Raw genomic sequence first — 218,558 nt, forward strand, 5'->3', positions numbered from 1 at the left:
TCTTAGTTGTTATTATATTAAAAATGCATTTATTGGGCACCTGGGTTGTTCAGTTGGTTAAGCAACTGCCTTCGGCTCCAGTCATGATCCTGGAGTTCCGGGATCGAGTCCCACATTGGGCTTCCTGCTCAGCGGGGAGTCTGCTTCTCCCTCTGACCCTCTTCCCTCTCGTGCTTTCTATCTCTCATTCTCTCTCTCTCTCAAATAAATAAATAAAATCTTTTTAAAAATGCATTTATTGCAGGGTGCCTGAGTGGCTCAGTTGGTTAAGCATCTGCCTTTGGCTTGGGTCATGATTTCCAGGTGCTGGGATCAAGCCCTGGGTCAGGCTCCCTGCTCAGCCAGGAGTCAGCTTCTCCCTCTTCCTCTGCCCCTCCCCCCGCTCTCTCTCTCTCTCTCAAATAAACAAATAAATCTTTTTTTAAATGCATTTATTGCTTAAATGGAACATAAAATTAGTGAATACCAAACTATTGCTCCTAAGGAAAATACAGGCTAGGCTCCCGAGAGCCTATGGAGATATTTCATAAACCAATCGACACATAACTTTATTTAGTGCATGTTTCTGTTTAATGATAACTTACTTAATATATATTGTTGATCCATTAACACAAAATTCATGGCCAACAGCACTATAACTCGTGTCTAAAGGAAGCTTATCTAACACACCTATTTTCTCCATAAGGCACATCACAGCTTCCTGAGCTTAGGAAGGCTAGCTAGCACTTCAGAATTATGCTTGAGGTCCATTTCAGACGGCTAACTCACTAACAAAAAGCACAAAAGATGCAAAAAAAACGGGCACTAGGTAGACTATAAAAAGGATACTTGTTTACAATACAAGAACTGAAACAAGAAGGCAGAGCGTTGCCTCTTTTGACCTCAGATGGGACCATAAGCACCTGATGACTCAAAATTTCCCCCTTTACAGCCCATGTCTGTGAATGACCACAAAGGGCACATGTATTGACTGGGGTTACAAATAACCTTTTGTGAGTAGGCAAATTCACAAACACAAAATCTGCAAATAAGGAAGATTAAGTGTGTGTGTAACATAATGACTTTTCACAAAGTGAAGGCATTCGTGTAGCAAGTACCCAAGTCAGGAAACATCACATTTCCAGCATCCCCCTTGGGCCTTCTTCCAAGAGGAACCACTGTCCTGACTTCTAACATCATAGATGAGTTTACCTATTTTTTCATATCAATCTAAGCATGTGTTTTGTACTCTTGTTCTAACTTTTTTTGGTAAATATTACATTATTTATCCATGTTGTTGAAGGTTGTAGTAGTATCACTCATTTTAAAGCATTTTTATTAATCTGTTCTGTACAATTAATTTTGTCAGAAGTGAATTTGTATTCTTACTGTTGCTTTTGTTGGCTTTCCTAGAATTATATTTCCTCATGAATTTTGAATTTTTGATTTTCAAGTTCATTTTAAGTAGGAAGCTTTCAGCTTCTTCATCTTTCTCTTACTTTCTAGTAGTGTAGTGGGTATACTGGTGCTTTCCCCTGACCTCTGCAGGCCCCAGCCCAGTCTTATAGGGGTGTTTCAGCATACCTCCCCTGCAGCAACATTGGGGATATCCAGTCTCAGAGCCTGCCGGAGACTTGGCTCAGGTCCTGCTTGTGAGGCTGTGTCCGTCCATCTGCCTCTGAAGGTCCCGATTTTCCTGGAAACAGTTACACCAGGCAGCAGAGTGGCAGCTTTCTGAACCCCCTTCAAAGGAGGGGCACCCCACTCCAGTTCCTGGAGGCATGTAGGGAGCCTGACTCTATTCTGTGCCTTGTGCGAAGCTGTTTTGTTCCTGCTTCTCTGCTGGAGTCAGTCTCCTACTGCCATTGTCTGGGTCCAGACTTGGAGCCCAGCATGCCCCGGACTTCATCCTTGCTCACCTTTGTGATTTCTGGTCCCAGAGAGCTTGCCTTATCTTTCATCCCAGCTACCCCTTTTTGGTGATTTCTTCTTATATGTCACTTGTCATTGCTGTGTCATTGTGGACTGAACTTTACTTTGCTGTCTGGAAGTCTGTATTGCTTTGTTTTATCAGCAAAGCATTTTATTCTGAAATAAAGAAAGCACTGTTCAAGAGTCCCCATCTGGGTGGAAACATCCCAAATATTCATCAACTGGTGAATGGTAAACAAAATGTGGTATATCTATATAATGTAATATTAGCCAACCATGAAAAAGAATGAAGTACTGCTACACGCTATTACTTGGATGAACCTTGAAAACATTATGCTAAGTAAAAGAAGCCAAAGAGGAGAGACCATACATTGTATTATTCCATTTATATGAAATATCCCCGATAGGCAAATCCATTGAGACAGAAAGTAGATTGATGGTTTCTAGGAGCTGGGGGAGGGGGAAATGGAGAATGACTGCTGGGTATGGCATTTCCTTTTGGGTTAATGAAGATGGTCCAGAACTAGATAGTGGTGATGGTTGCATAACATTGTAAATGTACTAAATGCCACTGAACTGTGTACTTTAAAATGGTTAAAATCGTAAATTTTATGTTGTGTGAATTTTACCACAAGATACCTTACTGCAAACCTTCCTGACTGCTCCTGTTTGAATGTATCACTCTTTCTTTGCACCAACACAATACCGGGTCAATACTTCTAGTGAGCATCTTTCATATTATAGTGCAAATTATTTGTCTTTGTGCCTGTCCCACTACCAGACCATAAAGCACTTTCCAAAAGGGGAGTGTGTCCTATTCACATTTGTTTCTCTGTTACCTGGCTTAGTGTTCAGAACAGAGTAAGCCCAACAAATACTTGCTGAATAAATGAATGAGTAAATTAGTTAAATTCACATGACCACCCAGAAAAAAAAAAAAAAAAAGTCACTCTTCCTCTAAGTCTCACAATTTATTGTTAGAATTACCCCCTGGGGAAAGGACTTTCATTTGGGAGCATACTGTGGTGCACTCAGAGCCTAAGCCTTTTGTGTGAGGAAACAGAGCAAGCAGCCCTGCCAGGTCCCTGGGCCCCCTACAACTTTGCCCTCCCAACCTCTGCCAGTCCTCACCTAACATCTGCTGGAGGGGCAGTCACAATGGCTGCAAGCTCAATTATTCAAAATACTCCCAACAACGAAGCTCAGAGATGCTTCTGCTGAGTCACCCTCCGGCACAAAGCCTTTTTACGATGCTCCCATCTGTCCTCTGGGGTGTAAATTGCAAATATTGCAGCCTCACTCTATAGAGTGGGTTTAATGGCTTCCCCCGGGTTAGGCAACAAACAGTGGACTAAACAATGCATCAAAGTGGGAGACTCTTCACGGGGTTCTTCCTGTCTATGCTCCTATATTTGACTACATATCTGTAGGCTTCAGGGTTACACATTTCCCAAATATACCAGCTAGGAGATTAAGATTTTTAGATGTAAAAATGTCTTCTTTGGCTTTAGCTACAATTCTTTATGACCTGACCAAAGATGTTTCTTCTTGTTCCAACTCATGTGGAGCTAAGGGTGGGAAAGAAGTCGTTAACTATTTCCCTCATGTTAGCCCTTTATACCCTCAAAATGACTTTCAAATTATCACTTTCACTCTCTCATATTAAATTTTCAATCATTTCGTTAACAAATAGTGAGAACCTACCACGTGCCAGGAATTCTGGACTCTTAACGTAAGTAAAATATAATCCCTCTCTCCAAGGTATGAGTTAATTGTCTTTCTTTAGGATTTGCTCCAAGTTCCTATTTCTGACTCTAATCCAGCTTTGTAAAATGTGCCCTCAAATTTACCAGCTGGTAAACATTTTTGACTACCTTATCATTCTCTGTGTTTTTAATAAATGTAACAAGTCACTGTTAATCTTTCCTCATGTCGTGCTAATGATCAGCAGCCTGTGGACAGGTTGGGATTGTCTGTGCCCAGTCACACTGAAAACCCTTGAATTATCTGAAATGGAACAGTTAGTTTTTGCATGTGAAAGATACAGAGTAGGCACTTGAAAATAATTGCTTTCTAGCAGGGAGTGTAGAGTTGCGTGGAAACATGTCCTTCTCACACAACAACCCCAGGTCTGACATCATGAAGACTGATCTGGCCTGACTGATGCCAAAGGCTTTTCTGGGAAACCCCACAGCCGTGCCCTGCAGTTCCCCGTCACTCTGTGCAGTCCCCAGAGCTGTTGAGGAAGGACATGGCAGGCAGAGTAAAGGTGCATAATTCTCTGTCATCTAGGAGACAGACCCAAGGAGACTGAAGGCATCATTTACTCTGCTGACTGAATGTATGAGGTCCCTGGTCTGCTTTGAAAGGGATGTGCTAGGATTTCAAAGGCAGTCCTGTAGCCTGCCTCCAACAACGATGCTGACTACTCATGCAGCAAATATCTCTGTCATTCGTGCCACCTGCAAAATAGAGTTGCTCAGTAAAATAATTTGGGATCAAAAATGTTCAGTGAAATAAATACACTTTTTTTTCACTTTAGGGACTAGGTTTTTGTTGTTATTGTTGTTGGTGGGTTTTTTTTGTTTTGTTTTATTTTTGTTTTTTTGGTAAAAAACAGGTAATAGCCTCCAAAGAGGGAGGGAGATGTGCTAGCTCATAGTCACCCGTCATTCATTAATCCTGATCACAAATCCTATTGTTCTGCTCCTGCTGATCAGCACAACATTGGAGAGCCTGCTTCGGATGTGAGAGTGACTTTTTCTCCCTTGTCTTACTGCCTTTTGTAATATCCTTTTGTATGCAACTATATTGTAGCCAAATACAAGAAGGCAGGGAAACAGTCTGCCTTGTGTGTCACTGTCTTAGTTTGTGTTCCCTCAGAAGCAGACCCTGGGACAAAGATTTGTGCAAGTAATTTATCCGAGAGGTGATTCCAGGAAATAGTGGTTGGGGAGGGAGATAGAGAAGGGAAGTTAGCCAAAAACAGAAGCATTATAAAGCAAGTTACATCATAGGTAACTGGAGTCTAAGGTGAACTCTGAGAAATAGGGTATTACACAAATCTCAGAGTTATCTCACCTGAGGAGTGAAGAATTTATTTGCCAATTTTTAGCAGTCATTGGTAGAGGGCTGTTCCTATGTAACATTAATTATATGAGGAGAAAATGAACCTTAAGTCCTACTTCATTTCTTACAAACAATTTAATGAAAGAAGGGTCATGTGCCCAGATGTAAAAATTGGAACTATAACATTTCTAGAAGAAGACATAGGAAAACATGTGTACAACCTTAGGGTAGGCCAAGATTTCTTAGGACACAAAAAGCACTAAAAAAAAAAAAAAGCATCTGAAAGATTAATAAATTGGACTCCATTCAGAATTAAATGATTCTGCTCTTTGCAAAACATTATTAAGAAAATGAAAAGGCAAGCCACAGAATGTATTTCATGCCTATATCTGACAAAAGACATATCCGGAATAGGTAAAGAACTTTTACAAATGAATAATGGCAAAAGATTTGAACAGACACTTCATAAAGTAAGATATACAAATGGCCAGTAAGCCATTGGAAATGGGGCTCAATATTATTCATCATCAGAGAAATGCAAATTAAAACCACAATGAGACATCACTATAAACCCACTACAGTTGCTAAACTAAAAGGACCTGACAAAGCAAATGTCAGCAAGGACAACTGGACCTCTCAGATGTTGCTGGTAGGAGTGCAAAATGGTACAAGGGTTACTGCCACACACTACTTTGCAATTTTTTTTAAAAGATTTTATTTATTTATTTGACAGAGAGAGATACAGCGAGAGAGGGAACACAAGCAGGGGGAGTGGGAGAGGGAGAAGCAGGCTTCCCGCGGAGCAGGGAGCCTGATGCGGGGCTCGATCCCAGGACCCTGGGATCATGACCTGAGCCGAAGGCAGACGCTTAACGACTGAGCCACCCAGGCGCCCCACTTTGCAGTTTTTTATAGGGTAAAACATATGTCTCTCTGGAATACAGCAATTTCACTCCTAGGTATAGATTGAAGGTAAATGACAACACGTATCAACAAAAAAGACTGGTACAAAAATGTTCGTAACAGCTTTTAACAAAACACAGAAAACAACCCCAATGACCATTGACAGGTGAAGAACAAGTTACAATACAATCAAACAATAGAATGCTATTCAGCACTAAAAAGGGATGAACTACTGATACATCTCGCACCCTGGGATGAAGATAAAAGACAAAATTATACTGACTGAAGGAAGCACATATAAAAGGGCATATTCTGTATGGTTTCATATATATATATATATATATATATATATATATATATATAAAATCCAGAAACAGGAAAAGCCAAGCTATAGTGATAAAAATCAGACGAACGCCTGCCCTTGGGAGTTGGAGATTGGCAGGAACAAGGCACGCCTAAGAAAACTTGGGGCTTTCGGGAATGTTTTATATCTTGTCTTGGATGGTGATTATATGAGTGTACAGACGTGTCAAAACTTGCTTGTAATATCTGTGCTTTTATTGTATAAAATTGTACCTTGATACATATTATAGATTTATCTTTAAAAAAGAAAATACAGAGACCATTAAAAATATGGAGTAATTTGCTCAGTGTTCTGCACCCTCTTCCCCACTCTCTCCACCCTCTGCTAGACTGTAAGCTTCAGGAGGGTAGAAGCTGTACCTGGCTTGATCTCTACTATATCCGCAGCACCGAGTACAGCATCTGGGACTTTTTGAATGCTCACATCACATTTGTTAATATCATAAGTTTTTAAGAGCCTCTGTGCTCTGTGCTATGGCTTTCTCATATCTCCCTTTGCAGACATGAACTGTTCTTGGCAGACGCTGGTGGCCCCAGAAGCTCAAGCACAGGTGCATTGTCTAGGAAGGGAGCTTGCACCCCAGCAGGGCCCTGGGTGTCCTTGGGCACTGACAGGGTCCCAACTGTGAACACCATCTGCTCCTGTGAAGGGTGTCTGACAGCATCCACAGCCCTGGACCTGGAAGGTGAGCGCCTCTGAGACTGAATGTCAGGCTCCCATTCCCATCCTCCTGCCTACAGGGAGCCCAGAGAAAATCACTTTAACCCTGTGAATAGAAAGCACCAACATGTGTACCGCTTTGTAATTTACCAAGGGTTTTCCCTCATATGATCTTATTTTATCCTTCTTCTGGCCCTTTAAGATGGGCATTTGCTAACCCTATTTTATAGAGAGGTTAAGTGACTTCCCCAAGGTCACATGGCTGGCAAGTGGCAGGACTGGGACTCACACCAAGTTTCTAACTATTTACTACTATATTAAATGCAGTAGTGCTGTGTCATTTAAGGACCTTCAGAAGCAGTTTCTGAAATCTGAAATAGAAAGATAAGTAACATATATCCTCTGCCTTGAATGCAGTTTTATTCTGTATTCCCCTGAAAGATTAGCCTCCCTAGACCACCATTATAACAGTGTCACTCTCTTACACACATTTTCCATGTTCCTTATCACCTACCAAGTAAAATTCCCTCTCCTTAGGGGCTGTTCAGTGCTCTGAACAGAAGCAGAGCTTGAGCACTTCACAGAAGTGAAGTGCCACTCTTCATCTGAATCCTTAGAGCACACCTGTACCTTTTATGTGCAGTAACTATCAGGTATCATGGGTACTTCTCATTGTTTTCCTTATAAGATCCTAGAAGGCTAGATGCATGAGGTCCTAGAAGGTTAGATACATGCCTTACCCATTTCTGTAACCCCTATAGTGACCAGTATAGTTACACACAGTGGATATTTAATGAGTGCTTTGTAGAGTGAATAAACTACCACCTCTCTAACCATTGTCTATGCATATACTACGCTTTGACATTTAGTTTTAAAAATTATTTGCATTATAACTCTATTTTATGTGTTTGGTTAACATAGTCTCCATCCTCTGTATACTCTGCTTCTGGTTTGACACAGACTCAATGAATACATAAATTCTTCTTGAGTGTGGCAGACACTTGGAGAGATTGTGGAGACCACAGTTTTACCCTGGCTGTGTAACCTTGGACAAATCGCTTTTACCCTCCGGACCTTATTTTGCCTCCCGTCTATTCAATGGGGGCAGTGATCTCTGTTTTGCTTCTTCAATTCACAAGGTTGTTGGGAGGACAAATGAAATAACAGATGTAGAAGTGCTTTGTCGACTATAATTCACCCAGACCTGTCATTTAGTTGCACCTGCTGCTTGACTGGGGCACACCTTTTATGGCCGACAGCATCCCACCCAATTGCTCCTCTCTTTTGGCAACAACTTGACCGTCTGGAGTTATGTCCAGAGGGTCACAGGATGAGGAGAAAATAGCCTTACTTCGTGAATGGCGGGTAGAATTGATGCTGTGCTGTGATCGGTTTGGGGTGGGCAGGGTCGTTGCCATGTGAAAGGCTGCTGTAGGGGAAACACACTTGTCCACGCAGCCTCGGAAAGCCGGCCTAGTCCCAGCGCGTAGAAGTTACAGGGAATCAGCCAGTTTTCGGAAATGTCCCAGTCAGAGTGGCTGGACAGTGACTTGGGCTGCCCGAGGGAAGGTGAGGGCCCCAGTGCTGCAGAGGTTGAGGCCAACTACCATCTACAAGCGCCACAACCCCACTTCCACGTGGAAGCTACCATCTCCACTTTGCCCAACCACAGGAGAAGGTGCACGGGGCCCAGAGTGACGCCCACAACCCCAGCAGCCCCCTGCAGGAGTCTTCGGAGTCCGCCCATTGGCTTCCACTGGCGGGGAAGGTGGGCCTTGGGCCATCTCGCTTCCTGATTGGTTAGCTGCGCGGATTGGTAAGCGCCCACCTGCTGTGCATGTCCTGAGGCCCAACATGGCGGAGGCGGGAAAAGAGCCGGCAGGCCTCGCGCTGGCGGGAGGAGGCGCAGCTCAGTGGCCTCTCCAGCGGTACGGCCGCTTCATGCCCTCGGGCACCGGAGAGCCGCCAGGGCCTGGTCAGGACGCTGGGACAGCCTCTTCCCCCACGTGGAAGGTGAGGCCTGAGGGCAGGAAAGGCCGGGAGGTGCTCAACGCCCGGGGAGGGGGGGGAGGGAAGACCGAGGCCAGCAGCCACACTGGCCCTAGTCCTCCGAATGCCACCCAGGCGGGAGGAGGGGACACCACGGGACTGACAGGACTACCTAGCCGACAGTTAACAGAAAATATATACATAATGTCATAATTGGATCCAATACTTTCTCAATATAATTACGCACGGCAGTAGTCCTATGTTCAACAGATTATTGAGCAGCAGTTATGTGTTAGGCTTTATTCAGGGTGCTGGGGATATGTCAGTGAACAAGATAGAAATGGTCCCTACCCTCATTTATGTTTTCAGCCTAGTGGAGGACAAGTACTTAACCAAATAACTTTATAATTATTTAAACCAGTTCCACATCCCTTATGTGGAAGGGAAGGTTGAATAGTCCATGACCAAGTTGTCATGCTAGGGGCAGTCAGGCACTCACACAGAAGAACTAAATTTGAATACTTGTTTTGCTACTGAATTTCTCTGACCTTGCTGGGGTTATTGATCCTCTCTGTACTTTTTTAAACTTTAAAATAGAGATAATAATAGTATCCACTTCATAGGATTCTTGTGAGCAGTGAATAAGTTAATATATATAAATTACTTCAAACAGTCCTGGGAAAATTATATAAGGGTTTGCTGTTACTATTTTTTGTTGTGGTGGTATGTACCTTAATGCCAAGAGTTGCTCGTTGTTCAGTTCCTTTTGGTCTGGTTTGACTGTTGGATGTGGACCCTGAAATTTTGGATTATGCCTGTGCATGTGTATGTTAGTGTGATTTGGGTAGCAGAGGGTGGAAGAGTAAAAGAACAAATATTTCAGGTAGCATTTGCAGCATGTGCAAAGGCCCTACACCTGGAAAACCTCAGCATGTGTAATGTACAGAGGAAAAGAGTAAGGCCGGTGCTTAGAGAACAGAGTGATAGCATAAGGTGAGATTATCTGGAGAGGTAGACAGGTGCCTTGTGAACATTATCCTAAAGCTGGTTGGAAGCCACTGAAGGGTTTTAAGTAGAATTTTCATATTTGAAAGATCACTCTGGCTGAAGTCTGAAGACAGGGTTGAAGGGGAATATGAGTAGATTCAGGAAGATCACTTAGAATGGTATTATTTCAGGCAAGTGATGATAATGACTTCGACTAGAGTGGGGGTAGTTTGGAGAGGATGGCAGTAGGAATAGGGAAATTGGGCATATTAAAACTATATTTTGGAGGCCAAAATGATAGGACTTGGAGGTTGATTGGATATGGGAGGAAAGGACTTCTGGGCTTCTAGCAGGAGCAACTGGGTAGATGGTTGGGGAGTGGAAAGCATTGGAGGAGGAACAGTGATAGATCCAAGGCTTCAGTTTCAGATGTATTGAGTTTAAATGTGTTTGTGAAGCGTTCAAGTAGAGATGCTGAATAGGTAGCTGGGTATACTGGTGTAGAAGAAAGATGTGGGCTGGCGATGAATGTGTCATCAGCATGAAGGTGAAATTTATAGTTATGAGATTACATGAAATTCCAGGACTGAGTCCCAAGATGGCCCAACATTTGTAGGTTAGGTAGAGGGGACAGAGTCCCTAAAGAAGATTGACAGGGGACAGGGAGTTGGGGAGGCACCCAGGAAACGTGTCCATCAAAGCTACAGAAAGTTATTTTAAGAGGGAGAGAACAGTGAACTTTGTTGAATGATGCTGCAAAGTGGAGAAAAATGATGACTAAGGGCTGTCCATTGGATTTAGCAACATGAGGGTCCTTACGGTCTTTACCAAGAGAAGTTTCAGGGGAGTGAAGTGGAAGCCAGATGAGGTAGGCTGAAGGGTGACTGGTGGGTGAGGGAGCGGAGGCACCATGGCTAGACAATTCTTTGAGAGGCTTGATTGTGGATGAGAGTAGAGATGGGGCATAATGAATTGTTCACCAAATTCTCGAATGTTAGAGCTAGGGGACTACTTAAAGTTTGAAATCAATATATCTAGAACCATAAAAAAAGACGTTCAGTGCCTAGTTGTACTCTTGCAGAATGATGTATCCTGAGAAATTATATAGGCTGCAAACGCAAAAAAGGATGAATGAAGTTAAATTGAAGGATGTCTGATCTATAATTGTGTCTTATAAAAAACTGGGAATGTTTAAGGAATATTTAATTTCTGAGTCTGCCCGGCACGTTCCTTCATACCTTCTCTTACCACCCCTTCAAACCCTTTCTCCTAAGGTATCTGCATTGGGTGCATTGGCTCAGATGCATATGGGTAACTCTCAGATTCTTATCCTGCAACCCAGAGGCCATGGACATTTGGCTATTGTAAGGAGTTCATTGTTATTACAGTTATTTCCCCCTTCTTTTTGCAAAGCTCTTCATAATTGCTTATGAGGAATGGCACTTTTCAACAGTTTTCAAATGTTTGGCATAAAGCCACAGCTGCAGTGACAAGATATGAAGTTGGCTTTTGCAGTGCTTTTGAAAACTGAACATTTGTACCTTCCTTTGAATCTGTGCTGAAGCATCCTACCTGCTGTGATCAGTTTCAGCCTAGGTCTGTCATTTTTCTTTTTGGAAAAACGAAAGAGAAAACAAGATTTGTTCTATTTTATGTGCACTGTGACTATTGTGCAATAGTAATAATAAAAGATGAGCCATCTAAAGAACTGTCCTAAGTCCCATGTGAATTTCTTATTTTAAAAATATATGGTACCTGCAGTAAAAAATATGTGTTAGGTAAAGCATAAAAATATATTATTGTGGAAGATAGAGTCATTCTGGTCATTTTTTCCCTAGGGAACTTTCAAGCTGAACCTTGGTTTAAACTACTTTGAGTTTTTTCATTTTTTTCTGAAATTATAGGAAGAACTGATCTGGTATTGTTCTATATAGTTACTTAATTACAGAGATTTTGTCACAGTGACCACATGCTAGTGGCCACAAAAATGTTGACTCGAGAAAATATGGATAGTGTAAATCTTCTAAGACTTGAAATCCTGGTTGAGAGGGGAGGTCAAGTCTGAGACATAAGTATTATATATAGAACATCTAATATACCTATCTATTTGATTTATTTGTCTGAACTGAATTATTATGAAAATAACTATCTGGAGATAAGTTAATCAACAGTTTGGAAGCAAATAAGCTTTTTATAATACTGTAAAAAAAAAGTGTGAAAAAAATCAACAGTTTAGAACTATGCTACTCAGACTTCATAGTGCATAGAAATTACATGTGGAGTCTGTTTTAATGCAAATTCCGACTCAGTATGTCTGGTATGCGGAATAAAATTCTGTAGTTCTAGCAAGTTTACAGGTGATGCTGATGCTGCTGGTTCTAGGACCACACTTGGAGAGGCAAGGGTTTTGAAGACCTTGCATGAAATGGGCAGCCGTACAGTAAAATTAATAAAATGAATTCATGGACTTATGAAGTAAGGCAATCAGATTCATAATGAATATGCAGATGTCTTGTTAATAGGGTTAATATTTAAGCCATCTGTCATTTAAGTGGAATGAGCAAATGAAATACAAACTTGAACTTGGTTTTAATTCCTTACATCTGTTAGCCCAAGCCTTTCTGAAAAGATTATCATAATAACAGATTGGTCCATTTTGTGTATTTTATATCTGAATACAATTTAGCCTACTAATTTGAGAATAATTTTGAAAGGTGATGTTAAATTGTAGGTTGCTTTTAAGTTAAAGTTTTACCATGTTTTTCAGATTCCAGGATTTCTTAGACATGCCCCAATTGGTTGAACCTGACAATTTCTTATTTTTTCCTTTCAAAGGGAAAAAAATCAACCTTTAATTTTTATAGGAGGACTTAAAATAATTGCCCTACTTAGAAATTAAGAAATAGAATATGAAGTTTGTACTTGAGATGAACTTCTAAAGGCAGATCCAACATAAGATGTACTTCAGGTCCTCTCAACGGTACCCTTTTCTTCATTGTATTCCTAGTGCCTGCATCTTAACTAGCACATGATTGCTTGTTGCTCAGCGAATGTTTGAGTGTGTACTAACTTTTTTAAACTTTCCTTATGATAAGGTGATAATTATGGCATGATAGTTACTATTTATTAGGTATTTACTTTATTTCTTACAGAAGTCCTATGAAGCAAATACTGTCGTACTAAAACTGAACGAAAACTCAAGAGAGGTTCAGTGGCTTGCCCAGGAACACAGGGATAAGTTATGAATAAAGAATTTATTCAGAGCCTGGGTTTCCTGCCTCTAAAGGCTGTGCTTTTAACCAGCTATGCTGTTTGTCTTCAAAGTGTTAATATTTCATAGAGGGACTAGCACTTCAATTATGTAGATGAGGGATTTTGAGATTAACACACAGAGTATAAATGATAAAAATGACAGTTTTTTTTTTTTTAAGGAAAATTTAAGATTTAGTAAAATCCCAAGAAAATGATTTTTAAAAAAGTAAAATAGTAGTTCTTTACATGTCTGGTAATTTTTGATTGGATGCCTGATGTGAATTTTGCCCTGTTGGATACAGGATATTTTTGTCTTCCTATAAATATTCTTGAATTTTCTGGGATAAGTTATCTGGAAACAGTTTGATCCTTTCAAGTCTTGCTTTTAAGCTTTGTCAGGTGGGACCAGAGCAACATTTGACCTAGGGCTAATTTTTTCCTCACTCCTGAGGTAAAACTCTTCAGGGTATTCTACCCAATGCCCTGTAAATTATGCAGGTTTTCACCCTAGCTGATGAGAACAGGCACTAGTCCCTGCCCTATGTGAGGTCTTGGGATTGTTCCCTTAAATCTTTTCAAGTGGTTCTTTGCCCAGCCTCACATACATATATTCCAAAGAGTTGAGGAATCTCTGCAGGTGTTGGGAGTGTTCTCTCTAGTATTCTATCCTGTGAACTGTAGCCATACTGTCCTCCCTGGACTCACAGCTCTATCCCCTCAATTCAAGGAAACATCACCCTGTGCTGCCTGGGCTCCTCCTCTTGGTACTTCGGCCTGGAAACTTTCTCCAAGAAGTAATCTAGGGCAGTCGTAAGGCTCACCTTCATTTTTCATTATATCTCAGGAATCATGGTTTTTATTACCTGATATCCAGTGCCCTGAAAACTTGTTTCCTTTAATTTGTTCTGTTTTTTAGTTGTTTGAGGCAGGAGGGTAAATTTACTGTTATTTTGTTGGCCAGAAATGGAAGTCCGTAGTGGGTCATTTGATTCAGTTCCACTTTGTCATTTTCCACTTCAGTTCATCAGTTCAACAAAATATTATTAAATTGTCTCCTGGCTACTTAGCATTTAGTTAGGCGCTGGAGAGGCTATGGAACTTTCCTTGTGTTTCATCACAGTTTTAAAATATTGGAGCACTCAAGCACAGGATTACAAGAATGGGTAGGGCCTGATCATAGAGCAGTGTTTCCCAAGGTGTAATGGGCTGACTGCTTTCAACAGTCTCTTGGGGTGCTTGTTGAAAATGCAGTATCATGGTTCCTGTGCTAGACCTAATGAATCGATCTCTGGGGGGTGACACTCTAGTTATGTTTAAGTACTGCAGTCCATCCTCATGCCCCAATTCTGAAGGAAAGGTGGGGAAGAAGGAATAATTGACAAAGTAATACTGATACTATATAGCTCTTTACAATTTGTGTTTTCATCAACCTCTTCCAGTTTAATTCTCACCACTCTTTAGATCTATCTTACTACCATTTTATAGAAGAAGCTGAGGCCTGCCTAGGTTAAATGGCTTGCCAAAGGTTTATGTAGGAAGTAGAACTAATTCTAAAACTCAGGTCTTCTTCAAGCCAGTCCTCATTGTGCTGTACACTACCACTTCCTACAGTGGTATTTTCTCTTATGTAGGTGTAGGAGTGTCATTGAGAGTTATTCTTTCATGCAGCTTGTTTTGTTTTTTTTGAAGAGTTAACAGGTTATATTTTGTATTAGGATTCATATTGACTCTGAGTAACAGAAAATATAAAATAACAGTGGATTAAATAAGGTGAAAGTTTATTATTCTCCACATAAAAGTGCAGGGCTGATATGACACTCCAGTGTCAGGAACTGAGGAGCCTTCTGTTTTGTTCCTCTGCCATGCGTGGCCATGGTCTAATAGTCGAAGATAGAAGTGATATCCTAGATAGCTTGGTGGAGGAAGGAATCAAAAAGTAACAGAAGGATATATACCTGCTGTCTCTTAAGGAAGATTTCCCATAAGTGCCACATGGTACTACCTCCTTCAGCACAGTGGCCAGAACTTAGAGCTGTGGCCATCCTAACTGCATGGACAGCTGGCATAAGTAGTCTGTATTCCACAAGATCATGTGTCCAGCTAAAACCCAGCAGTTCTATTACCATATAGAAAGGAAAATGGGTATTGGAGAATAGCTAGAAGTCTGCCACACTCTTTTCTCTTCTGAATCTGGAGACTGCTAAGAAATGAAGTCTTATTCCTGGGATCCCTGGCTGGAACTCAGGAGCATTTATTTTCTTTCTTTCTTTCTTTCTTTCTTCCTTCCTTCCTTCCTTCCTTCCTTCCTTTCTTTCTTCCTTCCTTCCTTTCCTTCCTTTCCTTCCTTCCTTCCTTCCTTCCTTCCTTCCTTCCTTCCTTCCTTCCTTTCCTTCCTTTCCTTCCTTTCCTTCCTTTCCTTCCTTTCCTTCCTTCCTTTCCTTCCTTCCTTTCCTTCCTTTCCTTCCTTTCCTTTCCTTCCTTTCCTTTCCTTCTTTCCTTCTTTCCTTCTTCTTTCCTTCTTTCTTTCTTTAGATTTTATTTATTTGAGAGAGATTGAGCGAGAGAGAGAGAGGGAACACAAGCAGGGGGAGGGGCAGCGGGAGAGGGAGAAGCAGACTCCCCACCGAGCAGGGAGCCTGATGCGGGGCTCCATCCCAGGGCTGTGGGATCATGACCTGAGCCGAAGGCAGACTGAGCTACCCAGGCGCCCCTCAAGGGCATTTTCTAAAAAAATAGCAATAACCAAAATATCCTGTTATTTAGTGCATAATTATAATATGGCCATAGATGTATACATTACTTGAGGGGTTTTTGTTTTGTTTTGTTTTGTTTTGGTCTGGGTGTTAAGCTCTTGTGATTGTGTTTATTATTGTTACTGTTAACACTTAGCATTTCTATGAAACAGCAGAAACAAAATACTGAATTTTACAGTTTGGTAAGAGGTATGTAGCAGAATCACTTTCATTAGCATAAATACATTCTACTAGTTTGTTGAGATAATTTATGAGTCACTTTAGTTACCAAGAGGGAAGCAGCTGAAAGCCTACTTAGCAATCTTGCATGTTTTTCATATTTTGTAATGCATAAATCCCTTAGGACCGATATATAGAGCTGTGACACTTTCTGAAGGGTCTTAAAAGCAGGGTAAAAAAAACCCTTAATCAAGTGCATAATTTGTCACATCTGAAAAGTAACACTGTTTTAACCTTTCATCTAAGATATAAGTACATTTGAAATACTTTTCTGTATTTTCATATATTTCTTTAACTTTTTTCTGTTTAACTTTATTTTTTATTTTATTTTATTATTTTTAGAGAGGGAGATGGGAGGGTGGGATAGAGGGAGGGGGTGGGGAGAGAGTATCGTAAGCAGGCTCCACACCCAGCACAGAGCCCAATACGGGGCTCTATACCGCAACCCATGAGATCAAAACCTGAGCTGAAATCAACAGTTGGTCGCTTAACAGACTGAGCCGCCCAGGCGCCCCCTTTTCTTTTTTTTTTAACTTTAGATTAGTGTTACAGTACAGTGTTGCCCAGATATATGCATATAAAATATTAGAAGACTCTGATTTAACCAATGTATAAGCTGTGCCTGAAAACCCCAACTTGTAATATAGGCAAGTTCTATATTTCAGGGTGTCCTACCATATTGATGTTCAAATACCACAACAGAGGTCAGTTTGATGTAAATCTTTTTCACTCCATTTTATTGAGATATCACTGACATATAACATTAAATTTTAGATGTATAACATAATGATTTCAAATATGTATATATTGTGAAATGATTACCATGATAAGTTTAGTTAATATCCATAAGTTTACATAAGTCACAAAATTTTTTCCTGGTGATGAGAACTTTTTAAAGATTTTATTTATCTGAGAGAGAGACAGAGCATGAGCAGGGGGAGGGCCAGAGGGAGAGGGACAAGCAGACTCCCCTCTGAACATGGAGCTCTTCACAGGGCTTGACGGAGGGCCAGGGGGAGGTTGGATCCCAGGACCTTGAGATCGTGACCTGAGTGGACTGAACCACCCAGGTGCCCTAGTGATGAGAACTTTAAAGATCTGTCCCCGGCAATTTTCAAATATACAATACAGTATTGTTAGCTGTAGCCATCGTATTGTATATTAATATCCCCAGAACTTATAAGTGGAAGCTTGTACATTTTGACCATGTTCAAGTATTTTGCCCACCACCCATCTCTATTCTCTACCAATCTGTTCTCTGTTTCTATGAGTTTGGCTTTTTTTAGGTTTCACATGTAGGTAAGATCATCCAGTATTGGTCTTTCTGTGTCTGGCTTATTTCACTTAGTATAATGCCCTCAAAGTTCATCCGTATTATCTCAAATGGCAGGATTTCCTTCTTTTTATGGCTGAATAATACTCTCTTATGTGGATATATGTCTGAAATTATCTTTATTCTTTCATTTCCAAGTCTTGGCTATTATAAACAATGCTGCAGTGAACAAGGAGGTGCGTATATCTCTTCAAGATAGTGATTTCATTTCCTTCAGTTATATACCTAGAAGTGGATATGCTGGATCATGTGGTATTTCTTTTTTTTTTTTTTTTGAGGAACCTCTATACAGTTTTCCTTTGTGGTTGTACCAATTTATATTCTCACCAACAGCATACAAGTATTCCCTTTCTCCATATCCTTGCCAGCACGTGTTATCTCATCTTTTTGGTAATAGTCATTCTAACACATGTGAGGTGATAACTCGTGATTTTTCATTTATATTTCCCTGATGATTAGTGATATTGAGCACCATAAGATGTATCTTTTGAACAGCTTTGGGAAAATGTCTTTTCAGGTCCTTTGGCCATTAAAAAATTGGATTATTTGCTTTTTTGCTATTGAGTTATATGAGTTGCTTATATATTTTGGATGTTAACCCCTTGTTAGATATGTGGTTTGCAAATATTTTCTCCCATTCCATGGTTGTCTTTTCATTTTATTAATCATTTCTTTTTCTGTGCGGAAACTTGTTAGTTTGATGTAGCCCACTTACTTATTTTTGCTTTTGTTGCTTGTGCTTTAGGTGTCATATCCAAAAAATCATTACCTAGACTAGTGTCAAAGAGCTTTTTCCTTGTGTTTTCTTCTAGAAGTTTTATGGTTTCAGGTCCTACATTTTTCTTCAATCTCCTTTGAGTTAATTTTTGTGAGTGATGTAAAATGGGGGACTAGTTTCATTTTTTTGCATGTGAATATCCAGTTTCCCCAGCACTGTTTGTTGAAGAGTCTTTTTTCCATTGAGTATTTTTGGCTCCCTTGTCAAATATTAGTTGACTGTATATGCATGGGTTTATTTCTGGGTTCTCTATTCTGTTCCATTGGTCTGTGTGTCTGTTTTTATGCCAATACCATAAATACTTTTTTTTTATGACCTAAATTCTAAGCCACATTTAGGTTAAGAACTAGAAAGAAGAGAAGATATGAATATGATAAATGCTTTCTCTGACACCTTAAAATTAATATCTTTTTCTGTGATGAGTTGGTCATTAGAGATAACATTTTTCTTTGAGCTTTCCATATAGTGCTAATGTGAACATTCCAGTAAAATGCTAAATCATCACTCATTAAAAACATTTCCCAAGAACCAGAAATAATTTTTTTCTCAAATGCCTAGATTATATTAGGCATTATGATATTTGCAATTCGGAGAGTTAGGACACTGCATGTAGTATCCTTGTCCTTCACAGTTAGCTAAATACCTTTACTTAATCATGCTTATACCTAGTTAATGAAGAAAATGGAAACCTCTTCTAAAACTTTTTGTTACAAAGAAATTAAAACATAATCAAAGATACATGAAATAATATAGTAAACCCACATGTATGTGTCACCAGCTTCAATAGTCTTCAGCTCATGGCTAGTCTGGTTTCATCTATAATCCTATCCATGTCCATTGTGTTATTTTGAATGAAATCTCAAGTGTCATACCATTTACCAATTATTTCAGTTATCTCTAAAAGGTAAGGACTTTAAAAAAAATCATAATACCATTTTTGCCCTAAAAAGTTCCTTAATATTATCAAATATTCAGTGTTCAAATTTCTAATAGTTTCTTAAGTGTTGTAATTCTCTTTCAACAGGACCATCCATTGTGATTGGTATAGCTTTTAATCTTTACGTTTTCTTTGCTATGTTTCCCTGACCCACCTCTCTCCCTTCCTTGCAATTTGTTGAAAAACAAAAACAAAAACAAAAAACAGGTTCTACAGAGTTTCTGACTGTGGATTTTGCTGACTGCATCTCTGTGGTGCGGTTAATATGATCCTTTGGTCTCTGTATTTCTTGTGAATTGATAGGTGAAGCTAGAAATGTGATCAAGTTCAGGTTGGGTTTTTTTGTTTTTGTTTTTTTGGCAAGAGTACTTAAAGGGGGTTTGGTTTTCTTTCTGTTGGAAGTATGTAGTACCTGTTTATTTCTCTTTGTGATGTTGCAGTTAGAGCCTAGAGCCTAGAGCTCTAGAGCCATTAATTAGGAGTTGCAAAAGGTGATGTCCTAATTTTATCATTTTTTCTTCATTTATTATTTGGAATAGAAAAATATTTCATATTCTTTATAGAAGTAAAGAAAAAGTTCTTAAATATCGGCTAGAGTTCACGTGGTGATTGGTTTGTATAGGAGAGGTAGGATATATGCTTAATTCTTTGCCTTCATTTACCACTTAAAATTTTTTTTTTAGAATCCTCTAGTGCTAGAGAGTGACTTTTTTATTTTTATGACTGGAAACTTTTAAGGTCTTCCCCTATCCTTTCAATTCAGAATTTTTACCGGGATGTGTCTAGTATGTTGATTTCCACCCCCCACCCCCACCCCCTGACCATCAATGCCTGGAACTTGAACCCCTTGTATCTTCTGTTTCATGCCTTTCTGCAATCATGGGATAGTTCCTGTTTGTTGAATTATTGCCTTTCCTTAATCTCTTTCTCCCCCTCCACTTTAGCTGTTATCATTAACATTTGTTCTGGATCTGATTCGTTGCTCCACATTATCTTATTTTACACACATGAGTTCTTCCTCTTTGTAGGTTTGCTCTGTGTTTCTAAATATTTCTCCTACTTGCTTTTTCAGACCATTAATTTGGTTTCAACAATGTCCATCTAGTTCTTCAATTAAGCTATTGAGTTTTTTCTTAGTTTTTATATTTATAAGGCATATATTTAGCTCTAAGACTCTGCTTAAGTGTTCTTAATTATATATATTATAATTATGTATGTGTGTATATATTTGTTTATCATTAGTTGCCTAAATTGTACCATTGGTGATTCAGGTTTTTTAATCACTTGTCAGTTTGTGGGTGATTAATTACATAAAATATCAGCCTCTAAGTAAAGAATCAAAGTTCAGAAGTTAACTAGATGTAAAAACAATTGGCCTGGGGCGCCTGGGTGGCTCAGTTGGTTGAGCGACTGCCTTCGGCTCAGGTCATGATCCTGGAGTCCCGGGATCGAGTCCCACATCGGGCTCCCTGCTCTGCGGGGAGCCTGCTTCTCCCTCTGACCCTCTTCCCTCTCGTGCTTTCTATATCTCATTGTCTCTCTCCCTCTCAAGTAAATAAATAAAACCTTTAAAAAAAAAAAAAAAACAATTGGCCAAAGGGGTTTCCTTTCCAATCCAACAGTGAATATATATCTTAAGTGGTAAATGTTGGGAGGTACATGAGTCTCAGCCTTCTGGGCCTTCTGTAAAGGAGTAGGAAGGACTCAGCTAATAAGTAAGTTGTCCATCTCCATTGTGACTTCTTAGAGGCTGGGAGACCAGTAGGAATTTCAGAATACACAGGCTGGTATTGCTCTTTTTCTTGGGGGTCTACCAGTTTCTACCAGTGAGGTTCTTTCCCAAGAACTGGGACATTCCTATCTTTGTCCTAGGGTTCTTTGCTCAGAGGAGGGCCTCCTTTCTCTTGGGGGTGGAGAAATTATGCCACCACTTTTTATCTGGATCCTAAGACCTCAGCCCATCCTTCTGGCCCATTTGGATGCTGATGTTTAGCAACTGCTCAAGGAGAGGTAATTGGTATTTGGTTTGGATTTGGGAAGGGAAGACTGCAAGGATGCAATATACCATTTTTCTTAACCTCCTTGGAAGTCTCTAATTAGACATTTTCAGAGTGTATGAGCATACTATAAAAATCTTTTAGATGAAGGATTGCAACAAATACCTGAAAAATAGTGAATATTGAATTCCCAGATATCTGGCTAACCCTCTAATGCCTTCAGGTCTTTGCTCAAGCCTCACCTCAGTATGCCTACCCAGACCACCCCATTTATATTATAATTTTCATGCCCTGTCTTCACACTCCTGTTCCTCTTACCCTGCTTTATTGTTTCCCTACCTTCCGTACTTTCCTACATACTAGATTATTTATTTATTTATTATGTTTGCTTATTATTTATTTACTTATTATTATGTTAAATGATGTGCCTAGAGCATTTGACACCCAGAATAGACAACTTTTTAACACTCTACTCCCCTAAATGATGACATTATTTTCATAAAAATTCCACAAATGAAATTATTCATTTATTATGTAGATAGTAAACTCCTTTATTTAGCTTCACTATTATAATCATGGCAGTAAAATAAATAATAAAAGGGAAGTACACACTATAGTACAAGGCAGGAGAAAAGCACAACTCTTTAGCCAATTGTTTTTACATCTAGTTAACTTCTGAACTTTGATTCTTTGCTTAGAGGCTGATATTTTATGTAATTAATCACCCACAAACTAACAAGTGATTAAAAAACCTGAATCACCAATGGTACAATTTAGGCAACTAATGATAAAATTACTGTTTTATTCTCTTTTTTGTTCTTTAGTTTGAAACAATTTTAAAATAATGTTAAAGGTACTGTTCAAGTTTAGTAAAATATTTTGAGTGTGAACTAAAATTTGCACTTAAAAACATTCCATCTTGTTGCTTGTGCTCGTTTCATTGTTTAAAATTTTAAACACAAATATAAATACCAACAAGTCCCATAAAATGACAGCATTGGAGTAACTCAAATCTGTTTGTCTTTACAGTCCCTATGCTATCATGGTTTATTTTGAATCTAATTTAAATGCAGAAGAATGTAGTACCGCAGGCTTGAAGTGAACTGCATTCTAAGAAAGGGTTGGAGACAAGAACTTTACACTAAGCAAACTTGAAGTATGTCAAATCTTTGTGAGCTATTCTTGAAACAAATGTATGTGGTTAAGTATACATATATGTGGGCCAATGTTATTGGGAATTTCCCAAATGAATGTGTAAAAAAAGTTTATTAAAGAATAAATAATAAAAATCTGATAATTTGAAGCTTACAATGTTTTATTCAAACTTAGCAGTAACTGTAGCAGTTGTTTAGAATTAAGATCAACAAAAGACTTTTTCAGGGAGAGGTAGTTTATCAGTGACATTGGTTAGAATTGTGGGCACATGGTGGTAGTAAAAATCGGATTGCTTGTTAGTCTGTTTGACTATTGAATATAAATTCTTGACAAAGCATTCCCTTATTGCCTGAACCAGGGTTGACTGCTCTCAACATCCCACCTTAGAGTGCCACTAGTTATATTTGTTTACTGTACTCTATACCCTTGCCCTATATCCTATCCCCCATTAGCTCCATGAGGGCAGGTAATATTTTGTTCAATTATGTATCCCATCTAAAAAAACTGCTTGGCATCTAGTAGGTGCTCAATAAATATTTGTTGAATGAACAAATGAATGAAGCTCAAGGTCAGGGATATTCCTTTCTATGTTTTTTTCCTTTCCCAAATATTTATAAGAAAAATCACTATATAGTGGGTACTTGGTTAATGTTAACTGACTGAAATGCTTGATATGTGGTGTCTTTAATCTGTACAAGAGAATTTAGAATTTTGATTATTGCTGCTGTAACAAATTGCCACAAACTTAGTGGCTTAAGACAAACTTACTAGCTTATAGTTCTGGCAGTCAGAAGCCTGAAAGAGGTCTTAATAGGGCTAAAATCAAGGTGTCAGCAGGGCTGAATTCCTTCCGGAGTCTCTAGGAGAGAATGTTGCCTCTTCAGCCTCTAGAGGCTGCGTGAATTCCTTGCCTTGTACTACTGCCTTCCATCTTCAAAGCAGTCACATTTCCTTCTCTGATTCTTCTGCCTCCCTCTTTCCCTTGTAAGAACCCTTGTGATTATATTGGGCTCACCTGGATAATCCAGGATACTCTCCCATCTCAAGATCCTTAACCTGAATTACCTCTGCAGTAGTCCCCTTTGCCACATAAGATATATCCACAGGTTCCAGGGATTAGGACATGGAAATCTGTGAGGGACCATTATTCTGCCTACCTTAGCATCTTACCAATACTAAATGTTCCTATCCATGAACAAAATATCTCTCTCCATATATTTATGTGACCTTAAATTTCTGTCAATTTTCAGTGTGCAGATCTTTCACTTTTTTGTCATATTTATCCCTAAGTCTTTCATATTTTTTAGTCTTTCATATTTTGATGCTGTTATAAATTTTTATATTTTTAAAATTTCAAATTCTAATCATTCTTTACTAGTTTGTATAAATTTAGTTTTCATTTATTGCTCTTGTATCCTGCAACCTTTCTAAAATTCATTTATTCTAGGAAAATCAATTGGATTTTCTACATAAATGATCATGTTGTCTGAATTAAGATGATTTTAATTCTTTCTTTCTTTTATTTCTTTTTCTTGCCTGATTACAATGGTTAGAACCTCCAGGATAATGTTGATAGGAGTGGTGAGAACTAACATTGTTGTCTTGTTCTTTATCTCAGAAAGCTTTCAGTCTTTCCTGCTAACCATAGGTTTTTTATAGATGCCCTTCATCAGCTCGAGGAAGTTCCTTCTATTCCTGGTTTGCTGAGTTTATAAATCAGGAATGGATGTTGGTTTTTGTCAAATGCTTTTTCTATATTTTCTCATTATTGAGGTATTTATATGGTTTTCTTTTTTAGAATATTAACATGGTGGAGTATATTCACTTCAGAATACTTCCTAATTTCTCTTTTAATTTCTTATGTACCCATTGGTTATTTAGAAGTGTATTACTTTGTTTCAAAATATTTCGGGATTTTTTTTTTTTCAGAGATCTGTCTGTTATTGATTTCTAATTTAATTTTAAGAGAACATACTTAAACATTTACTAAGACTTGTTTTATGTCTCAATTTTGTCTTTCTTGGTAAATGCTCTGTATATACTTGAGAAGAATGTGTATGTGTATTTTGCTGGTATTGGGTGAAGTGTTCTATGAATGTCAGTGAGTTTATGTTGGTTGATACTCATTGGTTATTCAAATCTACTATATACTTACTGATTTTCCATGTACTTGCTCTATCAATTATTGAGAGGGGTATTGACATCTCTGACTATAATTGTGGATTTGTCTATTTCCTCCTACAGTTCTATCAATTATTGCTTCATGTATTTTTAAGCTCTGTCTTTGGGGACAGAAATGTTTAGGATAATTATGTCTCTTGATTAACCTACCCCTTTATCACTATGAAATGAACTTCTTTATACCTTTTGATACTCTTGCCTAATGTTAATATAGATACTACAACATTTTTTTGACTGGTGTTTGCATGGTGTATATTTTTCCCAGTCTTTTGTTTTTAACCTGTTCATATTTTTATATTAAAAATGCATTTCTTATAGGCAGCATATAGTCAGTTGCACCTTATCTTTTTGTCCTATTGTCAGATTGCCTTTTATTGGGGGTATTTAAGCCATTTACATTTAACGCAATCATTGATAGGGTTGGGCATAAAGTCTATAATTTTACTATTTGTTTTGTATTTGTCCCATCTGTTCTTTGTTCCCTAATTATTCTTATTCTGCCTTTCAGAGTGAGTATTGTTTATAATTCCATTTATCAATTACCTTTTAAAGAAGATAGGTAAACAGATAAGTAAATATGAAGTAACAAAAGTGGAAAGAACTATGGAGGAAAGCAAACTTGGAAAAAGGAATAGGAGTAATCTGGTTTGGGTAATGAGAGGGATTGGTGGCAGGTTTTAGTAGGATGGTCAGGAAGGTGTTACCTGAAAAGATGATATTTAAGCAAAGACCTGAAGAAAATGAAGGAGTGAGTCATGTGAATCTAAGAGAAGAGAGTTTCAGATAAAACAGGATTAATAAAAGCCCTGAGGTTTGTCATGAATTTGCCTCATGGGTTCAAGGAGCAGCAAGGAGGCCATGTGGATGGAGCAGAGTACACAAGGGGGTAATGAGAGCAGAGGGGCAATGGAGGCTGAGTCGTGGAATACTTTGCATGAGTTTCTGATTGAGCTGCTGGGCTTTGAGCTGGAAATGACATGATCTAACTTAGGTTTAAAAGATCACTCTAGCTACTATATTGAGAATGAACTGTGTGGGGAGGGGAGCAAGAACACAAAGGGAAAGCCAGTGAGGAGGTTATCATGATAATCCAAGCAGAGATGATAACTTAGATCATACCTGTGAGAAATGGTTAGATTCTGAGTATTTTGAAGGTAGACATGAAGGATGTGCTAATGGATTGGATATGGGTATGAGGAAAGGAGAGGGTTCAATGATTCCACAGCTGGCCTAAGGAAATGGAAAGACGGAAGTATATTCTCTGATGTGGAAACTGTGGGAGTCAAATGCCTACAACAGCCTGGCATGTGGTAGGCACTTTGTATTGGGAAAGGCAGTCTTGTTCATGCAGTCTTTCAGCCCCTTTTGGCCACGACCATAAGAATGGGCCTGAAGCCCAGAACACTTCCTTTACCGAGAGATAGAGTCCTCAGAGCCTGTGCTCCTTTGTTCTGCTTATGTATCATATGGCACCTGGCCAGCCCCACTGCTGTATTGGGGGAGGGAATGGGGTCCTTCTGCTGCAGCACAAGAGCGGGGAGCACAGGCCAGCTGCTTTGTGTGGCTGCCAAGAGGGACCTGCTCTCTCCCATGCAGGGGCAACTGACCGTCACTACTGATGCTAATCTTACTCTCTTCCTTATCTGAGTAAAGTGCTGTTCCATTCAGTGCTTGACTGTGTTGTGTTTTCCACAGTGACTCCAGTACCAAGATGCAGTGGGCAGAAATGTTTGGATTTCTACTCCTAGTGATAGGCAACAGATGTCACTTGCTCGAGACTTTGTAAATAGTGAAGGAATAAATGAATGAATGGGAACGTTTGGACTTCAAGTTAGGGGCTGTTAATTTTGAAATGACTATTGGGCCTTTAAGTGGAGATCATGAGTGGGCAATTAGATGTAGCAGTTTGGAGAGCAGACTTTGGAGAGCAGAGGAGAGCAGGGATTCTCATGGAAGTCATTAGTTACCACTTGAAAAAAATTATAATTTGGAAAGAATTGGTGTCTCCATAATGAGTGTTTCTAGCCAACAAAAGACATATATAAAAATGTTCATAACAGCATTATTTGTGGTTGACCTAAACTGGACAACATTATTCATCAGCAAAAGAATGAAATAGTAAATTGTGGTGTCATCGTAGAATGGTATTCTATAGTACTGAAAACAAATGAACTTAGGTATGTGCAACAACACTGATGAAGCCAGACAAAATAATTCTTTCTATATGATTCCATTCATACGAATAAAGCTAAACTGTGGTGTTAGAAGTCAGGCTACCTTAGGGGAAGGAGAGAGCAGGTAGTGACTGGGAGATAGCACTAGAGTACCTTCTGGAAGGCTGGCAGGGTTTTCTGTTACTTCACCTGGGTGGTGATTATTATGTGTTTGTTTTATCATCATTCATTGAGTCGTACATTTAAGTGTTGGATACTTTTTGGGATATTTTGGGGATATATAGTACATTCCTAAAAAAATAAACTGTCATGTTAACATATTGCCTCTCAAAGAATTTGTTGACCAGGCTCTAGTTTTGAAAGCTGTGGTTGACTCCTACCTATCCTTGTGATTTTAAGTGGTCGTGAAGCATTCAAGATAATGCCTTTAAACTGTGGCAGGAAGAATATCATACAAATAACTGAGTTCCTAATGCTGGAAAAGAGGTGGAGTAATAACCACTGAAGTGCAGAGTTTAGCATACCTTTCTTGACATCTAAAATACCTTTTTTTTTTTTAAGGTTGGAATTTAAAGTGAATTAGAGAAAACTCAGTAGGAAATCTTAAGTTTAAATATAGCATTAAAGCTGTAAACCCCACATATGAAACTATGAAAACATCATTTATCAAAAGAATGTAGTGACCTTATAAAGATATACTTGAGGGGCGCCTGGGTGGCTCAGTTGGTTAAGCGACTGCCTTCGGCTCAGGTCATGATCCTGGAGTCCCGGGATCAAGTCCCGCATCGGGCTCCCTGCTCGGCGGGGAGTCTGCTTCTCCCTCTGACCCTCCCCCCTCTCGGGCTCGCTCTCTCCCTCTCTCATTCTGTCCCTCAAATAAAAAAAAAAAAAGATATACTTGAGTTAGGTATGTATTCATTGTTTTGAGCTTTGAGCATTGAGGTGAATGCATAATTTCATTTTATTCTTTATACAAGGATGTTTACATTTCAGTGTATCAAAGCCACCTATATATACAGGGTAGTCACTAAAGACCCAGATCCTACTCTTCTACATCTATCCGTCACGTGCGCTTTGATATTTTGATTTCATTGCCTCAGCTCCCCTCTGAAACTGTAGGCCAAATCTAACAAGATAAAATATAATGAGAATAAATGCAAGGTCTTACATTTAGGTCCAGGTAACGAATGTGAAAGTATGATTTACCAACATAAGTGATGAAGTTTCAGGAGGTTTTACTGATATCAGATCATTCTTCAAATGAGACTACGCCCTCAAAGGTTAATGTGATTGTAGGCTATACTACAAGTAATGGGAGATAGACCACACCCAGCACATTATGGTCAGTTTGGGGCACCATATTTTAAGAGTGACATTGACAAATTAAAACTCATCCAAAGGAAAGCACCAGGTTTGAGATGTTGTAAAAATGGATTTATATGACTGAAGAAACTAGGACTCTGAAGTCTCACAGCAACCATGTAAGGCATTATCCCCATTTTACAGAAAGGAAACTGAGGCTCAAAGATAATTAATGACTTATTAAAATGTTACTGAAAAGTGGTTAGCTCGGGGCCCACATCTCTTTATTTTTAAACTAGTATTCTTTTCATTTCAAAATACTTCTTTTAGTAATATACTAAGTGAATGATTACAGATTAAATGGAAGGAAAGGGAACATTCTGAGTAGGAAGATCAATGTGAGAAGATATTATACTTCTACTAGTATTACAGAAATGTATTGTCTTATCCACATTTCCCTCACTTTCTTCTTTTTCAAGGTTTTTGACTCTAGTGAAGAATCTGGGTATCTTGTTCTCACCATCGTTATATCAGGTCATTTCTTCATTTCCCAAGGACAGACACTGCTGGTAGGTTTTTATGCCTATCGTTTAGTATGCAAATATATTTCTTTATCTTTGTAGCTTTACGTTAATTTTTGTACCCTCAAGCTTCTTCAGGGTTGCAGAAATTCATCAGGTTCCACAAATTAAGCATTGATCGAATGTTGTATAGCAGTGGGAAATACAAAAATATACTGAATATTGCCTGGCTGAAAGGGGTTTATGGTTCTGTTTTAGGAGTCAAAGTGGATCAAAGGATTGAGATTAACCAGTATTATAAAGGATTCTTAACTGGGGAAATTGGGTTGAGACAGGCTAAATTTATAGAGAAATGTGTGGAGGGTTTTTCAGAGAGGGTAAAGAACATAAGCAGAGGGACAGATTTGAGGAAGTAGCTAGAAGAAAACTTGAAGCATGCTATTAACTTACATAGCCCTCTATAAAACTAATTTTATAAAGGTGTATTTGTTCTTTATTATGAACATGTACCCACACATATTGTAGGAAATTTTTGAAATGAAGAAGTAAATAAAGGAGAAAATAAGTCATTTTGCTTGGAAGTTTAGGTTTGCATTGGTATTTAGAAACAAAATGAAAAAACAAGACAACTTCCAGTCAAAGAATTATAAAAGAAAGAAATGGAAGGGAAGAGTATTACATCATTTACCTGTGAATAATATCTGTATAGACATAATAAATTCAACATAGGTATAATTTATTCACTTAACAGATATTTATTGAGCAATTACTATGTGCTAGGCATTGTTCTAGATGCTAAGGATGTAGCAGTAAACAGCAAAGACATAAATCCTTATCATTGCGGAATGTCATCATTCTGGTAAGGAAAAACATCATGAACAAATAGGTCAAATATATTTAAAAGGTATGAATTTTTGGTGAATCCCTTACACATTCTATTAGGATGGCAGCATCCCATAGTTGTACATTGCGATGATTCATTTCTCCACTTATATGGATTATAGCCTTATCCTTGAATGTGGAGTGACTTGCAAGGTCCTCTTTGTGTTCCTTGTGATTTTTAAAACTACAGCAATGGTTGTATCATTTTTGCTTTATTTGCCACTGTTAGGGCTTGTATTAGTTGCAGAAGATAAGATGTCTTCTTCAGCTTTGAATGAAGAATATTCCAGATGGTGGACTGGGGGGATGCCTAGCCCACAGCTAGTTCTCCTCTGTTAATATTGTGAATCTTTGCTGAATGATGACATTAAGGCAATTTGGCTTCCTTAGACATAGGGGGCCACCCTGTGTTTTGTCTGCTCCATCTGTTTGTACTAATGGTAAATGTTGTTACAAACTGATAGAGGTTTCTTTGTATCATATGTGAAATGATTTTTGCAATGCAGTTACAAAACTAAATTTATCAAATTCCAAAGACCCGCTACTGAGAAATACAATGGTAACTCTGCAATTTGTTGCATGTTGCATGTACATATATACCTTATATATTGGATAGTACATTTTTAAAAAAATTCTAAGTAGGGTCCACACCCAATATGAGGCTTAAACTCATGACCCAGAAATCAAGAGTCCTGTGCTGTACTGACTGAGCCAGCAACGCACCCCTATTGGATAATACTTTTAAAAGTCTTTATTAAATGCTTTTTAAAACTCAGTTTTATTGAGGTATAATTTATATAAAATCATTAATTTTCAGTGTTCAATTTGATGTGTTCTTGTTTTTGAGAGAGAGAGTGCACACATGCACTCAAGCAGGGAGGGGGAGGGGCAGAGGGAGAGAGAGAATCTGAAGCAGGCTCCGCGACCAACATGGAGTCTGATTCAGGGCTCAGTCTCACAATCCTGAGGTCATGACCTGAGCCAGAATCAAGAGTTGGACGCTTAACCAACTGAGCTACCCAGGTGCCCCTGATGTGTTTTGATAAATGAATATAGTTGTGTAACCATCTCTACAATGATGATGTAGAACATTCCAGTTAACCCCAGAAGTTTCCTTGTACCCCTTTGTAGTCAGTCGCCCCTGCCTACCCTCTGATCTGCTTTCTCTTGCCATTGTTTTCCTTTTCTAAAATTTCATACAAATGAAATCCTATAATATGTAGTCTTTTGTGTTTGGCTTTTCCACTTAGCATAATGCTTTTGAATTCATCCATATTACTCATTCCTTTTCATTACTGAATAGTATTCACTTGTCTCTGTAAACCACATTAGCTTATCCATTCACTTTTTGATAAAACATTTGGGTTATTTCCATTTTTTTGGTTACTCTGAATGATGCTGGTATAATAACCATTTGTGTACAAGCCTTTGTATGAACGTATGTTTTCATTTTTCTTTGATAAATTCCCAAGAGAGGAACTGTCACTGGGTCATATGGTACATCTGCGTTTATAAGAAACTACACAGCTGGTTTTCAAATTGGCATTCCCACAAACAGTGTATGGAGGGTCCAGTTGTTCCATGTCCTTACCAACACTTGGTATTGTCAGTCTTCTTAAGTTTAACTATTCGAATGGGTGTCTAGGGGCATCTCATGGTAGATTTAATTTGCATTCCCATAGTGACTAGTGACATTGAACAACTTTTTGTGTGTTGACAGATACCTTGGAGATATTGCAGGTTAATTACTAAACCATATAATAAAATGAGTATCACAACATGGTGAATCAAATGCATGTTTTGGTTCCCAGTGTATATATAAGTTAGGTTTACACTACACTGTAGTCTGTCAAGTGTGCCATAGCGTTATGTTTAAAAAAAACAAGACAACATTCATTAATTAACGTTAAGAAATTAAGAAATTATTTAATTTAATAGATTTTAATAAATAATTTAAAAAATTATTTCTTAATTAAGAAATACTCTATGGCTGGGGCGCCTGAGTCACTCAGTTAAGCATCTGCCTTCGGCTTGGGTCATGATCCCAGCGTCCTGGGATCGAGCCCCACATCGGGCTCCCAGCTCGGCAGGAAGCCTGCTTCTCCCTCTCCCACTCCCCCTGCTTATGTTCCCTCTCTCGCTATCTTTCTCTCTGTCAAATAAATAAATAAAATCTTTAAAAAAAAAAATATTCTATGGCTAAGAAATGCTAACCACCATCTGAGTTTTCAGCGAGTCATAATCTTTTTGCGGGTGGTGGGTCTTGCCTCGATGATGCTGGCTGCTGACAGATCTGGGTGGTAATTGCTGAAGCTTGGGGTGGCTGTGGCAATTTCTTAAAATAAGACAGCAGTGAACTTCCGTTGCATTGATGGACTCTTCCTTTTACCAACAACTTCTCTGCAGCATGTGATGCCGTTTGATAACATTTTCTCCACAGTAGAACTCCTTTCAGAATTGGAGCCGATCTTCTCAAACCCTGCTGCTGCTCTGTCAACTAAGCTTATGTCATATTCTAAATCCTTTGTTATCATTTCTGCAGTCTGCACAGCATCTTCACCAGGAGCAGTTTCCATCTCAAGAAACCACCTTCTTTGCTCACCCATAAGAAGCAAATCCTTATCTGTCAAAGTTTTATTCTGAGATTGCTGCAGTTCAGTCCCATCTTCAGGCTCCACTTCTAGTTCTCTTGCTGTTTCCACCACATCTGCAGTTACTTCCTTCACTCAAGTCTGGAACCCCTCAAAGTCCTCCATGAGGGTTGGATCACTTCTTCCAAACTCCTATTAATTTTGGTATTTTGACCATGAAACAGAAATGTTCTTAATGGCATCTAGAATAGTGAATCCTTTCTAGAAGGCTTTCAATTTACTTTGCCCAGATCTATCAGAGGAATCTCTATCTAAGGCAGCTATGGCTTTATGAAATGTATTTTCTTAAGACTTGAAACTCAAAATGATTCCTTGATCCATGGGCTGCAGAATGGCTGTTGTGCTGGCAGGCATGAAGACAACATTCATTTCATTGTACTTCTGCATCACAGCTCTTGGGTGACCAGGTGCATTGTCAGTGAGCAGTAGTATTCTAAAAGTATTTTTTTTTCTGAGTAGTTGGTCTCAACAGTGGGTTTAAAATATTCAGTAAACGATGTTGTAAAAAGATGCGCTGTCATCCAGACTTTGTTGTTCCGTTTATAGAACCAGGCAAAGTGGCTTTACCATAATTCTGAAGGGCCCTAGGATTTTTGGAATGCTAAATGAGCATTGACTTCAACTTCAAGTCACTAGCTGCATTAGCTCCTAATAGGAGAGCCAGCCTGTCCTTTGAAGCTTTGAGGCCCCGCATTGACTTCTCCTCTCTAGCTATGAAAGTCTGACATGGCATCTTCTCCTAATAGAAGGCTATTTCATCTACATTGAAAATCTGTTGTTTGGTGTATCCACCTTCATTATTATCTGCTTCATTATTATCTGTTATAACTTGCTGCTTCACCTTGCACTTTTATGTTATGGAGACGGCTTCTTCCCTTACACCTCCTGAACCAACCTGTGCTGGCTTCAGACTTTTCTTCTGCGGCTTCCTCACCTCTCTCAGCCTTCACAGAATTAAAGAGTGTTAGGACCTTGCTCTGGATTAGGCTTTGGCTTAAGGGAATGTCGTGGCTGGTTTGATCTTCTATCCAGACTGCTAAAACTTTCGCCATATCAGCAAGAAGACTGTTTTACTTTTGAATCATTCATGTGTTCACTGGAGTAGGAGTAGCACTGTTAATTTCTTTAAAGAACTTTTCCTTTGCATTCACAACCTGGCTGACTTGTTTGGTGCAAGAGGCCTAGGTTTCAGCCTATCCCTGCTTTCAACATGCCTTCCTCACTAAACTTAATCAATTATAGTTTTTGATTCAAAGTGAGAGACATGTAACTCTTTCACGTGAACACTTAGAGGCCATTTCTTTTCTTTTTTTTTTTTTTAAATTTTGTTTGTCAGAGCGTGCACACACAAGCAGGAGGAGGAGCATGGCAGGGGAAGAAGCAGGCTCCCCACTGAGCAAGGAACCTGATGTGGGACTCAATCCCAGGACCCTGGGATCATGACCTGAGCTGAAGGCAGAGGCTTAACCGACAGAGCCACCCAGGCGCCCCTTAGAGGCCATTTCATTGTGGCTATTTCATACTTGGCCTAATTTCAATATTGTTTTATCTCAGGGAATAGGGAGGCCCAAGGAGAGGGAGAGAGTTGGGGGAACAGCTGGTCAGCAGAGCAGTCAGACCACACACAACATTTATTAGTTTGCTGTCTTAGATGGGTGTGGCTCATGACTCCCCCAAACAATTACAGTAGTAATATCAAAGATGACTGATCACAGATCACCCTAACAAATACAGTAATAATGAAATAATTTGAAATATGTGAGAATTACCAAAACGTGACAAAAGGCATGAAGTGAGCAAATGCTGTTGGAAAAATGGCACCAATAGATTTGCTTTGCACAGGCTTGCCACAAATCTATGAGAAGCACAAAAGCTAAGGATTGCACAAAAAGTGCGATAAAATGACGCATTCTTGTGTTTTCCTGTATTTGCTGTTGTATGTCTTACTAGTGTAGCTCCTGTTTGTATCTTTTAATCATTTTTAATTGGAGTTGTCTTTTTATATTTGAATTATAAAAGTTCTTCTAATTACAACTCTTTTATCAGAAATATGTTTTGCAAATATATCTCTCAGTCTGTGGCTTATCTTTTGGTTTCTTATCAATCTTTTGAAGAGCAGAAGCCTAAAATTTTGATGAAGTCCCTTTTTTTCTTTATGGTTCATACTTTTTTATGCTGTTTTAGAAATTTTTGTCAACTCCAAGATTGCAATAATTTTTTTTCTGTTTTCTTTTGGAAATTTTCAAGTTTTAACTCTTACATTTAGGCCTATGGTCCATTATGAATTTTTAGTATTATTTAATAACACTAATACTATTTTGTATAGAGCCCCTTCTTCCCCTCAATTAAGGCAATGTGATATTGAGAAAAATTACTCTATTATGAAATATGATCATGGATCTTAGGGAATCTACTTCTGGAACCACTGAGTTAATTTTTAATGTGTGGTGAGAGTTAAGGGTCTGGGGTAATTTTTTTGCAGATAAAATGTTCCAGCACCATTTGTTGAAAAGGCTAGACTTTTCTCATTGAATTACCTTGGTACCTTTGTGAAAATCAATTTGGTATATATGTGTGGGTATATTTGTGGACTCTCTTTTCTGTTCTTGTTGACCTATATGTCTATCCTTACTCCAAGAAGAGACTGTCTTGATTACTTCAGCTTTGTTGTAATTTTTGAAGCAGGTAGTATAATTCCTCCATATTTGTTCTTCTTCAGAGTTGTTCTGGCTGTTTTAGGTTATTTGCATTTCCATATAAATTTTAGAATCAGCTTTCCTACCCCAAAAAAACCCTGCTGGGGTTTTGACTGTGATTGCTTTGAATCTGTAAATCATTTGGGGGAAAATTGACATCTTAATGTTGAGTCTTCTGACCTGTGAACATGTTATAATTATTTATATCCATCATTCCATTTGCTTACATACTTTTCCTCAGCAGTGTTTTGAAGTTTTCGCAATAGATCTTGCACATATTTAACTAAATTTATCCACAAATACTTCATAGTTCTTACGTTATTGTTAATAGAATTTTATAAATCTCAATGTCTAATAGTTTGTTGCTAGTGTGTCGAAACACAACTGACTTTTTTTCACATTGACTTTTTATTCTGTGATATTGCTACACTCATTAGTTCTATAGTTTTTGTAGATGTTTTTATAGAATATTCCATATAGATGATCTGTTGTCTATGAATACAGTTTTACATTCTTTTCAATCTGTCTTCTCTCCCCTGCCTCCCTTCCTTCTTTTCCCCCAGATGACACTCACTAGGACATCCTTTACAATGTTGAATAGAAATGGTGAGAGTTGATATCCTTGCCTGATCCTGATCTTAGGGAAAAGCAGTCTATTCACCAATAAGTATAATATTAGCACTGAGGTTTTTGTAGATACCCTTTACAAGACTGAGGAAGTTCCCTTCTATTCTAGTTTGCTGAGAATTTTAATCATGAATAGGAGTTGAATTTTGTTGAATGCTTTTTCTGTATCTATTGAGATGAATTTCCTTTTTTTTTTTAGTCCTGTTGATGTAATACATTTTTTTAAGATCTTACTGAATCTACCTTTATTGCAGGAGTATTTGATTTTTTAAAATAATGTACATGTTACTAAAAGTGATTAAAAATAATAATGCATTAAAAAATGTACCCCCTAAATTAAAGAACAGTTTTTATCAGTTCATATAATTTATTCACAGTATTTTCTGGGTTCCACAAGAACCAACATATAGAAGAGCAAACACATTTGGAATTATAACACATTTTCATTGCATTGCAATTTTATATTGGTATTACATTTACACACCCTCCCCCCTCATGCAAATCTGGGTTGTGAGATATTTTTAGAATTTTTCCCATAAAAGGTAGGGACATGACAGCTATGGAAAGTTTTAGCCACTTCCGTTTTAGTAAGAGAATCCAATTATTGGCGTGGATTAAAATGTGCTATATTTGTACTATCAAATCTTTGTGGAAGCTGCACAAACCCCTAAAAAAGTCATTTATTTCAGAGAAACTGATGGCTAGGGCCCAGTAACAGTAACATATCAGTGATATGTTTTTGTAGAAATCCAAACAGGTCAACAAGGCTTTGGGCTTTTTGCTTGGACCTGGCAGCTATTTAAACATAATTTCTCTTAAACTTCATATTTCTCTGATTGTCACCTCCTATTGAGGCCCATGGGAACTTAATGTTTCAGATTATAAACTTAGCTTGGTGTCCAGTAATACCATGAGTTTCCATTTTGCTTGTTCAGTTAGCACCTGTACTCATGTGATGATGTCATTGCCGGAGGGCTCCATGCATACCCACCACTGGGCCATTCTCTTGTTATTTCTTGTGGAGGGTTAGTATGGCAAGAAGGCGGGGAGACCTTTGCTCCATCCTCAATTTACTTTGGACTTGAGTTCAAATGGTTTCCCCTTTCTGGTCTTAGCATTTTGAACAGATTCTCCCTTGCCTATTTTGGGCTTTTAAAATTTGTTTTTAATTGTGGTAAAATACACATAACATAAAACTTACCATTTTAACTATTTTTAAGTGTACAATCCACTGGTATTAAGTACATTCACATTATTGTGCAGCCAACACTACTATCCATCTCCAGAAGTCTTTTCATCTTGCAAAACTGAAACTCTATACCCATTAAATAGTGGCTCCCCACTTCCAGCCCAGCACCTGGCAACAACCATTCTACTTTCTAACTCTATGAATGTAACTACTCTAGGCACCTCATACAAGTGGGATGTGACTGGCTAATTTCACTTAGCATAATGTCCTCAAGGTTTATCCAGTTGAAAAATGTACCAGAATTTCCTTCTTTTTTAAAGCTGAATGATATTCCATTGAATGTATATACCACATTTTGTTTATCCATTTATCTGTCAATAGACTGGGGTTGTTTCCACTTTTTGCCCACTGTGACTAAACTAGTGCTTATGAACATGAGTATACAGATATCTTCGTGAGACGCTGCTTTCAGTTTTTGGGGGTATATACCCAGGAGTGGGATTATTGGATCCTATAATAATTCTATCTTAATTTTTTGAGGAACTGCGGTACTTCTTTCTGCAGTGGATACACTATTTTACACTCCCACTAACACTGCACAAGGGTTCCAATTTCTCCACTAACGTTTGTTATTTTGTTGTTGTTTCTTTAGTTAAGGTATCACTGATATAACATTATATTAGTTTCAGGTGTATAGCATAATGCTAAATGATCACCACAACCATCTACGTAATATGTCACCTTATGTATATGTTGCAAAAAAATATTTTTTCTTGTCTGAGAACTTACAAGATTTACTCTTTTAGCAACTATCAAATATGCAATACAGTATCACTAACTGTAGTCACCATGGTATACATTACATCTCCATGACTTACTTTACAACTAGAATTTTGTACCTTTTACCCCCTTCACTTATCCCCCCCTACGCACCCCACCCCCCACCTCCTCTGCCATCCCCAACAGTATCTACTTCTGGCAACCACCAGTCTGTTCTCTGTATCAAGTGAGCTTGTTTTTTTGGTTTTTGGTTTTTGTTCTTAGATTCCACATGTAAGTGAGGTCACATGGTATTTGTCTTTCTCTGTCAGACTTATTTCACTTAGCATAATGTCCTCTAGGTACATCCATGTTATTGCAAATGACAGGATTCTTTTTTATGGCTGAATAGTAGCCCATTGTGTGTGTGTGTGTGTGTGTGTGTGTGTGTGAGAGAGAGAGAGAGAGAGAGAGACATTTTCTTCATCCATTCATCCACTGAATGGACACTTAGGGTGTTTCCATATGTTGGCTATTGTAAATAATGATGCAGTAAACATGGGGTGCATATATCTTTTCATTTTCTTCAGATAAAATAGCCAGAGTAGAATTGCTAGATCATATGGTAGTTCTAGTTTTAATTTTTTGAGGAACCTCCACAGTGTTTTCCATAGAGACTATGTCAGTTTACATTCCCACTGACAATTATTGTTGCCAACACTTGTAATTTCTTGTCTTTTTGATAATCACCATTTTAACAGGTATAAGGTGATACTTCACTGTGGTTTTCATTTGCATGGTATATGATCCTTTTAATGTGTTGTTGAACTTGATATGCTAATATTTTGCTGAGGATTTTTGCATATATTTTTATCATAAATGTGTTATTAGCTGATAATTTTCTTTTCTTGTGACATCCTTGTCTGATTTTGGTATCAGGGTAATGCTGGGCTCATAAAATGAGTTTATTTTTATTTATTTATTTTAAAGATTTTATTTATTTATTTGACAGAGAGAGCGAGAGAGTACAAGCAGGGGGAACAGTAGAGGGAGAGGGAGAAGTGGACTCCCTGCAGGGAGCCCGGTGTGGGGCTTGATTGGATCAGGACCTGAGCCGAAGGTAGACACTTAAACATCTGAGCCACCCAGGTGCCCCTCATAAAATGAGTTTAGAAGCATTCCCTCTTTTTCTGTTTTTTTTGTTTTTGTTTTTGTTTTTTTAAGAGTTTGAGAAGGATTGGTAGTAATTCTTCTTTGAATGTTTGGTAAATTCACCAGTGAAGCTGACTGCTCCTGGACTTTCTTCTTTGGGGAGGTTTTGATTATTGATTCAGTCTCTTTACTAGTAGTTGATTTGTTCAGATTTTCTCTTTCTTCATGATTCAGTCTTGGTAGGTTGTATGTTTCTAAAAATTTATCCATTTCTTCTACATTGTCAAATTTGGTGGCATATTATTGTTCATAGTAGGCTCGTGATTCTTTGTATTTCTCTGATATCAGTCATAAAGTCTCCTCTTTTATTTCCGATTTTATTTATTTGAGTCCTCTCTTTTTTCTTGGCGAGTCTAGCTGAATGTTTGTCAATTTTGTATATCTTTTCAAAGAACCAGCTTAGTTTCATGATCTTTTCTGTTATTTTACACTCTATTTCTTATGTTGTTGTTTTTTAATAGTAGCCATCATAATGGTTGTGAGGTTATATCTCACTGTGGTTTGATTTGCATTCAGTAATTATTAGGGATGTTGAACATCTTTTCATGTGCTTTTTGGCAATTTGTATATCCTCTTAGAGAAATACCTGTTCAAGTCTTTGCATACTTTCTGATTGGGTTTTCTTGTTATTGTTGAGTTGTAGGATTGAGTGCTTGTTGTTGTTGTTATTGAAGTATAATATCTCTCCAAACATTTAACACACACATGCACACTCTCTCTCTCTCACACACACACACACACACACACACACACACACACACACAGAGCAGCTGATGAATGCAGCTTCTTTTTTACTAGGTCTCGTGATTTCCTTTTTCTCCCTTGTTTCTTCTTTCAGCGTGAGTAAGTATAGGCTGAGATAGATTGAGCACTGTTGAGCCCTTTTTAGAGTGGGGACATGGAAGAATGGCTTCTGTAGGGCACAGTGTTCTGCACCTTGCTGTACCCTCACCCAGTCACCATTAAGTGTTTAAGATTGCTCCTGCCTCTGCTCAGCCCTACTTGGCTCCTCCCCTCCTGGTGCTGGAGCTCCTGATCAGAGTGCATTTATAATCCTTCACTGAGACATCGTCTGTTTTCTCTTTCTCAAACCCTTTTTTTAAAAGTATAGAGTTCATAACTCCTTTTGAGATACTATCTCTAAAGTTAAAAACATATTCTATATATAATTGTAAATGTATAAAAATCCATCTTTTATCTGCATCTCCCTTCTCAAGCTAGATGTTGCAGAAACCAAAATGCTAAAGATATCCAAATGGCGGAAATTATTTCCTAAGACTTTAGCCTCTCCTTTTTATCTCACTTGGTTCTGATCCAGCACTAGTGTCTTCACCTAAATAAAACTATATCTGAAACACAGAAGCTAAGTGGTCTTGAGACCATTTTAATTCTGTCTTCTTGGGAAACATGGGTCATCCTGGAAATGATGGAGTTCGTTTTGTTTTGTTTTCAAGTTTTCATGCCCAGCCCAAATATTCTTCAAAAAGAAATTGTCTTACTGTTTACCACTGGAAATATTATATTCCTATTTAAATGAATTCTGGAAACTTCAAACACTAACTTTAACCCATTTAGTTTAAAAAATATTTGTTCAAATCACAGTCTCAGCTTAAGAATCATCTGAGAGGAAAGACTTAGCACAGAGTTTTAAAATCAAGTTATTCACACAGTTACTTTAAATTAGAACCAATCTTTTCTTTGGCCACCTTTTCAGGAAGGGTCAAGAAAGACAGAGCTCTTCATAACTTTATTATCACCCCTTCCCACATTTAAAACCATTGGATCAATTATATCACTTTTTTGGTCTTTTATCTCCCCTCCAGAGAGAATTGGGTTAGCAAGAGTTAAAGCATTTCGCTGCTCTATTTTTATACTTTCCCACATCTAAATAAACTTCAGCGCCTATGCAGTACTGGCCTGAAAAGTTGCTGACTACCCATCTAAGAGGCATGTGAAGGGCGTCCTCCACCATACCTACCCTATCTCCCTGTGCTGCCTTTGGAAACCTGTGACCATCCCCACCTTCATTAGTGAGACATCCGTGACTTACACATTGGACTCTCTTGCCTTTCCTCTCTTAAATTATCCATTGAGCTCAACTTGTCAGTAAGTAGGAGAACAGTCTGTGAACTCCACTCTTAGGACGACTCCAGAAAAAAAAACTCACACAGCTGCTGCAATTTCTGTCATCTCCTCCCAGACTTCCTCAGGCCCCATTCCCTTACTTACCTTCCCAACACTCCTTCCAGTTCCAAACTCGTTTAACAAGGGTGGTGGTGTGTCTGTGCCAATCTCACTTCTGATGCCAACGGATGCATTTCAGGTGGGTGGAAGGAGAACGCATACTCATACACAGTGGAGTTATAGTTCCTTGCTTAATTGGCAACAGGAATAGAATCTTACTAGAAGTGAGGTGATCACACATGACTGCAGTAGATACAGTGAATCTCAGCAGAGTCTCCCTCTCTCTTTTATCTGATGACACTGGTTTTTGCCAGGCTCTAGAAAAACTCACTCTTTGCTAAGCCACAGCCTTTTATATGTGAGAGTTAACATTACCATTCCAGAAAAATGTTATCAGCTTCGGATTAAGGGAATGTTAACAAGCATTAGATTCACATGTGCATCTTTTGTAAGATTTCTAAGCACCTGTCAGTGCTCAGGTGCTTCTGCGAGCTTTTCAGCATTCTAGAAATCCACAGTGTCTTTCACATTTTCTGTTGGGAGACTGGGGTTTTGTTGTTGGTATTATTGGCATTTTCTTTCTAGAGTAAGAATATTAAATCTTTGAATGCATGCTAAAATCTTTTTTTTTCCTTGATTTGTCATTGGCTTTTTTGAAAATAATTTTATTTGGGGTATAACTTACAATAAAATGTACTCATTGAGTTCGTGGAGTTTTGATAAATGTATACAACTGTATAAAGTACCATCACAAGCATGATATGGAAAAGTTCCCCCAAACTCCCCCATGCCCACCCATTCCCAGGCAACCACTTTCTTTCTGCTCCGCTGTCACTGCAGATTAGTTTTGCCTTTGCTAATAATTGATATGAATGGAATTATATAGTATGTACTCTTTCTTTTACACAGCTTAATGTTTTCGAGACTTGTCCCTGTTGTGTGTATCATGTTCTCTTTTATTGCTGAATAGAATTTCGTTTTATGAATGTACCTCAATTTGTTTATCCATTCATCTATTGATGGATTTTTGGATTATTTCCACTTCGGGTCTATTATAACTAAAGCTGCTATGAACATTTGTATACAAGTGTTTATGTGAACAGATGTTTTAATTTCTCTTAGGTAATACCTAGGAGTAGAATTGCTGAGTTGTATGGTAAATGAATATTTAAGTTTATAAGACACTATTATACTGTTTTTCATAAAAGTCATACGATTTTGCTTTCCCACCAGCTCTGTTTGATAGTCCATGTTACTCTACATTCTTGCTGACATTGGTATTGTCCCTTTTTTATAATTTCAGGTATTCTAGTGTCTGTGTAATGGTATGTCATGTAGTTCAATTGGCATTCCTGAATGACTAATAAAGCATGTACGCTTATTGTCCAGGTTAAGAAACAGAACATTTTGGGGCACCTGACTGGGTCAGTCAGAAGAGCACATGACTCTTGATCTTGGGGTTGTGAGTTCGAGTCCCATGTTAGATGTAGAGATTAGATAGATTAGATAGATAGATAGATAGATAGATAGATAGATAGATAGATAGGGGCGCCTGGGTGGCTCAGTCGGTTAAGCATCTACCTTTGGCTCGGGTCATGATCCCGGAGTCTTGGGATTGGGTCCTGCATCGGGCTCCCTGCTCAGCGGGGAGTCTGCTTCTCCCTCTGCCTCTCCCTCCTGCCTGCTTATGCTCTCTCTCTCAAATAAATAAAATATTAAAAAAAAATCTTTTTAAAAGAAACTTTTTGAAGTATAATTGACATATATATACTATATTAGTTTCAGGTGTACAATAAAATGATTCAATATTTGTATATATTATGAAATAATCCCCAAATTAGTCTAGTTGACATCCATCACCATGCATAATTACAAAGATTTTTTTCTTGTGACAAGAACTTTTAAGATCTACTCTTTTTTTAGCAACTTTCAAATATGCAATACAGTATTATTAACTATAGTCCCCATGCTGTACATTACATGCCCAAGACTTATTTTACAACTGAAAATTTGTGCCTAAGAAATAGAACATTTTGAACCCCCCAGAACCTCTCATGTCCCCCTCTAGTCATTATTATATATCACCACCCTCCTGAAAGCTAACCACCATTCTGACTCCTCTAACAGTATAGATTAGTTTTGCTTGTTTTTACACTTTATATAAAATGAAAAAGACTCTTCTATGCCTGGCTTCTTTCACTCATTATATTTATGAGACTTGTCTATTGTGTGCAATTATAGATTATCCATTCTTGTTTTGTGAATATATCACAATTTACTTATCCATTGTATTATTGATTGGTATTTGGGTAATTTCCAATTTTTCACTATTAGAAAAAGTGCTGCTGTGAACACTCTAGTACCTGTTTTTGGGTGAACACTTGTATATATTTTTGTTGGGCATATGGGTAGAGGTGGAATGTGTGAGTTATAGGACAGCACTTCTCAAACATTAATGTGCCTATGGTAATAATCTTGGCTCTTAGTAAATTGCTGATTTTGAATCAGCAGGTTTTGGATGTCATCTGAGATTTTATGTTTCTAACAAACTCCTAGGTTTGCTGTTGCAATTAATGATGCTGTTGCTACTAATCCCTGGACATACTCTGAGGGATATGCCTATGTTCAGCTTTGGTAGATATTGTCAAAGGGTTTTCCAGGGTGATTATGCCCAATTTATACTCTCATTAATAATGTGTGGGAGTGCTCCACATTCTTGACCCAGTGCTTGGTATTTTCTCTCTATTTTGGCAGTTTTGTAGGTGCGTAGTGATGTCTCATTGTAGTTTTAATTTCTATTTTTCTACCTACTAATGAAATTGTGTACTTTTCCTTATGTTTATTGGTGATCTGGATATCTTCTTTTGTGAATTGTATTTTGAAATCTCGTTTTTCTACTGGGTTATCATTGGTGTTGTTTTTCCTTATGCTATTACAGTTCTTATTCTATTACATCTCTTAGTCTTCTTATTCTTTTCTTAATTTTTCTTTTTTTCTTTGAGCTCCCTACTTATTTCTACCTTACTCTTAGCCAAACTTTAGTCTATTACACAATATCTGATTTATCATTTTGGTTTCAAAGAACCTGTTTTTTGTTTTAATTTTATTAAATTTCATACAAAGCAGTTTTAATTAAAATTTACTTCTGTTTCCAGGCTTTTTTTTTTTTTCAAAACTATATGCCCTTTTCTGTATCTTGAGTGTTACATTTTTCTTTTTTCTTTTTTGCTGCAGAATGGTAGTTTCATAGGCCCCATACATGTTTTTTTTTCCCTCCTCCTCCATCTGTTCCCCCTTCCCATTCTTTTTCTCCTCTTCTTCCTCTTCCTCCTTCTCTTCCTCTTTCCCCTCCTTTTTTCTATTTTATTCATCCTTATGCTTGGAGAAGTCTCATCTAGAGCCTATGGTGGATTCATTTGCAATAACCTCACTGTCCTTGGACACTAATAGATTTTCCTTTCAAATATTACAGAACTGACCTGGTTGATAGAAATTACATTTCTGTTCATATACCCAGAAGCCTGAGAGGAGTGGGTTGGGAGCCTGTCCTAGCAGGGAGTGATGTCTCTGTCTAATTTCTTCAATGAGGAATGAGACTCATTCAGAAGCTATGAGGCTAGCTTTTGCTAGCCACAAGACCAGTTATATACTATAGTTATTCATCCACCTTCCTAGTGTATCTGCCCACTGTTTCTGGGAGAAATTGCTAGATTTCATAGACCATCATTTAATATATTTCAGTATATATCCTGGGGTATAGCTGTTTCCAGTGTTCTTGATTGGTAGTGGTAAAACCTATTTCACACGAAAGCTTTATTTTTTCCTATCACGTGCCCTTTCCCTAGCTCTTGCCCTTCTCATTAATGCTGTTTTTGCCAGTATCTCCTCTGCTCTCTCTCTAGCTCACAGCACTCCTTTCTCAGGAGGGTAAATCACTAGTTGGCTCTTGACATCTTTCTTCCATCCCAGATTCATCTTTCCATGTCTTTCAGAAAGTCTCCAACAGTTTTGTGATAGGAATGGCATCCATTCCTAGTTTCTAGCGTTGGTGTAGTTGTCTCTTATTTTAGATTTGTTTTGGCATTTTAATTGTGATGGGATGAAGGTGTTGAGTTTAATGCCTCTATTCAAGATGTTATCATACCTGGAAGTATAAAAACCTTTTAGATAATTTTTTATTTTTTCCAACTAAAATACCTTATTTACCAAACTGTACCTTTTCTAACCATAGAGTAAAACACATAAAGTCTTGGAATTTTCTGTGAGGTTTGGTTGTTCATGGTATCTCAGATGAGGTTATGTTAGCAATTGGGTGATAGTCTATCAGTGGACTGGAATATCCAAAAATAAATCAAGAACATTTCTGTACCCGAAAGTACTTCACTGACTATAGTGGATCAGCCAAATGAGGCACTCTAAATGGGTGATCTTTGACCTAAGCCTGCGCTACTTTGTTATACTAAGTGTTTTGTGATGAGTGACTGTATATATCTAGCTTTGCTGATAAGGTAATGGCTCTGATAGGGGATTTAAGGGCTTATCTAGCCTGCTTTGCTTTTAAAACTATAATTATACTTCTGTTGGACTTCAGTGGGCCTTTCTATGTATTTCTTGTCCTTTCTTTAGAGACTAATTCTTGACAATAATTTGTAAAGAAGCTTCTATTTTTATTTAGTATGAAAAATCTTAAGCATGTGAAGCCAGTAATACTGATCATTTCCTTTCTTCTTTTATCTTTTTTCTTTAAAGTGAGTCATAACTTTGGAATGATGCTTTTGAAAAGATAGTAGCTACTCACAAAGAGTAATTTTGACACTAGAAACCCAAATGCCCCCCCACCCTTCATTTCCAGACATCTTGCAGTCAAATATATTTGCCAGATTTTGTAGATTGTGTCTTTGTTTTTAAAGCTCCCATTTAATTTATCAGACTTGTAGTTTGGAAGAAAAAGTGCCTCTCTGGGCCTTAATTTTGATTGGTTCTTATTTCATATATTGAAAGTTATCTCAGCAGTTATCTGTGATGTGTTTTATCATCAATGTCATGACTCAAAAAAAAATGTGAATACCATAGTCTTTAAAATTTTTTACAGTGCAAATATAAAAAAAAAAGTTTTAATCTCTTCCTATTTTTGACTGCAACAAATTCTTGGTTTAATTTACATTCCTCTTTAGTGTCTTATCAAATGACATGGCATGAGTTCAGTCACATGGTACTCAACCAGGCTTCTAGATTCCTTCTCTGGTTAAGAGGTTATAGAATTTAGAGTCTTTCTGAAAATACATCATTGGTATAAGATTTTTTTCCCCCTCCAGTATTCAAGCCTGCATGAGTTTTGATTGGATCAGCTTTACTTGGGTTGTTTTAAAATAGTAAATCTTTTACTATTATTAGAGAAAAGCCATTTTTCTTTGTATCACTAATCATTAACAAAGAGGAAGTGAGCAGATTTTACTTTGACTGTTATTAAACTCTTTTTAAACCTTTAATTTAATACTTGTGAATGTTTAGTTCTTCAGAGGAGCTTACTGAGGATACAAAATTAACTTCAAACAAAGAAAGTGCAATTCCAAGTGATGTGGTTTAGATTATAAGCACCAGCACCATAATTTTTTTTTTAAACTTGTTATTTGGAAATAATTTTGGACTTAACCAAAAAGGTTGCAAAAATAATACAAGGAATACCTTTCACCACATACCTTTCACTCACCTTCTCCAAATGTTAACATTTAGCGTAGAACAATGATCAAAACCAGGAATTCTGGTCTGACACAATACCATCAACTTACCTGCAGACTTTATTTTTATTTTTCCAGTTGTTCACTGTCCTTTTGCTGGCCCAGGATCTAACCTAGGATCCCACACTGCATTTAGTTGTCATGTCTCCTTGAGATTCTTCAATCTGGGACACCTCCTCGGTCTTTGTTTTTCATGTGTGTCTTTGATGCATTAAGAGTATTGGCCAGTTATTTTGTAGAATGTCCTAAAAGACAAAGATGTTCGGCCTTTCTCAGTTCATCATCTCAGGAGATACACAGTGTTGACATGTCTCATTACTGGTGATGATTATCTTGATCACTTGCTTAAGGTGGTATCTGCCAGCTTTCTCCGTTGTAAAGTTACTGGTGTTCTTTTTATAAGTATTTTTGGGGAGATATTCTGAGGTATTCAAGTTTCTGTTTCTCATTATACTCTTGTGCATTAATTTTAGCATCCGTTGATGACTCTTGCCAGCAACAATTATTGCTCTAGTGTTTGCCAAATGGTGATTTTCTATTTCTATGATTCTTTGCACATTTATTAATTGGAAGGGTTGTCTCTTTCCCCTTGTTTATTTATTCATTTATTTGATTATATTGGTATAGACTCATGGATATTTACTTTATTCTGTAGATTACTGTCCACCACTATTATTATTTATTTTGGTACTAGCACCATTTTTTGTTAGAATATCATGGTTCTTAAACTTTCCTGTGTACCATGAAATTTGTTCAGCTATTTTCACCTTCAGTGTGCTCAGTAGTAAAATGGAAATAATATCAGCTCTGCTATATATAAAATAGACTTGCAGACTCTAAAATGTGATACAGATGGTAACATTGTCATTATTTTGTTTTAAATGCCTATGGCTGTTCAGGGAACAAAGGCTATTTTCAGCGGCAGACTTGAGAGTTAATTCTTTTAGACTGTTCACTTATTTCAGTAGGGAGGATCAAGAATGGAGGTGGAGAGGAATGGCTCTATGAGATTAGAGACAGAAGAAAGACAAAAGTAAATCATATAAATACAGAGCAGTACACATTCTCACATTCTGCTGTGTACAATAAATACTGTCTGAATTCCCTAGAATATTATGCAGTAGTAAATGTATTTGACTATTAGTTTTGAAAACTCCCTTGTTTCATGTAGCAAAAATATGTTGCCAAATTAAATATGGCTTATAAAAACAACATTAACTTAATTTTTTCTTGCACCTTAAACTGTTGTTTGGTTTGGAAACCTTATCTCTAGTTTACTTTATTAAGGATGTATGAAACACACAAAACCATAAGGTGTTGTGGATGTTATTGCTCTTGGCTTTCTTTCTAGTTTGCTTTGTGAGTCTTTTTTGGTACCTATGCTAATACTGTGTGTAGAAGTCCTTGATTTGACTTCCTCTTATTATGTTTCTGAATCAATACATATGTATCCTGCCCAGGATTTGTTCCTCCATCCTGTTTGCTCTGGATATTTGGAAGGTACATCGAATGTTCAATTTGTAACTTTAAAGTTTTTTTCTTTTCTTTTCTTTTCTTTCTTTTTTTTTTTTTTTTTGTCTTTGGGGATGAAGGTTTTATTTCTTCATGTCATCACAATCAGGCAAAAAATAGTAGACTAAGCTGCTAAGTAGGTCGACCTGCCTGTGCATGGTGAGGTGGCGAATTCTAATGAGATTTCCTACTTCAGCAGTTACTAGTGATGGGAACAGGGAGTGGAAATAGCAGTACTTGAACTGCAAATAGTCAAAGAAGAATAAATGAGTTTCCACTTTGTTCAACATTTGTAACTGAGGAAGCAGAAGACTTCACACCACAGTACATTTTTTTCTATTTCATGTTAAAGAATATGGCCAAATAAAGGCATGAAATCAGAATGAAATAAAGAACAGATCACAGTAAATGATTATATTAATGGATGTGGGCTATTTCAGTTGGCAACTTCTGTGTTTTCTTATACAGTGAAAGATTAGAAATAGACTTGCCTTGTTGTTGTATATGTTTATAAAAGCTAACATGAGGTATTGAAGCTATCAGAGGTTGATGTTTTGGCCAGTTATTTCAGAGATGGATGTTTTATAAAATCCAGAGACCTCAAAATCAACAAATGCAATGAACTTCAAACTTGGGTTTTGCTTAGCTTTTGGTTTTAGCTTGGAATTTCATCCTTTTTTGTTGGTTTTCGGCTGTTGACTTGTGTGCACAGTGGCACTCAACTGAACTCTCCCCCTTGTCACTGCTGCTCTGGCTTGGTCTACCAAGTAGCTAAAATTTTCCAACTGACAGGGAGGACATTGGGCACTCCCAAGGAACACCTGCCAAGGTGTTAATATTTCTAAGTCAGTTAGTTTGATTCCTTTTATTTAGTTGAACTGAAACCCATTATGAAGGGGGAAAGTATTATGGAAAAATGCTTAATTGCCATAAGGCTGTGTGGAGAATTTTTAAATAGAAAAATTAAATATTCACCAGAATTCATTTTGACCATTTGCTATCTAATGCCGCCTTTAGTGCTTAAATTTTTCAGGTTGGTACAGAAAGAACAAAAGACTAATGAAAAAACATTTTTTAATTGAAGTATAATTAACATACAGTGGTATTATATTAGTTGCGGGTGTATGATTCTACAATTCTTTTTTTAAATATTTATTTATTTACTTACTTATTTACTCTCCACACCCAATATGGGGCCCAAACCCATGACCCCGAGATCAAGAATTGCACACTCCAACTGAGCCAGCCAGACACCCATGATTCTACAGTTCTGTATATTATGGTATGCTTACCACAATAAGTGTAGTCACCATCTGTCATCTACAATGTTATTACAATACCATTGACTATTCCCTGTGCTGTACTTTCCATCTTTGTGACTTATTTATTTTATAACTGGAAGTTTATACCTCTTAATCCCCTCTATCTATTTCTCCCATCCTTCCACCCACTGACATATTTCTTTTAGCATAATAGCCACTGGGTCCATCCATATTGTTGCAAATGGCAAGATCTCATTCTTTTTATGGCTGAGTAATATTCCATCACGTATATGTACCACATCTTTCTCCATTCATCTATCAGTGGCCTAACATGTGATCTATTGTGGAGAACCTTCCATGTGTACTTGTAAAGAATGTGTATTCTGCTGTTTTTAGGTGGACTATTCTGTTTATATTTGTTAGGTACATCTGGTCTCATGTGTTGTTCAGAGCCATTGTTTGCTTACTGATTTTCTATCTGGATGACCTACCCATTGGTGTAAGTGAGATATTAAAATCCCCTACTATTATTGTATTACTGTCAATTTCTCCCTTTATGTCTGTTAATGTTTGCTTTAGATATTTAGGTGCTTCTGCGTTGGGTGCAGAGATATTTACAGTTGTCACGTCCTCTTGTTGGATTGATCATTATCATTATGTAGTGCTCTTCTTTGTCTCTTGCTACAGTCTTTGTGTTAAAGTCTACTTTGTCTATCCTTCTATTTGCATGTTATGTTTTTCCATCCCTTTACTTTGTCTATATGCATGTTTAGGTCTGAAGTGAGCCTCTTGTAGGCAGCAAAAAGATGAGTCCTGTTTATTTATTCATTCAGTCACCCTGTATCTTTTAATTGGAGCATTTAGGCCATTGACATTTAAATTTATTGTTGATATGTATGTACCTGTTCCCATTTTGTTAATTGTTTTCTGGTTGTTTTTTTAGTTTTTCTTTGTTCTTTTATTTTTTCTTGCTCTCTTCCCTTGTGGTTTGGTGGCTTTCTTTAGTGTTATGCTTGGATTTCATTCTCTTTATTTTTTGTGCATCTGTTACAGGTTTTTGATTTGTGGTTACCATTGGCTTCATATATAACATCTTATATGTATAGTAGTCTGTGTTTAGCTGATATTCACTTAAGTTCAAACGCATTCTAAAAGCACTAAATTTTTACTCTCCCCTCCACATTTTATGTATATGATGCCAACTTTGCATCTTTTTACTTTATGTATCCTTTGACTAATTTTTGTAGATCTAATTGATTTTACTACTTCTATGTTTAACCACCATACTGCTGGCTTTGTAAGTGATTAATCTACTTCCTTTACTATTTGCTTTTATCTGTGAAATTCTTTGTTTTTTTAATTTTCTTCTAATTATGGCCTTTTCTTTTCCACTTAAAAAAGTCTCTTTAACATTTCTTATAGGGCATTGGTTTAATGGTGATGAATTCCTTTAATTTTTGGGGGGAAAGTCTGTCTTTCCTTCGGTTCTGAATGATTGCTAGATAGAATATTCTTGGTTATAGGTGTTTTCCTTTCAGCATTTTGAATATATCACGTCACTCTCTTAAAGTTTGCAGAGTTTCTGCTGAAAAATCAGCTGCTAGCCTTATGGGATTTCCCTTGTATGTAATTGTTTTCTTTTGCTGCTTTTAAAATTCTCTCTTTATCAGTACTTTTTGCCATTTTAATTATGTGTCTTGGTGTGGACCTGCTTGGGTTAATTTTGCTGGGGACTGTCTGTGCTTCCTGGACCTTGATATCTGTTTCCTTCCCCAGATTAGGGAAGTTTTCAGCTATTCTTCAGGTAAGCTTTCTGTCCCCTTCTCTCTCTCTTCCCTGTCTGGGATTCCTAAAATATGAATGTTATTATGCTTGATAATGTTGCTGAGTTCCCTTAACCTGTTCTCTATTCTCATTTTTTATTTTTGCTACAGCATACTAATTTTTAATTAATCATATTAAAAACAAAATATCCTTAACAATCACATTCTCTTCATAGTTATCACCATTACCTCAGTTTAGGCCCTCATTATTGCTCTTTTTTTTTTTAAGATTTTATTTATTCATGAGAGAGAGCATGAGCAGAGGGGAGAGGCAGAGGGAGAAGCAGACTCCCTACTGAGCAGGGAGCCAGATGTTGGGCTCGATCCCAGGACCCTGAGATCATGACCTGAGCCAAAGGCAGCCACTTAACCGACTGAGCCACCCAGGCACTGCTGCTCTTTTTTTTTTTTTAATTAAAATTTTATTTTTAAATAATTGTAGATTTTGGGTCCTCCATATCTCCTATCAGGGTTACTTCAGTAACCTTCCACTGATCACTTTCTTTTGTCTCTTATTTAGTGTCTCTACTGATATCTGAATGATCATTTTAAAATACGAGTCTAATCAGATCATTCTCTTGCTATTGGTTGCCTCAGTGGCTCCCAGTTGCCTTAGGATAAAGCATGAGGTGCAAGGACCTTAATGATCTGGCCCCTGCCTGGCTCTACTGCCTTAACACATACACTTCCCCAAACAACTTGTGATTCTCTGAAAACTCTATAGTTTTCCTTCTCACCTTTGCTTTTTTTTTTTTTTTTTTTTTTTAAGTAGGCTCCATGCCCAGTGTGGAGCCTAATGCAGGGCTTGAACTCATGACCCAGAGATGAAGACCTGAGCTGAGATCAAGAGTTGGATGCTCAGCTGACTGAGCCACCCAGGCATCCCTCCACTTTTGCTTTTAATATTTCTCTAGCTAGCATGCTCTTGTTTCATCTTGCTGATTAGCTCCTATTTATGCTTCAGGGCAATTTAAACTTTTTATTATACATATTGTCAAACATACACTAGAGAAAATAATATAATGAACACCTATGCATCTATCACCCAAGTGCATATTATTAACAGTTACCAAATCTTTTAACTTGTTTTTTTTTCCCAACTCATCCTTTAGTGGAGTCTTCCATGACCTCTTTAGGTGAAGTGAGCCACTTCCCTCTGTTGTCGTTAGCACCATGACCATTCTTCTCTTAGAATGCTTATAAGTTGATGTAATTACTCATTTACTTGTCTCTCCCTCTAGATTGTAAGGCCTTTAAGAGTAGGTACCAATTCTTTTTACCTGGTGTTTTCTGTGGCTAATGTAGAGATTAACATATAATAGGTATTTAATAAATATGAAAAATAGTAATGAACCAACTTCATATCTTCCCTTTCACTTGGCTATTACCCATCCTCCCCTGCTTCCCAGAAATACATACATTAAAAAAAAAAACACAAAACACTTTTCCCCCCAAAGAAGCCAGATATAAAAGAGTATCATATATTAAAGGAAAGGTAAAACTAGGCTATGGTGACAGAAGCCAGAATAGTGGTTACCTTTGGCAGCAGGTGATGTAGGGGACACTGCTAACCAGGAGAGATCATGTATGAGGGAGTCTTCTAGGTCCTGGATATGTTCTGTCCTGATCTGGATGATGGTTAGATATATATATATATGTGTATAAAATATATCAAGCTGTAAACTTGTGCATTTTGCTGAATGTAAATCCTACCTCAATTTCAAAAAAAAAAAAAGGAAAATAAAAATTTGCTTTCTTCCATTATTTTTTCCTTGCTGGTACCACCATTTTCTTGATTACTTCAATTGGAAAACTGGGAGTTGCTCTAGACTCCCTGCTTCCTCTTCTGAATAGTAACTCTTGACTCCTTCCCTCCTGTTCAGCCTTAGCACCTCTGTTCTTAGAATGCAGACCAGCCTGTAGATGGGCCCACTCTGTGTCAGGTTCCCCCTCCCAGCCTTTTGGGTTGAGGGAGGGAGTCATTGGACTTACTACCCATTTAACCAGAGTTGTAGTTTGGGGAGGCAATGATTCACTCACCAACACAGATTACATGAGAATTTAAGGCATGTTCATGAAACCATTTTCAGTACCTAGGTAAGAGTATCCATGCAAGTGGGGTATGATATTTGGAGTAAAAAAAGACCCCAAAACACTACTTTTACTAAGAATATTTCTTATTGTACATTCATGAGAGTAACATTCAGTCTAGTTGAATAAATGTTAATTAATGTTTAAAAGAAACAACTTTTTATTACATGTAGTTTATGGGAGATTTTTAAGGCAAGATGCATTTTACACAAGTATTGCTTATCATTTTTCTTTCTTAGAAGGAAGGGTAGTAAAAGTAAAAATCTATAAGAGGGTCCAGAATAAATGATGAGAGTTTATCCTGTGGGTTTTTTTGCCAGTTTTATTATTGAGGAAGGACAGAATTGATTCACTTTTAAGCAAGCTGATTTTATGTTTTGTTTTTCAGAATCATTGTTTCATCAGATAATCAGAGAGCAGGGGCAAAGGATACAGTGCAATGATCATTGCAGTAAATACTTAAATATATACAGTTCAGGAATAGAAGTCATTTTCTTGTGAAATGAATTTTATTAAGATCATATTCTTTATGCTCAGGATTTAAGACGGTTCTGTTGTGAAAAGTACAATTCCAAGAATGGTCTTAGTAAGGAGAGAAAGTAATTATGGTTTCTATAGAATAGAAATTCACACTTGTATAATTTATATTCTCCATGTCTATTAAATAATAATAAATCTTAAGAAAAAAATAATTAAGTAAAATATCAAGCTGAAGACTACATTTCCACAACAACATTATCTATCACACTAAGGGAGAAAGATTAGATTACATTTAAGGAAGTTTTGGTACTAACAATTTGTCAGGGTATAAAAGATTAAATTTTGTGTTTTTATTTTTTTTTAAGATTTTATTTATTTGAGATAGAGAGTGAGCATGAGTGGGGGGATGGGGAGCAGAGGGAGAGGGTGTAGCAGGCTCTCCACTGAGCAGGAAGCCCAATGCAGGGCTCTATCCAAGGACCCTGGGATCATGACCTGAGCCAAAGGCAGATGCTTAACTGACTGAGCCACCCAGGAACCCCTTGTGTTGATTTTTAAAATGAAATTCTAGCCAATTCTTTATATTACCTCCTCCAAAAAACTACTTGTAGGCTATTATTTGCAAAAAGGATGATCTCTTCAAGGTGTGTAGTGATACTGAAGTTAAATAATTTTGTTTGGGCCATTTATAAGAAATCATAAAGGAAGATGTAGAGGATATTTAATTCATATATTATGAAATATTTCAAACAGAATTCAAAAAACCACCATTGCATCTACCACTCAGCTTATTTATTTATTTATTTATTTTAAAGATTTTATTTATTTGACAGAGAGAGCAATGAGAGAGGGAACACAAGCAGGGGGAGTGTGAGAGGGAGAAGCAGGCTTCCCGCGGAGCAGGGAGCCCCGATGCAGGGCTTGATTCCAGGACCCTGGGATCATGACCTGAGCTGAAGGCAGATGCTTAATGACTGAGCCACTCAGGTGCCCCCTACCACTCATCTTTAACCAGTCTTTCAATCAATTTGTATCAATTCTTACTGAATTGATTGCATTGATTAAAGAAATGGAAATTAAAACCCCAAGGAGATATCACTACATATTATTAGAACAGCCAAGACTAAACAAGAACTACAATACTTTTTTGCAAGGATGCAGAGTAAATGGACCTCTCACACTTTGCTGTTGGAAACGCAAAATGATATCATCACATAGGCAGAGCGTTTGGGTGATTTCTTCTATAGTTAAATACATGTTTATTATATGACCCAGTAATAAAGGCCCTTAGATATTTACTAAAGTGAAATGAAAACCTATTTTCACATAAAAATTGGTTCACAAATCCTTACAGCAGCTTTATTCATTATCATCCCAAACTGGAAACAACCCAGTGTCTTCCATTTGGTGAATGTATAAACAGAACTGTGGTATATCCACGTAATACTCCTCAGCAATACAAATACCTGACTACTGACACACAGCAACATGGATGAATCTTAAATGCATTTTGCAAGTGAAAGAAGTTGACTCAAAAGAGTAAATGCCTTATCATTCCATTTACCTGACATTTTGGAAAAGGCAGAAAAAAATCATGATTGCCAAGGGCTGGAAGTAGGTATTGGGGTTGACTACAGACAGGAGACAATTTTTTGGGTTGATGAAAATATTATTTATCTGGGTCATGGTGGGTATACAACTGTGGTTATGAAATCCACAGAACTATATACCAAAAAGGGTGGATTTTACTGTAAGTTATACCTCAATAAATCTGACTAAAAATTTCCCCATTTTTTAAAATATTTATAAAAAAAGCTATGACACCTGGGAGTTGCTTCAAAATTATCTGTCAGTTGAGGTATAAATGAAATAAGACTGACTGAATGAATGGTTGTTGGACTGGATTTTATTGCTATTTTCATGTATGCTTGAAATGCCCTATTATAGTAAAAATTTTCTAATGTTGCTAATCTGCTGGATGTGAAATAGGATTTCATGTTTTTAAATTTTATTTGTCCTGATTTTAATGAGCTTCAGCATCATTTCATATTGGTAACTCAGGTTTCCTTATGCACGAATTGGTTTTTTCCGCTGCATGCCTATTTTCCTATTAGTTTATCTGTCTTTTACTTATCAACTTTAGATCTTTATGTGTTCTGGATACCAGTCCTTTGCCATGGACTAGTATGTGAGTTGCAGTTATCTTTTCCCAGTCTGTCATTGGCTTTTTCTAATTAGTTTGTGGTGACTTTTGCAGTACATAGGTTTCTAATTTTTATGTAGAAGGGTTTATCAATTTTTTTTGTGTTTTGTGCTTTTTATATCTTGTTTAATAAATTCTTGTTTAATAAATTCATAGAGGGGCACCTGGATGTCTCAGTCAGTTGAGTGTCCGACTCTTGGTTTCAACTCATGTCGTGATCTCAGGATCATGAGATCAAGCCTCACATCAGGCTGCATGCCCAGTGAGGAGCCTGCTTGGGATTCTCTCTCTCCCTCTCTCTCTGCCTCTCCCCCACTCACATGCCTGCGTGTGTTCTCTCTCTCAAATAAATAAATCTTAAAAAAAATTCTTCCATAGAAATATTTTCATATTTCTTTGGGTTTTTTTGCATTTATGTCTCTAGTCCTCCTAGAATTTATCTTTGTGTTTAGTGTGATAAAGGAACCCAATATTTTTTTTTGCAGTGTGGATACCCAATTGTTCTAACACTGTGTTTTTACTACTGATTTGGAATGCAGCCTGCAGTTAGTTTGTCGCTGGGCTGCCTGCTGATGTTGGTTCCCTTCTTGAGCCTGGGTCCTGTTTGGCAAAAAGAATCCTAGCCCTTCCTTCCTGCCCACGACCAGCAGTTGTTTCCCTCCTCTTGAGTTTCTTCAGATGCTCGAGATTTATGCTCTTTGGCTTTGCCTCCCCTCCAGGTTTAGATATGGATCATTTTTAATTTTTCCTCAGGAATATACTTAGGGGAGGAGAACAGGGAGGAACAATCAACTGATGTAAGTTGGGCTGAGCTGTTTAATTTTTATTTATTTGTTAGAGCATTGATTACATACATATTGTATGCTGCATGGGAAATCTTGAGTTTTGTTTTATTGGATTAGAGAATATAGACATGTTATTAGATTCTATTTTAATTTGGATTACAAAATCCTGGACCTTGGGTTGCCTAAATTTCTACAATAATAAAATTGCATACTGTTCTCTAACCAAACTAAATTACATTCTGTTCCTTGCTTATATCATATTCCTCTACTCCTCTGTCTATTTGTATTTGCTGTCCTCACTTCCTGGAATGACTTTTTTTTTCTTTCTGTGCCTGGAACACTTCTACATGTTTATCTTCCTCACTAGCCTGTGAGCTCTCACTATGTTTTATTTGTCTTTTAATCCCCTTTACCTTGCATAGCCACTGCAGTGTAATAGGAGTCCTGTAAATGTTCATGAATGATCTTACATTCATCATGTTTGTGGTGTTCTTCATGTGTCAAAGTTTGTAAACTTCTCTATAATTTGGTTGAACATTTGGTCACCGTAAGTTGTAAGTTTATCAATTAAATATATGTGTTGTTTTTGGTCATGGGTACTCAACCTGTTTTTCTCAAATTTGCTAAATCCACAAAGATTCCTTTGAAAATAGTTTTTTGTTCCATTGCTATGTACATAAATTTTCTGACCATCTTTTGGTGCAAGCTAATTGGGAGCCTTTTATTAGTAGTAACTTTTTTTTTTTTTAAACAATGTCCTTTGGGCGCCTGGGTGGCTCAGTTGGTTGAGCAACTGCCTTCGGCTCAGGTCATGATCCTGGAGTTCCGGGATCGAGTCCTGCATCGGGCTCCCTGCTCAGCGGGGAGTCTGCTTCTCCCTCTGACTCTCCTCCCTCTCCTGCTCTCTGTCTCTCATTCTCTCTCTCTCAAATAAATAAGTGAAGTCTTTAAAAAAAAAATTTAAAACAATGTTCTTTGCACTAAATAGGGCCTATTCTTACCCAGCATTCAGCTCCAGTCCTTCTTAACCTGGTTAATGTTCGTAGAAAATTCCCTGCTTATTGTTGTTCTGTAACATTGTACTTTTTCTTTGTTTCAAGTCTTTATTTCAATTTTAGGTAACATATAGGGTAATACTGATTTCAGGAGTAGAATTTAGTGATTCATCACTTACATATAATACCCTGTGCTCATCACAGGTGCCCTCCTTAATACCCATCATCCATTTTAATTAGAAAAGGCTTTCTTTTTCTTTTTATTCCTATGGATGGAACATTTGAGGAGAACATGGCTGAGAAATGTGATTTGGAGCACATCCTTTCTGAACTGACAGAATTAACATTCCACTGCTTTTTTTTTCTTTTTGTAAACACATGTTTTCATATTGATTTGGTCATCTTAGGCAGAAAACTTATAGTAGGCTCCATAAATTAAAGGTAAGGAAAGCTTTGGTATTTCTTAGAAGCTAAAAGCTTTGCTTTTTGCATTTGGTCTTTTGTCACACACATTTTCTAATAATGGAAGATAGTGGGAACTGAGAAATAGGACTCTGAATTGTGACCCTTCTCTTTTAAAAAAAGCTTTGCCGGGTTGTCTTGATTGTACTTTTAATGTCACTTAGTATTGTCTGAGTTGTACTGAAATAGCAAGAGGTGGCATTATACCTAGGTTCAGCTGGTTCACTGCACTGTTATAATTACTATTACTTGTAAAATCTAAAAATTAAAAGTTTAAAAAGTTGCCTGTGGCGCTGATACAACATGGCTGAAGTGCCACTAGAAATGAATGCAAGCAGAAATGCTATATTTAATAATTCAGGAATTAGATCAGAAATTGATGTTAACTGTGAACAATGTATATATTCTTGGTTTGATAATTCAGCTACATATATTTCTTTATCAAAACTAAATTCAATCAATGTAGAATCATTGTTACAATTGTAAATTTTGGGGGGGGGGATAAATGTAAATGAATGAATGGGTTTTATAAATCCTGTCTTACATGCCTGAGAAGCCAATGACCACATCAAACTTAGAGGCCCCTTGGAAGATCAAAAGAAATATAGGTCTGAAAGAAGGTACTTACATAGATTTGTGTACTAATTCCATTAACTCCCTGACCTTAGAAAGGCTTTTCTAAATCACCAAGGAAAAGATCAAAAGATCCTGACTACCTAAAAGTGGAAAACTTTGCTATGTCCAATAAAATCCACAACCAAACTAGAAAAATTTTGAAGTGGAGTGAGGAAGGCCTTTCCATTTAACAAACTATAGAAATGTTCCCTGAAAGTATAGTCTTAAGGCCTTTCCATTTAAGATGTAAAAACCCAGAATCTATAAAAGTTGATAAAGTTTGTTAATAAAAAAATCAATACTTCTGTATGGAGAAGAAAATACCATAAACAAAGTTAAAAAAAAAAGATGACAAAATTTCATTTCAAGACAAAGTGTTCATTTCTTGGGTATATGAAGAATATCTACAATTTGATTAATAAAGCTGTAACTCAATTAAAAATAGGCAAAGAATATAAAGAGAAATATCCACAGAGTATCTATATCTGCAGAAATGGAAATTATGTATGTATATAGCTTAGATAAAAAGGATCATGTATATGTATCTGCTTTTATGTGCATAGAGTATATCAAGAGGCTTTATAAGAACTTGGTTTCAATGTTTAGCACAGGAAGGGAAACTGGATGGCTGAGGACAGAGATGGGAAGAGGAGTTACTCCTTACTTTCAAATCTTTATCTTTTGATATTTTTCTATTACATATTAAATAGATACTATATATGGATATACACACATGTGTATTTTTTATGTTAAAAGCCTAAAAACAATATTTAGAGCACAAAATGACAGTAGTTGTATTGTAACAAAGAGCTCACACAAGTTAACAAAAACAAGACAATTACTGATATAAGTGAACAGTTCACACAAAAGGAAAAGAGAATGAATAAATAAACATGCAGAAATATACTCAATCTCAGTAGTAATCAGATTGGAACTTAAGTTATAACCTCTCAGGAAGTCATTCCAAGCACCTAAAATCAAGGTAAGCACCATTTCTGTGTGTTTCTGGCACTTGGCCTTGTGGTTCTTACCATGTAATTACTGGCTGATGTGTTGATGATGTTTTCTGTCTCTACTTCTGCAAGCTCTTTGAGGTTAGAGATTGTGTCTTTTGTCATTTTCCCTTGAGTATGCCAGTGTCTAGCACAAAGGACTGTTTGTTGAATGAATTAATGAACAGAGTAAATAGCTAGTAATCAAAGATAAAGACATTTTAACAGTGTTTGGGTTTCTTTAATAAAGGGAAATTAAATTTTAATATACAGTGTGTTAATAAGAATATGATGAAACTTATGCTCATATTCCTGGTGACAGCACATTGTTTTTCTAAAATATTTTCATCATTTGCCAATATTATTAAGACCCTCCCCCCCGCGCGCGCACACACACACACACACACACACACACACACACACACACACACCCCTTATAGGACACAATTGTTAACCTTTAATCCAATTCCATTTCTCAGAATCTGTACTAGGCTAATAATCTAAAATATTTTAAAAATACGCATCCAAAGATGTTCATCATGGTGTTATTCATAATAGGGATACAATGGAAGTATCCATAATAGCTAACGCTGAATAGTGATTTTAAAAATTGTTGAATCCACATGGTAGGCAGCAAAAATTATCCTTACAAAAATGTAACAGCATGAAAAATGCTTGTGATATAATAATGTTAAGTGAAGAAGGCAGAATTCAGAATTCAGAGTATAAGTATACCTTAATACGCAAAATACGAAGACTAGCAGGAGATACTTTAAAGTGAGAAAAACTTTGTTGTAATTAGAATAATTTGAAGTACAGTGGCTAAAATTCCCTTTCTTCTAGAAAATGTTGGATGGGTACTGCAAATATTTGCCTCTGACACTCTGACAGATTTTCCTTTAGATATATTAATATATTCAAACAACTTATTGTATTATCTTTTATTATTTTTGGTATATAAGTCTGGGAGTCTGAGATTTGGTATAATAAGTCAGTGAGTCTGGGAGATTTCTTTTGCAACAGGTCTGTAGTATGATTATATGATTTTTAAATTTAAAAATGTTTATATATCTCAGCAAATATAAGATCTGTATTTTTTTTCTTTAAAGATTTTATTTATTTATTTTAGAGAGAGTGCGCATGGGTGGGGGGAGGGGCAAAGGGAGAGGGAGACACAGAATCTCAAGCAGATTCCTTGCTGAGTGCTGAACCTGTCACAGGGCTTGATCCCATGACCCTGAGATCATGACCTGAGCGGAAACCAAGAGTCAGACGCCTAACTGACTGAGTCACCCAAGTGCCCCTAAGATCTGTATTTTTACCCAGTTGCTATAGTTATTAATATTGTCTTACTGATGTTGTTTACAAATTCTGAAGGTATTTTGGTGTGACTTTTATGGGCTGTTACTGACTCAATTCTGTCCCTTCTTTTTTTGAAAAAGATTTTATTTATTTATTTGACAGAGAGAGACACAGCAAGAGAGGGAACACAAGCAGGGGGAATGGGAGAGGGAGAAGCAGGCTTCCTGCTGAGCAGGGAGCCCGATGCGGGGCTTGATCCCAGGACCCTGGGACCATGACCTGAGCGGAAGGCAGATGCTTAACGACTGAGCCACCCAGGTACCCCATCAGTTCTGTCCCTTCTAAATTCATGTGTTAAAGTGCTGGCCCCCAGTGTGATGGTATTTAGTGATGGGGCCTTGGGGAGGTAATTAGATTTAGGTTAGCTCATGAGGATGGACCCTTCATGATGGGATTACTACTCTTACAAGAAAAAGAGAGAGAGCATATACTCTGTCTTCTCTCCCCATGAGAAAAGACCATGTGAGCACACAGCAAAAAAGTGGCTATCTACAGTCCAGGAAGCAGTTTCTCACCAGACACTGAACCTGCCAGTATCTTGATCTCAAGCTTCCTAGCCTCCAGAGCTATGAGAGATAAATGTTTTGTTTAAGCCACTCAGTCTGTGGTATTTTGTTACAGCAACCTGAACTGACTAAGACATGGGCTAATCCTTTGTGAATATGGTAACTGTTGAAGGTATATAATAGCTGCCTTTTAATTTTGTTCACAATCTATTTTATTCACAAGGAACTGAATATAAAGACCAGTTTCTATAGTTTTTAGAGAGTCTTCTTCTTCTTTTTTTTAAGATTTTATTTATTTATTTGAGAGAGAGAAACACAGCGAGAGAGGGAACACAAGCAGGGGGAGTGGGAGAGGGTAAGCAGGCTTCCTGCGGAGCAGGGAACCCGATGCAGGGCTCGATCCCAGGACCCCAGGATCATGACCTGAGCCGAAGGCAGACGCTTAATGACTGAGCCACCCAGGTGCCCCTTTTTACAAAGTAGATATGCAGATGTTTACATACGACACCCTTCCTACTTACTCCTTTGCAGACCATATAAAAGTTTTTTTTATCCTTAGAGAAATAAGATGCTATTGAAGGATTATAAACAGGGGAGTGACAGGGCCAGTTGTGTTTTTAGATAAAAAATGACATGTCTCACAGTGGTGTAGAGAAGGGGGTGGACAAGAGGTTACAGGAAGCCTACATTAGGAGGCTATTTAGTAAACCAAGAAAGAAGATGGTCACTTATACTAGGATGGGCAGGAATGGATTGATTGAAGAGATATTTAAAAGTGAAAAAATCAATGACTAGTGGTGGCAGTAGGGGAGAGAGACATGTGAAAGAAAACGTCCAGGTTTCTAGCTTATGCAGCTCAACTGAAGGTGGCCTCACTCATTGTGATTAGGGAACTCTAGAGAAGAGGTGTGTGTGGTGTGTGTGTGAGAGAGAGAGAGAGAGAGAGAGAGAGAGGGAACTCTAGAGAAGAGGTGTGTGTGTGTGAGAGAGAGAGAGCGTGCGCGAGCGAGATGGCTGCGGCCCTGGTTTTGGACAGTTTGAATTTGAGGTGTCTTTGAGATACTCCAGCAGAGGTGTCAGTCATACCCTTGTTTACTGTTTAACAGTTAACCTCCTTGTTCTTTGAAGGTTGGAGAGAGGTCTGCGCTAGAGCTCGGATTCGGGAGTGGTAGGTATTTAAACAGTAATTTAACTGTGGATGTGAAGATTGGCTGTGGAGAGGGTAGCAGAATGAACAAGGGAAGAGTAAGTTGAGGAGCAGAAACTAGCCAAGGAGGCAGAGGAGGAGCTGTGAGGGGTAGGAAGAAAACAGTGGGAGTGTGGGGTCATAGCAGCCAGGGCTGACATGCTTGGTAAAGGAAAAAGTGGCCAGCTGGGGTGAGTACCGATAAGACATTGAGCAAGAGTAAGATAAAATTAATGTGTTAATTAGTATATTGTTAAATGAGAAGATGTGGGGTTTTGAAAATGGTTTGGCAATTGGGCAGGCAAATTTAGATATATAATTGAACTGCTAAAAAGTGAATTATGTTTGCTTTAAGCTGTGCATAAATTAAATTCTTTGGGTTGCAAATAACAACAACCCAACTCAATTTCCTTTAAACAAAATAAATAACTTATTGCCTCAGGGAATTACAATGTCCAGATAGGCGTGGCCTCTGGCACAAGTGAATCCAGGGCCTCAGACAGTATCATTAGCTATGTCTTTCTTTTCTCTCTCAGCTCTGCTTTCCTCTAAGGAAGTATCTCTCCTGGTGGTCCCTGGTAACTTCGGGCTTTTCTTATCCTTGCAGTCCTAATGGAAAGAGTGCTCCTCCTTCCCAGTTTTAGCAAAAATCTCGGGACTTACTTGGATTTTATAGTTTGTATCACATGCTTGTGCATAAACAAATCACTTTGGTCAGAAGCAATTAGATATGCTGCCAGGCCAGGCCTGAGTCACCTGCTCAGCCCTGAAGCTGGGCCAAGTAAGGAAGTAGTCTAATCTGAATCACATGGGCCCTGGATAAGGGAGGAGTGATTTCCCAAAGGAAAGTCAAGATGTGTTCCCAAAATAAGGAAAAATGTGTGCTAGGCAGGCAGAAACAGCAGACATCTATTTCAACCGTAAAGGAAGCCTTTGGCCCAATATATTTGAACACCAGCTTCTTTCATATACTTTGTAGGTAATCTTTTGGCTTAAAGGATGATTGGGTCTATGTGTTATTGTAACTTCTAGAAAGAGCCCCTGGGTCTCATTTTTATGGCTAGAGAAAGGTTGGACTTATTCTTGCCGCATGTGCTGCTCCTGGTTTAGGGAAGCTGAATAACTCATCTTAAAGATACACTGAGACCAACAAACACATGAAAAGATGTTCAACCTCACTAATTACTAGAGAAATGCAGATCAAAACCACAATGAGCTACCACCTCATCAGGATGACTACCATAAAACAACACCACTGCCACAAACAGGAAATAACAGGTTTTAATGAGGATGTGGAGAAATTGGAACCCATGTGCACTGTTGGTGCACTGATTTTGTAAAATGGTGTTAACTGCTATGGAAAACAATATCATGATTCCTCAAAAAATTAAAAAGAGAACTATCATATGATCCAGCAATCCCACTTCTAGGTATATATCCAAAAGAATTGAAAGCAGGATCTCAAAGAGATATTTGTACACCATGTTCACAGCACTATTATTCACAGTGGGCAGAAGGTGGAAGCAACTCGTGTGTCACTGACAGATGGATAAACAAAATGTGGTATATACATACAATAGAATATTATCCATCCCTATAAAGGAAGAAATTCTGATATAAATGACAGCGTGGATGAACCTTGAGGATAGTATGCTAAGTGAAATAAGCCAGTCAGAAAAAGACAAATACTGCAGGATTCCAGTTATGAGGTACCTAGAATAGTCCAATTGATAGATACAGAAAGGAGAATGGTGGTTGCCAGGGGCTGGGTGGGGATGGGGGGAATGAGGAATTGTTTAATGGGTGCAGAGTTTCAGTTTTGCAAGATGTAAAAGTTCTGGGAGATCTGCTGCACAACAATGTGAATGTATTTAATAACACTGAACTGTACATTTAAAAATGGTAAGATGGTAAATTCATGTTATGTATTTTTATCATATTTCAGAATTTTTAAAAGACATATTGACTAATCAACAAATTATAAATGTTCCTTAAGGACTAACTTATCACATTTTGTAATAAAGACTGATGCACCTGACCAAAAGCAAGGGGATTTTAGGGATCAAATTTTCTAGAGCTGTCCCTAGCACCACCATCACCACCACTCCTACTTCATTTTGCCTGGATATGCCTCTGAAATCTGTGGTACTGGCAGTGGCATTAATGGATTTGTATGATCCATTAATGTTCTTTTCCCCAGTCTTCTTTCTAACAGTCTACTTGTGTTATGTGTTATCAGTACCTACCTTTTAAAAGGGTACTTTTAGGGGCACCTGGGTGGCTCAGTCAGTTAAGCATCTACTTTTGGCTCAGGTCATGATCCCGGGTCTTGGGATTGAGCCCCACATCTGGCTCCCTGCTCAGAGGGGAGCCTGCTTCTCCCTCTGCCTCTCCGCCTTGCTCGTGCATGCTTTCTTGCTCTCTCTCTCATGAATAAATAAAATCTTCTAAAAAAAAGGTACTTTTAATCTAGTTCCTAGAAGTTTGTAATTCATCATTATATTTGTTTATGAGAAATAAACCCACACTCTTTTTATGCCAGTGGACATTTTTTCATTCGTTCAACAAACATGTACTCCATTGAATATCATTTTTAAAAATTGAAGTAAAGTTGACATACAATATTAATATCAGATATACAACAGTGATTCAACAGTTATATACATTACGAAATGCCCACTACAGTAAGTGTAATTACCATCTGTCACCATACAAAGTTATTACAATATTACTGACTATATTTCCTATGCTATACTTATCATCCCTGTGACTTATTTATTTTATAACTGGAAGTTTGTACCTCTTAATCCTCTTCACCTATTTTGTTTATACCCCCAAAACTCCTCCCCTATGGCAACCACCAGTTTGTACCTATAGGGCTGTTTCTGTGTTTTGTTGGCTTAGATTCCACATATAAGTGAAATCATGTAGTATGCATCTTTCTGTATTGACTAATTTCACTTAGCATAATACCCTCTAGGTCCATCCATGTTGTCACAAATGGCAAGCTCTCATTCTTTTTTATGGCTGAGTAATATTCCATCATGTATATGTACCACATCTTTCTCCATTCATCTATTGATGGACACTTAGGTTGCTTCCACATCTTGGCTATTGTAAATAATACTGCACCAAACATAGAAGTGAATATATCTTTTGAATTAGTATTTTTGTATTCTTTGGGTAAATAACCAGTAGTAAAATTACTGGATCATATGGTAGGTCTATGTTTAATTTTTTTAAGAAACATCCATACTGTTTTCCATAGTTGCTATATCGATTTACAATCCCACCAACCATGCACAAGAGTTCTTTTTCTCCATATCCTTGTCAACACTTGTTATTTCTTGTATTTTTTGTTCTAGCCATTCTAATAGATGTGAGGTGATATCTCACTGTTGTTTTGATTTGCATTTTCCTAATGGTGAGTGATGTTGAACATCTTTTCATGTGTCCATTGGCCATCTTCTTTGGAAAAATGTCTATTCAGGTCCTCTGCCCATTTTTTGATTGGATTATTTGTTTTTTTGGTGTTGAGTTGTGTAAGTTCTTTATATATTTTGGATATTAACCCCTTATTGGATATACCATTTGCAACTATCTTCTTTCATTCAATAGGTTGCCTTTTCTTTTCTTTCTTTTTTTTTTTTTTGATGGCAAAAGCCTTTTAATTTGATGTAGTCCCAATTATTTATTTTTGCTTGTGTTTCCATTGCTTGGGGAGATAGGTCCAGAGAAATATTTCTAAGGCTGATGTCCAGAAGATTACTACCTATGTTCTCTTTTAGGAATTTTGTGGTTTCTGGTCTCAAATTTAGGTCTTTAATCCATTTTGAATTTATTTTTGTATATGGCATAAGAAAGTAGTCCACTTCATTCTTGTTCATATTGCTGTCCAGTTTTTCCAGCATCATTTATTGCCGAGACTATCCTTTCCCATTGCATATTCTTGCCTCCTTTGATCATAGATTAATTGACTATAAAAACGTGGGTTTATTTTTGGGCTCTCTGTTCCATTCCATTGATCTGCGTGTCTTTTTTTGTGCGTGTACCATACTGTTTTGATTACTACAGCTTTGTAGTATATTTGAAATCTGGGATTGGGATACCTCCAGCTTTTATTCTTCTTTCTGAAGATTGCTTTGGCTGTTTAAGGTCTTTTGTTGTTATATACAAATTTTAGGATTATTTGTTCTAGTTCTGTGAAAAATGCTGTTGGTATTTTGATAGGGATTGCATTGAATGTGTAGATTGCTCAGGGTAGCATAGACATTTTAACAATATTTATTTTTCCAATCCATGACCATGGGATATCATTCCATTTGTTTGTGTCATCTTTAATTTTTTCATCAGTGTTCTGTAGTTTTCAGAGTACAGGTCTTTCACCTCCTTGGTTAAGTTTATTCCTAGGTATTTTGTTGTTTTTGGTACAATTGTAAATGTGATTGTTTTCTTAATTTCTCTTTCTGCTACTTCATTATTAGTGTATAGAAGTGCAACTGATTTCTGTATATTAATTTTATATCCTGCAATTTTACTGAATTCATTTATTACTTCCAGTAGTTCTTTGGTAGAGTCTTTAGGGTTTTCTATGTATAGTATCATATTATCTGTAAATAGTAACAATTTACTTCTTTCTTACCAGTTTGGATGCCTTTTATTTTTTTGCTTGTCTGATTGCTGTGGCTAGGACTTCCAGTACTATGTTGAGTAAAAGTGGCAAGAGTGGGCCTCCTTGTCTTATTCCTGATCTTAGAGGAAAAGCTTTCAGCTTTTCACCATTGAATGTGATGTTAGCCATGGGTTTGTCATATACAGCCTTTGTCATGTTGAGGTGTGTTCCCTTTAAACCACTTTATTGAGAGTTTTTATCATGAATGGATGTTGAATTTTGTGAAGTGCTTTTTCTGCATCGGTTGAGATGATCATATCATTTTTATTTTTTGTTTTGATGTCATGTTGATTGATTTGCAAATGTTGAACCATCCTTGCATCCCCAGAATAATCCCCACTTGATTGTGGTGAATGATCCTTTTAATGTAGTTTGCTAATATTTTGTTAAGGATTTTTGCATCTGTGTTCATTAGGGATTTTGGCCAGTAGTGTTTCAGGGTTTTTTAATTTTAATTTTTTGCTTCTATTATTTGTGTGGTGTATCTTTTTTCCACCCTTTTACTTTGTTTATGTCTTTATTTATTTATTTTTTTTAGTAGGCTCCATGCCCAGCGTGAGGCTTGAACTCACAACCCTGAGATCAAAAGTTGCATTCTCTACCAACTGAGCCAGTCAGGCACCCCTCATATGTCTTTAGGTCTGAAGTGAGTCTCTTGTGTGCAGCATATAGATATCTTATTTTGTTTTGTTTTGTTTTTAATCCATTCAGTCACCCTGTCTTTTGATTAGAGTATTTAGACCATTTGCATTTAAAAAAAATTAAAAAATAAAGTAATTACTGCTAGTGGGGCGCCTGGGTGGCTCAGTCAGTTAAGTGGCTGCCTTTGGCTCAGGTCATGATCTCAGGGTCCTGGATTGAGCCCTGTGTTGGGCTCTTCCCTCAGTCAGCAGCGAGTCTGCTTTTCCCTCTCCCTCTGTGATCTCTTTTGCTTTCTCTCTCTCAAATAAATAAATAAAATCTTAAAAAAAGTAATTACTGCTAGATATGTACTTACAGCCATTTTATTGTTTTCTGCTTGTTTTTGTAGTTCTTCTCTGTTCCTTTCTTCTTCTCTTGCTCTCTTGCCTTGTGATTGATGGCTTTCTGTAGTGTTATGCTTGGCTTTTTATTTTTTGTGTATCTATTAGGTTTTGGGTTTGTGGTTATCATGAATTTGAGATATAGGATCCTAAGTATATTAGCAGTTTATATTAAGTTGACAGTCATTTAAGTTTGAACACATTCTGAAAGAACTTTTTTACTTCCTCCTTCACGTTTTATGTCTGTTGTCATATTTTACATCTTTTTATTCATAATTTTCTTCTAATTATGGCCTTTTCTTTTCCATTTAAATGAAGTCCCTTTAGAATTTCTGGTGAGGACAGTTTAATGGTGATGAATTCCTCTTACTCTTGTCTGGGATTCTGTGTATCTCTCCTTCCATTCTGAATTATAACCTCACCAGGAAGAGTATTCTTGGTTGTAGTTTTTTTCCTTTCAGCTCTTTAAATATTATGCTAAGCAAAATAAGTCAGAGAAAGACAATTATCGTATGATCTCATTTTTTTTAATATGTGGAATTTAAGAAACAAGGCAAAGGATCATAGGGGAAGAGAGGAAAAAATGAAACAAAGATGAAACCAAAGAGGGAGATAAACCATAAGAGACTCTTAATCTTAGGAAACAAACTGAAGGTTGCTGGGGGGGGGTGGGGTGGGAGGATGGGGTAACTGGATGATGGACACTGGGGAGTATGTGTTGTAATGAGCACTGGGTATTATATAAGACTGATGAATAACAAACCTGTACCCCTGAAACAAATAATACATTATATGTTAATTTAAAAAATTAAAAAAAATTACATCATGCCAGCTACCTTCTGGCCTATAGTGTTTCTGCTGAAAAATCAACTGATTAACCTTATGGTGTTTCCTTTCTACTTAATTTTTTGTTTCTTGCTTAAAATTCTCTATCTTTAAACTTTAACACTTTGATATTTATGTGTCATGCTGGGGACCTCCTTGAGTTCATCTTGTTTGGAACTCTGTGTTTTCTGAACCTGGATGTCTGCTTTCTTCCTTTGGTTAGGGAAGTTTTCAGCTATCATTTCTTCAAATATGTTTTTTTGCCCCTTTTTCTCTCTTTCTTTTCCTTCTGGGACCCCTATACTGCAAATGTTTATTCACTTGATGTTGTATAAGAGATCTCTTCGCCTATCCTCATTTTAAAAATTATCTTCTTCTTCTTTTTTTTTTTTTTTTTTGCTGTTTAGCTTAAATTCTTTCCGTTGCCATTTCTTCCAGATTGCTGATCAGTTCTTCTCTATCCTTTAATCTGTTGATTCCCTCTAGCATATTTTTCATTTCAGTTATTGTGTTCTTCAACTGATTGGTTCTTTTAAATATTTTCTATCTCTTTGTTAAAGTTCTCACCAAGTTCTTCTACTCTTCTCTCCAGTGTTTTGAGCATCTTTATGATCATTAAACTCTTAATCAGACTTATTATCTGTTTCATTTAGTTCTTTTTCTGCAGTTTTGTCTTGTTCTCTCACATGGGGCATATTCTTCTGTCTCCCCATTTTGTTTAGCTTTCTGTGTTTGTTTCTGTGAAGTAGGCAAAATGGCTACTCCTAAACTTGAAGGAACAGTCCTGTGTATGGTCAACCCTTATGTAGACTGTGTGTGCCTGGTAACTTTGGGTGGTTGACTGGAGCTGTGTATGGTGTGGGCTGGGGGTTCTGGGGCTCTCCGTGCTGGGCCACACTGGTGAGATGGCCAGAACTGAAATGGGTGTGGGCTAGGGTGGTCCTGGGGTTCTTTGAGCAAAGGTCACCCTGACAGCACAGCTGAAGCTGAAGTAGATAAGCTAGAGTGTCCTAGGGTTCTCCACATAAGAGGGTGCCCTGAAAGGACAGCTGGAGCCAAGGCAGGATGGCTTCAGGGGATCCCAGGGTGCTCCACACAGGGAGTACCCTCACAGGACAGCTGTAGCTGAAGTAGATATATATGGTCCATTGTAGTCCTGGGACTCTCCCACAGAGGGCACCCTGGGAGGACAGCTGAAACTGAAGTGGGTGCAAGTTGAGGTGTCACTGCAGGGGCTGCCCTAGCAGAGTAGCAAAAACCAATGCAGGCACAGGCTGAAGCTTCTTAGGGCACCCTGGCAGGGTAGATGGAGCTAAAGTAGGTGTGAGCCAGGAGGTCCCAGAGTGCTCTGCTCCAGGGACACCCTAGCAAGCTGTCTGGAACTGGCATGGTGTGGGTCTGGAGTGTTTTGGAGTTAGTGCCTGTGTCCCCTTGGCACATCAACTGGAAATGTAGTGAATGCTGACCAGGTGTGTCCTGGTGTGTGCTACACTGGGGCCACCTTTGTGGGACAGCTGGGGCTGGTGTGGGCTAGGAACCTGAGTCTCACTGAGGTATTAGGCCTGGACCTTGCTCTTGTCCATGCTCTCAAGGTGGAGAAGGGAGTATAAACCATGGTGCTCACCAGCCCCTCTGACTCAGAGGGTGTTCCAGCAGCTCTTCTGCTGTTTGGCAGAGTTCTAGGGCTGATCTTTTATATTCTATTTGTTCTTTTAAACTGTCGCTCTTTTTCTGTGCCCCACGGCAGACAGATCTGCTTGTGGCCCCTCAGTACTATTCCTTCCCACTGTAGTTTGCAGCACTGGGCGGTGAAGGCTCCCCTTTGTTACTACATCTCCGTCTCTCTTGCTGTTTTCCACGTGGTCTCTCTATCTTTCGTTGTGCAGAAGCTATTCAGTCAGCCTTCACTTCCTCAGGAGGAATTGCTCTATAAGGATTTTATTTATTTATTTGACAGAGAGACAGAGCCAGAGAGCACTAGTGGAGGGAATGGCAGAGGAGAGGGAGAAGCAGGCTCTGCACTGAGCTGTGAGCCCTATGTGGGGCTCGATTCCAGATCCCTGGGATCATGACCTGAGCTGAAGGCAGATGCTGAACCATCTGAGCCACCCAGGCGCCCCAGGAATTGGTCTATAAATAGGTATAGATTTGGTATGTCTGTGGAGGAAGTGAGTTTAGGGTCTTCCTATGTTGTCATCTTTGACCAGAACCTCTAGTTGCATTCTTTTATATATAGCTGTCCAGTTTTCCCAACAGCGTTTATTGAAGAGACTGTCTTTTCCCCATTGTATATTCATTTTTAGTAGATTAGTTGACCATATAAGCATGGGTTTATTTTGGGGCTCTCTATTCTGTTCCATTGATCTATATATCTATTTGTGTGCCAGTATCATACTGTTTTATTATAGCCAGTATCATACTGTTTTGATTTATTGTATATCTTGCAATCTGAGATTGTTATACCTCCAGCTTTGTTGTTCATTCTCAAGATTTCTTTGGCTATTCAGAGTCTTTGTGGTTTCATAACAAATTTAAGTATTATTTTTTGTGGTTTTGTGATAAATGCTATTAGTTTTTTGATAGGGGTTGCATTAAATCTACAGATTGCTTTGGGTATTATGGACATTTTAACATTATTCTTCCAGTCCATTAGCATGGGATATCTTTCCATTTGTTTGTCATCTTTTATTACTCAGCCATAAAAAAGAATGAAATGCTGCCATTTGTGACAACACATATGGACCTAGAGGGTGTATGATGCTAAGAGAAATCATTCAGAAAGAGAAAGACAACTACCACATGATTTGACTTATATGTGGAATCTAAAAACAGAACAAATGAATAAACAAACAAAAACTAGAATCAGACCTATAAATACAGAGTGCAAACTGATGGTTGCCAGAGGGGAGGCGGTAGGGGGTTGGGCAAAATGGGTAAAGGGGAGTGGGAGATACAGGCTACTAGTTATGGAATAAATAAGTCACAGGAATAAAAGGCACAGCATAGGGAATATAGTGAGTGATATTGTAATAGTGTTGTTTGGTGACAGATGGGAACTATACTCACAGTGAGGAAAGCATAACATAGAGATATTGAATCACTATGTTGAACACCTGAAATTAATGTAACATTTTGTGTCAACTATATTCAGATTTTTAAAAATAGAGAAAATATATTACGAATGAAAAGAGAGATTTTCCTATAGAGCCTACAGACATTAAAGAGACAAAAGAGACAGATGTAGTGAAAAGAAGGGCCATATGCGCCCCAATGTTCATAGCAGCAGTGTCCACAATAGCCAAACTGTGGAAAGAGCCGAGATGCCCTTCAACAGATGAATGGATAAAGAAGATGTGGTCCATATATACAATGGAATGTTACTCAAGCCATCCGAAAGGATGAACACCCAACTTTTACATCAACATGGATGGGACTGGAGGAGATTATGCTAAGTGAAATAAGTCAAGCAGAGAAAGTCAATTCTCATATGGCTTCCCTTATTTGTGGAAAGTAAGGAATAGCATGGAGGACATTAGGAGAAGGAAGGGAAAAATGAAGGGGGGGCAATCAGAGGGGGAGATGAACCATGAGAGACTATGGACTCTGAGAAACAAACTGAGGGTTTTAGAGGGTAGGGGGGTGGGGGGATGGGTTAGCCCAGTGATGGCTGGGCACGTACTGCAGGGAACACTGGGTGTTATACAAAAACAGTGAACTGTGGATCACTACATCAAAAATTAATGATGTATGGTGACTAACATAATAAAATAAAATTTTAAAAAATAAAAAAATTTAAAAAGAGATAAAAGATATTTTTAATATCTTTATTTCATGCCATTTGTTTGGATAAAATGCACAAATTCCTTGAAAAATTACAACTTACAAAGCTAACAGATGAAGGAATAGAAAATCTACATAATACATTGTCGATCAAGGAAACGGATTCTATTATTTAAAACTTCCCACAGGGCGCCTGGGTGGCTCAGTTGGTTAAGCGACTGCCTTCGGCTCAGGTCATGATCCTGGAGTTCCGCGATCGAGTCCCGCATCAGGCTCCCTGCTCAGCAGGGAGTCTGCTTCTCCCTCTGACCCTCCTCACTCTCATGCTCTCTGTCTCTCATTCTCTCCCTCTCAAATAAATAAATAAATAAAATCTTTAAAAAATAAAAAAATAAAACCTTCCCACAAAGAAAACCTCCAGTTGTATAACTTATGAATTCTTTCAGATGTTTAAGGAAGAAACAAGAAATGTAAATTAAAATCACAAGATACCAGTACATACCCATTAGGTTGGCTAAAATTAAAAAGACTGGGCAAATACCAAGTGCTGCCAAGGATATAGAGCAATTGGAATACTCATGCATTGCTGGTCAACCAATCTTGAATAAACTCTTCCAGACAACAGAGAAAGAGGGTTATAGTCCCAACCTCTTCTTCTAAGAAAAATGTTATGGAATAATTTGCAAGAAAGGAAAATTACAGACCAGTCTCTCTTAGTGATCATATTTATGGATATAAAAGTCCTTAACAAATATTAGCAAGTTATATGCATAAAAAGATATAAATATGTTACAATAAAGTAGGTTTATTTCAAGTATGCAAGGGTAGCTTAATATTTAAAAATCAATGTATTGATTGGAGGGATCAAGATGGCAGAGGCTTTTTTACCATGATTCTTTATTCTTTCAAAGTTAATTTTTTTTAACTATCTTTTCCTTTTTTTCTTTGAATTTCTTTTTCCCTTCTTCAACCAACATCTTATCAATCCCTTTTTTAAAAAAATATTTTTTATTTTTCATTTTTAGAGCCATATTCTGTCCCTTCATAGTAGTTACCCTTATTTTTGGTGTATATATATACATATATATATATATATGTATATATATATGTATATATATATAAAGTTCTCTCTTTAAAATTTTGAGATATAGTTTCTTCTAACAAATCAAAATATACCCTAAATCTCTCGTGTATGGCTTTGTTTTAGTCTCCTGCCTGATCACGTTCTCTCCCCTTTTTCTTTAAATCCTCATTTCTTTTTTCAACCAACTTCTTATCAGTTCCTTTTATAAAATCTTTTATAATTTTCATCTTTACAGTCATATTCCATCCCTTCATCATATTAACCCTTATTTTTTTACATATATAAGTTTTTCTTTCTTTAAAATTTTGGAGGCACTTTCTTCTAACAGACCAAAATACGCCCAGAATCTAGTATGTGGCCCTGATCTATGCACCAGCCTGATCATATTTGATCATATTCTGTTTTTTTGTTTTGTTTTGTTTTTATCTTTTTCTTTTTTCTTTCTTTCCCTTTCTTTTCCCCCGGTTTCAGGTCTTTTCTGATTTGTTTAGTGTATATTTTCTGGGGACATTGTTACCCTGTTAGCATTTTGTTCTCTCATTCATCTATTCTCCTCTGGACAAAATGACAAGATGGAAAAAATCACCTCAACAAAAAGAACAAGAGGCAGTACCGACTGTCAGGGACCTAATCAATACAGACATTAGTACGATGTCGGAACTAGAGTTCAGAATGATGATTTTAAAGATACTAGCTGGGCTTGAAAACAACATGGAAGTTATTAGAGAAACCCTTTCTGGAGAATTAAAAGAACTAAAATCTAACCAAGTCGAAATCAAAAAGGCTATTAATGAGGTGCAATCAAAAATGGAGGCTCTAACTGCTAAGATAAATAAGGCAGAAGAGAGAATTAGTGATATAGAAGACCAAATGATGGAAAATAAAGAAGCTGAGAAAAAGAGAGATAAACAACTACTGGATCACGAGGGCAGAATTCGAGAGATAAGCAATACCATAAAACGAAACAACATTAAAATAATTGGGATCCCAGAAGAAGAAGAAAGAGAGAGGGGGGCAGAAGGTATATTGGAGTAAATTATAGCAGAGAACTTCCCTAATTTGGGGAAGGAAACAGGCCTCTAAATCCAGGAGAGAACCCCTCTCAAAAATCAATAAAAATAGGTCAATACCCCAACATCTAATAGTAAAACTTACGAGTCTCAGAGACAAAGAGAAAATCCTGAAAGCAGCTCAGGAGAAGAGATATGTAACCTACAATGGTAGAAACATTAGATTGGCAACAGACCTATCCACAGAGACTTAGCAGGCCAGAAAGGACTGGCACGATATATTCAGAGCACTGAATGAGAAAAATATGCAGCCAAGAATATCCAGCTAGGCTGTCATTGAAAATAGAAGGAGAGATAAAAATCTTCCAGGACAAACAAAAACTAAAGGAATTTGCAAACACGAAACCAGCCCTCCAAGAAATATTGAAAGGGGTCCTCTAAGCAAAGAGAGAGCCTAAAAGCAACATAGACCAGAAAGGAACACAGACAATATACAGTAACAGTCACCTTACAGGCAACACAATGGCACTAAATTCCTATCTTTCAATAGTTACCCTGAGTGTAAGTGGGCTAAATGCCCCAATCAAAAGACACAAGCTATCAGACTGGATAAAAAAACAAGATCCATCGATATGCTGTCTGCAAGAGACTTATTTTAGACCTAAAGACACCCCCAGATTGGAAGTGAAGGGGTGGAAAACCATTTACCATGCTAATGGACACCAAAAGAAAGCTGGGGTGGCAATCCTTATATCAGACAAATTAGATTTTAAACCAAAGACTGTAATAAGAGATGAGGAAGGACACTATATCCTACTTAAAGGGTCTATCCAACAAGAAGATCTAACAGTTGTAAATATCTATGCCCCTAACATGGGAGCAGCCAGTTATATAAGGCAGTTAATAACAAAAGCGAAGAAACACATTGACAACAATACAGTAATAGTGGGGGACTTTAACACCCCCCTCACTGAAATGGGCAGATCATCTAAGCAAAAGATCAACAAGGAAATAAAGACTTTAAATGACACACTGGACCAAATGAACTTCACAGACATATTCAGAACATTCCATCCCAAAGCAACAGAATACACATTCTTCTCTAGTGCCATGGAACATTCTCCAGAATAGATCACATCCTAGGTCACAAATCAGGTCTCAGCTGGTACCAAAAGATTGGGATCATTCCCTGCATATTTTCAGACCACAATGCTTTGAAACTAGAACTCAATCACAAGAGGAAAGTAGGAAAACTCAAATACATGGAGGCTAAAGAGCATCCTACTAAAGAATGAATGGGTCAACCAGGAAATTAAAGAAGAATTTAAAAAATTCATGGAAACCAATGAAAATGAAAACACAACTGTTCAAAATCTTTGGGATACGGCAAAGGCAGTCCTAAGAGGAAAGTATATAGCAATACAAGCCTATCTCAAGAAACAAGAAAGGTCTCAAATATACAACCTAACCCTACACCTAAAGGAGCTGGAGAAAAAAACAGCAAATAAAGCCTAAACCCAGCAGGAGAAGAGAAATAATAAAGATCAGAGCAGAAATCAATGAAATAGAAACCAAAAGAACAGTAGAACAGATCCACGAAACTAGGAGCTGGTTCTTTGAAAGAATTAACAAGATTGATAAACCCCTGGCCAGACTTACAAAAAGAAAAGAGAAATGACCCAAATCAACAAAATCATGAATGAAAGAGGAGAGATCACAACCAACACCAAAGAAATATGAACAATTATAAGAACATATTATGAGCAACTGTATGCCAGCAAATTAGGTAATCTGGAAGAAATGGATGTATTCCTAGAGATCTATCAACTACCAAAACTGAACCAGGAAGAAATAGAAAACCTGAACAGACCTATAACCACTAAGGAAATTGAAGCAGTCATCAAAAATCTCCCAACAAACAAAAGCCCAGGGCCAGATGGCTTCTCAGGGGAATTCTACCAAATACTTAAAGAAGAATTAATACCTATTCTCCTGAAACTGTTCCAAAAAATAGAAATGGAAGGAAAACTTCCAAACTTGTTTTATGAGGCCACCATTACCTTGATCCCAAAACCAGTCAAAGACCCCATCCAAAAGGAGAATTACAGACCAATATCCTCGATGAACATGGATGCAAAAATTCTCACCAAAATACTAGCCAGTAGGATCCAACAGTACATTAAAAGGATTATTCACCATGACCAAGTGGGATTTATCCCTGGGCTGCATGGTTGGTTCAACATCTGCAAATCAATCAGTGTGATACAGTACATTAATTAAAGAAAGAACAAGAATCATATGGTCCTCTCAATAGATGCAGAAAAAGCATTTGACAAAGTACAGCATCCTTTCTTGATCAGAACTCTTCAGAGTATAGGGATAGAGGGTACATACCTCAATATCATAAAATCCAGCCATGAAAAACCCACAGCGAATATCATTCTCAATGGAGAAAAAACAGAGCTTTCCCCCTAAGGTCAGGAACATGGCAGGGATGTCCACTATCACCACCGCTATTCAACATAGTATTAGAAGTCCTAGCCACAGTCATCAGACAACAAAAAGAAATAAAAGGCATCCAAATTGGCAAAGAAGAAGTCAAACTCTCACTGTTTGCAGATGATATGTTACTTTATGTGGAAAACCCAAAAGACTCCACCCCAAAACTGCTAGAACTCATACAGGAATTCAGTAAAGTCGCAGGATATAAAATCAATGCACAGAAATTAGTGGCATTCCTATACACCAACAACAAGACAGAAGAAAGAGAAGGAGTCGATCCCATTTACAATTGCACCCAAAACTATCAGATACCTAGGAATAAATCTAACCAAAGAGGCAAAGAATCTGTACTCAGAAAACTATAAAATATTCATGAAAGAATTTGAGGAAGATACAAAGAAATGGAAAAACGTTCCATGCTCATGGATTGGAAGAACAAATATTGTGAAGATGTCAATGCTACCTAGAGCAATCTACACATTCAACGCAATCCCCATCAAAATACCATCCACTTTTTTCAAAGAAATGGAACAAATAATCCTAAAATTTGTATGGAACCAGAAAGGACCCCAAATAGCCAGAGGAATGTTGAGAAAGAAAAGCAAAGCTGGTGACATCACAATTCCACACTTCAAGCTCTATTACAAAGCTGTAATCTTCAAGACAATATGGTACTGACACAAAAACAGACAAATAGATCAATGGAACAGAATAGAGAGCCCAGAAATGGACCCTCAACTCTATGGTCAACTCATCTTTGACAAAGCAGGAAAGAATGTCCAATGGAAAAAAGTCTCTTCAACAAATGGTGTTGGGAAAATTGGACAGCCACATGCAGAAGAATGAAGCTGGACGATTTCCTTACACCACACACAAAAATAGACTCCAAATGGTTGAAAGACCTAAATGTGAGACAGGAGTCCATCAAAATCCTAAAGGAGGACACAGGCAGCAACCTCTTCGACCTCAGCCACAGCAACGTCTTCCTAGAAACATCGCCAAAGGCAAGGGAAGCAAGGGCAAAAATGAACTATTGGGACCTCATCAAGATAAAAACTTTTGCACAGCAAAAGAAACAGTCAACAAAACCAAAAGATAACTAACAGAATGGGAGAAGATATTTGCAAATGACATATCAGATAAAGGGCTAGTATCCAAAAATCTATAAAGAACTTCTTAAACTCGGGCGCCTGGGTGGCTCAGTCATTAAGTTTCTGCCTTCGGGTCAGGTCATGATCCCAGGGTCCTGGGATCGCATCCCACATTGGGCTCCCTCCTCAGCTGGAAGCCTGCTCTCCCTCTCCCACTGCTGCTGCTTGTGTTCCTGCTCTCGCTATCTTTGTGAAATAAATAAATAAAATCTTTACAAAAAAAAAAAAAAACTTCTTAAACTTAACACCCAAAGAACAAATGATCCAATCAAGAAATGGGCAGAAGACATGAACAGACATTTTTCCAAAGAAGACATCCAAATGGCCAACAGACACATGAAAAAGTGCTCAACATCGCTTGGCATCAGGGAAATCCAAATCAAAACCTCAATGAGATACCACCTCACACCAGTCAGAATGGCTAAAATTAAGTCAGGAAACGACAGATGTTGGCAGGGATGTGGAGAAAGGGGAACCCTCCTACACTGTTGGTGGGAATGCAAGCTGGTGCAGCCACTCTGGACAACAGTATGAAGTTTCCTCAAAAAGTTGAAAATAGAGCTACCATACGATCCAGCAGTTGCACTACTGGGTATTTACCCCAAAGATACAAATGTAGGGATCCGAAGGGGTACATACACCCAATGTTTATAGCAGCAATGTCCAGAATAGCCAAACTGTGGAAGGAGCCAAGATGTCCATTGACAGATGAATCGATAAAGAAGAAGTGGTGTGTATATATACACACACACACACACACACACACACACAATGGAATATTATACAGCCATCAAAAGGAATGAGATCTTGCCATTTGCAACGGCGTGGATGGAACTGGAGGGTGTTATGCTGAGTGAAATAAGTCAATCAGAGAAAGACATGCATCATATGACCTCACTGATATGAGGAATTCTTAATCTCAGGAAACAAACTGAGGGTTGCTGGAGTGGTGGGGGGTGGGAGGGATGGGGCAGCTGGGTGATAGGGGAGGTATGTGCTATGGTGAGCGCTGTGAATCACGCAAGACTGTTGAATCACAGATCTTTACTTCTGAAACAAATAATATATGTTAAAAAAAAAAAAGGAGGGGAAGAATGGGGGGGGAAGGAGGGGGAGATGAACCATGAGAGACTATGGACTCTGAAAAACAAACTGCGGGTTCTAGTGGGGAGGGTTAGTCTGGTGATGGGTATTAAAGAGGGCACGTTCTGCATGGAGCACTGGGTGTTATACGCAAATAATGAATCATGGAATGCTACAAAAAAATAATGCAGTTATTAAAAGAGTGAGGTAACTTTCTACATATTTGGAGAGAAGTCTCTAAAATATATATTTTTTTCTAATGTAAAAAAAATCAACGTATTTGGGGCACCTGGGTGGCTCAGTCATTAAGCGTCTGCCTTCGGCTTGGGTCATGATCCCAGGATTGTGGGATCGAGCCCCTGATTGGGCTCCTTACTTGACGGGAAGCCTGCTTCTCCCTCTCCTGCTCCCCCTGCTTGTGTTCCCTATCTTGCTGTGTCTCTCTGTCAAATAAATAAACAAAATCTTAAAAAAAATCAACATATTTCACCACATTGACAGAATATTGAAAAATTATATGATCGTTTTGATAGATACAAACTTTTTAGCTTAGCAGAAAAGGCCCTTTTCAAAGAATCTACCTCTCTCTCCAGCTTCCTCTCTTGCACTGCCATATATTCCACCATATATGGAACAGTTTGCACTTCCTGAATCATGTCCTGTTATTTCTTGCTTCTCTGCCTTAACATGTTTTATACCACCTGCTTCTTTACCCAATAACTTAAACTTGTTTCTCAAAAGTCAGTCTAGGATTCTTGGAAGGTTTTGGCAGCACAGTCTCCCCACCCATTATATACAATAAAAGGCATTTGGATAACTTCCCCCACCACAGTCAATATGTAAACTATCTTTATTACCCTCAAAAAGATGCCCCTTCCTGTAAATGTTCCCCCACATCTAACCCTAGATAGCTTCAGCTCTGTTTTCTGTTAGTATAGATTAAATTTGTATTTTCCAGATTTCCATATAATCAGAATCATATAGCATGAACTTTTACATGTTTAGTTTTTTCAGTCAGTATGCTTTTGAGATTCACCCATGTTATTGCTTGCACCTGTAGCTCATTCTCTCTTGTTTCTGAGTTGTATTCCAGTGCATGAATATTCTACAAATTGTTCATCCAGTACATGTTCATGGACGTTTGAGTTGTTTCTAGTAGTGAGGCTATTATGATTAAAGCTGTTATGAACATTAGTGTACAGGTTTTTGTAGAGACACATATTTTCATTTCCCTTGGGTAGATTCCTAAGAGTGAAATTGCCAGATGGTATGATAAGTGGTATAAGAAAACGTTATAAGACACTGCCAAACTTTTTGCCAAAGTAGTTGTGCTATTATACATTGATCAGCAATGCATGAGTATTCCAATTGCTCCATATCCTTGGCAACACTTGGTATTTGCCCAGTCTTTTTAATTTTAGCCAACCTAATGGGTATGTACTGGTATCTTGAGATTTTAATTTACATTTCTCTGATAATGGTGTTGAATATCTTTTAATGTGTTTATTGGTCATTACTGTATCTTCCTTTGAGAAGTCTCTGTTCAAATCTTTTGCCTATTGAGTTGTCTGTAAGAGGGTGAAATATATATATATTATATTTATATGTATATGAACATATATGAAAGCTGTCATATATATCTATATATAAATATGTATTTTGTAGATATATATATATTCATTCATTGTGGATTTCAGTCCTTTGTCAGATGCGTGTGTTGTGAATATTTTCTCCCAGTATGGGTCTTACTTTTTCATCTTCTTAACATTGTCTTTCAAAGAGCTAAAGATTTAAAATTTTCAAAAGTCTGATTTATGAACTGTTGATTCTTCTATGGTTTATACTTTTTGTGTCCTATGTAAGAAATCTTTGCCTGCCCCAAGCTTGCAAAGGATTCTCTACTATGTTTTATTTTAGAAGTTTTATAGTTTTAGCTAGTATGTTTAGGCTTCTGATTTATTTTCAGTTATTTTTTGTGTGTAGAATGAGGGTAAGGATCAAGGTTTATTGTTTTTTTTCCCCCAAATGGATAATTTTGTTGTCCCAGTACGTTCTTCATTGAGTTATTGTGGCACTTTTATTGAAATCATTTGCCCATGTATGTGAGGGTCTGGCTCTGGACTCTGTTCTGTGACCTGTATCTGTATGCTTAATCTTATGCCAAAACCATACTGTCTTGATCACTCTAATCTTACAATACTCTTGAAACTGGTGATATAAGTCTTCCAACTTTGTTTTCAAGCTACTTTAGCTAGGCTAGGTCCTTTGCATTTCTATATGAATCATAGAATCAGCTTGCTAATTTCTAAAAATTTCTGCAAGATTTTAATTGGGATTTCACTATATCTGTAGATCAACTTGAAAGTAATTGAATCTTAACAGTATCATAATGCGATCTATGAACATGTATGTCCCTCCATTTATTTAGGGTTCAGTTCATTTGTTACCCTTTTATCAGATATCACAGTACTTGTACTACCTGCTTCCCATTGTCTAAAAATAGCTATTGCTAATAGTTTGTCCAGTTTTCTAGTTGTTTATAACAGGAGTATAATTTTTGACTCTCTTATACCTTCTTGGTCAGAAATGGCAACCTAACTTTTGAATCTCCTCAAATCACCCCATAAAAATAGATCAAATAAGGGGCACTTGGGTGACTCAGTCATTAAGCGTCTGCCTTCAGCCCAGGTCCTGATCCCAGGGTCCTGGGATCGAGCCCCGCATCGGGCTCCCTGCTCCGCGGGAAGCCTGCTTCTCCCTCTCCCACTCCCCCTGCTTGTGTTCCCTCTCTTGCTGTGTCTCTCTCTGTCAAATAAATAAATAAAATCTTTAAAAAAAATAATAGATCAAATAGTACTACAAAGCCAAAGACCCGTGGTTAACAGCTACAACAAAACTAGGTGACTAGGTGTTTCCGTGACCCTCCAGATATGAGTGGGGGAGGCTACATCACTGAAAGCTGAAGAGCTGTGTGGTATCATTTGTGCAGGAAGAAACAGGGAGGCAGCCTAGCTTATGATACCTTGAGAACTAAGGGTATGTCAGGACTCAGGCATCAACTTGAAAACGTTCTCACTAGCCAAAGAGAGACAGTTTGAGAATCAAGAACTGCAGTTAATTTCAATAGCAAATATATTTAAATTTGTGAGTTTCAAATGATACTTAAAAAAAAAAAATCCCCTCGTTGTTGTTATTGGAGTAAATGAGGGAAGCACCTCATTATTTTGAAAGCTGGCAAATAAAAGAAGCAAGCATTTATCCTGCCTTTTCTATTTTTTTATCTAGAGTAACAAAGTAGTTGATGAGGCAGAGTTTCTCTTTGTCAATGTGTTCCAGCTCATAAATGAATAAAGAATGAATGAAAAACTAACACATCACTTTGCAACTACTGATGAAATAAATGGGTCTGGGCAGTGATGGTCAGTGGCTGCTAACTTCACTTTGGATGAAAAGACATTCCTATAGAATCACATACTGCCATCTAAAGTAGTCTCACAAAATCTGAAGAAAAAAGTCCAACATCAGTCTGATCAAGCTTATTGAGCTGACTGCCATTCTACCAATTACGAGAGTACATAGTAAAAGACACAATGGGGATACAATAACAAAATTTAGTGAGGATAACTCTAAAATAGGGATTGGCAAACTGGCCCATGGGACAGATCTGGCCCATTGCCTGTTTTTCCATGGCTTATGAACTATGAACGGGTTTTATATTTTTAAATGGTTGAAAAAATCATGAGTTGTGAAAATTATATAAAATTCAAATTTCAGGGACGCCTATGTGGCTCAGTCAGTTAAGCATCTGCCTTCAGCTCAGGTCATGATCCCAGGGTCCTGGGATCGAGTCCCATGTCAGGCTCCTTGCTCAGCGGGGAGCCTGCTTCTCCCTCTGCCTGCTGCTTCACCTGCTTGTGCTCTCTCTCTCTGACAAATAAATAAAAATCTTTTTAAAAAATAAAATACAAATTTCAGTGTCCGCAAATGAAGTTTTGTTAGAACATAGCCATGTTCATTTTTTTTATATGTTGTCTGTGGCCACTTTCATTCTACAGTGGCAGAGTTGAGTTGTAACAGAGACTGTAAAATCTCTAAAGCCTAAAATATTTACTCACTGTCCCTTCACAGAAAAGAATTTGCTGATCCCTGATCTAGAGGACTAATGACCCAGTTTCTTCAACAAAAAAATGTAAGAGAAAAGAAGAGATGAAAGGAAGAACCAGTAGTTTGAAAGAGATTTAAACATACCAATTATCACAATATATGAATCTTATTTGGATCCCTGTTCAAAAAAAAGGGGAGCACCTGGCTGGCTCAGTTGGCAAAGCATGCAACTCTTGATCTTGGGCTTGTGAGTTTTAGCCCCATGTTGGGTGTAGAGGTTACTTAAAAATCTTTTTTAGAAACGACGTAAAAAATAGAGAAATCTGAACACTGACAAAGATATTTGATACTAAAGAATTGTTCATTTTAAAAGGCATGATAATGGTTTTGTGGTTATGTTTTAAGAGGAGTCCTTAGCTTTTAGAGATACATTGAGAAATATTTACGGATGTCCAGAGTTGTCTCAGAATAATCTGAGGAGTGGGGGTTATTGGGTGTGAGTATAAATGATAATAAGATTGGCCATGTTATGAAAATTGTAACTGGAAGGTGGGTGCATATGGTTCATCATACTATTTTACTGTTTCCTCTACTTTTGTGAATGTCTGAAAATCTACATTATAGATGTAAATCAATTATTTAAAAATAAGTTTTTATTTTTTTAACCATTTATTTTTATTATGTTCAGTTAACCAGCATATAGTACATCATAACTTTTTGATGTAGTGTTTAGTTTTTTAAAAAATTGATTCAAGGGCTGTGTCCTCTGGGCCTTGTAATGTAATGCCTCTTTTCTGTGCTTCTGCAGAAACATGGGATTTATTACATTGATTGTTACTGTTAAATGATTGTTTGATTTCCCCTCGACTATGAGTCCTTAGGGCTGGGGCCATGCCTTATTTGACTTTGATCTCTAGTACTAATAATCTTAGGACCTGGCACATAACCTGGTACATAATAGCTCTTTCATAAATATGTTTGGAACAAATTGTGACTCTTCATGCATATCTGATTTGTAGACATTAGAGATTTCAAACCATAGTAATCCCTATTTTGTTGACATTATTCATTAATTTTTATTTACCATATGCCTTCCAAACAGCCTGTGTTTCAGCATGAAAGCAAACTGTTTATATCTCTTGTAAATCAGGAAAAATATAACTCTGAAGTAAGTTACAGGGGCGCCTGGGTGGCTCAGTTGGTTAAGCGGCTGCCTTTGGCTCAGGTCATGATCCCAGGGTCCTGGGATTGAGTCCCACATCAGGCTCCTTTCTACGTGGGGAGCCTGCTTCTCCCTCGGCCTCCAGCTCCCCCTGCTTGTGCTTGCTCTCTGTCTCTCTCTCTCTCTCCCTCTCTCTCTGACAAATAAATAAAATCTTAAAAAAATATAAAGTAAGTTACAGAATGGTCATGTTCGCTTGAGTTGTCTCCGTCTGAGACAGGATGTGGTTTATCTTCATGCTAAATGTGGAGTTCCTTCCAAATAAGACAATTATTTCTTCTGCAGGCACAATATTGTATATTTCTGAATGTCGGGGAAATATCCACATTCAAATCTAAGATAAAAGTCTTAATCATCAAGGAATATGAACTGCTGCAGCCACTATGGAAAACAGTATGGGGTTCCTCAAACAACTGAAAATAGAGGGATTTCCAGGAGTAGGGTGTGTAGGGCAGAGTAGGAGGGTTCTAAGCTTACCTCATCCCATGGCTATACCTAGATAACACCCACGTCTCTAAATAACCCAGAAAACGACCCCAAAACTTCTCTAAACGTAGAGAAAAGAGGCCACATTGAAAAGGGTAGGAAGGGTGGAGATGCAGCTGTGGACAAAACTGACCTGTGAGACTGTCTGTAGGAGGGAGGGATGCCGCTGGCACAGAGAGGGGAGAGGAGGACCCCACATCAGGCACCCCAGGCGCAAGGACCTGAACTGGGAAGATGAACTCCCATAACATTTGGCTTTGAAATCCAGAGGGGCTTAACTTTGTGAGTTCTGACTATTGGTGGGGCTTAACACCTGGAACTTTAAAAATCAACAGGATTGGCTCTTGGAGAACCAGAGGGCAATAGGAAACTGAATTCCCACCATTAAAGAGACAGCACAACAAACAGCTCTGCTGAGATACAGCATAGAAGCAGCAGTTCGAGAAACACCTGGGGTGTATGGGAGAGAGATTTATTTACTAATCTCAGAACGTGTGCTGGAGGGACAGGGATCTTTAGGAGACTTCTCTAAGAACAAAAGAGTTGGTGGTGCTATTTCCCTCCTGTCCCTCAGCCTAGATGCATGGATATATGTGGGAACCAGTGCAGCCTGAACACTCTCCACATAGTTTGCTAATAGCATGTCCTGCCCCCTTGCTCTTCTGCAGGCCTGCCTCCTCCAACCTGTCCTTGGCAGAAGTCCATCCAGAATGGTGTCACAAGCAGGGCAGTGTGCAAGCAGCCCTGACAGGGACTAACACCATTCCAAAGTGACTCCTGCCCTGGAGAGAGGGGAAGATAACCAACATACAGTACACACCAGTTTAAAAATGGCCCCAGCGGTATGCTGGGGGCAGATGTCTGACTACAAGCTCTGCCCACCAGTGAAAGCTTCTCAGGGGACAACATAGAGAGAGCGCCTCTGAAAGATGCCTGGTCTGACCTAACTCAAGCCCAAGGCATCCCCCGATTGGCCATTGCAGATGACTGGACTGAAGTCAAAAGCAGCAGCTTAGCCATAACAGTAGGGCACATGCAACACACATAGGAGGCACCCCTGAAGTGCCAGGTTCTGGTAAACAGGGAACATTGCACCGCAGGGCACTATAGGACCTCTTCTTCATAAGGCCACTAGGTTCTTTCTTTCTTTAAAAAAAAAAAAGATTTTAATATCCACACCCAACATGGGGCTCAAACTCATAACCCCAAGATGAAGGGATTCACACTTCACTGACTAAGACAGCCAGGCCCCCAAGGCCACTACTTTCAAGAGCAGAAGTGATGCCCAGGTGGCTCAGTCGGTTGAGCGTCTGCCTTCGGTTCAGGTCATGGTCCCAGGGTCCTGGGTTCGAGCCCCGCATCGGGCTCCCTGCTCCGTGGGGAGTCTGCTTCTCCCTCTCCCACTCCCCCTGCTTGTGTTCCCTCTCTCTCTGTGTCTCACTCTGTCAAATAAATAAAAAAATCTTAAAAAAAAAAAGCAGAAAACATAGCTGGCTTTCCTAACACACAGAAACAAGCGTTAGGCAAAATGAGGAGACAGAGGAATACGTCCCAAGTGAAAGAATAGGACAGAAGCGCAGCAAGAGAGCAAAACAAAATGGAGATAAGTCCTATGCCTGGTAGAGAACTTAACGATCATAAAGATTCTCACTGGACTTGAGAAAAGACTGGAAGACCTCCGTGAGATCCACAACAAAGAGATATAAGACCTAAAAAAGAACCAGTCAGAGATGAAGAACTCAATAACCGAAATTAAAACTACATGAGAGGAAATGGATAGTAGCCTAGGGGAGGCAGAGTGGGTCAGCAGCCTGGAGCATAGAGTAATGGAAAGCAGTCAAGCTGAACAAGAGAAAGACAAAAGAACAATAAGAAAAAAGAGACTAAAAGAACTCAGTGACACCATCAAGCATAATAACATTTACATTATAGGGATTCCCTCAGGAGAAAAGAGAGAAAATGGGGCAGAAAATTTATTTGAAGAAATAATAGCTGAAAACTTCTTAAATCTGGGAATGGAAACAGAACTCTAGATCCATGAGGCATAGAGAGCCCCCAGCAAAATCAACCGAGGGAGGTCCACACCAAGACACATAGTAATTAAAATGGCAGAAAGTAGTGATAGAGAATTTTAAAAGCAGCAAGAGAAAAGAAGACAGTTACATACAGGGGATAACCCCATAAAGCTATCAGCTGATTTTTCAACAGCTTTGCAGGCCAGAAGGGAGTGGCATGATATAGTCAAAGTGCTAAAAGAAAAAAAAAATGCAACCAAGAATCTCTACTCAGCAATGCTATCATTTAGAACAGAAAGAGAAGTAAAGAGTTTCCAGAAAAATAAAAGTTAAAGGAATTCATCGCCACGAAACCAGCCTTACAAGATATGGTAAGGGAGATTCTTTGAATCGAAAGGAAAGACCATAAGCAGGAGTAAAAAAAGGAGGATGCACAAAAGCAGTAAAATTAAGTATGCCAAAAAAAATTAGGAAATTCACAAAATAAAAGGACATAAAGTATGACACCATATACCTAAAATGTGGGGTTTTGAGGGGGGAGAGGAATAAAAATTAAGTGCTTTTAGAATGGGTTCAAACTTAACTATCAACTTAATATAGACTGCTATATGCATAAGATGTTACATATAAATCTAATGGTAATTTCAAATAAAAAACCAGTAATAGGCAAAAAATACAGAGAAAGGAATACAAATATATCACTAAAGAAAAGCAGCAAACTGTGAGAGAAGAGGGTAAGAGAAGAAAGGAACAGAGAAAAATTACAAAAACAACTATAAAACAAGTAACAGAATGGCAATAAATATGCACCTATCAATAAATTACTTTGAATGTAAATGAACTAAATGCTCCAATCAAAAGATAAAGGGTAACGGAATGGATAAAAAAGCAAGACCCATCTGTATGCTGTCTATAAGAGACTTATTTCAGACTTAAAGACAACTGCAGATTGAAAGTGAAAGTGGGATTTATTCCTAGAATGCAAGGGTGATTCAGTATTTGCAAATCAATCTACATGCATCATATCAACAAGAGAAAGGACAAAAACCATATGATCATTTCAAAAGATGAAGAAAAGGCATTTGACAAAGTACAACATCCGTTCATGACAAAAGCTCTCAACAAAGTAGTTTTAGATGGAACTTACCTCAACATAATAAAGGCCATCTATGAAAAATTCACAGCTAACATACTCAGTGGTAAAAAACTGAGAGCTGTTCTCTTAAGTTCAGGAACAAGACAGGGATGTCCACTCTCACTGTTTTTATTTGACATAGTACTAGAAGTCCTGGCCACAGCAGTCAGACAAGAAAAGGAATAAAAGGCATCCACATTGATAAGGATGAAGTAAAACTATCACTATTTACAGATGACATGACACTATCTGTAGATAACCCTAAAGACTCCACCAAAAAACTACTAGAACTGATAAATGAACTCAGTAAGTTTGCAGGATACAAAATCAATATACAGAACTTCACTGCATTTCTATACACTAATAATGAAGCAGCAGAAAGAGAAACTAAAAAACAATTCCATTTACAATTGCACCAAAGATAATAAACTGCCTAGGAATAAAATTAACCAAAGAGGTGAAAGACCTGTACTCTGACAACTATAGAACATCGATGAAAGGTATTGAAGGTGACACAGACAAATGGAAAGATATTCCATGCTCTGGATTGGGAGAAAAAAAATATTATTAAAATGTCTATACTATCCGAAGCAATCTACACATTTAATGCAATCCCTATCAAAATGCCAACAGCATTTTTCACAGAACTAGAACAAATAATCCTAATTTGTATGGAGCCATAAAAGGCCCCAGAGAGCCAAAGCAATCTTGAACAAGAACAAAGCTGGAGGTATCACAGTCCCAGATTTCAAGATACACTACAAAAGCTATAGTAATCGAAACAGTGTGATACTGGCACAAAAATAGACACAGATCAATGGTATAGACTAGAGAGCCCAGAAATAAACCCATGCTTTTATGGTCAGTTAATCTAGGACAAAGGCAAGAATATGCATTGGGAAAAAGACCATCTGTCTAACAAATGGTGTTAGGAAAACTGGAGAGCTACATGCAAAAGAATGTAACTGGACCAATACACAGCAATAAACTCGAAACGGATTAAAGACCTGAATGTGAGACCTGAAGCCATAAAAATCCTAAAAGAGAGCAAAGGCAGTAATTTTTCTGACATTGGCTATAACAGTGTTTTTCTGCATCCATGGAAACAAAAGCAAAATTAAACTATTGGGACTACATCAAAATAAAAAGCTTCTGTGCAGTGAAGGAAACAATCAACAAAACTAAAAGGCAGTCTACAGAATGGGAGAAGATATTTGGAATGATAAACCGATAAGGGGTTAGTATGCAAAATATATAAGGAACTTATACAACTCAACACCAGAAAACCGAAATAATCCAATTAAAAATGGGTAGAAGACATGAACAGACATTTCTCCAAAGAAGATGTATAGATGGCCAAAAGACACATGAAAAGATGCTCAACATCATTCATCATGAGGGAAATGCAAATCAAAAGCACAAGGAGACATCACCTTATACCTATCAGAATAGCTAAAATAAAACACAGGAAACAAGTATTGGTGAGGATGTGGAGAAAAAGGAACCCTCGTGCACTGATGGTGGGAATGCAAACTACTGTAGCCACTACAGAAGACAGTATAGAGATTTATCAAAAAATTAAAAATAGAATTAATATAAAACCCACTAAGTCCTCTACTGGGTATTTACCCAAAGAATACGAAAACAGTAATTTGAAAAGATAAATGCAGGTTATGCTTATTGCAGCATTATTTACAATAGCCAAATTATGGAGACAGTCCAGATGTCCATTGACTGATGAGTGGATAAAGAAGATGGGGTGTGTATATACAATGGAGTCTTATTCAGCCATAAAGAAAAATGAGATCTTGCCATTTGCAACATGGATGGACCTAGAGGTTATAATGCTAAGTGAAATAAGTAAGTCAGAGAAAGACAGATACCATATACTTTCACTCATATGTTTCCACATAAGAAACATATAAGTGAAACTAAGAAACACTCATATGTTTCCACTAAGAAACAAAACAAAAGGCAAAAACACACTCTTAAATATGGAGCAGAAACTGATGGTCACCAAAGGGGAGGTGGGTGGGGGATGGGTGAAACAGATTAAGGGGATTAAGAGTACACTTTATCTTTTTTTTTAATTTAATTTTATTTTACTATGTTAGTCACCATACAGTACATCATTAGTTTTTGATGTAGTATTCCTTGATTCATTGTTTGAGTATAACACCCAGTGCTCCATGCGATACCTACCCTCCTCAATACCCATCACCGGGCTAACCCCCCCCCACCCCCCTACCCTCTAAAACCCTCAGTTTGTTTCTCAGAGTCCATAGTCTCTCATGGTTCATCTCTCCCTCCGATTCCCCCCCCTTCATTTTCCCCTTCCTTCTCCTAATGTCCTCCATGCTATTCCTTATGTTCTACAAATAAGTGAAACCATAGGATAATGGACTTTCTCTGCTTGACTTATTTCACTTAGCATAATCTCCTCCAGTCCCATCCATGTTGATGTGAAAGTTGGGTATTCATCCATTCTGATGGCTGAGTAATGTTCCATTGTAGATATGGACCACATCTTCTTTATCCATTTGTCTGTTGAAGGGCATCTCGACTCTTTCACAGTTTGGCTATTTTGGACATTGCTGCTATGAACATTGGGATGCATATGGCCCTTCTTTTCACTACATCTGTGTCTTTGGGGTAAACACCCAATAGGGCAGTTGCTGGGTCATAGGGTAGCTCTATTTTTAATTTTTTGAGGAACCTCCACACTGTTTTCCAAAGTGGCTGTACCAACTTACATTCCCACCAACAGTGTAAGAGGGTTCCCCTTTCTCCACAACCTCTCCAACATTTGTTGTTTCTTTCCTTGTCAATTTTTGCCATTCTAACTGGTGTAAGGTGGTAGGTATCTCAGTGGGGTTTTGATTCAAATTTCCCTGATGGCTAATGATAATGAACATTTTTTCATGTGTCTGTTAGCCATTTGTATGTCTTCTTTGGAGAAGTGTCTGTTCATGTCTTCTGTCCATTTTTTGACTTGTTTTTTGGGGTGTTGAGTTTGAGAAGTTCTTTATAGATCTTGGGTATCAGCCCTTTGTCTGTAGTGTCATTTGCAAATATCTTCTCCCATTCTGTGGGTTGCCTCTTTGTTTTGTTGACTGTTTCCTCTGCTGTGCAGAAGCTTTTTATTTTGATGAAGTCCCAAAAGTTCACTTTTGCTTTTGTTTCACTTGCCTTTGGAGATGTATCTTGAAAGAAGTTGCTGTGGCCAGTGTCAAAGAGGTTACTGCCTATGTTCTCCTCTAGGGTTTTGATGGATTCCTGTCTCACATTGAGGTCTTTCATCCATTTTGAGTTTATCTTTGAAGAGTACACTTTATCTTGATGGGCACCGAGTAATGTCTAGAATTGTTGAATCATATTGCATACCTAAAATGAATGTAACACTGTATGTTAATTATATTTGAATTTAAAAATAATTTTAAAAATGTAATCCTCAAACCAGCTGTTTTTTTTTTTTTAAAGATTGTTAATTATCTGAGAGAGAGAGAGCAAGAACACAAGCGGGGGAAGGGCTGAAGGAGAGGGAGAAGCAGACAACCCACTGAGCGCGGAGCCCGATTGGGGTGGGGGGGCTCGACTCGGGGGATTGACTCAGGGCTCCATCCCAGGACCCTGAGATCATGACCTGAGCCAAAGTCATATGCTTAACCAACTGAGCCACCCAGGCACCCCAAACCAGCTATGTTTTTTATCTTTTTGCTTAATAACAATTGGTTATGATTATTGAATTTTTAATTTTTAAAAATCCCAGTTCTTTTGCTTGCTTTCTTCTCTGTGCACATTGTTATCTTCATATTCTGTAGCAGCTCTTTTATCATGGATATTTTTTCTTACTTTCAGTGTAATTTGAACCTCACAAACTCTGAGCTCCAGGGAAAGTGAGTCAGAAACACAACCCTGAAACTTAAGACAGGATCTAGTTTTTAAATAAATCAGCTGGCACCTGAACACCTCACATTCATCAAGAAGCCCTTTGAATGTTCTGGGCTTGGGGACTGGGTGGGTTGTCTAATGGTTAGTCACTGAGTTATTTTTGTAACCATATTCTCCTCTGCTGTTTTCCTCTGAATCAGGGTATTTGTAGCAGGTGTGAGCATTTTTTAATTGTTATTTCCATAAAAGCAAAATTCTTTGTTTCTTCACAGCACTTATCCTATCTGGCATGGTTTGAAAGCTTATTTGCCTAGCTAAACGCCAACAACCCCTGTGATGCCCTCCTGGCTTGCCTGCTCACACCTGAGAGGTGTCTGAAGCACTAAAGAAACTAGTTCAGTGATCGAATCGGCAGCAAGGGAAACAGCTTGGTTAGGGTGAGGGCATAAGGCAATTTTTTTTTCACCATTCTTAGATATCAAATTGTTTACCTCTAATCTCTGCATCCATTTATTTAGGTCCTTTCCCCCCTTCTTTTGATGGCTTCCTTTCTGGTAACTGTTAATTATTTGTAATAACAGAGGCCAAGGAGAATGTGGATAGCTAAAATCTAGAAATGAACTTTGTAATTTACAATACTTGAAAACCAAAGCTTGTGGCTCTGTTTATATATATATGAAAGTGTCGTGTGGGGCCCCTTGGAATCGTGTGGCATTTGTGCCACTGCACCTCAGGGAGACTGTGTGGAGCTGGACAGCAGGAGGGGATGGGCCACAGTGTGATCAGAGGACATGGTGGGGTGGGGGTCAGAAATTGGCACTCTGCCTATCTATCTATCTATCTATCTATCTATCTATCTATCTATCTATCTATGTTAGCCAGCATATAGTACATAAGTTTTTGATGTCGTGTTCAGTGACTCATTAGTTGCGTATAACACCCAGTTCTCATCACAACACGTGCCCTCCTTAATACCCATCACCCAGTTACCCCTCCCCCTTCCCTCCTCCCTTCTGTAACCCTCAGTTTGTTTCCTGGAGTCCAGAGTCTCTCATGGTTTTTCTCCCTCTCTGATTTCTTCCCCTTCAGTTTTCCCTCCCCTCCCCTATGGTCCTCCATTCTATTCCTTATGTTCCTCCATTCTATTCCTTATGTTCCATATATGAGTGACCAAATGATAATTGTCTTTCTCTGCTTGACTTATTTCACTTAGCATAATTCCTTGCAGTTCCGTCCATGTCAGTGCAAATGGTGGGTATTCATCCTTTCTGATGGCTGAGTAATATTCCACTGTATATATGGACCACATCTTCTTTATCCATTCATCTGTTGAAGGGCATCTCGGCTCCTTCCACAGTTTGACTATTGTGGACATTGCTGCTATGAACATTGGGGTGCCTATGCCCCTTCTTTTCTCTACATCTGTATCTTTGCGGTAAATACCTAGTAGTGCAATTGGTGGGTCGCAGGGTAGCTCTATTTTTAACGTCTTGAGGAACCTCCATACTGTTTTCCAGAGTGGCTGTACCAGCTTGCATTCCCACCAACAGTGTAAGAGGGTTCCCCTTTCTCCACATCCACGCCAACACTTGTTTCCTGCCTTGTTAATTTTTGCCATTCTAACTGGTGTGAGGTGGTATCTCATTGTGGTTTTGATTTGAATTTCCCTGATGGCTAGTGATTTTGAACACCTTTTCATGTGTCTGTTAGCCATTTGTATGTCTTCTTTGGAGAAGTGTCTGTTCATGTCTTCTGCCCATTTCTTGACTGGATTATTTGTTTTTGGGGTATTGAGTTTGAGAAGTTCTTTATAGATCTTGTCCGAAATGTCATTTGCAAATATATTCTCCCATTCCGTGGATTGCCTCTTATTTTTGTTGACTGTTTCCTTTGCTGTGCAAAAGCTTTTTATCTTGATGAAGTCCCAAAAGTTCATTTTTGCTTTTGTTGCCCTTGCCTTTAGAGAGATGCATCATGAAAGAAGTTGCTGTGGCACTCCTTTTTTTTTTTCAACAGACATGCAAGGTACAAAGATGGATGCAACACAGTTCTTGCTGTCATGGAGTTTGCAATAAAGTGGGATGTAGGAGGAGAGTGAGGTAGAATGACAGACGCATACACAGACGTGGTAGTGTCTAGCACCTCCCACCCGCTGATTCTGTGCACTTTATAGGTCTTATTTGCACTCCATCCCTGTGCATCACCTGAGACCCTCGACTATTTGCTACTTGAAAGTCTCTCTCCCCTTAGCTTCCACATGCCTCTATCCAAGACATAACTTCTTGGCTCCTATTCTCTGGATTGATGGCAAATTTGGTATTTTCCAGGGTATCCCTCTTTTCCCCTTTCTACCGCATACTGTTAATTCCCAACCATTTTCCATCCCCGCACTTTGAAGAGATATGGCAGACTCTTGTCAGCAGCAGTGATCTTTGACCAGGTGAGGGAACAGTATCCTGAGCACGAGGCGGAGAGCTCCTGGGTGATTCTGATGGATTCTTCCCTGCCCTTGGGCAGCTCCTGTGTCTTTTTTTTTTAACGTGTAGCACAGTCCTCGGCCATAGTAGGAGCTCAGGGATGGTAAGTGAGTCTTTAGTAGCAGCTTGTACTGTGTGCTGTAGGTGTACAGAACAGGGCTGCTTCACTATCTGAGACAGTCAGCAGAGGCTGCTTAAGGAGCCGTCAGTTGAGCTAACCCAACTTCACCAGATGGGAAAGCCTTAAAGGAGATTCAAAGAAGTGGATTTTCAGAGACAGGGAGATGAGTTACTAAAATCTCGGAATATATTAATGACAAGTGGTTAGGTACAGAGGCTTCTTTACTAAATCCCAAAACATTAGGATGAAAAAGCTCTTTCTGAATCTTCAACAAAATTGGAATAAGTCAAATAAAAGTAAGATGTTCTGCATCACTGGACAGGTAATAAATGTATGGGTCTCAGTGTTCCCAAGAAGTACTACCATGAAATACTCTGTTAATTTTAATAAAGAGCTTCATTCTTTCATTCACTTGAAAACTTATTGAAGCATCTGCTAGTGTCAAACACTATAATAGGTGGCATATATACAGTAGTGAGCAAAACGAACATAGCCCCTGCCTGCATAGGGCTTACAGTCAAGGGGAAAACAGATGTAAAGCAAACAACACTGCAGTTACACGACTGTGACGGATGCTGTGAGCGCTGCGGGGAAGTCTAATAGGATGACCCAAGTGAGATTAGGAATGAAATAAACAGTGATTGGAGGTTAATTAGGCAAAAATGTCTGGGAAAGAGGCAGAGAGAAGAGATATACAGAGTTCTAAGGCAAAATGGTTTGGACAAATTGATGAGGAAGAGCCCTAACATGGCTCAAATAAGATGCTGTCAGGGGCGCCTGGGGGGCTCAGTCGGTGAAGCCTCTGCCTTCGGCTGGGGTCATGATCCCAGGGGCCTAGGATTGAGCCCACATCGAGCTCCTCATTGGACTCCCTGCTGAGCAGGGAGCCTACTTCTCCCTCTCCCGCTCCCCCTGCTTGTGCTCTCTTGCTCTCTGTCAAATAAATAAATATAATCTTAGAGAGAGAGAGAGAGATGCTGTCAGGAAGGAGGCCATACCTTTATCCATGTGGCCACTGCACAGAGTCCTAAATGGAATGGCTGCTGGGACAGATCCAGTAGTATTTGCTAAACATTGTGCTAGTTGCTGGGGCTTCCAGGGGGGTAATAAGACACATTCTAGAACCTGCCTTGCCTGCCCAGGGATTCTTCCTCACTCTATGAAATGTAGCCAGTTAGGAGATAAGTACAAGATCTGTGAGAGCACAGAATTCTGAGAGGTCAGCCAACTTTGTCTTGTAGGGAATGGTTGAGATAAAGCTGGGTTTTCAAAAATCAGTGAAAAAGGAAGCCATTTCAGGAATGGGCTGTACAACAAAATCCAGGTGTGAGGAGCATGGCACGTTTTCAGAACTGCAGGAGTTTCATAAAGCTCTAATACAGCATTTGTATGAGAGTCGAAGGAAATAATCATGCATGAAAGGCAGAGAAGCCAAATGTGAGAAATTTATATGCATCAGGGAATTTGAACTCTATCCCGCAGGTGTTTCTTACAGGAGGTGAGGGAGAGATGATGAGATGGTGGCATCGAAAGGGAATGACTTCATCCCATTTTTGTTTTATAAAGGCTGCTCTGGTGGTAGCACAGATGGATGGAGAAATTAGGCCTGGAGGAAGGGGGGCCAGTTCCAAGGATAGTGCAGGGATTCTGGGGACAAATGGCGGGGGTCTGTTGTAGCAGTGGCCGTGTACGTGGGGAGAATGGTCAGGTGGAGAAGCTGTTTGGGCGTGGGATCTCTGAGACTTGAAGATTTCATGATTTCATGGTGTTGAGGGAGGAGTGAGGAAAGGAGGAGTTGAGCATGATGCCTGGTGATCACTTGGGTGTCGGGTGAGTGTGCGTGACGCCAATCACTGAGGCAGCACCGCGTAGGAGCGACAGTGTCTGTGGAGGACAGCTGTCTGGATGCAGCCGGGCATGCGCACACAGAGAGATCTGTGGAGCTGTCCAGCGGAGATGTCCTGTAGAGCCCAAGCTGGACTAGAGACAGGAAGAGGTGAGATCCGACCAGGGCCAAGAGCCATTCATTTCTTTCCTTTTTTAATCAACTTTTTATTCTAGAATAGTTTCGGATATGCAAGAAAGGTTGTAAGGATAGTACAGAGTTCCCATGGACTTACCATTTCTTTAGGTTCCACTTCCACGTCTTCCTTGAGTTTTTGCCATAGTGGAATGGGTACCCTTGTTTTCACAGAGATTCCCATATGTATGTGGAACAGGCTTATGTGGTTCAAAACTCAAAGCAACATAAAAAGACAGAGTAAAAAATCTTCCTCCAGCCCCTGCCTCCATCTGCACTGTTCCTCCCACTCCCTACAGATAGCTATTTTTTTTTTAGTCTCATGTGTACTAATCTTTCCAGTTTCTTTTTAATGTAAATACAAGCAAATAATAAGTATATACATTGCATGTTTCCTCCCTTTCTTATACAGAAGGTGGCATATTATGGACATTGCTCTGTAGCTTGCTTTTTGTGGAAAAATATACCATGGAGATCAATACAGAACCCTGTCTGAGAAGGTAGCAATGGGCCGGTCATGCATGGCTGCTGGGCACTCGGAATGTGGCTGGGGGACTAAAAACCAGAAGTTTAAATTTAACTTAAAGTTAGATTTTAAAATGGCAGCAGTGTAACTTATGTTCCCATTAAATGTCATTGTTTTGGTGGAATGACATTTCACTTGAACCATCAAAAATAGTGTCCAAATTGAGATGTGGTGTAGGTGGGGGTCAGAGACTTAGTTTACATTCTCTGTTTTGATACTACCTTAATGTTTTACAGTGTTTACATGTTGAAATAACAATGTTTCTGACATAGAAGTTAAATATTAAGATTTTACCAACTGCTTTTTATTTTTAAAATGTGGCTATTAGAAAATTGAAAATTACATATGTGGCTCAAATTATATTTCTCCTGAACAACATTTAATATTTCTTACAGTTGGATACTGTTGTAAAGAGTACCGTATTTTATTTAACCAGTCCACTGTTGATGTATGCTTGAGTTGTTTCCAGTCTTTTACTATTAAAAATAGAGAAATCCTTAACCCTGTCGTTGCATCACTTCGCACATGTGCAGGTAGATCCGTGAAGTGAATTCCCAGGATGGGAGTTGCCAGGTTAAAGAGTATTGCATTTGTAATGTTGATCCTGCCAAATTATCCTCCATAGGAGTTGTACCAGTTTGGGGGCACCTGGGTGGCTCAGTCGGTTAAGCATCTGACTCTTGATTTCCGCTCAGGTCTTGATCTCAGGGTTGTGGGTTCAAGACCCGCATTGGGTGTGGGTTCAAGCCCAGCAGGGAGCCTACTTAAAAAAAAAAAAAAAGAGTTGTACCAGTTTGTGCTTCCACCAGCAATGTGTGTGAGTGCCAGGGTCTTTGTATACTGCCATTTTACACTACATACATGTTTGGGATGTAATAGTGAATGCATTTCTTTTTGCTAATTCTGAGAGTTTTAAGAAGAAATCACAGATGGTTTGCCTAACTTCTTTTTTCATTAAAAAAAAAAAAACCCTTACTATTAATGATGAAACTCTTAGAATCAGCATTTTAGAAGTGACTCTTTCTTTCTTTTTTAAATGAAAATGCTGAGGAATTAACACCCAGTTTTCCCAGGCTCTAAATTTCTCTGGAAGTTGTGGTTTCTGTGTATACAGATTTAGGAAGAGAGACGCCATGAGGGTTTGTATTTATAAGGGACGACATTTTCTTCTGTTTTCTAATTGTTGGAGTTTTTCCCGATTCTTCCCAGATCCCTCCAGCAGCCTCCCCTGGCTGTGGCTCGGCTCCAGAACAGTACAGGGGAGACAAGGGAGCCCACCAGGGGGCAGGCAGGATTTGCATACGGCCAGTTGTTCTGTTCCCGGGATCAGTTTTACTGAATGCTGAACACATTGTCACTTAACGGGCTTCCTAACCGAGGAAATCCAGTGACAACATAATTGGAGCTTATGAGTGAACACAGTTGTTAAAACAGTCAATTCTATTTACTTTATTATTAATAAGCTACAGAAAAAAGTTCCTCTTTTACCATTAGGCTCTAACTGCTGTCTCTCTTCTGAGACTAGTGTGCCCTCTACTGCCCTCTTTGCCTTTTTGGGGTTTTTTTTTTTTTTCAGACTGAGATGAAGAAAGACATTCAGCATCCAAGAACAAGTTGCTTCAATTTTTCCATTCATAGGAATCTGAAAATAAGATTCTCATGAAGAGAACTCCCGCTGTGTAGTTAGAGATGTGTCAGATAAGCTAATAAATTAGTACATTGGAAACCCTTACCTTTCAGGAATACAAGCTAGTATTTTGGCAAATCCTAGAAATGTATTTTATAGCAACTATGACTGTGGACCTTTACTATCTTTAATATTTTATTGATTTTCAATATGAAAAGATCAAGCAATAAAAGCTGAGACTCTTACTGTGGATCAGGTGGGAAGAGCACTCGGCTCGGGGACTTACTGGAAGGGTCATCCTTGACAGTGGGTGAAATTGAGCCATTTCTACTGTGCTAAGTTTCAGAATAAATGTACAACTTTCTAATAGGAGGCAGCTGCACCAGAGCTATTCTTAATGTCCCTTTTTGCTTCTATAGCTAATTGTGCTTAATTGTTTTGTTTCAGGAAGGGTTTTCACTCATCGGTAGCAAGAACTGGTTGAAGATTGTGAGACGCATGGATTGTCTGTTGTTTGGAACAACAATAAAGGCAAGAGATCTTGTGGCCAACTGTTTTAAGCAGCCAACGACCAAACCCTTTTCATATTCTAAGTGTGCACGGCGGGGGCGGGGCACGGGGGGGTGGTGGTGCTGCTTCTTGCAGGTAAAATGGAACCGGCCTGATTCTGTATGTTTAAGAAAGGTTTGCACTCTGAGCAGACCGTGGGCCCTGGGCTGCAGGGAGGCAGGGGCCCAGTGAGCCAGAGGGTGTTGCTGAGGAGCCAAGGGAGCCAAGGCTTTGATCTGACGGAGCGGCCCAACCATTCTCCACTCCCCAGGCACACGTTGGGGGGACGTGGGGCACATCATTGTTTGGCTTACTATTTTTGAATGCTTTACTGAGTATGTCTTTTCATTTTCCCTCTTTAATATTAAAAAAATGTCCCTTTGTTTGCTTTCTAGCAGCATTAAGCGTAAAGAATGACCCTCATCAAAGACACATACACACTAATCACCTGGATTATTTTCTTTCCGAAATAACTATAAAAAACCAATCTGTTAACATTCATTGAGTAGATAATATTGAAATTTAGGTGAAAGATCCTAATTTTTCATGGACTCATAGACTGAGAGTTGGAAGAGCACCTAATAGGGCATCTAAGGGAAAGGTCTTAGCCTGGGGTTCACTCCTCCAAAGGGACCTTTAAGAATTCAGGGGACCATGGATTTTCACTGACCTCTAATTGAAATTTATCATTTCCTTCAGTTATGAATGTGGGCATCAGACACAGTCGTATTAGACCTTTGCACCAATAGAAGTCAGCTAATTTCATACCACATCACAGTTTCCGAGAACTTCAGTGTCGGCCATGCTCATTGCTGCCTCAGAATTATGGTGGTCATTAGACCCGCTGTTAGATCTTTTTATTGCGTATGTTGCATATATACTGTTAGTTCACAAATTAGAGTTTTAATATTGTAGTAGACTACTTTAGGATAATTGGTTTTCCTTATAATCTAATGTATTTTATGTGATTAAAAACATTGTTTTGAGAAGTGGTCCACTGGCTTCACCAGACTGCCAAAGGGGTCTGCAGCACATACTCAAAAACCCTGTTGCACATTTTCAGGAGCTCCTGTTTTCATTTTATGTATGAGGGAATGGAATTTGACTTCCACCACTAGGCCAGGTTATAACTCGTTGTCAGCAAGCTGGGCCACCCACTGGTTTTCTGACTCCCGGCCCTGGCCCGCGTCATGCCAGAACAACACGAGTTTGAACTTGCAGGTCTGCTGATACACAGATTTTTTTTTTTTTTTGATAAGTACTGTACAGCACTGTAAATGTATTTGCTCTTCCTTATGATTTTCTTAACATTCTCTTTTCTCTAGCTTACTTCATTGTGAGAATACAGTATATAATACATGTAACATACAAAGTGTGTTGATCGACTGTTCATTTTATGGGTAAGGCTTCCTGTCAATAGTAGGCTACTAGTAGCTAAGTTTTGGGGGAGTCATAAGTCATACTTGGACTTTCAACTGTGTGGGGGTCAGCACCCCTCACCTCTCACTCTAGAGTCAATTATATATGTCTTTTAAAAGTTACACTATGCCATATGTCTGATACCTGAGTTTTAACTTTTTCCTGATACATATTACTCTTAAAATTTTAACTATAAAAAGCAAAATAAAAACCAAGCAATTTGACCACTCAAAAATAATCATTATTAACATTTGAAGTTGTTACTTGACATATATATTCTTTCAGTTAGGATAGCATTCACATGCGTGTGACAGAAAATCCAGGCATAATGGCCCCCAAAATTAGGGGTTTATTTTTTTCACTAAATAACAAATCTAGAAACAGGCAGTTGCTAGCATTGGCTCAGCAGTTTCACAGTGCCAGGGTCAACATCTTTGCAATTCCCCTGGCCTCTCCCTCACATTTACAAAATGGCTGTGTAGCTTGACTGAATTTCTATTCGAGGAAAACCAGCTTCTTCGTTCCTTTCATAAAGAAAGCATAAACTTTCCTATAAGGCTTCTTTCTACTTTCCACAACCCCTAGAATAGGTCTTCTTATGTCTCATGGACCAGAACAGTGTAATGTGGCCAGTCCCAATTTACTAACATTAGCAAAATGAGTGTTTGGCTTTCCCAGCCTCTCGTATGTATCTGCTCATGGCAATGAACAGTGTGTACCATATAGATAATTTATACATTTGGGATTGTATTATACAGAGTGCTCTGTTCCTGCTGTCTTGTCATGTAACATTACATCAGGAATGTGATCCTGAGTCATGACTTTCTTAGTCTTTGAAAATGTGATTCTTCATGGCTACATAGCATTTTATTGTCTGGATGCAACATGATTCGGCTAATTCCCAAGTTTTCACTATTATAAAAATGTTTTGATTTTCATAAGGATTTATTTACAGGGTTCTTGAGATAGGAGTCCTGGAAGTATGTGTATTTATTTTGTAAATCTGCCCTCTCTATAGGTCACCCCTGTTTCTGTAGCACTAGTGAATTTAAGAATGCTCATTTATCCAAATTCTTTCCAATAGGGGGATATAATTTAAATTTTAAAGCTAGCTTCCAATCTGATTGGCAGAAATGAGCATCTTCCTTTAATTTGCATTTCTTTGGTAACTAATGAGAATGAACATTTTTTGTGTATTTGTTAGCCATCTAAATTTCTTCTTTGAATCACCTACCTACTGGTTTTGACTTATTTTCCTCTTCAAAGTATTTAGACAGAATATGTATAGAGATTACAGTTATGTACATGTAGAAATATATATATTCTACATGCTATGTAGAAATATGTATTTATGTAATTTGTGTAATTTGTATATATGTATATAAGTATTGTACATATATATAGATTTTAGAAATATTTAAGGTTAGGAACCTTTTGCCCACTGTTCTGTGAATGGCATTCTTTATCCCAAAGGTATTTCTAGCTGCTTATTATTAGACTTTTTCTGAATTAATTGAAATTTGGCTTCCTCACTAAACTTACATTAACTCTGATTTGTTAATTTTTTAATTCTTAGGAAAGTGATTTTATAATCTACACTGACAATTTTATTTTTTTCCAGTAGTTTATACTTATTATTTTTCTCACCTTACTGAATTACCTGGACCTTTCAGAACACTAATTTTATGGCTATAGCATCGTCCTAGACCTCTTGTTGACTGGGATGGGAAGTAGTGTTTAGACGTTAAGAACATTTCTAGCTGTTGATCAGATATTCTTTAACGTGTAAGGGAGGTATTCATTCAGTTAAAGTTTACTTACTAATACTTTTATCAGGATTACATATTGATTTATCAAAAGATTTTTGACACCTTCTCAAGATCGTGTTGTTTTTTCCTTTTTGTGATCTACTGATATAACAATATTGAACCAACAGATTCTTTTTTTTTTGCCTTACCTGGAAAAGGGTATTTTTGGTGTTTCTTGCCTTGGATAACTTTTAGTTAACCAAGTATTATGTAACAAACACCATTGTTTAAGTTGACAAATGGAAGAAGTATTTTGAAATAAAGTTTTTATTCTGTTAACAGCAATTTAATATAGCTTAAATTCTGTGGGTAAATAAAAGATTATATTTCTTTTCTCTCTGGATGAAATAAGCAGATTGTTTAAGTTCTGCCTATTTGCAAATTGGGCTTCCTTTTTTTCAGTAATTCTGATCAGAATGGTCCAGGTTAATCGGCTAACAGTCATCATTTAATTACCTATCTGCAGAGACTTTGGTTTAAAAGAGTAAACATAAACCACTGTCCTCTTTACCCCCAGGAACTCACTGAATCATGTTTTCATGATTTTGTCTGGCCTACGCTTGATTTCAAAGTGAAGAGTCAAAGAACGTGTCAAAGCCCCTTCTCTGATTCAGTCCTTTTTTTTGTACGCCCCTCTCCTCCCTTTTCTATGGCAGAGGAATTCTCTACCAGCAGTAGGAAAAATTGCTTCGGTTGGGGTCCTAGTAGTGATGGGAAGCTTCATACAGACAGATGTGGGCAATGAATCCAAAACCAGCAGGAAAACCCAGTAGATTGGTGAGGCCTTGTGTCTCCTTGGCTCCCCTCCCACATGGTGCTAACCAGGCCCACGTCTCACATGTGTGCCGGTACCGTATGACATCAGCTGGAGAGCCTGCAGCTTCAGAATTGCCAAAAGCAGATGCTGTTCACACCTGTGAGTCAGAATTTACTGGGCATGATGCCTCCCAGAAGGTGGAGCCTGATTTTCTTGTGAGTACATGATCAGTGTCTAGAGGCAAGCCCTTATCCTTCACTTTTGTTTCCTCAAGGCATCTGTGTGAAGGGAGTTTTCTGCTTGTTGTAATAACTTGAAATTAAGTGTTCTGAAGTACGGGGGAGAACAATCTAACATGTAAACCATCACTTAAAATACAGTAATTTTGAGCTAATCTCTTTAGATGATAGACTGTATTTTTAGGCCAGTTCATGGCTGTTGGCATATACTTGAGAACTTTTCATTTCACCACAAGGAGCCCTTTCTCCCTTTTAATTATGGCATAAGAATACCTCTTAGCAAGATTTTTGACCTAGGAGTCCTTCTTGTTAACCCATTGGCGGCTTTTCCATTGTGGTGCCACATTGGCATTGAGGATGTGGGATGGCAGTGTAGCTCATTATCACATATTTTTCCTGATGCACCTCAGTTTTATCTTGGGTCTTCATGCATTGGGGTGATAGTTCTGGCTTCAGATGATAAGCTCAAATTCTATCTGAGAATTTTACAGAAGCAAACTTGGAGCAAGCCTTCAGTTAGGCTATCACGCATATAGCCTACCCTGTCATTCTTGGAACTACATTCTAAAGAAACCCTAACTGTCCAGACTTTCTTATGCATACTCACATATAGATAGCTCTAGACCTACATGACTGGTGTGAGATCTTTGCCCTGCTGATACACTTAATAGTTGTCTGTTTCTGTAGACAGCCTTTCATCCAGCTCCGAGGTACAATTTTTAATGTGATTGCTTGTCAAATATTAGATAATTACAGAGTCAGCATGGGAATAGCTAATATAGATGTCTTCGTATAGAGTTTAAGCTAGGGTAAGTTGGAAACAGCTAATTACTTGTAAACAGGAAAGCAGCTCAATTTCATACACACACACACACACACACACACACACACACACACACAGATTCATAGACTTGCCAAAAATGGAATGTATAGGTCTCTTACCAGTTCTTTCTCCTTCCTTGGGGGAGATCAGCTTTCAATTACTCTTGACAATTTGGGGATTGTTCATCCAAGAGAAAAATGGCTACGGAGATGAATAGGCAATCCAGAAAAGAAAAAATACAGATGACCAATAAGTGGAAGAGAAATATTCGACCTTATTTGTAATCAAAGAATTGAAATCCTACAATAAAAATCTGTGTTAACCTAGTAGAGTAAGTAAAAAAAGTTTAAAAGAGTAAGAATCTCCAGTGTTGGAGGGTACAGATAGACCATCAGTAGGAGTAAATTGATACTGTCTTGCCTGGAGCAGTTTGGCATTAGGTACCAAAATACACAAGACCTTTTGACCAGGCAAATTGATGCACAAAGATGTATGTATGAGAATGCCTACCACAGCTTTGTGGTTTATAAGAGGACAAAAGACTGTGAATAACTTTTGTCAGTAGGGGGCCAATTAAATAAAGGAATACTCTTCAGTCATTAAGAACAATGAACTATACTTCTATTTTTATATTCTTAGGTTACTAAATAGTAGTATAGTCTAACATAGCCATGTAATATATAACCCACAATGGATAGGTGTGTATATATGTTCTAAGATACGTATATATTAGAGTATTCCCTTTTCGTATTTTTTCATTGTTTTAGGGGTAGTGATAATGGGTTATCTTAGGATAAAGATTAAATGAGTTACAAAATGAAGAGAGCCCAACAGTGGCAGTAAAGAGGGAGAAGTGTCTGTTTTTCTAAATATGATACCTCCTCATCACTTAGACATGCCCAGAGTTTTCTGTAATGTAAATATGTGGCTTTGCCTAACGGCTTTATCTAAAAATTTAATCAGTGCAAATTGGGAACAGGCAAACCAAGGGATTTTGCCTGTGGGAACTTAAAAGGGTTTTGTTAGCTGTGGTTAAAAACATTTTCCCATTAGTAGAGTGATTTATGTATTTAATAAATGGAAAGTACTGTCACTGTGCTAAGTTAGCATCTGGATATCTTTAAAGAAGAAACTGAACAAAGGCACACCATACATACCACCTGTCTGGTATGTATCGATTCCTCATAACTAGGCAGAGCAGCAGACTGGCAAAATAAGAAGCTACTTCTACTAAAATAATGGGTTTATTTTTGTTGTTACTGTTACAACATAGTTCTCTTTTTAAACTTACAATCAAATAAGTTTGATGTAGTTGCCAAACTTTTACAATGTTAACTGCATCTCCCCCCACATTTGCTTATTTGCCAAGGGATAAAACTCATACAGCAAATGAGAAGCAACATGTGGTTTGTGTGGTAGGCTGGCTTCGTTCCAGATCTAGAGGATCTAGAGCTCTGCAGAGTACCACTGTGAGAGTCCCTCGCTCTTAGCACCTGCCTGTCACCTGTTCCCCAATCTTGTTGGTCAACTTCACTGGTTTGTTTGATGTGCCGTCTCCCTGGTTTGCTCTTTTATATACTTAGGTTTAGAAAAGTTTTTTTGAGCCAGCGCTGATTTTCCACCTAAGGAATTAGACGCTATGAAATCTTTATTCCAAAGTAAGACAAAACACTGATCTTTTACTGCAGTCAGTAGTGACTTTCCTGGTCTTTACGATATGGGCGTTTCCATTTTTGCTGATGTCAGTTCCCTGAAGGAGACGAATTTAGTAGGAGTGGTTCCCCAAAGGGGAAAGAAAAGAAATTACTGGCTTTTCTCTACCCACATTAACAATCTAGAGGAATCGCTCCTTTATCCATACCTCTTCCCCTGCAAGCAAAGTAAGCCCTCACTAGAAGCCCACGCAGTAAATAAGTGTATGACGAGGGTTGCCGAGGCTAACTTTGGATTTGTCCCATAGAACAAGAGTCGCATGTTCCGGGTGCAGTTTAGTGGAGGGTCCAAGGAGCAGGCCCTGGAACACTGCTGCAGCTGTGTGCAGAAGCTGGCCCAGTATGTGACTGTCCAGGTGCCCGACACAGTCAGCCAGGAGCTCCGGCCAAGGCCCAGCCCGCTGAGGGCAGGTGAAAGCCAAGGGAAGGGCTGTGCACAGCGTGGGCCACCGCAGCAGGGGGTAAGTAGGCGAGTGTGGTGGCTTCGTGAGAAACCTGACAAGGTCTTGCTTCAGGGGGCCAAAATCACAGTGGAATTTGTTGAGTCTGTCTGGTTTATGGGTTAAAAGGTACCTAATGTTGAGTGACTTACTTAAATTGAAGGTTGTCATTGTAACTACTTATCCTCCTAGAAATTAGACTAGCCAGGAGTCCCGGCTATGTTGGGGGTGTCACTATAGACCATGGTCCTCCACGTGATGGTCCATGGACTCTTTCCTGAGACCCTTTGCAGGGGTCTGTAAAGTCACCCTTGTTTTTATAATAATATGACCTTATTTGCCCTTTTTCATTGTGTCGGTATTTGCATTAACCTGACAGAACTGTGAGCAAAGCTGCTGTCACCTTAGCACAGATCAAGGCAGTGACATCAGACCATGCAGGAAGTCAGTACTGTCTTCAACAGTCACTTGCGGGGACAACACATGCACGCGCGCGCTGTATTCGGAAACAAGGCGGCTTTTTCCAGGGGAGGTGCCTGTGCAGCCGCACTGCGCACTGAGTCAGCCCGGGCTTCGCAGAGCGCCCGTGGAGCGCCCTTAGCCCCAGGAACAGCGGACAGGCTGCCGCTCCCCGGGTTTGGGTATTCGGTGGGCATTTTCTCAAATGAAGTGAGCCTGTCCTTTTCGGAAAGCAACTAATTGTATTTATCAACAATGATGAAATAAGCTTCTGCAGTGAAGACTGGAATCTTGGAAAACTTCTTTCTGCCGCTGGACTGTCACAGCTTCCTGACCTGGAAGACTTTTCTGATAGTGCTACTAATGAACATGAGTGTGTTTCTTTTTTAGAACTAATTATATGACAAAAAGTTTCAACCTTTTGGAAGATCTGTATAGTCCAGTGAACCAGTATTTTCCAAGTGACCAATCCATGATGCTACAAAATCATGCATGGATAGAGAGCTGCTCAAAGTACACAACAGTCCAGTGGTTTTAATATGACAGAGTGTAACTAGTTCATTGCTATGATTTCAGATTCTGTGTTACAACTAACTTTTAAGAACCTATCTCTTGTTGAGTTTTGATGTCCTATCAAAGAATATCCACCATTACCTGAAAAGGCTATTTTAAGATTACTTCTGCCTTTTCCACCTACATACCCGTGTGAAGCCAGATTTTCTTCATGTACCTCATCCGAAGCAACAGACTGAATGCAGAAGTAGGAGAGTCAGCTATCTTCCATTAAGCTAGACATTCCAGAGATTTGAAAAATCATGACATTTTTGTTTTAGGAAATAGTTATTTTCATAAAAACATTTTAAATAACATATAATGGGTTCCTTTATTTTAAATGACTCAGTATTTTTAATGTTTTCATTTTTAACATATAAATACCAGAAAGATATAACCAAAACCGAGTCTTTCTGAGGGCCTCACTAATTTGTCCAAGTGTAAAGGGGTCTCGTGATCATAAGTTGGAGAATGATTGTGACAGAATTTCTCCTGGAAGGACATATTCTGGCATTTCTTTGGCCTAATCTCAAATGCTGTTAGCATTAAGCATCTACCTCTGCTCTTGAGGTGAAATCCCAGTTTCAAGCTGGGTTTTTTATTTTCTACTTTGAGAAATGATTTTCCACCTGGCTTCCTGTCCCTTCATCCTGTCAGGGCCCTTAAACCCACTGGACCGAGATGGTTCGTTGTTGCTATTTTGCCACCAAGTTTCTGGTTCAGAATTTATCTAGGGTGAACATAAATTTATATTATTTATCATAAGGTCTTTTTCTTTGACAAGTACTGATTTTCTCTTGGATGTGTTTAGTTTGCCAAATAAGATTTTGTTTTAGGATTTTTTCCCTTCATTTGTTTCTGTCTGATCTTTTTTGTGAAGATGTCTTCATGCTAAAGCTTCATTTCTTATAAACCCTGGATCTAGTTTCAGGTATTTTGCCACATCAGCTCCCCGCTATTAAGAATCACTTCCCTACAAATGGGGTGGAGTGGTTTATTACGAGGTACTTTATTGCTTATGATCCTTTGCCCCTAAATAGATTATCTTCTTTTGTAGGTTTCATCGATCCATTATGAGATTCAGATTATGGTACCCAGTGCATGGGATGGGACAGGAACCAAATAGGGTCCTAGAATTTGGGAAGTAGGTCTGGAATGCCTTATAAAGGCAATGAAGATGCATCAGGCTAGAACCTAACCAGGCAACACAATCATCTTAATATAAGAAGATAAACTGAGGCTATAGCATGGAGTAGCAAACACAGGCTGAGGGTTGTGAGCTATAGCAGTGGATGGAGGCTCTAGCTCTCTGATTTTGAAGGCTGGTCCCAAGTATCTAGGTAGAAGTATCTCCAGAGTGGCTAGAAATTATCCATGTCTTTTCTTGATTCTGTATTCAGGGATTTTCCAAACTGTAGTTTGGTGTGATGTGCAATGTTGTGCAAAGACCATACAGGCTTTGGTATCAAAACGGATCTGGGTTTGAATCCTGACCCTATTAGTGGCTGTTTGATCTTGTGCGAGTCCCTGAACCTCATCTGTAACATGGTGAGATGGAAATGTATATATGTACGAATGTATATGTACACCCACACAGATGTAGTACAACACCTGGCAAACATCTGAATAACGTTCCTCATTATGACAGTCATTGCCAGTACTGTGACCCGCCCAGATCTGTGTTCCCTTGCAGATGAACAAGTGTGTGTGCTGGTTAGTTAGCCAGGGTCAGAACTCCAGAGTCAGTGGAGCCATAATAATTATAGATGGAGTGTCTGAAGCTGCAGAGCAGAAGACAAGATAAAACCACTGGGTTAATTTGCCACAGTGTGGACATTGTGAAGCACTGCCTAGAACATTCTAGTCTTCCTAATGGCAAAACATCCCCAGGTTTGCCCATAGCTGCTGCTGTGAAACGTAGGACCATACTCCCTTAGAATCCATCTTAAAGAATTGCAAGCTGTGGCCAAGTTCTAGTCATCTTGCTGCTCTCCTGTATTCAGGTGTGTCATCTCCCTAATACCTATATATATATGTATGTATTTTTTTTTTTTTGGTCTGAAATAGTTCTCTTCTTTGCAGTTCGAGATAATTCCATGTCTTTCTACTTCAAGTTCTTGAGTCATTTCCCAGAGCATTTTGTTTTTACTTTCCCTCAGCCTTGTAATTTTGCTAATTGTGGCCTAACCAAGTGTTTCTCAACTTGAGGGCTTCTAAGGCAACCCAGTCCACCCCGAAGAGAGGGGCACAGGAAAGAGAATGGTAGTTCCCAGGTGAAGAAGTCCAGAAGAAGAAAGCAGCCAGTTACTGTGTGCACAGAACCTTCTAAGCCTACACACCTGAGTGGAGGACGGTCTAAGCCCGAACCACCCTACTGGCCCCAGGCACTTCCCTCACAGTTGGCTACTGTTCAGTGTTTACGCTACACCACGTTTGGTTGATGTCTGTCCCAGTTGTCTGAGGAACACGGTGTGGGCTGTACATATCCTAGCAAAGCATCACATATCGGAACCAGAAGAGATGCCAGGCATGAGAGTCTTATTTTCACAGGTGTGGAAACTGAACAGAGAAAGGGGGCTTGCCTAGGGACTTCTGGGTTCATTGGAGTCCCTTAACGTTTTTGCTCATTTTTAGTATTCTTGACTAGTTTTCTTTTCTCTTTGTGCCTTCCTCCCTTCCTCTCTGTCACCCTGCCTTTTGTTTTTGATGCTTCCAGATGTACTTTTCTCTGAGTACCTACTGACTAGTGATAGCTTCCACATAGGATGAGACAAAAGATGGCACCCTCTGACTTCTGGCAGCCAGAACATGCTGGTGGCCTAAGCCTCAGCAGACCTGCAGACTGCGCCTAGGAAGGAGGGGGTGGGGCTTTGGAAATAGTGCTTTTAGGTAGAAGCAGGCTTCTGAGCCTTTCGGGCCTCCAGGCCTCCTGCTACATTGTGCGGATTTTATTTGCTTGGAACACATCCCGTGTTCTACCCAAGACAACCCCTTCACATTGTAGATTCTTTTGAAATAGCATGGATTCTGGAGCAGATGTACTTCCTGCCTAGCATATAGCCCCCCTATGACTCACCCCCTCCACCAAGAGCCTGAAGTCTTATACCTGCCTTCATTCCAGCACCTCTTAGGTTGCATTATAATCATTGTTTTACTTGTTAGGGTCTCACTGGGCTGCAGGTTCTTTTTTTTTTGAAGATTTTATTTGACAGAGACACATCGAGAGAGGGAACACAGCAGGGGGAGTGGGAGAGGGAGAAGCAGGCTTCCCGCCGAGCAGGAAACCAGATGTGGGGCTCGATCCCAGGACCCTGGGACCATGACCCGAGCCGAAAGCAGACGCTTAACGACTGAGCCACCCAGGAGCCCCTGGGCTGTGGGTTCTTGAAGGCTGGACCTCTGCCTTGTTCTCTCTGGCCCTTTCCCTTTCTCACCCCGGTGAGATGTGTCTAGTAGGCACAAACATTGTTGAATGAAGATATCTTGGTATTTTACTCACAGAACTCACTCCCTCAGAATATCTAAACAGATTTTAAGTTTTATTAAAAGCATATGGTTATCTTGAAATTATAGGATTCCCCTGCCCCCCGCTTTGCTTTTCTGCAACGATGATGTCTTACTTGAGTCATAACTCTCAGAAAGGACCAGTCCACTAGCCGGAGCTGGGAGGTGTCCGCTGCCCTGCAGCACCAGCTCGCGGCCGCGCCGTGGTGCCGGCCAGCCAGCCGCACTGCAGCCCCGCCAGAGCGCCTGGCAGACACGGAGGGACAGATAACCAGACACAGGGCGGGGAGCCTCTGACGCAAACTGTCTGTCCTCTCCCGCCCAGCTTAAGCCAGGACAGACTCCACCGACGAGGACTTCACGCCCTTTACTGATACTGGCACTTTCTTTTCACACAAGCACGTGTTGCCACTCCTCTGACAGCCAGTGGCGTTTATGTTTACGTTCGGCTCATCCCCTAACTGCAGCCGTCTCCTTGCAGCCACCCCAGAACCCGGAGAAGCCGCAGCTGTGTGGACCGGCCAACACGAGCGCTTCCGGAGGAAGGACCTCAGTGAGTTGGCTAGCTCAGGTAGAGCCTGTTTCCCTGTTGTTTTCCTTGGCCATGAAAACAGTGATCCTGAGGAATCTGCATCCCTGTGGTCACCCCTTGTTGGGGAAGAGTAAGCTGAAGTGCTGGTGCAGAAGCTGGTGAAGGCAGGCGGGCCGTTGGCCTCTGCCCAGAGGTGGCGCCTGCGGAAGAGCGGCCTCTGGAGGAAGGTGGAGTGGGGCGGGCGGGGCGGGCCTGTGGCTGTAGCGGTTCAGTGTGTGAGATCAAGGATTTAATTACCACTTGCCCAGAAAAGAGGAATAGAGGGAAGAATTTCCATTTAATTTTGGACATGAAATTTGAGAACTATTCTAAGACAAACATCAGTAGGAATTTGGAATCAGATCAATGATGGTTTCTGTAGGGGCAAGATCTTCCGGTGCTAAGATCTCAGCTAAGGATGTGTGGGAACCCAGGAGGATTCAGCTTTGTTCGCACAGACTTGCTTTCAGAGATTCCTCTCTCCCCTTGCAGTTTGCTGTTACCAAAGAATCCCACAAAACCTCTTCATTCAAACTCAGGGTTTCTTGATGCCTGCTCTGCTGAGAGCTCCTTGAGGCCTGCCTTCTCACTGCGTTTCCCTGCTGCGCCCGACAACAGCTTGTGCCTTCTATACAATTCTGCATGGAAATCATCAATATTCAAGGATGAATTTTCTTTGGAGAGAGCACGTACGAGCCGGGGGGGAGAGAGTCTCAAGCAGACTCCATGCTAAGCGCAGAGCCCAACATCGGGCTGTATCCCATGACCCTGGGATCATGACCTGAGCCAAAACCAAGAGTCGGACACTTAACTGACTGAGCCACCCAGGCGCCCCTGAATTTTCTTTTTAATGTATTTATTGAACTGTGCTAACAGTGGTATAAAACAGAAAACATTGGTGTGTTCTCCATCTGGCTTACCACTAACTCAAAATAAACGGTCATAGAACTAAAAACTTAAGAGCTGGGGTGCCTGGGTGGCTCAGTCGGTTGGGTGGCTGCCTTCGGCTCAGGTCATGATCCTGGGGTTCTGGGATCGAGCCCCACGTCTGGCTCCCTGCTTCTCCCTCTCCCTGCCATTCTGCCTACTTGTGCTCTCTCTCAAATAAATAAAATCTTTAAAAAAAAAAAAAAACTTAAGAGCTAAGAAGACTAAGAATTCATGTCTATTTCTTTTAATAACACAAGTAAGCACGACCAACCCCCCCCCCAAAAAAAACCTAAAAACCTGTTTGTCCAGCAGCAGATCAAACTCTATAGTTCCCCAGTGTAGCCTCATATTTGCATTGTGGCTAGAGGTTAATAGAATGAGTGGCTGAGGACAGGAGAGCCACAGAAAACATGGAAACAAGGCAGGGTGTGATATCCTTCTTCAGGAAATGTCAGTTGCTATAAAAAGTGTATCTTAGCCTAACTTATTTACGTAGTATGGAACCATGTAAAAACAAGAAAAAGCACCAGGCTGGCAGCTCAGATATGTTACTCGTTTGCTCTAAACTTCTAGACAAGTCATTCCATGAATGTAAGTGGGTAAAACATTTTGGAAATCAATTTAGCAATATAGATCAAATTTAGAGTTCTATTTTATTACCTATAATTCCATTTCAACTACACAAACATGCATATATAAGGATGCTCTTCATAGTGATGATCACAGAAACGAGATTGGAAACAACATAAATGTTCACTAATAGGATACTAAGTGGTTTTAAGTGTGGTATAAACGCAGTGGCTCTCAGGGTGCCTGGGTGGCTCAGTTGTTAAGCGTCTGCCTTTGGCTCAGGTCATGATCCCAGGGTCCTGGGATCGAGCCCCGCATCGGGCTCCCTGCTTGGCAGGAAGCCTGCTTCTCCCTCTCCCACTTCCCCTGCTTGTGTTCCTGCTCTCGCTAGGTCTCTGTCAAATAAATCTTAAAAAAAAAAAAAAAAAACCACACACACACACACACACACACACACACAGTCTCTCTCACTGGAGAGCAGGGCTCCATGTTACTTTCATGTTCTTTCTAAGTAGAGTCTGAGAAGCTGGTTTGAATTTAGAAAAGTAAATGTCTATAACAGATAGTTTCTAGAGAAATAGCAATTGTAGACACACACACACACACCAAATCATGCCATCCATAGAAAGGGCATAAAACCACCTACCTAGGAGGAGGAGCGTGAGGCGTCAAAGCGGCAAACGTAGAGAGAGGGAACACTGCTGAGCCAGAGCCCACAGTATCACCTGAGACTGTGGATCCGGTGTCACCGTATCTTCCAGATTGCCAAGCACTGTCAGACTTTGATTTGAACTCTAATATCTAAATATTAGCAACTTATTCAACTGGTTTTAAAACACTGCAAGTTACCAAAGAAGACATACAGATGGCAATTGAAAAACTTGCTCGACACTATGTGACCTCATTTATGACATTCTGGAAAAGGCAAAGCTATAAGGTATGGAGAACAGATGAGTGGTTGCCAGGGGTTAAGTGTTTGACAACAAGAGTGGAGGTAGTGTGAAGAAATTTTCCGGGGGGGGGGGGGCACGTGGGGGGGTATGGAAATGTCTGTCTCTCGATTGTTGTGATAATTACCATGCTTCTCTCCCTGTCAAACTTCATGAATAGGACTGGAAGGAGACATGAGTTAATTATGTCCTTTGATCGGTCAGTTTGTGACTTCTCTTTATTACATTCAAAACCCACTTTCCACATGGTGAACTGTTCACACCCATCCATCTATGAGGTGGGAAAGATGAACAAAGCTAGTGCATTTCATTCATTGACAACTCTATCAATCCACAAAATGTTAGCACAGTATTCTTCATTAAAGCAGGATCTTAACTTTGTAAAACATTTCATTAATACATCTGAAATACCTAGGGCTACAAGTTGATCTCACTTCCTACGTATATTTAGAAACATCTAAAGGAACCCTGTAAAGCTTATAATAAGCACTAATTTTTGGTGTATCCCTAATATTTCCTTAAAGCAAAGTTTTTCTGTGTTCTATTCAGGCTGTTGCTTTTGGCTATAATCTCTAACAAACTACTCTTCTGAAATCCCCAGTCTCTCCTGGTGTCAGAGGAGCGGCCCCCAGTCCGTGAACAATCTGCGTGGGACATGGAAGAGTTAGGCCCCTTTCTGCGCTTGTGCCTCATGGATCAGAATTTCCCCGCGTTTGTGGAAGAGGTGGAAAAGGAACTCAAAAAGCTGACAGGGTTGAGAAATTAACACTCCACGTACATACAGAACGAAGGAAGTTGAAAGCACTTGAAAATGTGCTTCCTCTTAAGATTAGATACAAGAATAAAGAGTATTATTCCAGACACCTTTTATCAATGTTTTATTTTTAAAAACAGGTGAATCCACTTTTTTATACATCATTGCACTTCAACACTTACACAAAACACCAGTACATGCATCTATGGTTACATACCGCAGGAGAACCCTGCCGGGCGAGAAAATCTACACTCAGCCGTTAAATCAATGTGAAAAATACAGTGTCAACCCTGGAGGAGAACGAGTTGCATAGAATACCATGCGAGAACATTTCAAGGTCATTGAAAACAAAAGGTAAATTATAAAAGTTTGCCTTCATTGAATGTACAATAAGGTTCAACACATCAGTGCAAAAGGATTTAAGAATTTACATGATTTAACAAAAGAGAATCACTTAAAAAGCAATCGTACATATATACTGCAATTCAATATATCCATTCAGTGGAGTGTTCCAGCTTCTTACCAAAGTCGTAGGTTAAGCCCTTAGAACTATAGATTTCAGTTTATATTATTCATCTTTATGTACCAGAACTGCACGATTTCCTCATCTGACAACATACAATAATGAATGAATATCGGCAGCTAAAAAATGAAACAAGCATTTATTTTATTTTGGATTTCTCCCACCCCCAAAAATATAAATATATATATATATATTTATATACTGTATATATCTGCAGGTTTTGCTGTTCTTTACAAAAATGTCATCACTAGACGGCAGCAGTGCACCTGAGAGCTGTGCCAATTTAACAGCTGCATTAAGTAGAAAATGGCGCATGCACGATCCGATCCTCAGAGGACCTTTTCACTTCTACTTAAATATTTTAACAAAGGGGGGCAAAAAGCAACATTCACAGCACATCAAGCCCAAAATAGTTTACACCTTCTACACTGAAGCATTGTTTAAAATGTACCTGACTAGGTCACCCTTACAGGAAAGGCTAAATAAGGCATGCTTTAGACAGTCATTGTGGTGCCGCTCACTTGAAAGGGGAGAGAACCAAAGAGGTCCAAGCAGAAAATTTAGCAGGTCATGTTGCCACCAGTTTCAGGAACCTAAAGATCTGTAAAGAAAGAGTATGTGGAGATTAAAAGGGAATATGCACTGTCACTTAAGACTACACCCAAGTGCCACATCAAACAAAGCTTTGGTTCAGAAAGCATGCTCAGGGATGTGGTGTGAAATTCTGATCTCCATGTGCCTACGTGGAAGGCACTCCGGCCCGGCTGTGCCCGGCCACCATTCTTGCCTTGCCCTCACAAGCAAAGTGGAATTAACTGGCCTCTGGGAATAATCCACCTAAGGTGACAATTTTTACCTCTTTTTTAAAAGGTATGGTTAAATAGTGGTGCAAGGTCTTTCTTTTTAAAACTCCATACATATTCTGAAATGGCATTTATAAAAATATGTGGAACAACATAGCTGAAAACGTTCCTTTCCAGCTACTGCACTAGATGGAGGACAGAGACCGAACTTGGTCCATCAGTAGCATCTGCTCTGAAATGAACTACAAGATCCCACAACAGGACGCCAACTACTGAAGAATCTGTAACAAGGTCAATAGAGGCACATTCATTTGAATATAATTTTTAAAATTTCTAAAGAAGGCCATACTTACATTATAAGCAGTATTTAATTTGTGTTTCTCTGGCGCAAGTTTTTATCTTTGTGATTGTTGGTAGAGTTGGTTTTCCTTTGGAGGAAAAATGGCATTATAAAGGTTAAACTCAAAGTCACTAGCAACTCCTGAAATTTAACACATGGAAATACAGGGATTCTTTCACTTACTACCATCCCTGGTGTAATAAATTTTACTGCACATTGGTGTGTAAAAATATTCTTTCTATAAAGTGCCTACAGAGCTTCGCTTAATCCTTTTGACTCCCAAGACAGACAATATACAGGTACCTTTCCCTCTGATTTATAGACTGTAATTACTTGTAAAGGTAAAAACAGTAGTTTCTTCTCTACTGAACACCACGGTCTCTTCTCAAATGATAAAAGATGATCGCATATGGGCATTTAACCGATTTGGGCACTGGTTGCCTGTCTCTCACTCCTTAGTCCCCAACTCTAGGAGGTTCTGCTTATCTGGGATAGATTCAGAACTCACAGGACCATCTCTCTTGGATACATGCAACTGCTGACGGAGCCAGGCAGGTTCTCCATGCTATAGTACAGCTTGAAATGAACAAAACTGGAAGTCTCTGATATACAGGTGATTTCCCCCGCATTATCAATTTAAGCATCTAGGATGTGCAAAACTTTAAGCAGTCTCTTGCATGGCATTCCACTTGATATTGTTACTAAAAACAAAACTGCACTGCCTGTCCTGGGAATCAAATGGCTGTCAGTCAGCTCCACGACCGTGCGGCTAGGGAGGTCTACACTACGACACTCATTTCCACTCACTGGCTCCCCACGACCTTTGCTACTCCATTCGATTAAACTGCAAATACAAAATACAACAGAAACTACTGAATCAATGTCCAATAAAGTACTTACATTGGCCCAGCTGGTTCATCGTCTATAAGGTGTTCAGTTTTTTAATAATCCATTGAGAGGAGAAGAAAGGAGAAAATCGTGAGACTCTACATAAGAATGAATAGAACAGCAAACGGCAAGTGGCAAACATGGCTATTCATAGCATTTATTCAAGGCCATTCCATCTGGAGGTGCAAAAACACTCATGGAGTTATTACTTCTAGATTCAAGTTTTTAATGGCAGGTATGTTGTTTCAATGGTTTTAGTTAACACTTTGAATGCTTGTCATGAAAAACTGCAACTGGAGCGGACAGATAGGCTGCAATATCGTTATACTCATCTTGTCCCCAAGTTCCAGTGGTTCACTCTTAAATAGATGAGAAGACAAACCAACATCTCAGTTGTAAAATCCTGCTGTTTGTTTTCTTGTGGTGAATGCATGCACAGTTTTGGCTCAGTCCTACAATGTAGATGGATGTGTATGTTCTATACATTTAGCCACACATCCTCACTTCCCCAAAGGACACTGTTCTTGCTCTTTTGTAATCTTTAGCAGAGTCTTTAGTCTGGAGAAGAGATTGAGGAAGAGGAAGCCACAATAGTTCAACCTAACACTGGGTCAGCCCCGCTGGGCTATGCCAGCAACAAGTGTATGCATGCCAAAAGATGTTCCGTGACACACCAGGGAGAGCTGAATAGTGGTGACATCCCTCTAGAAAAGACCTCAGACAGAAAGACAGGCTCAACTCTTGAGCCCTGGCCAAAACCAGCACCCAAATCCAGATGAGCCATGAGATTTTTTTTTTTTTTTAAACCAAAAAGCTTACATTATCCGAGTTTAGAAGCCTTCTTAAATTGGTATTTTACAATTCTGATTTGTAAGTTTTTCTTTCCTGTTTGGACTAAGGGCAACTTGGTCCCCTTTAGGCAAGGGTGTAGGTACATGGGATATTTTTTTAAAAGAGGCCCACAAAGGGGAGGGAACAAGTAAGTGCTCTTAGTTTTTTTTTCTATTTTACGTAAGTCAGGTAGACTAAATGATTCAGAACAGTTTGGTTTCACCAAAGGCTTCTAGAAAACCTCTCAGCAGGATTCCACAAGGGGGCTTGGTGCACATGAAGCAGTTATGGAGGTCACAGTCTCAGTGTAGGCGTCTGCAGGAGCACGCGTCAGGAGTAATGTCTGTCACAGGGAGACATTGCTCCACCTATTCCTTCGAGGCAACGGAGAGGCAAAGCCACCGCCAGCACACACAGTGACTGGAGCAAAAAAAGATTGAAAAATAAAAACAAAAACAAAAACTAACCACAAACCAATGACTTGTCAGCCAAAACAACAGGCTAGCGACACACCAGTGTCCACAGGATTCTACTACTAACAACAGTACACTGTCGAACAGGTACAGAGAACAACTGAGACTCAAGGACACCCGAGACATTTGTGTGCCGGGGACGCAGTGGAGATATACGAGACACATCCAGACTGAGACACACAAGCCCAGCCTATGTCTACTCTCACCACAACACCCTAGGCTCTCCGCATCCAGGCCAAGCCAGCTCAGCTACATGCTAGGAACTAAGCACTTCAGGGACTTCAAGGAAAAGACCCAGGAGCAAACTTAGAATAGTTTCAGTGCTCTGGCTGTGCACCGGAAAACAGAAAATTCTAAAGCAAGATAACCAACAAGAATATCACCAATCTACTCCCAACATGAAAAGAAAAAGCAGGGGAGAGGAATCGCGACAGCCAAGCTAATCTCCTCAAAGCAGGACACTGTCCGCACCGACCCAAGCACTTTACACGCAAGCTTCTCTTTCTTTTGGTGGCGGAGGGGTAGGCCCTGCTGTCTGCCTGGTGGCGTCATCTCCCAGCCTAACAAGCCGGTAAGGTGCAAAGGGCTGCATGTAGGGGTTTGAGCAACAGCGGCCCCGGTGCAGTTGCCATGCCTGCGAGTGGGAGCAGGTGCATCTAGATCTCCCTTCATCTCTCTCCCCAGATCCACTCACACATTTACAAGGAATCCAGAAAAGAGCCTCGTGTCTCCTACTGTCTGGACTGACTCTCTATCTGCAGCACCACTCTCCCTTTACAGGTAAGACCGGGGAAAAGAAAAAAAGAAAAAAACAAACAAAAAACAAACAAACAAAAAAACCCAACAACCTGACCCTAACAGGGAAATCGGGAGAGAGGGAAAGAACAGTACAGGAAAAAAAAAAAAAGGTACAAAAATCAAAAAGTAAATGAGGATTAAACAGCAAACTGAAATCCAAATTAGTTGTGAAAGTGAATGAAGTAAACTTGAAGAAAAGTGTTAACATTATGAACTGTGCATCGTATAGACTGAAGCGGAGATTAAACAAACTCCAAAAGCATGCATATCGCTCACTTACCACCATGTTTTAAGGGTTTGATGCAATTGAGGGGGGAAAAAAAAGAAGTCATAGTAACCGACAAATATCAACATACCCCCAAACCCTCAGGCCACAAGCCAGCGGCTGAAACAATGGCTCTCCCCTTGCCTGGGTATTCCAGCCCCTGGCTAGATGGGAGGACGACGACTGGGGAGAAGGGAAACGAGATGCTTCTGGAATCCATCTTAGGAGAGTGAAGTTGCGGGTAGATGTGCTATGGCCCTCGCTCCGCTAGACCCCGTGGCCTCATCAGCTGGGAGGGTGCTCTGCGATGCCCAGTAAATAAGGCGTTACCTGAGAGGGGAGCACCTCCAGAAAGACGGCTTTCCAGCCAACGTGACCAAGAGCTGACCCGTCTGGTCAAAACTCCTTTTTCACCACCTTCATCTCACTGAGGATGGGGTTTTCGAGTTTCTAAACCTGATTCTATTTTGCCTGATCTCAGCAGAGTAGCATTAAACCAGAGAGAGATTAACGGTCACACCCAGTTGCCTTTCGTATTTGGTCCTACTGTATTTTCTCCGTAAGGTAACTTGTTACTGACTCAGATGACCCCTAGAGTTAGGAGACAATGACATGTGTGTTTTGCATGTCATTTTAAAAAGTCACATTTCTTTTCCAGCATTCCTGGCCAGCTGAAAAGCTTCATATGCTCCCAACAGATTTTTTCAAATATCAGGATAGCTCTTATTTGTAGTCTTTTTAAAAGAGTTTGAGGGCGCCTGGGTGGCTCAGTCAGTTAAGCGTCTGCCTTCGGCTCGGGTCATGATCCCAGGGTCCTGGGATGGAGCCCCGCGTCGGGCTCCCTGCTCCGCGGGAAGCCTGCTTCTCCCTCTCCCACTGCCCCTGCTTGTGTTCCTGCTCTCGCTGTCTCCCTCTCTGTCAAAATAAATAAATAAAATCTTTGAAAAAAATAAAAAAATAAGTTTGAACGTATCAGAGCCACTAAAAATGGTTCCCCCCCAAACCCCCAACTGTCTACTCCACCAGTAACTTGAGGAGGAATCCCTTTGAACTGCTTATAAAAATTAGTCCCCAAATGTGAAAACAGAAAACTCTTTCTGATGCTGCCACTTCTTTTCTTAAATCAGCTCCTCCTGTTTTCATTTGAGGTCACTAAAATGTCCAGTAGAACTGAAGGCCCCAACAAAGAGGCAGGCTCACGCCACATCTCCCCAGGTGACTGGGGAGGACAGACTTGAAGTGCGCGCACGCGCGCGCGCACACACACGCACGCACACACACACACACACATCCCTCTCCAGGACTGGGGAGGACAGACTTGAAGCGCGCGTGCACGCACACGCACACACACGCGCGCGCGCACACACACACATACACACACACACACTAATCCCTCTCTGGGTTTAGTCTGCAGAGAACCAACACAGGTGTGCTCCAAGCATGTGAGCTGTAGGATGGATGGAAGGCTAGGGGGATGCTGGCTGGACCTAGTCTTATTAGAAAATTATCATTTAACATTTTCAGAGAATGTACTCAAGAGGTGAGTGAAGTGAAAAAAATGAAGCCTCTGATTTGACTCCATGATTCATCTGTTACTGAAAACACTGAGGGCAAAAGGTGATATGCAGATAATCTACCTATAAGACAAACTACTGGGCACCAATCCTCAAAGAAACCACAACAGGGGCTTCAAGGGACTTAGTATGAGTTTCGTTTATGAAATGTCCTGAGTAGGGCACCTGGGTGGCTCAGTCGGTTAAGTGTCTGCCTTCGGCTCAGGTCATGATCCCAGCCAGGGTCCTGGGATCAAGCCCCGCATCGGGCTCCCTGCTCAGCAGAGAGTCTGCTTCTTCTCCCTCTGCCTCTGCCACTCCCCCTGCTTGTGCTCTCTGGCTCTCTCTGTCAAATAAATAAATAAAATCTTAAAAAAATAATAAAATGTCATGAGTAGACTCTGGTAGCCTAAGAGATAGAGCTCTTTTGTTTTTTTCTACTGAAAGTCACTAAACCTTAACTGTAAGCATCTTCTATGTGAGAAATCTAAAGCAGTATTTGCTTTTCTGGTGAAATGTACTCAGACTAAACTCTCTAAGTTCGAATTTGTGCATGTGTATAGTTTTAAATTGTTCACTTAGTGCTTTTTTGGTAAGGGGCTGAGTTTCCAAGAGCTCAGACTGCCCAAATAGGAATAATATGAGTTTTACATGAAATTGTTTCATACAAGAAGAAATTCAGTGACTCAGAAATCCTGTCTACTCTGATAATAAAGTACCTATTTTGGCAGAGAAAGCATGTCAGGCGTATAGAAAAAAAAAATCCATTTTCACAATGGCATAAATACGTCAACAGCGCCACAGATGGTTATCTGGTAATTCATCACCTCTAAAACTCCAATTTGTATAAGATATGAGGTACCTCTTCCTTCATTCCACAAAGGAGCGCATGCATCTATCTACATGTAGCCTTGGGAAGGGGTAATGTGGGAAGAAAGCATATGAGGAGGCTGCCCTTACATGGACTGCACAGGAGTTGAGGGGAAACTAGCTAGAAAAAAAGCCACAGCATAAGGAAAACTCACTGAGGAACAATCAACTTTTTTTTTTCTTTAATGATTAATTCCAGGAGGACAAGAAATAAAGGGGCACAGGAGCAGGGAGGGGTTTGAGAGGAGGAGGCAGACAAAGGAGAAAACTCTGGGGTGGAAATGCTGGAGCAAGGCAGGGATGTGGAGATGGAGAATGGAGCCTGGACCGCGCTGGCTGTCAGGAAGGGAGCGGAGAGGAGGCGAACACTGCAATAATCCCAGCGTCCCAGGTCTGTCGCCCCAATTCAACAACAGAAAAGTAAATGCTACTTGCATTACAGTTCTTCCAAGACACCAGAGTAAGGAGATTTTACTTTGCACTTACCAATGTCTTTCATGTAGGATTCATCCATCCACTGTCTATAATAGTTTAGCTTAAAAGAGGTACCTTGCCTTCAGAAAGCCATTCAGAAGATTTGCTGACCACACAGGTCTCCTCTACCCAACTGGCCACCACTTGAGTTCAAGAGCCATGGAGCTCTAGCTATTTTTTTTTTATAACAATAGTTGCTTCCCCAGGCAGGTGCCTGCGCTTGTCCAAACCAATACTAACCATTTCTCAAATCTAACCCGAATGTCTTCCACACACATGCGGGGGGTGGCGGTGGCAACCTGGTAATAAACAAAGTGGCTTCCTAGGAGGAAGACTGGAACCTCAGATGGGGACACGCTAAGCTAATGTGTCACTCTGCCAAGAAAGTGGCAGCCAGCCTCGTCTTAAAATAAAAAAATCAGGTTCTGAAGCCCATCTTTGCCTTTTCCTCTTTGCTTCTCTACCTTTCCAAAGGGAAGGCTGAGCAAGGTGCTGTTTAGCAAAGCAAAAACACTCTGAGGGGATGAAAAGGCTTTGCAGAACTGAGGCGTTTATAACTGCTCCTAGAGAGCCAATGCTGGAAATACAGACAACTTCCCTTGATTCTCATGCCTAAATATAAGTATTCTGCCTTAGGAATCCTAATCTGTAGCAGGAAAGAGAAAAAACTACAGGAAAAAGCATTATGCATATGTGAAAATCCCAAGAACACAGTTCACTTCATAGAACAGCAGCTGGACCTAGGAGTGGACCAAGGAAAAGGAATGTAAAAATCCTGGGGGCACACTTCTGCTGCAGGGAACTAGCTCATTTATTTCCACAGGCCCAGTGGCTTCCAGCTGACGTCCCCTCACTCCTCCATCCAGCTCGCTGCGGAAGGAATGTACGCTGGGAGGGAGTCCAGCAGGGCTTCCTACAGGCGTTGTTAGGTTCAACAACAAACCTTTTCACCAGCCTCACTGTGATACTCTTCTACTTAGGGCAGGCAGAGAGATTTTGGAGGTGCTAAGAAAGGAAAAGAAGGGGAAGAGGCTATTGCTCTCAAACGTGGCCTTCCAGAGAGGCCAAAGCCACCGGCTACCTTCAGGGCTGCACGGCTTCTGAGGGAGTGGCAGCTGCAGGGACACAGACAACTCTGTGGGGCGGGCAAAGAACCTTGGTGCACGAGCGAGCACAGGCCCAGGACAGCCGTACCAGAGTTGGCATCCTCACCATCACCCGAGGCCGGCCTCCACTGAACTGAAGCCCATACCCTTCTCGTATAGTCAGTGACAGGCAAGTGGTGGTAATCGCGCTGGCCAATGAATTTGATGGTGATGTTACAGGGCCGAAGGGTGGGAGCTAGTCAGGAAGCTGAGCGTACTACTGGTACAAGTCTCCAGCAGTAGCCACCCCGACTGTAATCCTGGGGTTAGAAATGGAATATCCATGACAAAAACAACAACAACAACAACAACAACAACAACGAAAAACCCCCAAAGATTTCCTAGGACTTTCCTCAAAATCTAAAGATCCAAAAATCTGTAAGATCCTGTTCTTTCCAACACTTAATAATTCACTACAGTCCTGGTGCCATTATCTAGTCCCACCTCTGGCCCTAAGCCAGCCTGAGGGTGTCACCTTGGGGCATGGGCTCCAGGTGTTACTGCTTAGCTGTCTCTGTCTTAAAACCGGGTGTGGTGGATGCATCAGACTCCACCATTCTCGTGAGATAGACAGAAAAGCCAAACGCTTGGTGCCTGCTTCACGGAGAACCTTGAAAACCTACCAAAGGGACCACCAACCAAGGGAACCAAAGGCTGGCCTGTTCCAACGGCTTTTCTCAAGAACAGTCTGACTGGGCTGGGGCTACACCAGGCAACCATGTGACAACCAATTAGATACCTTAAATCTGCCTGAAAGGCCAGGTGGCCTGCGATCTTGGGGTGGCTTCTAGGCTTGACTTGGATTCTCCTCAAGCTCAATCTGCCTGATGATCTGTATTGAAGGAGGACAGAGCTGAACAAAGAGACTGACAGCTGCCCATTCCCCACACGGGGCCTGAAAGGCAGATGGGACTGGGGCTTGGAGAATACCCAAATGGAGGGACAGAGCTAATTATAGCTCTAGGTGGCTAATCTTAGGAGTAGGGAGTGAGGAACCAGTATGAGACTTCTCCTTCTCTCCTTTAGGGATCGAACCCCAACATTCCTATAGTCCTTTTTGGGTGCTTGGAAACCATCCCAAGGATCCAACCCCAACATTACAGCTATTTTGTAGGGATGCTCTTACCGTCAGGAACTTCATCTGGCCTCTTCCTCTTCTCATACACAACAATGATCACCACAAGGATGATGATTTCAGCCAGAATTCCCAAAAAAGGCCAGAGTGGGGCCAGGTGGCTCCGTACCCTGAGGATGGTGACAACGGAGGCTGAGCCAATGGAGTTGGTAGCATTACATTCATACTCTCCAGGGTCTTCTGTGATCTGGAGATTCATGATGCTCAGCTCAGTGTAGTTTTCCTTGTTGATGATGAAGAAGCGGCCAGAGGTATTGACAATGTCCTGCTCAGGGGCAGAAAAAGTAAGAACACACAAAGGTCAGAGTAGGTGAATTTGTGTCTAAGACAAGGTGGCAATGTTCTCCCTTCTTAGGACCACTGGCTGGGATGAGGGAGCAGTGTCTAGGACCATCTTTGTCCAGGTAACTTGTGAGCACTTCATTACTGGCTTTCTTTCGATATCAATTAACAACGAATCAGCAAGCTTCTGGCAGAGCCCCAGCCAAAGCCTCCCCTGCCATTGGTCCTCTGGATTTCTCCGACTTCTATGAAGTGAAGAGAAGAAGCCCTACCCTTTGGCCTCAGAAAAGACTGACTCAATCTAGAAAATGCTACTTCAAATACAGGTAAGAAACCATGACACAGGAAGATGATGGAGAAAGAGGGATGTGACCTCCATGGTCAGGCATATATGCTAACTTCAGGCCTGAGGACTTCAGAATCAGCACATCTACCTCACACTTGCTGAGTTCTGGAAAGTCTCCTTAAACTTCCTCCAGAAACAATGCTAAGAACTTGCTCCTAGTTAGAGTAGAGAAATTCATAACTTCCCTTTAAGAATGAAAGGGTTAGGGGCGCCTGGGTGGCTCAGATGGTTAAGCGTCTGCCTTCGGCTTGGGTCATGATCTCCAGGTCCTGGGATCAAGCCCCGCAACGGGCTCCCTGCTCAGCAGGGAGTCTGTTTCTCCCTCTTCCTCTGACTCTCCCCACTACTCCTGCTCTTTGTATCTGTCTCAAATGAATAATTAAAAAAAAAAAAAGAATTAAAGGGTTAAAGGAAAGTTTATTCAGTCAACCAACAACTATCAACTATTTACTAATGTATACTGTTTGTCTCACATCCTACTGAGGGGAAGGTGAGACACAAGTGAATGAGGAGGTTGGCCTTAAGAGGGAACCAGACCTCCAAAGGGATGGTTACAGGAACGTGGCAAGAAGCCCCAACAGACAGCATGTGCTGAGTACTGTAGGGCAGAGTGAGTGGTCGGTGCCAGAAAGAATCAGGGAAAGCTTCAGAGAAGAGCCAGTTTTTGCACTAGATGGTGGGGAGGAGAGGTGATCAAGCAGGACAGGAGTGCTCCAGGCCCATGTGGGAAGGCAGAGGTGAGTCCACAGGCAGGAGTCTAGGTGGAGCTGGGACAGGCTTACAGCACTGGGGTGATGGCAGGGCAAAAATGGACTCATGTGTCAGCTGTTACACAACAACTAAAGCACAATCAGAAATAGTAGAGAAGAAAGGGGAAGATAACCCCCAGAATGAGGTCTAGCTATAGCATACAGTGGTGTGTGCAAATGAGTGTGGGTATAACTAAAATGGCAAACACAGCCTTCAAAATAGTTATTCCATGAAGCTTCAACTGAGGACTTGGAAAGCTGCCAACTTCTCTAACCCCTGCTCTACTGGTTCACTAAGTCCATATTTTTCACTTATGATCAGAAATGATTAGTGTCTTCTTTGATCCACAAACCTTCAATGCAGATTTTTTTAATACCATCCATATGCAAGAAATAAATAAAATCTTAAAAAAAAAAAAAAGAAACTTTAACCTTTCAATCAATGCCTAAGAAGATATTGAGTGGGACTTGTCCTACTGCTACAGATTTGATGACTAAAGAGAAGCATCAAAAAGTACCCCATATTCTTGGATCAAAGTACAGCATAGGGAATTGAGTCAATACCATTGTAATAACATTGTATGGTAACAGATGGTGAATATACTTAATCGTGGTGAGCACTGCATTATGTACACAATTGTCAAATCACTATGCTATACACCTGAAACGAATATATCATGTCAATTATACCTCAAAAATTTTTAAATATATACATAAATGTTTTTTTAGAAGGATAACTTTTCCTAATTTAACTTGTACTTAGGAAGTGTTCACATACATTTATAACTAACAGTGACTGATATTTAGGTTTCAGTATCAAGATTGTGTTATCTTATTCACATTGTATGTTCAAATCTTCCACAATGTTGTTGATTTTCCATCTCATCTGTCAAAGACTAAAAATAATATATGTAAATCTGCCACCATGTAACTGTGCTTCTGGCTATATTTCCTTATTTTTCCAGTTTTTGCTTCATTCATTTTGAAACTCTACTCTACAGACTGGTTTTCAAAGATCATGACAGCTTTGTCTTTATTGTGGATTATATATCTTACCATGATAAAAAGGAACTCTTTTGGTTTCATGTTTTTATTTGAACCTCACTTTCTGTAATGTTAATATTTCCACTTGTTCTATTTATATACTTTGACCATATGTACTTTATTCATTGTTTTTGTCTTAATACTTCTGTCCTATTTTGTTATATGTAGATCATCTTTAAGCAACATATCGCTAGATTGTTTCTTAAATCTCTGCCTTTAAGTGAGAATACTTAAAAACTTTGTATTTAATACTACTGTAATTTTTACATTTATTGTCACAAATGATGGCTTACTTTAAAAAAGTACCCCAGAATTCTTAAAAAAAAAATTTCCATACAAATTGGGGGGAGACAGTCCTTGCAGGGCTTATTAAAAGGGAGACCCATCAAGCTATCTTATCCCCAAGTCATCACTACATTACCCCTTGCCAATCTATAAAACAGAAGACAGGATGAGAGGTGATAGGAAAAGAGTTATACCTGGCATTGCATGCAGCCTTCCACCCTACAGCTGAGTGGAACAGGCACCAAGAGAATCACTCAAAGATTGGGGGTGGCAAGAAGAAAATATCTTTTTCCAGTGGATATCCGTTTATGCAGGACACCAACTGATGTGCTCTATGCTTCTCAATCTTGGAAAAAGGCTATCTGGAGATAAGGAGGCAGAGGAGCCTATACTCCCACCATGTGAAGAGCCATGATGTTCAAGTTTCCTCTGCCTAAGAGGGTGAGCAGACCCCAGCATCTGTGGCTGGAGCTAAACAGGAAACAGAGAGGTTCAGTAAGAGTAGATCTCTGATATCTGAGAACTGGCCCCGTAAAGAACTCACACAAGTTCTTACAAGATCCAGGATCTGGATACCTGCCATGCAGAGGCCCCAGAAGCAGCAAAAACCAAGAGTAGACTATAGGAAAAGTCAGATGAGTGACACTTGTCCCCCTTCCTGCCCCATATACAAGAGAAAAACCCAGAAGACAGAGTGAGGACAATCCCCTGCTACCCTTGCAGGCTAGGGAGAGGGGAAGGGAGGTAAAACTGGGAATTTTGGATTGGACTGGACTCCATTCTTTAACAAAAAAGAGGTCCAAGAAAGCTATGGGATCTGTCTAGAAAAAGGATCTGTGCTGAAATTAGTGTCTAGAAAAAAAACTGCAAGCATTTTATCTTAGTCCTCAACCAAGTGTAGGCTGTTCAACGAACTGGTTTTCAAAGGCATCAACCTAGAAATTGCTTTTCTTTTCCCTATCCCTCTTTCATTAAAAGTTTTCTGCATGGAGCACTGGGTGTTATATGCAAACAATGAATCATGGAATACTACATCAAAAACTAATGATGTAATGTATGGTGATTAACATAATAAAAAAAAAAGGATAAAAAAAAGTTTTGTTTCCCAAATGATTCATAGCTTGGAAGCAAGAGGAAATACTACTTGATTTTAAAGGTTTTTCACAATATAACAGATAATTAAGAGTTCATGGGCATGAGAAGAATAGGAGATGAAAATATCCACTGATGGGGCACCTGGGTGGCTCAGTCGGTTAAGCGGCTGCCTTCGTGGCTCAGGTCATGATCCCAGGGTCCTGGGATCGAGCCCCGAGTCGGGCTCCCTGCTCGGTGGGGAGCCTGCTTCTTCTCCCTCTGCCGCTCCCCGTTTGTGCTCTCTGGCTCTATCTCTCTGTCAAATAAATAAATAAAATCTTAAAAAAAAAAAGAAAGAAAGAAAGAAAAAGAAAATATCTACTGAGGAATCAAGGGCTCTCCTACCCAGAGACCAAGAGAGAAATGGGCATTTGCTTGCCAGCACAATGAAGTATTTTATTGACTTTTCAGGGCCTGCTCTGAAAATATTCAACCTCTCCCTTCCTCATCATGAACCCTTAATTAATGGGTTTCTGAAATCTAGTCATTGTTGTTAATGTTAGAGTCCTTGTCACCACTTGACATATTATTTTTTTTTTTAAAGATTTTATTTATTTATTTGACAGAGAGATAGAGAGAGAGCACAAGTAGGCAGAGTGGCAGGCAGAGGGAGAGGGAGAAGCAGGCTCTCTCCTGAGCAGGGAGCCGGACGTGGGGCTCGATCCCAGGACCCCAGGATCATGACCTGAGCCAAAGGCAGCCACTTAACTGACTGAGCCACCCAGGCGCCCCTTGACATATCATTATTGAGAGATCATGGAGTGGGAAGAATCATGGACTTGAAATAAAAAAACTAGACTTGACCCTTCCTTGGTTTTGTCACTAATTTACCTTGGTTAATATGTAATCTTTCTGAAGAAGTAGATTAGATTATCTCCTTGGTCCCTTCTGACTACTGACAATCAGAGAGGATGCCTGAGAAGTACAGTGCTGGGCATGCAAGGCCTGGGGACAGGAGGAATGGATGACACCCTCTCTGCCAGAAAGAGAGACTGGCAAACATCATGAATCAGAGAGTGAGTGAGAGTCCAAAACTTGGACTCCCTCTACACTATCAAGAATCATCGCACTGAATGGAAAAGATGTTTTCTTTGACCTTTTCGGGAGGAGATGCTGTCGTATTTCCAATGTCCAAGGCTGCCCTTGCGCCTCACCATGTTGCCTCAATCCCTCATCAGTACTCCCTGTGTTCCTGGAATATACTAGTAATTGCCCTCGTCGCCTTGTCTTCCCCCAAAACCAGAAAGGTGTATAAGGACTACTTCAAGAGGAGTATTTTCTTTAGGACAAATGGACTAGAATAATAAAAAAAAATTAAGATTGGGGTTAGCTCAGGCGCCTGGGTGGCTCAGTCATTAAGCGTCTGGGTCCTGGGATCGAGCCCCGCATCGGGATCCCTGCTCGATGGGAAGCCTGCTTCTCCCTCTCCCACTCCCCGGCTTGTGCTCTAATAAATAAATAAAATCTTAAAAAAAAAAAAAAGATTGGGGTTAGCTCTTTCAGTTTTCCATCTTGAAGGCAAACCGGTCTAACCTCTTTGCAGACAGCCAGCTTTAACAAATCATGTAGGGATTCCATGACAAAGACTGTCAGTGACCTCCAGATTCATAATGTAACCATTTGTGACTAGAAAGGATGACTGACCCAAGCCATGCTGGTATGGCAGGTTACAACAACTGGTCCAGATGTCTGGACCTCCCAGGACAAACTCCAGCAACCAGAGACCCAGGTAGAGAGAATCAGGGCTGCCTCCTACTCACCATGGGCATACCATTCTCCTTCTTGCGCCAGATCCACTCTGGGTGTGGGTAGCCAACTGACTTGCAATACATCATGGCATCTTGCCCTTCATTCTTATTCTCACTCCGTTTATGGCCAGTGATGTCAGGAGCAGCTGTGAGAAAGGGTGTTGAACAGTTACCACAGGAGCCTACTCTGAACAGGATACAAAGGCCTCACATACGGACTCAAGAGCTCTCCTTCTAATACAGCCAGTCAGTCTCCAGGCCTCTCCTCATAGTCATCTTTGATAACATGCATTTCAGGTCAGAACAGAGCAATGGAACCGATCCAATCCCCTACACCTCCCACCCACCAAAGCAGCTCAAGCAGGTACCAGGATTACTATATGTGAAGTTCTGCTAACAATGTAGGTGGTTCTCTAACCTCCTAGGAGAGGGGACACAGGCTCAACTGCCCTAAATTAAAACATCCTTTAAAAAAAAAAAATGCACATAGAAGCTATTATCATCTCCTCTTCCAGTTATGGTTTTTTCTTAAAATGTCTGCACTAATAACAGTTATGGATTATATCAAATGTCATATACTCCTTTAAGGAAATGAGAGATCCCTAAGATCAAACACCTAAAATCAAGTCCTATTGCAAAGTATGTAAAAACAGTGAATGCCTGGAGAAGCAATCTGATGAATACAAATGGGCAAGGCTCTCCCCAGAAAGAGGGAATCCAGCAAACTGGTCTTCACAAGGGGTAAGAAAGGAATAAACAGGAAATTCAACCAGTGTCCCAAAAGATATTAACAGTTTTAAGAATCTGACCTGTACACCTGATTTGCAATAATCTCAATAAACCCAGTCTTGGGGGAATTTCTAGACATGCTAGATGTTGCTGGTCTTCTCTGCTTTAAGGGATCACTTAGGAAGAAATAGACAGCACCTGTGGTTTAAAAATTAGGTAAGTTTCAAGGATCCAAGAAGCCAGAGATGGGGGCTAATTCTTTGAATTTAGTCTCCTTTGATCTTAACTAAATTTTCCACCATATCTCCTCCTCACCAGTTACAGTAATGTGAAAGCAATAAAACTCAAAGTAGGCCAGATGTCACTTTGTTGGCCAAGATAGGAAAGAGAATCAATAAGCCTGGTTCCAATTCCAGTTTTGCTTGTTCTTTAATTATTCTGTGCTTCAGTTCTACACCCGTTATCAAAGGAAGGTACTTCTAGCCCCTGCCTACATCCAGTGTCCTTGGATAAGGTAAGATTTAAAACATTCATCTTGAGACTATAAAAGCCTGTACCATTATATGTCATGGGCTTGTCCCATGTTCCCCCTCTAAATAGCTTGTTTTTTCTTGGCTTACAAAATAATCCAAAGTCCTGCTACTTCTCAGACTGTGCTTCCCAGCCCACTTCCAGAGGCACCTGGACAGAAATGGGATGGACAAGGTCCCAAGCTGTCTCTATAACCACTGCCTGCCCAATTGACACCTGCTCAGCACGTAGGGTGAGGCGTTTTCTAAAGAGGATGTTATAAAGGAAATATCTCTTTTTTTCCCCCAGGCAAACTTCCTCACTGGCAGAAGGGAGTGGGCCAGCTGGCTCAGTCTTGTTCCCTCCACACCAGATTTCTCCCAAAGCCACTTGGTCACTGCTCAGACCTACTGTTCCACCTGCTCACCCTTCCTCAGAGCTTTCTTCAGTCAATAAATAGTAAAGACCAACTGAAGTACTCCAAGGAGCAAGCTCCCTGGCAATACACTAACTAAAACACCATCAGGGAAGACACAACAAGCAGAGGAGCTACCACAGTTTGCTTCTAGTTGTGTTTCATGTGTCTGACAAACATTTGTCAAGCACCTACCATATGCCAAATACATCAGAGTGGTGGGGGGACAGCCTTTCTGTTGAGGTGGATTTTCGCACAGTCATAAAGAAAATAAGGGAGTAGCGTACTCCTGTACCTGTGGAAAGAACACTCCAAATAAAAGACAAAAAAGCCTTGAGGCAGAGGTGTGTTTGTTATGGACAAGCATGAAGGAGTTTGGCTTAGGCTCAGTAAGCAAGGCAAAGATAGGACATGAAATCAAGAGTGAATGGAGCCCAGATCGAAAAGGACTTTGCAGGCCACCGCAATGACTATGGTATTTACTCTGAGTCAGCTAGGAAGCCACTGGTAAATACCGAGCACAGGTATGGAATGATCCACATGTTTTAACAGGCTCCCTCTGGCTACTATGTAGACAACCGTGTACAGAGACAACAGTGGAAGCAAGACCATTTAGGAAGCTGTTAAGAATAATCCAGGCAAGGGAGACGGTGGTTTGAATGAGGGCAGTAGCAGTAAAAGTGGGGAGATTCTGATATATTTTATAGGCTGAGTTAATGTATTTGTTAATCGACTGGATGCAGGATGCGAGAGAAAAAAAAGAGGAATGACTCCAAAGCTTCTGGCTTGAATAATTCTAAGAAGGGAGTTGCCAGTTACTAAGATAAGGAAAACTACAAAAGAATCAGGGTGTGTTTTTTTTGTTGTTGTTGGCTTGTTTTTATTTTGTTTTGTTTAGGGATGGAGCAATGGTGGTGGTAAAAACCAGGAGTTCAAAGTTTAGGACATGTTAAGCTTAAGATACTTCTTTAACACCCAAGTTGTCAGGTAGACAGCTGAATATCCAGTCTGAAGCTCAGGAGAGTAGTCTAGGATGGAGATGTAAATTTTAGAAATCAGCATATGTGTGACATATTTTTCCATTTTCATTCTCCTTTGCCCCACAGAGAATACCCACTCTGGCCCAGTTATCTAACTAATTCCAATAGTTCTGTGAATTCAGTACCATCAGCTTTTACCTTGGGGACTCATCCCAATATTGCACATTTGTACCACTTAGAAGGCTAAAAGTTGAGTTGGCTTATGGTGCCACAGCCTCTAAGAAGTTGCTATTCGGAAAGGATGCAGACCAGAAGGCCAAGACCTGAGGAGAGGGATGGGGATGGTCTTCACTCCTACCGTGGTGTTTAGGAGGAGAACACCACTTCCGCTTTTCATTTATCTACTTTGGTATTCTACAGAGACTTCTATTTACAGATGTGAACATGGCCTTAAAGGCTACTATGCACAGAGACTCTCTAGGAACTCAGCTACCCTCATCACACTTTGCTGGCCATATTTACATAGTGTAAACCTATAGGAAAGAGTCTTCAATGGTTAGATCTATTACTGCTTTCTCCTCAGCTTAGCAAAGAATACTGAGTGAAGAAGTGTCACTAGTATTGTGGGACCCAAGCCACATCACTCTATCCCTAAGGGAGAGATTATAACAACTATTACTTTAGTCTTTGAGTCAATGAAAAGTTTTTTTCACTTCTATCCTTTATGGTAGCTGCTTAATCAGAAAGCCCATTTCTCAGATGGTAGCCACACTTGTGGTGAACATTGCATGATGCATAAACTTGTCAGATGACAAGGCTGTATACCTGAAACTAATGTAACACTGTGTGTCAACCAAAAAAAAAAAGAAAGAAAGAAAAAGAAAAAAAAAGGTTGGGGGGGGCGTGGAGAAAGAAAAGTTGAGCAGGACAATGGACCCACAGCAAGAAAGGTCACCAGACTCAGGGCACACGTAAGCACTGGTAAGAGAGTGGGGTGGGGAGGGGGGGATGGTCAGAGTCCTCTCATTGTGGTTTTTAAATAGTCTCCAAAGTCTTTGATATTCTTTCCTTCAAAAAGTGAAGCATAATTGCTCCCTCCCCTTGAGTGTGGCCTAGTAACAGTATTCTAATGAATGAATGAACCAATGAAATAAAGCAGAAGTAAGGTATGCGACTTTGGACAGTTCACAAAGGACCATGTGGCTTTCTCCTTGCTCCCTCTCCTTGCTCCCTCTCCTTGCTCCCTCTCCTTGCTCCCTCTCCTTGCTCCCTCTCCTTGCTCCCTCTCCTTGCTCCCTCTCGGGTCACACATTCTGGGGAAGGTTATAGCTGTCATAGCAGGAGGACACTGAAACAGTCTATGGAAAAGGCCCACGTAGTGCGGAACTCCGGCCTTCTGCCAACAGCAGCCATGTGAGGGAGCCCTCTAGGAAACAGATCCTTCAGTCCCAGTCAAGCTTTCAGAAGACTGCAGCCTGACAGACCCTGAGCCACCCCAGTAACCAGCTCCCTAATTCCTGACCCACAGAACCTATGAGGTAATAAGTGTTTTTTTAAGTCACTAAGTTTGGGGGAAATTTACCCAATGAAGAAGACATTACCCCACTTACATAGACTGGAAAACTCAATTTTGGAAGTTACTTAACATCTAAAATTACACTGCCAGTAAATGGTAAAGCTAGAGACCAAATTCAGGACTGATTCCAGAGGCCATGCTTTTTGTACTTTACCATACAGAAGGAAAAATAAACCAAACTAGAACTGAGTCCATAAAAAATAAAAATATACAATATGCATACAACTGCATAGAAAACTGCCCAAATGTTATCTTTGCTTGTAGAGGGTACTAGAACTGACCGCCCCTAGACCTGAGGTGGATTGGTTTAGCTGTCGGAGTTTAACTAGCCCATATACTGTAACACAAATAAAAAGAGCTTTGGACTTCAAGTCAGAGAAATTCAGACTCCATTGAGACTATGACTCACCAACTGAGTAACCTAAGGCGGGTCATTTAAAATGCTTTTGAGTTTCAGTACTCACTTTTGTAAAATGAGAGTAATACTCAACATAATTCACGGAGGTCTTGTGAGGATTAATTTACATCTCTGTACCAATCTAGCACATGACTGGAGCTCAGGGTCAAAAATAAACATTTAAATTGAGCTATTAGGGAAAAGAAAGGCTAGGCTTAGACTGTGGCATTATGAGTTCTAAGAAATCAAAGAGATGCTGATTAATGTGTTCCCTCTCTGTTTGCTGATACAAACAGGACTTCTGTTTGTAACTCTAGTAAGGTTTAATCAGGTCAGATACTCTCAAATTTTGATTGACGGCCTATTTATCTTGATTAAGGTGCCCCACCTTCTATGGGCTTGCCATTTAATAAGGAACTGCTTAAGCAGGGTCAGTCAGTCTGAAGGTAGGTCTGACACACCTGACAGAGCCAAACACTCCTTACTTCCCCCTCACCCTCTCAGGGAGGCAGAGGGTAACCGAGAGACCTTTCAAAGAGATCACAGATCCACTTGGAAATTAACTTGCTCTCTGGCCTTGTCAGCCACATACTCTAATATTAGATATCAGTTAATGGATATCCTTCCAGTATCCTGATGAATGGCAACACAGGGGTTCCAAAAGAGTCTTAGTTACCTGACAACACCAGACCCAATTTCGTTATCTGGGCCCAAGGCTGAGGACTAACACATGATCCTCAGTACCTTCTGTTGCCTGCCCAGCCTACGCTTAAAGCAAAGCATCCAGCTTCTCTGTCACATTGGTGGCTGTAGAAAGTGTCCACTTAGGCAATGGGGGCATGTTCAGCTGAAGCTGACATTAAATAAAGTTACACACAACAGAGCTAAGAATGGGGTAATGGTATGGGGTTTCTTACACGGACTGCTTATTTGGTGCTCACTTTTCAAAGCAAATTCATAACCTCACAACTAATTTTTCATCTTTGCTGTAAGTAAACTTAAGAGGCTTGGCTGAAGGCAGAGAGAGAGAGTTAAGATTTACTATTAAGCCAAGGGCTAAGCCCAAGAAGCAATAGGAGATTGGTCACAATGGAAGCAAAAAGGATGTTGGCCTGTGGCTCAATAAGCCTTCTCCACACATAGTATATTCATCATTCATCTGGAGACTAGAGCAGTCTGGGACTTCTGCTGCCTTCTGCAGATGAGGCTTCTCCCTTCCCTGCAAGTGAGAGCACTGAGTGGGTGGCGACTGAAGTTTCCTCTAAGACAGCGCCTCTAACCTTGGCTATACACTATCATCCACTGGGGTGCTCTTCATAAGCCTGAGGTCCAGGCCACATTGCCCACACATTAAATCAAGTCTGAGAACCACTGCTCTCATACCTTTCCTGGCACCAGTGTTTGAGATCAGGGGAGTAGAAGGAGGAACTGTCCCTTAGGACAGAGAGATAAGTGGAGGTATGCGGGGCACTGAGGGGACACCTCCAAAGTTGAGAAGCTGACACAGCCACTACCATGAAGAAAAGAAGCTTAGAGATCTTGTCCTTCAATAACCCAACTTCACCTTTGGGTTCTCCCTCTTCCATATAAGGGAACTACAGACTGTTGGAACCTTACAGGAACGCTAAGACCATCTATCTCATCCCGCTTCATCACACACCTGTGGAGGCTGAGGCCTGAGGAAAGACAGCGAAAGAGCGAATGGTTAGGGCCATTGCAAGTTTAATGGCAGGGCAGGATTAGAACCCATTTCTTCTAACTCTCAGTCCAAGACCTTCCAGCTGTTATATGCTGAACACAGCAACATGGCTTTGTGCTTAAGAGCACAGGCTCTGGCACAAGAGTGCCTGGGTGAGAGCACCTGTTCCACGGGTTACCTGTCACACAGGGCCAGTCATCTAATTCCCTGCAGCTTCCATGTTCTCCCCTAGAAAGTGGAAATAATAATGGCATCTCCATCCAAAAGTTGTGAAGACTACAGGGAAGGACAGGAATAGCAATGCACCTAGCACAGAGCCTGGCACACAGTTCGTGTGCAATGTTAGCCATTCTTATTAAGGTCAGGGTAGCACCCTGAAGAGAGGAAAAGAAAGAATAGGTATGGCTATTTGGGCTGAGGTTGATGCTCAAAATGTTCTAGCAGCTTCAAGGTATTATTATTTTGCTTTCAAAGACTTCTCAAGTATAGGCAATTCTGAGTCAGAACCAGCTTTGACATAAGCTCTGACCTAAAGGATGTCAGAACCTCTAAGCATCCTTGCCTATCAAACTAGCTACCTATCAAATAAATAAATAACCATGAAACTGCTCTGCATGCTGAAAAGTGCCATACAAATGAAGAGATGTGTATTATTACTCTTAATGATATTGTCATCACTGTACAGTCCATCTCAGCCAGTCTGAACTTTAACATATCACTTGTAAGGCCATATTACAGAGTAGGAAACAAGGATGCAGGATAAGGTCACTTACAGAAATCCTAACATTTAGTCAGAATATTAAAATACAAAGAAAGCTAAGAAGTATGGAGGGAAAAACAAGATCAGTCTCAGCTCTGGTAGCCCCCAAAAGACTGAAACTCACTTGAAATGCCCAGTGACCAGGGAGAGATAATGGTAAGCCTAATCAAATGAGTAAGACCCTCAACCCAGACCTTACTGGGTCGGGATGTACCTTTCACAAGAGGCAGTGGCATGTTTGTTGCAGAGGATTTGGTAACCACCAAAATCCTTTTCTAAAAACAGAATGAAATTCAATTTCTTACTTCTTGGATTAATCAAATTGAGTGATGAGGATAGGGTTCGGGAGTCAGGAGAGGGATTTTCTCGTTTTTGTAAATTACAGGCATTTTTAAGGTGCTTTGTTATGAGCACATTTTTTTAATTTTAGAAAAGGAAGAAAGGGGAAGAGGAAGGGAGTAAGAGAAAGGTTCAAGAATTACAGGAATAGGGCGCCTGGGTCGCTCAGTTGGTTAAGCGACTGCCTTCGGCTCAGGTCATGATCCTGGAGAACCGGGATCGAGTCCCGCATCGGGCTCCCTGCTGAGCGGGGAGTCTGCTTCTCCCTCTGACCCTCTTCCCTCTCGTGCTACCTCTCATTCTCTAATAAATAAATAAAATCTTTAAAAAAAAAAAAAAAGAATTACAGGAATAGAAAATCCAGTATCTATCTATTCACGAATGCTCTATAGCAGGCTGCGGGGCTTCTGGATGACCTACCCCTGAAGAGTCAAAAAACTGGGGAAAGAGATGCCTCCCCAGAGCTATCTAAGTGGATCCCCAGACAGGCTGGGCTATGGGGCAGAGGTCCCACTAAGGTCTAGTCATTGCTGTTTCCTCTCCCCTGGTCAGCCCTGCTCCACCTTTCACCTCCAGCATCTGCTCAGGTCACCTAAGTCCATCTCGGCCAGATACCTAAGAAATGTAATCCTACACAGTAATCGTATCTTCCTGTTTACATTGTGTCACATTCTTGGCCTTTAAAAAAAGTAAAAGAAAAAACCCCCTACTTCAGATGCAAGGCCTTCCCTACTACATGTAGACATTGCCATCCTCAAAATTCCTTTCTTGACAGGGATCTACAGGCTAGGGTGGAAAAACACTGCCACCTCAGGTCTGTTCCTGGACATGTGCCCCTTCCTCTGACTCCTCCAGCCTTTTTTCCTCTTGCACACTGTAAGCAGCGCAAGATGTGGTGATCTGCTCTACAGTGCCCAGGTCTGGTCTGGTCTAAGCCCTTCACTCCCCACAGTGCTCAGTCCAAACAACAAACACCCCAGGGAGGAGGTGCTGAACTGCAGTAAAAGCCAAATGGGAAAGAAAAGGACTGTGGACTGCAGAATAGGTGCTAAAGAAATCTATCTGTACGACGTAAATGATACTGCCCTGAAATGCCAATTTAGTTAAACCATAAAGGAAGATTCACAGAGACTCCTTTCAGCAGAGGTCACTTACGTTTCTTGAATCTCTCTCAAGTACGACTACCTCTGTACCTGTATTCCTCGGCAGACCTGTCAAATCTTTCCAGCTATAAAGAGCTAACAGTCTTTACCTCACCACAGAGGCACTGAGGAAATAAAACCAGAGTTTATATGAAAATGCTTTGGGAATCAATCTCTCCCCCGTGCTCTCTCTCTCGCTCTCAATGCAAGGCAGTTCGCAAGCCCAGCCACCTAGCTTAGAATATGATCCTGGGCTTATGGCAAATCTTTTTAAAGTTAAACAGAAAAAGTCAAATGTTCAGTCTTTACCAGACTAAACTAATTATCACCTAAAAGACACTAAATGTTCAGCTGTTTTCTATCCAGGTGTTAGGGGAAAGAGACTGGAACTCCTTGTGAATTTTCTTGAGAGACTAACCTATCTGTCCAAGCTAATCACAGAATATGCTTTAGGATTCTATGAAAGAGAATTCTCTTAAGGTGAACTCCTTTAAAAGCAGGAAACCACCAGCTGCCCAATCTTCCTCACATCGCTGCTGGGCAGGAAAATGCAGCGGCGCACCGTACACACAGTCCCCACGGTAAGCTATCATGAAAGTTTTCACTTCCTCTGAAAATGCTCCCACCTGCAGCCTCCTATTCTCTGCCCCCTCCAGACCACTACCTCCTATCTGCTAAAGGGAATGTGAGGAAAAGACGCCTCGGGGGTCACTAAAGCCTAGCTCTTGAGCATCCAACCCAACGGGAAACCACCTCCATCTCCACTCCTGACAGGGCTGCTAGAAATCATGAGAGCCAAATCAGCAGGATCACAGTGAAGCCAGGACTTCCAGCTGCACAGAATTACCCTTCAGGCTTGGGGAGCACAGCTAACTACACACACCACTCTCCCTCCCTTCCCCCATCCTGTTACCTCTGCACTTGGGACGTGGCGCCAAAGGCTCAGCCTGGAATGCTGCAGGGCCTCCAGTACCTCATGGGCGAGTAAAACATCTCCCCACATAGCCCGGCTCACCCAGGCAAGGAAAGACACTTGGCTGGCTTAGAGAAAAGGCCTTCTCATACCTTCATCCTCATGTTGAACAAATGTGTTATCCTTCAAAAACAGAGATAAACCCAGACCTCTCCAAGAAAAGCCCTGAAGGAATCAAAGCCCAGGTTCTCTAGCCTGTGTGGACTGTAACCATGCTGTGACTCAACCCCTTCAGGCATTCAGAATTCAGTCTGGCAGCTGGAGGAGACACTGGCTATCCTTACATCCACCATCCACTTCCAAGCCAGGGCTGTGTCAGCAAGATACTACTTTCATTTAATAACAACATATAATTGAAACTTAGAATCTAAGCCTTTCTTTAATCTGAACTTCTAGTCTTCTAATTATTTTAAGAAAGATCTGAATATCTGCTATTGTAGGATCTTCCCATTTCCTAAATTTATCCTTTCAGCTGCTAAGGATCACCTAATGGATTTAAAGAACAAGTTTGTATCCTTCCTAAGCAAAATGAAGAAAGAAAAACACAACAACAAAACAACCCTCATCTCTTCAGTCTAACCCAAACAGCAGCCCCACCTTGCCCTGGACATTTCATAAAATGGAAAAACACGGGACTGAGCGTCAAGGCGTGTACTCTAAGACTAGCTCTGCCGCAAACCACTCTGTGACCCCGAGCTCGTGGCTGCACTTCTCTGGGTCTCAGCTGCTTCTCTGAAATAATACAGGAAAGCTGGATTCACGATGCTAGGTAGCTCTGACTCTTAGAGTTCCCTTCCTTTCCAGGAACTTTCAGCTACATGTTCAAGACACAGCCGCCTGTTTAAGATGCCATGCACCCAGTTCCATTTAAAATTCCAATGAATTATCCACAAACAGTTTACGTTCACCCTGCACATCGTATTTTTCCAAATCCTGCTGGCCCGCTGGAGAGACCTATGTAATAATATTTGTAAGGCACGATTTGTTCTAAGAGATTTACATAGGTTGAACCATATGAAGCTGCCAACATTCAAACATTTTTACCACACGGAAACAGCAATTTCCTATGGTTTGAACCACCACATTAACTTACTTATTCCTCCTTATAATCCCCATGAGGCAGGTTTTACAAATGAGGAAACAGGAGCACTTTAAAGAAGTTAATAACTTGCCACAGTCACATACATAGCTAAGAGATGATAGGGTTTGGATTTAAACCTGGGCAGCTGAGCTTCTGAGCCTATGGTCCTACCCTAATGTTATATGGCCTCCCATAATGGGAGTAAGAACAGCCTGAAAACTGGGAGTCCAGACCAAGGTAGTGTCTCAGAAGGAGAGGGAGAGGCTCGCACTGCAGCCTCTGTTGGGTTGTACCTTTCACTTCAATGGTGGCATTTGCTTTAGGAGCACTGACAAAGTGATATACACAGTGGTATTCGCCTGAATCCTCAGCTCTCGGCTTATTGATCCTGCAGGGATGAGAAAAAAAAAAAAAAATCAAGTGAGGAAGCTGGGAACAAACATACGACAAAACATACAACAAAAGAATCAAAAGGGCAACCAGGGACTCTGCTCTCCAAACTGTGTCCCTGAATGCAACTCACCTCCTCTTAACTAAAAGCAAAAACCTCCCTCTATGTATTACAAAACATTAATGCTTCACTCCTTACTGGATGTCTGGAATACAAAGATGGAATGATACATGGTCTCTCACCTTAAACAAGTAATCAAAAGAGAGGGCTGTACAAAACAGACTATATTTAGATACAGAGGATGGAGCCATCAATAAAAACTTCTTGCTCACCTGGTGGTTCTAGTCGAATAAGTAAGAACAGGAAAAAAAGCAAATCCTCTGTGCTTCCCTTAAGACCCTGTTTTGGTCTTGTTCTTCCCACACTGTATTTCAGTAGCATGCCTTTCAGTAAGTCTACTCACTAACAGGACCAAAGAGATAGTGGAGAGAGAAAAAATCTCTGACATCAGAGCACCAGCCACAAAGATGCAACTAAATTTTTAAGACTTTTAAGTACAGGGACGCCTGGGTGGCTCAGTCGGTTAAGTGTCTGCCTTTGGCTCAGTTCATGATTCCAGAGTCCTGGGATCCAGTCCAGCATCAGGCTCCTTGCTCAGCAGGGAGCCTGCTTTTCCCTCTGCCTGCCGCTCCCCCTGCTTGTGCGCGTGCTCTCTGACAAATAAAAACTTAAAAAAAAAAAAGACTTTTAAATATAGCTAGAACTCTAAGGCCCTGCATGATCTGCTTCCTACCCTCATCTCAGCCACTTTCTAGCCCTGCTGGGCTCTTCTCAGTTTTTCAATGTTTTTCCTCAAAACCTTGACACGAGATGCTCCTTTACAGAGAATGCTCTTCCCATTACCCTTACCTTAACCTAACTCTTTCTGCATCAGTCTTGGCTCACACCACTTCTTTCTACCCTCAATCTAAGTGACAGCCCCCCCTCCCTGACATTCTTGCTTATTCTACACTGTAATTCTTCACAAGCATTCATCGCAACGTGTAATTATATACTTATGTGATTGCTTGATGAATGTCCCAGTTTCCCAAAAGACCAAGTTCTATGTGGACAGGCACTGTTTATCTGGTGCATAATTCTATACCCAGCACGTGGCCTGGCCTGGAATATAGCAGGGGTAATGAATAAACGAGTAAATGACTGAATGAATGTAAACTGAGAGTGAACAGCTGTGCAGAGATCCTGATCAAGTAAAGCAGAGTGACAAGAAGGACTATATGAAGTGTGTATGGCTAGAACAGCACTCCTCTGAACTCCACAGGGTGATCCTAAACAAGCTTTCTTGCCCCTGACAACCAGTTTCACACCAGCTCAGTACACTATGGCCTAGACACACACCCCAAAACACATGCAGACAGGCTGGTGTGTAATTACCAAAAAGAGAGAAATCCACATCAGCGGAAAACCATTATTTAGCTTCTCCTCTTTTGGCTCAGTGGTTAAAACATACTTGTGATGGTCACATCTCCATTGCACTAGTTAATGTCTGAGAAAAACCCCTAACCTTGACCACTGACTGGCCCAATATATTTATCCATCTTACTGTTCATCCCAAGAAAGAAACACGGGTTTCTTTCAGACTATGGATGAGGAGAGAGACAGCCCATCCCTAGGACTGTCTCAGCATACCCACGGCAGAATATTCTAAAAGGAAAAGCCAAAAGTCTTTTAAATTTGATACAAGTAGCTCTTAAATCAATACACTCCCAACAGGGAAAAGGGACACAAGTCAGCTGTTCTTAGCAAATGTTCCAGAGTTCGGAGGAGGGGCAGCAGCTGTATCTTTAGGGCTCAGACTAACTCCTTTTAAGTTCCTTGAAAAGATTTGGAAAGAGGACTCCCAAGCTTGAGCCCATGCCTATGGGCTCAAAATCTCCCCCATGACATTCCCTTCAACTAGCTATTGGGAAGCAACTGAAGCAAATGGAAACCATCCCCTATAGCTGAGCAGGTGCAGGATCTGAGACTGGCTCCATAGCTGACTTAATAGGTAGCCCAAGGGACTCATCAGTTGTTCTTTCACAAAATGTGGGAGAACAGAGATTCCCTGAAAAACTCTGACAATGCAGAACACCCCTAGAGAGCTGCTAATAAGCTGACCAAAAAAAGAAAGAAGAAGAGGAGGAAGAGGCAGTATTTTATAAAGTCAAGCTCAAATTTATTAAGTTACAGTTCAAAGCCCTGTAGATGACATAGTACAAGTCCTGGAGAAACACAACTGAATGCCTGGTACCTTGAAAGAGTTATTATAAAAATATAAACTTGTAAAACTAACAAACAGACCCAAGAATATATGCCTTTCATTCCACCCAATAGTTCTATGTGATTAACCTTTTCCAAACTATGAGAATATAGCTGAGGTTATGTTTCCAATTTAACATCAGAAGAAACTACAGTGGAGATAGATTAACTTGCCACTAAAATGGTATGTTAAAGCAGGTGGGGGAAAGACCTAGCTTCTAGAAAGTCAAAAGACCTGGAACCTAGCCTTACTTCTGAAATTTGCTAGATACAATATTTGGCCTTGAAAACAGTGAAGAATTATTACTCTTTGAGTTTCCATTTCTTTGCTTTAAAAAAGGAGGATCCTTAATGTGGGTCAATTAAATAAGGGGTATGAAAAGATCTCAATCTTGCAAAATACTGCAGAATGTCCTTGCTACTACTGGGCACACAGGTTTTCCTGGTCTCACTCCAGTGCATTCTTTCGTTGCACTGCAAAGCTGACAAACATCATTAGCCGATCCTTTTCCAAATTAGTTTTCAACCACAAACAAACAATTCTGAAAGGTGAGGTGCCATGTGTTCTAGATATTCCAAAAAAGTACCAAAGCTTTGGGTGCCAGGTTAGCTTCAGCCAGCAAATATACCCCTTTCATCAAACGATGTTTCCAGGTTACTATCCTTAATCCAGATCACTAAAGAGCCCCGTATCCACTGGTCTTGATCAGGTTCTGGTCCTGTTAATTACTCCTAAAAGGTAACTCACTAGGAAATCTACCCAGTAGAAAGATCACTTAGGGTGCTCTTGCTCTAAGAGTCCTAAAGCAGATTTCAATCTGATTCCTCAAACCACTGGATTAAGTCGAGACATGCATTCTAATTGTGACTTTCCTACTGACGAGCATGGTTACTCTGAGCAAACTACTCCCTATGCCCTCCGTTTCTCTATTATCATAGTGAGGGGAACATCTATGACTCTCAAACCTGGCTGTTCATTAGAATCCTCTGGAAATCTTTACTAGATCCCTGGGCCTCACCCCAGACATACTGGATTAGACTCTCCGGAGAAGGACCATATATATCTTATGTATCTCCCACATAACAGAACTGTGGATTACGAACGTCCATAGTAAGTTCAGCAATGCTCCCTCCCATCTTCCCAGGAGCTGCTAGTCCCTCTCACCTGTATTCCATGTTGCTGGCATTCTTGCGAGTAGCAGTCAGTTCAAGCCCATTCTTTGTCCAGTAGCTGTATGTAAGAGTGTGAGAGCTGGAGGTGAGGTTACACTGCAGGGTGATGGGGAGAACAGGGCTGTCTCGAAGAATGACCTCTTCACTGGTGACAATCCTTGGCTCTGTAATAAGAGTGCACAGTGACAGGGAGCCATAGCCTTCCATTCTCTGTAGCCCTGGCCTGAGAATTGGATGGGGTAGGATGGGGAGACTAGAAGAAGAGGGAGGGCAGACAGGACCACATGAGGAATTTCACTTTACCACTTTGGAGGAAGTCAAGAAAGGAAAAACAATGATTATAAGCAAATGACCACTAGCGCAGACAACAGCCTGAAGACCAGTTGGCCTAGACGTGAAAAGAATGGGAGTATTACAGGTACTTGTACTGGCAACAATCCACTTACACTTTTGAACACCACAGTTTTATGATTTAAGAACCACCAACCAATTCAGCTTCAATTAGAAAATCAGGCTCCACCTTGCAGTTCTGAAGACAAAGGCAGTATCATTTATGTAACTAATAAACTCCCTATGGAGTCACTAAGCCTTGGAACAGTAATAGCTATAATTAGATAATACATGTATGGCTTTTCCCACATTAAATTCTGATAAACCTATGGCAAACCAGCCATGGTCATTAATTATGCAGAAAAAGACAGTGTCGATCCTAACAGCAAATTTCCTGCCAGTAGTCTGTTGCATTTTCCAAATTTTGCCAAGGGAAAATTCTTAAGGAACCATCACAGTTCTCTCCAGCCCGTATTTATTCCCAAAACAAAACTTTTTCAGAATTGCAAAGTAAAACACATTCCACTGTGCAGATAATATAACTAGAATGCGATATGTGTTGGTATCATGTGTTCCTAGTGTTTTAGAGCTAAAAGGCCCTTAGAGTTCACCGAATCCCCACTCTTTAAGAGCTAGAAACGGAAAATGACTTGTGCAAGTCATGACTTAATGGCAACGCTGGGCCTAGAACACACATCTAACTGAATTCTCTAGCTCTGCCTCCCTTCCCCACCTCCAACCCCCCCCTTCCCCCCACCCCGCCACTTTCCGCCCTACAGCAAGTTACATAATTCATCTTCTGGTTCTCTCCTGGGCTTAGATAACCTGGGGTCATTATTTTAGAACCTACGAAAATAACCTACTTGACTCAAATATTAGAACACATTGAGCAGAAATGTTTTAAGGCACACGCTAGCATTCCTGGAAGGTTCATCCTTAAAGCCCTTTGAATTCCACCACTATATTAAAGTCAAGATGTTTGCCGTCTTGTTGTTATCGTTACTTCTAACCTTTTCCCAAGCTCAGCTGTTATTCTACTTTTGGTCAGACATTTTCAGGTGAAGTCTAAACTTTTCCCAATCACAATTAGAGGTACTTCCTCTTTTATTCTTTTTCCAATTGTTTCTCAGAAATTCTTGACTAACTTCCCATTTCCCTGCACCTGGCAACTCTGTAGCAGCAACCTGACACCATTTTATGTAGTACGGTGCTGACTCTTAACTCTTGAGGACAGAACTCTCTCCCTCCACTGGAGCTAAGCTTTGTTCCCTGTGCAGGGAGGGGGACAGAATGGAGAAGTCATGGGACACTTGCAAAATATAATGCCCAAGGACCTCCTAATCAATGCAACATTTCTGACTGTAGAGCTCATATCAAAGAAAACTGACAAATAAAGCAAATCCTCAAGTCTGTTCAATTAAAGGGGTTCTCACTATTTTCCAATTCTGGCAAAGGGATAGTGCTTATCTTCCATTCAGCATTGGTCCTTACTGGTAACATCAAACAGGGTCTCTATGTACAGATAATGGAGGCATAGCAGCCACTAAGACAAAAGCAGATGCATGGAAACACGTTAGCGCAGTGGTGTCCCATGGTTTCCAAAACACACTGGACAGAAGCCAAATCCCTGGGCCTTAAGTCGAGCAGAACGGCTGCAAACCCTGCAATGGAAGGCGCACACACACCATCAGCAGAAAGCACCACAATTCCAAGAAAAATCAAAACCAAGCAAAAACAAAAGAGAGAACCAATACTCCACAGAAATTAAAAATATAAAGGCAACATCAAAACCCAAACACACTTTTAAGTTTTTACTAACTTTTTATTATCCAATTTTACTTTCTGTCCCACGTGGGACTCTCCTGGTTCTTCTTCTCAGACTGCACTGAGAAATGGTAAACTCTGAGGACGAGGCCAAGAGCTTCCAGATGTTTCAACACAAGGAGGCCAAAGTAAGTGCTACTCTTACCTGTGACGATGCAAATGCTCACTGCAGCTCAGGGAGATCAAGAAGGTGATGAGAGCAACCTGCAGACTTTCTGCCAAGAATTCTTGGAAGGCAAAGGAAAGCACTTTTCCCCTTACGTGTTAAAGATCCAGGAGAGAGTCAGCTGGGAGCAAGTGGATAATTTAAATAGGTTTAAATAGGATTCTGCACCATAGGCGGGCTGTGGGGTAGGGTAGCCTCCCTCCGATGATTGCTGTATATGGAAACCCGTGCTAAACCAAGCTCCTTGGCCAGGGTGCCACATCTGCATTCTACACCAGGATGAAGGTGGAGCTTTTCTCTCTGTGGTTTAGCACTGTGCATGAAGATCCAGGAGAGAGGAACATTTAGGAGAAGCCCAAAAATGTTTACCTGCCACTGACTCCTATTTAGAAACAGTGGATGGGAGACTCTTACCCTCACCATCACTCATGTGTAGAAGAACATGCTATGGCCAGGGAGATAGCCTAAAAACTGGGCGTATTTCTCTGTCTGCCTTACCTTACTCAAGGAGTTCTGGGGAAAGTACTGTCAAGAAGTCATTCTTAGGGGTGCCTGAGTGGCTCAGTCGGTTAAGCGTCTGCCTTCGGCTCAGGTCGTGATCTCAGGGTCCTGGGATCGAGCCCCACATCAGGCTCCCTCTCTCTCTGACCCTCCTTCCCGCTTGTGCCCAATCTCTCTCTGTCTCAAATTTAAAAAAAAAAAAAAAAAAAAGTCATCCTTAGAAGACTTCAACCTCCTCCTGGAGGCAAATGTCCTGCTAAGACCATAAAACAATCCAATTAGAGTGAATTCAGGATATTTTTTAGAAGTAGCAGCAGCAGCTTGGCTCTCTAAAACAGTTAACTAGGGTTAACTGACTGAGGACGTCTGGGACGAGACTGAACTGGCCAGGGTTTGGTTTAACCATGTGCAGACACTTCTGAGTTAGGAAGTTTATTTCCAAGTAAACTGGGGAAATATTATGTAGTACCCCCAAAGACTCATCTTCTGGCCCCAAGGCATGACCTTTTAACTCTGAGTCTACCTGAGTCAAGCTCCTGGGAAGTACAAGTACCAAATGCCCAGCCCAGTCCATGCCTACAAACTTCTGCAGATTTCTGTGGCCATATGGGTAATTCTGCTTTCATAAGGAAAGGAGCAGGGGGGCAGGAGAAGGAAGCGTGCAAGGGAAAAACTGTTAAATTAAAGGAAAATTGCTGGGTTAATATTCCCCATTTTCACATAGACAGGTTTTCTTTTCCCCTTTCCAGAAGCAGGTTCTCTGATTGAACAGTGCCAGCTGCAGCAGCCTCTCCTATCTCTCCCCTGAGGCCTCTCCTCTTCATAAGCATCTTCTAAGGTACCGTACCGAACAGATGACTAACCTGCTATCTTCCACATAAGTATACAGATTCAGGGCTCATGTCCTATTATTTCCTGTGTTATTACCAAATTCCTCATAAATGTGTTTTTACTATTTTTACTTACTCTTTCTAAATCAATCAGTTCCTTAAGCCAGACGTGGCTATAAGTCTGAGTTGTTGAAGAGAAGGTGAAAACCCAAAGAATCTTTCCACTAAGTAGAGTCTGCTTCCTCAAGTATTAATCAGGTCAGATGTGGGACTAGAACTAACTCTTCCTGGCCAGGGTCACTAGCTCACTGGTGGCTTCTCCCTCCTTCTTCTTTCCACTGTACAAGTAGCAAGACACTTTTCAGAAAGAGAGGTGGCCACAAGAGCTCCTGTATCTAATGTCTTACTTGTACCTGCTACAACAGAGGAAGGGAAGAATTCTGAGCTCGCTGCTTAGCTCTCCCTCATCACTTAGTTGGAATTTAGTTTCCTCTTTTTTCAAAATGCAAGAAAAGGCCAGTGTGAATGGCTTCCAAACTACTTCTGGGGTTGCCAGGGGATGAGGAGCACTGTGCCAACAGTCAGTCATCAAAGTCAAACTATCTGTGAACAGGAAGCAGATGCAACTCTGACTCTGAAACAGCATGGTGGGGTTTTAAAAAAAATACTTTGCAGTTTAGTGTCACCCGGTGCCTAATAGCAAGACATATGGAGAAAATCTCAGGCTGCTGCTTTTGACAGAACAGGAGCCTGGATGGGCAGGACCAGTAAGGAGTGTACTGCTGTAGTGGAGGGCTGTTATCAGAGAAGCACGTGCCACTGTTTTAGAAAAGAAAAAGAGCTGGAACTATGGAACTATCCAAGCTTACATGCCACCCAACAACCAAAACACACCACCACACCGCACCTATGGCGACATTCCCATCGCAGAACAGGATGACACCAAGTCACAGTGAGGGAAGAAGCTGGGCAGACACAAACTTAAAACCATAGAGGTGAAGGCAGCTACTCAGAGAGCTTCAAACAGATGAACAGAAGAAATAAAAAGTAGTTAGATTGGGGAGAGAAACAAAAATAAAAAGGCACCAGAGAATAAATCAGCAAAAGGATAGCAGGAAAACCTACTACAAAATTAAAGGGGAGGGAAAGAAACAATTCAACACTACCCTGGTTTAACTGCCTGGTATTTTGAGTTTTAAGTGGTTTTTTGAGGCACCCCCCCCCCAACCCAGTTGTCCCTCCCCACCTCTTCCCACTGCAGATGATTTTGGACAGGCACGGATTTCCCCAAGTTCTTTGTTCCTGAGGAGAAAGACACAGAGAAGGGTTGGGGGATAAGGGAGGCAGAGAGGACGGCAAAGGAAAAAAAAAAGTTGCCACAGATGTTTTCATACACTACAACCAGAAGGGTCGTGGGTTTGAAAAAACGAAGACAATGGGAGGGGTGAGCGATCATACTGGGGAAGAGGGAAAGGAAGCAGAAGGGAAGGGTCATCGGGCCACCTCTAATGACTACAGTACTACTACTGTAGGGTGCTGGACTCACTCTGAAGGACGCTTATGGTGGCCTGGGCTCGAATCCATGTTATGGAGGGGTTTTGCCTCAAGTCATTCCTCTTGGGGTCGTTGCTGGCCCTGCACTCGTAAGTCCCAGAGTCCTCCAAGGTGAGCCGGGTTATTCTCAGCACACTCACGCCGTTTGACCCGTAGGCGGTGTTTACGGTGACACGGCGCTTCCGAGCACCGTCCCACAGCTGTCTGAAAGACTCTGCCCGGTTGACTTCTGCGTACCACCACTGGATCTCTGGCGTGGGGCTCCCGACCACGTCACAGTACAGCTCAAAGGCGTCCCCAGTGAGCTTAGTTTCTGACATGGGCGACTTGACAAACCCAGCTAGAGGGAGGGGGAGCAGGAATGCAGTGACAGGCCAATCAGAAAAAAAAAAAAAAGAATCAACAGGTGTTAATAGTAATTTAAAGAAAAGAAAAGAAAAAAGCAAATGAGTTGCAAAGAACAAAAAGGATTCATTTTTAAACTATAAAGAGACAGTAAATAGCATTTCATATAAGCTTTTAGAAGAAGAACCACCCTGGGAAGCTTATGAAGCAAAGGCAGGCTAATTACAAGCTGGGGCGGCCCAGGTGCTAGCCAGGCAGAAGCAAGCCCACTGGAAAGCGTTTTAGCAATGGGCCCGGTTGGTAGGAATCAGAAAGCCTCAGGTCTCAGGGAAGAGTCTTTTTCCTTAGAGCACAAACCATTACCTTTTCAAATTCAGGCAAGCAATGAAAGATAACCGCAAGCAGCAGTAGTTCTATATGCCAAGTCAGGATCTCTCTTTTGGATGGGTGAACACTTCGTTAGAGATGCAATGTCTTTTGTGGGCCTCAACAAGAAATATTAACTGACCTAATGGTGCCTTCTCCTGAGAATCAAAGTCCAAATTTCAACCGAAAAGGCAGCATATTTCTCTCTTGTGCAGGAGTCCATCCTGAGTTTGGGATGGACTTCCCCCCACATCCTGTTCTCCCCTGGGTCTTTGGCAAACAAACGGCCCAGCTAGCTGTGACTAGGTAGCCTCTACCTGAATGCAGACTTTCAGGCACAAGAAAACAAGACAGCCTGTACTTCAGAGTGAGAATTACTATGAGTGTCAGCTCAGCAGTAGAACCAACAGCAACGGCAATCCAGCTCATTGCCAATAGAGGGACTATGCCTTCCACAATTCCATGAGTTCATAGAACTAGAGAACTCTCCTGAAAAGTCAGTCTTAAAAATAACCATGGTACTTGACAGGTTCTGTCTACACAGTTTACTTGCCTAGCTCCCAGAGGCCAGCTCATAAAGAATAAGAAATATGTAATGATGAATTAAATTCTATGGTGAAGGCTAGGCCTCAACAATATTGCCAGGCATTGTTCAGGAATTAAAGTTGATGCCTACCTCCAATTGTCCATAATTTGCTTTAGGTTACACTCCCATAAGACAAGGTGGCAATGGCAGAAAGAGAGTAGAAAATCCAGACTTAATTGAAGAACTTGGGAGTAGGATCTATAATAAACTAAATCACAGCGCAAGCATACTCTCTCTCACCCATTTACTCCACCTAGGGTTCATCAGCACTTCTACCAATTCAGGCAGTATCCTAAGGTACAGGGCAAGAGCGGCTGGTCAATTTCTCTGGGGACCAAGCTGACCCCTCTGGAGTGAGCAGAGTGGGGCCAGGATCTACCAACATCAGATTAAAAACATTCCAAAGGAAAGGTATAAATTAAATGGAACAGCTTTCCTACAGTCCAGAATCCAAGGATATAAAGGAGCTGGCTGAAAATGGAGGTTACTAAGTGGAGAATTTTCTGTTTATATCCACAGAAGTACTTGCCTTTGGAAATAAATTCCACCCCATGGACCTGAGAACCCTAAGAGAGGTACTATACTTACTTAAGTAAAGGACAAGACCTTCAAATTCATACTAGTCTTTCAATTCATAAAACACTGAGAATCTGGGGAGGACAGGAATCCAGTAATCAACAGCCTCAGACTAAATGTTCTGCCTTGAAAATGCTATTCTAAACTACCTCTTCAGATCGTGTCAGTTCCTTGTAAGGAACCATCTACCAGAGGCCCCAAGAAGCCAAAAAGATGTCACTCTCAGATGCAGGGGAAGTTTCAGAATTTCAGAAAGGAGACACCAATCCCCAGCAATGAAAAGCTGAGCTCACTTCCAGGTAAGTGGTAATCAAGGAGCCATGTCCTAATTTCACAAACTGCCACCTGCCCACCCGTCAAAGTTAATGCCAACTAATATAGAAGGACAGGTAAAGGAAGCTGGTTCCATTCATTTTACTACTGGTTTAATCACCATGGAAAACTGGTTATCAGTAAATCCCTAGGAAGCAGTAAAGAGCAGTACTCTGTTTTAATCACACTCTCAATCATTAAGTGTAAATTACAAGAGCTCTTATTCTCACATTTTCTGTGAACTGGGGGAGTTTATGTCTTCTCAAACACTGTGATTATGCACACTGTCCTCGACTTATGATGGGGTTACATCCTGATAAAGCCATTGTAAGTTAAATTATTTCTAAAGCCGAAAATGCATTTAATACACCTAACCTACAGAACATCACAGCTTAGTCTAGCCTAACTTAAACGTGCTCGGAGCATTTACACAGGCCTACGGTTGGGCAAAATCATGTAACAAAACAACTACTTTATAAGTGTTGAATATCTCATATAATTTATTGAATGTTAAACGGAGAATGAAAAACAGAATGGCTGTATGAGTCCGGAACAGTTTTGTCTATTGGTTGTTTACCCTCGGGAAAGCCTGGCTGACTGGGAGCTGCAGCTCACTGCTGCGGCCCGCAACCATGAGGGAGGAAGGGTCTGCGAAAAGATCAATATTCAAAATTCAAAATATGGTGTCTATTGAATATGTATCACTTTTGCACCATCATAAAGTTGAAAAGTTTTAAGTTGAACCACGGTAAATCAGGGACCATCTACTTGATCACCCTCTAGAAACCTGTTAGTGGGTTTGTTTTGTATTTTGTCCCCTTCTGAAATGCAGGCTGACATTTAAGCCTCTTTATCAATCTACTGACTATGCTAATGTAAAAGGAATGCCTGCAAGTATGTCCAGAACCCCAAGAACCCAACCAATTCCAGTGTAATCTCAAATCCCAATGCTACACAATTCAAAGGTAGCTGAGAAACAGCCTGAACACAATTCCCACTGCATAGAACCAAGCAAGTCACTCAACCTGACACTGCCACCTTTGGGCAAAACTCACTACTAAGAAGGAAGGAATGCTGATCTGATTTAGTTTAATTTTCTACCTACACACAGGAAAATGGGACTAAGTCAAAAATAAATGTTCTTTGAATTAGTAAATTATATGGCATATATTTAAACAAACATCTAAAAACAAGATTTAAAATCCCTTAAAACACTAACAACAGACATCTATGTGTTCTTTGAAAGCTATTATTATTTATTATTAGCCATGTGCACCAACAGGTAACATTTTCTAAGTATGTGTTAAGAGACAATGTGCTAATAAGCACTTTGTGTTACCTCATTTAATCCCCACAACAGTCCTATAAGATAGGTGCCACCATAACACCCTTAAAGATGGAAACTAAGGCCCAAAAAAGTTAAGTACTTTGCCCACAGTCACAAGCTAATAGTGAAAGAGTCTGGCCTGAAATCCAGATGTGTCCAAAGCCAAAGCATGGTCTCCTAATAACTTTGCACAACTGTGGTCAATATCCCTTACTAAAATAGAAAAAGTTTTTAAAAATTAAAGATATTTTTTGTCACCACTTAAATGTAATTAATAATTTCTGACTACAAAAACAAGGACCTGTCCATTGGAATGTGCAGCACACTGTGGTCACTAACTCCTTAAAATTATAATCCTAGTAAAGAATGGAGATAGAGAAGCATTGGATCAAAGAGTTCCCCAAGCAAGGGGTGTGTGCGTGTGCGTGTATCGGGGGACAGAGAGGAAAAGTGAGAAAACAAAAGAAAAGATGGTTCAAAAGCAAGATTGCCCCCTAGTTCTGATGATTTCATCACCCTGCTCTTGAGAAGGCTGGCTTCATAGGAGGGAAGAGTTTAAAAACATTAGATGCATTTCTCTGATACTGTGGTCAGTGGGCAAATTAACAAAGAGCAGTACCTAAAATTTTTATAAAACTTAACAGTTTACAAAGTGCTTCCATGCACATCACATCGCATTTCATTCACATAGTTTCACAAGGTTCATAGGGCAGGCACAGAGAGAGGTTCATAACTTGCCCAAGACGGCTCAGGTAGCTAATCTTGAGCAGAGATGGGATCAGAATGCAGGTCTTCAGCAATTAGTCTACTGTTCTTCCCATTAAACTGTACTGCCTCTAACCAAACCAAGCACAGGATTCCTTGATAGCTGAACATGCATCAAAAAACCATGAAAACAAATCTATTTCTCCTCCTAGAAGCAGGGAAAAGAAAAAACAAAAAACCTCTCTACACAGTATCGTGAAATCACAATTAGCAAAGGAAAGTTATTAGCAATCATCTACCTCATTATCCATCCAAAATTAGCTACAGTTCAGGAGAAGAGAAGAGCCAGCTTGCAGCAGCAGCAGCAGGAAGAGGCAGACAGCTCAGAGCCTGACTCACTGCCCTGCCTTTCATCACCAAGGGCTCTCAGTCAAGTATGTGCCCTCAACATAAGAGGCCAGCAGAAGGATCTGTTTGATCTCCAGGTCAAAGCCCATCCAATATTTTGGAAAAAGCCAAAATTTCTGAAAAAGAGCCTCCTACCCCTTCCCCACCATCATCTCTACCCACTGTAACATGTAACGAGGCTCAGATCTCAAACAGGTTTGAGAAAGTGCATTCGGTTCAACAATGATAAAGGAAGCTGAAAGGTGGTCACAGGTTTGGGGGAAGGGAGAGACTAGAAGCTGGGGTTGGAGGAGGACAGCAAGCACAGTACAAAAAAATGACAGTAAAACCGGGAAAGCAGTAATATAAAATTGCATAACTGGGGATGGGGGATGGGAAGCGAAGATGACAGCTGGGGCTAGCAGCCGGAGAAAAGGAGGAGCTCTCTGGCAGGAAAAACTGGATGTGTAGATATGTAGCAGCGGGTGAGAAGAAAAAGGGAACACAGAAGAGCAAGTTGAGCCCAATCCCAAGAAAACCGCTTTTACATATGCCCCAGGAAGCAAAAAAGCTAACCTAAGTCCCACACAGGACCTGAGACCATCAGTGATTTTTACAGCTGAAATTCTCACGTACCTCCAGGGCAAGCTCTGAACAGGTAACAAGACTTAACTTCTCACCCCCTCTCTCTCTCAGCTGACTACTGCCAAGGCCAGGCTTTTAAATCTAGCCTGCTTTTATCACCTTTTATTTATTTATTTTTTTAAACAGCTGTTCCCTTCAAGCCCCTGTTTACTACTAATTCCCTGTGGGTGGCTCATGCTGTTGTCTCTTGCATGCCTCATAATAAAGAGAAAATGACAGCCAAGGACAAAAGAGCATTTCCCTCCCCCCATCTCACCCTCAAACACACCCTCATATCATATACATCAAAAAGAAAAAAGACTAAGACAAGCTATCTCTAACTGTGGTTTTAGGCATAGTATTTCAAATCTATTTAAACAACTGTGAACTGCTACAAGGCTGTATACACAGGCTGTACACATCTCGCCTATTTTTTTTTTTTAAAGATTTTATTTATTTGAGAGAGAGAGAGAGAAAGAGTGAGCACGAGCAGGGGGAGAGGCAGAGGGAGAAAGGGAGAAGCGGACTCTGCTGAGCAGGGAGCCTGATACGGGGCTCGATCCCAAGACCCTGGGATCATGACCTGAGCTGAAGGCAGATGCTTAACTGACGGAGCCACCCAGGCGCCCCACATCTTGCTTATCCTTACTGTTAATTTAAGAATTATCATCACTATTCCTTAACAACAAAGACAGGTCTTAAATCCATACGCAGTTATTCTGTATGTAACCATCAAGAGTAAGGCAGGCCTGAAGCCCTGGGAGTGGATGAAAACGGGATAACCTCATTTTCTGCTGCAGCAAGTATCTGGGTCTGATCTCAAGGATTAGTCTGATCTGTAGGTAGAAATGGCAGCAATTACAAAGCATTTCCCAAAATTTAACCTACTCCTTTCTCAGCTACCTCTATCAGGCAGACATGATAACGGTTTAGGACTGTTCCCATCACTAGTTTCTGCCAGGGCCCACTCTTCATTTAGAAAGTGTACCATCCAAATGGCTAAAGAAATCTGCTCAGCATTTTAGCCAGCTCTGTTTTGGAGAAACAGGGAAATCCAGTTTGAAGGAGACTACGTAGTTTAGTGATTAAAAGCAGCAAACTCTAAAATCAGATTGTCTGGAGGTGCAATCAATAACTATATGACCTCAGACAAGTGACCTAACCTCTCTGAGCTTCTCCTAATCTGTAGAAAGAGGTAAATAATAGTAGCAACCTCATGGTGTTACTGTGAGGATTAAATGAAATAACACAGCTTAAAACAGTGCCTGGCACATGGTAAGTACTCAATAATGTTAGCTATTATTATATGTCTCCACAGAAATAATGCTGAACAGGCCACATGCAATAGCCTTCAGCACTGCTCCACAACAGGCTGCGAAGCAAAAATGTTACATCCAAAATGAGTTCTAAATTAGAATCCAACTTCAAGAAACAACAAAAAATTAACCTTTAAAATAAATTTAGAACCATAATGGAAGTAGACTGCAGAACGCAATGAAAAAGGGAATTCTTCATTCCTTCCTATCCTTAGAGCAACCTAGAATGGGGAGAATGATAATAGTATGAATTCAAGCAATTTGCGAAATGTTACTAGAGTCATAAACCATTAAATCTGAGATATTATGAACAATGTGAAAAGCCCGGGGCGCCTGGGTGGCTCAGTCGTTAAGCGTCTGCCTTCGGCTCAGGTCATGATCCCGGGGTCCTGGGATCAAGCCCCACATCGGGCTCCCTGCTCAGCGGGAAGCCTGCTTCTCCCTCTCCTTCTCCCCCTGCTTGTGTTCCCTCTCTTGCTGTGTCTCTCTCTGTCAAATAAAATCTTAAAAAAAAAAAAAATGTGGAAAGCCCAAAAGTAATGAGAATAAAAGGAGGCACAAGATTCTCCTAAAAAAAAAAAAGTGATGAATAAACCCACCGATTACAAATCAATCTGTTTAGCAATGATATATGGGAAGATACTGAACACTGGGCAGGCCAAACTGTAAATTCACAAAATATAAAATGGTAGTTACAGGATTTTGGACCATGTCAGATTAAGCTTAATTTCATCTGACAGGTCAGCTTTTGAGTCAGTATCTCCACACCTTAAATTCCCTTAACACTGAGTAGTTTCTTCTAACAGGAATGATGCCATCTTCTTTATTGGGTAGTTGTAAGTCATGTAGTTTATATGGAAGAGCTCTGTAAACTGTAAAGCTCTATGCAAATGTTATTTTAAGACAGAGAAGGGATAAGCATCTGATATGACTGATCTCCAACAAGGATTTTCATTCAGTCCTGTTGTCAATTACCACTGACAAGCTAAACAAGACCTACCTAGATCCATGGGTCTAAAAGTCAGTGACCAAAAAAAAAAAAAAAAAAAAGGTTAGAAGTATGATAAAAAGAAACCATGGGCTTCTCTCAACCCAGAAAATACAAACAAAATTTTGCCTATAATACAGGGGTGTCCCAGGGGCGCCTGGGTGGCTCAGTCGTTGGGCGTCTGCCTCATCCTCAGGTCATGATCCTAGGGTCCTGGGATTAAGCCCGGCGTCGGGCTCCCTGCTCAGCGGGAAGCCTGCTTCTCCCTCTCCCACTCCCCCTGATTGTGTTCCCTCTCTCACTGTCTCGCTGTCAAATATATAAAATCTTTATTAAAAAAAAAAAATACAGGGGTGTCCCAGAGCCCAGGTTAGACATTTGTGTCTCAATTGTATTGCTATTGAGTGAACAGATAAGGGTCTTTCTAGTAAGCTGAGAGCTGCCCACCTTATAAGGAAATGAGGCATGGTTTACATCTAGGTTGGATTCTTCAACTTCTTCAACCTCAATATCCTCCTCTGAAAACTGGGGATAATAATCCCTACCTTCATAAAGTCATGGTGAAGTTCACATAAACAATGGTATATAAAATTACTCTGTAACCTATACGGCTATAAATGAGATAATACAGGGGGCCATTCTGTGCAAGCATTCTAGTCTGTAACAAAGGATGACTTATACCAGCCCTGGGGGTTCTAAGACTCACCCATGGGGGAGAGTGGTTGTCTACTGCACTTTTTCTTAATTTTTCAATTTTCCAAAGGAATAAAAGCATTGAAAACCAATGACCCAAAGAATTTAAATATGTTTCAAATAGAAAGTGACATTAAATAAGGTAGAGTTGCCAGCAATTAATAATAAAATTTAGAATTCTGGTCCCCTCTTGCATTTCTTCTTGTATATGTAACATGCTCCAGGGGGCACAATAACACCAGCCTAGGACCCTGAATGTCCTTGAAAGGGCTCTAATAGATTGGAAGCTCTGCTTATATGTTATTTATTAGAAAATCCTGGCCACTTAAGTCTTTTACAGACATCAAATAAAGAGCTTCATTATTAAAGACACTCCTTGAGACTAACAACATTTCCTCCTCATTCCAAGAAGGAAAGAGGCATTTTAGTTTAATCTTGAACAAAGAGAGTGAGGCTAAATATAACTGATCAGGTCCCATTTTGATTGTGATATCAATATGACTATAACCTTAGTTTTTAAAAACTAAGTATGTGTCCAAGGGGAAAAATGCAATAGCCACAAACTGATATCAAGCTAGTCTTTTTAGGAAACTTTAGGAAATCTACTTAACTCCACAAATAGTACTCAAGCTGCTAGTACACAAAGGAAAAAAAGCTAGTTTTGCTAGCCATTAAAAACCAAGGATGTCTCATCCAAAGGAAATAGACAAATGCATATAAATCAGCTGTATCTTAAAGGGTGTTCTTAATGAAAGGTCTGGTTTCAAACAGTGAAACCCTTATATATTTAAGCAAATGCTCATAAAAATTCTATTCCAATAGACTGTCAAAAATAGCTATGGACCAATCTAGAACTAGACCCAAATGAACTACGAGGCCAAAACCAATTTTTTTGTGTGTGGTCCAGGGGGGGTGGGGGTGGGGAACAGTTACAGAGCATGCCTCAGTTGACCCTCCAGTTAGGATTTATTAAAGGCAAAATGAAAACAATATGCTAGAAAGGTTGAATACTCCAATTAAAGAACCAATCTCACAGCCAAGGGTAATTACTAATGAAAAGCTGATCTTCACTAATTACTTTTCCTGTGAAATTCACTTAACCTGTAGATTCAATATAATTTTTTTTTATTTATTTATTTGAGAGAGCACACAAGCAGGAGGAGGGCAGGGGGAGAAGGTGAGAGAGAATCTCAAGCAGACTCCCCATCTAGTATAGAGCCCAAAGAAGGGCTGGATCTCAGGACCCTGAGATCACTCAACCGAATGAAGCACCCAGGCACCCCTAGATTCAGTATAACTTTTGATAACAAACTCATTTTCTGTCCCTGACAATATCCAATCAGGATTTAAAGGTTAAACATAACACAATTCAGCTCATTCTTCAGAGGATGATACAATTCAATCTCATTTTTTTTTTGTGGTGGTGGGCAGCAAAGCAAAGTTTACTGAGCGATAGTACAAAGCTCCCGAAGAGGGATGGGACCCAAGAGAGGTGCCCTCATCTCACTCTTTCATCATCACATATCTCCCATGAGAATGACCATGAACATAAGCAGCGCAAGCTGACAGTCTGAATATAATCTAGAAGAGATTTTAACTGAAAGAGGTAGGAAACCCGCCTTCTTTTAAACAACCATTCCCAGAAACCAGAGTCAAATAGTTTGCACATAGGGATATTCAATCTTTGAATCACATCCCAGAATGTTAGGTAACATAGTCCCAGTCTTCTCTTCTGAGGAATTATTTCCAAAGCATAAATAGCATATAGTGGAAACCACACTGGAAACTTTGTTATTATATGTCAAAAGCAAAACTTTTCTTAGATGGCAGAATCCTACAGCAGCTATTCTTAAACCTTATTATGCATCAGAATCATCTGTTAAAACACAGACTGCTAGGCCCCATCCCAAGATTCTGATACCATAGGTCTGAAGCAGGGCCTGGGAATGTGCATTTCTAACAAGTTCTCAGGTGATACTGGTGGTGTTGGTTCACAGACCACACTCTGACAATTAATGTCTTAGTGTGAAACTGTTGAATTTTTTAGCTTTTTCAAAGAGAAGGGAAATATAGGCATAGGAGCCACACAGGTGTTTCTGAAACGAAGTAATACCTAGAAAGTGAGTCTGATTCATAACCAAAAGAGCCAATGTGGCAAAAATGGTTGCTAAAAAACTATCACTCACTAGGAGTTATGCTCCCTTCAGCAACACATATACTATGACTTCATAATAACTTTTATCTTGTCTTTGTTCTAGTTCTCATTCTCTAAATTGCAAGCATGCTTTTAATTCAATTTACCATTTTTTGAGGGCCTCTTTACTAAAAACTATACACAGGGATAATAAAAATAAACATTGCTGCAGGGCGTCTGGGTGGCTCAGTCGTCAGGTGTCTGCCTTGGGCTCAGGTGTCCTGGGATCAAGCCCTGCGTTGGGCGTTGGGCTCCCTGCTCCGCGGGAGGCCTGCTTCTCCCTCTCCCGCTCCCCCTGCTTGTGTTCCCTCTCTTGCTGCGTCTCTCACTGTCAAATAAATAAATAAATAATCTTTAAAAAATAATAAAATAAAAAAATAAACATTGTTCCTAAATAAACAAAATAAACTTTGTTCCTAAAGAGAGCTCAGCCTTGAAGATGACACAGAAAAAATAATCAAAATACAATACAACTGATAACAGCTACTTTCACAACAGATGTACAAAAGACAACAGGAACATATAAGAAATAGCTAATTTTGCTGTGGCTGATATATGCACAGAAAACTTATGCATGAAATCTAAGTTTAGCCTTGTCAGTTGTGGGGAGAGGGGAGATGGTCTTGCTCTAGGCAGGAGTAAACAGTTATGAGCACAGGGTTGAGAAGTGGCAGAATGGTTCTAGATACAGCTGAAAAAAATCCACATTTTTTGAGTGCTTTTATATACCAAACACCTGTTAAGTACTCATGTTACTCAGAAAAATGAGACAGTCTATAACCTCAAGACCTCACAATTTAAGGAGAATGACAAGCATCCTGCAGGCTAAGCAGCCTGGACTTCTTTCTACAGAACAAGCAATGTGACCAATCTGACTGGTGGCAGTATGAAGGATAGATCAGAAGAAAGGGGTCAGAAAACTCCTTCGATAGTCCAAATTAAAAATGAGTGTGAACTAAGTAAGAGTAGCTGTAGAAATGATGAAAAGGTGATGGATTTGAGAAATGTTTAAGGGAATGAATCAACTGAAATTGCTGACCACAGGGTGAAGGGTAATACTGTAAATGGAATAAAGGAAGCTGAACACAGAGTTGGCTTTGAAGGCACATACAGGATAAGCTATGCTGATGAGATGTTCAGATGTAGTTAAAAATATGGATCTGTTATTCAGGAGAGAGGTGGAGGCTGGAAATACGCACTTGGGAATTATCAGCTTAGATGGAAGTTGAAGCCAAGGGAGGAGATGAGATCACTCAGGGAGGATGAAAAAGGAACTGAGAATGGAACTTTCTACATAATTACACTTCTTTCCAAATGATTCACCACTGAATGCAATGCACTTTTGCTAGGATACAATACACCAAAATAGGAATTAATTCCCTTATCTGGACAACACTTCTAATAAGGTCAGGTAAATAATTTATTATTCTGCTTTGGAAGATTTAAAAGAAGGGTCTTCTCATGTTCTTGCTGTTAATGACTCAGATACAGGCACAGGATCCATACCAGAAGCTCCCAAAGCAGCATTAGACTTTGAGTACAGTGCCTAATGCTATTCACCTTTACAAAAAATCCTTAACCTCTCTTAAAAACAGCACCCATTTGGTTCCAAAGATTATTTTGGGAAACATTTTTTCTTGGGAAGAAGCTTATCCTTAATACCAATCAAATTTTCTCAACTTTTGAAAAGGAAAACGTATGGAATCTCAGCCTAACGTCCAAGACTAAACCAGCTCTCACTCTGCACCTCTGCAGTAAACTACTGGACACAAATAAAACCAATATGCCACAGAACAAGTGAATGCAGAAGGGCGGAGAGGAAAGAAAATCAACAGGAATGTAGCTATTTCCATGACGTACTGCAATGTTTATGTTCTTTTTCTCACCTTATGGTCCTCTTCAATATTTCTATAAAGATTAACCAGATATGAATTTGGAAAATAAGGACAGTAACACACAAGCAAATGACTAAGAGATTCTCCACTTTGACAATGGCATGGAACAGGGAATTTCCTTCCCCCATCTAGGCTCCAATGGTCTCTCAATTTAAAAAACTGAGGATATTCAATAAAACTATGAGTCTTATTCTGAATTTTTAAAAATGAGTTATGAAAAGAGATAAATCTGACTCCACCTATTAACCATATTGACAATGTACTGAAATTGCAAGCTTTCCCACTACTTAAGTCATAACGATGGCAAAATTATTTATATGGTGAGATTAAGCAACAGGATCTAAGGAATATTTGGTATTACATACTTCATGGAGATCTGTATTTCTCTCCAAATTCTGAACAATTTACATAGTTATAGTTCATTCCCGGAATTTCAGTTGCATCTCCAAAAGGGGCAATATAGTATGAAGAAAGCTTTATGTTTAAATGGTGAAAGGGGAGCCACAGGGCAAATCATTCTTAAAGCAACAAGCAATTTCACCCCCATTAAATGGGAATTTAACATACATTCAATCTGCTGTTAGAAGAATTAAGATCCTACTTGTGGAATTTACTAAGCCTATTCAGAAAGAGACTATCAAGAACACATTCTTAAAATTAAACACAATCCAGACAATGAAATATTATTCAGTGTTAAAAAGAAAGGAGCTATCAAGCCATGAAAAGACATAGAGGAGCCTTAAATGTATTACTAAGTAAAAAAACCAATCCGAAAAGATTATATACTGTATAATTCCAATTATATGACATTCTAGAAAAGGCTGAACTATGGAGACAGTAAAAAGACCAGTAGCTGCCAAGGGCTAAGGGGGAGGGAAAGAAAGGATGAACAGGTGGAACACAGGACTTTTAGGGCTGGGAAACTATTCTCTATGACACTATAATGTGGGTACGCGTAATGACCTGTATCCACAACTCCTAGAATGGACAACACTGAGAAGGAACTCTAACGTAAACTATGGACTTAGGGTGATAATGTGGTATCACTGTGGGTTCACTAATTGTAACAAACGTACCACTCTGACAGGAATGGTGTTAGTGGAGAAGGCTATACGTGTGGGTGGGGGCAGGGTACATATAGTTAATTCTCTGTACTTTTTCTTAATTTTGCTGTGAACCCAAACTGCCCTAAAGAATAAAGTCCATTAAAAATAATTAAATATACCAACTGAAAAATACTTATAATCATGCACTGAGATTTATTTGCCCGTGGCATTTAGTTCCTGACTGCAGATAATTTTTAAAGATTTGAGAGAGAGAGATAAAGCATGTGTGTGCGTGCGCACACACACACTCAAGCAGAGGGAGAGAATCTTCAAGCAGACTCCCCACTGAGTGCACAGCCCGATGTGGGGCTCAATCCCACAACCCATGAGATCATGACCTGAGTCGAAACCAAGAGTCAGATGTTCAACTGACTGAGCCACCCATGTGCCTGGGTGCAGATAATTTCTTTTTAAATGACACATTAATGCAAAACTATCTTTGAGCAATGAGAATTTAGTTTAGCCCAGACAAGCGAAGTGATATCCACCCATCCTGTGTTTATGATGCAAGAAGAGAAAACACAGAGCTCTTTTCTAGCCTATAAATCATCTTAAACCTTGAGATCACCCACACTTCCCATGAGACTGTCTTTACCAACACCCTCCTAACTCCACTAAACAGAAATCTCTCAGCTTAGAGAAAAACATATTACCCAACATAGGAAGACATTTCATATACCTTCATCATTTTAAGTACCCAAGGGCAGATACTACACTTTTGGGTAAGGCAACCACATAATTTATTATGTAAATCAGGACATTTCTGGGGTGCCCGGTGGCTCAGTCAGTGGAGCATCTGACTCTTGATCTCCGCTCAGGTCTTGATCTCAGGGTCGTGAGTTCAAGCCCTGCGCTGGGCTCAATGCTGGGTGTGGAGTCTACTCAAAAAAACAAAAAAACAAAAAGAAAAAATCAAGTAAACCAGGACACTTTTGCTATGTATAATTATGATGGGACAACTGGCACCAATTGAGAATTATAGCTACCCCGCTAATGGGGAACCTAGAGGTTGTGCAGTGTAAAATCAAGCAATTAGAATGGAGCTATCCCAGAATAAAACTCCAGGTTAATTCACTTTCAATTCTAAACACAGTATATTTGTGATTTACAAACTTTTCCCAAGAACTTTGAGCAATAATTTTCCAAGACCCCTTTGACTGTTAAAACACCTACGTCTCAGATTTAAATATATCTAGTCCTACAAAGCCCCTCCAAATTTCCAGGTTTTTTTCTTCCCCTCTATTAAAACTGGTAAGACCTCAACCCTATTCTCCTATATTCAATATTATTTGGTATCTATTCCACCTTTGGCTAAGATAAATTCCCCACTAACCAGAACCTCTTGCCTTACTATAAAGTATGCATCATATTCAAGCCCTACCGCCTTGGTTTCAAATGACAGTATACAAAGACCAGTGAACCCTAAGGTTGGCAAAAGGTAAGTTTCCTACTTGGTAGTCTGAAGGCATTATCGTATCTAGTAAAATTATAAACCCTGGTACAAATAGGCCAAGATTATACAGGCTAGCATTAACTCTCTAAAATGTATTATCAGGTACTTTCTGATAGTGTTTCAGAAATGAATACCAAACTTCATGGTAATAAAATGCTAGACATACCAATTTAAATTGTGACTTTAAGGAAAGTATAATAATGTATAAAAATTGTCCCATTTAATATATATGTTTAGTCTGAAACCTCAGTTTCCTTGTGTATACAATCCTAAGACTGGAATAGAAGATTTCTATGGTCTTTTCTAATAGAACAACTAATATTCTATAAAACTACATATAATAATCTGAAATGCAGCATTTTATGAATCCATGAAGATGCATAAGGCAGTACTATGCTTGTGCAAGAGTATATTTTAATAGACTGTAAATTATTTGGAAACCAGAACAGGCCTCTAATTTTGTATCCCCACAATGCCTTGCTGCACATATAACAGTCAATAATACTTGTTAAAAGAATGTTGAGAAATACAATTCTCATTAACTGAGGATTAAGGATCAAACCCTTTCATCAAGTTTCAACCTATTAACAACTTAAAATGTGCTAGTAATTAGTATGTTAATGAGCAGTATAATAAAGGAAACCGTATCTCTTAAATTAGTGGAGATTTTCAGAATATCAGTGTCATCTTTCTGAATATCGACAGAATCATGAATTCTAGAAAACTAGACTATGGTATATTTGAATTTACCATAGAGGCCCTAGAAGTTACTTTAAAAAAATCAAATCAGTCTGTTTTCTTGCCATGCATCCATTAGTACTAACAAGGGATTAAGAACTGAATTTAAATAGATTTTTGATTTAAAAAAATAAAAAACAGATTTTGACTTGAGATTTTACTTTACAATTGGAATGCAACTTTCCCATTCTTTTCCAAATTAGGTAGTGATGCCACCCACCATCCATCCCAAAAGAGAAGGAAATTCAGATTTCCCTGTAAACCTCCCAGAATCAAAAACAAACAGCCTAGAAATTTCTTCTTTGAAAAGATAACCTTTTAAGAAATCCTTTGTGGGGGGAAGGGCAGGAAGTAGGACATGTTCTAATCATTCTTAAAAAAACAAAAACAACAACAAAAAAAACCAAAAAGATTACTAACAGGTAACTGAATGTCTCTGAAAACAAATTCATTGTAAGAGCACCTAACCTTTACTGATCATTTATATGCGTCAAGCACAGTGCAAAGTCTATTACATAATCTAACTCACTTCATTAAAATACAGTCTACTGCTTAAGGCTGTTGTTGCCATTCTACAGATCTGCAGAAGCAGGATGCACACCCTGGCAGTTATGATTCCAGAATTCAAAACACGACACTATTTTGCCTGACAGTAATACTTTGTTTACTACGGACAATTAGAACTAAATAATATCCTATATACATTATGTAATCCAAAAACATTTTATCTTAGAATGACTATCACACAGCGTGTTCTACTTTTCCCTCGTCAATGTTCCCAGTTCAGGCCTTTATCAATTTACAACCATCCCAGATTATCTAAGTTACCTATATGGAAATTCTATGTGGGTCTATGATTTTTAAAAGTATTTGGCATTATTAACTGTGACCTATTGTTTTAAGCTAGTGTTCCTAACTAGTAAACTGGAACTTAGATTTCTAGTTCTTACTGGCAGATCCCCAAGGTGGTTGCTAAAACCACACACCCTGAAGATTTTTCCTCCCACAGAAGGATGAAAACTAATAGCACTTTCAATCCTTTTCCAGGCAGGGACTTAACAGCATACCTCTGCAATCCTATCTTGTGCATATTCTCGAATTTCAAAACTCAAGGCAAATGACAAGCAGGTCTTTCTCATAAAGAGTCTGATAAATCTTGCAATAAAAATTATTTTACCAAGTCATAGGATGATTATATTTGTGCTATTTTACAGTCTGCCTGAAAGAGATCATCTCTTCTTTTTGTCTTATAACTATAGACAAATCTGTTAGTATAAATATTTCAATCACTGACTTTGCAAAGTATCCATAGGACATCTCCGAGGCAGCTATCAAGACTGAGCAAGTGGATTGTGAACCAAAGGTAAGATACCTTGTGCAAAAAAAAAAATTTTTTTTGTTTCAGTAGGTCCACAAAGAGGTCACCCATATCATCAATTTTAAAATTTTGCTCCCCCAACCTTAAGGAGTTTTTGAAACAATTAGGAGATTCCCTCCCCTCCTAAACAGCTCTACTTTTATCTAATTAACAAACTGAGATTCTACTTAATTTTTAAATAAAAAGAAAAAATTTTCAGCTGCTAAAAGTTGAAAACTTAAATCTAATTCTTGCCCCAGTCTGATACTTAACATATACCATTGTCCAAAGAGGCTCTAATTCAGTTGCAGTGCCTTACTAGAATCAAAATATTCTGAATCCTGTTCACTAATGTTCTATCCACTAAAATCTGCTCCCTCTTTGATTCCTCGGGAAATCCCAAAATCCAGTCAAACAACCCAAATCTGTTATATTCTCCTTTCACAGTTACTTATTTGTAATTTGATCATCTTGTTTCAGGTCTTCATTACCTCCTAACTCCATGATACCTCCTAACTCCATACTTCCTAACTAACTCCATGATACCTCCTAACTAACTTCATGATACCTCCCAACTCCATGACACCTAACAAACTCCATGATAACCTCCTAACAAACTCCATGATAACCTCCTAACAAACTCCATGATACCTCCTAACAAACTCCATGATACCTCCTAACAAACTCCATGATACCTCCTAACAAACTCCATAATACCCCCTAACTCCATGATACCTCCTAACTCCATGATTATGTAGTACCTCCACCTCCACAATGAGATGGAAGATCAGGTTATTTACTTACCTAGTCTCCCAAACATCAGCAAAATATTGCTGCTTCTCTTGAAAAGGGACAGCAAAATTGAATCCAGAACGCTTCCACTAAAAATTACCAGAGTTGTCCCAGGAATTATCTACATGGTTACAATATCAAATGTGTGAACATTCAAAATTTCTGACAAAAAATATGTCTCAGGATAAAAAAAGAGTACTATATCATTCTTTTTCATTTAATAAAGCTTTTTCCCTGTTTGGAATGAGAAAGGCCCTCTCAATGGACCAATTTCAATATAAAGAATTCAGTCATCAGCAACGTAATTCCCTTCAGTGACAATGAGTAACAATAGATGTATTCTAGGGGCTCCATATACTTACATAAATGAAAATATATGTCACTCCAATTGCCGTATTTGAAAAAGGAAGGCTATAAATACCAAGATAAATTATATCATAATTAATACTACTAGAGCTTTACAGTCTATAAAATTATATGTCTACATAAAACAAGCTTTGAAAGGATACACAAAAGACTATTAACAGTGCTTGTTCCTGGGGAGTGAGAATCAAGACGTAAAAGGAGGAACTTTAATATTTTACCTTATACACCTGGGTATTATTTGAAATATAAATGTAAGCAAGTCCTTTCATAATTTTTTTAATCCGTAACTTTCCCCTTTTTCAAAAACGTAAATGAAATAATTCCATGTCAAAATGGTTAACAACTATCCCAGGCAGGAAGATTTATCCTGTCTGCTAATATTCCCTCCTACAGTAAGTTATATCTCTCCTTTGAAAATTCAACCTGATGAAAACTTCATTTTATGTTAGGTTGATATGGCTGACAAGTTTATGCAGCCAGTTACCTCAGGCTCACCTTGTACTACTGGGCCTCTCAAGTTTTTCCAATAGTGTATTTTGAGAATTTAAGACTCGACACAATTCTTGAGCTGTTTCAGTGACAAAAGTATAGTGTTGCAGAATGGTAAGGTGACACTCTAAGACACTACTAAAAACACATTCCACTCAAATTCTTACCCATTCTAACTTTAAAGCTGCTAAAATGTACATACCTGTTACTGAAATACAAGTGCTAGCCATCTCATACTTCTAATGGTAATTTCTCAGCAATTTTCACTACAGTTTAATGTTGTTCCTAAAGAACGAACTACTACTCTGTATACTTTTTTTTTCTTTAATGCACATCAAAATTTGCCCTTTCATCCTACAGCTGTAAAATCTGATTACCCCTAGCACCACCCCCACCCCATAATTGAATTTTAATGTCTACCTGCCACTGGGTAGCAAATTATATGCTCCATAGGCAGACATTTCAGAATGTTTCATGTGCACTCCACAGTAAGTGGTAGCTTTGCAGGGAAGCACTAAAATTTACCAGCCCACAGCAAGTACCTTATAGTTTATAATCAATATTCATTACTAGCCACCTGCCTAGAATTCTTTCTGCCTTGATGTTCTCAGTTCTATAAAGAATTAATTTCCTTTGTGACTAGGCCTCAAAGACTAGCTGAGCTGTTTCTGAAAAATATGGACATTATGACCTTGTGGAGATTAAAAATTTTAAGAGCATGTTAGAAAAATCTCCATCATACAATGAAAATCATCATAAACTATTAGGAAAAGCAAAAATACCCAGAAGTCACAATATACAAACACTCCAGCTCAAAAACATGAGTCAACTAAACTAACCTTTGCATATGACAAGCAGAATAGAATTTGCTACCCCTCTGCCTCAAAAAGATTCAAATACAATAGGACAAAGAATTTAAAAGTACCAAATGTTTATCTAGAAACAATGGAAGATACCAGAAGGGATGAGGCCAAGTAGGTATAGGTAAGACTAACATTAAGATAGAAAAAATAGGAGAGAAAAAAGGACTTAAAAAAAATTAAATATATACCATATATACGCTATTTAATTATATAATTAAAGCATAAAGCTCCTAAAAAGGACTCAAAACCATATTGTGGAGGAAAACAGACGAACAAGAGAATTCTGAGGACAAGAATAAAGGAACAAAGCACATGTTTCTTGTATTGCCTTAAACATTTAGGCCCCTGTCTTAATGCCTAAAGCTACAAAGAATTTTCTGCTGCTAGAAGTATGAAGACGAGATGTACAGCAAAACATATATGCCTTTAAAGCATTTTACAAGAACCAAGAAAATGTGGAACTTTTAAAACATTCACTGAACTGGAAGAAAATCACACACGTGAGTTTCCTAGTGACAATCATGTTGCTAAATTTCTAACTCAAGCAACTATAAAAATGTCACTACTATAAGCATAATCTAATTTTGAAGGTGCTATAAAGTACTGTAGTACTAGCAATATTACCCACTCTACCATTACTTCAAAAATAAAACAGCACTGCAGGACACCTGGGTGGCACATCAGTTAAGCATCCCACTCTTGGTTTCCACACAGGTCGTGATCTCAGAGTCGTGGATCAGGACTGAAGTCGGGGTCTGTGCTCAGTGAGGAGCCTGCTTGGGTTTCTCCTCGCCTCTTCCTCTGCTCCTCCCCACCCCTTGCGCTGTCTCTCAAATAAATAAATAAATCTTTATAAATAAAGAGGTAGATAGCACTGCTAAACATATTATTGCTGTGCTAAGGTTGAAAGCCAACCTGAAAGACTAAGGAGGTTGATCATTTGGAATTAGCATGTTTAGTGTTAGCATCAGGCTCCAAAGACCTTAAATGGTTGATAGGTTGTGTGTTAACCAAAAAAAATCATTTTAATTACTTCCTTGCTTTTATTAAAAATAAAAAGGGACTAATATCTCCCATATTAGAGATTTCAAATTTCATAATCATTTCACTATAAAAACACACAACTAGCTTTCAGATTAAAAAGTAAACCAAGATAACTGAAAGGATAATAGTGAAAGAAACTGTTATCAAACACCTATCTTGTGTCAGGTATCATGCTAGGTGATTTACATAAGCAATCCCATTCTAACACTACTCTATGCGGTGTGCATTCCACCTAATCCACAGATAAGGAAACAGGGATTAAGAGAATTAACAAGGGGCACGTGGGTGGTTTTGCGGTTAAGCGTCTGCCTTTGGCTCAGGTCACGATCCCAGGGGCCTGGGATCGAGCCCCACATCGGGCTCCCAGCTCAGTGGAGAGTCTGCTTCTCCCTTTCTCTCTCCCTCTCCTCTCCCCCTGCTCGTGCTCTCTCTCTCAAATAAATAATCTTAAAAAAAAGAGAGAGAGAGAGAGAGAGAGAGAAAAAAATTGCCAAATATCAGGACTCCAATCAAATGTCTCAGGTTTCAAAATTCATAATATAATCCTTTGGTAAGGAGCATGCAAAACGGGGCCCACTGACACTTTTATTTGACCAGTATTTTTAGAAGTCCAACTTGCAGGGTTTTCACAGTCAAAGCATGTATTGTATTCTCCAGTTTAGCAAACGGTACTTGCCTAGCTTTTGCAATAAATGAGTTTGCAGCCCCTGCTCTAAAGCATGTTAACCAAAAGAATAAAAACAAGTGAACAGCTGCTCTCCTTGCCTTTCCATTCCTAGAAGAGGTGTGGCTTTGACCAGTGGTTGTCCTGGGGACTAGGTACTATAATCCTCTGTCTAAGGATACTTACAAGTGGAGGGACTCATAGAAATATTTTCAGTGGAGACTGCTCTGCCTTTTATGGAGCATTCTGGAGATTTGTGGGTATATTTTTGGTTGACACGTGATTGATTACTAGCCTCTAGAGGGCCAGGTCCAGGGATCCTCAACATCCCACAAAATAGGAAACGTCTTAAACAACAAAGAGTTGTCCCTCTTCCTACACTACTTGCAAATGGCATTCAAGATGAAAAACTTGTTCTGAGCCTAGAACCAACCTAACTCTGTTTTAAATATAACACACAAAGTATTCTTACATGGTTTTAATCACCACTCGGTTTTCCAGGAATGCAACTACCATGCAGAGTGAGAATAGACTGGACTTTGTTTCATTCGGAACTTCACCAAAAGTTGTTCACCTTCTCAGAAAATGACATTGTCAATAGCAGTGCCACCTGTGGTATTTGAGTCACCTTTACAGCAAGACTACTGCATTTGTAACTGTCACATTCTTGGTTTTTCTACATATGGATATAAACAGTAGGCTACCTCATTGCCTTCCTGTGCAGCCATGCCTAAACATTCGGACCAAACTACTGTTATTACTATTTTCTCCTTTATATTACATTTAGGGCATTACATTTTTTTCTCTTAATGTGTAGGTAGAGCAAAATATCTGTGAATTTCATTCAGGATATCCTGAATGAAAGAGGGAACGGGCATGAAGGGTAACAGGATGTCCCTATAACCAGATTTAACTTGAGATGACAGCAGTACTGGGAAGCACACTTCAAAGATTATAGAAATTCAGTATCAGCCTTCCCCAGGAGAGGGAGGATAATTCAGTGAAACACATTCTTAAAAAAAAGGGGGGGGGGGGGCATCTGGGTGGCTCAGTCAGTTAAGTGTCCAACTCTTGATTTCAGCCCAGGTCATGATCTCAGGGTAGTGAGACAGAGCCCACGTTGGACTCCATGTTGGGTGTGGAGCCTGCTTAAGATTCTCTCTCTCCCTTCCCCTCTCTGCCCCTCCCTCACCTCTAAAAAGAATAAAATAAATAAAATAATAAAATAAAATTCACATTCTAAGATAGTCATCATTTATCAGAAGAACCAACCTTGAAATAATCTTGCCCTTCTCATTAGCATTTCATTTTCCTCTTCAATTTCCTATAAACCACCAGAGTTGCAGTTAACCTATAAGGGTAAATATTTTATAAAGTACAAGGCCGTATAACTCAAAGTTATACATACATGCCACTTTACAATATAGCAGTTTATAAAGCACTTTCCCACACATCATCATTTAATTTAATGAAAACCCTATGGATTAAGTACTAACCTAATTTTAAAAATAGGAACCATGGCAACTAAAATGGAAATAGGAATTCAAGGCTACTGCCAAATCCAGTGCTTTTTCTATTCAACTACACTGCCCCACAAAATAACATTTTAACACAGTTTTTATTTACATTTTACATTCACGGTGGGGACAGAGTATCAGTTTATCTTGTAATATGGTCTCCAACTGAGTTCAGACATCAAATTTAAACTAATTTTCTAGTTTCATAAAAACCATGAATTATTTTGAACACCTCTTAAACCTGCCTTAAATATATTTAAAATAAATATGTGTAAGTATAGGTATGATCATGCTTTATGCTACTTAATATCCTTAATATCATTCACGCTGGAACCTATTTTTTTTTTTAATTTATTGGAGAGAGAGAGAGAGAGAGAGAAACAGCACAAATAGGAGGGGCAGAGGGAGAGGGAGGATAGATCTCAAGAAGACTCTCTGCTGAGCATGGAGCCCGATGGGGGCTCGATCCCAGGACCCCAAGATCATGACCTGAGCTGAACACCAAGAGTCAGATGCTTAACTGACTGAGCCACCCAGGCACCCCCACCCTGGAACATACGCATTGTGCAATTCTTGTTATTCTTATAGCCGCCTCACCCTGGCCCACACCAAAAGACAGAAGGTAAAATCTCTTATACCAAATTACTAATATAGGGTGACACACTCTGGTCAAAGACCTTGTAACTAAAGCTCATGAAACCATGATTTTCTTAGTATTAAAAACTTACCTGTAAAGAAATCACATCCGTCAACTGCAGAGCTAACATCTACTTTCTGACTCTCTAAATCAGGTGGTTATAATTCAGCAAGTGAAAAATTAGAATAGAACCCACTAGGAGGAAAAGGGTGTGTGGGTCAGTCACATCTTCACTCATATACATTTCTCTTCTTCCATGCTAAGAATGCAAATATATTCCAAGCCCCAAGGTAAAATGTGAAAAAGGACAATCCTTGAACAAATAGCCCCAGAATCATCTTTATCATATACCCTCAGGCAATAGTGCCCTAAATTTTAAAATATTTTAGGTAAGGAGAAAAGAGGGGAGTTGATAAAACAACCACCTAAGAGCTTGTGCTCACATCCCTCCTGAAAATAGCTTCAATTTTTTTTTTAAAGATTTTATTTATTTATTTGAGAGAGAGAGAGAATGAGAGATAGAAAGCACAAAGGGAAGAGGGTCAGAGGGAGAAGCAGACTCCCTGCCGAGCAGGAAGCCCGATGTGGGACTCCATCCCGGGACTCCAGGATCATGACCTGAGCCGAAGGCAGTCGCTTAACCAACTGAGCCACCCAGGCACCCCAATAGCTTCAATTTTTAAAGAATAAAAATCCTACTCTGTCAAACATAACAGAATTGAAGAAAACATATATAGAAATGCGAGTAACCAAACTAAAACACTACCCTAAACTATATTTTCTCACACAAAATTTGCAATATGACAATATGCAAATTTTAATATGACAATTTTGGTCATATTAAATCCACTTTAAAAAGATTTAATACAAACTCTCACTCTTTGCAGATGATATGATACTGTATGTGGAAAACCCAAAAGACTCCACCCCAAAACTGCTAGAACTCATACAGGAATTCAGTCAAGTAGCAGGCTATAAAATCAATGCACAGAAATCAGTGGCATTCCTATACACCAACAACAAGACAGAAGAGAGACAAATCAAGGAGTCGATCCCCTTTACAATTGCACCCAAAACCATAAGATACCTAGGAATAAATGTAACCAAAGAGGCAAAGGATCTGTACTCAGAAAACTTTAAAATACTCATGAAAGAAATTGAAGAAGACACAAAGAAATGGAAAAACGTTCCATGCTCATGGATTGGAAGAACAAACATTGTGAAGATGTCAATGCTACCTAGAGCAATCTACACATTCAATGCAATCCCCATCAAAATACCATCCACCTTTTTCAAAGAAATGGAACAAATAATCCTAAAATTTGTATGGAACCAGAAGAGACCCCGAATAGCCAGAGGAATATTGAAAAAGAAAAGCAAAGCTGGCGGCATCACAATTCCAGACTTCCAGCTCTATTACAAAGCTGTCATCATCAAGACAGTATGGTACTGGCACAAAAACAGACACATCGATCAATGGAACAGAATCGAGAGCCCAGAAATGGACCCTCAACTCTATGGTCAACTCATCTTGGACAAAGCAGGAAAGAATGTCCAATGGAAAAAAGACAGTCTCTTCAACAAATGGTGTTGGGAAAATTGGACAGCCACATGCAGAAGAATGAAACTGGACCATTTCCTTACACCACACACAAAAATAGACTCCAAATGGTTGAAAGACCTAAACGTGAGGCAGGAGTCCATCAAAATCCTAAAGGAGAACACAGGCAGCAACCTCTTCGACCTCAGCCGCAGCAACTTCTTCCTAGAAACATCGCCAAAGGCAAGGGAAGAAAGGGCAAAAATGAACTATTGGGATTTCATCAAGATAAAAAGCTTTTGCACAGCAAAAGAAACAGTCCACAAAACCAAAAGACAACCGACAGAATGGGAGAAAATATTTGCAAATGACATATCAGATAAAGGGCTAGTATCCAAAATCTATAAAGAACTTATCAAACTCAACACCCAAAGAACAAATAATCCAATCAAGAAATGGGCAGAAGACATGAACAGACATTTTTCCAAAGAAGACATCCAAATGGCCAACAGACACATGAAAAAGTGCTCAACATCGCTCGGCATCAGGGAAATCCAAATCAAAACCTCAAAGAGATACCACCTCACACCCGTCAGAATGGCTAAAATTAACAAGTCAGGAAATGACAGATGTTGGCGGGGATGTGGAGAAAGAGGAACCCTCCTACACTGTTGGTGGGAATGCAAGCTGGTGCAACCCCTCTGGAAAACAGTATGGAGGTTCCTCAAACAGTTGAAAATAGAGCTACCATACGATCCAGCAATTGCACTACTGGATATTTACCACAAAGATACAAATGTAGGAACCCGAAGGGGTACATGCACCCCAATGTTTATAGCAGCAATGTCCACAATAGCCAAACTGTGGAAAGAGCCAAGATGTCCATCGACAGATGAACGGATAAAGAAGATGTGGTATATATACACAATGGAATATTATGTAGCCGTCAAAAGGAATGAGATCTTGCCATTTGCAACGACGTGGATGGAACTGGAGAGTGTTATGCTGAGTGAAATAAGTCAATCAGAGAAAGACATGTATCATATGACCTCACTGATATGAGGAATTCTTAATCTCAGGAAACAAACTGAGGGTTGCTGGAGCGGTGGTGGGTGGGAGGGATGGGGTGGCTGGGTGATAGACATTGGGGAGGGTATGTGCTATGGTGAGCACTGTGAATTGTACAAGACTGATGAATCATGGATCTGTACTTCTGAAACAAATAACGCAATATATGTTAAGAAAAAAAAAAGAAGAAGATAGCAGGAGGGGAAGAATGAAGGGGAGTAAGTCGGAGGGGGAGACGAACCATTAGAGACGATGGACTCTGAAAAACAAACTGAGGGTTCTAGAGGGGAGGGGGGTGGGGGGATGGGTTAGCCTGGTGATGGGTATTAAAGAGGGCACATTCTGCGTGGAGCACTGGGTGTTATGCACAAACAATGAATCATGGAACACTACATCAAAAACTAATGATGTAATGTATGGTGATAAACATAACAATAAAAAATTATTTTAAAAAAAGATTTAATACACAAAACTCACCAAATTACAAGATGCTTTGTCACTTAAGTTCTAAACGGAAAACCAAAATAGAAGAAAAAAAAAAGACCTTCTTCTAACGTTGCCAGATTTAGCAAATAAAAATTCTTTGTTGTTTATCTGAAATTCAAATATAACTGAGCATCCTCCATTTTATCTGGCAACCCTATACTCTGAACTAATTAAAGTGAACTCTCACCTCTACCAAAGTACTACAGTATCAGCTCCCACTCAAAGAATAGGCTAGGGCTTCTATCATAGCAGAATTTTGACCAATGAAGTCTTAAAGAGTTAGTCTGGCAGTGCTTTATTTCTGTTGATAAGGTTTTCTTTAAGAGCAGACATTTACCATATAAAAAAATGCCTATTTTCTAAGAGCCAAATATTAAACTTTTACTAGGTTCCATGCAGTATGAACTCTTAGGAAGTTTATGGTTCTATGTGTAAAACCCAAACTGGGAAAGTTTCATAATGTAGGTTTTTTATAACTAAACAAAAAAAAATTTGTTCATAAAGATTATGATAAACAGAATCCTGTTATCAGTATGACAGGCAGATCCTAAAAGCTACTTTAATGGATTCCAAAGTTAATCTGCCATTTTTCTTGAATTCATAATCATAGAACTTTAGTGTTGAAAACTAATTTCTGGGCCTTAGAAATTTCTGGATATCCCATTTCACTTCATATTTCCATAAAAGTTTTTTCTATTATTGAGCTCTTAAGCAAGTACTAGATGTAAAGGAAAGAGATCCTCCTTTTGTTTTATGAGGCCCCTCTCCTCTCAACCAGCTCTTTGCCCTACTTATAAACAGTTCTGACAATGAGTGAGAGCAAATAACTATTCTTCTGCTAGTTTCATTAAAATCATCTTCTTAATACTAAGCCTATACTTTTCTTCCTCATGCTCTAGGCCACTGCTCTTTGATAGAGCCCATCCATCTTTGGAGACTGCCTAATTCCCTTACTTCATTTACACTGCTACCTTGAAGGTATTAATAGATAATCACATCCCCCTAGTGCTCCCTTTTCCTGTATTTAGCTCCTTCAGGCTTTTCTCCTAAGGTTTATGCTACTATCAATGCAGAATTATCTGCATTTTATCTTAAATGTGATTGGAAAGTGTTCATAATTATTTGGAGTTCTATCCTAGTAAGAAAACAGTAACACTGTTAGTAGTACCATAATTTTGATATGTGATCACTAGGTTATTTTTCTAAGGGTAATTCAATGACAGTTCCCTGAAAGTTATTTGAAACCTCTTTATAGTTGCTCTTTTCTAGGTAGCAGTTTCCTGGTTTGCATTAAGGCCATTTATTTCATCTTCCTTGGTGAATGATTTGATATTAAGCATTAACAAATAGAATTTCAATGCTGGAGCTGCTATGCTATTTTTCCAGTTGTTCCACAATGGTTTCCAACCTGCTGAACTTGTATAATCGAAAAATCCTCAGTTAAATTAACATATTCCTTCAATCTATGGATTGAAAAGTATTTCAATACTTTTGAAAGCCTTGCTGGCTCACTCAGTAGAGCATGTGACTCTTCATCTCAGAGTTTTGAGTTAAAGCCCCACACCGGATGTAGAGATTACTTAAAAAATAAAATCTTTGAAAGAAAGGGGCGGGGGGAGAAAAGTATTCAGATAGTTGTCAACAGAGGATAAGAACATACTGTTACCTTATTTCCCTCAAAGCAGTGTCTAAAAATGAGTAAACTTGCTACTCTAGGATCTTAAACGTGAAATGCTAATGATTCTTCAGTGATGGTTCTGTTTTCTTTTTTCCTCCTTCCCTGTGGCCAGTGCTCAAGTCATTTTGTACACACCAGCAAAATGCCTCAGACAATGGCATCAGAGTAAGCATTCAGTTCTGAATAAACAGGAAGTGCTCCCAGTCCTGTACTCAACCAATAACTCAAAGGCAGGGGCTAGGGAATAAGGAACAGAAGTTCTAATTTAAAAGGACAACTAAAGGGGCACCTTAGTGGCTCAGGTCATGATCTCAGAGTCCTGAGATCCAAGCCCTGTGTTGGGCCCTGGCTTCAGTGGGAGTCTGCTTGAGATTCTATTCTCTCTCCCCCTCTACCCCTCCACCCCACCCCCCTATGCGCTCTCACTCTCTCAAATCTTTAAAAAAATAATAAAAGGACAACATACTAAAAAACTTATGCTTTGATTATGATTATGATTTTCAAACTACTGTAGCTTCCCCTAGTTCAGATAGAAAAAAGGTCAATATTATATAAGTGATGGCTAATGTATTAATTTAACAACGCTATATTTTCCTTATTAACAGTACACGTTATTACTGACAAATGCCTCATGAAAATCCTTACTGTGTTTATAATCATATTACAGATTAACATAGTATATAAAAAAATAAAACAACCCAAAACTACTCCATACTAGAAAATTCTGTTGAGTCTCACCATCCATTAATGAATTATGAAATCGAGCTAGGTCACAATAGTTTTCTTCATATACATTACAGAATGCAGATATTGTACAAAATGTTATATACTTGTGCTCACTTCGGCAGCACATATACAAAATGTTACATACTTATGCATATACTTAGTCACAAATAAAATCTGTATTTCTGGATCACAAACAAAAGTGTTAAAGCCTTTTTCTAAAGAGCTTTTATATTTTTAGAAACATTTCAACATAATTGCGAACCAAATTATTTCTATTTTACTAACATAAGCTAATCCCTACTAACTGCATTTCAGCATCTAGAAAATTTTAGTTTGTAATGTTAATTTTTCAGGTTATTTTTAAATTAATAAGCAGCAAGGATGTACTTATAACTCTTGTAACTAGATGAAGAGTATATGGGAATTTATTACATTACTCACTCTACTTTTTATGTTTGAAATTCTAACAAAAATGTAAAAAAAACAAGGAAATGGGCCTACTTAACAAATACAAAGAAGTATAATAAATAAACTTATAAACGGAGACTTGAACACACCGTTTCTAAGGACTATAAATCTAGGAACTTCCTTAGATTTAATTCAGGTAATAGATTGCCTTGTTCAACTATAATGGAAAGGTTTAGGTCTAAAAAAATACATAAGAGACAGGAGAAACAAAGCCATAAATAGAAAACAAACCTCCTCAACAGATAATATAATTATTTAACTGTGCCTCATTGTCTCTTCATTGCCTCTCCGATAGTCAACTACTTTTCAACCAACAGAAAGAATACGAAATATCTACCTACCTGGCAGTGATTTTCATTTCTTAAAATGTTTAATTCACACTGGCAATTTTCTCAGTGAGTTTAATATAAGAACTCTATAACACACCATTCTGCCTTCCTGAAACAAAAACTACAAATGTCTGAAGTAGGTTTACAGGCAGTTGGATTTCAAAACAGTGCATGCCTCAAAAATCAGTTTTTCTTATTTCCAAAAAGTAAGTTTCTAAACACTTATTAAAACATAAAGCATTCTCTCCCTAGGCCCTTTACACATTAGAGGTACCTAAGCTGTAAGGTCAATTGTGTAATTTTAGAACTGGAAGGGAATTTTGACATCATCTAGTCAAAGTGGTTTTCAAATACTGTATCAGGAAGAAAAGAAGAATCAACGGCGTAACAGTTTATATACACAAGCACACTTACTTTTTTTACTGCATCATACTGCATATGGAACATCTTGCCTTGTTAGTATTCTATCAGAAAAGGACTTGACATTTTGTCTTGTACAGTATTTTACATTTAACCACTTTTAGAATGTGAGTATACATTTGGACAGGATTAAAACTACTGGTACAATCTGTAACTTAAATGTTTTCTGATAATAGAAACTTACATAATATATAGAACCCTGACACTTTCAGAATGATTTCACATCTCATTTATATTTCACTGTCTAGCCAATTTGAAGCAATACTTGGGTGTAATGATATAAATTAAGACAAAACAAAGGGAAACAAAGCCTATCAAAACCGATATCTTTCTGGAAAATACCATAAAATATACCACAAGCTTATAGTAATTAGGATTATTTGGAAAGAAAGCCAGTCTTAAAACATTCCATAATTGTTTTCAGAAATGCAAAAGAATACCATTCACTACTTTTTAGTACAAGGAACTTAACACAAGATGTTTCCATCAAAGCTGACCACAATCTGTTTTAATGAAGAGATAGGACCGGGTTTTTAAAACCTGAAACATAAACAAGAAACAAAAAACCAGCAGGTGGGTGAGGAACATTAAACATGTCTCCCACTAACTTACTATATGCAAATAAGTGTGGATACTTATGAAATTCTTTAAATCCCATCTACACAGACCAATTACAAGTTCTGAGCAATCAGGTCAAAATAACCTCGTTAATTAGGTTTGATTAATAAATGTATATCTTTGTATTTACATAAAAACAAACAAACAGAAAGCCTACTGTCAGTTTTAGATAACATAGTAAACTGGAATTAGGTACAAATCTTGATTCCCTCTCCTAAATTGAACAAATTCTTGAAAAACAGATAACATTTTATACAGAAATGTTTTTACATAAGATCACTGCAATATTTCACTTTAAACTCAGTGAGAAGTCTGTGTGTGGGGGGGGTCTAAGCCTATAAAATCTAATAGTTTATAAATCAACTAATTTTACTGGAGAGGTTTCCTACCTTCCCAAAGCTAATCCTTACCAACTAAAATTAAGAATTCTGAAAAAAAAAATCCACAAAAACCTCACAAACAAGTTTAAAAATGCATTATCTAAGGTGCTTAAAATTAAACTCCATGTCATCAATGGCATTTTAAAAAATGCCATGTAAAATGATAATGTTTTAAGAGAAACACTGAAAGGCAAGCCAGTTGTTCACAGGAGGTGATTTTATACCATTTTTTTTTAACATTGATGTGTGAATTTACTTTAGAGGTCCCTGCTCTATTTATTTTCTGACAGATTCCATTCTTCCAGATGCTCCTCAAATGAAGATTTATTCCTGTCTTACATCCCACTTTTCTTCTTGTACTACTGAAGCCTTTCTTGTCTTTCCCTTTCTCTTAGAACTTCATTCTCTACTTCTGATCCTGTCCAGACTGTGCTCTCACTGTAAACAAAAAATGGAATAGATGCAAAAAAGTTTTCACATAATTCACCTCTTCCAAAACTTATTTGCATAATTTTACTCAAACTTTTTTGAACATCTCCTGCAAAATATCCAACATTGTTTTTCTACACTTCATTTGTGTAGATGTTAGCTACTTGTTACCTTCCCAAACTATCTTGTAAACAAAAACTTTTACATAGATCCAGCAAAGTATCAGATTTTACATACATCTTACTTTGAACAAGTACCTCAAACTAAGTAAATGAAAACATGTCCAAATCATCGGAACACTTATCTGGTCATATCTGTTCATCTTTGCAAGCAAACCCAGTTAAACAATTGCTTTTATTTAAAAAAATAATAAAGACAATACAGTAACATTTTGCCTTTTACTAACGTCTAAAGATATGCTCTAGAGAAAATATTTCATATCAAAATTGAGAAAAAGGATTCCTTCAAGACAAACTTGTCTAATTTCTCATGAAGATTTGAATAACTCACTCAAAGTCAGACCTGCAATGATCTTCACTCAATTTATGGCAAATGTTTGGACTGTGGAGCACATTTATATTTAAGGGCTTTTATTTCCTTTTGTTGTTTTAAACCTTGGTGTATTAACAGGTCAGCTCTATTAAGTCTGACAACACAAAAACCCCATCTGCATCTCTTTCTAATTCAGAATCAGTAACCTTGAAAAACAAAGACTAAGAGCCCAGGAAGAATCCTGACTTAGTAACATGGCCTTTCTACCGGAGACCCAAGACCAATTTGTCATGCCTAGGTGCTCCATTCTATTAGTAGTGACACTTATCAGTTGCCTGAGAGACTGGAGGCTTATAATCCTCGGGAAATGCTTTATTCCAAGGTAAACTATTTCTTCTGGTCATTTAAAATCTTATTTGGATTAATTATGTTAAGAACTCTTGCTTGACATCTGGCATGTCATTTGCACCACAGATGCCATAGGTAACATCTGTCTTCTGTCACTCATTTCAGTTCACCCACAGAAGAGATGCATAATCAATAGCAAGTACATGTCTAAAAACATACGGAGAGAAAACTGCCAAACCACCGAAGCAAACAGCACTTGACAGAAAAGAAAAAGATTTGTGAATCATCTATTGCTAATACTGGCACTGTTACATATGACAATGTTCACAACTATCTAGTTATCACCCAAGCAAAATGGTTTCTTACAATTTTGTTCATTAATAATAAAATTCATTAGACTCCTTATTTTCTCCCACTAAGCACTGTTAATTATCAAATTTTATATTTTCAGTATGAATATACTGCATTTCTACACTCCACTCCACGTTCACTCATTAGTTAACATCTCCAACACTCCCACTGTGTGCCAGGCACTACATTTAGCTTCTTTTTCACAATGTGATTCTATAAAAAGATGATACCTAATCCATATGAAAGATATTTAGTTCACTGAAAGAAAAAGAAAGGCATAAAATCTCCCTGACAATGAAAATATAAACTTCCTCACCAGAATTTGCAATTGCAGACACAGTGCAGCTGGTCATTTAAAGTTACATAAGCAAAAGCACAAACCTCTCTGTTCAGGGCCTTCAAAATGTCCTACTTAATTTTATTCAAGATAATGAGCAGCATTAACAGTTAAGTGCTCAACATATACATGATGAAAAACAAGTAATTAATAATGCTACTTTTTAAGGAATAACAACAGTAACAGCGAACACTATAGTGAGCAAACATTTAGTACATATAGTTACTGTTATGCTACCTAACGTAGCATATGGCACATATAGTAACATATAGTAACATATGTTACATATAGTAACAAGTGTTACATATAGTAAAAATTCCCTCCCTACTGAAAGCCACTGTATGCCAGGCAGAAATGTAAGTGCTTTATAGCCATTATCTCATTTAATCTTCACATCATCCCTAGGAGATTGGCATTATTATAAACTTCCTTTTACAGATGATAGAACCGAAGCTTGGAAGTATTAAGCACTTTATACAAGATCACTTAGCTAGAAGATCTGGGACTCAAACCCAGGTCTATCAGGATCCAAAGACTGTGCTCTTGATCACCATATAATACTGCTTGGTTTACCCTTATTCAATTTTAAAGTCTAAAGTTTTTGAATGTTTTATCAGGTTACTTTTTAAAACAAGTTTCTTCCTTTAAAATGAATTACATCTTTCTTGATACATACAAAAAAGCAACTCCTTAACTAAGGGTTTTACTTTAAGCTGTGGTCCTATAAGTCTAAAATTTGGATGAGAAAGTCTATCTGAATGAAAGCCTTGAGTCTCTATGGTAATGGGTCACAGTTGAGAAGCAAGAGGCCTTGAAGGTCATCAAACTCTTCAAAATAGGAAAAAATGAGAGACCTTTTGAAAAACATTTATAATCAGTCTAAACTACCACATACCTAATCCAGAAACACTTAGGTTTGGAGGGTTTTTTTTTTCCTAAATCATCATTTTAAATTAATAATCTAACATTTTGACATCATACAAAGCATGGTATCCATTTCTGATACACTATAAAATACAAACGCCATGACAAGAGGTCAGACTCTTGTAGGGCTATTACCAGTTGAAAGCATGAATCTTATCATAAAACATGCTATAGAAAGCTATAAAATGGCATCCTTCCCTATATGGACTCAAACACACAAAAACACAGCCATTTCTTCCTTAAATTAAATTTACATTCATTTGGGTCATCTACAGGGCTAAGCTTCACTTCACCAGTCAGGTCATATGACTGAATTCAAGCTCATTTCAAGGAAAAGCTGCACTATGCCGTATTTAGAACACATATCACTGAGAATAGCCAGTCGAGTCTTTGGTAGGCCTATCCAGAAACATTGCTTTAGTTGCTAAGAAACTACAATTTTGCCGTATTATAAATCATTGAAAGAAGCTAAGCCACAGCACAGAGATTAAACATGTTAAGATCAAGAATCTCTCACCTATCATGCCAAATGAAACTATGCTATTTCCACAAATCAAATAGCTGAAATTAGTATTAAGCTCCTTTAAGTCATACTGTTAACACAAACTAAAAACTGATGAGACGAATCAGACTAACTCTACCCCGCCTTCCACAGTGGCCTCAAGCTTTGGAGGAAAGTGAAAAATACCCAACCGACTTCACATACTCAATGCTAGAGACTTAAAAATATTTCCTTCCTGACCCCTTCAGTGATAATTCAAGGCCATGAAGCATACATAAGATTTGATTAGTGCAATCTGGTACAACAAACACTTATATTTAACTGATGGTGCTTTTTCAATCCCTTATTGATATATTTTCACCATAATCTTCAGCATTTTAAGCCCAGACTCTCCATAGGATACTTAACTCCATTGGCTCTGTCATTGATTTTTTTTTTAAATGAAAGCCATTAAATTCCAACTATTTTAATAAGAGTAATTTTAAATTGTTCTAGTATAACGAGACACTGAAGAATTAGCAAAAATAATTTCTAGTTCACTCGCTAGTAGGGACTTCTCATAAATTCTTTCCTATAAAAATATTTTTAAACCTCTTAAAGGCTGTTTCCACAAAAGCAGAAACTAGTTCACAGTATTTTTCACCTCTGAAAGATCAATTCAGCAGCTGAATTGTAACACAGAATCTTTTTTGTCTTGATCCCCCATCACCATGATTTCCCACCATTTCTCCATCTTCTCTAAAGAGCTTCAGTTCAAAACCCAATTGTTTCCACTATAGACTGCACACATCTCAGGAACTACTTTCGTGGTCCTCAGAAATAATGTCTGTTCTGCTCTGAAACTTTTACATCTTTAAAACCCACTTCTTCCATCTCCCTCTCTTCAGTCAGATCCAGTTCCACCACTGCAGTTCCAGTTATGTGTGTCTATCTTCCCAAAGCCCTAAACAATATCATACAGCACTCGCCACAACTCAGCTCCTCCCGTCCCTAATATACCCTCCACAATGCAAACCAACATTACACCCCCGGCTTCCTGCATTTTACTCCCTTCCCTTACTTTGTCTTTCCCCCACCCCCATCTCTGTACCTAGGCACCCTTATTGCTCTAATAAATATTTTCCCTACCTCCGTTTCAACCCTTTCTCCCCATCCTCTGCTCATTTTTCCTCTCCTTATTTAGAAACTCCTTTTTGCTCTCCCAACCACTACCCTAGAATGCCCAACACTCCACCCTCCTTAGCAAACCCAGCCCTCTTCCCCCATCTCGTTGAGAGCCACAGCTGCTTCTCTTTCCAGATCCCTTACTGCAGCCAACCCACTACCTTAGCTTCCCACCTACCTTCCCTCCACCTCCATATCCAAGGTTCCCTGAGTCTTTACCCCTCCTTGGGGCTCTAGTACTCTGCTCAGGATTCTTCAGGACTCCCCTCCCCCCGCAGTGTCTCCCTTATTTTTTAAGGATGTCACCAGTCTCACGGGGCCCCCGTAGAATCCTAGATGACCCCAGTGCCCGGGACCCCCATTCTCTTGGGGAGCCTGACTGGCACCAATCTCGTCGCCTTAAACAAATACCTGTCTTCTACCACCTTCTTTAAAAGCTGCGCCCCCTCCTCATCCGCCCCCGCTACTCCAGCTCCTCACGTGGGCTTCCCGGTGTCCCCTCGCCGACTCGCAGCGACGGGCCCCACGACGTGAAGCCTGTAAGTCAGCAACACCTCAAGCTCCTAACGGACGCCCCCACCTCTAGGACCGGCGCCTCGGTTCTCACACCCGCGCCTCTTCGAACTCCCGACCGGCATCTCCCCTTGGGTGCGCAGCCCTTCAGACTCTCGACCGGCCCTCTTCCCCTGGCTCCGGCACCTCCTCGGGCCCGGGACGGCCTCCTCCTGCCGCCGGCGTCCCTCGGCCCCCGCCCGGCCCGCCCCCGGCCCCCTGCTTACCGTTCTGAGCGGCGCCTGGCCCTGGGAGGAGGGAGCCAGAGACCAGCAACAGCGAGAGGGCCAGGGCGCTGGGAAGCGACGAGCCCGACATCCTCCCTGCGAAAGACCGAACAGCGAATGGGCCGGGGCCGGAGCCGGGGCCGGGGGAGGGAGGGGAGGGAGGGAGGGGGCGGGCGAGTGCGCGAGGGAGTGAGCGAGGGAGGCAGCAACAGCTAGACTCCGTCCTTCTCCGTCCTCCTCCTACCGCCGCAGCGCCCAAGCCTCGCGAGATCTTCTCTCCGGGCCGTGGGCGGCTAAGGAGAGACGGAGGCAAGGCTCGCGAGAAGAGGCGGCCTCCCTGATGCTCCCGCCTCTCAGACTCGGTGTCCCGCCCCTGCGGAAGCTGATTGGCCTAGAGCGAGGTGGGTCACGTGCCGAGGGCGCTTCTGGCCACGTGACGGAGCAGGGCGGGGCTCCTCTACTCCTTTGGCCCTGGGGAACCGTAGACTCTGCTTTCGGCTTACCCTCTGTGAAACAGGAGCGCCCATAGATAAGACGAAGCTTTGGGGACAGGATATATTTCCTCCTCTCATCCTGCTTTTCATTTGTGGGCGCTCTTGGCCGCAGAATTTGATGCACCACTGCCTTTTTTACGCCTTCCTCTCATTGTCTCCAGTCAAAATCCTGTCAGTTCTTCCTTCTGGATTTTGACCTTAGACCCCTACAGGCATCTGGCTCCAACCTTCCTCTTTCACCTGTTTTAATCTTCCAGGCAAAGTGATGCCCTCTCCGTGACCGACGTTACCTTGTGCTTCCTGCTTCCACCTTTGCTCCGGCCGCTTGAGATGTCCTCCTTTTACGCGCGCTTCTCCTCCTCCTCCCCCATTTCGACCTTATTTTAGTTTCACAGAATCTCAGGGCCTGAAGTTCAGCTAGCCTAATTGCGCATCCATAGACACTAAATTCTACAAGGAAATCATCGTGTATTAACTTACATGGAGAATCTTCAGAAGCATTTTTATGCACCGAACATTTATTGAGAACCTGCTGGGTACCAAGTTTTCACATCTGCTGTGAAACCCAGATGAAAAGATTTTCCCCGTTTTCACGAAGTTCACAACCTAATCTATCAGAGGAACAAGGAAGAGACAAATGACTGCACAGCAAAACGACCCATAGGAAAGGAGCCAGCGAAGTGCTCTGCAGTGTGGTCACTACTGTTCGCACAGAAGTGAAAAACGCACTTTTTAAGGGTACTTTTTTGTACTGCTATCAGCACCGTCAATCCTTAGCCAACAAAGGAGTTTCTGTAGCTTAGCTCATCTCTGAGTCAGAGCCGACATCCTGGGGAGTGTCTGTGGAGTGAAATTGTGAGAAAACAAGTAAACAGTCCTGGTGATCTGACTCAATTCAAAGATCGAGCTTGGGGAACCAGAAGGAAGGAACACTCACCAAGACCCTCACAGGCTCAAGCCAAAGTAGTCTCAAGCTTTCAACATGAACTGGACAGGTGGTGGTTCCAGACTAAGCTTTTGAGCAAAGCTTAGGGACTACAACTGTCGCACTGGGACAACTGTCGCACGTTGTTGATGGAAATGAAAGCAATATCCTCCGAGACTTTAGGTGTGTGTGTGACCAAAAGGTTGGCAGGTATCCCAGGATAAAGGCCATTCTGCAGACAGCTGTGTATGCAGGGCTACAAGGCTGCCTGTGGTGAGACAGATTTTCCGCTAGTGGAAGTTTGGTGGGATGCAACCGTAACAATAATCAACATCCCCATTTAATTAGGGAGCCTCATAACAAGGGATCCTTGCAAAATGATTGTGCTCATTTTGTGGGTAGGGAAACTAAGGCCAAGAAAGGCGTGACCTGCCCAGGGCCTGAGTGTTAGTGGTAATCATTAGTACCAAACAGTCTGGTTTGACTCCTTCCGGGCTTATGGCAGGAGTGCATTTCCTTGCCCCCTCGAAGTTGGGAGTGGCGTAAGACTTGCTTTGACTGGTGAAATATGAGATGACACACATCATTTTCAAGCAGAAGTATTTCATTGCCATTGCAGACACTATAGGATGCTCTTTACCTTGTGTGGAGATCAGCGATGGTGATGGTGAATGCATGTGTCAAAATGAAACTTAATGTCAGCCTGGGTCCCTCAGCACAATAAAAGCCCAGGCCTCCTGCCAACCTGTGTAAAGCAGGTAATGTCCGTTGAATTAAGCTACTGAGATTCAGAGGTGTTTTCTCCTAACTATTCTGGTTAGGGGAAAAATGAAATTCAAGTCCATCCCACTACCCCCACGACACCTATTAGCTGTGTGGCATTGGGCAAGTGACCTAATCTCTCCCTATTTCTCTGTCAAATGGGGCTAATGATAGTACCTACCTCATAAGATTATAGGAGGAATAAATGATCAATTTATATGCAATGTTCACATCAGTTTCTGGTGCATGTAAACACTCAAATGTTGATTATAATGATAATAAATATTGCTGCTGCTGCTGCTGCTGCAATTCTAACTCCAGCCCTATACTCTTCCCACTGTGTCATGCTACTTACAACAAATAATTTGGGGGAAAATTTTTTTTTAAGGTTTTATTTATTTATATGAGGGAGAGAGAGAGAGAATGTGTGAGCAAGCAAGCAAGCACAAGCAGGGGGAGAGGGAGAGGGCAGACTCCCTTCCTGAGCAGGGAGTCTGACAGGAGGCTCCATCCCAGGACCCTGGGATCATGACCTGAACCGAAGGCAGATGCCTAACCCACTGAGCCACCCAGGTGTCCCTGGGGAAAAAATTTTTTTAAGTATGGTGTTACCATCAACTATCAAAACCTGCAGTTATGTGGACTCCTTTTACCCGGGAGAAAATATCATAAAACTACATGATAGTGGGGCGCCTGGGTGGCTCAGTCGTTAAGCGTCTGCCTTCGGCTCAGCTCATGATCCCAGGGTGCTGGGATCGAGCCCCACATCGGACTCCCTCCTCGGTGGGAAGCCGGCTTCTCCCTCTCCCACTCCCCCTGCTTGTGTTCCCTCTCTCACTGTGTCTCTCTCTTTCAAATAAATAAATAAAATCTTTAAAAAATTGTTTAAAAATAAAAACCAGTACATGCTAGTAGCTGTACTTTTAGACCTCTTTTGTTGGAAAAATACATGATAACTAAAACCTTCCAATAGCTCAGTAACCTCGTTAAAGGAATTTAAGAATCTGCGTTTTGTTCTTTTTTTTTTTTTTTCTTTTTTTCTTAAGATTTACAGACGCTTAGAATCTCTCTACAGGTAAGCGCTGCTGTGTGGAAGGATGGCTGAGCTCCTTGCAATATCTCACAAGAGCCGTAGGGGTCCTCAGTGCTCAGGCTGAAACACACTTTCCTGGCCTCCGGGGATTGCTTGGAGGTCCGCGTTCCACTATTGACAGCGCCTCCTGGTGGCAAGATCTATAATAAAGCATTCCCAGTTGAAAGGTTTCTGATGGTTTTGTTTGGTGCGGTTCATTGGCCATAGGAAGGATGTCAGTAAAATATAATAGTGATATTAGAGTTGACTTTGAATTTCCTAATGGTTTCCCCCACGCACCTCCTGCAAAGATCTCTGCTCATTTGAAGTTCTTCCTATTCAGATTTACTACCCTGAATCTGACTACCCTAAATCTGACTACCCGTCAGATTTACGACCATCTTGATTGCTGTCATCTTCTGACGACCAATGTAATCTTTCCCTGCCCCTTCCACTAGCACCATGCTTGAACACCATGGGTGAGTTTAACATCCATGCTGATGATCTGTTCAATACCCTGGTTTCTCAGTCCTTTGATCTTCTCACCTCCAACAACCCTCTTCACTTAGCTACCCTTCCAAGTTCACACCCTCAACACTTTAATCACCCCAAAAGGACCCCATCTTCGAAATATGAAAATATAATAGCTCACTCTCCATTTACCACCTCCCATCCTTTCAATTCTGTGTGCTAGGACCCTATTTGCTAAGTCTTCAACCTCTTTGAGACCTCTAATCCATTAATCCCACCAGTTCCTTGTCCATTCTTCATTTCCCTCCTGGTCTAGCTTGGAGTCCATGATTCACCATTATAATCATTTCCTTACTCACCTCAACCTCCAACATACTTTCCTGGAAAAACCACAGTCTGACTAAGCACTACAGTCTGAGATGAGCGTTCATGCCTGCACCTGAGCAGCTGAATGTTGTCAGAGAGAAATCACACCAACAGGCTGAATGACTTCATTTTAAATTCTTGGTCTCAAAACTCAAATGGGTACTCACCACCACCCAGCAGTCCTGCTCTTCCTTATGTGGTACACATGAATTTGCAATCAAGTGGTCACATTCAGGAAATGTGCATTTCTTTCATTTCTCTAAATCAAATTTTAACTCATTCTGAGCACCTTTTAAGATTTTATTTATTTGAGGGAGACAGAGAACGAGAGTGGGAGAGGAATAGAGGAAGAAGGACAAGCAGACCTCATGCTGAGTGCAGAGCCTGATGTGGGGCTCTATTCCAGGACTGGAGATCATGATCTGAGCTGAAATCAAGAGTCACTTAACTTACTGAGCCACCCAGGCACCCCCATTCTGAGCACCTTCCTGGTGAGATGACAAGAAATTCCATTTTGCTCATTATGAGCTTCCCTCCCTACTTCCTGGGGTAAATATGAAAGAAATTTCTGGGATTTTATGCAGCCCAGGACATTAGTGGGTTTTGTTTTATTTGTTCATTTGTTTAGCTTACTCTGGTCACTGCATTGCCCAGACCCACATGGTCCCTTGAAGATGAGTGGTCCGGTGCTTCCCACCACTTACCTCACTAGCCTCACCTCACCCACATTCCCTATTCAGTTCTTTGTGATTGTTCTGTTCCTTCCCACCTTGGGGCCATCAAGCATTCTGTGACCTTTACCCAGAATGCTTATCACCCATTCTCTTCACCTCATCTGCGTCTCATCCTTCACACATCGGCTTCAAATTATCCCTCCTTAATGTGAAAATTAAAACCACATAAGACAACACTTTACATGCACACATTTAATCTTTAAAAAACCTGGCAATAAGGGCACCTGGGTGGCTCGGTCGGTTGAGCATCCGACTCTTAGTTTTGGCTCAGGTCATGATCTTGGGGTCCTGGTATGGAGCTCAGCACAGAGTCTGCCTGACCTCCCCCCCCCCCAGTTTGCACGCTCTTGCTCTCGCTCTCTCAAATAAATAAGTAAAATCTTTTAAAAAACATCTGACAATACTAAATGTTGGTAGGGATGTAGAGCAAGGAGAACTCCCATACACTGCTGGTATGCATATAAAAATGACAGAACTATACTTCAATTTTTTTTTAAATGGCAGAACTACTTTGGGGAACTATTTGGCAGTTTGTAAAGTTCAATATATATCTAATCTATGACCAATAATTCTACTCTTGTATTACCAGTGTCCAAGAGAAATTAAAATGTGTGTCTGCAAAACAATTTGCGTAAGAATATTCCTAGCAGCTTTATTCATAATACACATAATAGGAAACAACCTAAAATATTCATCAACAGGTGAGTGGATAAGCAAACTATGGTATCATCATACAGTGGAATTCTATTCAACAATAAAAAAAAGAATGAACTACTGATACATGCAGTAACATGAATGAATCTCTGAAGCATCATACTGGCAAAAGAAGTGAGACCCAAAAAAAGTATATAGTGTATGATTCTGTTTATACAAAATTCTAGATTAGGCAAAACTGATGTATAGTGATAGAAATTAGATCAGTTTCAGTGGTTTCTCCAGAGATTGACTGGAAAGGGACATGTGGGAACTTTCTAGGGTAATCGAAATTTTCTCTATATTGATCTGGATGATGATTACACTGGTGCATGTATTTGTCAAAATTCATCAACGCTATACTGCAATAGAAAAAAGTGCAAAACAAAACTATCCTATTATTGGAAAAGCCTCTCTGGGCTCCCTAATTCAATTAAACCTCATTAGTATATACACTCATTGCTCCATATACCTCTTCTTCATACCATTTATCACAGTTGGGATCTTACATTTATTTGTGTGGTTATTTAATCACATCTGACTCCTTCTCTGGACCTCCAGGAGGAGAAAACTATGACCAACTTGTCGACCACTGTCTCTCCAGGACCTAACACAGTGCCTGGGTTGCAGTGGGTACTTCGTGACTATCTCTTGAGTAAATAGATGAGTCACAGAGCTGGACCCAGAATCTGGGTTTCCTGACTCTCAGTCCAGTGTTCCTTCTACTCTTCCACTCTGACAAAGGAGTCCAGGCTTGCCTCAAGGCCCAACTCTAATCCTACTTGTTCTGGGAAACCACCTCTATTCACCATTCATTCATCCCACAAATTTGAGTGCCTACTCTGTGCAAGGATATGTATTTACAATGGTGAACACCTTATATTAGTGTGGGAAACATAGACACTGAATGATAATGATGCAGTTCCTTAATTATAATTTTTATCTGTGTTAAAAGTAGATATATCAGATGATATCAGAATATGTTATAGGGATACCTAACTAAATCTGGAGCAGGAGGAGCAATCAAGAAAAGGTCTTGGAGGAAGGGACAGTGAAGTTTAAGGAGGCTTAAGAGTTAGCCAGGCAAAGACGGGGCAGGCATAGGCAGAAGAGATCTGTTCCAAGGGGTTGAAACTTCCAAGTGTGAAGAGTCTGAAGTGGAAGGGAGCTTGTCAAGGGCTACAGAGAAGCCCTGTGTGCCTGGAACTCAGAGAAAAAGGGGGAGGGTGTGTAAAAGGAGGGTGAAGTTGAAAGAGGGGCATTAGGGTCAGATCAGCAATGCCTTAAGGACCATGTGAAAGATTTGAGATTTTGGTCACCTATGAGTTGAGTAAAGCTGTAGGTTGATCCCTTTAACATAAGCCTAGTCCAGAACCTCCTTGGTTGGAAGTAAAGTAAATCTCTCCATAGAGACAATATATTGAAGCAGAGTGAATAGTGAAGCTGTGCTCTCTATATGCCTAATCGTGTGCTACTCTCCATCACAATTTCCTTCTATTAATAACATCTTGTTTAGCCCTCCAGGCTCAACTGTGCTGCAGGGAATTAAGGGAAGGGCCATTCTTTCCTTGGATTAGAACATAAACCGGAAAGAGCCCTCCCCTAAGGCCCTTGTATGTTGTCCATAGGGGAACGTGATTGAAGGATAGAGGCCAGAGATCAGTGTGGTGGGTCCAGTCCTCCCTCAGCACAAGCAGAGTCTAGTGATTTCCGAGGCTGGATGACCAGCCCTCAATTTTTCCTCCTCCAGACACCTACAATGTGTCTGTACCATGGAAAACTGTTATCTAGTCTTGCATGATGGGTTAATGTAATATATCTCCACATCCAATCTCCCCATCTAGATTATGAGCTCATTATAACTGCCTCTATCTTGTATTTCACAGCTTTTCACAGATTACAAAGCATTTTCACATTCATTATCCCATTAGTTCACTTGGTTATCAAAACTCCATTTCATAAACAAGATAACTGGGGCTCAAAAAGGAGAGTAACTTGTTCAAGGCCCTCAGCTGGTGAGTAATAAAGCTGAATAGAATTTGAACCCAAGTCCTTTAGACTCCAAAGAGAATGTGCTGAGGGTGGCTAAGTCACTAGCTTGAGGAAGATAATCTCAATCTCCTAAAATGACCCTCTTCAGGCAGCATGAGCCTTTTCTGATGATGAAGCAAGGTCTTTGGGCAAGATCTGCTGAGGTCAGTGTAAGATCGGCTCATCTCCTGGTCAGGAGTTTGGGGTGCTCATCATTTCTTCAGGAAGTACTTTGGGTACCATCTCCACCCTGATGATCAACAGAGGGCAGGGCAACTCAATAGCCAAGTTAGGTTCTCCCTGGAGTTAGAGATGGGGTTTTTAGGGACTAATACATAACCCTCTTTTAATCCCTGCTCAAATTTGGAAACAATTCAAAGACAGACCCAGGAATCAACCATCTGACTGGATAAATCTGCCAAATTCAGGGGCAAAGTGTTAGCAACCATAATTGGCTAGCCGACTAATCCATGTTCTCCATCATCACCTTTATAAGGGGGATATTTTGATCTCCAAAGTCATGTTGGAGAACATGGATTAATCTGCTAGCCAAATACACCTACTAACACTTTGCCCCTAAATTTGGCAGACTGTCCAGTCAGAGACACCGGCAGTGCAAGAAAGTCATAATTCTCCCACTGCCGCTGGAAAACTTAGGGCACCATGGAGTTACAGACCAACACCTGCTCTTTGTAAGTGGCAGATCCCAAGCTTGCTGAAATCCTTCTCCCATGCTCACCCACCAGAAAACTCACTCCTGAGCCCATGGGAAAAAGCAAGTAACAGGAGGTAAGGAGTGTTAAAATAATAAAGTAGTTCTCTAGCCTGACCACACATTAGAATCATCTGGGGAGCCTGAAGAAACAGCAATACCAATATATATGTGCAAATATCCAGGTCCCAGCCCCAGGGATTTGGACTTGATTGGCCTGGGGTGAGGCCCAGCATGTGTGGCCAAGTAATGCACTCTAATGTGCTGCTTCTCAAACTTGGATGAACATTAGGTCACCTGGAAACTTTTAAAAAATCCCAGGCCCTAGACCACAACAATTAAAACAGACTCTCTGGAGGAGGGACCCAGGTATATTTTTAAGACTTCCAAGGTGATTCCAATGTGCAGCTAAAATTGAAAACAGGTGCTCAAATGCAATCTTTAAAAAAATTGGGTATGTAGCAGAATGACAAAGAAGGCTGTTAAAAAACAGATTTCTGGGCCCTGCTGTATTCCTGTGGACCTGTAACTGGTGTGTTAAATTAAGAATCTGCAGATTATGACCTGCTGAATGAGGGGGGACAGGCCACCTGCATAGGGCTGGCTAGTAGTTCCCTGAGCATCTGGGCTCCCACTTTGGGGAAGTGAAAACTCCAGGGGTCATTTTGATCAAAGGCACCATTTCAATACACTCACACAAAGAAAGTAAAGTTACAAGATTTATTACTTACAGATCCCATAAATGGGAGTGAGGAGGTGTGCAATGAGCATGGGCAAAGGCAGTCCTCTGTCCCAAGTCAGGAGCGTGCAGGAGGTAAGAGAGCAGGGTTGCAATTACCTTTATTAATAAGGTGGTTGGGGTGGAGGTCACTAACTTTTTGCAGGCTCAACTCTGAGGGGTTATTGTAAAAGGTACCCCTGAAGAGCAAAGCAGGAACTTGTGGGAAATCCTAAACTTGGTTTCTTATCTAAATGTCCAGACTCGGTGTGAGCAGGGTTGTCATATGTAAAATGAGACTCAAAAGAGCTGTTTTCTCATGGCATTTACTGCCAAAATTCTGATTCAGTAGGTCTGGGGTGGAGCCTGAGACTTTGCATTTCTAACAAGCTCCCAGGTAATACTGATGGTCTTGGTTTGCAAACCACACTTTGAGACCTGTTCCTGCACAGGACATGGCAGATAAGTGTTCCTCCAGTGGTTGACAGAGCCATGAGGGAAGTCTGATGTGATAACCTTTGTCCCTAAAGGTCCATGGAAAAATAATTATCAGTCCAAGGGGCACCTGCATGACTCAGTTAAGCGTCTGCCTTCTGCTCAGGTCATGATCCCAGGGTCCTGGGATCGAGACCCACGTTGGGCTCCCTGCTCAGTGGAGAGTCTGCTTCTCCTTCTGCCTCTCCCCTCCCCCACTCTGACTTGTGCTCTCTTGCTCACTCTCTCTCTCCAATAAATTAATAAAATCTTAAAAAAAATTATCAGTACAAAAAAAAAAATCTGTCCAATTGGCCCATGTGGTGTTTTAAAGAGGGTTGATAGGTTCCGGTTTTAAAAGAAATAGACTCTTGCCATACTGTGGCTAGTGCCAGAATGCTCAAGATGCTCTCCAGGTCACTCATCTTCCCTGATCTTCCCATAGCTGGGAAACTCATTTCTGTTGTTTCCATGTTAATGATTAATTATAGTTGTAAGAGCAATGTCTTCTTGGTATTGTCTCTTTTTTCCTGAGAAATGCCCTAATCCACGTGAGTCTAATGGGATCATTCCATATTTGCAAGACCTTTTACCCCTGTTTGATTCAAGGGAGGTGGCAGGATTCCAGCCAGGCTATTCAGAAGCCCTAGGAAATTGTTTGGATTAAAATTTAGGAGAGCCAATCTCTCTCTGCTTAATGGTAGAAGCTATGAGATGTGAGAACTGAGGTATCAATGACCAGGAGTTCTGCCATTTGCAAGAAGCCAGTCTGCAGAGAGAGGATGAAGCTGATAAAAAAAAAAAAAGTAGCAAAGTTCCCCCTCCACTATGAGCTCCTCAAGGAGGGCATTACTTAGTATTCTATTCCCCAGTGTCTGGCATAGTTAATAGCACAAAGGAAAAAAGTCAGTTAAGTATCATAAACAGTTTCATTGAGGTATAATTAATAGACAACGAGCTGCACATATTTAAAGGGTATGGTTTGATAAGTTTTGACATATTTATACACCTGTGAAATCATCACCATTCATCACATCCAGAAGTTTCCATGTTCTCCTTTATAGTCCCTCCTCCCACCTCTCCCCACTTGCCCCCCAGCAACCACTGATCTCTCTGTCACTATAAGTTTCCATCTTCTAGAGTTTTATATAAGTGGAATCATACAATATGTATTATTTTTGACAGCTTCTTTCAGATTCATTCATGCTGTGTGTGTCAATAGTTCTGTTTTATTGTGAGTAGTATTTCATCATATGGATATATCAGGTTTTATCCATTCACCTGTTGATGGATTTTTGGGTTGTTTCCAGGGAATGGCTGTCACAAATAAAGCTGCATGAACATTCTTGTACAAGACTTTGTATAGACATATGCTTTCATTTCCCTTGGCTAAATACCTAGGTGTGGAATGACTGGATCATATGGTAGGTGTATGATTAACTTTAAAGAAACTGCCAAACTGTTTTCCAAAGTTGGTTATGCCATTACATTCCTGACAGTGTTTGAGACCTCTAGTTCTTCCACACTAACCCCTGGCAAGGTCAGTTTTTAAAATTTCAGTCGTTCTAATAGGTATATGGCACACCACTGTGATTTTAATTTGCATTTCCCTAATGATCAATGATATTGTACATAATTTTATGAACTTATTGACAATCCATACATCTTCTTTGGTGAAATGTCTCATAACATCTTTTGCCCATTTTTAATTGGGTTGTTTGTCTTACTATTGAGTTGTAAGAGTTTTCCCTATATTCTAAATATAAATATCAGATATGTTTTGCAAATGTTTTCTTTCATTCTATGCCCTGCTTTTTCATTTTCATAATAATGTCTTTTGAAGATCAAAGGTTTTGATTTTGATCAAATCCATTTATGAACTTTTTCTTTTAATATTTATGTTTGTGTGACCTATCTAAGAAATCTTTGCCTAACCACAAATATTTCCTCCCATATTTTATTCTGGAAGCCTTAAGTTTTAGCTCTCATATTTATGTCTATGATCCATTCAGAGTTAATTTTTCCATATAGTATGAGGTAAAGATCAAAAAATTTTTTAGTGTCATTTGTTGAAAATACTATCCTCTCCCCCTTGAATTACCTTGGCATTGTTACAGATCAGTTGTCCATACATGTGTGGACTATCTCTGGATTTTATTCTGTTCCATTGATCTGTATGTCCAGCCTTCCCCAAACCACAATGCCTCAACTACTTCAAATTTATTCTAAGTCTTAAAATAAGAAAGAAAGAAAAAAATGAGATAAAGTCCTTTGGAAATAATAAACGTACGTAAATATAAAAGACTTTTCTTCATTTTTGAAGATTTTAAGGATTTTACATATTTATTTGAGAGAGTGTACGCACAAGTGGGGGGAGGGGTAGACAGGGAGGGAGAGGAAGCGGGAAAGAATCCCAAGCAGACTCTGCACAGAGCACGGAGCCAAGAATGGGGAGGTGAAGGGCCTCGGTCTCACGACTCTGAGATCATGACCTGAGTGGAAATCAAGAGTTGGACACTTCAACCAAATGAGCCACCCAGGTGCCCCTCATTTTTAAATATTTTAAAGGATTATTGACTATTTAAATCAAAAGTAATGACAATGTATTATGGGGTTTATTATGTAGAAGTGAAATTTATGACAACAATATATAAAGGGCATGAGTGGGGAAAGGAGAGTATACTGTTTCAAGGTTCTTATACTTTGTACATTAAGTGATATAATGTTTGGAGGAAAACTATGATCAATTAAAGATTTAATAGAGCAACTACTGAAAACTAAAAGATACAGGGTTGGGCAAACTCTGTCTTCTGCTCAGGTCAAGTCCCAGGGTCCTGGGATCAAGCCCAGCATCAGGCCCCCTGCTCAGCAGGGAGTCTGCTTCTCCCTGTGCCTCTCCCCGCTGGCTTATGCTCTCTCTCTCTCTCTCTCTCACTTACTCCCTCTCAGATAAATAAAATCTTTTTAAAAAAGGATTAATAAGCAATGGTGAAAATAAAATGGAATCTTAAAATATATTCAATTAATCCAAAAAGAGGTGGGAAAGAGAAAACTAACAAAGAAAAAAATGGGTCAAATAGAAAACAAGCGGTAATATGATAGAATAAAATGCAAGCAAATCATTATATTAAATGTAAATAGTTTAAGCATTCCAATTAAAAGGCAGAGATGATCAGATTGAATATAATAAAAAACAAGACCTAATTATGTGCTGTCCATAAGCAGGCCACTTCAAACATGAAGACACATAGGGATTTAAAGTAAAAGAATAAAAAATGTATCCCATGAAAACATGAATTAAAGGAAAACTGGGATAGTTATATTAATACCAGACAGAGTAGATTTCAAAGAAAACATACTATCAGAGAATAATGGAGATATTGCATATGATAATTCACCAAGTCACATTCACCAAGAATCAATTCACCAAGAGCACATAACCAATCTGAAATTGTATGCATATGAAAACAGAACTTCATAACAGGTAAAAAAAATCTGATAAAATTGAAAGTTAGAATAGACCAGTCCACAAGTATAGTTAGATATTTTAACACTTCTCTTTCAGTGATTAATAGAACAAGTACACAGAAAAATCTATAAGGATGTGGAAGACTCGTACAACATTATCCATCAACTGAACCAAATGGCATTCATAGAACACTATACCTAGTAACAGCAAAATATGCATTCTTTCCAAGGTCACATGGAACATTCACTAAGATAGCCTATGTTCTGGGGTGTAAAACAAGTCTCAACATACATAGAAGTATTGAAATCATCCAAAGTATATCCTCTGACCACCAAGAAATATACTAGAAATCAGTGAGAGGAAGATATCTGGAAAATCCTCCGAATAATTTCAAGTTGAATATCATACTCCTAAGTAACACAAGAAGAAATTATAATAGAAATTTTAAAGTATTTTTGAGTAGTCTATAATAATTTTAAAAAATTTGAAAATAAAAAAGTATTTATTATATTTATACTCACATTTTTACCATTTCTAGAACTTCTTTATTTTTCTGTATAAATCCAAATTTCCATCTGTTTTCATTTTCTTTCTGCTTGAAAAACTTCTTTAACAGAGGTTATAGTGCTGGTTTGCTAGTGATGAATATTCTTAGCTTTTGTTTGACAAAACTTTTATTTCACTTTCTCTTTTGAAGGTATTTTTGTCAAATATAGGATTCTAAGTTGACAGATTTTTTTTTTTTCCAATTCTTAAAAGATGCCTTTGTATATGTTCCGGTTTGCATATTGTCTGACAAGAGGTCTACTGTAGTTCTTGCCTTTTTTCCTTTGAACACATGTGTCTTTTTTTTTTTTTTCTGGCTGCTATTAAATTTTTCCCTTTATCACTGGGTTTCCAGCAATTTGATTATAATATGTTTGGATGGGGGCACCTGGGTGGCTCAGATGGTTAAGTGTCTGCCTTTGGCTCAGGTCACGATCTCCAGGTCCTGGGATCGAGCCCCACATCGGGCTCCCTGCTCAGTGGGGAGTCTGCTTCTCCCTCTCCCTCTCGCTCTGCTTCTCCCTCTGCTTGTGCTCTCTGTGTCTCTCTCTCAAATGAATAAATAAAATCTTTTAAAAAATAATATGTTTTGATGTTTGTTGCTTTCTGTTTCATTTACCTGGAGTTCATTGAGCTTCTTGGATCTGTAGATTTATAGCTTTTGTCAAATTTGGAAAATTTTAGCCATTAATTCTTCTAATATGTTTCTGTCCTCTCCCTCGCTGCAAGTCAAATTACACCTTTTTTAAATTTTATTTTATTTTTCAAAATACCCCTATTTTAGATCACTTAAAAGTGTCTCATAGGATCACGAGGCTCTGTTAATTCTTTTTAGTCTCTTTTTTTCCCCTTTGTGGGCTTCATTTTGGATAGTTTTTGTTTGCTATTTGCTGGTCTTTTTTTTTTTTTTTTTTTTTTACTGCAGGGTTTAATCTGCTCTTAATCTAATCCTGTACAAATTTCACATCAGATCATTGTGTTTTTTTATCTCTAAAAGTTCCATTTGGACATTTTTATATCTTTCATTTGTCTCATTATTCTTCTATTTTCCTTTCCATTTTTAATGTATTTATGAGGTTTAAAATAGCCACTTTCAGATCTTTGTTAATTCCATCATCTCTGTCACTTCTGGGTTTGTTTCTATTGATCAATTTTTCTCTTAGCTAAGTGTCATTGTTTCCTTGCTTATTTGCATGCCTGGTGGTTTTTTATGCATGCTCTACATGGTAAGATTTACCTTGTTTTAGGTTGCATCTTGTTGTGTTTGTGGAAAGAGTGTTGGGCTTTGTTTTGGTGTCCAGTTAGGTTATTGTGGATAAGTCTGACCATTTTTTTGAGACTTGATTTTTCATGTTGTTATGGCATCAGAGCGGCCATTTCCCTGGGTTTAATTAGGCCCTGTGTTGGGGAGTTCCCTTCTGAGGATGCCCCATATGTTACCAAGTCTCTTCATCCTGGCTGTTGGGAAAAAAAAAACCAAAACCTGTCCTGGCTGTGTGTGAGCTCCAGGAATTGTTTGGTTTCCAGGGGTTCCTTCCCCAGCTTCCTGGAGTTTCACCCCAAGCATGTACAGATCAGCATTCAGCCAAAGACTAGTCTCAAGGATCCTTCTGCATATCTCCAGAGTTTTCCGTGTGTGCAAGTACCTCTCTTCCAAGATGGTGTCCCACAAATTCTAGCCACCTCTGTCTCTCCGAATTCTGATCTCTGTCACTTCAGCTTAGATAGACTGATTCTGTTTGAGTTTCTCCTCCTTGCACAGGAGCCAGAGAACTGCCTCAAGGAGCAAGCTGGGTCAATTTTAAGACTCACAGGTTTGTTTCCCTTCTCTCAGTGATTGAAGTTCTGTGTTGTGTGATCAAATTACATTTCCTTCTTTACAAGATCACTGATATGAACCTGTGATAACTGAAGGAGACCAGGTCAAATGGTTTCTCTTTTGCTTCCTGTTTGGACCATGAATTTCTTGTATACATTCTTCCCTAGAATTTCTAATTACCTTCCTCTCTTGCTGAGAAAACTAATATGACCATACCACTAAGTTCTTCCAGCTTCTTTCTTACCATTTTTTGTTTGGAATCTATTCTACTCTTTATCTGGAAGACATTCTTGTTGGATCATTCTGGTATGTTATTCTAATACAAAATGATTGGCTTCTAGATCTGTCACAATGTAGTCTTAGAGAGACCCCTTTCCCCTGGTGAGCACAACAGAAACTATTGTAGTGAACACTGGTTGATTCCTCAATTCACATTGATTCAGATGATTAGTCTGGGTTAACAATGACGACCCCATGCACTTGGCTAGTGATTGGCTCAGAACTGTGACTCAATCTGGCTAATGAGACATGAGGATAAATTAGCAAAGGGGCTTCTGGGGAAAGATCTTCTTGTTCTTTTGAGGGGAAAAAGTACAGAAAACACAGTCCTTTTTCTTCCTCTGGACATATCATATGTAGATTTTACATCTGAAATTGTGGCAGCCATCTTGCTATCAACTTGAGGCTGAAGCCAACACAAAGTAAGGGCAAAGCCGACATATGAAAAGAATCTAGCCTCCAGCTGATATCATAGAGTTAATGAATCAACTATTTTCTGGAATCACTACATCTGGACTTTCTGTTTCGTTACAGCTTAAGCCACTTTTTGTTTCGTAGAGCCAAAACGGTGTTTTATGAGGTGAACACTGTTGGCTACCTGCCCAATATTTTTTCTTTTCTTTTCTTTTTTTTTTATTACTATGAGAACCTTACCTTTTTTTTTTTTTCCTTCAGGAAAGGAATAGCAATATTCCCTAAAAATGCTTTTCTAAGCTAGCCTGAAAAATGCTTTTCTCTTCAGGTTCTTTTTCAGCTAGGTGTGGCTGGCCCCATGATCCATTTAATACTGCTAATGAAATATAGATGAAAATTTCTGAGTGGATCCTCAGGAAAATCTTTTTAATGGTAATAGATTTGGTTTTTACACTTGCTTCTTCCTTCTTCTCCCTGAGAATGGAGATGCAATGTTTGGAGTTACTGCAGCCATGTTGTGACAGGGAGGATGAAGATCAAATGCTAGAATGGGTAGAACTGGAAAAAGAAGGTGCCTAGAACCTTCATGACACCCCTGAGCTGCTAACCAGCCATTAAAGGCCTCCACAAAACTTTTGTTATGTGAAAAAAAAATCATATTTATTTAAGCTGCCATTAATTGTATTTCTAGAGAATATATCAAGAATCCAACATCTTCCTCTTCCATGGTTTTCACCTGCATTTTGCTTCATTATATCCTCAAGATTCTACCTTCTAAAAAGTATATAGGAGGTTAATGTTCTTAGTCTTTGCATACCTAAATATCCTTATTTTGTTCTCACACTTGACTGATAGTTTCATAGTATGGATGAGTATACAATTCTAGCTTGAAAATAATTTTCCCTTGGGTTGCCTGGGTAGCTCTGTCAGTTAAGCATCCAACTCTTGGTTTCAGCTCAGGTCATGATCTCAGGGTCATGAGATCGAGCCCCATGTTGGGCTCCACACTGAGCCTAGAGCCTGCTTAAGATTCTCTCTCTCCCACTCCCTCTGCCCTCCCCCCCAACCCCCGCTTGTACACTCTCTCTCTCTCAAAAAAAAAAAAGCTAAGAAAAAAAAGAAAATAATTTTCCCACTGAACTATTAAAACATTATTCGGGGGCACCTGGGTGGCTCAGTCGTTAAGTGTCTGCCTTCGGCTCAGGTCATGATCCCAGGGTCCTGGGATCGAGCCCCGTGTCGGCTCCCTGCTCAGCAGGAAGGCTGCTTCTCCCTCTCCCACTCCCCCTGCTTGTGTTCCCTCTCTCGCTGTGTCTCTCTCCGTCAAATAAATAAGTAAAATCTTAAAAAAAAAAAATTGCTCCAACTTTCTTTTACAGCGTAATGTTACTGATGTAAAGTCCACTATTGACTTTCTACCAATTAAGTGACTTTAAAAAAAAATCTTTTGGAAAATAATAATAATAATAGAGAGTAGGTTAAGAGAACACAGCAATGTTATCAAGCACAATAATATTGACATTGTAGGGATGCCAGAGGGAGAAGAGAGAGAGAGGGGACATAAAATTTTTTTGAAGAAATAATTGCAAAAAATTCTCTAATCTGGGAAAGGATCCAGATCCAGTACAGAGAGCTCCCAACAAAATTAACCCAAAGAGGTCCACATCAAGACACATAATAATTAAAATGGCAAAAAATTGTGATAAAAAGAGAATTTTAAAAGCAGCAAAAGAAAAGAATATAGTGACATACAAGGAAAACCCCATATGGCTATCAGCTGATTTTTTTCAGCAGAAATTTTGCAGGCCAGAAGACAGAAGCATGATATATTCAAAGGGCTGAAGGAAAAAAAACCTGCAATCAAGAATATGCTATCTGGCAAGGTTATCATTCAGAATACAAGGAGAGATGAAGAGTTTCCCAGACAAAGAAAAGTTAAAGGAGTTCATCACTACTAAACCAGCCTCACAAGAAACATTAAAGGGAATTCTTTGTGTGTGGGGGGGAAAAAAGACCATAGGTTATGAAAGGAAAAAATTTCACAGGTAAATACAAACATATAATAAAGGTAGTAGATTAATGACTTATAAAACCAGTATGGAGGTTAAAACACAAAAGCAGTAAAATCAATTACATTGACAAAAATCAGTCAAGGGATTCACAAAATAAAAGGATGTAAAATATGACATCATATACATAAAATGTGGTGAGAGGAGTAAAAATGTAGTGCTTTTAGAATGTGTTCAAACTTGAATGACCATCAACTAGACTGCAATATGCATAAGATGTTATATGTGAACCTAATATATGAATCAAAAACCTGTAATAAATACACACAGACAAAAAGAAAGGAATCCAAGCATAACAGTATAGAAAGCCATCAAACTACAATGGAGGAGAGCAACAGAAGAAGAAAGAACAGAGAACTACAAAAACAACTGTAAAACAAATAACAAAATGGCAGTAAGTATATGCTTATCAATAATTACTTTAAGTGTAAATGGGTCAAATGCTCCAATCAAAAAAACATAGGGTGATTGAATGGTTAAAAAAGCAAGATCCATCTATATGCTGCCTACAAGAAGCTCACTTCAGATCTAAAGGCATGCATATTGAAAATAAAGGGATGGAAAAACATTTAACATGAAAATGGAAGCAAAAAGAAAGCTGGGGTAGTAAAACTTATATCAGATAAAACAGACTTGAAACAAAGACTATAGCAAGAGATAAGCAGGGACACTACATAATGATAGGGGGATAATCCAGCAGTATATAACAATTGTAAATAATTATGCATCCAAGATGGGAGCACCTAAATACATACAGTAACTATTAAAAGTCATAAAGGAAGAAAGTGACAATATAATAAGTAATACAATAATAGTAGGGAAATTTAACACCCCACTTACAATGGATAGATCATCCAAAGGAAATAGTGCTTTTGAATAATACAGTAGACAAGATGGACCTAATAGATATATACAGAAAATTTCTTCCAAAACCAGAGGAGTACACATTCTTTTCAAGTGCACATGGAATATTCTCCAGAGTAGATCACATGTTAGGCCACAAAAAATAAATTCAAGAAGATTGAAATCATATCATGCATCTTTTCTGACCACAATGGTATGGAACTAGAAATCAGTCACCAGAAAAAATCTAGAAAGAACATATATACATTGAGGTTAAATAATATGTTACTGAGCAATGAGTGGGTGATCCAAAAAATCAAAGAGGAAATAAAAAAATACATGAGACAAATGAAAATTAAAAACACAATAGTCCAGGGGCGCCTGGGTGCTCAGTCAGTTAAGCGTCTGCCTTTGGCTCAGGTCATGATACCAGGGTCCTGGGGTCAAGCTCTGTGTCAGGCTCCCTGCTCAGGAGGGAGTTTGCCTCTCCCTCTCTGTCTGCCCCTCCCCCTCACTTGTGCTCACGTGCTCTCTCTCTCACAAAAAATAAAAAATAAAATCTTTTAAAACACACACACACACACACACACACACACACACACACACACACACACACACACAATGGTCCAAAATCTTTGGGATGAAGTAAAAGCAGTTCTAAGAGGGAAGTTTATAGCAACACAAGCCTACCTCGAGAAACAAGAAAAATCTCAGGTAAACAACCTAACCTTGCACCTAAAGGAGCTAGAAAACAAAGACAAATAAAGCCCAAAGCCAGTAGAAGGAAGGAAATAATAAAAACTAGATAAAAATAAATGCAATAGAAGGAAAGAAAGGAAAGAAGGAAGGAAGGAAGAAAGGAAGGAAGAAAGGAAGTTAGATTAATAAAACCAGGATCTGGTTCTTGAAAAGATAAACAAAATGGATAAATCTTCAGCCCTACTCATCAAGAAAAAAAAAAGGCAGACTCAAATAAATAAAATCAGAAACGAAGGAGGAGAAATAACAACTTATACCACAGAAATATAAAAGATTATAAGAGGGGGTACCTGGGTGGCTCAGTCAGTTAAGCAACCAACTCTTGGTTTCAGTTCAGATCTCATGGTTGTGGGATTGAGACCTGCATTGGGCTCCGTGCTCAGGGTAGAGTCTGCTTCAGACTCTTTCTCCCAACCCCTCTCCCCTTCCCTGCTTATGTGCACTCTCTCTCAAATAAATAAATACAATCTTTAAAAAAAAAGATTATAAGAGAATATTATGAAAAATTATATACTAACAAATTGGACAACTTAGAAGAAATGGCTAAATACCTAGAAATGTATAAATTACCAAAACTGAATAAGGAAGAAATAGAAAATTTGAGCATATTAATTACTAGTAATGAAATTGAATCAGTAATTTTTTAAAATTCCCAACAAACTAGGTTTTGAGGGAACATACAGCAGCCTAATAAAGGCCACCTAGGAAAAACCCACAGCTAACATCATACCCAATGATGAAAAGCTGAGAGCTTTTTCTCTAAGGTCAGGAAAAAGACAAGGATGAACACTGTCATCACTTTTATTCAACATAGTGCTGGAAGTCCTAGCCACAGCAATCAGATAAGAAAAAGAAGTGAAAGGCATTCAAGTTGATAAGGAAGAGGTAAAACTGTCACTATTTGTAGATGACATGATACTATATATATATAAAACCCTAAAGACTCCATCAAAAAACTACTAGAACTGATAAATGAATGCAGTAAAGTCACAGGATAAAAAATTAATACACAGAAATCTGTTGCACTTCTATACACTAATAATGAGGTAGCAGAAAGAGAAGTTAAGAAAAAACAATTCCGTTTATAACTGTGCCAAAGAGAATAAAATACCTAGGAATAAATTTAACCAAGGAGGTGAAAGATCTGTACTCTGAAAACTATAAAACATTGATGAAGGAAATTGAAGATGACATTCCATATTCATGGAGTGGAAGAATTAATGCTGTCAAAATGTCCATATTACACAAAACAATCTACAGATTTAATATGGTCCCTATTAAGATACCAATGCATTTTTCACAGAAATAAAACAAATAATACTAATATTTGTATGGAACCACAGAAGATCCCAAATGGCCAAAGCAGTCTTGAGAATGAGGAACAAAGCTGGAGGTATCACAATCCCAGATTTCAAGATCTACTACAAAGCTGGGTGAGCAAAACTGTATGGTACTGGCACAAAACTAAACACATAGATTTCAATGGAAGAGAATAGAGAACCCAGAAATAAACCCAGTCTTTTATGGTCAATTCATCTATGACAAAGGAGGCAAGAATATGCAATGAGGAAAAGACAGTCTCTTCAAAAAATGATGCTGGGAAAACTGGACAGCTACATGCAAAGGAATGAAACTGGATCACTTTCTTACACCATATACAAAAATCAACTCAGAATGGATTGAGGACCTAAATGTGAGAAACCATAAAAATCCTAGAAGAAAACATGGGCAGTAATTTCTTTGACATTGGCCATAGAAACATTTTGCTAGATGTGTCTCCTCAGGCAAGGGAAATAAAAGCAAAATTAAACTATTAGGACTACAACAAAATAAAAAGCTTCTGCACAGTAAGGGAAACTATCAACAAAACAAAAAGGCAACCTACTGAATGGGAGAAGACATTTGCAAATGATACGAGGTTAGTATCCAAAATATATAAAGAACTTATACAACTCAACATCAAAAAACCCCACAAATAGGGCGCCTGGGTGGCTCAGTTGGTTAAGCGACTGCCTTCGGCTCAGGTCATGATCCTGGAGTCCCGGGATCAAGTCCCACATCGGGCTCCCTGCTCAGCAGGGAGTCTGCTTCTCCCTCTGACCCTCTTCCCTCTCGTGCTCTCTATCTCTCATTCTCTCTCTCAAATAAATAAATAAAATCTTAAAAAAAAAAACCCACAAATAATCTGATTGAAAAATGGGCAGAGGACCTGAATAGACATTTTTTTTTCAAAGAAGACATACAGATGGCCAAAAGGCAAAGGAAAAGATGTTCAACATCACTCATCACTAGGGAAATGCAAATCAAAACTACAATGAGATATCACCTCACACCTGTTAGAATGGCTAGAATAAAAAAAAATAAATAAGAAGTGTTGGTGAGGATGTGGAGAAAAAGGAACGCTTGTACACTCTTGGTGGGAATGGATTGGTACAGCCACTGTAGAAAACAGCATGGAATTTCCTCAAAAAATGAAAACTAGAAATACCATGTGATTCAGTAATTCCACTACTGAGTATTTACCCAAAGAAAACTAAAACAGTAATTTGAAAGGATATATGTGTTCCTATGTTCATTGCAGCATTATTTACAATAGCCAAGATAAAGAAGCAACCCAAGTGTCCATCAATAGATGAATGGATAAATCAGATGTAATATATATGTACAATGGAATATTAGCCATAAAAAATGAGATCTTGCCACTTGCAACATGGATGGACCTAGAAGATATAATGCTAAGTGAAATAAGTGAGACAGAGGGGCACCTGGATGGCTCAGTGGGTGGAGGAGTGTGCAACTCTTGATCTTGGGGTTATGAATTTGAGCCCCATGTTGAGTGTAGAGATTACTTATAAATAAAATCTTTAAAAAAAAAGAGAGGGGGCGAGTAAGATGGCAGAGCAGTAGGGGACCCTAAGTCCATCTGGTCCCTGGAATTCAGCTAGAGAGCTATCAAATCATTCTAAACACCTGTGAAATCAATCAGAGATCTGAGGAAAGAAATGCTGCAATTCTGTGAATAGAAAGCGACTGCTTTTTGGAAGGTAGGAGGTGTGGAAATATAAATCAGGGGCAATATATCAGAGGATACAGCAGAGGGGAGGGAGCCTCTTAAGGATGCTACTGCAAAGTATTATAAGCAGTGGAGTGCAAAATCCTAGAGGAGAACACAGGCAGCAACCTCTTCGACCTCAGCTGCAGCAATTTCTTGCTAGACATGTCTTCAAGGGCAAGGGAAACAAAAGCAAAAATGAACTATTGGGACTTCATCAAGATAGAAAGCTTTTGCACAGCAAAGGAAACAGTCAACAAAACTAAAAGGCAACCTATGGAATGGGAGAAGATATTTGCAAATGACCTATCAGTTAAAGGGCTAGTATCCAAAATCTATAAAGAATTTATCAAACTCAACACCCAAAAACCAAAAAGTCCAGTCAAGAAATGGTCAGAAGACACGAACAAACATTTCTCCAAAGAAGACATACAAATGGCCAACAGACACATGAAAAAATGCTCAACAACACTCTGCATCAGGGAAATATAAATCAAAACCACAATGAGATACCACTTCACACCTGTCAGAATGGCTAAGATTAACAACTCGGGAAACAACAGATGTTGGTGAGGATGTGGAGAAAGGGGAACCCTCTTACACTGTTGGTGGGAATGGAAACTGGTGCAGCCACTCTGGAAAACAGTATGGAGTTTCCTCAAAAAGTTAAAAATAGAGCTCTCCTACAAGCCAGCAATTGCACTACTAGGTATTTATCCAAAGGATACAAACATAGTGATCTGAAGGGGCACATGTACCCCAATGTTTATAGCAGCAATGTCCACAATAGCCAAACTATGAAAGGAGCCCAGAGGTCCGTTGACAGATGAAGGGGTAAAGAAGATGTGGTATATATTTATATATATATAAATAAATATATAAATACACACACACACACACACACACACACACACACACACACACAATGGAATAGTACTCAGCCATCAAAAAGGATGAAATCTTACCATTTGCAATGATGTGGATGGAACTGGAGGGTATTATGCTAAGCAAAATAAGTCAGTCAGAGAAAGATAAATACCATATGGTTTCACTCATATGTGGAATTAAGAAACAGAACAAATGAACAAACAAAGAAAAGAAGAGACAAACAAAAAAACCAGACTCCTAAGTATGGAGAACAAATTGTTGGCTGCCAGAGAAGAGGTAAGTGAGGGGATGGGTACAGTAGAAAAGGGGGATTAAGAGGTATAAAGTTCCAGCTACAAAATGAACAAGTCACAGAGATGAAAAGCACAGCGTAGGGAATATAGTCAATAAGATGGTAATAACACTGTTTGGTGACAGATGGTGACTACATTTATCGTGGTGAGCACTGAGTAATATGTAGAATTATTGAATCATTATATTGTACGCTTGAAACTGATACAACATGTATGCTAATTATACTTCCATATAAGTTTTTTGAAAGTTTTAGAAACTGCACTTATTTTTGGTGTTCTAAAATTTATAAAGGTATGTTGAGGTGTGGGTCTTTTCCATTGATTATGTTTAATACTTGCTGGGATCTTTTAACTAGAAAACTACTGTCTTTTTACTACTTGGGATAAATTCTGACCCTTCATGTTTTTTTCCTCCCTTTCTGAATGTTTGACTTTCTGGACTGATTCTCTTTTTCTTACCTTTTCCTCTCATATTTCACATACCTTTTGCTTTTTCTCTGTGTTCTAAGATAATTTCTTTGTCTGCCAATTCTTCTATTACATTTCTGACTTCAGCAACTATATTTAAAATTCTAAGAGCAATTTCTTATTCTGTGATTATTCCTTTATCATAACAATCTGTAATTCTTTTATGGATATATTATCTTTTAAAAGTCTCTCTGAATAGGTAGCTTTCAAAGGTTTTCTGTTCTCTGAATTCCTTATTCCTCTTAGGACAATTTTTTTTTTTTATCCTGATCTTTTTCTTCTATTTGTATGTGTGTTGATCTATATTTGCTTTTCTATATTTAAGAGAGAAAAACCATGTTGGTATTTCTGTGTAGCTGGTATGAGTTTCCTGTGTGCTATATGAGTCTAGATCTGTTTCCTCGTTCAGTGTCTTTCTGAAGGGAAAGGTTGATCAGCGGTTCCAAGATGGGGCTTGGAGCTGACTTTAAAACTAGGGGGAGGGAACGGAAGAGACACCTCAAAAGGAGAAGACCTTATTCTAAGATTGTTACCCTCCTAGCAACCTTTGTTCTCTGTGGTTGACTCCATCTGGTGAGTTCTGCCTGAGTGCTGATAGCAGGGGGTGTGGTCCAAGGATGGCCTCTTGGAAAATTGTTTTTAGAATGACTTCCACTTAACTTTCTTTCAGCTCTCCTTCTATCTCTTCTGTCCTCCCCTGACAACTCTTGGGCTCTGCTGAGCGTACCAGCTCCCTCGTCAGCTACAGGCCTTTCTTACTTACTCTGGACAGTGGACTCACTGTCTGTCTTATCTATCTAATAGCTTCTCTCAACTTACTGTTTTCCAGAAATCTTAGAAAGGCTCTTGCTTGGTGATGGTCCACTTTCGTTCCCCTTGCTGTATTAGGTTATTTTACTTTCACTATCATTTTAATGGAGTTTTAGGAGGGAGAGAAGACAAATGTATGTGTTTACCATCTTTGCTCATATTTTATTTTTGATTTTCCATCTGTCTTCAAAGATGAGATTGTTCTGATAGTTGTCCTTCTCTCTATGTGACCTTTCTTTGGTTTTGGGTTCAGGCCTGCAGTAACTTTAAAAAATGGTTGGCTCACATTATAGGTGTTTTCATACTTTGGGATAGTTTAAATTCATCCAAACATTGGTCCAAGGACTATTGCATCACTGTGATCTGGGACTATTTTTTAAAATATAGATTTCATTCATCTTTGTACCAATACAAGAAAAACATGAAATAATATACATAATTGATAACATTTGTTAACTTATAAGGGGTGGGAGAAAAATGAGGAGACTTACTTTTTATTTTATACATGTGTTTATTGTTGTTTTTTTTACAACCACTATACATAACTTTTGAAAAAAAAATCTTAGTGGAAAAAATAGATTTCCGGGGCAAACTTTGGAGACGCTAGTTTATTGAGTCTGGGAGGCCAGGGAATCTATATAAGTATTTTAAAATATACTTGGGTAATTTTAATGTACTTGCATATAAAAACCTATGGGTCTGATGAGGCGCCTGGGTGGCTCAGTCGTTAAGCGTCTGCCTTCGGCTCAGGTCATGGTCCCAGGGTCCTGGGATCGAGCCCCGCATCGGGCTCCCTGCTCAGCGGGAAGCCTGCTTCTCCCTCTCCCACTCCCCCTGCTTGTGTTCCCTCTCTCACTGTGTCTCTCTCTGTCAAATAAATAAATAAAATCTTTAAAAAAACAAACAAACAAACAAAAAAACTATGGGCCTGAGATTTAGAGGAGGAAGGCAGAACAAGTGACTTCTTTTTCAGTATTATCTGTCTAATTTCCCTGCCGCTTCTTGAGCCAGTTTTGGTACTACATGTATATCCTTGGAAATCACCCATTCTTTTAAATTTATTCATGAAAGGGGGTTCTTGGGTGGCTTAGTCGGTTAGGTGTCTGCTGTCGGCTCAGGTCATGATCCCAGGGTCCTGGGATCGAGCCCCGCATCGGGCTCCCTGCTCGGCGGGGGCTCTGCTTCTCCCTCTCCTTCTCTCCCTCCCTCTGCTTGTGCTCTCTTTCTCCCCCTCTCATTTAAAAAATAAAATCTTTAAAAAAATAATTCTATTCATGAGAAATTATATCTACTAATTTCTTATTACCCTTACAATCACCTTTTTAATCTTTTTTTTTTTAAGAGAGAGAGAGAGAGGGAGCTTGAGTGGGGGAGGGGAGGGGCGGAGAGAGAGAATCCTAAGCAGGCTCCATGCCTGGCACAGAGCCTGACATGGGGCCTGATCTCATGAGCCAAGATCATGACCTGAGATGAAACCAAGAGTCCTATGCTTAGTGGACTGAGCCACCCAGGCACCTCCGTAGGCTTTCTTTATAAACATCCAGAAGAAAGTTTTCTCATCCATCTTTTCAAGATGTTCCATGAGGCAGGGAGGGTGGAGCTTCCTGAAGCAGAGCTTGGACCAGGGCTGCACGTGGTAGGGAGACTCTGGGGCTTCAGTCAGGCCAGGCCAATCTGATGGTTTGCAGAGGCTCCATGGGGTGCAGCAGGAGGGGGCCTTGGTGTCCCCAATATGAGCCCTTATCTTTACTGTGACTGACTTAAAAAAGCTGACCAGATGGGGATCAGGTGGCAGGGGAGGAAGGGCTCAGCCCCACTGGATGCTGGGCTGCAGGTGGTGGTGCCCGCTGGGATGGAGACAGCCTTTGGACTTGTGGTCAGCCTATGGGATACCAGAAGATGGTGGTTCTCCTGGGTTCAGCCCTGTTGCTTGGGGTGAGCTCAGCCCCTTGGCTCTCTTTTCCATCCAGTCTTCCAGATGGCCTTTAGGGAGCTTGGTGACATCTGGTGGCCACTCCCTGGCCAGCCTCTCCTCCTCCACCTGGATACTCAGCTCCTGCAGGTCTGACATGTGGGAAAATCTGCAGTTGGAGCCAAAGGCACACTGGCTTTTCAGTAGAAACTTCCTGCAGGGCCCACTTGTCCTGTTCATCTAGCAAGATGGCAGCTGTGTCTTGGAACACATCATACCAGACCTTGTTGGCCTTGAGGTGCCACATTCAGGAGCTTCTTGCGGTTGTGGAGGTTGTCCTGGAAAGGGCAGCTGCAGTCATCACAGGAGTGATGCTTCCCCAGGGCCACCTGTGCCTGGCTCTGCAGGGCCCAAGAGCTCTGAGCTCCTCCTCCTTCTGTGCCCTCCAACCTTCTCTGTCTTTAATGTTAACCCCTTTCTTATTATTCTTTGTGGTTTTTCTATTAAAGCATTTCTATTGTGGTAAAATATACATAATGTAAAATTTGCCATTTTAACCATTTTAAAGTTTGCAATTCAGTGGCATTTAAGAACATTCGCAATGTTGTGCAACCATCACCACCATCTATTTCTGGAATTTTTCATCATCCTGAACATAAACTGTGTACTGTTAACCTTAAAAATAAAACTGCCAGTTCGTTTTTACCAGCAAAAATGGGTTTATTCAGGAATAGCAGAGAATTGCAATCTGGGACAAGCAAGCGACAGCAAAAACCATAGGCAAGTCCAGAGGACAGAGGAGAGGAACACTCTTTTACAGAGGAAAGTGAGAAGTTGGGAAAGGTGTCATAAACAAAAAGTCTACTGAAGTAAACTAGGACTGGGAACCATAGTGTCTTCCAATTGGCTGGGCTGTTGCTGAGGGGAGGAGGTAGCCTTTTTTCCTCCTACCATGATAGTAAGGTAGTATGGAGAGGCAAGGTCCATCTCTTCCTCTTAGATTTGCAATTGATGATGAATGGTAGAGCATGAGAGCCACCCCCGCCCCCGCCAGCCTCCTAATTCCATTTTAGTGAGGTTTCCCGTTATTAATTTTCACAGTGCCCATTAATTATTAACTTTTCATTCTTTCCTACCCCCAGGCCCCTGGTAACCTCTAAATTACTTTCTGCCTCTATGAATTTGCCTATTCTGGGTACTCCATGTAAGTGGAAGCATACAATATTTGCCCTTTTGTGTCTGGTTTATTTCATTTAGCATAATGTTTTCAAGGTTCGTACATGTTGTATCAGAATTTCATTCTTTTTTAAAGCTAAATAATACTCCATTGTATGTATATATCACATTTTGTTTATCCGTTCCTTGGTTGATGGGCATTTGGGTTATTTCTGCCTTTTGGCTCTTGTCAATAATGCTACTACGAGGATTAGGGTACAAGTATCTATTTCCATCCTTGCTTTCAAATTTTGGGGGGTAGAACTCTAGAAGTAGAGTTCCTGAACCATATGGTAATTTTATGTTTAACTTTTTGAGAAACTGACAGACCGTTTTCTACAGCAGGTGTACCATTTTGCATTCCTATCAGCAACGCACAAGGGTTCCAATTTGTCCACACCCTCACCAACACTAGTTATTTTCTGGGTTTCTGTGTCTGTTTGTTTTTAATTGTAGCCATCCTAATGGGTGTGAAGTAGTATCTCATTGTGTTTTGATTTGCATTCCCCAAATGGCTAGTGATTTTGAGTATCTTTTCCTGCGCTATTGGCTGTTTATCTTCTTTGCAGAAAGTTCTTTTCAAGTCTTTTGCCCACTTTTGAAGTGGGTTTTGGTTTTTTTGTTCACTTGTAAGAGTTTTTCCATTGTTTCTTGATCTGATTTATTATTCTGTCTCTCCTGAATTCCTAAGAAGCATACAGTGGATCTTCTCTATTTGTGCTGTTCCACATGGCAGCCATTAGTCACATGTGACTATTGAAATTTAAACTTTAGTTGATTAAAATTAAATAAAATTTAAAATTCAGTTCTTTGGTGGCATTTCAACTTGTCAATAGTCACATGTGGCTAGTGGCTACCATATTGGACAGCACAGAATGGACATTTTTATCATCACAAAAAGTTGTATTAGACAACATTGTGTTAGATCTACCTTCCACATCTCTTATTTTTTTCTCTAATATTCTGCGACTCTATTTTTTATGGTCTTTGTCCTGAGAGATGCCCTTGACTTTATCATTCATACCTTGAATTGGTGTTCAGTCATGCCCAATTACATTAATGACCTCCTAATATTTAATTTTAAATCTTCTTTGGCAATTAGCTTTACAAATGTCAATATTTCTTTTGTTCTTCTATTGCCACATTTTCATGGGAGCATACTCTTACAGATGCAGTTTGCTTTTGATTAACTACAAGGACGCTTATTCACTTAAAAAAATTTTTTTATGTTCTCTGTCTCCTGAATTAGCTTTGTTTCCTCCAGGGTCGAATGTCCTATTTGTTCATCTTGGTTCCTCTCTTTCCTGCTGTTGGTTTTCCTAATGTCTAGTGACTCTTAATTGTCCATTTATATTTTTTGAATGCAAAACTAGGCTGACATATAGCTCATATTTATTATCTTAACAACTGAAGCTCCATTTCCACAACTGGGATCACTCCTTAATTGCAGGATTGTTGGAAGGCTCTAGGTTGAGAACAGTCAGATAAGCTCCCACAGTTGTTAAAACAAAGGGAAGGCTTTATTCTAGAGGTGAGTGTTTCATTTCAATCATGGGTGGGCTGCATTCCCTTATTCTCTTTCTTCTTTTCCTCTGTTTATATTGTGAATGTACAGAATTATCTTGGGCCTAATTTGATTCTTTGGTCTCAAGAACTGACTAGGAGTTCCCCTCAGGCAGGATCTCCAATTTGATTAGAGAGTGGTAATCATGGCTCTATCCTGGGGCCAAACACTGCCCCCAGCTGCTCTATATATAGAAAGGGGCTCAGTTGTTTCAGGGCAGACCTTTAATTAGTTACTCCACGGTCCACTCATGCTCCTTGCACTTGCTGACTCCTTGAAGCTCTTTGAGAAAACTCATCTGTAGCTTATGTTTTCAGATTTCTGCTACTTTCGTTTGTTTAGGATGTGAGTTTCTCTGCTGTGCTGTCTCTGTCAATTGAATGCCATCACTCATCTTCATTAATTGATCTTTGCTTTTGTGGACCTCTGGTGTATTAGATTAATCCTCAATTTATAGTAATCAATTAACATTGTTCCAACATCATCATCATTACTGCTATTACTACTACTTATTTCTTTTTTTTTAAGATTTTATTTATTTATTTGACAGAGAGAGACACAGCGAGAGAGGGAACACAAGCAGGGGGAGTGGGAGAGGGAGAAGCAGGCTTCTTGCAGACCAGGGAGCCCGAGGTGGGGCTCGATCCCAGGACCCTGGGACCATGACCTGAGCCGAAGGCAGACGCTTAACAACTGAGCCACCCAGGTGCCCCACTACTACTTATTTCATCATCATGCACCATCTCAACTCCTTCTTGATAGGATGAATGTATTTTTGCATCATGTATGTTTGCATTTTTAACTGATATAAATGGTACTAAAAGATCTGTTTTCTTTTTTCAGTGTTGTTTTAAATATATATCTTGATATTCTATAAATATCCAACTAATGCTTTAGGATGCAGCTGGTATTCCATTATAATCCTCCACTACATTTATTTGTTTATTTTCTGGTGTTGGATACCTCCAACTCTCCACCCCCACAAACACTTGACAGGGATTTCTATCTGCCCATGTATTTCAACACTTGCTATTTCTCTACTTTCTCATTTTTGCCACGTGGGGGACACAAAGTAGTATTTCACTGCTGTTTTAATGTGTATTTCCTGAGCATCTCTTCCTATTTACACATTAACACTTTGGATTTCCCCTTCTGCAAATGGCCTATTATATTAGCCCGGAGATACTAGATTATGCTGCTCTAACAAACAACAAAAACTCTTACTGGCTTAATAGAAGAAATGTTTATTTCTTGTTCTTGATGGTTGTCAGAGAGGTTCTAGTCCTCAGCCACTCAGGGACCCAGGATGATGGAGCAAACATAATCTTAGATATTTTGCCAGTTATTACCCCAGAGGAAAAGAACACATGGTGAATCACATGTATTGGCTCTGGAGCCTCCATCCAGAAATGATACACATTATTCCACTCACATTTCATTGCCATAGCTAGTTCCATGGCCATAGTTAACTTTTAGGGTATGG

General features: G+C 39.7%; 2 protein-coding genes across 3 annotated transcripts; one reads left to right on the forward strand and one right to left on the reverse strand.

Moving 5' to 3' along the window:
- Window positions 1-8,761: 8,761 nt before the first annotated feature.
- On the forward strand, window positions 8,762-115,594 carry REC114 (REC114 meiotic recombination protein). 2 transcript variants are annotated; one of them, XM_028100113.2, is made up of 6 exons: window positions 8,762-8,920; window positions 28,444-28,533; window positions 99,898-99,981; window positions 107,006-107,218; window positions 112,194-112,283; window positions 115,335-115,594. In XM_028100113.2, the coding sequence occupies exons 1-6, from the start codon at window positions 8,762-8,764 to the stop codon at window positions 115,497-115,499; spliced, it is 801 nt and encodes a 266-aa protein (XP_027955914.2). In that variant the 3' UTR covers window positions 115,500-115,594. The 2 variants fall into 2 exon arrangements, with proteins under 2 accessions (XP_027955914.2, XP_027955915.2); XM_028100114.2 differs by lacking the exon at window positions 99,898-99,981.
- Window positions 115,595-115,596: 2 nt separating this feature from the next.
- NPTN (neuroplastin) lies at window positions 115,597-189,256 on the reverse strand. Its single transcript, XM_088025181.1, has 11 exons — window positions 189,110-189,256; window positions 187,468-187,614; window positions 187,025-187,244; window positions 150,837-151,184; window positions 145,632-145,803; window positions 142,068-142,162; window positions 131,186-131,319; window positions 125,577-125,850; window positions 118,054-118,075; window positions 117,167-117,241; window positions 115,597-116,611 (listed from the first exon to the last, which is right to left on the reverse strand). The coding sequence occupies exons 1-10, from the start codon at window positions 189,254-189,256 to the stop codon at window positions 117,181-117,183; spliced, it is 1,620 nt and encodes a 539-aa protein (XP_087881307.1). The 3' UTR covers window positions 115,597-116,611; window positions 117,167-117,180.
- Window positions 189,257-218,558: the final 29,302 nt, after the last annotated feature.

The sequence above is a fragment of the Eumetopias jubatus genome, unplaced genomic scaffold, assembly GCF_037043125.1.
Source record: "Eumetopias jubatus isolate StellerSeaLion01/CBP00866 unplaced genomic scaffold, mEumJub1_p1.0 scaffold_7, whole genome shotgun sequence".
In the NCBI taxonomy this organism is placed as follows: domain Eukaryota; kingdom Metazoa; phylum Chordata; class Mammalia; order Carnivora; family Otariidae; genus Eumetopias; species Eumetopias jubatus.

Excerpts from the sequence above, each read along its gene's own strand:
- REC114 (XM_028100113.2), top strand. The coding sequence starts at position 8,762 with ATGGCGGAGGCGGGAAAAGAGCCGGCAGGCCTCGCGCTGGCGGGAGGA. Across the intron at positions 99,982-107,005 it reads TGTTTGGAACAACAATAAAG|AACAAGAGTCGCATGTTCCG; the intron begins GCAAGAGATCTT and ends TTTGTCCCATAG. Across the intron at positions 107,219-112,193 it reads GTGGGCCACCGCAGCAGGGG|CCACCCCAGAACCCGGAGAA; the intron begins GTAAGTAGGCGA and ends GTCTCCTTGCAG.
- NPTN (XM_088025181.1), bottom strand. The coding sequence starts at position 189,256 with ATGGCAATGAAATACTTCTGCTTGAAAATGATGTGTGTCATCTCATAT. Across the intron at positions 145,804-150,836 it reads CACCATAAGCGTCCTTCAGA|AGCCAAGGATTGTCACCAGT; the intron begins GTGAGTCCAGCA and ends CTCTTATTACAG. Across the intron at positions 117,242-118,053 it reads GATGAACCAGCTGGGCCAAT|GAAAACCAACTCTACCAACA; the intron begins GTAAGTACTTTA and ends TTTCCTCCAAAG.